General features: G+C 37.6%; 22 protein-coding genes, 1 long non-coding RNA gene and 3 pseudogenes across 42 annotated transcripts; 13 read left to right on the top strand and 13 right to left on the bottom strand.

The window, feature by feature from the left end:
- Positions 1–97: 97 nt before the first annotated feature.
- Positions 98–3,542, bottom strand: LOC131786262 (serine/threonine-protein kinase pim-1-like). The gene is made up of 6 exons (XM_059103293.2): positions 3,405–3,542; positions 2,829–2,937; positions 1,797–1,909; positions 1,430–1,477; positions 824–1,184; positions 98–330 (listed from the first exon to the last, which is right to left on the bottom strand). The coding sequence occupies exons 1-6, from the start codon at positions 3,540–3,542 to the stop codon at positions 98–100; spliced, it is 1,002 nt and encodes a 333-aa protein (XP_058959276.2).
- Positions 3,543–6,128: 2,586 nt separating this feature from the next.
- LOC131786345 (transient receptor potential cation channel subfamily V member 5-like) lies at positions 6,129–20,886 on the bottom strand. Its single transcript, XM_059103390.2, has 18 exons — positions 20,197–20,886; positions 18,959–19,132; positions 18,130–18,319; positions 16,295–16,448; positions 15,236–15,364; positions 14,973–15,065; positions 14,210–14,266; positions 13,019–13,101; positions 12,175–12,250; positions 11,456–11,584; positions 10,845–10,955; positions 10,400–10,551; positions 9,897–10,006; positions 9,232–9,344; positions 8,431–8,484; positions 7,944–8,060; positions 7,414–7,557; positions 6,129–7,140 (listed from the first exon to the last, which is right to left on the bottom strand). The coding sequence occupies exons 1-18, from the start codon at positions 20,591–20,593 to the stop codon at positions 7,039–7,041; spliced, it is 2,385 nt and encodes a 794-aa protein (XP_058959373.2). The 5' UTR covers positions 20,594–20,886; the 3' UTR covers positions 6,129–7,038.
- Positions 20,887–22,001: 1,115 nt separating this feature from the next.
- LOC131786261 (beta-1,4-galactosyltransferase galt-1-like) lies at positions 22,002–23,609 on the bottom strand. Its single transcript, XM_059103292.2, has one exon. The coding sequence runs from the start codon at positions 23,547–23,549 to the stop codon at positions 22,248–22,250; it is 1,302 nt and encodes a 433-aa protein (XP_058959275.2). The 5' UTR covers positions 23,550–23,609; the 3' UTR covers positions 22,002–22,247.
- Positions 23,610–25,354: 1,745 nt separating this feature from the next.
- LOC131786328 (shootin-1) lies at positions 25,355–38,197 on the bottom strand. 2 transcript variants are annotated; one of them, XR_010718779.1, is made up of 19 exons: positions 38,060–38,197; positions 37,888–37,940; positions 37,675–37,735; positions 35,848–35,942; positions 35,061–35,135; positions 34,062–34,134; positions 33,487–33,563; positions 32,987–33,068; positions 32,132–32,226; positions 31,292–31,438; positions 31,142–31,196; positions 30,726–30,824; positions 30,010–30,145; positions 29,658–29,713; positions 28,663–28,748; positions 28,400–28,462; positions 27,352–27,652; positions 26,643–27,063; positions 25,355–26,607 (listed from the first exon to the last, which is right to left on the bottom strand). XR_010718779.1 is itself a non-coding variant. In XM_059103370.2 (18 exons), the coding sequence occupies exons 1-18, from the start codon at positions 38,172–38,174 to the stop codon at positions 27,014–27,016; spliced, it is 1,719 nt and encodes a 572-aa protein (XP_058959353.2). In that variant the 5' UTR covers positions 38,175–38,197; the 3' UTR covers positions 25,355–27,013. The 2 variants fall into 2 exon arrangements, 1 of the variants encoding a protein (XP_058959353.2); XM_059103370.2 differs by having other exon boundaries at positions 25,355–27,063.
- A 6,537-nt stretch (positions 38,198–44,734) lies between these two features.
- On the top strand, positions 44,735–46,618 carry LOC131786287 (nanos homolog 1). Its single transcript, XM_059103322.2, has one exon. It carries the CDS (start codon positions 44,904–44,906, stop codon positions 45,600–45,602), a length of 699 nt encoding a protein of 232 aa, XP_058959305.1. The 5' UTR covers positions 44,735–44,903; the 3' UTR covers positions 45,603–46,618.
- Positions 46,619–53,281: 6,663 nt separating this feature from the next.
- On the bottom strand, positions 53,282–66,904 carry LOC131786288 (synaptic vesicular amine transporter). Its single transcript, XM_059103323.2, is given in 19 exon segments — positions 53,282–53,797; positions 53,800–53,855; positions 54,556–54,601; positions 55,201–55,257; positions 55,260–55,267; positions 55,982–56,033; positions 57,086–57,149; positions 58,112–58,163; positions 59,075–59,153; positions 59,811–59,906; positions 60,904–60,961; positions 61,490–61,530; positions 62,117–62,206; positions 62,649–62,741; positions 63,369–63,452; positions 64,028–64,086; positions 64,423–64,460; positions 65,172–65,344; positions 66,635–66,904. Coding segments are annotated over 19 exon segments (1,524 nt in total). The 5' UTR covers positions 66,798–66,904; the 3' UTR covers positions 53,282–53,582.
- A 6,007-nt stretch (positions 66,905–72,911) lies between these two features.
- On the top strand, positions 72,912–75,706 carry LOC136283169 (uncharacterized protein DDB_G0289357-like). The gene is made up of 2 exons (XM_066171572.1): positions 72,912–75,607; positions 75,700–75,706. The coding sequence occupies exons 1-2, from the start codon at positions 72,912–72,914 to the stop codon at positions 75,704–75,706; spliced, it is 2,703 nt and encodes a 900-aa protein (XP_066027669.1).
- LOC131786269 (mucin-12) lies at positions 75,604–106,747 on the top strand. Of its 4 annotated transcripts, XM_066171848.1 has the most exons (26): positions 75,604–76,181; positions 76,433–76,553; positions 76,999–77,070; positions 80,374–80,435; positions 85,756–85,914; positions 86,566–86,667; positions 89,881–89,979; positions 91,747–96,735; positions 97,131–97,242; positions 98,840–98,981; positions 99,767–100,046; positions 100,727–100,786; positions 100,907–100,997; positions 101,398–101,489; positions 101,629–101,687; positions 101,884–102,057; positions 102,493–102,603; positions 102,927–103,080; positions 103,201–103,342; positions 103,441–103,469; positions 104,020–104,178; positions 104,562–104,852; positions 105,247–105,369; positions 105,585–105,644; positions 105,738–105,895; positions 106,397–106,747. In XM_066171848.1, exons 1-26 carry the CDS (start codon positions 75,786–75,788, stop codon positions 106,632–106,634), a joined length of 8,475 nt encoding a protein of 2,824 aa, XP_066027945.1. In that variant the 5' UTR covers positions 75,604–75,785; the 3' UTR covers positions 106,635–106,747. The 4 variants fall into 4 exon arrangements, with proteins under 4 accessions (XP_066027945.1, XP_066027949.1, XP_066027954.1 ...); XM_066171852.1 differs by lacking the exons at positions 75,604–76,181; positions 76,433–76,553; positions 76,999–77,070; positions 80,374–80,435 and adding an exon at positions 84,011–84,175; XM_066171857.1 differs by lacking the exons at positions 75,604–76,181; positions 76,433–76,553; positions 76,999–77,070; positions 80,374–80,435; positions 85,756–85,914 and having other exon boundaries at positions 86,642–86,720.
- A 1,453-nt stretch (positions 106,748–108,200) lies between these two features.
- On the top strand, positions 108,201–117,856 carry LOC131786268 (protein regulator of cytokinesis 1). Of its 2 annotated transcripts, XM_059103297.2 has the most exons (16): positions 108,201–108,298; positions 108,893–109,202; positions 109,350–109,418; positions 110,196–110,360; positions 111,262–111,435; positions 111,523–111,672; positions 111,938–112,008; positions 112,348–112,424; positions 112,561–112,697; positions 112,854–112,949; positions 113,035–113,181; positions 113,452–113,528; positions 113,662–113,710; positions 114,269–114,421; positions 115,021–115,209; positions 116,522–117,856. In XM_059103297.2, exons 1-16 carry the CDS (start codon positions 108,285–108,287, stop codon positions 116,597–116,599), a joined length of 1,956 nt encoding a protein of 651 aa, XP_058959280.2. In that variant the 5' UTR covers positions 108,201–108,284; the 3' UTR covers positions 116,600–117,856. The 2 variants fall into 2 exon arrangements, 1 of the variants encoding a protein (XP_058959280.2); XR_010715952.1 differs by lacking the exon at positions 116,522–117,856 and having other exon boundaries at positions 113,452–113,527; positions 113,660–113,710; positions 115,021–115,158.
- Positions 117,857–119,003: 1,147 nt separating this feature from the next.
- Positions 119,004–128,286, bottom strand: LOC131786306 (serine/threonine-protein kinase 32B). The gene is made up of 11 exons (XM_059103346.2): positions 128,039–128,286; positions 127,902–127,957; positions 127,457–127,782; positions 127,312–127,349; positions 126,909–126,998; positions 125,324–125,427; positions 123,595–123,711; positions 123,298–123,423; positions 123,091–123,198; positions 121,640–121,719; positions 119,004–121,355 (listed from the first exon to the last, which is right to left on the bottom strand). Exons 1-11 carry the CDS (start codon positions 128,088–128,090, stop codon positions 121,250–121,252), a joined length of 1,203 nt encoding a protein of 400 aa, XP_058959329.1. The 5' UTR covers positions 128,091–128,286; the 3' UTR covers positions 119,004–121,249.
- A 358-nt stretch (positions 128,287–128,644) lies between these two features.
- On the top strand, positions 128,645–145,220 carry LOC131786277 (nucleolar protein 14). Of its 2 annotated transcripts, none has more exons than XM_066173762.1 (30): positions 128,645–128,932; positions 129,603–129,644; positions 130,189–130,281; positions 130,827–130,971; positions 131,538–131,602; positions 131,991–132,059; positions 132,300–132,392; positions 132,887–132,970; positions 133,298–133,366; positions 133,851–133,933; positions 134,105–134,172; positions 135,007–135,204; positions 135,635–135,693; positions 135,927–135,993; positions 136,148–136,190; positions 136,381–136,468; positions 137,075–137,160; positions 137,571–137,677; positions 137,975–138,006; positions 139,151–139,252; positions 139,870–139,932; positions 140,341–140,431; positions 140,845–140,914; positions 141,263–141,340; positions 142,072–142,182; positions 142,306–142,339; positions 143,072–143,199; positions 143,775–143,862; positions 144,508–144,578; positions 144,725–145,220. In XM_066173762.1, the coding sequence occupies exons 1-30, from the start codon at positions 128,750–128,752 to the stop codon at positions 144,828–144,830; spliced, it is 2,616 nt and encodes an 871-aa protein (XP_066029859.1). In that variant the 5' UTR covers positions 128,645–128,749; the 3' UTR covers positions 144,831–145,220. The 2 variants fall into 2 exon arrangements, with proteins under 2 accessions (XP_066029859.1, XP_058959292.2); XM_059103309.2 differs by having other exon boundaries at positions 135,614–135,693.
- A 637-nt stretch (positions 145,221–145,857) lies between these two features.
- LOC131786289 (sorting nexin-10B) lies at positions 145,858–150,550 on the top strand. Of its 2 annotated transcripts, none has more exons than XM_059103324.2 (5): positions 145,858–146,202; positions 147,973–148,053; positions 148,178–148,287; positions 148,573–148,674; positions 149,605–150,550. In XM_059103324.2, the coding sequence occupies exons 1-5, from the start codon at positions 146,011–146,013 to the stop codon at positions 149,978–149,980; spliced, it is 861 nt and encodes a 286-aa protein (XP_058959307.2). In that variant the 5' UTR covers positions 145,858–146,010; the 3' UTR covers positions 149,981–150,550. The 2 variants fall into 2 exon arrangements, with proteins under 2 accessions (XP_058959307.2, XP_058959308.1); XM_059103325.2 differs by lacking the exon at positions 145,858–146,202 and adding an exon at positions 147,535–147,684.
- A 1,668-nt stretch (positions 150,551–152,218) lies between these two features.
- Positions 152,219–164,968, bottom strand: LOC131786350 (nicotinamide/nicotinic acid mononucleotide adenylyltransferase 1-like). 6 transcript variants are annotated; one of them, XR_010716050.1, is made up of 13 exons: positions 164,798–164,968; positions 164,515–164,722; positions 163,248–163,668; positions 163,117–163,153; positions 162,600–162,918; positions 157,743–157,831; positions 157,271–157,338; positions 157,100–157,191; positions 154,992–155,077; positions 153,983–154,084; positions 153,617–153,675; positions 152,632–152,943; positions 152,219–152,471 (listed from the first exon to the last, which is right to left on the bottom strand). XR_010716050.1 is itself a non-coding variant. In XM_066160568.1 (12 exons), exons 5-12 carry the CDS (start codon positions 162,817–162,819, stop codon positions 152,847–152,849), a joined length of 813 nt encoding a protein of 270 aa, XP_066016665.1. In that variant the 5' UTR covers positions 162,820–162,918; positions 163,117–163,153; positions 163,248–163,725; positions 164,515–164,722; positions 164,798–164,968; the 3' UTR covers positions 152,219–152,846. The 6 variants fall into 6 exon arrangements, 5 of the variants coding, with proteins under 5 accessions (XP_066016665.1, XP_066016658.1, XP_066016675.1 ...); XM_066160568.1 differs by having other exon boundaries at positions 152,219–152,943; positions 163,248–163,725; XM_066160561.1 differs by having other exon boundaries at positions 152,219–152,943.
- Positions 164,969–165,361: 393 nt separating this feature from the next.
- LOC131779177 (uncharacterized) lies at positions 165,362–167,759 on the top strand. The gene has a single exon (XM_059095701.2). It carries the CDS (start codon positions 165,378–165,380, stop codon positions 167,757–167,759), a length of 2,382 nt encoding a protein of 793 aa, XP_058951684.2. The 5' UTR covers positions 165,362–165,377.
- A 316-nt stretch (positions 167,760–168,075) lies between these two features.
- LOC136282779 (uncharacterized) lies at positions 168,076–172,319 on the top strand. Of its 2 annotated transcripts, XR_010718445.1 has the most exons (4): positions 168,076–168,301; positions 168,972–169,057; positions 169,607–171,075; positions 171,810–172,256. It is a non-coding gene; the product is annotated as an uncharacterized lncRNA (long non-coding RNA). The 2 variants fall into 2 exon arrangements; XR_010718444.1 differs by having other exon boundaries at positions 169,607–172,319.
- Positions 172,320–172,372: 53 nt separating this feature from the next.
- Positions 172,373–176,820, bottom strand: LOC131786291 (nicotinamide/nicotinic acid mononucleotide adenylyltransferase 1). The gene is made up of 8 exons (XM_059103327.2): positions 176,719–176,820; positions 176,509–176,597; positions 175,487–175,554; positions 175,315–175,406; positions 174,434–174,519; positions 173,821–173,922; positions 173,500–173,558; positions 172,373–172,846 (listed from the first exon to the last, which is right to left on the bottom strand). The coding sequence occupies exons 1-8, from the start codon at positions 176,804–176,806 to the stop codon at positions 172,750–172,752; spliced, it is 681 nt and encodes a 226-aa protein (XP_058959310.2). The 5' UTR covers positions 176,807–176,820; the 3' UTR covers positions 172,373–172,749.
- Positions 176,821–176,907: 87 nt separating this feature from the next.
- On the top strand, positions 176,908–187,400 carry LOC131786272 (casein kinase I). Its single transcript, XM_059103303.2, has 10 exons — positions 176,908–177,052; positions 177,731–177,874; positions 180,017–180,123; positions 180,647–180,773; positions 182,016–182,114; positions 182,277–182,416; positions 183,581–183,659; positions 183,860–183,934; positions 184,526–184,790; positions 185,368–187,400. The coding sequence occupies exons 2-10, from the start codon at positions 177,752–177,754 to the stop codon at positions 185,376–185,378; spliced, it is 1,026 nt and encodes a 341-aa protein (XP_058959286.1). The 5' UTR covers positions 176,908–177,052; positions 177,731–177,751; the 3' UTR covers positions 185,379–187,400.
- Positions 187,401–188,399: 999 nt separating this feature from the next.
- On the top strand, positions 188,400–189,507 carry LOC131786341 (uncharacterized). Its single transcript, XM_059103383.2, has one exon. The coding sequence runs from the start codon at positions 188,584–188,586 to the stop codon at positions 189,112–189,114; it is 531 nt and encodes a 176-aa protein (XP_058959366.2). The 5' UTR covers positions 188,400–188,583; the 3' UTR covers positions 189,115–189,507.
- Positions 189,508–190,200: 693 nt separating this feature from the next.
- Positions 190,201–213,439, bottom strand: LOC131786295 (4-hydroxy-2-oxoglutarate aldolase, mitochondrial). Of its 2 annotated transcripts, none has more exons than XM_059103334.2 (7): positions 213,316–213,439; positions 195,758–195,886; positions 195,146–195,273; positions 194,540–194,674; positions 192,895–192,991; positions 192,538–192,671; positions 190,201–191,588 (listed from the first exon to the last, which is right to left on the bottom strand). In XM_059103334.2, the coding sequence occupies exons 2-7, from the start codon at positions 195,846–195,848 to the stop codon at positions 191,433–191,435; spliced, it is 741 nt and encodes a 246-aa protein (XP_058959317.1). In that variant the 5' UTR covers positions 195,849–195,886; positions 213,316–213,439; the 3' UTR covers positions 190,201–191,432. The 2 variants fall into 2 exon arrangements, with proteins under 2 accessions (XP_058959317.1, XP_058959316.2); XM_059103333.2 differs by lacking the exon at positions 213,316–213,439 and adding an exon at positions 201,097–201,427.
- Positions 198,535–219,326, top strand: LOC131786296 (fibroblast growth factor 2). Of its 5 annotated transcripts, XM_066167038.1 has the most exons (5): positions 198,535–199,217; positions 199,338–199,417; positions 215,925–216,174; positions 216,699–216,814; positions 217,271–219,326. In XM_066167038.1, exons 1-5 carry the CDS (start codon positions 199,199–199,201, stop codon positions 217,469–217,471), a joined length of 666 nt encoding a protein of 221 aa, XP_066023135.1. In that variant the 5' UTR covers positions 198,535–199,198; the 3' UTR covers positions 217,472–219,326. The 5 variants fall into 5 exon arrangements, with proteins under 5 accessions (XP_066023135.1, XP_058959319.1, XP_058959320.1 ...); XM_059103336.2 differs by lacking the exons at positions 198,535–199,217; positions 199,338–199,417 and adding an exon at positions 203,251–203,358; XM_059103337.2 differs by lacking the exons at positions 198,535–199,217; positions 199,338–199,417 and adding an exon at positions 203,299–203,431.
- Positions 219,327–220,185: 859 nt separating this feature from the next.
- LOC131786317 (ciliary microtubule inner protein 2B-like) lies at positions 220,186–225,828 on the bottom strand. Of its 2 annotated transcripts, none has more exons than XM_059103360.2 (7): positions 225,428–225,828; positions 223,752–223,827; positions 223,157–223,280; positions 221,791–222,012; positions 221,392–221,569; positions 221,223–221,317; positions 220,186–220,895 (listed from the first exon to the last, which is right to left on the bottom strand). In XM_059103360.2, exons 3-7 carry the CDS (start codon positions 223,272–223,274, stop codon positions 220,783–220,785), a joined length of 726 nt encoding a protein of 241 aa, XP_058959343.1. In that variant the 5' UTR covers positions 223,275–223,280; positions 223,752–223,827; positions 225,428–225,828; the 3' UTR covers positions 220,186–220,782. The 2 variants fall into 2 exon arrangements, with proteins under 2 accessions (XP_058959343.1, XP_058959341.1); XM_059103358.2 differs by lacking the exon at positions 225,428–225,828 and adding an exon at positions 224,566–225,353.
- A 103-nt stretch (positions 225,829–225,931) lies between these two features.
- On the top strand, positions 225,932–232,043 carry LOC131786281 (nitric oxide-associated protein 1). The gene is made up of 7 exons (XM_059103315.2): positions 225,932–227,083; positions 228,038–228,265; positions 229,019–229,150; positions 229,372–229,416; positions 229,947–230,063; positions 230,332–230,569; positions 231,351–232,043. The coding sequence occupies exons 1-7, from the start codon at positions 225,944–225,946 to the stop codon at positions 231,674–231,676; spliced, it is 2,226 nt and encodes a 741-aa protein (XP_058959298.2). The 5' UTR covers positions 225,932–225,943; the 3' UTR covers positions 231,677–232,043.
- Positions 232,044–247,820: 15,777 nt separating this feature from the next.
- LOC131786313 (phospholipase DDHD2) lies at positions 247,821–260,151 on the bottom strand. The gene is made up of 17 exons (XM_059103354.2): positions 259,975–260,151; positions 257,389–258,272; positions 256,714–256,921; positions 256,271–256,360; positions 255,470–255,611; positions 255,069–255,171; positions 254,590–254,695; positions 254,442–254,476; positions 253,901–253,956; positions 253,574–253,751; positions 252,645–252,740; positions 251,720–252,045; positions 251,006–251,087; positions 250,321–250,411; positions 249,754–249,915; positions 249,242–249,383; positions 247,821–248,845 (listed from the first exon to the last, which is right to left on the bottom strand). Exons 1-17 carry the CDS (start codon positions 260,144–260,146, stop codon positions 248,794–248,796), a joined length of 2,925 nt encoding a protein of 974 aa, XP_058959337.2. The 5' UTR covers positions 260,147–260,151; the 3' UTR covers positions 247,821–248,793.
- A 1,047-nt stretch (positions 260,152–261,198) lies between these two features.
- Positions 261,199–263,540, top strand: LOC131786321 (E3 ubiquitin-protein ligase MARCHF3-like; annotated as a pseudogene).
- Positions 263,541–263,646: 106 nt separating this feature from the next.
- On the bottom strand, positions 263,647–272,349 carry LOC131786320 (uncharacterized; annotated as a pseudogene).
- Positions 272,350–273,534: 1,185 nt separating this feature from the next.
- Positions 273,535–279,311, bottom strand: LOC131786319 (protein DD3-3-like; annotated as a pseudogene).
- Between the last annotated feature and the right edge of the window lie 3,435 nt (positions 279,312–282,746).

Genomic DNA, 282,746 nt, shown 5'->3' with positions numbered 1-282,746 from the left:
TCCATTATTCTGATGATGAAAAATGAAAGGGGACTGTGGGCGAAACTTGTCGAAACAGAGGTTATTTAAATATCCCTCAGGAATAATCCTCATTGTTTCATTTGATAATTATCTCCTTTTCTCCAACAGTATCGTTTGTTCCAAAATTCTTACCGTTGGAGACAAATTTAGGAACAGAAGGACGCATGTACAGAGCCATGCGTGGCTTGACGTATGGCATCTCATTCGACAGCATCTCAGCCAATAAGAAGCCAAGTTGCCAAACAGTGGCGTGATTACCATGGAAACAACGATGGGAGTAGAACTCAGGGGGACAATAATGCTGAGTGCCTGGAAAGTGAATGGGAAGAAAAAAACATAGAAATAAGTGGAAGTAATTTATTGAGATAAGTACATAAATAAATGATCGGATAAAGGATCAGACGGCTTTAAAAAAGCCTTTAAATATTTTTCTCTTGCCACAGGCCAACCCCATTTAATTACTTAATTCATCGTTAGCCAGCGAGCAGGCCCTCGTTATCAGCGCTTCGACACAAGCGTTTCTTCGCCCGCGTTCTTCGTTTCTTCGTTTCTTCGTTTCTTCGCTCGCGGGGAAAGTATGAGGCCTTGACCAACGCGCGTCGGCTGGGACTGATAATTGTTAAATTCAGACCCCCGGCCAAGCTCTTCCCGACTCATCTCAAATCCTCTCGCGGGCGGAAAAACATACGTCCTGCAGTGCTATTAACAAGGGCCTCCTCGTACGAACTTAACGAATCTTATACGAAAGTTTACGTCGTATAAGAGTGTCTGCTTTAAACCTGCCATTCACTAAAATACTTACCTACGAATTGCCTGAAGGGTTGGTCCTGTGCGTCACAGGCGAGACCGAAATCAGTCAGCTTGGCCTCCATTTTGTTCATATCTATGATGACATTTTCTGGCTTGATGTCCTGGTGTAGCACACCCTGTTCTTCGCATTGTATCGCTGCCTCCAGAATTTGAGAAAAGAGCTCTCGACCTTCGTCTTCAATCAGCCCTTCACATGCGTCAATGTAGTCGAACAAGTCCGCTGAATCTTCGGGGCGCTCGAGCACGAACACGAAGTTATCTCCGTTGGTGAAGATATCCAGTAGTTGAATCACGTTCGGGTGCCGAACGTGGCGCTGAAAGTAAGCCTCGGCTGGAAACTGTTTTCCGTTTATCTGTTTAGGAGGGATGGGTCGGGAAGATTTAAGTTAATGAAAGTTATTTATTTTTAGATTAAACAAACAAGGAATAGAAAAGACTGGATAAATCAGTCAATCTCTATAGTTCCTAATTTGATCGATACTTTTATCACTTAATTTTGCAATTTTATTTCAAGGCAACTGAAGGAAAATTAATTCAGCCTTATTCGTTACCCGTGACCACAGAGACTGGCGGAAGAGAATTTTTAGGTTGTACTTACCTCTCTGTAGTTCTTGACCCTGCTCTTGTTCACGAACTTGATAGCCACCTGCAAGATTTAAGATGGAAAATTAAAACCTATCATTTTGGTATCTCCATTGTGGTTTTCTCGTATTTTTAAATGTTTCCGCCACACAACAACAGTAGGCTCCACTTAGTTTAATGGGTATTGTCTTTATAATTAATCACAAGGGTGGTGGTCTAATTCAATCCCCTTCCCTCTCCCTTCCCCCCCCCCCCCCTTAGCTCTGCACCTCTGGTGGCTTACGATGCAATTTATTTCAGAGTTTATGGCAAGGTAAGCTGTAATTAGCATCACTAAAAACCACACGATAGAAGTTATAAATTAACGGTTTATTGATGCTTACCGGCAGGTTGTCCTTTTTTCGTCTGGCGGCGAAAACTTCTCCAAATCCGCCGGAGCCCAAAGGTTTTCCCATCTCATATGCTGCAAGACCTTTAGGGCGAGGTTTGCGCTTTCCTGAAAAATCATACAAAATGTAAGATCGGTTACATCCTCGGACTTCCTCTCTTCCAAGTTAAGATAGGAAACTGTTCTCCAACCTTTCGTTGGTCTCATATTTCTCCACTTCCGCTTTTAATTTCTTACATGCAACCTCTCATTTTTTAAAATACACCATATAGCCAAAACATGCGATGAGAAATGAAGAAACTATCGCATTAACCCGTAAAAATTTCCTCGCCTGAATCAACGACCATCTTGAATCAGACGACTATGGATTTTACGGTAACCGGTCGTTTCGCCAACAAGTTGTTTCGCCAACGGTAGTTTCGCAAACGTCTCTTGTCAGTTCGCAAACGTGTAGAAGTCAGTTCGCAAACGTTATAAACATTTACATGTCAACCTGGGTTTAACTATACGATTCAGAATACTACATTGATGAAATTTTGTTGTATGCATAAATTATTGGATGTGAAATCTCACAGCTTATTTCCCGCTAAAGTATATTTCATAATCAAATGGACAGTTTTTATCCCGTGTCTCGGTAGTTGTGTACCTTCCTTCAAAGAGCAAAGCTTCCTGATAGAACACAGCAAGAGTAAGACCTGTTTTACATCGGTAAATTGATTTGCGGATTACAGCTACTGTGCATGCAACACGCAAACGCTGTGATAGAGTGAAATCAACCACAAGACTGTATGACTTAAGCTAGAGAGTTAGTTTGTATGCTCAAACGTTGACATCTCAAATCTACAAAGTGTGTGAACTGACTCCTACACATATAAATGTTTATAACGTTTGCAAAATGACTTCTAAACGTTTGCGAACTGACTAGAGACGTTTGCGAAACGACCGTTGGCGAAACGACTCGTTTGCGAAACGACTCGTTTGCGAAACGACCGACGTTCAATTTTATTTACAATTTCCGTGTTCATACCTCTTCGTGTCTTTTTGTGTCGGATCGGCTCCGGCTTGCAACAACTCGTTGAAGTCTCAATCTCGGTAATATGCTTCTCTTTTGTCTCGGTTTCAACTTTAGCTTTCTCCTAGGAAGAGGAAATAATGAAATTATCAGAATTTTCAGTATACAAGTGGAGAAGAAAGTATCGTGACGTTTTATATGCTTGCTTTTGTATATACTTTGTTACAGTCACACCGCGTTCTGAACTCGCACTGAACTCGAAAAAAACTTACGACTGATTCTGGAGTCGACAAGCAAATCTTCTTTCTTTTCGCCGTAAAGAGCTTCTTGAAATCAGGCTCTGTCCAGGCTCTGTGGAGACAAACATCGTCATTAAGCTGAACTGCCTTTGGTTCAAAGCTAACAATTCTCAATTGATAAACAGATAAATTCTCTACCTTTTCCGGGGGTTTTCGGATTTACTTTTTCCGATCAAGCTCGACTGCAAAATTTAAAAGGAAAGCATATTTTACCAAAGGTGTACAGCTTTTAAAGCAGACTTACCCAAAACAAATGGAGAAAAACAAACGAAAACTGAGGGAGAGTTCTAACCTTAGAGTCAGCGAAAATTCTTCTGGTCTTTGCCGGCTTACACGCGGCAGAACATTCTCCTTTTTGCTGGCCACACGATGATTGCGAGGGCTGGCAGGTGACAGAAAATTTTCTTTTTCTCCTTATTTCAGGATTCATGATACCTTAGAACTGAATTTTTTCCGAATAAAATCACTAAATGCTTTTACTTCTCCTCAAAGACTATAGCCTTGAAATCCTCATGGAGCAAAAACTGTTTATGATGTCATCTTACTTTGCATTATGATGTTTTCGCGCGCGTCATGCACGACCTTTAGAACGCGCGCTAACGGTCCTGAAGTTCACGCGAGGAATCTTATTGTCATTGTTATTTTTCCCCAAGAACTTTGATATGGCATCACTAAATAAACTGAATATGAAACAGAGATACTTCCTTGAGATAATTCTAGGAACGATATCAAATGAGCTTGGTCTTCAAAAGAATGATTTTTTGAACAATTGTCACGTGCACAGGAAATAACGGGAAGCGTTGCGTGACATCCAAAAAAACGACTGCGAAGGAGACTAAGCTCAGCGAAAGGGTCACTAAACTTCAATAAAAGGTGCCATGTGCATACGTTATTAATATACTGGAAATGATAACTGTGTCACGATGGCACAGTTAATGCGGTATGACTGCCGTATGTAAATAGCCCTGTAGGCTGCGGGCTCAAGCGTGAAATAATTTGCTTCGAATCAAGGGCTACCGATACAGGTGTAAGTCAAAGAGCTTAAAAATATAGCCTGACGTGAACGTTCCCATGCTGCCAACAAGACAGAATGAAGACAATTGCGGAGTCGTGCAAAATTGCTTTGCTGGTCATAGCTTTATTTCAGGTGTTGACTGAAAGGAAGTATTTCCGATCAACCTGAGACGTCCAAAACTCTCCCGACAACCGTACATCCTTTTCAATCTTGAGGGTTTCTCAAACCTTTTTCCAGTTCATGTTGAGATATGTGTAACGTTACGTGAAAAAAAATCCAGTTTACTCGATTTCCTCGGCACATTGATATGGTCGAAGTTTCGGTTATGGATCAGTTATTGGCCGGCCCGACAATATTACGTGAGCCAACACTGGATATTTCCGTGAATTTTTCAAGTCCATAGAAAGAATTTTAAAAACAAAACGTATTTAAATATAGCCTCCGATCATGCTTTCTACCTTGCTCTGTATGTATTTTGCGGTTGAATAGCATGATAAATATCTCTGATAGACAGATCTCCCATAAAAAAGGCAGAATCTGGAGTTATTTCTCGTTAAAGGTGAGAGTACACCCCGATTGGCTACATGATTGCATATCTTACTTCAGAGTATTTTGAACACGAGGCTGTTAAGGTGGCTCCCGAAGGAGAAGCAAAAGTGCCTATATTTACGAGACTTTGTGCAGAAATCGTCGAAAGGAGAGCACACGCATGCAATTAAATAAATTGGAACAGTCTTCTGTTTTGATTGCTTGGTTTGTTAATATGAATTGTTATGGTGTAACACTGTGCGGCGTACTCGTATTGTATGCAACAGAGTGGTTGCAGATATATGAGGCGCTTTTTCCCCCTATCACCACGGAAAAGAAAATCCTGGTGCCTAGTTGTTCAAAGGGCAGAGAACGCTATCCAACAGATCAATCACTATCCAGCAGATAAGTAACGAAATAGATAAGCACCGAAACGTGCCGCGCTGTCCACCGGATAGAGGTTTATCCAGTGGATAGGGTTATCCACTCTTCGAAAAACCGGAGCATGATCTTCAAATATGGCGTGTGCTTCTGTGGTGACGTAATTATCTCGCATCTATTTCGCTGTTATTGCGCATGTCTAGACACAATGTAGGTCTTAACCAACGAAAGGAACCATTAAACGCAAACAATTAAAATTGCAGGAACGTCTATCTGCCTCATATGGCAACTTGCAATATCCGGGGTTCGTGTAATAATTGGGTTGGCCATGTTGGTTAACAGCGCCGACCTGGTACACCTAAATCAATTCCTTCTCTTTAGACACAGGACTAGAGTATGGTCAGTGGTTGAGTGGCCTGTTTGGAAACCATGACAGCTCACAAGCCTAATTTCTTGCCTAAACTCACCCGCGAGGTGTTCGTTTCAGAAACAGCGCAAATGAAATAGTTGATCATTAAAAATTAACTAAAAATTTCCTCTTTCCTCGTATCACTGTTACTATAGGCGTTTTAAAAAAAGGGTTCCGATCACGAGAAGAAACACTCCCAGGTGAAGGTTCTACACATTTACTGCTCAGCCATTCACTGTCCCACTGATGAAGAGCTAATCTGGATACGTCTGCAAACATTGAAATTTCCATGCTCTTTTTTCATGCAAATAAATACCCTTTCTAACATTTTTCGCACTCAATTATGTACCCACCTCTCTCCAGTAAGCCTTTCATAAGCGTCCCCCGTCTAGAAGAACAGGAAATAACCAAACCCGGGGGGGAGGAGGCGCTTACTATAGCATTTACGTCAGAGTTGGGAATTCAGTGATAATCTTATGATAATTTCCTTCAATTTGACCAATTTTGTTCTTAGTTTTCAACGCTGTTGACATTCCGAGTCACGTTTTCAGTTGGCCCTACACGATAAGGAAACAAAATTAAGGCACTGAATTCCTACAAAGCATCACTTTTTTATTTTATTTATACCAAAAATCCTACCACAAACACTTCAATTTGAAAAAAAAAGTTAACCAGTCAAAACATTGTGGTCGCAGAAATCTTTATTTTCTGTTGTAAAAACACTAAGCTAAGGCGTACTCATAAATAATACTGTGCCTCGTAGGCAATAAATATCCTTTAACATTGCAATGCTATAGAAATGCAACCCGAATTGTGTACAGCTGAACGGGTTGACGGGAAATTCTTACTACGTAAACTCTAACTTAAGACTTGATATTTCGTGCATTAAATTTCCGCATTTCAACAATTCCAAATACTTCAGTTCAAATCTACATATAACAAATATTCTGTTTGGAAGGGCAACCTTTTTCCCTTACCAACCGTACGTTTTAACTTTCAGAATCAATGAAACTTAAAACCACTATTTGTAAACCGTACGATACGATGAAGACGAACCCAGTCTCTTTAAAAATTACAAATAATTATGAAAGTATTTACGACCAGCCACTGTGCGAAATAAGTAAAAAGAGAGGCTGATACTTGTAATAAAATAAATGTACAAGTATTTTCACAAGAAATACTCAAACTACTACAAAATGCATTGGTGTTTGAAAAAACATTCATTTGTAGAACAAACAGAAACTCCTATAACTTTGATTCTTGATTCATTTACCTGCAAAGGTTATTAAATGAAGGAGGAGACGTTCACATTGTATTTTATCAAATTGTGTTTTTGCACCAAAAAAGAATTTTGACAAATGTTTCTTGGGTCGAACTGCCTTAAATAAGTGTTCTACGATGAGGTTAAGCTACAAATGTGAAAGTTCAAAAAACTTTGTAAAGAATTATGAATAACTCATGAAAAATTTTTACTGAATACACTCATTTGGATAATAACGAGATCACATGACTCAAGGAGACTCAGGGAGTTAATAATTCACTACATGTAGTGTCCATTAATCGATTCAGTGACAGCGAACCAATAGGATTTCTTCACACACTCGTATCCAACCAATCGTAATCCTTCCTCGGCAGTGGTATGGAATCCTTGACTTTGCCTTTTGCCCGTTGTTTTGGATCGTTAGAAACTTGGGTCTGGGAAACGTGAAACAAATTTAGGAAAATTGGTGAGCAACATACATGAAGGGCTAGGTAATAAAATCTTCAGGACAACTGCTTGATACCGGCAAGTTATGAATAAATCAGTTCAAATCGACAAATACAGCGCCTGAAATACGACAAAATGTACAAAGTACATCGCAATATTCACTCTGAGAAGACCAAAGGTAAACTTTCATTTAGTAACATTCATTTATCTTCCATACATTTATTTTTTATAACTTGAAGAAGAGCTGTCAACATACTAACCTGTTGGTGATCTTCATGTTTCCGCAGCCTCATGATCAGTGCTCTTTCCTCGTTAGTACCCACGCTCTGTGAGTACAGCTTCTGTGCGGCGAGCCTTTGTTTCGGGGTGAGCATGCGCTCTACGGCAAGTACAATACGAGCCCACTAAGAGAAAAAAAATACCATTTTAGTTAATCATATAGACTAAATCAGTGGAGCACTTTTCGACTGATTGTCGTAACACAAAACCAAAGCAATCATTACAGCCAATCATAGCAAGGGAAATATCACAGTAGCCAATGATAACTCGAAGTAAAAACAAGCACACTGCCTGAAGCGCGGGAAAACGCGGGTGACCAAGTCGCGATGGGTTTTAGTTTTGAATCTGATTGGTTGAGAAAGTGGTGCAAGTTTTCTGGACCAATCATAAAACGAAAGAAAGCAAATTTACAGCAATCCCAGATTACTTCTGACACTCTATTGAAAATTTTTCTAAAACGAAGTGAAGAAATTGATAAAATCTTGCGGCGGGAAAAGTTCATTTCATTTACCTGTCGTGTCCATTCCTTTTCAGTTTCTGCAACTTTAAGGTACGTGTTTCCCATCATAGCAATCAACATGTTCACAATCAACAAGGCTCCGAGGATCATAAACAGGAAAAACATGATCTGCAGGAAAAAAGGAACCAATTAAGTAAGCAACCAGTTTACGAGTTCAGAACAATAGCAACAGAAAACATTTCGAGGGAATGTCATAAAACCATAACTAATCGATACCGGCCAATCAGAACAATGGTTATAACAACAAGAAGCCAAGGAACTCAAAACAAATTCATGTGACAGCCCTCGAGAAAGGGACAAGTGAACAAGCTGGCTGCTAATGGTTTACGTTTTGCATCTCAAGTATGAAAGAGTTTTTTAAAAGTTCTCCAATGCAACAAAACTAATGAAAGCCTGGATCACTTTTTCCCTCTAACTGAATACCCCCAGATGCGAAAATGAATCCTCATGTCAATGGAAAAGGATGGAGGTTTCTTACCAAACCCAGAATCTTAAACGGCGAGTTACTGTGTGCCACTTGTTCATACAACTCCTGAAATTTAAAAATTGTGAGACTACATGTTATAAATGTAGGCCTGTTATGAACGTTATGATGATACCACACTGCCCAATTAGATAAAAAAGCGGGACACACAGGGCAAAGGAATCAATTTTTTACAAGCGCATGATCATTGATGAAAAATACTGAAAATTTGGTGAATTACTGGAAAAATGCATAGCAAGGGATTGAAATAGAAAAATATCTTAAAGCAAATGTCATATTATTTACTGACAAGGACTTCATAGGAAGGAACACATTTTCTAAGATATTCTCCTCATGTTCTATATCTTGAAGTATACCATCACGGAAGAGCTTGAAAGACTTTCAGATGTACCTGTTCAGAGGAGCTCAACCTGTGTACAAATGATCTCACAGTTCTCACTTGAGTTTCGAAAAACCAAAGTAATCAAGACAGCCAATTGCAGCTAAGGTTGACATCATCACTAGCCAATTAGAACTCCCAGTAACAACAGGCAAACTGCATGAAACGCGGGAAAACACGAGTGACCAATCACGATTGGTATACCGGTAAGTTTTCAATCTGATTGGTTGAGAAGGTGGCGCGAGTTTTCTGGACCATTAACAGAACGAAGTTAAGCAAGAACAAAGCAATCATGGATTACTTACGAAACTCAATTGAAAACGGCTCAATGAGAATTCATTCAATACTGTCTTTCCTACACGTTTTACCGACCTGTTCCACTAATAACATAGGTGTACCCACGGTTCAGAGCATACCTCATATTCTCCTAATGAAAGAATTACGAGTCCAAGGCCGGCAGAAAACCAGCGTGTAAAGAGATTTTCCTGGACGGATTTGTCGTCATACCCAAGCGTCACCAAAAACATGGCTAAAGAAAACAAAATGTAGACAATACCAAATCAACACCAAAACTTTCTCACAAACCAGCCTAAAAGAAAATTAAAAAAAAAAACCCAGGGAGATGAGGTTGCAGTTATCTAATCATTTTTCACAGTATTATACGGTTATTGTAGTTGTGTGTAGTTGTAATTTTCATTTACTTGCCTTCACAATCAGTCAGATTTGAGACAAAACATACAAAACAATGTCATAAATTGTCAAAATCTATTTACTAGTAATATATTAATTTTAATTTATTAACTAACAAAATACTAGTATTCCATAATGTCAGGCTTCTAAGTGTTAAAAAATGGTTAACATAAAGAATACTTAAAAAATTAAGAGATCCTGCTTGTATAACTTTATGAGGGAGACTATTCAAGAGCAAAACATTGCTATGGTAGAAACCTTTACCAAGAAGATAATAACCTCATTAAAATCGAAAAGCTAATAAAATTAATTTGCAGAATCTCAGAAAGTACAATGCGATTGAGGCTGAAAATTGAATTGAATAATGACATAACTAACAAATCTTCCCCACCTTGAGAAAATCCAATTACAAAAATCATGTAAATGATGAAGAAAATGATGAAATCCCTCCTTAACATCTGATAGATCATAACCACAAAAGGCCCTACAAGAGCAAAACCCCTGAAACACAAAATTAAAGTATGTCACAATCACCATACAGTATTACTTGCATCATCAAATGGAAAGTGATTCTGATCAAGAATGGATTCTACTTTTAAATGAGAGAAAAGACAGAAATGTAACTGTCAGAAATGTAGCAATAGCAGGCTTTAAACCATGGCACCGACAACATCTGATAAGAGTAATTGTACATTGAGCAAATTTTTTAGTTTTCAAGTTCATCATTAAAATTGAGTAACCAGTAATCATGAGTGGGTGGAAAAGCACTGCATTGAACAGCTGCAAGAAGAGGGACAATATCTGAGAATTGGGATGTTGATTTTGACTTTTCATGCACTTAGCAAGTAAATATAATGCTTTAAGGGACAAAACAAAGTGAATTTATTGTCACACCTGCAGAATGTGAGAGAGTAAGGCCAGGCCAGAACAAGAGCTGCAATTACCAGGTGATCTTCAAGATTAGGTTCACAAGTGAAGCGTGCTGCTAAGCAGGTTAGTAATAACACACAAGATAACACCAGCAGGAGTCGCAGAGGGTTGTGAACCTGAACAAAGTATACCATGAAATAAAACAGGGTTGATGAAACAAAAGAAACACCACAAAAATTAAATTCAATGTTATCACTTTGATCACTTCTCAATTTCCCCTCCCCCTGAGGAGCCATGAGTTCAACTTTTCAACTGCAATGGACAATGCAGTGTAAATACTTAGTGAGGAACATACCATACTAGGTTATTGTTAACAGTAACATTGACTGTACTTTCTTGTACTAATTTAAAAGAAGTAAAAAGTGAAAATCATTAACCTTTCCTAACTGCTACATAATGCGACTCTTACCAAGTCAAAGAAAACAGGCTTGAGTCCCTCCTGAAAAATCACCTCTCGAATGAGGATAAGAATGTAGATGAAAGCAAACAGCAATGTCAGGATTTCAAAAGCAGCTCGAACCTGTAGAAAATAAGTTCAGTTTAAAGAGGTTCTGACATTACTGAGATTTTGCATATAAGATCCTTTGTTTAGACATCACAGTTATAGGAAAAAAAGAAGCAACACTATGCCATTGCCAGGAAAATTGGGGTGGGGTTGAAGTTGAGAAAAAATGTTACTAAAAAAATCCAGCTGAATAAAAGCAAATGAGATGTCTTTTTAAAGCTTTTTCATTTAGCCTTTCAAGGGCAATTTGTTATTAAATGGCAGCTATTTTTTTCAGGCTTCAAGGCAGGTATAAGACATCTCAGTTTGAAATACAAATACATTGTTATTGCATGCCAAAATAATCAACTTGAGCAATTATGTGAACCGTGACAACAGAGAAATTGTGCAAATACTGCAGGATTCTATTCTCAAGAACGATTAAAAAGAGTTACTCATACTGACTTAATATCATGATAATGCTAGATTGAAGAGAATCCATGCAATTAATAACCAAGTATACAGAAACCACAAACCTGTTGAGTGCTGTCATTCTTAATTGTGTTAAGGAGAAAACAGGAATCACAACTTGTGGTATTTGATGTCATGGAGGAGTTGATGGATGTAGGGCTGCTGTTTTTAACATTGTCATCACAATGCAAGTCCTACAAGGTACCACAAAAATCATCATTTGCTATTTTTAAATTCACTCATCACAAGAAGACACATGTTATGTACATGTAGATATTACATGAGGTTTAAAGAAGTTTTACATTGAGTGTTCAAATTAGTCATTAATTGCTCTGGTTTGGTTTCCCTGTAGTTAATTGTTATAAACATGTAGTAGGTACAAAATGTCATTGGTACAAAATGCCCTTTCTATTTATGCAGAGGCGGATCTATGGAAAGGGTGCAGGGAGTGGGCACCACATTATGAGATGACCTGAAATTTCTAAAACAACTTCATAGTCATACAAAATCCGCTGTATGTTTGCTACATGTAAGTATTCCCAGCAGTTCACATAATGTTATTGCCTGGTCATAAGCCGTCTTTTCCATTATTTGCTTTTAAAATTTGTTTAAGTCGCCCATCAGTTACATCCTTCCTTATTGATGCACCCCCTCCTGAGAAAAATCCCTGGATCCAGCCCCGTTACAGTGTATAATTTCTGTCAGTAATTGGAAGCAAAAATTTAAAATGAAACATCAATTGCAAAGTTAAAAAGGCAATGTAACAAAATTGGTTGGAACTTACACCAAGAGGGCGGAGGAGAACAGCAACACTTAATGTGATGAGAAAGAAGATGTACAGAGCCAGAAGCTGATAAAATCTGAGAAGAAAGATAACAAAATAATAATTAATAAAAACAATTATGAAATAACATTTTAATGTAATTAATAATAATAAATGAGATATTACAACAAGTCAACAACTTTTTACCTGGTGTGATAGTTATGGGTAGTACATAGCTAGTTCAACAAATTTCATGACTTGATGGAGATGCTTTAAAGGGAAGGGAATATAACCTTGACAGCTTTTAACCCTTTAACTCCCATGAGTGACCAAGACAGAATTTCTCCTAACAATATCAATACAATTTCAACCAGATAAGTGATGAGAATAAAGAAAAATATAAATTTGGGGATAATTAGTCCATCCAACACTAAATTCTCTGAACCGACATTGTAAGAATTGTATGGTTGACAGTAAGGAGAATTACAAATCTGATCTGGGAGTTAAAGGGTTAAAGGAGGTGTAGTTTGATCCATTTAGTAACTAATGTAAAGAAAGTGAGTTTACTGATATATGTAATGCAAGTCACCAGAAAATGCTTCTTTGTTTTTTTTATTATATTAATTCTGTTTTTCAACCAGCATTAGCTATGAGTGGGATCATCTCTGTGAATGAAAACCAAATACCCACATTTGTTGTACCATAAATTTGGTATTGGCAAGGATATATACATGAGCGGTCCCAAATAATAATTTTTTTGGAGTACCCTTAGGTACTATACATTTATGTATCATAATGTTTGATACAGTGTGGTACGCGCATGATTATTAACACTGGCAATAGAATATGCCTTAGTTTTACACACCTATAACGACAGGCATGCTTCCATTTCTCTTTGAGCAAATTGTGTAGGATTCCATCAAATAGGACCAAGTGTGATACTGATTCCTGCCATAAAACATCAAAAGCAGACTGACATACATCACTTAAAGAGGTTTATCTAACTATAATTATTACCAAAGAGAGTTATCTATCTATAACTATTATTAAAGAGGGTTGTCTAACTATAATTATAACTAAGTGTGAATCTACTACCGTTCAATCAAAAATGCTGCAATCTGATTAGCTAAGCCACTCACACTCCAGTCCATGGTAGACAGTGAATAGCCAGACAGTATGTGGTAGTAAACAAAAATCAAACACAAAAATACAAGCCTGATAGGTGTTTTGGGTTTTTTCCTCATCAACTACCATGTAACAGGAATCTTGAGCTCACAAATGAATCTAATTGCAAGTTAAATACTAAATCTTCATCAAGGCCTTGATCTAATATTGCGATAATGTTGCAATACATTAAACCAGCGATTTCCCACACTCCAAGCACTTTGCTTAATTTATACTGTTCAGTTCTCAATGACATCTTCTTAATATGAAACTTTTTATACTAGCATGAATCTACTACACTCAATCAAAATGCATGCTAATCCTTTAATATTCATCCTTTTATATATATTAACACCTCCCTGTCCATTTCCAACCAACCCCATGGGAATTTGAACAAACCAATTTTATACAGTTCATATGCCTAGGGGGTTTCTGAGGGGGGGGGGGAGAGGGGGAATGTTGAAGCTTTGCATTGGTTAGTGCATTAATCAATGAACAAAGTATATTTGCTGAAACCTGTATTGTACAAATGCCCACAAGACCATTGAACATCTGATGAATGCAGTTTAAGTTCATTGTTACCAGTAACCTTGATACAGGACCCTAGGTGTCAAACACGCAACCTTTCAAATCTGGTGTTTTGATAGCCTTATTATCAGAGAAATTTAAAATTATCAACTTGGAACAAAACTTTGAATATCACACCATGTAATCTTAACCACAATCAAACTCAGGAAAAAATAATCAAGCTCTGATCCTTCTAAAGGCTGCCTCCACACAATTTTAAAGAGAACTGTCCATTGAATACAGGTTGCACTATGTACCATGAGTGATAAAATAATCATCCTCTTCTAAGTTTTATTCAGTCACACATAAGTCTACTCATTCATACCTCATGTGTAATAAGGTTTAATGCACATTTCTCATTTATCTGGCCTTCTGTTGTCAGCTAAAAAATTGGCAAGAGTACATAAAATTACAACAAACATTATTGAATCAATGTTACACATCTACCGTGACTCCTAACACAACATTAAACCTAAATTGTTATCAGTTGACTATCATTGGGTTCAGGGAGGGGATTGGTGCATAATTGCTCAGATACTGACATTGATCAGCATTATTTGACCAATGTAACAGTTATCAATTTTGACAATTGAGATATACAGGTTTACCAGAGTTTAAACTGAAACCTTCATGGGATTGAAAAAGATTCAAGTTAGGAAATGAAAACGGTACAAGTTAGGGAGGGTCAAGTAATTGCAGGAATGTAAGAGGAGATATGAGGTAAGGGGGGCCATCACATAAATATTGAAAAAAAGAAGGGGGGTCACTTGTTATTCACATGACCTGAAGGGGGAGGGGGGGGGCGCTACAGAAATTTTAATCTTTCCAACATATTTTCTCTCCCTCCCCTCTACATAAATAATGACCTGTCCCCTAGTTAACAATCATAGTAAGAGTCTTGGTTTTTCTTCTTATCATTCTAATTTTTAACAGGAAAATTTTAAGGGGGCTTATTAAACTACAGGTCTTTGAGTTAGCCTTTCAGGAAGGGCCATAAATATGGAAACGAAAATTATTGTTGATATGGAAAACCTACAAAATGTAAGGTAATGCAGAGGACTCTTTACTCTTATGAAAAAAAATCTCACTGTGTCAAGATCTTTCAGAGAGAATGCAGCACATGTCACTTCACCATATTTCCAAAACACGTCTCTCTCTTGTGTCAAAATGTGATGAAACATCTACCAAGGATATCAAACAAGAACAAATTAAATATTTTATTCCACATACATTTATGTAGATGCATTATTAATAATTACCGGTAACAATAAACTCAGACAAACTCATGACTATACATTTACAACTTCATGCAATGTACTTATCATGCATATCCTCAAAATAACAAATTTACCTCTTTGCGAGCCAGTTTAGCAGCAAGGGTCAGAGGTGTCAAGCCCATGTTGTTCATAACAGTGTTAAGTGGTTTTCCACACTGACAAGCACAGTGGCATCCATAATCAAAAATTAGGTCATACATGTCCTGCAAATGTTCAACAGCATTCAAATAAGAACTCTTTTGTACTCAAGAAGTTGGCTTGGTTCTTAAAGGTCTGGTTTTGTTCCAGATTTACAGTGAAACAATTTTACAAAATCTGAAAACTAAAAACAATTATTGGAAATTCTTCAGCAATGCATTAAGTCATATAGAAGAATGCAATACAAACTTAAAGGTTGTTTCAATTCTCCAGAAGCTGTTGATTAATCAAAAATAAACACTTGAGCGAAGAGTGTTCTTCTCTGTTGCAATTGAAACTTTCCTCAATCATGTGTAGGCTTTATTACCAATATGTATAGCACTCTCTCTAATTGACATTAATAAATTATAATTATCAAGTAAAATAGGCATTGTTGGCAAAAAAATCAGAATGAATGTACTTGCAACACAAAAATGCTCCATAAACTGCAATATTAGGTCTCCTTTTCAGCCATTTCTAGCATGATATGAATTTTCAGGGGTTTCAATAAAATTTTCCATAAGCAGCTGCTAATGGAGTAATGTGTAGTAGAGCAAAACCCAAACACAAGTTAGAACTCGCTAGCAAGTTTAACAGACAGTATCAAGAAGTCTTACAAATGGCCCTAGAATACAGTTAACAGCTCTTATTGACACCCAGAAAGGTCTTTCTCCTTAGGTTGAAATCAGTGATATTGCACATTTTTCCCTGCTCATAACAATCAGTACTCTGTATATAATTAGTAACAAAGCTGAGATCATATCATTTCCTCTTCTGCTGGTAACACAAATCTTGGTTTTGTTAAGTTTAGAACCAACACCATATCCAATTCAGCAATTCAGTCAAATGTTGCAAATTGACCATTTTTGTAAAAAGACTTAATCCCTTGGCTTCTCTTGTTGTACTGCTACCCTATTACTAATCAGGTAAATGTGAACAAGGGATTATTTACATACCATTCTATTATGAATAACCATCATATGAAGAACAGTATTGCCATTTGTGTCCTGTTTATTAGGACACGCCCCTTTGACTATGAAATATCGCACCATATCCTCTAAACCAAGACATGCAGCAAAAGACAATGGATATTCTCCAAAATAAGTGTTGCTGTAAGAAACAAAGGACATTTTACAACTTACAAAATTTAAGTGTAAACCAAGAACATGTTTTGTAACATCATACCAATTCTCTGTTAATTTACAATGAAGCAAAGTGCACTTGTAATTGGTTTCTTTCTTAAAAAATCATACATGTGCTGTATACTGTTTTAGGGATTCAAACAAGTATAGGAAACAATATGATTGCCAGTACAATTTGGTGTTTATAAGCACAAGTAAATTTTTCAAACATAACAAAATTACATGTCTTGAGCTCATAGGGCAAGTACAATTTGTAGTCTCTGAAAAACTTACAAGTTTTTATTTAAATCAATTAATTGTGCAAGATTAATGATGTTAATGATATTAGTTGTTAATAATTTCCATGATAAATGAATTAGAGAAAGTCGCGACACAAGCAATTTTGGCACAACACACTGTTTGTTATTCACACTTGTGTTGCAGCTTTGCACTTGTGTTACAATTTTGCCCTCGTGTTACATGAAAAATTCACCCATTTTCAGCCAATCAGACATGTATAATTTTTCCTGTATATGATCATCAAACTAATTCTCATTTACTACCAATAATCATAATTATTTTAATTATCATTAAGATTAATATTTCAATTGCTTTATGTTCATCTTCCATTTTTTTTTAGATTGCTGTGATACAACTGAGGGGGAAAGATAATAATAATAATAATAATAATAAGGACTTTATTTATAGAGGGGGACACGTAACAGCTGAGAAGCTGACAAACCTGTGGCCCTCTAACTAGATTATACAGCATTACAAAATAATACTAATAAATAGATAAATATACAAATAATTACAAAATTCTATGATAGAAATAGCAGGATATATTAAAAATATTCAGAAAGATAAAATTAATTTATAAAAAAATTAATTAAAATTAGATAATGTGCTTTTGCTTAATATTGTTTCAAAGTTGTCCAGGTTTCTATATGAGCTTATAAAATACTTTTTCACAGCTGTTTTGAATAGTTTTATACTAGGCTTATTTTTGATATTATGGGGAAGGCTGTTCCATAACTTAACTGCGTCAACACTGAATGCCTTGCCACCATCGTTATTTCTTAGGTATTTGGGACACACTAAATTTAAATTGCCATGTCTAGTAGACCTATTGTGTACAGAACTGTTCGTCTTGAGCAAGTCTCTGATGTAAATCGGAACATCGCCTTTAAGGCTCTTAAAAATCATTGTACACTTATTTAGTTTGATTTCATCAAAAAAAGGCAACCAGCCTAGTTTACTAAAGTTTACAACACTTCTAGAATAAGAGTCAACTCCAAGAATTACTCGGGCAGCCCTTTTCTGTAACCTTAGGAGACAGTGGAGTTCTTTAGCGTCGCAGATATTCCAAACCATGCTCCCATACATAAGGACGGGTTTAATCAAGGCGTTATAGTATAAGAGTCTTTCTTTTATTGGAAGGTATCTCTTTATCTTCTTCAATAAACCAATACGCTGAGAAAGCTTGGCCTTTAGACTAGAAATGTGGTCGCTAAATGTAAGATCTTGATCGAGTGTTACACCAAGCAATTTATAAGAAGTTACTTTTAAGATAATTTTAAGAGTTATTAATAACTAAAACTTTAAGACAAACACAGTTACACTTAATAAAAAAATAATAATCTACAGAAAAACTCTGCTTTCTTATGTACCTTTCATAATTTGTCTCATCAGTAAGAACAATAGTCTCCTGCCCTGCACGATCTTTTCTTGATTTTCGTTGATCTTCAGGACAAAAGAAAGCTCCATAAGCACGTTCATGTATGTCTGCACCATTCTTGCACAGAATGTGAACCATATGTTGATTTTCATTGACAATTGCCATGTGCAAGGCACTTTCACCTATGAGCACAAATCCTTAAGCTATAACACGTGTGTATAATCACATATATATGAGCTTCAAGCTGTTTAGGTTTTAACAACGTCATGCCACACACCTGCACCAAAATATCAGGCCTCACCAATCTTATCAGGGGTGCTTATTGCAAGGCGGGTGTTTAATCTAGGGAGGGGGAGGGGCCTAATTAAGTCAGTGTGCCAATAGAACAAAAATTAATAGACCCAATAACACACATAAAGGAACTCTGCAAGCACATGGATATAGAATAACTAAGAGTGACTTTACAGAACAGAAACTATTCTCCTCTGCTGATTTTGCTGTAGTTGAAACTTAAAAATAATAATAGTTAAAGCTGGTAACAGAAACAGGTTTTCCCTGTATCCCTACTATTAAAGAAAGTGTGGATGGCAGGGAGCATTTATTTGAGAGAAGCACTTGATTAACATTATGGTCTAAAGGAGTGGGAGCTAAATTGAGACAGAGAGAGGGTGTTTATTAGAGCGTGCACACTTATTCAAGGAAATAAGGTAAACATCAGTAAAAGTACTTCAATTCAAAATCCTAGTGACAGCTTATTTAAGAATAATACTTAATTACACGTTTTGAGTGGTAGAATAACTATGAAATGATATTCATCTCACCATAAAACTCATCACTGATATAAATATCATTGACAAGAGAAGGGAATTTCTTTATGATTAACTTGGCTATATCATAGTGCACTTGAGTTGCATTCAGAAAACACAAGTGAAGGACATTTTCTCCTACAGCAGCACGTTGGTTGATATCCCAGCAAACAGATCTTGTCGTACTCTCTGTAACAAACAAAAAAACGTGTGCTATTAGATCCTAGAATATAATAAACAAAAGTAGCTGCTTTAGGTGTGTGCAGTTCGATTTGTTGATGAAAATTCACTTGAATTCAAAGAATTGATGGAGTTGAAACTGAGTCCTAGCTAGCTTATTGCTCCTGACACATTATAATGCTTGCAAGAAAGGTTTCCAACCTCTCTCAGTCTCTAGGTTTTAATCTTAACCCTTTCACTCCCACAAGTGACCAAGACAGAATTTCTCCTTACAATATCAATACAATATCAAGCAGGCAGGTGATGAGAATAGAGAAGAATATCAATCATGGGATTATTAGTTGATCCAATATCAAATTCTCTGAACTAACATCATAAGAATTGTATGGCAGATAGTAAGGAGAATTACTAATCATATCTTGGGAGTGAAAGGGTTAATGTATTTTACTGTTTGCTTTGAGCCTAACTTCTCCTTAAAATATCACCATAAATCACAATAGGGTCACAAAAATAAAGGAAATGATCACCAACTAAAGAAACTCTAGATTCTTGTCAGCATCTTTGGAAAAGTATGGAGAACAATATGGAGAATATACATACTGATGTGAGGGTGCAAAGTGTTCAGCGCTGTTATTCACAGGAAGAACATTATTAACAAGACTTCAAGTTAGTAGCATGCTAGCAAGCAAAATGAAAATTCTGGTCACCAATAGATGAAATGGCGATCAGCATGTTTAAATTTCATCTGCATCTGCTTCTGAATCTCTGAATCAACATGACTTTTGACCTATTTCATACAATATGTTCAATTATGACCTCATTCAGGCATCAGGTACAAGGTCCCAAGCTAATACAAAGTAATGAGGCGCAACGTGAGATCATAAATGCTTTAAACATTTGTTTCTATCAGCGTAACGCTTTATATGAGAAAAACATAAGGTCTGTATTACTCAAAAATACTTTTATATGGACAAACTGATGTCCGTATAGTTTAAAAACAATTTCTGCAGAACTGTACCTTAGAGACAATAAAACATGATTAATAAATGAAATAATGCATGAACCGTACGTACCAATGTTCTCAGTTTTCATTGCATAATGATCTGTTCCAACGGCTTCGATCGTATCCTCCACTCGACTTGAACATTTAGTAAAGCAAGCCTTCAAAGAGCTCTCTCTCTTAGATGGTTTTTGAACCTTGCGACTCTTTAGTCTCCATTGAACAAGTTCTTCTATATCGACGTCCTTTCCAGCCCCATTGTTGTACAAAAACTTCTCACGAAATGCCTCGACGAGTTCTTCTACCTCAGTGAAGTCCTTCCTTGCCTGAGCTCTCCTGAATGCTTCAACAAGACACCCACCGCCGTTTAGGTCGACATACTTGTACAACTCATTAGAACTCTTCTGAGTTTGGTTTATAACGCCTTGTCCAGCCCCTTTAGCATCTTGATCTGTAGACATGTCTCCCATGATAGACGTTTCTTAAACTCACATATTGAAATACGGACAAGAATTCAGAAGATGTTCAATGACCAATATGATAATAATAACGTTGTCATGTACTTGTTGCCAAGAAGACACCAAAATCCTGCTACCAAACTTGAGGCAGACAGAAGAAATGCGAAAAAAAATCAGAGCAAACAAGCAATTACCATGACCCCTGAGGTGAAGTCTTGCAGTATGTTTTTAGCGATTAAAAACAAGGAAAACAGAAACGAAAAACACAAAACAATGATCAACACTTCAGCGGACGCAAAGTGTAAGGAAAGGCTGAGAAAGCCTGGTAATAAAGCAGTTTCCGTATTTTCTGGGCCCTTCGTATAAGATTCGTAGTGCGTCGTCGTGTTGTGTCGTCGTGTTTCGGTCTCAGATTGTTCTGCGACTGCGCAGTAGGTGTGAGCAGTTAAAAAAAATTTTTTTCGTTTTCGCTTGGGAATACATCACTAGTCAATGTTTTCGTTACTTTTTATCAATTATGGGAAGGAAATGTAAGTTTTGACCTGTGCCTAATATAAACTGGAGAATCAAATTTTTTTTAGTACTGTAAAAAAAATATAGTGTGTTTGTTGAATTGACCGCTGATCGTTACAGGAACTAACATTAATAACATCCGTCAAATCTGGTACAACTTTGGTCCGATTTATGATATTCATTCTCTTAATGTACATTCTTTGCATCTGTGGGGCTTCCTCGGCCACCCTTTAATGGCAAGCTGTGAACATCAGTCCAATTCTAATTTTTTTTGAACCGCATTTCATCCGTACGTTTATATTAAGAAAGAAGTCAAAACAAGAGCACATCACGCCGTGCAGTTGCGTCAATTGAAAAAGGTACGACACGCCAAAAAAATACGCTTCAGGACTTCACGCACTTTTCACTAAATCATTTTTTTTGAGCTGTTTGCACTTGGAAAGTTTCAATCGGGACCTTCATCGAAACTTAAGATAATTGTTTCTGAGTTTTGATTTTAATATCAAAGCTGCTCTTTGATTTAGTGATTTTGAGATCACGCAAACAGTTTGTCTACTTCACGCTGCGGTTTTCGGAAACTCAAAACATAACAATACAATGAAGATCTTTTAGATGTTTAGTCACAACATCATTAGCTACAACTTCTGGTTTGCGCACTCTTATTATAAAATTTATGCAATATAAAGATTCAGTTTCATTTCCAAAATTATCTCAACAGTAAATTAGTTTCCAGTCAAGAGACAACCAACAACCCTGACATCAAACAATCACGAAATTGGAATTCGTTGACTCGACCGTTATCTATCTATAATAACCAAGAGTCGCTGACATTAGTTTGGCTTTCGTTTATCTAAATTTCAATGAATTCAATTAGTTTACTCTCTTTGTTTTTTCCTTTAAAATATTCTCAGCCGGATATATCAGATATAATGATGTTTTTATCGCACGAGACCGCCAAAAAGCAGCTCGTGTTGGGGCCATTAGTGACTTAAAGGCTTGTGAATCTTGCTTGTGATTGGTAGAAATTTACAAAAAACCCTCCAGAAGTCATTATACACTGGGCTTTTGTCAGAGTGCTCAACAATAAACATTTTACTTGAAGTATTTTTCCGCAACGGACTTATTATGAAAGGATTGTTTGTCGATTTGCATATCAAACACTTTCGTAGTTTGTCTCGGCAAAATCTACTATGGCCATGGCATTCAATTCAAAATTAATCTGCAGCTGTTCCTCATATTTCTGCATAGTTCTATCTTCTTCAGTGTTTCCAGAACAGTCTGGCTGCATTAACGCTTCTGAGTCGTCGCATTCTCTGTAATGAAAAACCCGCGCAACACCCCAGTCAACTTGATCAACAATAAAATTATCGTCAATTGGTTTGCTAATGTGATGTATCCCCACCTCAAAAATTCTACGCGGATCGACAATACATTTAGTCCAAAATGGCGTAGCCTCTTTCGTGCGACGAAAAACTCGTTGGGTTATTAAACGCGACATTTGCAGATCTTCCCAAGAGGGATCAAATATCGCGCTCTGAAAACAGTGCCCGCAATGTTCCTTGCGGTGAATTTCCTTTAGTAAAACGCTTATGTTGTCATGATAAAGCGGTACAATAAACTCGTCTAGGTCATTAAAAGCCACGTAGTCAAGATGAGTCATAGACCGGAATAAGCAGTCCATAATCGACAAAGTTTGCCCATAATAATGGATATCATTCTCGCTAATGTACGAAGGTAAATTCCAAAGAAGAACGCGCGCTAATCCCTTTTCTTCATAATAATCCAAAACGTTTTGTACGTCGTCAGACATGTCCAAGTTATAAAAAGTAAAATGTGAAGCTCCTAAAATTTGTGAGAGTTCCAAAAACTCTATCAACCTGTCCACCGATATCTCACCATGAAGAGGAGGTATACAAATACCGTATTGCCTGTGGCCAACCTCGATTTTTCGGTCGATAAAATTTATGGGCAAAACAAGTGAGCTGCTTTCATTTTGTGTTTTAGAAGTTGACTTTTCATTCGTAGAGACAATCATAGAACATGGTATATGGTCCAATTCGGGTGGAACAGCACAAGAAGCTATGAAGCATCCAAACGGCATGTAATGGTTTTCGTTGTGTTGATAATAAGAGACAGTACTGGTGAAAGATCGTTTCAATTCGCTGTCAAAACGACAGAAAAGTATTGGAAGAGGCTCTGTTGTTGAAGTCAATAACAAAATCCGCACATACTCCTGAGATTTTCTCTTATCAAACCAAGCTGAATAAGCAATTATTCCCCTTTTAACCTCGCGAAATCTTGATTCTTCTTCCCTCTTTCGGCATGGAAAATTCTTTTCACGACTTCTCTCTTTGCCGATATCACTAAATTCACCAAAGTCCACTTGTGGGCCGTAAACTCCGTCCTTTTGCGTTTTTGATGTTTCTTTATCAACATGACAGAAAAATTTCGCCATATTACAAGGCTCTCGGTTGGGAATCACTGGGACTACACAAAGATTGAAATACAGATGAAATAAAAACACCCCGGCAGAAAATAATACGAACAGATGAAGAAGATTCCTTCTTCGGCAAAGAAACTTTGCGCGAGTGCTCCTCGACATCGGGGTCAGACAGTTATAACGCAATTTGTGGCGAACAAACCAATGTTTACTATCTTATGTAGAATGGAATATAGTCTATGCACTACAAGATACCAGCCCCATCTAACAATTGACATCTCAGGGAAGTAATCAAATGTTCCTGTCGTAAGTTTTTTGAATTCAGCTAGATGGTACAGCGTTTGTAAGGTTACCAAAGGAAGATCTGGAATTATAGCAATTTTTGGTCAGACTTTCATGCAAGCCTCTAATTATAATCTGCTTTTTTCACGCCAGCACATACTGTCACAGGATGTCAAAACTCAAATAGACCACAGGCACCTGTCAGCTACAGAAGGTAACTTAAAAACTGCACTCTGTGCCAAATATACATGTTAATCATAAAAACTACAATTTACTCGATTGTGATTGGTTTAAAAAACTCCTTTTTTCCCACAAATTCACTCGCCAAGTTGTTACCAGACAGTTTGTTATTGGACTGTTTGTCATCGGACAATCCAAGCACATTAGGCCTCCTTTGTCAGTCTTTTAATGCAAATTTCCCCTTTCTTTCATGACTGGGCTATTCTTCTTTTCTCGGTAATCGTAATTTTTATAATTAATTGGTAATAAGACTTCGTGTCGTCTAATTTGGTCTGTGCATACTCGCGATAAACAAATCGGACTCCCGCTGCACGGTCGTCCGATTTTGTTATCACTCATATGATTACAGACCGAATTAGAGTCCACTTGGGCCTATTTCCATTAATTATTACATGACGAATTTGTCCTGAGGTTAACCCGAGCGTTCTGATTTGGTTCTTACTTGGTCCGTATTTCGCCATACGGACCGTTTCCACGGAAACTGTCAAAAGCCGTGTATATTTGTTTGCGAAAGCCAACAAATTTAAAATAAAAAAATTTGGTCCCGAGTGCTATATAATAAATGAATTACTACCCTTGCTTGCACGAGCAGTACTGAGGAGTAATGGCTCTCGGTCGTTTTTGTACAGACCAGCTACGACCTAGGCCAAATATTTTCCAGTGAAGCGCGGTTATTAATAAGTTTTATTATATGGCAAGGCAGTACTGTGGTAAATCTGAACGTTCTCATTGCATGGTTCTTACTTGGTCCGTATTTTGTCACTCGCAACCGGCGTTTCTACAAAACCTGTCATAAACCGTGTATTTTCGTTTTCTACAGCCAGTACTTGCAAAATAAACAATTTTGGTCCTAGTGCCACATAATAAACTATTTCAAAACTGACCTCGCTTGCTCGAGCCGTACTGGAGATAACCGGCCCTCGGTTAGTTTTTGCACAGACCGTGCTGCGATTTGTCCGAGATTTCGCGCCAATCCTCACTTCGTCTTGCACTCGGTAAGTAAGAAGTTAATCATTCAAATTCTAATACTGAGGACTTTATTTATAGCATTAAATGTCTAGCATCCATGCGAGTAGTAATTCAGAACCAGATTGTATTTATAAGATATCTGGTTGCTGGAACAGTTTCAGTTCCACATCACAGCTTTTATCAACAGTCGCTAACAAAATTTTCTACACTAATTTCTTCCAAGACTATAACACGTGTTAAAAGATTCCAATGTGATCGAGTATTCAATATTGAAAACTCAATTTCGGAATTGATGCCAACTGCGGTTCATGACAGAGTAACGAGGCAACTAAGACAAGGAAAATTTATTTCATACCAAAAATCTGCTCCTGTACAGACATGTTTCAAAAGTAAAGTGCATGGGCGCGAAATTGAGACGGCCGTGTCAATTACTTATGAAGTGCTCGCCTCCCAAAAACGCCAATCAAATAGGACAACGAAAACTGCCGTGTATGTTTAGAACAACCTGCGTCAAAGGACTGTTTTCGTATACAAGCAGTAGGTATCTTCTTTTTCCTGATCAAACTGCGAAGCAAAATCAAATTACGTTCTGAAGCTGTATCGATGTAAATCATAGAAGTTTACATTAATTAATGTCTCACTAAGAGTTTGCACAGTGTATCGCTACAGAAGACTAATTTAAAAAATTGTCTTAAAAAATTCTAAGTTCGATTAAATGCCAGGACTAGCTCTAATTTACACTCAAATATGATTCAATATTTATTTTCTTTTTATAAAAAATATTTCACGAATTCTGACAACTTCTACTTTCAAACATGTAGTGTATCTCTCTGGGGACGTTCCCTATTTGCCCGTTTTGCGCGAAACTCCTCCTAAATTGGTACCTTGAGGACCACGAAAGTATTCATATATAGAATTGCTAACAGAAGTTCATCGAGAGGAACCTCTGGCCTCTTTTTAAAGGAAAATTTAGTTTTGGTGGAATTGTCACATCCTATGAACCAATGAAACAAAATCTTAATAACTTAATAACATTTTCTTGACTTCTCTGTTTACGTAAATCGCGTCTTTATATCAGAATGGATCACAATATCAAAATACTTCATTCAAACAAAGTAAAATTAGAACGAATTAGCTCACAGGTTACTACAAAATCTTCCTTCCCTTTAGTGACGAGGCTACACAAAAGGCAAACAAAGAAAAAGAAAAAGATTTTCAAAATTGTTCAACCCTTAATCCCACAAGAATGACTGTAATCTAATTTATTTTTACAGTATTGCCACTGAATCAAACATTAAGCTCATGTGAAGAAAGGAAATGATCGCCAGCTTAAGAAGTTCTTGATCGTTAAAAATATTCTCCTTGTCATTAACAAAGAAAACGCACAGCAAACAATGTGGAGAATATGCATACTGATGTCACGGTTCAAACGTCCTCTAATAATCGCGATCGCAATCGTGATACCGCTACTGGAATTTGGAGTTTTTAAGAGTGCATTTACTTACATAGCTTACACCCTACTTGAAGAAATCTTCTGTTATTTTATGAATTCTCCTTCTTTTCATACCCCAACTTTCGTTTCCTTCTTTTTTTTTTTTTGGCACGGCAAGTTAAGACCTTCCACGAGCTTCAAAACATCTGAAATTATTTTCGTAAGTATCGATACACATTTGCGTCAAAATCTGTCTTTTGCTTTTGACACAAATCCTCCATCGTACTTAAAATCATCCAAGCTAAAAGGGAAAACCCAAGTGAATATTAAATCGAGCCCTAACAATGAGGTATTACAAAAAACCAGACGAGGTTTTTTCTCTTCACTATTCCTTTTCATCCATGACGAGATATTAATCTAATTCTAAATATTTTCTCTAAGAGCATACAGCTTCACTTAAATATAAGGTTCTCTGTTCCAACATGAACAAATGAACAGATGGTAAGAAAGCCCCTCTGTTTACGATGAGATTTTCAGCCCTCACAACCTGAATCATTCAAGCCGCTCCATTTTCACACACGCCCTTACTATTTTGTTCCGCATTTTCTGAAACAAAAAGAGAGAATGATTTTTTAAACATAGAAAGAAATGATCGAGTGTTACGAGTCGTTCCTTTCGGTTTAGTATGTTACATACGGTTAATTTTGCCTCTAACAATTTTTATACTAAGACTGTAAGTTTCTTCAAAGTGAAAGTCATTCGACCATTTTGCATCTTAAAACAAGACAAAACAAAATGATCGTGGCACATTGTAGAGACAAATTACACCGTTGACCGGTGATTGGGAGAACATTTTAAACTACAAAAGGAGCACATTTTCTATCAATTTTTCACCTTTCTCGGCAGCAGCTTTTTGTCTCTGTAGAATCCTTTTCAGCTCTGCCGTAGCCTCGTCCTTTGGTCTATCGTCAAGAATGTCCCCTGCAGAATGGCTTCGTGGTTTCCTCAATACCACCTTTTTTAGTTCATTGTTGCCATTTCCGGCGTCTCCTGAGTTGGATGTCTCCTTGGAAGACTCTACACTGGAGCTCGGCTTACGTAGCTTAATATTTGCCCATTCAACCGGTGAACCGTCCGCTCCAGGAGAACTTACTCCTGGGCCAACATCAACGCTTGGATTTCTCTTTAACGTTTTCTGAAAAAGTAGAACACGTTCAGTTGTTAAACATTCTCTTTAAACCCATACTTGAATTCGATAGAATACGACTCAAAAAAGAGCGTAAAACCCGCCAAACCAAATTAGAATCAGTCAGCCAATCAGAAGAAAGGAAAATACTTTTAAGGGTCAATAAGTCAAAGAATTAAAGTAAGAACAACCAAACTAACTAAAGCGCGGGAAAACGCGGGTGACCATGTCAAGATTGGTTTCAGTTTTGTATCTGATTGGTTGAGAGAGTAGCGCGAGTTTTCTGGACCAATAACAGAGCAAAGTAAATGAAAAACAAAGCAGTCCCGGGTTACTTTTGACACCCGATTAAGACTTTCGCTCTCAAGTTTATTTACTCGTAAACAAAGGATCAGTTATATTCACACTTTCCTCCTTGAAATTTTTGCATACACATCTTCGCGGTCACTTTCATAACAAAAAACATAACCGTTTTGATCTGTTGTTTTTGTTTGTCGCCCCTGGTAGTGATGTTGACGTCTTTGTTTGTTTGTTTTCTTTTTTTAATTTCACTTTCTGTTCACGCTGATTGAGATTTTTTTCTATAATTCTTTTCACAAAAAATCTCTATATAATTGTACTTAATTGTCAACTTGAAATGACTCAAAACAAGCGCAGATTGTGTCGAACTTCAATATACATCGTTACTTTTCGCGCAACGGTAAAAATACTTTTTGGTAATTGACAAAATATAGATGAAGTAATTCATTTGCCTACCAATAAATTTCCTAAATCTGACATGGCATCTGTGTCATCACTCTCGCTGCTAGTGGTGGAAGGCTTAAAATAAACAGGGTTAGTTACAAACTGCACGTTAAGAAGACAAATCCGCCATACTGGCACAGAGGCGTGTGAAACTGGGAAAGTAAAGGTAAAGTTTATAAAGTGATTCCAAGTCGTTTAGAAACAAATTAAAAAAAAAGGAAAAGAAGAACTGTTTTTAATAGTTCTAATAACAGTAAAGAAAGTTGAACACTTACACTTTTGACAGATTTCAGTTGTATATTCCCAGTCTTGATTCTCTGCATCATTTCAGACATAGCAACAGCCATTGGATCCTTAGGAGCTGGGAAAACAAAATTTTATCATAATTAAAACAAGTTACAATCTATGCTCCCGCCAACCAACTGACAAACCAACTAACAGGCCGACTGATGAAATGACTCTCCGACCGACCACACAACTAACCAGATAACCAACTGACAAATCAATAAACCAGTTGATGGTCCGACCAACCGAAACATTGACTAACTGACCTACTGACCGATCAACCAGCCGGCTACAAAGGACACAACACAACGGTCACGCGTCAGGCATAGGCGAGGTAACAATTTTGGCCGCCCACGCGCCAATTTCCCGCGCAAAATATCAATGGAAAAATAAGAAACAATTGCTGTCTCGTAGATAAGCTAAATATAATTGAAACATTTATAGAAATCTGTAGTAACTTGCGTGATCAAGACAGATTTGTTCTGAAAGTCTGAAAGCACGCCACTAATTCAATACATTGACCGCACATACGCAGACGTTTGACCGCTGTGTGATCAACTAACCGACCTACCAATTCACTAACTCACCAATCGACCAACCCATTGATAGAACGAGCAACCAACCAAACGACCAACTTACCAACTCACTGACCGATCAACGGACCGACGGACCAACGGACCGACGGACCAACGGACCGATCAACCAAATCACTGAGCAACCACCCTTCCCGCAAGCAACCGACCAGCTGAACACCTGATTAACCAACCAAATCAGCGGTTAAACTTCGGGCATGTACGAGGGGATCAGTTGTGGCCGGCCGCGCGCCAACACAGCGGTCAGCAGTGTTCCCACCAAGCAGCTGACTGACCAACCTTTCAACAAACTGGCCAGCTAAGTGACCAACCGACCACATGATTTGGATGTAGACTGGGTGCAAGTACTGAGAATAACTGAAAACAATTTTATTTAATTCATTTTTTCCTACCTTTGTTCCGTTTTAGGGAAGACCTCTTTTTTGCTCCCACAATGTTCATGAACTTCCTAAATTTCAAAAGACATGCAGTAATTGAACATTTATTGACAGTGCTGTTCTTATGCAGATTAGAAGGCTAATTAATAACGATACATTGAACTCAAACGAATTAGGATTGCTCGCGGCAAGACAAATAAAACGTCAGGTTCTCCTCCGACAACGTTTACCATATAAGTCAGTTTCAAAACCCCTTCCAACAGGAAACTATTGGGTAACCAAAGTCCCTCGAAAAAAAGGTTATCAAAGTAGTTACGTAACTTCCAACTAAAATACGTACGTCGCAGAACATTTCATTTAAACTTACTTGATAAGCTGTGTGGGAGGAGGTGGAGGGGGTGGTGGAGGGGGTGGTGGTGGTGGTGCCACTGGAGACGGTGGGGGAGGGGGTGTGGCAGCAGCCTGCTTCTTTGCTTCCTCTAAGCTTTTTTCCAGTTCAGACACTAACAAGACAAAATATCCCATAGTCAGAGAGAGTGAAGCGCGTTGACTTTCGTTGAACACAAAATGAGATAATGCTTTTTTCACGGCAGGGATGAAATTACTATATTTGTGTTTCAGCTCCCTAAAATGATTCATAAGTCCTCTATAAAATTCCCACGATAAACACATGAAAGTTTAAACCTCAACTTCTAGGCTAGCCTTGACGTAATAATAAAATCCAACGATAAGACAAGTCATATGATAATTACTCAGAGTTACGTGGATAACAGATGGTCAGATCCGAAACGCCTATAAATATGTCAGATACCTCAAGGCATCCAAGAAAGATCCTAGGCTGTAGGTCAAAAAAATGAGAAAAGCCTATTCCTACTCTTTTTCCAGCCTTGGGACTTGACCGCTGCGAGCGCCATGCCGCACAATGTTCTCAATACTTGACCAGTTCTGCTTTTCATGCTCTGTCGCTAACTTGAATAATAACCCACCAAACTGCTTTTTAAGTGAGCTCATTACCATGTAATGGCATGGAAGACAGAATCTTCAGTAAAAATAACTGAAAAAAAAAGCATTGAAGTCCGTTACCTTTCTGATTTGCCTCAGTGACTTTCTTCTCGGTGTCTGCCAGTTGTTGTTCCAAGGACTCGATATGCTCCTCAGCCACGTGAAGTTTCTCCTCAGTAACTATAACCAATAAAACAACGGCATCATCACATGGACTGACTGAGACACTAGAGGCGACACTAAAGGGCATGTTTTAATGTCCGCGCTATAAATAGAGACTATTCATTACTTACAGGCCATTCGAAACCACAGAGAGACTTTCCTTAAAAAAATTGAACGTCGACGCGTTCACTAATTTTACAGATAAAGTCACCTCTACCACTCTTTAGTTCAGCAAAGCCGCGACATCTAAGTAAGAAATTATGGTATTGACCGACGTCTTCTGCCAATAGATTTGCTGGAATTTTCACCTTACTTTCTTTTCCGGAATTACATACCGCTGATATACTCTTCGTCCTTCGAGGCCTTCATGTCTTCAAGAAGTTCCTTTATCTGCAAAAGCAGGATGCAGTGACCATTATGAGCGACCGCTAAAAGATTAGTAACAAGCACTGACTAGAAATAATGAAATATAAAAATTTCCTTACCTTCTCCTCCGCTTCTGTTCTTTCGTCAGCAAGTTTCTTGTTTAGTGAGCTGATCTCCTCAAGAGCTTTCTTGAGTTGTTCATCTTTGCTAGTTGTTTCAGAGATGTACTTCCTCTGCTGATCCAAAACATCTTTTTCTCTTAACACCTAACAAAGTTTGAAAAAAAATTTAAATCTCACTTTTGTATGGTACTTAGTGTTTGACAAGGTGCACTAATATTAGGAAGTGAAATCTTCTCTTTATGTGTCGTAAATACATTCCTGCTGAAAGAGAAACTTTTGCTGTCTTAATATCTCAAACCTACAAACTGATAATAGAACATGATGATAATTCATTTCCATATTAATATGCTCTAGCGCGCTTTACAATACATTGTGGGGAACTTTGGCTAGACTGCATTAAACAGTTTACACTTTTTGAAAGGAAATTGTGCAGGTGCCCCCTGCTGTGAAATTTTTTTGGAAAAGTTCCCTACTCTTTGCGAAAAGTGCGTGGGTCCTGTGAACAAGTTACCTGAGGGTAAGGGGGGGAAGAGGGGGGGGTGGTATTTTCTTGTATTAGGCTAAAGGGGATGTGCCGCTGGATGGGATTGCATTTTCAATAGAGTTTCTAGAACGGGGTCACTCATTTTCAGGATTTTGGGGTAAGAAATTTCTGGTAAGTAGAGATTTAAGGCTAAGCTAACAAAAGTCACTAAGGTGAGGTCCATAATTGGTCAAAGAATAGATTATAATGGAATAGGGGTTCAGAGAGACCATCGACACAAACCCAGCAAAAGCTGTCATTAGTACCCCCCCCACCCCCACCCCCACCCCCACCCCATCGGACAAGTTACCAACCTCAGCAGCGTACTTTTCAGCTTCAACACGACACTGTGTTTCAAGAGCGTATCTTTGTTGCAAAGTGTTGTATTCCTCAAGAGCCAGTACAGAAACTGAAATACGAATAAGAAACCTTGCTGAAGATTTCTTTCCGTTTGAGATCATCAAATTTTTCGTTTGTTTCTTTTAAATCTTGCAACCAAAGGACATACGGTCACCACTTCACCAAACATGTGTTTGCATTTTCTTTATATTTACAGTGTCAGTTGAAGTTAAATGCGATAAGCTTATAGTTCTAAAGGGTTAGCTTCAATGTAAAGAATTATAAAATGTCTCTATAACCAACAAGGCACAAAGTTCTGGCAATAAAAAACGAATCCTGTTTTGAGCAAAAGGCTAATCAAAGAAAGATAATTTGTAGCAAAAAAATGTTAGGGATCCAATATCATAAGTAACTTGAATAAAAATTATCAGCAGTATCTGTCTTACATAGTAATACTACATCATCAACAACGTCTGGTTTCTTTCTCTCGTACTATTCTTTTTCACAAAAAAAACTGACTTTAAATGGGTTTGAAAACCTCACAGTTCCTCTGGCCCTTGGGCTCTAGGGTCCTCTAGTAATGATTAAACTCTGCTCTTAAAAAATTGTATGTTGATCATAAATGATTTCCTTAGTATTTCATTGTAATACATCTCTTTGTGAGTAATGAAAGATTTGGTATTGTTGTTGTTCAAATACCTAATACCTCTGATGGTATTTACTTCACCAGGTTAACTTGAAGTACAAAGAACTTGCCACCTTATTTTTCTTTCATTCCTTTTATCCTATACATGTCAACTCCCAAAACAGCTGAAGAAAGAGGGACTCACCTCTGTTCAGTTGCTTGAACTGTTTTTCATTTGACATTAACCTCTTCTTTGTAACCTCATGGGACTGCCTTTCACTGTTTAACTAAAAAATGAATGTCAAAATTACTATACATCAGTATAGAAGAGGTGTGTCAGAGATGGTACCTCGACTCTCTGTCTGAAAAGTCTAAATTTTAGTACCAAATTACTGTTTGTCTCATGATGTAGTCATTCTCATGTGCTATGCAATATTTCCTCTGTATACTTGAAGTATTATTAAGACAATGTTTTTCACCTGATGTATTATACTCCACTGTGATTGGTTAGTTTTCAACAATAATAAAAATACTGCATATTGAGACAAATGTAAATACTACATTACTAATGAAGTCACCACAATGAATGACCATGTAAGCAGTCTACTAGTAGACTTACTTTATAAACTTAGAACTGTAAATTTTTTTTCTTCTCGTTGAAGTTATTTACTTCCTAGTTACAAAATTGATAACAAAGTATCTCACCTGATTTTGTGTTGCAGTCAGTTCCTCTTGGGTGCTTTTCACCTCTTTTCTTAAGGACTCCACCATCAGTTTTAGTTCTAATAAGAGAATAAAAATTGGAATACTTCATGTTATTGCTAATTGAAGTTGTACATATTCCAGTATTACAATTGTTGTTGAGAAAGAGCAAATGACTTGATTCACAGGAGCATGTAAAACTGCATGTTTATGTGTTGCACATCACCAAAAATGCTCCCTCTCTCTTGCATCTAGTTCAGCACCTCATTTAGTTAAAGAGTTACCCCTCTCTTTTCAGGGTGGGATCAAACAATGTAGACATCATAATATGCATCATTCATGCAAAAGCTTAGTTTTAGAACTGGTTTAATTGAAGTAATTGGTCCTCTGAATTATCTGTACCACATATTATTCTCAGAAAAAAAGTTAAGAACCACTTAACAAGGTCAGGCTGATTACACACTTAGGCAACTGATATGGAAGAAGTACATCAGTCTGGTCTGGAAAATCAGGGATTCATTTATGCAGGTAATTATTGTATCTAAACTTTCTGGGTATTGACAGGCTTATTAACACACCTTTTGATTCTTCTTGGAAAACTGCATCGACACTCAAAGGTTGATCATCAGTTGAAACTGAAGAGAGCTCCTCCTGTTGTGGAAGGATTTCATAGAAAAAATAGTTCTTAATCATTCAATAATATTAGCGGTTGATTGACTGGTTGATTGATTTAGTATCTGTGCTCCAACAATGGAGCCCAAAGAATTACGAGTAATACTTCCAGTTTTCAGAGTTTTAGAATACTTATTAGCCAGGCTGGTCATTCTTTCATGTCATCCATGTAAGTTTCCTTACCACATTATTTGCTGGCTTTCCAATGTAAAGTAAACAATTGGGTCAAGTTAAATTTTTAAAATTTTTCTGTTGTCAAGACTGTATACACACCACAATATTTTCACCAAGAACAACAAATTCCTAGCAGAAATGGCCATTACCACAGGTTTGCCCTCCCCCCAATTGAAGGGTGTCCTAATAATTGTATCTATCAAACATTTCTTCCAAGGAAATATGGTTACTACAAACTGAACTGCATCACACAGATTTTAACCAACAGTAGGCTCAAGCTGCAGCAAAACTTCTTCTCACTTTTCCAAGTTAGTATGGATATCATCCCTATATCTGACTGTATTGACCCAGCTAAAATGAAACTTCTTTCTTTTCAACTTACAACAGTCAAACATTTCTTACAGAATTTGAAATCACAATTATCATAAATTACAAGCCAACTAGTGATGGTCCCTGAGAAATGATGAGGTAAATTAAAGGTTTGTTCTCAAAAGTTCAAAGTTAAAATGAAACAGAGACAGCTGTATATACCACATCAAAGCACCCTTTAAACACCTCTCAGTCTTTTTTGATACAATCCTGGTCCCCTCTGAAATTTTTTTTTTTTCATGATGTATATAAGTGAGCTCACTCATTATCAACATTAAAGAGGCGAAACAAACATTCATAAACAATTGTGACAAAAGTTGGCTGTGCTATATATCAATAATTTCAGTCAATAGTCCACTTACAAGGTTCACCTGCCCACCAACTTGTGAGAGGAGTAGTTGGCTCTGACGCTTGAGTTTCTTGTTTTCCTGAACCATCTGTGGTATCAAATTGTACATTTCAGTAACTACCAGCTCATACTGGACTTATGGATCCCTAGAAAGCACTCACAAAAATAATTTGGGTGAAAGAGAACAACAGAAATGAGCTATTCTCTATTAACCCTTAAACTCCCATGAATGACCAGGACAGAATTTCTCCTTAAAATATCAATACAATATCAAGCAGAGAGGTGATGAGAACAAAAAATTATCAATAAGGGAATTATTAGTTGATCTAACACCAAACTCTCCAAAGTAACATTATGGGAATTGTATAACAGAGAGTAAGGAGAATTACTGTTGAGTTCTCAGGAATGAAAAGGGTACAGTTCGTGGTAAGTAAGAAAAGACTTCAAATCAAGAATTTTAAGTGTAAGCCTTGGCTAGAGCCATGATGTTGTGCTTACCACTGGGTAGAAATGGTACAGGCTAGTAAGATCAGTTAAAATAAATGTATACACATTTTACTTTTAAATATTATATTGTAAAGAAATAAAGAGACACATTGGGAAAAGTGAAACAAAATCAGCCAAAATCACATTACTTTCGCAAAAGGAAAACTTCAGTGTTAATCTTGCTTGAAAAATTACATGTTAGTGAGCAAAGAAGAGCTCTAGTTTGTGTCTTCAAGAGAAGATTAATTCACTAGTTGGAAAAAAACTTATTAAAGAATAATTCTACCATTGAACAAATGCCATAAGAGCCTTACATTTGTAGCAAACTCCTCAGCCTTGTTTCTACAGTTCTGCTCCACTTCATATTTGCCATGTAAATTCTCATACTCAGCCAAGGCAAGATTAGAAACTGTTCAATTAAAACAAAAATTTAAAAAAGGAAAAAACAAGAAAACAAGAAAAAGAGTTAACAGCCTTAACATAATAAAATTGACACTTGACTATGCCATGCTAATTGTGTTTGACACATTTTAATAACATTTCACTACATGTCTCTACACATCTGGTTACTTACTGTTAAGAAAACTGAGTAGTAAAAGACAGTAACAAAGACATTGGGCAATCAATACCAGGTTTCGTTGACCAAGCAGTAACATAATTTCAGTTTTTCAAACTATTATAGTGCAACTACATTAATGTTAAGTTTGAACTTCTCTGGCCACTGCTATGATGTCAGAAAAGTGGTGGATTTACAGTGCATAATAAAGCATGTGACTACAAAGCAACTTCTAACTAGAATACTTTGTCATTTTATGATCATTTGTGAAGAAGTGATAGAGATTAGTTTGACTAACTCCTTGTAAGCTTCAGTCTACACCCATGACATCATAAATACACTCAAAGAGTGCAAGACCCATTATATTCTTCCTGGTGGTAACTAACAGTTATCAGCTGCAAAATTTTTAAGCTTTGAGAAGCTAACAAAATACAAAAAAAAAAAAACAACACCACTGAAAAAAACGTTTCAGGAAGAGGTAGCAAAGACTCACAAGAGAAATTCTACCATCATATGGTATGTAAATATATGTTGGAGTAAGTTGCACTTTGTTTTGGGGTTAGTTGCACTCTGACATTCACAGACTAATTATCAACACATTTTGGATCCCCACAACAAAAAAAACCATCATTGCCCCTTCATCCTGATTCTGAAAGAATAATATTTGTTCACCATAACCACAACACCCACTGACAAGATCACTGATGAAATAATATCATTATAATAGCAGTAATTTAAGGCCTTAGTTACTGTTTAAAGATTCTTCCTTGTAACCTTAAGAACTTTCTGAAACAAAACCTTTGACATCATAAATTCCACTGCTAAGAAAGATTATTTTAACGAAGACAAAAAAATAGGTAGTCAGAGATAAATCCTCTTATAGTTATGTCATGACTTCCTGTTCTTCCGCTTTGTGATATTGAAACCACGTCAAAGAAATAAATAAGGATTGGAATTTAATTTTAGTATGAAGATATCGAGTGCCGCTTTTTTAATTTCGAATTGCATGTAATAGTAGGTGGAAATGAAAAAAAAAAGGGGAAATATTGAATTTAAATCAAAGATGACTTTAAATAATAAGCGTGTAATTACATCGTGACTGAGTTTCGAAAGAAAAGTAACAAAGAAAAAGTTTTCATAAGCACCGAAACAATTAACCCTCACTATTTGCATTTGTGTAGGCTAATATATTGGGTTAGAGGAACGACAAGAAATAACATACGAAACGATTAATCTAGTCGACTAAAAGAATTGTTCGTCATGGTAAACTGAAGCATTCAGAGCGAATTCCCAGACCTAACTCAAATTACACAATAACAACATCTTTCTTTCATTATTTTTATTACTTTAAGTGCCTTGTTAAAGTCAACGAAACATCCAACAGTTCAAAATCAAAAAGGACACAAAGCTGCTACACAATACTTCTTATGATAATTATGTGCTTTCAGCATTTGCGTTGAGGGAAAAACATCTTCGACTTCGTCTGTGATTATATCGTCTCCTGGGGTTTTTCACGTAATTATTGATCAAGTCCGATGATACGACTTAAAGAAAGATTAATGATTTTCTACATGAGGGTTCCTACCTTCTTTCAATTTCTCTAGATCCCCTTTGATTTTTAAATATTTTCCTTCTTGTTCCTTGTACTGAAATATTAGGAAAAAGGAAATTCCTTGAGATTAATTAAAACTCGCGATGTTTTGGTTTAAATTAAAATGTAGGGGTTTCTTCAATTCATCAGGAATCAGCTGGAGTTTGCCCAACAAGACGAAAAGCAAATACAAAATAATACACTCACCTTTTCATAGTAATCCTGACATTTTTCTTGCAGTGCTTCGAATTCAATAACCGCTAAAAAAGGAGACAATAACTTGATCAACCACTCGAAATATGCAGCTGAACAAGTTAAATACCGAAATAGTAGGCATCAAATGCTTGTCCAGTTAAGCCCAGTGGAATTAACAACCAACCTCTTTGAGATAACCCTTTTAAATGTCTATACTTTTTGTCTAATACTTCAAATCTCTTCCGGGTTGCCTGTATGTCGGGTTCATCTGCCCCACAATCATTTGAGGCATCCGCCATCTTCTCGTCGTGAAAAAATCTTCTTGTCACACAATAATATCGCAATCCTTCAAAGGTCCCTACAGATCACGTGATATGTAACGACTTCCGTCTTACCCTGCCGCAGCTAGAGGAAGTGAAAAAACTACACTTGACGTTCATTTTTCAAACCTCAATATGTATTAAATAAAGTTTCACCTTCTGCACTATGTAGTTACAAGATGTGCTGAGTAGTTGGAAGAAATACCCCCGCAAGAAGAGGAATATTCCAAGTCTAATAGCCTGTAATACTACAGTAGGTCAATGGTTGCAATTAGGAAATTTTTATTAGATATGCAAAATTTTATGCTTAAAGGATGAGACTAAGAGAATGTCACCAAACCATTTCCTGTACGAGTTGAACAACAAAATGAACTACAAAATCCTGAGCTAAAGCGGACACTTTCGGCTCTTAGGGAATCCGAACGGGAGATACGAAACTGTCATTCGAAACTTCCCCGGCTTACGAGTAGTCCACAAACAACGAAAAAATCCATTGGGTATCCATACACGTAGTCTTGAACCACAGCTAATTTCACATCCAGACCTGAACCTATCTATTAATCCTACAATTCATCTAAATTATGATTTGCAGCTCTACCATTTCTCGAAGTAAGGAAAAAAAAGGTGATTTCTTTCAGTCATTCTTCCTCTGTGAACTCACTCAAAACTCTGGCTCCAACATGCAGTCGACGAGCATGTTTGAAGTTTAATATTCAATGTAAAAAAAAAACTGACTCCTACGAAGAAGCTCTTGACATGTATATGCACGAGCCAGTGAAGCAAAACAAAAAGCTTAACATAACCTCAGTACTGACTATTCCAAGCAACAGCACTGTTTAATTCACGAAATCATCATTCTCAAAATTTTTACGTGCACGAGATAGTGTGTCAATAATGATAGTTTTCGGCTACAAAATGTTTGTTACCCCTCTGTAGGGACACAACTATTTCTGGAAAAAAATGTTTCCCGATACGTTAAAAATCTGAGCGAGACACGGGAAAAGCCACGTTGAGAATATCATTTCTTTGACAACAAGCAAAATGAATATTATTATAGGCTTCACCGAGACAAAAGAACAACATGGACTTTTCCTTTGACTAGGAATGTAAGCTATTTTTTTAAGCCGGATCTGGGTAACGATATATGTTTTGAGCCATTTTGAGGAGGGGAAAATGCCTTTAATTTAAAGAGTTCCAGTGTTGACTGAGTAAGCACTGGTGTTTAGCTTATTAAATATTCTGAAACTAGTTTCGCCAGTTCTAGAATATTTCTTTTTTTTTTTAATAGTTTGTTGGTAAATATTTGCAGCTGAACAGTGACTAGCAAAATTCATTAAGTTGACAGAAACATCAGTTAATCTCTAACTTTATTCATGTATCGTTAAAAAATAAATTGAAGTGGAAGACTTCCAAAAACTAAACAGTGCCGGACAGTCAGAAACGACTTTTGCTTGTAGGGGAAACGACACAAAGAGAATCGAAACCTCCGCGTTCAGTCTCTCTATGTTCACTACAGAAAGGATAACTCTAGCTCATTTGGCTGCGTCGAGCCATCGAAGAAAAGTGAAGAAGGCCGAAGAGAACGTAGTGAACAAACCTATATGTGCATCACGAAAACGATACATCGATTGAACTCGTAAAATAATCTTTTTCTAGATATGGCGTGCGAATTTGGAACAGCTTAACTGATAAATTGCATAATTTATCGAAACAGGAACTTAAAGCTAAACTTCACAACGTCTTACTTCAAACATTGACCGAAGCAGACAACTGCATTAAGTTAACTGAACTGATAACGAAAATGTCATGGAAACGACTCAGCTTAATTATATTTGCATTTGCCGACATATATTCTTTTTTTTTCCGTTGCGTAAGGCTATTTAACTTTTTAACTTATTTATTTGTTGTTGCTTGGATTTTTGTTTTTCTTTCTTTTATAGAAACTATTCTTTCCATTTCAGTATTGTAATTTTTCATCTTAGTATTGTAACTATATCAAGTGTACATTTATCTATTTTCTGTAATCAGTCACTGCAAATTTTTTAATTAATCTGCGTGAAACTAATGCTTTCCTCGACTAGCTGTTGCTATTTGCGAGCAGTAGATGTCAAGCTGTAAATATGCTAGTATCAATAATCTGAATTGAATTAAATTCAATAGAACCTAAAAAATAAAAATGATGATAAATCGAACTTCTTGAAAACATCGCTGTAAATAAATCGCTACTTGGTTATTTTCAGATTTAGGATGTTTTTTTTTTCCCTTCTTCAAATCCCTGCTTCTGTCACCGCTGCGCACGATATGGCAAGCGAAATACAGTTTATTGCCCTCAATGACTGCGGCTCACCAATGGCAAATATTTTGTCATAACGCCGAGCAAAGACAAAGTAAGGCAAAGCGTAAGGAAAGTGGTACAATTCGTGTGTTATTTTTATTAGTTATAAATTATTTCCAGCCTACATTGTTTTATATTAGGGATGAAATTAAAGTCTAAAGGCTAATTACTGTAATATCTGTCATTGTTGTCATAAATTAAGGGTAATTGTATTGGGACTTTTGTATTTATTAAAGTATTGAATTGTAAGTATTGTAATGTAAGCATAGCAAATATTGCCTACGTTATTGAAGTGACGTGGCTGAGACCAAAGTACAGTGTAAGAGCTGTAATATCTGTTATTGTCGCTAAAACCTTAGTGTAATGTTACTGGCGGAGTATTGCAAGCAATCTAAGTTCCGTTATGGAGGCTTGGTTAAAATCATAAGTCAGAAATGTTTTGATGTAGAAATTATGAAACAGAAGTATCAGTATTGTATTACTCTAGTATTTGTGCTTTAAGTGAAAATAAAAAAAATGTTAAAAAAAACACCAAAAAAAAAAAAATAATAATAATATTAATTAAATAATAATAATCATTTATTTACTCATTTACAAAAAATATTTATAAAAATACATTCTGTTAAAAAGACGAACTCAAATAAAAGCAACAATTTTACATAATTAAATATGTGTTTCTTACTTTCTTACAGTTTAAGTAAAAGACTTCACGCTAATCCGCCAGGGTCTGACTTCCCTATCGATGTACAACACGAGGTAGAAGATTTAACTAGTGTTATCTAAACAGTTGAACTATTTTTCCTGTTAAAAAAAAGACATGTTCCCGGCCTCTTAAATTCAAAAATTTCAGTTTAAAAAAAAAACCCCTAAATATATATATATATATATATATATATATATTATGAGAGGAAAAAAGGACGTAACTACATTTCCCGACAAGCCTGTTTCGTGAATCGCTTCACTCTTCAGGGGTTTAAGCACTTTAAGCACTTTTTTATTGAGCACTGTTCCACGCGAAAATCGACTTGCAGACTTCCTATATATATATATATATATATATAGCTGTTGAGTCTAGGGAAGCCCTGCTTGACCCTTCTCTATTTCTAATAATAATTAATAATAATATTAATAATAATAATAACGAAAATCAAAAACAATTGATAATAGTACCATAGTGCCTCATAACCAGTAACAGGACTTTTTGTGGATAGAGGGATATCTTGGAGGTTAGGATTAGGAGGCTGGAGGGTGTCCCTCTAACCCGGGACAACTTTTATTCATATATTTACGGGACCTAAGTCGGGTGAAGCTGACACGACAATTTAATAGGAATTTAAAGAGATTGTTATTACATGTTCAGCAAAAGAATTAATTCCCCTATAAATCACTTACATCAATCTCTAATCTTTTTGAAACACTTAAACTGAGTATGCTGCATTGAAACCGACTCGATTTTTGTTGTTGTTGTCGTTGTTGTTTTTAACAGAGTGAGAACAGCAAAAAACAATAGCAGAAGAGATGTTTGTTTTCATGCTGAAGAGTGAGAGAATGATCAGCTTTGAAAGGAAAAAGGAAACGCAACAGAGATAACGAAATAATAAAATGCCTAGAGAAAGGAAGGAAATTTCATTAACACTTTACAGTCAGCATATAGTGTGATTTTTTAAATATCGAGAATTCCATGAAGGGCACTGAAGTGTTAACCCATTTACACTTCCCCACCCCGGGAGATAGCCGTTGTGGTTGATCAGCTTGTAGCGGGGCAGCACAATAGACAAAAGATAGATTATGGTTAGTTTTGAAATAACAGAGATACCAACAGCGCCCTGATTAGTCAAAAACCTATCGTTAATTGCACTGGTAAACCCAAAGAAAATTTAAACATTTTGATTTTATTTCTTAAAAGCAATAGACCGCACTTTCGTCGGTTTGCCAACGTAACAACCCACCTGGGCCGTCTATTGCTTAGATAACAGAATGTGCAAGCTCAAGAAAAAAAAAACACGAGAAAAGAGACCATTGTTCTGGCTTGCATGTTATGTCTGATGCCAACTACCTCCTACTTCTTAGCAAAGAAGCACTATTTTACAGAACTTTATCCATACTATTGATCACAAAGAGAAGAAATTTTCTTAATTTAGACTGCGCGGGAATCCTGCTGCGATTTTATGCCACCAGCTGTTGCCAATTGATTTACCACCGCACAGCATTTCTGCACAACTACATAAATTTGCTTTATCATGTAATCTACGGTGTTATACAAGGATTTCCAGCCCTAAGAAAAATAAAATATTTTTACACGTGTGTTTGATATCGCCAATCAGCTGCTGACAGGTCACTCGCCTTTCGCGCCACTTGGTCAGGTTGATGAATGAACAGCAAAGCCTTCACCACTCTCAATCCGTGGATGTTTGTCGGAATTTTCTCGAAAAAGTATCACGGCTGCTAAAACATTGAGAAATTCGTATCGCTTACCGACAGTGACGTTCAAACTTTCCTAGAAGGGGAAAACCAAATTACGAAGAGAAAAACCGAAAGTTACGTATTCAGTGACTTTGATAATAGTATTTCTCGCGGCTGAGAACGACCATTTGCCATAGGCCACTTTTGGCTCTGTACCTGAAACATTTCTTCTGTCGCAAAGGACTAAGTCAGTAACTGAGAATTTTGTATAATTAAAATTAAGCTCATTTTTTTTGTTTTGCAAGGCACTTTACAATTTTAGTGGGATTGTCAATCCTTTTATTTTCTTTCGTTAATAAAATCGACTTTTCTTGTCAGTGAAGGGCTATCGCGTTTATATGATAAACAAAATACTACATGGTTGCTTGTAGATATGGAATTTCTCGTGATCAACTCGACATCTCACTCGTTCGCTGCGCTCACTCGTGAGCTATCGTGTTGAACACTCGAAGAGAAATTCCATATGTACGCGCGCCCATGTATTATTCTCTATATCTTTGCTACTGAATGTTTTTGAAACGAAAATCACACTGAACTTGGTTGATCTTAAACCTTCGACGAATTTTCACTATGCCCAGACCTTTTTCAAAGTTTGTTATTGCGCTATCCGTCGATCTGAATTTGTAGAGGAAATATCTCATTTGACAGTTACACCGAGAGGTTTGAATGGTATTGCCATTGCAAAGGTTATGTCGATGTTGTTTTTGAAAGCATTTATCATAACATTTTAACACCACCTGTGTATATTTTTGAGGTCTAAGATTCGTTCAAAAAAATATTTGTGACCGACCTAAATTGGATTGAAGGAAATAAACTTCCGCTGGACGCAGTCTTGGTTGTGTAATTCACAGGATGTTGCATGAGTGGTAGGCATTTAACACGTTCCTTCGAATCTGTCAACGGTGTACGTTTCCGAAGAAATCAATTCATCTTTGATTCATCACACGTTATCAAAAACATAGTTAGATTAATCGATTCGCGAGTCTCAGTGGCGAGCCTTTGCTCAGCAACTTTACCTATTATTGACTATTAAACAGCAACTTTAATTAACAAATTTTGGTCGTCAAGCTCAGTAGAGGGCCGAAAGATTTCACGGCCTAATGAAAAATTAATAACCATTTGAATAGAAACCTTCGAAGGTGTTTATTTTTACACTTTGCCGCTTTCAACCTTTGCCTACAATGGCAGACGAATTGTTTCGCGAAAAAGAAATTAGTGGACTGTCAGCGTGACAAGATTCCTCCATTGTGTACACTATATTTCCATGACAATTGATATTTGAACTCGACGTTGTGATTGGCGGTAAGACAATATGTTATTCAAGTGCTTTTGGCGCCCTGAAGTCCCTTGACTGACACTGTAATCCGTACTGTTGATGAAAAGAGAAACCTGTCAAGATCAATCAGACATGCTTCGGTGAGCACCATTTGAACTTCCTTGGGAGGGGAGCCAAAAAAATTTTGATTTCGTTTACAGCTAAGAAGAATAGGCCTTAAACCGCCAAATAAATACATAGTTTAGTCAATTTAACTTCAATCACTTTAGTTAATCGCGTTCTCTTATTGAGATAGAGCTGTAGAGCGCGTAATTTGAAGCGCGCGGAAATTTACTCCTTTCGTTATCCTAGTGTGTATCTCATTATCGGCTCATTTGACGTCACAAAGCGCAAGCGCACTATGGAGCTTTTTGACAACTGATTGAGTAGCGAAAGTCACGCCTCCCTTTCCCTGCTTCAAAAAAAACTACGACCCACTGAATCCCATGCGAGTTTTTCGGTCGCATTGACAAACAAGCGTTAATCTGCCCTCTGGCAGAGCAAAGAAGTAAATTCTACACCGCGATTCACGTTTGAAGTGAAAAGCGAAGCCTGACCTTTAACGTGCGATCGCAAAAGTCTGAGGAAGCGAAAGATGTCGTTGAGCGAAGTAATGCTGAAAACTCTCATTCCAAGTAACTTCTTGGATTCGGATGATGAGGAGATAAAGTCGTTAACTTGCCCTCAAGAGACAGACGATTTGCAAAGGAGCGAATTTCATATGTTCAATGACTACTTTGGTTTGAGCAACTTGGTTCAAAGAGTGAGACAAGCGAACAATCACGATTTTGACTATTTAACGAGTGAAAATTTTGGAGTCAGCAAATTGGCGCCACGACGTGACCGATTTGACAGCATCGATTCGGAAAATTCATCGTCAGGTAGCTGTGATTCTTTTACGGATCACTTTGGAGATGGGCCTTTCCAGCCTTTCAACTCATCATCGCTCTTGCATAGTGCAACTTCTAAACGGAAAGAAGCCGTTTTGCCGCCAAGCCGAAGGATTAAGCCGTCCACCAGAGTTCCCGCTCCTATCCCAAATCGACAGAATGTGTGCGTGTTTTGCAGAAACAACGGAGAGAGCGAGGAGGTCTACTCTTCTCATCAGTTAAAGGGTCCAGACGGAAAGACGACATGTCCTATTTTGAGAGCATATACCTGTCCAATTTGCAAAGCAAGCGGCGATGAGTCGCACACCATCAAGTACTGTCCGCAGAACCAGCAAGCGCAAGCCAATGGCGGTCAACTGCCCAAGGTGCCCAGGAATCGTGTTCTCCCCAAAAGGAGTCGCTAAACTTTTCCTTCAGATTCTAAAGTAAGACTAAGAGTGAAATCATTATGTAAAGATTTTTTTCAAGGGAAATTTAGAGTTTATATGCCGATTTTAAATTTATATTCGGGTTGTTGTGTTATTTGTTTACAATATGGTCGCTTACTATTTCCAAGACAGCGTGAACTGCGTAAAGATCGCGGCGAACTAAATTATTATTCCGTTTATATAATAAAACCCACAATTGACGGTGCAGATTGCTGCCATTCGTATCATTAAGGCTCTTTTCATCTAAGGTGTGTTCGTATTGATGATATTCATTTTCTTTCGCTTTCGACTCCTCCAAATTCTTTGCGAATAAGGCTTCCCATGTTGCGTTAAGTATTATGAAGCGATCTGCATTTAGGAAGAAATTTTCATGGAGATCACTGTTAAATTTTAGTATTTACTTCCCATAGAGGATGTTGTGTAAATGTTGCGGAAATCACAGTATTTCCCTTTAAAGAGGTTCAACTTTCTTAGTTAGAGGTTAACTTATCGAATATGTATCTATGTAAAATTTTCGAATTGTAGCAGAACCCAATATTGAATTTTCACCCTGTAAGTGTAAAGTATTTTAATAAGAAAGTGTTGATTATGAATTTGGCTCAGAAATGGAGAGATTATGATTAATAATGGCTTTTATAATTCCCAATTCTCTAAGGGAGGTTTTTCAATAATTCGATATTTACGATGTAGAAATTTACTACTTTGAAAGTAGGTTTAATACTACCCTGTTGTAGAGGTGGATTTTTGAATGAATTTTATTCTAATTTTAACAGCTGTGTTCTAAATAATGGCTGCAAATGATGAAATGAAAAAAATCAAGGTTTACGAAATGTTTTTTAATATTAAAACCGACATTCGTTATTCTAACATTAGAAAGTTTTGAGTACGATTTGTATTTATATATATTAAACGTAATTCTAATATCAGAGGAGAAATTTTGTATGGCTTATTGAAAGGAGAAGGAAGATAAAAACCTCGTTTTGCAATTTCTACTCATGAGTATGTGTTGTGTTGCTCGGCGTGCGTGTAAAATGACCTTGCTTTCAAATTCCTCAGTCACTAAGGTTCCGTGTGTTTGGCGCGCTTTCTGCTTTACTGCTCTGATGAATTTGCTGTATTTTTAGTCAATTAACACTTCTCTGGAGTCTTCTAAAGTGATTTCAATCGAGATCGATCGTAATTTATCAGAAGGAAAGCGGTATGACTAAGAGAAAGCGATAATATGGCGCTATCATGGTTCAGTGTAAGCGGAATTTTTTTGGAGGTCAAAGTAAACAAACCATGTGCTTTCGACTCGCCGAGTAAAAAGCACAGCCGTTTATATTTTTGCACCAACAATCAAGCGTGCAGTGATTGGGCAGGGATCAAAGACATTCACAGGGGTTCTTTTAATTTTTATGCTCTATTCTCAAACGGGTACGTATCCTTTGAAGACTACCGAAAGGTTTCTTTTGAAACCATGCTCAAATCTCTTTGTTGTCTTTGTTTGCGTCACTTAGAAGAGCAGCTGGCCTTTCAAAGCGAGTTTACTTTTCAGGAAATTTTTGCACCGCATTTGTGACCGAGTAGTGGCGAAGAAATAAGCGTATTCGATGAAACGAGAAAGTAATTACTAATCCTAGAGGTCCGTTTTGCCTCTTTCTTTATAAACTGCTGTGAATCATACCGAGCAAAGCAAAATTACGACAAAGGACTACTTGAGATTTTCATTGAACAGACAACGCTCGCAGTATGCAAATCACAGCTAACATTAATTCAGAAAGTCACCGACTGTCAAAAGCCTTTGATAAAGAGGAAATTACCAGTAATCAAGCTCGTAAACAGAAATGCAATTACAGAGAAGAACAATTGATACACGCTTAGACTGTGAAAGCCGCAAGCACATCCGCGATTGTAATGCAAATCTTGTTAATTGTGGTCTCTGTTTCACCATGTTATTGAGTATTTGGTGAAAAGAAAACGTGCTGCCGACTCGATTTCGAAACTTGCAAGAGTGTCCCGTTTAGTCACTCGCACGCTGTATTATTCAAGTGTGTGGCAGCGGCACGCGGCTCGCCGGGGCGGAAAAACCGGTTTCCTTTCAATTTTTCAGTGTTAGGGAGAGTCACAAAAGGGAAGAAAGATTTAATTAGTCCCTCTGTGTTAATGTTTCGATATTTTGCCTATGGTTTTTTTGATCTTGAAAATGTAAGGGTTTTGCGAGATGAAAAGCTTCAGAGACGCGAAACCAGAGTATAGGCGTCTGTAATCTCGCGCCAAATTTGACAAGTGAGCTGTCAGAGGTGAACAATAGACACGGACTAGACGCGATAATTGATGAGGGTCGTGTAGTGTTTCTGATCAACCTAATTCTGTTCCTTTCACACTAAAGAACTTTCTTTACGATGCGCTTCGTTCCACGATCTTCCTCAAAACTTGAAAATATTGTTATGTTGTCCCCTGGAAACTTTTGCTGATGTCCAATGCGAGCGTGACTTCACGAAGGTTATTATCACCGCATGAAGCGGTTGTATTTTTGGCTGACCATTTTCTTTTGATACACCTTGGATTTTACAGGCCCAAGACACCTGGCGATATTGTAAACGGGTTTAATCGTGGCTAAATGCGGTTTCTGACTGGAAAGCAATTCAAAACACGACACTGCATGAAGTGAAAGTAATGAAAACAACTTTATTACGGGAATCCCCCCAAAACAGAAACGATTTGATCAGTGATCAGAAGCCCGGCTTATTTGTATTATTATATCACCATAACTTACAGAAAATCACCTGTGACAAGTGAGAAAATATCGCCAAAACATCTCCAAATTTTGAGTTCCTTTAAATCTTTATTTGTCCTCTTGAAACCTCGAACTTAAGTTAGTTACTCACACGTTGGTAGTTCACTTATAACATAACTATATTAGTGAGATTGTTTTGTGTATATTAAATAACATACCATCCGGAAACCCAGAACATTTTTTAGGAGAACGCACGAGTTTCCTTCAAATAGTGATCAGTCACACCACAGATCATTGTCACTCCTAGGTGCCATATGCAGATGCTGATTTTTAAGTAAGCACAAAAAAATGACAGAAAGTTGTATTGATTGCTGTTAATAGTATAAAAATCATCACATTGAATTCTTTTTGACAAGATATATGCGAGATCTGTGCTCATGCTGTTTGTTAAACACATCCGAGCCCCCCTCCCCTCCCCCATCATCACCACCACCACCACCAACTCTAACTCCTGCTCCTCCGGCTTCCAGAAAGGAAAATGGAGAACAACCGCAGAGTATTCTCGCATTTTCGAAAATTTTTTTCAGCAATTTCAAAATTCACGGTACAGGTCGAGTTAAAACAGCGATTTGTCATCAACATCTGCGTTTATCGCTAGAAAATGCAGAATTTTAAGGAAGTCTTGTTCTAAGCGTGATAAAAATATATCGTCTATTTGAATAGCAATTATGCTAAAATACTAGAAATCGTTACCTCTTTAATATGCAAAAAATGAGCAACATGATCCTAACAAATTGACAGGTTGATCTAAAGTCTTGTTCACTGGAATCTTCAGTCCCTTAATTCGTGTTTAGTGAGAGTTGGACAACATCAAACGGTTACGAAATATTTACATTCCTCAAGAAATCAAACACATCGGGTAAGGACTGTATAATTAATTTCACACCCATCAGAGAGAAACTGAGAACAGACTGAACTTATCTAAGGGACATAATTGACAAACTGACCTAAGGCCTGAGACGTGACTAGATTTGGAAATCAAAACTGATAAGAATCGTTCTCCAGACCTAAACCAACCTTTTAAGTTACAGGTTTTAATCTCTCTGTAAAAAACTACAAAACTTTTGCTACTCAGCGAAAAGGGAAGCCATCACAATTCTAACGAGTTGTCAATCAAAGTCACCAAATTACTTAGTTTGTGCGAAAAATCCAAATCCTTCTTTTGTGGTAGGATTTCTAATCACGTCCATTATACAACTGTTTGCGACACTAAATAAACAGAGATAACCCACCCCTTGCGATCACAGGTTGGTGAATTGTGATTAACATCTGCTCACCTTAAGCGTCAAACAAAAAGAAAGTTGTCAAAATTGGCGCTATTTTAAGAGTGCCAATGGCTGATGACGTATCGTCCTTTGAACTGTGCCAAATCAATCCCCTTAAATGTTATCAAGAACAATTTTAAATATATAAATTGTTGAGTAGATCTGGTGATCCCAGTTTTGAAGCGGGTATCGTGAATTTTGCTCTCCGCGGGGTTCATTTGTGCCCTTGGCAGACTCCATGTTTGCATTTGATCTCGCAAACTCGAGAGTTGGATTCAGAAGAATGTAAACACAAGTTCACTATTTACATGCGCTCACAAACATCATTGCCTCTTGCGTAATGTGACTAAAGGTTTCCCTGTCATTCAAAGTGAAATTTCCCAAGAAAAATTCCTAAAAACCTATTAAAATGATACAGATTTACTGATCTTAAAGATCTTAACTAGCGTTCAGATTTCAAGCAGGAATAAAGATTTTGAGACCACTTTTTTTTTTCATGCGGACGTCCGCCACAAATGTTCAAGTGGGACTCGAAGTGAAATCAACGTCTCAGGTAACAGATGAATGAAGTATGCTACATCAGAGCCAACAAGGTCCTATAGATCTGAAAAATGTTAAGGGGTAGGTGGAGAAAAATTGGCGTTCATCGATAACATGAATTTAGAATTCTGTTTGGAATCTACAAAAGGTTCAATGAAGGAAACATCAAAGTCAGATTCTGTAGTTTGTCTTCGTTTTTTCCCGTTTCCGTGGCCTTTCGCACCGGATTTGGGGGTCCGATAACGATTCTTTTCAAGGAAGGGCGCGACATCCTCTAAACACATTAGTGCAATTTTTTTCAACGCCTTCGGCCAATCGACCGCAGACGATCGATCCCCTCTTGACAACAAAAATATCTTTCGGTTGTGCTTGGTGTAGAGCAGAAACCGACATCCCATCAAGCATCTGGCAAACAACCAAACATCAATTTTAAGCCTTTCATTATTCAAATTTGTTGTTTAATAAATTTACGTTTTGAAGTAAAAATAATTAAAAAAGCTAAGATAATTGTTTTGAACGTTTAGTTTAAGTGTTCTTTGCTCAAAATCACCATTTAAATAAATTTCTTAATATTTTTCAAATGTCCAGCTTAAGCGTGGCGAAGGAACGAATCCAATTCCACTTCAGACCGAAAGAAATCTCCTGATAAAAATACGACTCAGATTTCATCTGAGCCAGACTAAAACGCTGGGACAGCACCAGCTGCCAGTTCTGTCTTTTCCCCGTTCTTGTTCTCGGATTTTTTTCCTGCAAGTAAGTGAACACCGATGTAAATAAGGCCTTCAAATCTTCTGTAGGAATGAACAATCTCGGTTTCTACACAAGAGAAAAAATAGTCATCACAGTATCTAAGGCAAAGGATGGGGTGAGGGAGTGGGGGGGGGGTGGTCATTGTCATATACTGGATTACGTCTTCAAATATCTAAATTGGTGAAAGGGTGAGTTACTAATGAAGGGAAAAATGGTCAACGTGGTTGATTCCGGAGAAAAAAAAATACGTGTTAGAATCTTGGCCGAGGTGATTGCGTCGTGTTATTAGGTAAGACCCTTTTATCTTAAAGAGCCTCACTCCAACCAGAAGATCTGCAAACTTTGAGGGATATGGATGATGGGCTAAAGGTCTAAAGTGGACCAGCATCTCATCAGGGGGGAGGAGGAGGGGGGAAAGGAAGAGAAGTACCAAACCGAGGTACTCTCTTCACAGGCCACTTAGCTCGTGAACAACAAATTAACGTTTCTACATTTGGATCAACCGCCATGACAACTATCAACAACTCAAAAACACTGCAGTGATCAATTTCACACGGAACATTGAGTTCCCCTGTTTACATGGATTACGTTCTAAATTTCCGATACGTGTTGCCCCCGCAGTCAGCACCAGGCACAAAAACAATTGAGATCAACAGGAAGGGGGCAGATAGCATATTAGACGTTTCTAATATCTGCTTACGCTTATAATTAAAGCCATTAATAGTCTGAAATGATCTCGAAGATGTATTTGTCAGGATGAATTGTTGACTTGTTCTCCCGCTACGTGTCGCTGAACTTCAGCACCCGGAAAGTCCAAAGTCCTTGTACTGGTTTAAAAATAACAGCAAAGAGAAAGCCTTGCAGAAGGAAAATAAATATAGCACAACAGTGATCATTCACTGATTCGACTTTCGAGTGTTGCGCAAACCCGAAGTTTCGTTTCCAACTGACAGAAGAAGCACTAACTAACACTTGAACCGTACTTACAAAAAGATTGCTATTTTTTTTGCAAAGAATAAAACGCTAAGATCACGTCAGCAGAAGAGAACGGCTATAATTAGTTTAACCGACACACAAAATTTGGGAGACTTTTAGGTAAGCGACGACTGAACCTTAACCTTCCTGGCAAATCTCTCCACACGCTCATTCCACAGCCTCTCCTCGTATTTCTGCGCTGGCTCCATTTGTTCATCAAATTACCTGAAACTGAAACCATCCTTATAGTGTAAAACTTGAAAAGATTTTGAACTTGGGTTAACTAAATTATCCTGAACAAGGTTAAATCATGTTGGCAACGATCCAAAAAAGGATAGTGGAAATGTTTAAGCCCATTAGCCACCAATGATCGTTGTAAATTATGGTATAAGGTCTAATTCCTTAAAGACTGCTAAATCCGTAAATGTGTTTAAAAACATCTGTTTTTAATTATGATAATAAAGAAAAACCATGAGGAAGTTTCCGTACACTCAATTCAGAATTAGTCAGTAACATCTTCTTTATAAAACTGGTAGTTGAAAATTAACGAGTAATATCTACAAATGGCTACAGGGAAAGATTTTTCAAAGCCTTTCTTTTATATTGCCGTCTAAATGCATCTAAGCGGATTAGAGTTCATTCCGGAAAGCCTCAACACGAACAAGCTAAATGTTGGCACCAGAACGACAAAGACTTTGGGGTCAAATCCTGTTAACGGCATATCACAGTAGCAGGAACCAAATATGTAGCAATTTGCAGTGGAGTGTCGGACCAGTGTAATCCGGAATTGCACTGCTTTTATCAGTTCGCACCTCTGAAATTGGTATTACAATCCTAATTCTCGCCTCGACCCGTCTCAATCATTTGGATTGGAAAAGTAACAACACCTCGATTATAAGAGCTTTGTGAGTTGTTTTTTAATTCCATCACGACTTAAGGTTTTCATTACAGTCTTTAATGTACTTCGTTATTATCTAATTTGCCGTTGTGACGACTTGTGACTTAGTTTTGACTGAATTACAGAATAGTCATTCAATTCGATTGAATAAACGTGAAAGGGATCCAGTAACTAAGACATGTTGCCAGAAAATTATGGACTAAATTCCGTTATTCACTGTAACTCTACACCGTAAATCTCAAACTCCAAAGAGCGGCGCTTTTTCGATTAAGTATCGTGAAATCAAAACCAAGAAATCGCAATGGCCAATCAGAAGAAAGCAGAATATCCGAAAGAACCAATGAAAACTCAGAAACACCAAGCAAACAGCCTAAAGCGCGGGGTGATCAGGTCGTGATTGGCTTTAGTTTTGCATCTGATTGGTTGAGAGAGTGGCGCGGGTTTTCTGGGACCAATCACCGAGGGACGTAAAGCAAAACCAAAGCAATCCCAAATTTACTTTCAACACTCAATTAGAAATTGCTCTTGTTATAACAGTCAGAGGAAGTTTGTGTCCCTATTAGACAAACGCAAGTTTCTTCCAAACTGAACCTTTGGTTTCTTGAACCCACACAAACGTGGTTTTGAAATCTGGCCATGGATTTCAAAGGAATAGGGTCCAATTAGCCAAAATTTTCGAAAAGTCAAAATTGCAATCCGTACTAACCTTTCTTTTTTATCCTGAACCATCCTTGGATGTGCCTCTTCCGTTACATTTTTTTTGTTTTAGTTTCAAGGCTTCGTTCTAGGTAAGGGAGATTTTCTATGATCGGCTCAAAATACCTTAAAACGCCACAAGGAAGACGCTGCCGAGTTATTTCAAACGACATCTGGGATACAATAAATACCACAATTGTAACATGTCTGTCAATTCTACCTTCTGTGTCCTCATTCTGCACTAATTGATGTTTGGCTGGTGGGTTCTCAAAAACACAAGGAGTGGAGCAAAGAAAAGATTCAGAATCGCTAATCCACGCAGAAGCCTGAAAGAACAAGCGATAAAAGAGACACATTCTTGATAAACTAATCGAGGTATTTCTGTGTAATATATCCTGGGCTCTACCTTTTTTCGTTTCCATGTCATTCACCGAAACGGTTGTAAAAGCAGTCATCTTCGCTTTGGTCTGACCCTGAAGCAGCGAATGTAAAGTTCGCTGGAAAATTTCAGTGCCCACGGTTCAGAGTAAACGGGAAACAAGAAACAAGCAACAGCCGCGATGCAGAGGACGAAATAGCGTCAACTTTTTCGGGGATAAATAATGTTTTGAACAGGTAGTATGTAGGTGATGGGCAGTTGGCTATATATCCTAATTTAACTCCACTGGTTTAGTACAAGAATTGACAGCTTTCGTGTAGTTTGGCATAGAATTTAGAAACCTTAAGTCGTTTCCCGAATATTGTGTGAACAACTCGTTGCGGAACTGTCGGAGAAACGAAAATTGTAATGCTCCCTGATAGTGTTTAGCGAAAATAGTCTGACTTTGTAAGTGAGGAGCCTTAAAAAGGAAAGCAAAAAAATTTTTTTCTTTTCGCATTTAACTTTATTTCTTTAGTCCTCATAAGAGGGAGGTTCATGATGTTCAGGTATTCGTGGTTTTCAGAACCCCAGTCACCGGAAACTGAGCTTTTTACGATCACATAATACGGTAGAATTTCGCCACTAGAACTGAAACAGTTACCTACCATTGAAAACTTCCTTCAGATACAATTATTCCTCCAAGAAGTGGTCCTAAAAATCAAGTTACATGTCGATTACTTCAAGGTCATTAGTGAAAATAGATAACATTTTTATGAAACACATACATGTTAAAACAACTCACGCTTACCCTTAACTGACTAAAGTGGAAAAAGTTTCACGGATAACACTTTTACGAAACCTAACGTGAACTTGTCCAGCGTGCAGAGAACTGACGCAGATGCAAATGTCAAAGCACGTAAAAAAAAGTCAATGTAGGGCAGACGATTCAACAAAAGCCAACCACCGACGGTCTCCCGTAGCCTAAATGACAACTCACTGCCATCTGTTTAGCATACTAGCAAGTTCTTGTGTTTTGCTTTCGCCTTACGACTCCTTTCCTGAATACAACCGCCCATTACAACATCGACAATCGCTTATGCAAAATTTTTTGAAACCCTGATGTACGGCCAATCGGAAACAGTACACTTGAAAAACAGGTAAAATCATTTAGGATTTCCTCCTTCTTAAATTTCAATTATATATAGATTCGTATACGAGACAAGAATTATCATGGACTTCAGGACGATGAAAAGTGCATTCAATATGTTAGTGCATGTTTATTGGTTTAGCAAGGAACTAAACACACATACCAAAGGCGAAACCGACTGAGGCCGCAAAATCTTCAATAGCAAATACAGCGCCATATCAGAGGCGTGTCTGAAGGGGAGAAAATAGCACTGCTGATTAAGGTAAAAACTCAATGTCTTTAGTAATAGTGAAAACAGAACTGTACCAAAAGTCGTTTACAGACGTTCAGTTTCAGGAATAAAAGTACAAAAATTTAAATCTGGGTTTAGAATTCATTCCGAAAAAACGCTCAGTATGCACAAGTACAGTTATCACCTAATGGCAAGTAATCTCGGGTGGGTAACTTTAAAAGAGGCAATGTAAAGGTGCTTTAGCAAATGTGGTCAGGGGAAACAGAGGTTAAGGTTATCTTATGGTTAAAATGGTGCCTTTTACATTATCACCTGATTTAAAAATGTCGCTCAAATATGGCTCAGGGTATCAGTAATCATGTAAGTAGCTAAAGAAAGCACACCAATTTGCAAACATGGGCCAAACGGCTCAAGGCAATAAAAGAACAAAAACATTTCAACAACCAACGTTTAAAAACAAATCACAGTAACTTATCCAAGGCATGAAGAAAGCCATGTCTTAGAAATACTCTTCATCCGTTTTTTGGGGCACACGAATGTGTTACAGGGATGGGGGAGTGATTAGGGGCGGGAAACGCTAGGGGGTAGGGGCGGGGAGACGTTAGACGAGTTGACCTTCTAAGTCTTAAGTGTATCGCCCTCTCGGTTGTATCTACTTGCAGTCACACAAAAACAAGGAGATGAAATCATTAACGATCCCATTAACACTTACCTGATGTCCACAAGGTAGGCCAAGGTGGCAGCCATGGATGCATCAACCATTCCTACACACCATCAAGTAATGAGAGGTTTCGTTTACATTACAAAAGAGTACTGTCTATTCAGTAATTAAGCTATTAAAAGGCACCAGCCCCAGGCGATGCCACCGCAGTTCTCCTTAACTCACATCCATTGCCACGACACTAATAATAGGCTTTGTTTTTAAACTCCTTTGTTAAGTTACTCTGCTTGACACACACAAATACACGCACACTCACAAATTATGACATCTTTAAATAACAACTTTGACTTCGGTAATTATCTTAAATAGTCTTGAGAGTATTCATTTTGTTGAATTTGAAGTACACTGTCATGAATGATTTAGTTGCGTGTCACAACTTAGTAATAGACACCCACGAAACCCACTGAGCCAAAACCAATAACAACAAAAATTAAGCAAAAAATCCTTCTCCACAGTGGCAGGTTCTAACTGAAGCAACCTCATTACAATCCACTGCATAAAATAGTGCTTGGTTACGAAAAAGTCTGTCCTTGTTAAGACTGAAAGTTTAATATTTTCTCCGCTTGTCCACAAAGTTGCGTGCCATGGTCGAATCACATCACAGCAGGGTTCCTCTTGAATCACTTCACTGCACACTTAACCTCCATTAAATTACCCTTCACCGATGGTAACTAATGACAAAGATCATATCTCGTGCTCACAAGGCGATAAAAATCTATAATGAAAACAGCGATTAGTTTAACTGAGTACAAAAATAACCCACGATGGAATATTGATCGAGAACAGATCCTCTCACTGGTAGGTCCGCCTTTAAGTTGCTCTACGTCCTTATCTAAATTTGTATCATGTCGGAAAAAATAGAAAATTGAAGTTGCTGATGACTGAAAACAAACCTGCACTGAAAAAACGTATGTTTCCCTCTCTTTCGGAAGTAAAACTTGATATCTTCAGGGCAAGATGGGTTTTTTTCGAAGTCCCTAATATTACCACCTGCCGTGTTTTGAACTTCCGCACAAACTCCCTTTTGAGAAAAGGCGGAACATGGAAAACATAAAAGGTAAAAAATGAACTGAATCACATCCGGCCTTAACTCACCGATACAAAAGCCCAGGGCAAACAGTGGGGCTACAAGAACAGCCAGGGTCTTCGCAACCGGAACCTATGAACAATGTGTAAAAATACAGAACAGATGATGGGAAAGCATCAGTTATGTGTTTATGTTAATTACTGTCCATTCCGTGACAAGGAAAATCTGCCCTCACTTAAGGAAATTCCTTGATGAAATGATTAATCTCATGAAGGTGTTGGCACTCTACAGGACATTGTGGAGTCTCGCAAGCGACGATCCATGAAACAGGAAACCGCCGCTTATCAATACTATCGGTGAAGCACGAAAGCTTTTGTGAGTGCTATCAAGCGGATGTTCGATATTTTAATTTCTGCAGAAACAAAAGTGTACGGGTCGTAATAACCGAAATTTCTGCTACTTGCCAACTTGCTGGCGATCTTTCTGTTCAAGAAGATGAACAAGTAAAAAAGAACGAAGCACAGCACATCACCTTCCTTCACTTGATGATTTACAACACGCTCTATACCACCAGAAGTATATAACCTATTCTGAGTTATATGCTTCTGACTTTCCTTCTGGCTCTCCTCACGGGGGAGAGGTGAGAATGAATCACCCTGCGAAAGAGCTTGCTCGTTAACCATCAGATTAATATCACTCAATTCCAGCTTAACAATCTTAGAGGGTAATAACACCGACAACAAATTGAACGAAAAATTCTCTAAAAATTCCCTGCCTAGTTTGCAGGTAGAGGTAAAGGTTTTGTGGTGTTTTATTTTGCAGGATTTTTTCCCTGCAGGAATTTTTCGGATGAAGACTCCACACGATCGGCAAGAAAGAGGCTAGGTTGTGCCTGCCATATCCACTTTTCAGTGAGATTCTTCTCACGTTTGTCTTTACTCAATTCGAAAAGCCTATACTCAGTACACCATTTAGAAACCAGAAAGTACAGATCATCTGAAAGTAGTACAGAAAAAGGCTCAGGCTGCTAAATGCGACAGTAGCATGCCTGGTAACTTTGAAGCTTTGAATTAAATTGGAAAGGAAATACTCACCACAAATAAACTAACAGCAACCAACACAAGTCCAATCAGAGATGCAAGCCACCTAAAATAGAAAAAACAGGAGAAATTCACTCCTGAGTTAAGATAACACTTGTTTCAAGGTGTTAGATTTTAACACACAATTTTACCATTCACCGTCTTTCCGCAGCTCACAATTTTTCCATTTTAACCTAAGTGATCGTCCAGAATAAAATATGTTAAATGAATGAGGGTGATCTTTACAGTAATAAACTCTACTTAAGCAGTAAATAAAGTCTGAAAAAATTCGGGATTTGAACCCACGACCTCTGCGATACCGGTGTAGTGCTCTACCAACTGGGAGCTGGGCATTTAACTGGTTCACTATGAACCTGAAGCTTTATGTTCACTGCTGCTTCAGTAGTGTTCATTACTGCCAATATCACTCTCATTCATTTATTTAACCATAACCATTACAATTTCCTCGAATGTGATTGGTGCATTAGCTGCTTTATTGTTCACTAATCATTCTCTAGAGTTGTAATCCGACAGCGTAATCGACAGTTGGCTGACAGTCCTGTCAGTCAAATCCTCCAATCACAGAATTGATAATAATAACCATAACAACAAGCACTTATCTTAAAAAAATTGTAGAATTTCCAAAGTTGAGGAATTTCTTACTTAGACATTGTCTCCACTGAACATATTTGTCCTAAAAGTATTTGTTGTTTTTGGAAATTGTAACAATTATTATTGATTGCTAAAAGGACTTTCTGTCATACTCATTATTGAAAAATCAGGACTCCCGCTTAGCTGTCATCAAATTTGGTTAATCACTGCTACGATTACGGACCAAATTGGACTCCACTCGGTCCTATTAGCATTATAAGTCAGAAGTTTGATCTCCCTAACAACTTTTTCTGAAATCAAGTTATGACAAAGCAATCTGAAACCTCATGTACAAGTACTCAAACATAGAGCATCACTCCTACAGACCTGCCGATGATATTGCCCAGTTTTCCTAAGAGTGGTGTTGCTATAAGGTATGCTCCAGTAGAGGGCAGGAAAATAAGACCTGTAAAATGAAAAACCATAAATTTTTTAAATAGATCATTTTCAGATTGATTACACACAACTTCCATTCATTCCCAATGGCAAATATTACAAAATTTTGGACCAAGCTAAGGAGAGCTGGCTCTTGTATATGAAATAAAGGGTTATAATGGCAAACTTTCAAGAAAAAAAAAAATGTGAAACCATAAACTTCCTTTTCCTGGCCACAGTTTAAATGAAGTTTACTTGCAACAACGGAAAAACTCTTCTGTTCGGCAGTGTTATTCAAAGAAAAAAAAAAGTCAACCAGATGAAGTCAAGCTATAAAAGGACAGTCAGTAAGAAAAGCAGCTGGGCTACACAGGTTCAGACATATTGGGCTATCTTTTATCTCACTTCCAACAGACTTCTTAATTTACACCTGTTAAATTTAATAGCACACTTTCTTTACTGATCACATAAACCAAAGATGGGCACTGGTTATTTGTAAAACCTGGTTAACAGTGCAGAAGGAGAATACTGTCTCACACTTTGGCACTTGGTAAAATTCCCTCAATAAGGAGTCCCCCATTTCTAAAAAGCCTTCATCTCCTTTAGCCCCCTTATTTGCAGGTCCTAGAAATTTATATGCCCCACCCCCAAGCAAGGGAAGGGGTTAACTGTAACTTCATTTCCTTACCTATCTGCCATTTCTTGGCATCCATAGTTTTTAATAGCCATATTGGTAACGTTGGTTCTAACAGAGCAAATGACATGTTGCAGAAACATACAGCACCTACCAACGGATAACATGTCATAATCACATTCATAACCAAAATTCTCAAGAACATCTTACATAGTTAAAATTGGGAAATTTGACATAATGGTCATTAGGATCAAACAATTTGGTTCCTCAGTTTGATATCCAGAAATTGGGTGCATACTCTTCAACAGTTAAAGGGTAGATGATGTAAAATGTCTACAACTAATTTTTGTGCTTTATCCCTTCCCACCCTAACATCAGTATGCATATTCTTCATACTGTTGCCTATACATTTCCTAAGGTACTGGTGAGGAGAATTTGCTTCATAATCCAGAGCTTCTCTAGTTGGCAACCATTTCCTTTACTCTCATTACCTTAATATTGGATTAGGTGGTGATATTGTAAGTAGATATTAGATGCTATTCACTCTTAGGGGTATTAGGTTTAATGTCCTGCTGTCACATTCCATTGAATAAAATTAGTCACTGACAGATTGGTAACTCTTTTTCAGCTGGTTAGTGATAGTAAAACTACTGGTATGCTTCTTACACTCTGCTTTCTGAATCACACAATTCAGAATTTTGAGAGCATACTTTAAAACATGCAAAGAGTACTGGCAAAATGATGTACCAGTCCATATGATGAAGAGAGTCATTTGGTACAATTTGAGGAAAGAAAACTTTACTTGGCAGACACATAAACTGTCAAACTTATGTGCTACTGATATATTGCTTTCAGATCTCATAGAATAAAAATAAGAAAAGGATTATTTTATAACTCTTGTGGCCAGTTAGTGAAAATAAAACTACCATTATTTCTTTATCCCCATGCATTCTAAACTTCAGTGTTGTGAGTCACACATTTCAAAACTTAATGGCGATTGTTGTAATTAAAACTGTAGGTGAGGAGAGGTGAAAACTCGATGCTAGCATTTTGAAGTTTTCTTAATCAATCAGAGGCTCAGTTTTGAAAAAAATCCCTACTGGCCTCCTTCAAACTACAAGTAACACATTTCCTTAACCCAACTTACCACTGGCAATCAGAATGTAAGGATCTGACAACAAGTCCTTGAGGGTGGGTTTTACTGTCTACAAATAAACATCTACTTTAAATCAAATTTTTACTGTTGTAAAATAACTTCAGCATTTGTTTTCAGGAGAGGAAGATTTACTTGTCATAATTGTTGAAATATCAGCACTAAGAAACTTCCAAACATGGTTAAAGACAGCTTTATCAGCTATCATTGAAAATAATGTTATTGATATTGTTTTTTTAATCAGTTTCAATTAAGAAAAATTTTTTTTTTGCTATTTCCATAATTTGTAAAAATCTACAATATCCAATTTATCAAAAGGTCGAAGTCCTTTGGGTTTTACTGAGTTTGTCAAGCAATAAAACAAAAGTTCACATCACTTGGTCTTTTTTTAAAGATTTGAGTATCATTCACATACATTAGATTAGTGTAACCCCTACTTTTTGGTCCTGAATATTCCTCATAAGCATCCATTTCCAAGAACCATTTAACTATATCAGGCTCTGTTCAATGCGTAGATAAAGATACTATGCCTATTATCAAGAATACTTCTGCATGAATGATGAATTTCATCATAACTTACATCTTTTGGCATAACTGGCTTCTGACTAATAACCACCAATACTAAGGAAAGAAAATAATTAAAGTTAACTAAACATTGGATGTTTATAGACCACTCTGCTAATTTTTTAAAATTATTTTTTCTGGGATTAAATTCAAGAGTACTGCTTACTATATAAAAAATCCACAATTTAATTAGAATATGTCTCACAGTGACAAATGAAAATTGAATTATGATAAGACTAAACATATTCATTTCTTCTGCTTTAACCACCCACACCTAGCCAAACAACACATATTTCATCAAGAAGTAAGTAATCTATTAAACTGATAATTCAAAATGCAGTATAGAAAATTTCTATATCAGAATGTAGGTTTACTAACCTATTAGTGATACAAACAACCTTTACATTAATAGTCTCATACTCTAATATCAATTTTCCAAATAGATAAGATATTTCATGATTATATACTGCCTTGATTTTGTTGGGCACAAATTGTAACCTTGGACTAACAATTTCCTCTTATTTAAGGGTTACTTGTCACAAGGGGGAAGTTATAAAAGTGACCCTCCCAGAACTAGGTTATGTTCATAATAAAACAATTTAAAAATGACGGGAACCATCAATAAAAACATAATTATACTAACCAAATGTTAAAAAAATGAAACCAGCAAGTATGAAGAATGGAAGGCCCTTGCCTCCAATACTGTAAAACAATCCTCCAAAGGGGGGCCCAGCTACAAATGCAAAGAGAACATTTTCAGTCATAAAACCAAAGAAGAGCTAGGACTATTAGCACTCACCATGTTCCCTAGAATTTAATGTTTGGTCAATCAGATCTTGGGAGTAAAAGGGTTACTGCCATACTAATATATTTCCTTATGCTTTAGACAGATTTATAGGATCCCCCATATCAGTTAAGAATATGTTGTTGTATCAATGTGCACTGCTTAGCTATGATCACACTGTTACTACATAATACCATGGCAACATGACCACTGTTTACCAGAAGAATAAACATCTAATTTATAAGAATCGTCACACTGGAGAGAAAAATTAAAGAAGCCCAAATCATCACGGTCCACCAGCATTCCTCTAACAGAGAAATGATTTAGAAAACTTCAGGGAAACAGTCTTTAACAACATAATCAATAGCTTTACTAGTTCACTAATACATACCTAGGACACCAAGACCTGTCACTCCCATTGCTATACCTATTGCTGTCCCACGTTCATTATCATCAGGGTGGGCAGCTGCAAGCATTGCTAAACCTTAAAAAATTTCAGTCAAACAAACAAAACTTTAGACAAGCAAACAGCTTCATAACCATAGATTAAGCCCTACTAGTTTCATAAAAAACTCTTCCTTTGTCATTAAGGTTCTTAGTTATTTTTATAATGCCAAAAGTACTGTACAGATATCCATTTTTAGCAGGTGGAACATACTTTTCAGTTTCAATTTTTAACACTCACAGTCATCAGAAAATAATTATGTGCTGTTGACCAATAAAAAGAAACAACAAAAAAAGGTGAGGAAACTGCTTCTACTACTGGCAAAGCTTCTTCAACTTTTCTGAAATAACTGATATACTCCAACTGACTGGATTAGTCTAAAACCTAGAAAATTAAAATGTAATTGGTTTTTGTTGTAAATGTATTTCAGAAGAGCAAGATTGCACTTTCCATGGGTTCACCAATGTAATAAGCCACTTGGAATGTTGAGACAACATGAGGGAGTTTGTAAATCACCTGCCTCCTGCTTGTGATAAACAAACTTTTCTAGACAGTGTTCTCCCAAGCTCCTGCATAGGTTATACTGCCTGGCCCAATAAACCGATAGAAAGTGCAGTCTACTGCTTTAGTAGACAATAAAATTACTTACAGTACACAATCACTTACTAGAAATGAGAACAAAAGAAGATCCTAACCCCTGAATGGCCCTTGCTACAAAGAGAAGCCAATATCCTGATGCAAAGCCATACACTAAATGCAAAAGAAAAATCCTTATGGCAAGGGATACATACTTTGACAAATCTACACAACCCAAATGAGTGAATCAAATCGCAACAGACATCTGCAGTAGATCATAAGACAGTTTACCTTTACCTGTGGTGGACAAATACTAAATTGGCAATCAAAATGATTTGAATTTACACCACGTACATGTAAAACCACACACAAAAAGGAAATGCAAATAGTGTAATACAGTGATCACACCAAAGCTTGTAAACACATTTTTTAAAGGCTGTTTTGTCAAACGCAGTAAAATAAAAATTATTTTCTTCATAGTAGCTCTTTAAACTGATCTTGATTGACTTAAAATTGAACACATTGAAAATAAAATTCAGCGACTACATGTATTGCAACCTATGAAAAATTCAGTTTTTCAGATCTCTGTTTCTGATTCTTGATCAGCCAAACCCAGTTTCACCAAACATGTTTTGCCGGTGAGAATGGGGTATTAGGATATATGTCTGCTTGCATTAATATTCATATTTATGGGTTGCTCACATGAGCTAGTACATGTACTAAGTAAAACTCCAGAATATAGTTATTACCCAGAGTTGATACAAATAAGACACAAAAACCACTGTATAATGGGATGCTGTAACCCACTCTGCAAATTAAAATTATAACAGGTAACTTATAATTAACCATTTGAATCAAAGGGTGTACATTTCCACAATTTTTAATCATTATGTGCAAGAATTTCCTCTCAGTTTTGAAACAGAGCTGTTATCACCTCTGAATGAAGAAACTTTCTTTCGTATAAAAGTGAAGTGAATTCCTTTGAGAGGTTAATTGAATGAATCCAATCAGGCTTTGGAGAAAACCTGAACCTTTTTTCAAAAGTGTGAGTAAGGTGATACCTACACAATGTAATCACATTATTGAAAATTATGAAACTTAATAATAAAATCATAATTAATTTTTTTAACCAGTTTCCTTATACCTTTCTGTTAGATGCCCTGCAGCTGGATTCACCATAATCTGTAAGATAGTACAGGTAAAATTATTATTGAATGGTTCAAGATGATCTTCTTGGCAAAACATGCTGTTTAATATCTACGGTATCTTATTTACTAAATTCAGCTAAATTAATAGCATCCATAAAATGACAGAAAATAAATTTAGATTTGCACTTTACATTCTTGTTACTAACTGAATAAAATTGATTTTTTGGTCTCACAGAATAACACCACATAATAAAAAATATTTAGGATTAATGGCTTTCTGCAGCAATGTGTTAGGGAGGTTCTCAAAATGCATTAGTCATGTTTAATGGATACGGGTCTTTAAACCCTTAATGTCCCATGGGTGACCATGACAGAATTTCTCCTTATAATATTGATACCTTGTCAAGTAGACAAGTAATGAGAATAAAGAAAAATATAAATTAGAGATTATTAATTGATCCAATACCAACATTCCTCAAACTAATATTTTAAGAACTGTACAGCAGACAGTAGAGAGAATTATCAATGAGATCTTGAGATCACTGCTGCAACAGTGTGGAAGACTATTTAATGGTTACCCCGAAACATTGCAATTTAAAACAAATATTGTGTTTAATCCCATATTGTAATTTAGTAACTTTGCTATTTTGGAAAGCATTTACCATAGAAAAGAGTTGATATTCAGGATAAAGGATTAGGTACTAAGGTACTCTCTACAACTTCAATTAAAATCGAAAGAACAAACCTGAACAAAGGCTTTGGATGCAAATAGAACCCCAATTTTGAGATCCATGGATGAATCTATTACTGTTGGTGGGGAAACAGTTGCAAATGTTTTGTTGCTTGTTGAGTTGGCAGCAATCTGTGGTCTAGTTGTTGGTATTTCAGTTACATCCAAATATACTGGTATAATTGGTACTGCAGAAAGACAAAACACATAACCATAAGTAATGAATCCAAATATTTTTGCAATCTCAGGAAAGTGTGAAATTTGAAAGAGTTTCTCGTAACAGTGCAAGTTATTTTTCAAAGGCATAAGCCACAGCAGAAATCAAGAAAGGCTCCCTAATCCCATAGAGCCAAGCAAGTTCAAAACCATGCCCTTTCCTTTATGTGATAACATTTTATGAATTTATTTCTGGGGAGTCACAGAAATGACTTTTTGTTAAGTTATGCCAAGAAGCTGCACTTCTGCAAACAGGTAGTTGTACAACTTTTTTTATTTCTCCTACCTAGTTAGTGTGACTAACACACAATTCATTAGGGAGTTTTGTTAACACAACCAACTGCACCTTTTCATACCAGTAGCAATGTGTTTTTTACTGTTTGAGAAATACAATGTGTGATACAACTTCCCGTTTGCAGAAGTGTAGCTCACTGGCTAAACTTAAAAAAAAACTAAAAAATTTTTAAAAAAATTATTATTGTGATCTTTTAGTGTTCTCTGGGGAACAGCTAAATAAGTTTCTTTTAAGTAAGACAGAGGAATTAGGGATCATATCAAGAGAACATCCTCTAGATGATAAGCTTACTTGTTCTCATTACCTTAAACATAATAACATATTGGAGTCCCAAGGAGAACTTACATGTAAATCACCTCTGAGGGCCAGATTAAAAATTAGGAAAGTAAGGAAACATGTAAGCTGAACAAACCCCTTCCTCAGCATTATGAGTAGCCTACAGTACAGGCATCTTATTAGCACCAGCCAATGTTATAAGCTCCCAATCATTTATCCAACTGGCCATGTTTGGTTTGGAGTTAGAGTGGACAGTAGGTGGAGGGGTAGGGGGTGGAGGAAAGGCAAGAAGATGCCTGCCTGAAGAGACTGTTGAAAAGCAAAACACCCCATAATTAGTTGTGCATCACTGCATTTCTGGAAATTAGCCATAAACCAATCAAAATAAGTTACATTACAAACCGGAAGCACTGTCTTCTGACAAAAAAAAAACACACGTCTGTTCGCCCACAAACGGAGTCTTGCAAAATCACAATGACTTCAGGCATGGGTAATCTTCACTTCCCCACCCCCACCCCCCCCCCTCTCCTTATTTTTGATCGTCGACCGCCCCCTCGGTACAAATTTCTTTCTCTCCCCAGCCTACCAGTGTCGTTAAAATCAAAATACTAAGCACGCCCGCCAAAATTACGCGTTAATGAGTTGATGAAAGAGGTAGAAAATAACCAAAAAATAAACTGTCCATAAATACCGATTACAGACAACAGGAGGCAGTCACACAGAGCACTCAAGCACGCTATTAACAAGATGATTCTCTTTGAAATCTCCCTTGTTTCAGGTTCCATTTTGACCACACAGCGAAGCCCGTCGTCCTCGATTAACATCTGGTCATCACATTCCTGACTCTCTGTCATGTTTGGTCAAGAGAAAGGAGTGCATTCGAGAATTATTTTAGTTTTATTGAAGTTTTTCTTCTCTCATATCAACTTCACTGACACAACACTGAGTCAGCAAAGTTAATACGTGCTTCATCTCGCAAGGAATGACGGAAAATATGTTGGAACGACTGAAAAGGACTGGGTATGGGCTAAACTATCGCTAAACTCAAGCAAGTAATAAGTAAGATTAAGCTACAGATGACAAATCTCTGAGGAAAATTCAATCAGAAAAGAGCTGGATCTAACTTAAAATTACAAAAGGTATGAAGCAAAGTTTGATCCTGGCTTGAAATCGAATTTTAGCAGAGTCGTAGCAAGAGAGAGAACCTAAGCCAGTGATGACAGAAGCTATATCTGAAGAATTAATATTTATCGGTTTCAATGGGTATAGTCTGTGAGTATCTCGGAGGTCGCCATCGGGGTCACGATTTCTTCCTGAACGAAGCATACTTTCTCTTTTTTTGCCTTTCTTCCCCACCAATGAATGAGAAAATTTCCGGTAATCGAACACATCGAAAATCGCTTCGTTTTTGGTGAATTTATAGACAGCACAGGTACACCGCAAGCGACTGTTGGCCTATTGCATGTAGAGAGCAAAGGAAATGGAAAGATAAGAACCGGTATTAGATCATACAGCTTGTATTTAGCTCTGATAGTTTATGCCTAGGTGATTTAATCGAGTTACTGCTCAAGTGGTTTGGATTTTATTGAGTTGAAATCGTCAAGGCAAAGATATTGAACAAGAAAAAACATTCAAATTTCTGGGGCCGCTATATCCATTAATTTAATGAAATGGAAGCTCTGACTGATCAGGGAAACTCTGAAGATTGCGTGACAAATTTTCTCATCTGCTGGGTTTATGATTAACCCCAATTTCTCTTTTCCTCCCAAAAATACTGGAATTAGGATTGAAAAAAGATAAACGAAAAAAACAAAACAAAACAAAAAACTTGGTAGGAGAGCAGCGGAAGAATTATGAAAAAAACTTCTCGTATTGGGAAAATGGATCTAGATTGACCGTAAGAGCCTCGAACAGATTTAGCTGAAAAAAATACGCAAAAATTTTAAATCTATGTACTTGAGATGAAAGCGAGAGTGATATTAAGCTGGAGTCTGGTATCTTCAGTGCAGAACAGGTGAATTGTATAAAGGTATCACCAGGTTTTGAAGAAGACCACGCCATACCTGCTCTTGGTTGAAGGGACCGCACGGAAGGGAATCGGAGTAGATTCCTGACTGTTGATGTTCTTAATGGAAACGTGAGACCACGTGGAGCGCAACATTTGTCAAGTATGTCGTTTTTCACAGTTAAAAAGTATTTGAATTAACAAATATATTCCATGTTTTCGTACTTCTGTTCAGTAACAGATCGCAGATGACGTAAAAACGTGGTAAGGACTAGAAAGTGGCACACGAGGAGTAGCTGGGTATGTCACTGATGTTCCTATCACATTTTGACGTCTGCTGTTCTCTGTTGCTGAACAGACACATGGCAACATCGAGTCTATTTGTTTTATATATTATTATGAAGAAGCAAAGTGATATTAATGGTGACGTCATCTCTGCGTTTGTTCTCCAATAGATCATAGGTAAGAACCAATCAAATTGCGTGTGTAATTCAGCTTATTTTATGATGTTTAATGGAGTCAAGAATGACTCATAAGGTATCTTAGCTTATTTCGCTAAACAAACAATTTTATCGAGGAGGGATGGGAACCGCCGCAACTCTTTGCAGCAGTATACATCCCCGAAGACAAACATCAAACTGTACAAAATAGCTGCCAAGAAACAGATAGAACGTCGACTATGAGAATGACGGGCGGTCAGTAGGCTCAAAATGAGACCCAAGAGAAAAAGAACAGGTCAAGAGGTAATGAAACTTAACAAATGGTGGACGATGACTTACGTAACTTCAATAATACGACAAACACGTGTCGTGTTGGCGGGAGCCTCTTCCACTCAGAGTGAAAAGATTTGAAATGAGTTGGCATCCGCCTTTAAGGTAAGTTTAAATGCATTTTAAAGTGCAAAAGTCTGTTTTTCCCGTTGCCATTTTACGGCAGAGACTATAACATTCCCAACCGTTCTAGCAACATGAAACTTCTCTCTTAACTCCATAGTTCTTTCGTTATGGCGTCAAATAGATATTGTCGAAGAATTTCATTCTTTTTAATTGCCATCTAACTTTCAGTTGCGTTTTTAGTTCCGGACGCAATGAGTGTAGTGATTTAAAATGACCACTCTTAAAACTGGCATCGGCCTCTTTGAATGGCGCCGGTCACGTCCTGATCACTTTGTCAAATTGGTTTGATTGAATGCCATTACCAATCAATGTTTCCTAATTCTTTTGTTGTTTCCAGTGCTTACTAAACAACACGAAAAGATAAACCCTTTCCTTTCACATCTAATTCTTTGTAAGTATCTTGAAATGTATATTTCCAGCGACAGACGCCATGTTCAAAGAAGCCTCCACGATCATAGAGGGCTGCTTGACTCCTGACGTGAACGATGAACTTCCGTTTTATACTCACTTAAACCATTCATTCCATGCTTAATGAATCTCGAGGCATTACGCTTTTACAGTCAATTCCCACGGGCCATGTGGGTCCACGGAAGCCATTAATTAGCTTAACTATAGGTACATGGCGTACTGCTGTGGTTAACAAGTTTAAATATTGGAATAGTATAATTCGTTGGCGGCGTAGATGTAATCGCGAAAGTGGCTCTTCGCGCGTGCAGTTTACTTGAAGGATGTTTCCAGGAAGAGATTCCAGAAGATTTCTACGAGAACTTCATAAGTAAGTGCTTAATTTACTACAAGTCGATATTTCCAATACATGAGGCTTCGACTGTTTAATAGACATAAACTATCGATAAACCATTATTGATAGAGAGCAGTAATTACCACTGTCAGAATGTAGTTTAGCAACAGAGCTGTGTAAAATGACATGGTTATTTGGTACCATCGCTTCGAAAACGAAGTATTTGGCCTTAAAAGCTTCAATGGAGAGTTTTACAATGACCGTACCAAATTAATGATATATTTGAGATCGCGATTTATTTTTTCTCTCACTTTCCAATGTCGCAAAAGGAACGCTACATTTCGTGCAAATGGTGTAAAAGACTGATATTGCTTATTGACTTGGTGCGAATTTACTTTCACTTCCTACTGGAGTCGCGATTTTGAAAATTGAAGGTTCACGCTTACACTAGCGTGGCTCTCCTCGCTTGTCGTGAAGGACGAGTGAGAACATCTGATTTCATATGAGCCAGAGTGATAAAAGAAGTTTCAGAGCCAATTATTCGAAAATTCAACAACAATAATGGAAGGTTTGCTTTTGAATGTGAGATGGAGTATTGACAAACTGGTGTGATCTTTGTCGAATGAATTGAATTCGTAGTCTGGATGATTTACAAGACAAAACCAATTTAGAGTTTCATATATTTCAAGAAATTCGTTTGAACTCCCTTACAAGACATTTTGTTTGCCTCAACCGATTTTTTAAGGTTTTGTGTTCAACTGTTTTACATTGCTTTTTATTTCTTTTAATACCTGACAACATACGGTTTTTGTTTATAATTATTACGTTTTGTTATGTTTTGACTTGGGATGAAAATAGGAGCAGTCTCCTTCTATTTCGCCGACTATTTCACCTTCCTGTACTCAACAACAGCTTTTTCCCATTCTATTCCGATCTTTTATTTCGTCCAAGAGAGTAAAGGTTCCTTTGGCAGTTTTGTGGTCTTCAAAGCGATCATAGTATGTCCATAAGAACTTGTTGAGACTGGCGAGCTTGTTGTTCTCCAACTTAGAAAAAAAAACCGTCAATGCCTCTATTCAAACATCGCTACACGTCAATTTCACATATTTGTCACAAAGTATGATTCGCCTCTCCAAATCAATAAAGTTATCAAGAAATTTTCACGTCATTTTCGCTGCAGTCTTTGTTAATTGCCGCACTTTCATATCATTAGAACAATTTTTGCAAGAAAAGGTTAGTCAGTTCTTTAGCTGTTTGGTGAAATATTTCTATGCCAATCGTCTTTTAGTATTGAGTGACTCTGAAATATGACCACGTTCGCCTATTTTTCTGCTAAATCAACGAATGACTCGAAAGCTAATGGAATGATCTTCTGTACGTGATGATCAGTGACATGCCCTCGATCCCTTCACCTTCTAATAGCACCGTGTTTCCACTTACTGGCAAATCGAGAATCGGTTTGTAATATCTGGTGAAAAAAATCCTACAAACCAAAATTTAACTCTTTCTACTTGACGTAGCATTGAAAAGTAGATTGTACTACAAGCAGAAATTGAATTAAATCTTTTATATACATCAAAGGTTAACTGTTATATAATTTTCTTGCAATCTTTCATTATATCATTGATTACATAATAACTGTAAAACGCAGTAGAGCGTTCATTTCTTTGAAGAAACGCCTCTCTTTTTGACGCTAGGTCGGTGTTGAACAGAGAGAACATACTTAGTTATGATAAATTGAGTTCTTTCTGCATTATGTAAATAAACAACTTTAAGATTTAGGAATGCAATACGCTGTTGTTGGTCTTTCATTAATTACAAAGAACCTTTACAAAAAAGCATACAGGGTGTATTATCCAGCTCAAACAAAGCTTAAGCTGGTTCTACTTCATCCTTGAATCTCTAAGGGAACAGGCTTGCTTCTTTCTAAATGTTGAGTGAACATGAGTTCCAGCTTTTACAGATAGCTGAGCGCTTATAATTTTTTTTTTCGATTGTGAGCATCATAAACATCTCTAGGGGCCAAATTCTCTACGGTATTGTATGAAACTGATAATCATTATAAAGGAATGTATGGGATGAAAAGAAGCAATCCCTCTTTGTTCTTGATAAAAGAAAAACGATAACCATTAGTACTTAGGAGTTTTTCTCGAAATCATTGATATCTATGAAGTTTACTTTATAAACATTAAAGTTACGAGTCCACTGAAAAGTCAATGGTGAAATACCCAATACATTTGGTATCTCAAAAACCGGTATTTTCTGAGAAAAAATTTGGTGCTCTCATCGTTACCAAACTTATTCTTCAGACATCAGTTGAACTTATTCGCTCATTTACCATCATTCAATTTCTATTTCTGATAAAAGTTTCAACACACTAACCAATTTATGTGACTAAATTGACTAGTTTAGGTAACTTTGTTTTGATACCGATTTGACTCTGAAATATTGAGTAGTGGAGTTGTACCTTTTATATGTGGGACTATTGACCCTTACTTCGACTACTTTTCATGTGGTTAAAACAATGACTGTCAGATTGTCTGAGATTATGTTTAACGAGCGACCTAAAGTCCCTCCTTGACTAAAGTGTGTAAAGCTTACCTTAAATATGCGAATAGAGCAGTGGTAATCAAAGGCATTGTGCACGAAACAACCATCTCTCCTGGTAGTTTACTGAAAAGTAAGAGAAAGATCTCTGGTGGAGAGTATGTGAGTGAATGTTGTATCAGCGTGCACGTGAGTGCAAAAATCATAAGTTATTCGAGTTAAGCTGCACGTGAGACCGCGACTGACAGTGATAATCTCAAACGACCCTTCATCTTACGCAATCATAGGAAATGTACCTTCTACGGATACTAGCTTGACAGAAATACTTCTTGAAATAGTTGCAAAAAATCGATGGGCGATCCAAAAATGGGGTAAACTCGTTAGCTTTGCAATTCTCCAGGCATCAAGTGAAATTTGCACAGCATTGGATGTGATAATTAAAGTTGTCCTTAATTAAGATAGGTTGGGCAGGGATTAGCAAGATGCCGAGTTTCGTTATTTGGTGTTCTCGCTCACAACGTATCACAAATATTGGTCGAATATTAGACCAAAATTCCTCTTCAAACTGGCGACAAAAACTTCCTTGTACCCTATGGGAGAAAAGCGAAGTAAATAGCACCTTTTAAAGACAAATGTTTATTCACACAGTTTGTAATCTTTTGTTATTCGTGATAACAGGAATGACAACTTTTCTCAATTTATTCAATTTTTTTTCATTTAACAGAGTATCTTTACACTCCTGAGTTCAACCGTTTATCGCGTGGAAAGCTGCAGTAGCGGTATGGATTTAAGAACCTTCCTTCGAAACAACGCCAATCTGAAGTCCCGACCCAGACGAAGAAGACATAGTATTGCAGATGTCCGCTTCCTACACACCCTCCAAGATATTCCGGAGAAACCCGAAGAGGAACACGTGGCTGACGAACGACGACACTCAACTGGAAGCTTTGCAAAAACAGAAAAGCCGCGATCTTCAAGCGAACCTCCAAACCCTCCATGCTGTAATGAAAGCGGCATCCGACCTGCTACGATTGTGAATGAGACAGAAACAAATTCATCTGAAACCGCTCGTTCTAAGCGATCTCTTTCTCGTGAGGAAAGCGAAGATTTGATAGAGGCCGTGTCCACCTACGTTTTGTCGTACACAGATGACCAAGAAAATCTTTGTAGTGTTAACAATCTGTCTCCCACGTCTACTGGGTCTTCTTCCCCCCAAGAGAGTTCTAAAGAAACTAGTGACGAAGAGTTGGCTCTGTCTGACATTCTTCGCAAGGTCGACACACCTATGGTATCTCAACGATTAAGACGAGGGAGCATGAAAGATCTAGAACTGATGGAACGAATCACTTCCTTGACTCCCATAACTGAGAGCAGCCGGTCTAGTAGTCGTGCGAGTAGATCGTCTAGCCAGAATGGTTTGGAAATATTTCCAGACATTAACGATGGTAATGAAGGGACAAATCATGGGTTGCACTGCCCAACCCCCAAGACTGCCGGAAAAAAAGAAGAAATGCTTGGGAAGATTCTTGTATCTCCTCATATAACGAGAAGGGGGTCTTTGAGTGATCTTCTGAAGTCATTATCACCAAACTTTGATACAAGAAAAGAAAATGGTCTGCAAGGAATGGGTAAGGATGAAGAGCTCAGGCCAGAGTATATTTCACTAAATGCAGAGACCCAAATGAAAGATCAGTCTAGATCACTTTTTCCGGTGAACTCCGGAAAATATTCCCCAAAAGTGTCTGTAAATGAGAAGCACTCTAGCGTGAAAATTACAGATGCATTGGGTAAAGCAAATAATTCGCCAGTATCACTGAAAAGAAGGACTTCCGGAGACCTCCTCAACTCACTGTCCTCAATTGCTGACCGTGTATCATTTAAAGCTAGCGATACAAAAAAGTCTTTAGGATCTGAAGCTAAAAAAGAGAAGCACGAAGTCAGCAGTGTAAATAAAGAAAAAGACGACTTATTCGGTAGAATAATGAAGAGTCCGTGTCTCACCAGGAGAGGCTCCATTGGAGACGTGCTAAACGCGTTGACACCCAATCCAGTCAGGAGGTGTCCGTCGCCATCTCCTCTGACTATCAAATGCGATACACATGACGAACTGGTGCTGAAGACCCAGCCTGTTTCCCCGGACATGCCAAAGTTGAAAGATGCTGAGAGGGCAACCTGTGAGCCTGGTGTCGGAAAAGGTCTTTTGGCAATCGTCCAGCAACATGTGATGAATCATAGTCAGGCCATGCAGCGAAGGAGAAGTAACTCCATTGCCTCCACAGAACCCCACACAGGAACCATGGAAACAGTCCTAAAAAAGTGGAATGAGGACAGGAACCGCGCAGCTAACAACGAGTCTTTCGTCGGTAAGACATCTGACAAAGACTCTTCACAAAAGGGAGACATTGTCATTAACACCACCTCCTCCTCTATGACTGCAACAAAAAACAGCATGATAAAAGAGAACAACGGCAGTGGTACTGTGACTTCCACAAATACCTCTAAACACATTCACGACAACAACAACAACAAAATCAACAAATCTGCAAATACAAACCAATGCAATAGTGCAAATAACACTGAAGTACTTAATCCTCAGACACACAATCCACAAGAAAACATAAGTGAAGAAAACAAGGCCAACGTCGACCACGAAACAACTTCTTCCGTTCCCAGGCAGCTAGTGCTAGTAGGCAGCCCGAGCAAACATGTTCCTCAGGGGAATTCAGAACAAGATGTTCCTTCAGCAAAGACAACAAATAGAAAGATAAGCGCTCCACTTCCACCAAGAAGCGTTGACGCCTACCACGTTCCCAAGAGAAAATCCAGTGTGAACGTGATGAAACGTTCGCCTGTTACTGTTGTGATTTCAAAGGATAAAGCCGGGAAAACAGAAGTGCATAGAAAAGTGTCGCAGTTTCAAATTCCTAGCGGTGTAAACTTAACCGATTCGCGATTCCTTCCACTGAGTAAAGAGGAAGCCGAAGACTATAACAGGATAAAAAACGCAGAGGAAAGCGCATTACCCAGGAAAAATTCGACCGTTACAATGAGCTCAAAAGTCACAATTCACGGCGGAAGTGGCGCAGTTGTGCGTAAAGTAGGAGTTGCCTCAAAGCGACCTGTTCTTGATGCCTCTCTTCCAACTGAGGAGAGATTTGCGGCACTCAGCGAGAGATATGCCAACTTAAAGGCCAAAATTGGAGGGAATGATGACAAGAAGAAGTCCACAGAGTCCTCCCCCAATCTAGTAGAGAAGAATGATAGTGGTCCATCTACCGAGGACACATTAACCCAGTCGAAATGCTGGACGACGGTTGAAAGTATTCCAGTTCAAGTATACGTTGATCAAGTATTTGAAAATCCTCGTGACTTCACAGAGGCTGAAACCAAAGAGACGTTGAGTGGCAAAAACAAATCTCCAGAGTCTCGCCCCAAACCTGATGAGGAGAGTGATTCTGGTCCATATACGGAAGACACGTTAATCCAGTCAAAATGCTGGACAACTGTTGAAAATATTACGGTTCAAGAATATGTTGATCGCGTATCTGACAAACCACGTGACTTAACAGAGGCTGAAAAGCAGGTGACTTTGACTGGAAACGATGAAGACAAGCAGACAAAAAATGGCGAGAAACATGACATCTATAAGAGCCACATGGCAACTAATAGTAATAACTTCGACAATGTAATAAGCTGCATAAATGATAGCGAAAAGAAAGCTTCTATCGACCTGAACAATAACAGCAAGCCCAGTATCCCTGAGACGCAGGTTGAGGAAGATTCCTGTTGGATCGACAGTAAGACACCTCTTGACTTACGACCGGAAACTCCAACGCAAAAGACAAGGACAAGTGTCGTTGCAAAGCTGATGAACAGAAAAATGAAGCCAAGAAGAAAACAAAGCATAGTGCCATGTGTGGTGCAACGAAGATCAAGGGTTTATACTAAGGAATGTTCGGGACATGAGGGTATTCCAGCTTCTGTGGCAGAGTTTGAGAAGATCAGAACCTTTGTGGAAAACACAGTGCTTCGTGCCCCAGTGCGACAAGAGGTAGGTGAAAATATCCAAAAGCAACAGTGATTTCAGAGGAAGTTGACGATAAGTGGAACATGTGTAAGGCTGATGTCTTTTTTTCAGTGATATAAATTATTGTTTGCCCTAGACACCTTGGAAACATTAACTAAAACAATGAGAGATTGATTTTGATAGGAAAATTAATTCTCTTGAGGGGAGGAAGGAAACAAATAAGTGAAAATAAGCTGAGAAAATTGTGACACAAGTCAATTTTTTACTTTTGGCAGGCGTCAAACATCCTAGATTTGCTGACTGGATTGTCGACCTGTTTGACTGAAATAGAGTTAGTCGCCATTTGTAAAGAGTGTTCAAAGACCTTACGGACGTTGGACGCGCTAGGAAGTTTGCGTAAGTGTTAAAATGTTGGTTTTTTTGTTACTTTTTTCTGCCTAGCTTAAATAACCTTAGCAAGAAAAGAGAGACAGTGTTCACTTCAAACAGGCCACAGCAAAAGAACATAGCACTTTGTACCAAGCCGAAACGTCGGCACGTGGCATGTATAGTTAATTGCGCAAGAGGTTATGTAGATAAACGCTCTCTGATGATTACACCACACCTTGGGAGGTGATTTTGATTCTGAAGCACTCAGGCAGTTGCACTAGTAGGCACTTAAGGAATTTTATTGAAAAATTATCGTCCTTAGGTTCAACGAATAATGTCAAACGATAGTTACATATTATTTAGAATACATGATTTTATGACAGAAAGTAAAATTAGACCCAAAAATCTTGAGTTTTCTTTGACAAACATTCAAAATCGCACGGGCGTCCCTTTTTTTATTTTTATCTTGTAGCAACGTATCTCTCCTTGGAGACGGTTATCATAAACCCAAGCGGAACTATCAAGTTCAAGCATCTAAGCACAGGTTTGTTAACTAAAAACCGTCATTATTGAAGCATATTCGCTCTCTTGGCTCGGTACGTAACTCAGCTGAGAGTCTTAAACACTTCTTCGTATGATTGCAAGTTAATGATATGGGGTCTTGAATTCAAAGTGTTCTAAGACAATATTGATATGATTTGCCTGTAAATGTTGCATCCTCTTACAACTCTCTAAAGGCAGCAACTGGTTTAAAGAAGGACGCCGTAGAAGAGGGGATAGAACAAAACCCAGTGATTTACTTTTCATTTCATAGAGGGTAGCACAAGGTTTATACGTGACGCGTGATCAATAACGGTAATAGGACCGGGTGGAGTCCAATTCAAAATGGTAACAGGACTTCGAGTCGTCTAAATGGTCTGAAATCATACTCGTGATTAACAAATCGGACTCCCGCCTCGCGGTCGTTCATTTTAGTTAATCATTCGTATGATTACAGAACGAATTGGAATGCACTTGGTCATATTACTATTATTAATAAAAACTATAGCAAAATTTGAGAAAGAAACTAGAAATTGGTAATACGTTTTTACCAAAATATTAACAACAGTTAACTCGGCGAAATGCGCGACAGTAGCACACGCGCATGACGCGCGCTGTTTACTAACCCAGGAATGACGTGTCAATTTTCCTATTACATTGTCCAATTACAAGCATATGACACATGCGCTTCCCTATTAATAATGGTAATAGGACTGAGTGGTGTCCAATTCGGTCTGTAATCATACGAGTGATTAACAAAATCGGACGACCGCAACGCGAGAGTCCGATTTATTCATCACGAGCATGATCACTGACAGAATTGGACGACAAGAAATCCTGTTACCAATTAAACATAACCATTTCAATTTCCGAAAAAACAAATACACCTAGTACAAATATCTCCAGTGGAGACAGTGTCTTTAGTTAAATATTCCTCTATTTTGGAAATTGCCTTGTTTCTTTGGATAAGTGGTTGTTGCTATGGTTATTGTGATCAATTCTGTGATTGGTGGATTTAGCTGAGTGGACCTAGTGTGATTGGCTACTTCAACTGTCCGATTAAAGGTGTCCGATTACAGCCAACTGTCCGATTACAACTGTACAGAATGATTAGTAAAAAATGAAGTACCCGATGCACCAATCATATTTGAGGAAATTGTAATAGTTATGATTAAAGCTCAAATCGGGCCGGTGATAACCAATTACGTTCGAGAATTTCTTATTGTTTGGATTACGCCCAAAATTAATACGTGACACGTAATTTTTACAGAAAGGCAAGGTAAGTCAAGATTTGAAGTTTTCCCCCCTGAATCCGTGACGCGTGAAAAACTATTTAAAACACACGTGACGCGTAAATTTTTTGAAAATTCGTGCGTGAAACGGAATCAGGACCCTCCTTTCCACGTCCTCCTTTAATACCCTCAGCATATAACTATATTGATATTAATAGACCGAGAAGGCTGTGTAAAGCCGGATTCATCTCGAACTGTTTATTTACTTACTCATGGCCGATGTAATTGCGTCAGTTTCGTTGCAATGACACCCCTGACGCGCACCAGTCTAGAAGACTAGAAACGAGTCAGCAGACCACGCTGCATGTCTGTTGTATGTCTTTGTTTATGGCTACCAGGCCAACTTAATGCATCCTTCAAACACACCCAACGCAATGCCTAACACTGATTACACCAGCGCTCCTTTTCTAGATCACCTTTATTTGTACCCTACAATTTCTTGTGAGTACAGAGTGGTACTCAAGTTTGAAAGCAATTTCAACCTTTTTTTAATGAAAGTTAAAATAACTTTTTATCCAAAATACATGTAAGCTGCATGATGAGAAAGTGCCTTCTATTGATCAGATACGAGAGATAACATTACTCTCTTTGAGTGGAGAGACCATGTACAAAGTAAAACAAACCAGTTAATTGTTGGACAAAAGAAACTTTTAGAGCGATTTTTTTTCGATACTTTGAACACCCACGACTTTCGTTTTAGATCATTAACAAACATCTCTTTGTATTCGAGTTTCAAATATGATCTTTAGGTTTGCACAACAATAACTCCATTTTGGTCGTTGCTAATTTAGGTTAACCTTTCTCCCTTGGGACTCTAGGTTCACATTTTGCCTGCCTCAAACAATAGCTAAGAGTGTTCTAGCACGTCTCTGAGTTAAGGGTTTATTTTGGTTGTACAACTTGTACAGTCTCATTCCAACAGTCTCGAATGCATATCCTCTTAAGGACTGAATTTTGTCTGAGGAGAAGACATGATTTCGTGATAACACAGCTCTGTCGTGAGGTTGCCTGTGTTTTCAGCTCCTCTTCTTAGTTCAAGTGAGTTAATGCATTATATGCGTATATCGTATTCAACACAGAGTTTGTCTATCTGTTAGAAAACGTTTAAAAGACGACTCACTTGTCTTGTAAATTTATTGGAGTAGCACTAAAGTGTTTTTCTCTGTCTTGTGTCCACCTTTTTCTTAGTATTTGGCATTAGTTACTGAGTCACACAATGTTTTTTCTGCGAATATCACTCTCAGATGTGCAGCTCCTGGAAGTAAAAATCTTCTCTAGTTCTTAGTTTTCTCTAATATTAACTTAATTTGTCAAGTTACAATTTTAAACATTCGTAAATATCAGTGCCTTTTTTGTATTCTATTAAAAGGATTTGCACTTGAATTGTCTGCTAAAAATAGCTCTAACAAAGTACAAAGACTGTTCTTCCATTAGAGAGTTTGTAATTAGTACAAGTTTTGTGTATGATGATCACAAATAACCGTGTCGAAAAAGTTTGCGTTTCTTGACAGTAGCTCCGTCTCGCTCCGATAACTCTTTCTCTCACATTAGTTGCGCAAGAAAATTAGTAATTACGGGCGCGAGACGTTTGATTATAGAATTTATCTCCTTATACCAAAGCTATTGTATTGTTAAATCTTAATGTATTGTGCTTGTCTTATCAAGTCAATCCGTGGTCTGTGCGCAGGCTCCGAGAGAAGCAGCCTACTTATACAGCTCAGAATGCTCTCAGTTGTTCTGCAGCTAAACTTTAATGTGGGACAAATCAGATCTTTGTTATTGCCTACGGATTTAACACTGCAATGCAATACTTTTATTTTGCTGCCGTCAGTTTTTATGACTGGTAAGATACGTATGGTATCACCGACATGTAAATCTTTAAACGTTGTTTAAACTATTAATCTTGTTTAGTTTCCCATATCACAGTCGTGTCATTAACAAACTCTTGTTAGTACAGATTATTAATTGATCAATAATTGAATTATGTTGACATATGTTCCTATCTTGTTTGACAGGGATTTCTATCGATGATTTGTACCTAGCTCCAGAGCACTCTAACAACTTTGCGTCCGAAAAGGTATGGAATGTCAGAACTATGAAGCGTCAGAACTATGAAAAAACTAGACAACTGCACGGTCTGTTAAGTTTAAAGCGCTGTTTCACTCAAAAGCCATCAAGGTTTTTACGGAAAGACCAAACTCACTGTAGCCAATACCGAGACTTGTTTGTATTTGATAGAAGCATGCCTCAACATTTATTCTGGTCTTTCAAGACTAAACTTTAGATCCGTCAAGTCTTTCAGGAATACCGTTTGAGACAAATTTTTATTTATGGTTTGGGTTCTTAGGGTTTAATTGTTAATATTGTGTTCGGTGAACGAAGATAGATATGTCTTTTAACTAGATAGAGAGCAAATTGTTCTGGTGGAGGACACAGAGTTTAGCGTTGCTTTTATTCTGGTAACAGTAAATTTCTGTGGACAAATTTAACAGTGCCTTCGAGGCAAAATTAATTTGGACGCCTATTCATTTACTAAAAGGTCATTCGAGAGGGATTTTTGGCAAATATCAGATACATATTTACCAAACCAGCGTGCAGTAATTAACGAGCTAGACCTCGTGTGAACAAAACTTTCGAAGGAAAAACTTGTCTTGCCAGTGAGTAATTGTAGAGTTAAAACAGTGTCACAGTCAGGAGGTTTCTCATCCGATTCAAAGGTGATTTAGTGCGATCTTCATTCGGCCATCGCCATATAACAGTTATTTCATTATCCGGTTGTATCTTCTTCATCAGATATCTTCCAAGGTAAGTAAGGTGAAAAATATTTTGAGTAGTCTTTCTCGAAAGTAGCAAACAAATGCTCTGTTTTTGGCCTGTTAACCGAAATTGGAAGAGTGTGTCAACTGAGGACATAAACTTGCGCATCAGTAGCACTTGTCTTTTGTTTTCTTCCTTTAATGTTGCCTTCATGTCTAAACTGAGGTGTTTGGTTGTGCTCGCTTCGACAATTTTTTTCTTTCTTTTCGTGATTTAAAGGAATATTGTATAAATTAAATTTCTTTCTTATTTTCAAACGAATGCAGCGAAATCACACAATTTTGCTGAATTTGGTACACAAGGTATTGTTAGAGTTGAGCAATCTTAAAGACTCACGTCCGGAGCGTTCGTGGCTTTTAAATTACACTTGCATGTCTAGACAAATCATTTTCGCTCACTAATCCTTGGTATCTGACTCTTCTTTAATAAATATTCCTTCAATATTATTGAATAGACAGAAAACGATAAGATTGCATCAGCTTCCGTGATTTCAATTTTCCTTTGCCTTCCAGTTCGTTTGAATTTCCCTTTAAGTTTTGTCTAACTGAACTATCAGTTATTAAACACAGCTGAAGTGCAGGTCCGGTTTTATCAGAGCGTATCGGCTATGGCTGATTATTATAGCAGTTAGTCGTCCTCATCAAATGCGATTACCTTTAAAGGAAAGAATATGATATGCAACACTGAAAGACATGTAAAATTTATGATACAATGAGCTATTTTCTGCTGCCATCTTGCCCGATGTCTGTACAGTATGCACAAGGTTTGTACAGAACTTTGGCTATAAGAAATAACCAGTAATTGACCTTGCAGATATTCAAAACGCCTGGAAAAGCTTTCAATAACTGATTTCTAGAAAAACTTTGTCAAGTTTCTAGGCTTATGAAAGCTGCTATTTGATTCAGAAAATTATGTTTGGCGTCACCTTGGACTTCAAAATGTGGCGAAGGAAATGCGGTTTGACACACATTCATTAAACTCAAAGGCGTATATTGCAAATGATCATACTAATGACTCATTTTTTTTTATGCTCAAGGTATGGGTTATCTTTGTTAGTTTTAAGAGCACTCAAGCCCTCTTTCCTGTCATCAATTGTGATTCAGTACATTTAAATGTAAGTCTATGGTAATAATTCAATAAGGCAGTTTTTTTTAGGTTTGGTTACGTTGAATAACCAAAAGATAAAATTGCGAGCAACTTAGTGATGAAGACATAGACTTTTTCTTTGTAACTACAAAAAAATCGTTGCATCGGTAAAAAGTTCTAACAATATTCAAAAATCATTTTTAAACTCCCAACGTTTCGGCCAAGATTTCTAGTCTTTATCAGGGAAAGCTTATATAGAAATTGAACAAAAAGCGCGAATGAAATAAAGAAACGCAAGTTTGAACAATTGTTATAATTAAGTCTTGTCCTGTAGCTCTAAACTGAAATAATCGTGTGGCAAGTGGATGCCATCGTGTCGACTGAGCGGATTCCTTCAAATGTTTATCTCTCGTGCTTCCAGAAGGCGTCTGGACCGCCAATTTCTTTTGTCTTGAAATCCCTTTCACGATGCGAATCAGTGACATGCACATAATTGTTAATCGCGGCTATTTCCATAATAATTTTAGGGTTGAGTATGTTGATATGCTTCTGACGTTCTGAAATTGTAGGTTTTTTAATCTCTACGATATATATCTGTGATCTTCTTAAAATGGCATGGACTTCGTAACATGCTTTGTAACTGGCCTTGCTTACATGCATGGTTTCACTCAAGCCAATAAGGTTCTCTTAGCGTGTTGAAGTAAGCAGTCGATGTACAAACTAAACTAGATGGATGCTTTTCAAAGAAATTAAATTTTGCAGCTTAACTTGTTTAGAAAAAGGTGTTTGGTTCATTGTACTCATCTTCAGTGCGTTGACGGATCATGGCTTTCTACTCTGACGTTACTGTCTGCCTTGCAAGCGAGTGAATGACGTCATCGAGGCACGAAACCATTACACATATTGTCTGCGAGTACTGTGGAATTCGTACTTCGTTAATACACAACATAACAGTACTCCATGATATCACAGTAGCTATTTGTAAAAAATATTACCTTATTCTTAGGTTCAGCTCAAGTTTTACCTCGCGGTGCCAACTTGTGCAATGTCGACTAGCCTTCTTCTAATTTGCTTTTTCACCTGAATATTTCGGCTCAGTAGCCAATCAGATGGCTAGAATTCTTTTGCGATTCGGTAAGAAAACTTTAATTATTGAAACCATGATCTTATTGTCCAAATTTACGCCGAACATTTGTGTAGATACCTTTAAACCCGTTTTTTTGAGTCTATGAATTTCCCTCATGATATTACTATGCTCTCTTCATCAACTAAATTCTAAAGGGGGTGGAGAGGGAAGGGGAATGAGGGGCTCTAGATTTCCATGATGCAGATGCCAGACAACTGTTTACCCGGTATTTACCTTTGATGGCGAAAAAGGAGCGAGTTTCAGTCCATCTCTGCATACCTGAGTTCACGTTTCTAGCTTTTATTTGGATCTATTTCCCATGTGCTTTAGAATTAATGACCGATCTTTTGTTCCAGTAGATCGCGCATTAAATTATCAATTTCTTTGTTCATTGAAAAGGATTATAGTGCGGTCAAACAATAGACAAGCATTTGCGAACACAAAGAAAGCCCAGCAGGCCTTAGGTAACAGTACTTAACATTCAAAACTAAAGAAACTCGAGCGTCTGAAAAGGACTCCTTCTAATATCTTCTATTACGAAAAAAAGCTGAGGATGTGCGCTCGAGCTCGACATGATTTATCGCGAATCACAGGTTTAAACTTCTGAAAGTCCTGGACCTCTTTCTTTGCGCAAGAAAACAAATCAATTTACAACTATCGCGAAGTTTAATTTGTTTGTCGTTTGACAAGTTTGCACACCGTGGTTTTGGAGTTTGAAATGTTTCAAGGCGATTTTCAGCAAGTTTGAACTCTTTTGAAGGTTCTTCGTTAGATTAACAGCTTGTTTGGTAAGTTGACGACAATCTTTTCTCCTTAACTCGTCTGTTTTTACCACGAAACAGGACTGACTTGTCTTCAAGCTCTATGTGATGTAATCTTATCAATCTCAAATGAAGTTTTAGTATCTGTTACCGACTTGTTGACGTTGTAAACATGATGTTTGTTTGGAGAGAAGTCAAGAAATCTTAACGGTACTCAGCCATTTCACAGTTTCGTTTTTTTCAATGGGTGTGTGTTGATAGATCGAGGTTTGTTTATAATGCGGTTTCTTGTATTCAAAATTGAGCTTAAGGATCACATCACGACTTCATGTCCACTGGGACATACGTTGCCTTCGACTTCTTTGACGAAATATGAATATATTTAACTACGAGCCCCAAAAGTGATCTTGGACGCGTGACTACCGTAAGCATTTTATATGAAATACTTCTTGCTACACGACATCTGTGATAGCTTTCTAAACCGGTCGCTTTAAATATGCCTGTGACCTTTCGTATGTCCATCAGTGATTTTATGTACAATAATAAGTGTTGCGTTCCCTTAAACAGTGTTTGGAGTTCTTGAACTTTCCTCTTTTATTTTCCATTTGTTTTGTTTATTAACTTGTTTATATTTTACTTCGAACCACTTCCGTTCTCCTCTCACGGTGAAATGACAAAACACTCCATAAAGAATTCTTAAAGTGTTAATCAGAACGAAAGTGGTTTGATTGCGGCTCTCTTGGTTTTCCGGTACTTGAACAGGATCAAATGAGAGAGGAACCGTGGCTGTTATCTTCTTTAGTTAAGTCTTTGAGAAAATTTTCCATCATAGGATATGTTTAATATGAGTAAAAGGATGCTCTGAAGTATGTTTTGGGTTCCATGTTGTAATTTCGTGTCGGTACGGTTAATGAATTAATTTTCGCACTAAAACACTTAAGCGTTATTAATTTGTTGAGATATTGTCCATCCTAAGAAACAATAAAGTTTCTTTGATGAGCGCTTTCAACCTGGCTCGGGATACAGAAATTGGTTGCATAATTTTATTCAATTCATTAGAAATAGGCAAACAAAAGAGTTTGATTTTGATTTTCAAGACCAAATTTTTCAAGACACCTCTCTCTGAAAATTCGTAGGATTGTTACAATTTGTGAGATTTTTTCAGTTAAAAAATTAAGGTTTGAAGTTGCCTCGCAATATTTTAACGACCTTCGGGCACAACTAGGCAATCATTTGCCTAAGTAGAAAAAATGGGAAACGTTACTGATTTAAAGCAAATGCAGTTTACATTCACTGAGTCTTAAGTCTTGATCGCGCATGCGTATTTTTTGCCTTTGGGTAGTTGCTTAAAAATAAGACTGATGGCTTAGGAAGGTGTAGAGACATGTAAGCACTTTAAATATACGCGACATGCCATCACTGATATAATTTACCCCGACTGCTGTATGTAACGCCTTCCTACGAATGAAATGAAAATATGCTAAAGCTTAACTATGCTACACTTGAACGGACACAAAATAAGAATTACATTAAGTAACCTAAGGGCGAAGATGGCATCTGCTCCGTAGGCGGAAAAAACAAAATAGATATTCTATCTCTTTTTTCAGACATGCATTTTCAGCCTGGCTGCCACATTGTGGTCAGCGGCTGACTGGCGGTTGACAGAGGCAGAAAAGCCGTTTTTAAGTTCAAAATTCCAAGAGCTGCTGGTATCCATGACAGACGATGCCCCGGATGCCAGACCGTGCTTATACGATGTACTAAAAGTAAGTTGAAAGCTTCGCTGTGTCCTGACCGTTGTGGTCACCTTTGTGGAGAGTGGAAAGAAGTTCTTGCCACTGACTTTGTATAAAAAGTTGCAAATTTGGAAGAAAATAATCTTTTTTTTCTTTTTTTTATGTGGCGAATGGAGTAAATAAACCAGCTAAATTGCAAGGCTGGCATAACGCTAAAGGGCAATTTTTTCATTACGTGTAATTGATACCTGAAATGAGTTGAAAGATTTAGAGGTGAACTGGTAAAGATGGGGAAAAATTTGTTTAACTGCAGGGACCGAATTCGCACAGGTGGTAGGGGGAGGGGGAGGGGCTGACATCAGTCAGATCAAAGTTGTGGGTTGATTGAACTGACGGTCAATCCAGCTTAAGAACAGGCTAGTGTTCTGGGGACATGTTACTGACAAAAAGAAAAAACACAATTGTTGAAGAGGGGTTCATTTAGTTGGCGTTAAGTAAAAAATTGTGGTCCAAACTTCCAGATCTAAGAGCATCGAATTAGAACAATTTTCTACGAGAACGTTATATTTACTAAAAAGAATTGCAGTGGGAATAGTTTTGAATTCAGGCCAAATTCCATTGTGCTCTCGTGTCAATGTTTTTAGACTTTTCTTTAATCTTTCATCCTCGCTTTCTTTCCAGACATGCGAGTCTTTACAGATCGAAAATGATATGACGTCACGGGAGAGATGTCAGGCTTTGCTATGGGAATACCAAGCTTCTGCAGCCATGGACAGCGATGACGTAAGTCACTTCACTCAGAATGTTGTGAGACTCCTTAAAAAGCTGTGAGGGAGGTGGGTCCCCACACAATTTCCTGCAACTTGGCTATTCGGAAAGCTGCAAACTCTAGAATATCAACAATAGGATCAGTGCCGTGAAAAAAAGAAAAAAAAAGTTGGTTTACGCTGTCTGAACCAATATTAAGTTATCTCTGGACGACAACAATTTGAAAAATGGCGGTTATTAATAGGAATAATAATGATGATCATTATTTCGCTATTCTTAATCCTTATTCAGTTTCAAATTTGGACTTTTTCAATACTAACTATTGACAGTAAGTTAACTTAGATGCAAATTAATTATCACTCGTTGTTCACAGTTGCTACCAAAAAAATTGGTAAAAAGCACTTGAAGAGTCAGTCACACGAAGCCATTTGATTAACTTACGGGCCCAGCCGAGTTAGTTGTGTTTAAGGCCCAAGACTTGTGAGATCGACAACAACAACATCTTAACTGTTTTTGTGTGTTTGGAAATATCATGTTAAGCACTTACTAAACTACATGAATTTTCCTGTTAGTGGGTAAATACGCATGAAAAACAATTAAAATGTCTGGAGCGTTTAATTTGGATCGCTTCGTTCACGACTTAATTCCTTCTACTAATCATTCGTTCCTTTGTTTCTCTGACGTCGGGCCCCTTTTATTAGAGATTAAAAGTCCATTTCCTCCAATGTATAACCTTGCCAATGCTTTTGGCCGCCTGTGTTTACATTATGTTGACCGCATAATTTAAGATGGAAATCCGTGAGTCCTCAGCTCCGTTTGCACACCGTTTTGGTCAGATGCAGTCCCAGAGAGATATACATAACATACGGTATAAGATTCGCCTTCGAGATGTCACGAATGCAAAAGTTGGAGTGTGCTGCAAATTACTTTCTATGGAGAGTTAAGCTGTTGAGAGCGATTATTGAAATCAAACATATACTTTGATATTGTGACATTCGAGATTGAGCGATGATCACTAAGCGAAGAGCTCTTTTCATAAACTAGGAAATGGAATGTAAATATTTGTGTTTCTCAAGTGCTAATTAACGATTGATATGATAATCAAGCTAATAGCTTCAGCCCGGAGTTACGGCTCACTTGTGTGATCACGATAGATTGTACAAGCCACTGTCCATACTTGACTCACGCGATGACACAGTCAAAGCTTATTGCACCCGTGACAACTGTGCGCACTTCAAAACAGTGTTATGATCGGCTTCAACACATTTTGGACCATCAGCTTCGCTTTGTAAGTACCTCGACCTTACACTCAATTGATACTTCGCAAACATCACTAAAAATTACTGCTCATTCGTACGCATAACATGTTTTTGAAATAGTGTCCTGCTGAGTTTATTTTACTTCTAAGAATACTGTAGGACCTGTATTGTTCAATGATTACTACCGTATTTGTAAACAGTTTATTCGAGTAAAATTTGTGTCCTCTCGATATACTATGCATCTTCTCGGCGACTTCAAACTGACTGGCGTTTGGATATTTACTTTTACTTTCCAGTTTTCTGTGATATAAATTTAATTCTTAAAATGCCATCGTTGTTCGCAGTATTACTAGCCAAACTGATATATCTTTTTACGGTAGCCTTTTTTTTCACTGGAGTTTTTAAAGTAGACACAACTTGAATCTGGCATTTCCTCGAACAAAAATTGATTCTCCACTGAAATTTACTCCCTAAATAACTCGAATCCTCGATAACTTGATATGACTTCTCACCCCTCAGGTCCGCTTTTTCTCAACAATATTACATTCAATAACTCGAACCCTTTTGGATACAAATTTAGCTCAGGTATTAGACAGAGTCACTGTTGCTAACTGTTGTTTTCCCCAATTATACAATTAGCTTGTTATGGATTACTGAGGTGCTATAAAAATCAGTTCATCTTAAATTGTTTGTTACAACAAAACTTACGAGTGGAGTTGTCTCTCTACAACTCGCACCACTAAGGGAAATGAGGTCCAAGGTATTGAGGGTTCGAGATATTATACGATTGTAAGATGTGATTGAAACTTTGGGGAAATAGTGTTTTCCTTTATTGTTCAATTACTCGGCAATTACTCTGTTGAATCACGTTAAACTCGAAGATGGAGTTAAAAACCGTGCGTTTTTCTTTTTCAAAACACAGCAACAGGTCTGAAAAGAATACTATATTTCCGCTTTGAAAGAAATTTAATGTTTGTGTTTCACTTAGTTGTAGCCATAAGCATATATGACGATATGAAGCGATAGTTTACAAGTTATTCTTGCACTGATTTCCCCCTTGTTCTCTGTCACTGTTGTTTTTTTTTTGTATTTGTTCTCAATATTATGTCCACCATACAATTTCAGAAAAATTCAACATGGCCATTTTGTAAAGATCCGAAACTAGGTAGCCGTCTTTTAGACGTGAATGGTAGCCGGAAAATGGAAGTGCGTCACTAATTTTAAGTCCGGTTGCCGTGCGCCTCTAAAAAAAGTCGTGCGTAAGTTCCTTACTTACGATTCCTGCCGGTTGCTCTTAGAGTGCGAAACTTTTTCTCACGCCACTATCTGCTAGCATGTCATTCGATCATCCTCATTTATCAGCCACTTCAGAAGAAGTATTTATACGAATTCAACCATTTGTACGAAACCACCAAGTTCATATGGGAACATAATTACCCAGCCGAAAACGGAACTTTTCAAAGATCCTCTTTAACGAGGATAATTTAAAACCGCCACCTTGCGTTTTAATGTGGACGGAGAACGCTTTGAACACGAAATTTTTCGGATACACTGATTTCACTATTCCGAAGGCTTTGAATGGGATCATTTGAGTACCGTTCTCCAATGATATAATTAAGCGATTCTGCGGCGCAATTGATCGTTAGAGTCTGGCGGGAAAACATTTTGTTCTCTTTCCTGTTTGGAAGGAAAAAATTGTTGCATTTTCACTGAGGAAACGTTGTGTTAACGGGGCCTAAGGGCATACGGTTATTGTTGATATTACATCCACGCGGCAGTTAATCATTTGCATAACATTGTGTTCTTTCGTGCGAGAGTTTTGACAAATGATCATCTAGTTATCCATGATGCGTCGCTAAGGGTTTCCGGTGGAGGGCAGTTCAAAAGCTTACGAGATTCTGCGGTAAAATAGTTTGTTCTTGAAATTTAAACTCAATTCCTACGAATCGACGATTTGTTCTTTCTCCAGACCACCAAGAGGAAGACAGTGGAAGGGGAAAAGAAGCATCATGACACACTGATGGGATCCATCTCCGTGGCCGCTTCATTCAAAGGGTTTCTCAAACAAGTGAGTAACTTTAATCTTCGATCTCTGATCGTAACCCTTGCTATAGAGGAATCATACAACACAGCTGGCCAGAGCCAGGGACTCAACCAAACCTTCAGTTAGAAGATCTAGTGTGTCTTTTCTTAGTGAAAACACAGCCACAAATCAAACAAGGATGACCTGGTTTGCGATCTTTATAATTGACACTTCCATACATATTTACTCCGTCGATGGTCAGTTTTAGCCCTTTGCGACCCTTTGGCGTTTTATCATGCAGGAACTATCCTAGCTAAATAGGTTTAGTGAAAAAATGACGATGTTTTGGGTTGTTTTACGTGGGACTCTCACCTACTGAGAAACTAAATGAAATAGATTCATTATTCAACCCCTGCGAGAATTTCAAGTATCCTTTATTGTTTTGACAGTAAGAACAAATAAAACAGGTGATAAACCATGCAAGCTCCTAGGCTGGAAACAGCGGGTGACCATTTCTGAATAACTTCCAGAATAAGAATACTCTGACCTCATTTGTTTGGGAAACTTTTCCTTTCCTCTCAAAATGTTTTAAAACATACGATAGAGGAAGAATATTTTTATGTCATATTGTTGTTTGATGTCAACAAATCTTTCAGTTATGTTTGTTTAATTTTACAATCCCCGGACCTTTTTCGCGTAATTGTGGCTTAAATTCAAATGAGCTTACATGTCAAAACATCCTCAGATCTCTGATGAAGACATGCTGTTCCATGCAAGTGACTAAGTACAAGGTGTAAAAGTTATGATATATTTCTGGCAAAATGAGGTTTTCAGTTTTTTGGATACTATCATTTTACGAATGCTATGGAAGAGTGAAGTTTCTGAAATGATTTCGAGTGGGTTTTGAGCTATACGTTTGAGTTTGTCGGCCAGAAGGTAAGCTTGTCGTGTTAGCTTTAGATGAAATGTCGTCTTGGAAATTCATCGCTTTGGTTAGGAGTTATCATCCGGTTATGGAATGTTTCGAAATGACTGAATAAGTCTAATATTTGCCTCAGTAAATGAACTTTTCCTACGTATATCTTATCTATTTAGATGGGAAGAAACGATGATACGATTTAATATTTCTCAAAATAAGCGTTTTCTTGGCGATGTCTTGTTGATCGCTTGTTTGATTAAAAAGTGTATGCAAAGATAGCTAGCGATTTGAGATGAGGTTTACAGAAGTTTATCTGATTATTTTATCAAACCGGCACCATACAAACGACTCATCCACGACATTAACATTACAAACGAACCGAACAGAACGACCTAACTTCACTAACGGATCCAAACCGACCAATCACGACTGACCTACGCCACTTGAGTCTTACAGCCAATAACATCACGGCAAAACTGACCAATCAGTGTACACAAACCGGACTAAATACATTCGACTGACAACAACCTTTCACTTGACTCTGATGATGACTTCCGCCTAGGTTGTCGAAACGTCAGTCACCACTACCGACAACAGTCCTTCTCAGGACTACACTCACCTGGACGATCAAACTACACTATTTATCTGATTATGTCGCTTTGTATCCCCCATAATTTCTTTGAAGAACAATTTTCTGACACCTGTAACGATCTTCATGGTCAATATTTGCTCAAGGATGGTTCCTTTTTTCATAACCTAAAAGTCATATCGCTGAAGAAAGCTGTATGTTCTTGCCGTTCACCCTTCAATAAACACAATATTTTTATTTCAAGTGGATACATTTAGTGATTTTAGTGATGGGAATCTGTTTTTTTTCTTTTTTTTTTTGTCAGACAACAAAACCGCAAGAACGAAATCCTTTTGTAAAGACTCAAAATAATGGAGAATCGTTCCGTAACCTCGATGGCGGAAATTCTGGAGATAAAAGAAACGAAACAATTCCTAAACCAGAAGAAATGAAAGCGGAAAAAACTAAAGTCATTGTAAACTCACCAATGTCAGAAGCCACCTCCAGTAACTCATTGAACAGCGAAAAGGATCGACTTGCGTCTGATTCATTAAACGAGAGGTCATCAGACACTGGTAATGACATCAGTGATCAGGATCGCACGAGAGACCGAAAGCGAGGCCATTCCTTGACAGAAGACGAAAAACAACAACTCTTGTCTCTTTTAGCATCGACAAAGTTAAACAAAGGCCCATTTTATACTGGAGAAAACGATAAAAAAAGTGATGAAATAATTAAGTCTGTAGAGGATCAGTCAACCAAGCCACCGTCACCTTCCTTATTTGCTTATCCACACTACGGCCAAACTGAGAGTCAGATGATGTTCAACCCTATCATACCCGCCGGTCGTTCTGCTTCTCCGAGCGTACACTCTGATGTAAGCGAAAATCAGATTCCTTCCGTAGCCACTCCTACCTTTGTGCCCATCGCTGTCCCTATTCCCAGCGTAGCTCCTGTACCAATGCCCCCTTACTGGTACGTGCCTCAGGGAGGGATGATGTCCTTTCCTCACCCAGCGATGTCCCCGGTGCCTTTTCATCCAGTTGACTCTTCAGTAACTTCCAATCAGTCAGCGGTGTCAACAGATAGTGACGTCAGCAACTTATCTGACGTGGATCCTCGACCAAAGAACAAAAACTGCGCCACACCAAAGTCTGATAAATCCGAAGGTTTAAAGGCAGATACACAAAAGAATAACAAGGGATGTAAACAAAACAAACAAGATAACAAGGCATCCAAACTTCCTCGTCCCATCTGGCAGAGGCCTGTTCCCAAGAGCAGGACAACCTCAGAGGAACTGGAATCGAACGCCAAAGTTGTTCGACGAAGGGTACCGTTTAACGATGGATTCAATGAGGGTAGTGAGGGGACGAAACCAGTGCGTGCAAGAACTCCATCTCCATCCCTTGGGAGACGAGCGGCTCCTCAGGAAGTCAATCCTCCTCGCTCTCAAACGCCTCCAGTGTATTGGACTAGAGATGGAGTGGACATGTCACCCCGTAATAAACCTCGAGCACGTGCATCAACAGGCTCTTTTCCAAACCGTCCCCCAAGTCCATCTAGCTTACTAGATGGACGTAGGAGGTCAAGTTCAGCTACTCTAGGATCAATAACTAACAGTCCAGTGCAAGGACGTAAGAATCAAGGAAGTAGGCCATCTAGTCCCGCCGGATCGCGATCTAATAGCCCCGTTTCAATGCTTGTGTCGAAGTTTGAGCAAATGTCTCAGGAGTCTGCAGATAGCTCTCCGCGCGTTCGCTCAAACTCCGTGACGTCCATGATTTCAAGGTTTGGTTCCTCGTCCTTAGTGCCTGAGGATCGTCTTGCCAAAGGGCAGTTTAAGCCACACAATTCTACAACACCCAAGCAGCCAGCTTCGAAGACTGGTCCTTTTCGTCCGTCGTCGGTTCGTAGCAAAGTTCACTCTGCCTCAGATATTGAAACGTCAATTCTGCGATCGGATAATTCTATTTTATCACAAGAAACGGGCAAGGGAAGCGACGCATCAAAGGACGAGTCATCAACCCGTCACCCTGGCAACCCACGTGAAGTACAGCGTAGTGGGTCAGACCCAGGCTCTACCGACAGCCGAGAACGTCGCGTCTCATCTTCTCACTGTATGCTCCAGGAAGAGAAAGAATCAACTTCAGAAAAATGTCATGATTCAAGGACAAGGCTATTGGAAAACATTAGAAAATGGACGTCTCAGGAGAATATTTTAAGAGACTGCAGTTCATCTGAGGCTCCGGAAGACAACGCTCAAGAACGTTTAGCATCTGGTCTCTCTCTATTTAGCGATTATTGTACTAAAAGAGATCAAGGTGATCAAAAAGGCAATCCTAAGGCACGGCTTCAAGGAAGTTCCCCTGGGAAATCGAAGTCATCCACTTATTCTGGGAGATCGTCATCCAGTAATGATCTCAGGAATGACTATATTATCAAATCAGGAAACGTAACGCACAATTTATCAAAACCCTGGCAGGACAAAGACAGTTCTTTAAACGGGATTTCCATAAAATCGTCTCTAGATTCAGAGCCTGTGCGTGAGAAAGGTTCCCCACGATTAAGACCGAGGGACCTTTGTTTATCACCAGAGAGAGATTCTTCTGTCCCATTTTGCGATGTCAGGAGTCCTAACGATCTCCTCTGGTCTCCAAGATCTGATACTCATCAGTTTGAGATCCCTGTGGACTTGGCAATTTTAGACGCCACAACCCCCATCGTTTCCAGTCCACCAGCTTCTGTGGGTGGACTCGATTGGACGTATGGTGGAGTAGATGGAAATGTTATTTCTCCTCCTTATCCTCTTAGTCCAGGATCATTGAAGGATTTCAAGCCATCAAATTATTTCACAAGTGTTACATTCAAATGTGGAGAGATGGAACCTGAGAGAGATACAAACTGTATTCTTAAAAGACCATCTCGTGACACAACAGAATATGTCAGCTCTGATTGCGTCTCTAACGGGAGAGACCCAACAGGCAATTATGTGAGGAGATTCGAAAGAAAAATTCTTCGCAGTACTGGTGATTTGGAGACTGAGGTATTTGCATCTAATTCGACCTCCGTTCAAAAGAGTTGTTATCCAACGGAAAATTCTAGCTTCAAAAAGGAAATAAACGATAATCCACGCCCTATTCCAAACTCACCACTTCCTTCGAAATCAGAAAGCTCGTCAATTATCGCACATGTAAATGGGAATCCTAAAACTCCAAGAACGAGATCAAGAATCGATCAGGTTGTGAGATCGAGACATCCATCCGGTGACTGTCCGCCTGGAAAAGATATAGCCGCTGTTTCGAAGAATCCTTCCTCACCAATGACTCTTAAGAAAATCATGTCGAATCCTCTATCTCAAGACGCAAGTACACCGCAACGTAGGATTTCAACGTCGAAACGAAATTCATTACCCTCTTCGCAACCAATCAACCTTTCACCAGGCCGCGATCGTTCGAGCCCGGTGGAAAACCGCACAATCACGAAGAGCTCATCGCATACTTATTTATCACAAAAACATCAGAAGGTCTTTAAAAGTTCTCCGCAAAATAATCCATCGGTGCGTCAATCATCGGGAGATTTGTCAAAGAGTTCCCCCAAAGAAGGAAATCTTGGTAAAAGCAGTCCTTATTCTAAACCAATGCCGTCAAATAATCCTAGCCCAAATGTGGAAGAGAGCAAGAGTAGAGGTTGTTCTTCAACAACTGCAAAACCTGGGAATCCAAGCCCATCAAAAGAAAGACATGGTGCAAAGGGACACTCTTCGAACCCCCACGCCAAAGCCAGTAAAACTGTTAACTCCACAGCCACTTCTGCTGATCCGTCAGAATCAAACCCAGTTAGGTACCCATATACGAGAAGAGGGAGCTTGCCTGCAGGGGGCAGTTCTACCATCAAACCTTCTCCAAAAACGACCAGCAATCCTACTTCTCCACTTCATGCAAAGCCACCAAAAGCGCAAATTGAGTTCTTTGGTGCTGCAGGAGCAGACAACCCACGTGGTGGGATTAATCCTCGAGATTCAAACAGAAGACACGAAAATTTAAAAGACACTCACCAAAACCCAGGGCCAAGAAGTCAGAGTGACTTCGAAAGCAATGCTGATTCCTCTAAAGCGCCATCTCAATGTGCAAAGTCATCCTCAACATCTGGATTCTCTTCTTATGAGCTCGCTTCAGAACAAAGCTCTAACTCGATGGGTAAAACTGAAGAATCGGAAGTATTTTATATACCTCGCTCTGATGAAACTCTCCTTAAAAGTGACACACCATCGAGTAAAGGCAGTAAGCGATTTCCAAGTAACTCGTCATCTGACAGTGGATTAAACTTGTCTGATCCCGACGAGTCACGAGGAAGCATCGGAAAAGGCCAAAAAAATTATAGGGCAAGGTCACCTCCCTCGTCCCCAACTACACTCTCTCCTTCCCATTCACCTTCTCCGACATCTCCGAAGTTTCCTATAGGACACAATATTTTTTATGATCCAAAAGATCACAAACCTCCTCTACCTTCATCAGAGGGAGGACTGCTGAGTGTTTCACAAAACGATCCGACGATGTTGGCTTTTCTATCTAACAGTATTCAACAGGAAAATGTCTCTAATCCCTTTAAGGCTTCGGTAGGAAAGTCCGAGGAATCTCCGAACAAACCGACGCGAAGTGACAATGATAACTTCAAACATCTTAAAAGTGACATGTCGAAAATAACGGATGGAAGTTCTCTAAACTCTGATGAGAAAACTAACGTTTATCCTGAAAAACCAAAGGAAGGATCTGCTGCTGCGAAACTTGCAACCGATGGTAGAATGATGAAGTCCACCGCAAAAGAGTTTGAGTTGGCCTCCACACCACCTCCAGACATTTTGGGAAGACCTGCTAGTAAAAGCCCTCCATCTTCGTCAAGAGTTGATTCTAAAGAGCTGCTAGGTCAACTGGTTAAGAAAGTGCTAAACTCAGCTGCTGCTAAGCAAGGGTCCTCTCCAAACACATCATTCGCTGAATCAGCGGCAAAAGAAAGTGGCAAAGGAAAGAGGGTCACTTTGACTAATGAGACAACAGATGCTAAACAAAAAGAGAAAATAGGTAGTCAAGGGAAAAATCCAACGTTAAATAGCTCTAAGCATAAGCCAGGGCTGTCTGATACTGAAAAAGCTTCAAAGATAAAGGAAACAGGACTTATGAATTCGAGTGAAACTTCTTCAATACGAAATCCAGACGAAATCACACCTACAGGAACACTGCGATCGCATCTTGGCACCTTAAGTGAAACACCGATTTCCCCAAATAATGCTTCAATACTTGAGAGTTCTTCGCACAAGGTACGTCAACCATCTGCTATCGATTGCAGTTATTGTAAATTCTAGCATGCAAATTATAGAATTATACAGTTTCAACAATACCCCAGTTCTTTAACGTTGACACACTAGCTACAATTCCTAATCGGCGTCATTCCTAAGCCTTTTTGGGTGAGGAGGTATAGTACTATTTCCATTGGACTGAAGGTTTAATTGGCCCCACACATTCAAACGTCCTTGCCGTTAAAACACGAAACCCTCTATCTGTCCAAGATTAGCAGCGAACTTCTCTCGTAAGTGTCTGTCCTCACATGCGCATGTATCTACCAAATATTTAAATTCGCAGTACAAGTGGAAACAGCTCTGTCAAGCCATCACAAAAATCTTTAATCGTTGTATTTGAACTGTGTCATCAACAGGAACAATCGTTGCCAGGTGCAAAGGGTGTACTCTCTACGATCATCGACATGATACACGACGAATTTGCGTTTGATGGCTACTTGGACGATGGAGTCGAAGATGTCAATATGGGTGAGTAACTGAAAAATCTTTTGGCGTTTCAGTGTCTGTTACGTTGTGAAGTGTTAATTATCTTTTTTTCTTGTAATGGGGTGTGACCTAAGGTTAATTTCCCGTTGTATGTAAAAGGAAGGAAGGGAATTAAGACATTTCAAGAGGTAAATGAATATTTCCGGTTTTTAAAACGATCTTTCTTGTTCTGGCGTAAAGAACTTGTACTTTTATGAAGCTATTAAGAGCTGTCCTTTTTTTAGCCCTAACATAGATGAACCCCTCCAATTAATGTTAAAACGTTCACGTTGTGTTGATTATGGTTGTTTTAAACAATTTGAAGACATAAAACCTTCCACCTCATAAAATGCAATGCATTTCCAAGCGCCCTGTGTTTGTTTTTCGCTGTTTAGATAGTGTCTTTTGTTTTTCGGACTTTTGTATTCACTTAGCCTACGTCATCTTTAGTCATAAAGAGAAGACCATTAACCGTGTTTCTAAAAAAGTGATCAATACAATCGTACTATTTGTTTTCTGGGAATCTATCCTTACGTGAGGGTATCTCGTTGAGGCTGTTTTGAGGGGACTTACATTGAATCGTCAATAGACTCTGTCCTCACTTTGCGCCAGTCTAAATTCGGAACGCGTTATTCACCCCACGTTTTCTGTTAATTAACGCCCTCCTCGGCCAATGCTTGTAAGCTAGTTTACAATAAGACTGCCAATTAGCACCAAATGGGCTCTAAGTCAAGGAATAAAAAGACATTCAATTAACTCGGGCACGTACCAACAAATTTCTTGTTTGAAAAGAATTTTCAACGAGGACTTTTTAATAAAAGAGAACATATCTGTGAACTTATGGCCGAAAGGACTTACAGGTATTGTCATCAAGAAGAGCAAAGTGTAAGAATCCTTTTTTCGAACGACACAAAATCAACTGTTGTCCATATATGTAAAACATTTTCAGGTGTAGGCGAACTTGCCTTTGCATTTTATCAATTTTTACGTTTTGGGGCTAAATGAAGGCCACTGAATTGTTGGAGAGCCATTGTAACAGTTTATCTGTTGTCGAGCTAATGCTAACTACTGCCAATCTTCTTATCAAATAGCGCGGAAAATTTGTCTGTTCGACCGAGCATCGTCCCCAGAGACTCTTAACTCAGAAAATTAATTACCGTCACAATAACGAATTCAACGTTTGACGTAAATATTGTTTTACAATCTGGAACTAGGTGACACTCAATTGAAACGTCGGCAGAACATAAAATATTTTAGGCAATATTGAGAGTTACCCCACATTTGTGCAGTGGTTAACAAACAAGTACTTGTTTCTTGTTTTCTTCAGCTTTTCGATTACATTTGGCTTTGCGCCATAGTTCTTTTTATATATAATACTATAATACCACATATTATAGTGTCTTTTTATGCAAAGACTCCTAGTTTCAACTTGATTTGTTCTTGGCATAATGTCCAACACGACACAATCAAAAATGGCGACGATAGTCGATGGTAATATCAGATAAACATGTATACCGGGCAATATGTTATCGATAAGATTTACGTGTGATTTAACAGGAAGTTTAAGTGCGTTTATTTGACCTTGTCTCTTTATTTGCAGCTGAGTACGTTTTATCTTTGGCTGGAATGAGCGAGGAAAACTTTAAAGAGGCCATTACGGATCAGTACAGTGACTTGTACTGGGATGAAGACCTTTTACACGAGATGTACGAGGCGGTCACCGAGGGACAACAGACTAGAAGGTTGGAAAATCTTAATTTAATTATGTGCAGCCTTAATGAAGCATTTTTTAAGGTTGAGTGGCAAAGCCTGCCTCGTGTAATCACTAACATACCGAACTGCAAGCTTCCATAAGAATGTGGCGCGGACGTCCTGTTAGTGGCTGTGATCTTATGTTTTACAATGAAATGCATGTAACAAAACTAGTAAAAACAGAACTTATATCTATCTTTACTAATTATAATCCTTTTCCATCGCATATCAAAACTTTTCCTGAGCCCACAAAAGAGTTTGTCTTCTGAAGAGAAAGGCCAAGTCCGTATACTTTCTCTATAGGAACCCGTATCTCAAAATACAGAAACACAGCTTCGATAAAACTAATCCACATAATACTAAGCGATCAAACTATGCTTAAGCAGGTGTTTTAAACAGCTGTCACTCTAAGGTGGTAATTATGAAAGCTCAATTATGTGAAAGCTCGCTGCCTGTGGTCATCGTTTCTCGCCAGCCTGTGAACGAGAACAGTTTTCGTTTTTTTTTTGATTAAAATAATCCCTTGTAGCTAAAATGGATGGATGTGGGATGGCGTTACAACGCATAAGTAGAGTTTTATTAAGTTATTCATTTGATTCGGTGAACTCCTTGCTGTACTCTCGGTAGTCTGACATGAAAAGGTGTGCTATGGAAATAAGAGTTGGTCAGCGGTGCTTACAGCAATATGACGTCACTGGTTTGTGTAGTTTTACTGAAGAGCGCCATAATCATAGCAGGGGTTTTATAACGCTTTGTTCTTTCTTTCAAAAACTAGGTCCACGTTGCAGTTTTCAGAGAGCACTGTCAGTGATATCAGCCCTCCTGAGTCCATCAGTCTGTCACGTGAAGAATCTTACCTCAGTTTAGAACCTTTGTATTTCAACTCCATCTCCAGAAGCAGCAGTGAGAGGAGTGGGACTGGGGCAAGGGACATCCTCATATCTCCAATGGGGGAAGCTACCGAATTTTTACCCATTAAAGTTATTGCCCCTGAAATGCAAGCTGACATCCAGGAATTGTTGACGCCAATTTTTGAGGATTATCATAGAGTTATGGTGAGAGACTGTGACTGCAGTTTTTATGTTCATTGAACGTAGCATTTTTCTCTCAATGTTAGAAGGCTCAATTGGAATTCGCACTCGTACTAAAATAACACAAGTCCGATCAATGGGAGTCTTTCTGAATGTAATCATCGAATGAACTAGCTTGATGTGCCCCAATAAATAATTCATCGATCTTCCAAATACCAGTTTTCTTTGGTTTTAACGATGAGGAGAGAATAATTGAAGCTGAAGGCTAGGATTGTCAGTGTTCTCCATTCTCCACATTTGTAGCCATCGTAGGCCATAATGACGGAGAAACCTCTGAATTACTTTCTATGAAAGGTGCCAGCTTTACTCAAGCAATCATGACTGTTTTAAAGTTTAAGTCTCGTTAAAAAATAGATTCTGTATTGCCGTGTGTTTGTTTTTACTACATTTTGACCAGGCTCACGGCAACAACGAATCTATTTGTTTAATTTAATAGAAAAAAAACCAAATGTTGTTAATGGTGAAGTCATCTATGCGCCTGTCCTCCAATAGACCATTATTAAGAACCAATCAAAACGCGAGCTTGATTCAGCCCATCATATAATGTCGTGTGGGTATACAGTTTAAAAGAAATTTGTAAATAACCGTTGTCTTGCTAAGCACAGTCTCATAAAGTTAAACGTTTGGTGATTTTTTTCAATCAGGGAGTGAAGCTGATATCGAGCGTGGAAGGGCTTACAGAAAAATTAGGCACGAAAATTGTGGTAAGACATAAAAAGTAACATACAAGATAATCAATTCAAGAAGTAAGCATAATTTCTTCAGCCAATTAGCTTGATTAGATTTTTCATCAAGAATAAATAAATACACTAAATATCTCGCAGGAAATCTCTCAGCAGTTGATGTTGGAACGAAGAGCCAAGAAAAAGAGCATGAACTCTTACAACAAGATGGCGGAAGTAGAGAACAAAAAAGGTCCGTTTCACTCTTTACACCCTTACATCACTAGGCATATTTTTCATACTGTCCTCCATACATTTCTTAAGGTGCTGACGAGGAGAATTTGTTTAATAATCAATAACTTCTTAAGTTGGTGATCATTTCCTTTATTCTCATGACCTTAATGCTTGATTCAGGGGTCATATTGTAGGAAGAAATTAGCTGCTGGTCACTCTTAAGGGTCAAAGGGTTAAACTTCACACGAGCCTTAAAGCTCGTTCTAACCATCGCTGGGGTGCTTCACGCAAATTTTTTTTTCTATTTTTATAGACAGTGAACACAATTAAAGCGTTCTACGAGCAATTCACCCTCCCGTAGTGCTTCTATGTATATATAAATAGCTTAATGAAGTGTTAATGGGTGTATCCTTTTTCAGATGTGAAAGATCTCGCGTCTAAACTAGTGAATGAAATCGAGGAGAGCGATAAGAAGATTATATACTTGAAAAACGTTCAACGACAGTTGAGGGTGAGTGTGCAGCGTATGTTTGCGGTAGAATCTCAAATTGGTCGCCGAGATCAGATACTTTGATCAGAAAATAGGATGACTTTCCTTTCAAAAAGGAAACATCTTGTTAACTCCTTATACAAATGTTTATTTTCCGCAGAATGTGTACGCTGAACGCTTTGGGCTGGACACCTCTTTGCTGTATTCTTTTCTTGTCAGGTAAACTGCAGTCATTCTCGTATCAAGGTTTTCAATCAATCATGTCAATCAACGTCAGTTGAAGTCATCGCACCTACTCCTCCCCTAGCCCAACAGCAGTCAACCGCTAACATGTTAAGGTTAATGTTGGGTTAGGTGAGGGGTACATGCGCAGTTACTCAGATACTGATATTAATTTGTCTCTTTCTTTTTGTAGTTACAACACTTCCTGCGTGACGTTGGTATCGGAGTTGAACAACAGCTTTTTAAACTTTTCCCCGATTTGGAATCAGAGGGGAAGCGAAAGTATAGAGATTCTGGACGAATCCCTCAGTGGACCATCGCTTCAATCAGGCACCAAACTGGGTTTATTCTCTTACCTCTTTGACAGGTTAATTCAACTGAATTAAGTCCGATTTCCCCTCTCCCCGTCACTTCTTTTCTTGACACGTTAGCGCACAAATAAATGAAGATAACACCCTTAAACCAGATAGAAAGTTTGTCCCCTCTTAGTTTTAGTGAACGTTAGATTCAAACGTAGTTTGAGTAGTAGGCGCGCAGATAACGTGATGAATGATTTAGAACAGCACCAACGATTAATATTTTTCCTCGTGCGTCTCTGCCTACTCTGGCGCTATCGAGTCCGCTGACCCTTTTTTTTGAGGGTTGCTTAAATGCAGTGAGACTATATGACGGCTAACCTTTTGCCATCTCTTCGCATCATCTTAGTATTGGCTCACTGTGAGCCTCTCCGGCAAAACTTATTTATTCTTTGAACTACTAAATTAGACCTCGTGCTAATTAAATCATTTTGTTTCCGTTTCAGACATGCTATGAGTCAGGCGTATGTGCGATATTTTCTGTACACGTTTCGTTACATTGCTACTGCACAAGAACTATTCAACTTCATAAGAGAAAAGTGTTCAGCGTCACTCAGGTAAGAGAGTTGAAATATTGAAAACCTAACAAAGTAATTCAAACTTTGCCACTTAAGTGATTTGAAGAAAAAGTTTGCGCGAAGTTTTTGTTTGAAAGGAAGTTTGGAATAGAAAATTGTCGGAAAGGCAGTACGAAAGCAATTCGGGTTAGCCGATGGCCAATCAGCCGGCACTCTTTCTCTCGCTGTTAATCATCCTCTCACATCACAGAGGAAGTCGTGGTCACATGCGACAACGTATCAGGACTGGCCACCAAAACGGTGGGAAACAAAATCCTAGGGTCAGTCAGGCTTACGAGTGTTACCTCTGTTTTTCTCTTCAGAACGGATTCTTCAGGTCAAGTGTACAACCATCAGCTGCAAATTCGATACCGTGGCTTGGACTTACTGTCTGAATGGATAGACAGCTTTTATCAGTTTGATTTCAAAACGAATCCCAACCTCATAAAGGAGCTGCTTGCCTTTGTTAAGGACGAGGTAAGGTCATTCAATATTCATTTGATTATTTATATGAATCTTCGGCTCCGCCTTCTTCCTTCCCTCCTTCCTTTCTTACTTCATCATTTTTCACTCATCTTCATTTTTACTTTATTCCAGTTAATCCTCGTGGACAGAAGTGAAAGAGGTCATTACTTGATGGAGCTAATTTCAGAGAAACAAAAGAGAGATTTTAATAACAATTTATCATCAGACGAACTTAGTGATTTCGTAGCAGTACTTCAGCTTGAAGAACCTCAAGGTACGGGAACATCTGAGACTGCTCTTTTAAATAGTTTGCGAAGGAATATGAGGGATTTAAAGAAAGCTTATGTGAGATTTTTTCTTATTGTGCTGCAGGTCTAAGCCCTGTGGATGTTCTGAGAAAGGTGCGTACAATTTCCAGACTATCTTTTTATTCATGTATTTACATTCAAACGGTCAAGGTCCAGACAAAAAATTGAAAATAACTGCTAGATGAAATGCCCTCATCAACGGTTTGATTGTCGCCTGGCTTTAGAGAACATATTCTTAAAACAATTTCATTAATAGAGGAGGCAGTTTCCAACTGAGCGCCCAAAGCATTCCTAACTTACGTTTGTTTTGCTTTGCTATGTTATTCGATTTAGTTAGCCACCTCGCCTCAAGCATTCAACCAATCAGATTCAAAACTGAAACAAATCAAGGCTTGGTCCCTTGCATTTTCCCGCGCTTCTGACGGTTTGTTGTTGTCGCTTGGATTGGCTGTAGTTGTGATTCCCTTGGTTTTGGTTTTAACTGAGACACTCAATCGAAATTGAATTCAAACTGAATTGATTGATACTTGGAACTTTCATAGAAACGAGGGAAGTTTGGTTCCTACGAGGGAGTGTCATTTGGAAGTCCTTTATAGAACACGCGCAACCAAATTTAACGACTTATCTCTTTTTTTTTCTGTAGCCATTGGGTAGCCGCAAAGCTAAATCTCCAGTTCAGTGCTTCAGAAGAGTCCCACCTGAGAAGGACACCACATACAAAGCAACTCTGTACCTCAAGGCTCTTTCCATATTAGACCACTCTTCACGAATCCTCGCAGAGCAGCTCACACTGATACAGCAGGTAAACCTCTCCCAGATTCTAATCCCGGATTTAGCTCTCTCCGTTCTGGACTTCTCCTCTCATAGCTTTCAGTTTTCTCCTGCAGTTTTTTAGCATGTATCTCTTTGGATAACCTGATGTGCGTTGCTACAACACGCATGCACGCATGCATCTCGTGTGAAAAGTAAATAAGACAAAATTGCATCTGTGGCTCAGCATGTCTTTTATCTTTCCGAAAACAAAACAAAGATACTTTGAATTGACGATTTGCTCCTTTACTTAACTTCCTCTTCTACTCAACAGCATGTTTTAATGATGCTGCCTCCAAATCGCACTCGGTTTGCCCCTCACCTCTTTAAATTCATGGATGTCCTGATTAATATAATTTTGTTTTCTTTTTACAGGATTTGTTTTTCCATATTCACCCAGTGCATTTCTTAAACTCGCGTGCGCACGGTATCGGTGTTGGTAGGCATCAATCCCCTACCAAAGAACGCGATAACATGTTTGGCTTTAGCACCGGAAGTCGACGTGCCTCAGAGATGTCAAGTTTGGGGGAAGGGCTCGTTTCACGAGAACAAAATATGTACGTTAGTGAACCCAGTACAGATGGCCTACTAGAGGACCTCTTGGAGCACGCGCACGATGTATCCTTGTGGGTGGCAGTGGAGATATGTAGTGCGTCCTCCATAAAGGTAGCATGAATTGTTTTGTGACTTGAGTTTTCTCTAGTTATTTCAAAGTGAGCAACCTCTTAGCACGGGTGTTGTGAATGTCATGTCGCATGTTAACATCTCTCATAAGGTAAAGCTCCCGTGAAAAGTGTGGTGATTTTTACCCAAGGTATATAATACAACCATCCCATCCTCTTGTGTCGAGAGGGACAGAACGCCTGTTTAACTCTATAAAAAAAATACATACATTAACGTACGTGATGTAAGGAGCGCGAATTCAGCTGAAGGGGAAGGGAAGGGGAGGGCGTGATTGTCCCCACTACAATGTACGTTTGGTTGATTCGAGCAACGAGTCATTTTGTTGATCGTAACCTAGAATGGCATGATAACTTACAACTACACTTTCCTATTGCAGGCCCAACTCGCCCTGATAACTAAATTCGTGAATGCAGCTCGGTACTGTTGTGAGATTCGTAACTACAGTACCTGTATTCAGATCGTCGACGCTCTGGAGATGTTTGTGATCCGTCAGTTACCGGTAAGTTAGTTACTCGTAGTTAGTAAGTCTTTCAGAATTTTAAACAGCTGATTCAACCCGAGTACTCAATATTTAATTTCACATGAACTTTTTTTCCAATCTTTGTGGCCCCAGAACACATTTATCCCCACGAGAAAATCAGATTTTCTTTGACCTCTCGAGAAAGAGATGTTTCACATCTTTATTCATTTTGGACGTGTTCCCTTCTCGTTTAGGTTTGGAGACAAGTCCCGACAAAGACGACTGAGACACTTGAAGAACTCAAGGCTGTTAAGGTGGGTAAAACGTCTGCAAGACTCGCTGAAAAGCGTGTTTCATTGAGTGTTTCAGAACCAGAAAGACACAACAAGCTATGTACTCCATTTCAGGTTTTGTTGAAGACAGATAGCTCTTGGTTAATGAAGAGTGAAGCGTCACGTGAGAAGCCCACAATTCCTTGCTTCCTTTTGTTCGTGATTCACGTGCAACAGCAGGAACTGGGAGGGTTTACTTTACCAAACGACATGTACAAATGGACTAAAATGAGGTAATCATTTTCCTTTGATAAAAGAAATTTATCTATAGGCGGCAATCCACTAGTATCGTGGGCTTGGTTTAAACTAATTGACAAACGAGCTTCTGGCTCAGATATGGTTGTCGAGCGACATGTTAACATAAATAAATTGGTTGGTTCATCAGGAAATATTCTTCTAGAGCAGTTTTTAATTGAGCATCGAAAGCAATCGAAGATTGCATTGATTTTGCTTTACTTTGATTTGTGATTGGTCCAGAGAACTCGCTCCACTCTCAGCCAATCAGATGCAAAACTAAAAGCAATCTCGACTTGGTCGCCCGCGTTTTCCCGCGCTTTAGGCAATTTAAATGCTTTTACTTTTGAGTTTTCATTGGCTCTAAAGATATTTTCCGTTTAGCTGATTGATTGTCTTTATTTTGGTTTATTTTTGGTTTTACGATACTCGATCAAGAAAGCGCTCTTGAGGACGTTCTTTCCGCTACAAAATCACTCATTTATTTTTTTGAATTGCAGGTCAACTGCCCGATTAGTGGACCAGATTCGATTATTCAAACAGATGCGTTACGCCTTCCAAACCAATGATGAAGTGAAAGAGAGACTCAAACAGCGTATACAGGAGTGTAAAAGTGAAAACCTTCATGCCCTTGCTTCTGAAAACGCCAGCAACTTTCACCTATCCTCCTCGCAAGGTTCCAGAAAATTCCACGATGCCTTTAGGAAGATGAAAGCTACCTTTGGTGGTCATAACTGAAGATGTCTTCAACACAGTCATCTAGCTGTCACGATTAGGTGTCTTTTCATATCAGGCGTTATTTTTTTTCTTGGGCTAGTTCTGAAAAATCACAACAGCCTCCGAATTTGATAACTGAGAGGGTGGGGGGGGGGGGAGAGCGTTAAGTTTTTGAATAGTAAATAGTTTGTAAAACGTTGAAGTGTGGAAAACGCAAAACGGTTTGTCAATGATAATACAGATACTATGCTTTCACATGCGCTTACACAGATTTCGGTCCGTCTCAGGCAATAAGTGTAGTGGGCATATTTATTTAGAGCTGAGAGCCTGCTAATTGGTTTTCTTGATTTGTAGAAAGTGTTGTTTTACACCAATGAGTAACTTATTTTTATTTCACCAAATGGTCAAAATTCGCGTCTTGGAGATTGTATATTTGTAGAAATAGGATCTTTTTGTATTATATTTTATTTAGAGTTGTCTGATGAAAATACAAACTCGGAAACACTTCGAGCTATATTTTATTATTTCAGATTAGTCTATTTAATGCTTATGACTACTGTCGGTTTCTCCGATAACACAGGATATTAAAAAAAATTATGTCAATGAGGAGAAAATGAAAATTAAATAAATGAGGTTTCACTTTGATGGGTAGCGATATTTTGTCTTACTTTAGGCTGTTTCAGGACAGGGAATGTTTTGATATGAAATGTTCTTTCATTTACTATTTGTTTGTTTGTTTGTCTGTCAAACAATTCATTTGTTCCCAATTAATTTCAGTTCAGACTCAACTGGTCGATATTTTTTGCGAGGGGGATTCTTTTGTTTAATTTTCCAGTTTTGTTTTTCAGTGCTTTTGAATGTATTCACTAGTAATTTTTTTAAAGGATTTTTTCATTTACCTTCGGTTACTTCATTCCTTTCTTCCCATGCAAACACATTTATTCCAGTCTTCTCCCTTGCATCACGCAGGTATTAAAATTTTTCTGCGATACTAGGCGTTCTCTTATTGATCCGAAGATGTGTCTAGATAAGAGTGCGTGGGAACAGTTGGGATGTTTTAGATTGGCCTGTATTTTTGAGAAACATTTTACTTAACAAAGGAAAAAGAGGACTATTTCGTGTTCGCGTAGCCTCATGGGAAGGGAAAGTGATAATCCTTGGAGAAAACCCAGCGATAGTTTGTTGCGGCTGGACCAAAGGAAAAATGTTTCTCTGCTTAACAAGCTATACCTTCAGGGGGGTAGTTAAAAAATGTCAACCCGAAATAATGACAAAAAATTGCACTCCGTCAATAAACGACGGGTTATCCAGATCAAGTTAAAACAAACGCCGGAGACGTTTTTTTTTAATAGAGAAAGCACGGTACGTGTACTTCTGGCTTTGTGAAGTGCACTTAGATGAAAATTTTATATGTTTTTCCAGGAGAGGACTTTTATTCGCCTAGTCTTTGAATCCCAAGGACCTTTTTTTTTCCGTCAAAATTTATGGACATATTGTTTTTCTTATACCACATAGTTACTTTGAGTGTGGGGAAAGAAGCCAATAAAAACAGTCTACATATATCACGTGCTATTTGACGACCGTTTGCGGGTCTTTCAAATGCAGCAAGTTTACAGTTGTTTTCCCGAGCAATAACTTTATTGGATTTTCTATGACTAAAACGTCGTCAAAATGGAAGCAGAAAGGTAAAATATCTATAAAAAGTAACATTTTTCTTTAAGTTAAGTTTCTTTTGGACTCCACTCCAAATCGCAAGATCCATGATCTTGTTTTGATCAAACAGATCTTAACGTGAGCGATGGCGGAGTCTGAAATGTACGCCGTGTACTTCAAAAGTAGTGATCACTTTGTCAAAATCTTTCAGGAGCTCGTTATTATTACAAAATTTCCTCTTCGAAACGTTTCAAAATACAAATGTATTGATATTTCAATGCTTTGCGGTTCACGCATAAGCTTGCTTTGTAAGCAGAAACTACTGTAACAGTTCTAGCCAATGAGCTTAGTTTTTAATTACGAGTAGTCGACGACTGCACAAATTTTCATTTCGTAAAAGTTCGGTTATGATCACATTTGCTAAAGATTCAAGGATATTGATTTATGTACTTTAGACCAGCTTTCCTTTCAGTCTAACTGGCATTAAATTAATTTAAACGAGCTATTTCCCATGTTTAACACTGAACAGAGTCTGTTTGTAACATAACATTGGACAACATCATGCAATTGGAATGTTCACATGATAGAAACGACCTTGACAATGATTTCTCTCTCTAAACTAACAGTTCACAGAGGAATACCAGCAGGCAATTATCTACGTCTTCAGTAGAAGAGAGTGTGCAGATGATAAAATCTGAAATGATACCGTGTTTACAGAATGCTATGCAAACCCTCCAGAACATCTGGAGCGAAATTGGTTTACAAGAAGATCAGAGAGAGGAGAGAACTAGATCTGTTTTGTTTCATTTACGGAATTTGCTTCAAGAAATGGTCAGCGAAGAGGAAGAAATGAAAGCCACTCTTCAAGCAAATGTGGAAACTTGTACTCAAGAATTGGAAAAGTTGAGCCAAGAACTTGGATTACCAGTGGAGAAGGTGGGTAGACATAAAGTGAGGTCAGATTGAATGATCACCAATGGATAGACACATTTATACTTAAAAGACACTACTTGTTGGTCAAGTGAATGTTTCTCTTTGAATTGTCAGTTACTGTTAAATTTTATTGGTGATGATTGTTTTCAGCCAGAGAAACCCATGAGCATACTTATGTTGGAAAATGACCTGCGCACAAAAGTGGACAACCTGAAACTGGTGTAGTACATGTTCTTTTTAATGAGAAGATATTGTCTCACATTTACGCATTTGTGTTTTAGTGGAACAATAACTTAGACTGATTTACCCATCAATACTATCATTGCTATCATGACCAGTACCTACATGTACATGCAGCTAAAGATGCAAATAATTAGCCTGTTGGCATATAACTGCAATGAGTATATACTAAAGCGTTGGATAGGGTTGTAGGCATGCTTTGATTGGCTACTCAAACTCCAAAGTTTCTGTCCTATTCACCTCTTAGCATTTACACACAGGTAATTTGTGCCCAATATAATTATTGTAATCGTTGCAGGAATAAATGAGTTAAAATCTTTTTGTGTGTGTGCCATATTACAGTGGTATCCCACTGTTTTAGTTTATGCTTAAACAACTATTCACTTCAGTGGTTAGTGGTTGATATTTACCTTGATGCCTAATGGCTCAGAAAATATCCACCACTAACCACCTCCACTTTGGTGAATAATTGTTAATTGATTTCTACCACACAGGTGAAAAGTGCTTTTAGTTTGAAAGAGATCAGCTACAGTAGTACTATTGCAGCCGGAGACAAAATGAGGCACAAGTTGCATCTCTTTAGGCTGGGTGTAGATATTAGAGAACAGTAGGTCTTTCCTTTCAAGCCAGACATTTCTCATTGTAGTTAGCTGACAACTGTCTCTTGAATTTTTACCACTTGTTAGAAACTGTAATAAAAAAAAGCTACTTTGTTATAGAAAGTGAAATTTATAAAGAGTGTGATCTTCCTTGCAGGAAAAACATGAGCGCATGAAAAAGTTAAAAACTTTGAGAGAAACAGAATCAAAGTTTTGTAATCAGATGTGCCTTCCTGCTCATAACCTGGGTGATGTTAATGTACCAACCAAGGAACAACTCAAAGAATTAGAGGCAAATGTGGAATACTTGCAGAAAGAACATGTGAGTGGAGTTATGTCTTTAATTGACTTGGGAAATAGTTGTTTTGGTACAGGAAGGAAAGGATTTGCAAAATGGATGTGTCATTCTCAAAAGAATTTCACCTTTTCAGTCAACCAACTGAATGAAAAGAGAAACATACTTTTAATTAGATTATAGACTACGTAGAGTTCCTCCTTTTTGGGAAAGTCTGTAGTGTTAGTAAGAAAAAAGATTGACCTCAGTGCTGATCAGAACTCTGGGAGTGAGGTGTACGAAAGAAGTTCCTCGCAGCATGCTGGCAACAATTTTTTTTTTTCAATTTTTTTATTCTCCCGACAGACTTCCTTAAAAAGGGGGGGGGGGGCTGCTGATAGTTTAACTAAATTGAAAGTAATAATTGATGACGATGATGATACCAGTAATTACAATTATGCCTAATAGCCCTGCAGTAATTGTGGTATTTGTTACGTGTAATACAGTATGTATGGATCCATGAGGATAACAATCTTTGGTGTATTCAGGGGTTTTAATAAAAGGCAGTTAGCATTGGTCTGCCACTGGCTATAAGATCTGCCATCTGTTTATCCCACAAGCAGGCTGTTGTGTTTGGGTTTTGTCTTATGGCACAGCTGCATATTACTCCATCAGTAGCTGCTCAAGTAAAAAAACACGCAAACAAACAACTTTATTTAAGGAGGGTAACACACAACAGTAATTCAACTGATGAACTGGTGGCCTTCAATCTCAAAAGTACCATAATTAGAATTAAAATGTTTTCAAGGATTATAAAACTGGTTGACAGCTAGGTCTATTAGAATATAAGCTAAAAACTGGATAAAATAAAATACGCTGCCATAACAAAGAAATGGAAGAAGTTAGTGAAACCCCTTGTATTATATATTACTCCTCTGTTTTGTCTCAGGGAAAAAGGTTGAATACTTTCAAGGAATTAAAACAATCAATTCAGACACTGTGGAAAGAAATAGAGACAGTTCCATCAACTTCCATAGAAAAGGAACTGGCTAAAAGTGATGCAGAGACAACATTCAAGCTTTCATCTGACAATATGGAGCATCTGAGAGGACTTAATACTGAGGTAAGATGTTCTACTCCTTTGACAGAAAAAAAAGAAAAACAGATTTGAAAAGATCTCATCATTTTTATAAATTTGTTGTGTGCACAGCTTGAAAATCAACAGAAGAGGTTAATTGCCGAATCATCTGAGTTGACAGAGACAATCAAATCACTGTGGAGCAAACTTGAAGTTGATGAGTCAGACAGGAAAGTCTTTCTTGCAAAGCATGTTGGATCTAAACCTTCTGTTATAACTAAGGTTAGTAGTCTTAAATTCTGACTTACTGACAGAGTGAGCTGAGGCAAAACAAGAAAAGAAATTATATGGTTGTTGATATCATGCACAGAGACTAGTGTACCAGCAAGGAGAGAAACCTTTGACCAGTATCATCACTCAACAGGAATCAGTATTGCTCATGCTCTAGTTTCATTACAGAATGGTTGATAAAATTGCTGCTTTTTTAATGAACTATTTTTATTTTGTTGTACATGAAGACTAACTGTTCTATTTTTCTCTGCTTCAGTTGAAAGAAGAAGTCCAAAGATTACAAGCCTTGAAACTACAGCATATGCAAAAATTCATAGAAGGTCTCAGGTAAATCAGATGTTTCCAGCCACTTATTATTTTGAAAGCAAGTCATGCACAAAGTTCTACCTTCTTAGTTCTATTTAACCCTTTACAGCCTAACATCAATATCCACATTCTTCTCTACACATTTTCTTTGGTTGTGACAAGGAGAATTTATTTAACAATCAGAGCTTCTTAGGTTGGTGATCTTTTCCCTTTTTCTCATGATCTTAATGGATGATTCAGCAGTATAATTATAGGGAGAAATTAGATGCTGGTCACCCTTAGGGCTCAAAAGGTTTATTGTTGAATATGATTTTAGAGTTGATAAAGTTAAGGTAATTCTGTTCATATTTAATCCTTCAGAAAGGAACTGTCTGATTTATGGGACAAGTGTTATTTTGGTCCAGCACAACGAGAAGAATTCTCTCCAGCTTTTGATGGTATGTGTTCACAAACTAGTCATAATTATGATCATGATGTTTGTAATAATACTTTTATTATTGAAAGTTAAAGGAATCAACCTTCCCCTGTTTAATTCTTGACCTTGACATAATCTTTGGAAATAAATCTTTCCAGACAACTTTACAGAGGAACTCTTGTCACTTCATGAGCATCAAGTCGAGGTCATGAAGAATTATTATGAAGGAAACAAGGACATTTTCAAACTTGTGGAGAAGAGAGAAACACTGTTTAAGACAATGGAGGAATTTGAGGTGATTTTCACTTAATAATAGATATTACTTATTGTATGAAATCTTTGAAAAATTTAAAAACTGAATTGTAAATAAACTTGATATTCTGTTCCTAATATTATCTAGAGAATTTGTAGCAAAGTTTTTATTAAGTGTTTTGTTCCTTTTTGACTTCAGAACAGAAAAAATGACACAAATCGCCTTGCAAACCGTGGTGGGGCACTCTTGAAGGAAGAAAAAATGAGGAGAGGAATAAACAAGGAACTACCTAAGGTGAAAAATCCAATCATGATAAACAAACTGTTTTATTGCCATTTCTCACTAATAAATTGCTAATTTAACTATTTCAATTGTTCAGATTGAACAGAAACTGGTTACACAAATAAAAAAGTGGGAAGAAGAGAATGAACGACGATTCCTAATCAATGGCTGCCATTATATGGACATTATCAACCGTCAGTGGGCAGCATATAATGCACAGAAGGAACAAGAGAAACTGGAAAGGGTAAAAAAAAGTAGAAACAGATAAACACAATTTCAAATAATTTGAAATATTAGTGACTCAAAAATTTTATCATTGCCTACATATCATTGTGAACTTGACTATTAAGCTATTGAAACCTGGGTTGACCATACTTGTGATGTAAACTCTCTGAGATGCAACAACGTTGATTTGTAAAATTATGCTTGTATCAAATTTCATGATCATTTTATGCTGATGTGATATTCAGTTTGTTATCAAATGACTAAGTTAAACACTTAATGTTCCCTAAAGCAAAAACAAAAACAAGAGCTAATGGAGAAAGAGATGGTTTATGGAAGCAAGCCAGCAACCACACCCAAGAAAAAAAGGTATCAACAGCCTATTAATTCTAGTGTGTGTCATTACCAATCACAGTTTAACAAAGCATTGAACTTGATTAATCAATTGAAACATATTCAATATTAATATTAATCTATCTCATTTACTTTGATTATGGCACAGACCAATTGGAGGAGGAACAACACCCTTAAAGACACCAAAACGAATGAAAGTGAGGAACTAACTTACTTTTGGGTTGGAAAATAGTTGTATGTGAAATTCTGAACTTTTCCATGTTTTTGAAGAATGATTAGTGTATGTCTTATGTATGAACCTGCTTCACTGTCAATGCAGAGGCTCTTAAAGAAAAATTTTGAAAAAATTAACAACGACATAACAGCTGTAACAGAAAAGGTCTCTTTGGAGAGAGAGAGAGCCTCCATCTAGGAGCTTACAACAAATGTGTGTGCCTGAGAAATAACAATTTTGCTGTTAAGATAAAAACTGTTTTTTGGTAACAGTTTTAAGGTCAAAGCTCTGTCAGTTAGACTGATATAAACTTTTAGTTAGCTAAGAGTTAGATAGGGTTGAATATGTATTACATGTTATCATATTTTCACATTTACAGTGTAAGCCTACTTAAAGTGAGTCAGTGTTATGGTCTCATGGATGATTAGCAAAAATATCAAATTGTTACATGACTAGTCAGCAGGTCAGGTGCAAGCAAGTTAAACTGTTGATCTCAGTCAATGACCAACATCATGCTTTAATGCCTTTTTTATTCTCATAGATGCAAGATTACACATCAACACCATCAAGATTGCATCTCCACTCTAGCATTTGCCCATCCCCAAGGTCTGCTGCAGGAAATACAAATGGCCGTCCTCCACTTGCTACAAAACCCAACATAAGAAAAGTTGCCAAGACCATAAAGAAAAAAGTGGTAACTTAAAGATGATCTTGTTATTTATCATTTTAGTTAATATGGGTTTGTCTCAGTGTCACAACTGTATCCAAAAAGGTACTACTGAACAGCTGGAGGTATTTACCATCTGTGATCTTCAAGAATTTACCAAACCTGTTTTTTCTAGTATATTCTCCTTACAATATCACCCTGAATCACACATTAAGGTCACAAGTATAAGATAAATGATCACCAACTGAAGAAGCTCTTGACTGTCATAAAAATTATCCTTGTCAGCACCTTAGGAAATGTTTGAAAAACATTAAGGAGGATATGCATATTGACATTTGGGTGTAGAGTGTTGACAATTTTTATCAAATCTTTGCTGCAGGAAATCGTTTTTGATTATATCTTGCAACTAGAAATAAATTGGGAGATAAACAAATGGGGGAATGTGTAAGACAGAGGATATAACTTTACTATCAACCGTCAGCTTACTACTGAGAAATTATGAACTGAAGAATTGATTTAATCTTGACTGATATACATAGACTGAGGCTACCTGTAATACACTTTTCCCTATAAAAACACCTTGTCAGTGAATTATTGTGTCTTTTTTTGTGTGTATGTGTGGACAGACACCTTCCAGCAGGAGACAGTCAGCCAGGCTTGCGGTAAAGAGAAAGGTCCTTGCCGACAAAAGTGGTAATTCTAGCAAGGTATTAAACAGCACTGGCAACACATCAATACAAGTGCTTAATGGATTCAGCTCAAACAGCAATAAGAATGAGTCAATGGTTGTTTGTACCTCATACAATGAGTTTGCTGTAAGTGGAATTAAATCTCTTGCTAAATATTCCTTTCCACAAATTTAAAACACAAGAGTGAGAGTTGCATTATTGTGGAAAGACATAAATTTTCATCACATTCAGTAATCCACATGATATTCAATTCATAGTTAATATAAATGTGGAGATAAAGGATTATTAAATGAATTTTGACACTTTTGTGTCATGTGGAAAATAATAATTAACTGTAGGTTGGAACAAAAGTAGATTAATTACCTTCATAGATACAAACAACACATACAAATAAGATTAATATGGTTTGGAATGTAGCATTCAGCAGCTATAGCAGATAGAAAGTGGTAAGGTGATTGTATAATAGTATTATTAGGACTGCTGTATAAATTAAATCCCAAGAAAATTTTTGGTAAAAAATTAATACTAAAAGAAAAGGTTTCTTTTTTCTTTTGGTAATCTGAGAACTAAATTGACTTATTTGTGGGACACAAAAATCACAGACAATTGTTGTTGTGATTTTTTTTTTCCATAGAATGGTAAGAATAATGTAATTTGTCAGAAGAATAAATTTATAATGGGTGCCCCTGAGAATTTTACTGTTTGTAATACTATTAACTATGGATACCAATTTGCAGTCATTATGAATGCCTTTCTTTTTTTTCTTTCTTTTTTTTTTATTCAATTTTGAAATAATGTGTTATTGCATGATTTCAGACCAAATTGCACTCCTTTCAATTAACTGAATAACACATTATATTTAATTATAGCATATAGCTTTTACTTATAAAACAATTCACAGCATTTGGGTATTAAGGGGAGGGGTCTTTTTTTTGGGTTGTTTTTTTCAAATCATCATTGACATGTAGAAGGAACTTAAGTCATCAACCTCTGCTTTAAAATGTTTACACTGAGATGAAATAAGCTCAGCAGTTTCTTTGCTGTCTTTTATCATCAGTCACATGATTTTTCCAGGCTGCAGCACTTACTTATATGCAGTCTTTAATTTTTTTATGACTTTGATGTGCAAGGGGTTACACAACTAGTAACCTATGGTTGATTTCATTACATCCCTTATTGCATGTTCTTGTTGGCTAATGTCTTGACAAACTTTCTCTTGGTTTTGCTTGTGCCAAATGGTTTAGACTGTTGCTTTACAAGTAGCTGTAATTATATATAATCCTATCCTGACTGCTTTTAACCCATTTGCAATCTGATGTTGACCTAAAGGATTTATGTATTTTGCATGAGTGCATGGTATACTTTTCTGATGTTTGTCCTAAAGGCTTTGCGTCTACCTTGTGAAGATATCTGATGAGATTTCTTTGTTCTTCCATAGAATGGCTTGGCACAGGAAGAGAATAACTGTCGCAGCAGTATGCTCAGCAGAACACATTCAGTGATTTCATTTGTCTGACAAGGGACACAGTCACACAACATGCATCTTACACAAAATGAACTTTTCGAATAGTTGTGAACTAACATTTCATCAAAGATGAAGACACATAATTACGACAAATGCTTTTCTGAGGCTTTGCTTGTTCCATAAGCTAGTGGCTGTCTTCAAATTCATGCAAATTTTTGCTGCAGTAACAGTGTGTTTGGTGCCATCATATGAACAGATTTTAAACACATCTCCGCTGCACTTTAGCCTCAATGATTAGTTTCATGCTATTTTTAATACACTGTACACTTTTGTAGACTTTTAACACAAATTTGTGGATTATTTTTAGGTCAATAGAGGTTGATATCTTTTTTTTTTTATAATTATTTATAACATATTAAATGATACTACTTTCAAAGGACTTGTGGGATGGTAGTGAATTCTTTTATCATGTTAAGTGAATGAAGCCAACAAGGTACATTTAGAGTGAGGCAATATTATGCCTGTATACTACCTTCATTCAGCCAATTTATTCCATTACACCTCTCGGGCCTTGCAGGAGAGAGACTCAATTCCAGGACTTAATTTAAAGTGTTAATTTGTTTTGTTATAAAACACAATCACATTAGCACTCTGTAATGAATTTGTATGCACTGCAGTTATGTAGGAACTTGTATGCCTGCATCACAGTCTTTTCCATGTACTTTTATCTAAGTGGGAATAGCACAGAGCCAACCAGAAACACCACGGCAAAGCTGAAAGTACGAATAAAGAATCAAGACCTCACCCTACTCTTACGTAACCCCTTGACCCCTTACTTTTACATAAACCCTTTAACCCCCGAGAGTGACTGGCATCTAATTTCTCCTTGTCAGAGCACAGTAGAGAGAATATGTATACTGATGTCGGGGTGTGGAGGGTTCAGTTATGCTTTTAGTCCCATTAAAGCCCTTTGTCTTTGCATGACTCCCTCTACTCAGGTTCTTCCCTCTTGGCTAAAAGGAAAAGGAGAAGACTTCCAGGCTATCAATAACTAAGTTCAATGTGAAATGTCAGTACTCCTGTGGACTGCTGGGGCCAGTTGTTCAAAGAATGGATAACCCTATCCAATGGAAAAATTGTTATCCAGGGGATAAGTGGTTACACAATGTATTTTGGTGTACATGTTATGGACATTTATTCAGTGGATAGCGTTACCCACCCTTTGGACAACCATGGTCTGGTCTGTATCAGTAAAATGGTTGTATATAATTTCTTAGGAAACTAACATTTGGCACAATAAAAGATTTAAATGCCAAGTTTCTGGGTCTCTCTCTTAAGCAGAACTTCAAAACTATTGGGAAGGTTGTTCTACAAAGGTTGCTTTTTTATGGCATGAGTACTTGAAGCATCCCAAAAGAATATAGAAGTCAACGGTCTTCCCTTACTGGACACTGTTTTCTCCTCAAGGGGTCAGGAAATAGTGCCACTCACTCTAAACAATAATTCTGTCTCTTTTTAACAGTGTAATCATGTCAAGTGGTTAAAAGAAAGCATACAAAATTTACCTATAACTGCCAAAAACTAGATGTGCCACAAGATAGTTCCTAACCTAGTATACTCAACCTATGGTGATAGAAGCTATTTACAGAGAAAGGAAACCTATATAGGGCAGACCTCACAAAAGTAAACAATGGTCCAAACCAAATTTTTCCTTCTGTACTCTTAAAAAAGGAATGTACTTGATGGACATTTCTATTAGGCAGACATAGACCCAAATCAAGCTTAGTGATGAAACAAAGTTTAGTTTTCAACCAATTGCAGTTAAAGATGTCAATTTTAACTTAAAAAATTCAGCCCACTTATCATAAAGACCATATGGCTGTGAATCCAAGATAGCCATATTTGAAAGGTTTTTGATTACTCTGTTCTGTATATGGTATAAGAATGAAGTGGTGTAAAATTTACCTACCTAATAATACGTTATACTACAGAGACTTTCAGAGGTGTTAGCTTGAAATCAGGCGGAGTACAAAGGAAAACCATAAGAGAAATAAAGAGAGGGCAAACACACACTACGTTAAAAATAAAGTTGAAACATCTACCCCAAATAAAATAAGGCAGACAATACCTTTTCCAGGAAAAGGAATTAAGTAACAGAAGAACTAGGAATTATGGATCATTTGTATTTAGGGTGAATTGCAACCCGCAATCAAACATTCTTTCTTTGCTACCCCACATGTGGGGCAGCAACCAACCAATGAGAAATAATGAACATACTTTTTTCTGCTCCTACTCCCTTTGGAAAAAAAAAAAAAAAAAAAACGGTCACAGGCAAGGTGGGTTAAGATGTCAGAGGGTTAAGGATAGTTATGAATTAGCTCAGTTCCTCATCACATTGTCCTAATCACAGGAAATAATCAACAGTACAGTACTGTATTCACTAAGCATCCAAACCTATTATTAAACATAGCCTTTATTTTTTTCTTTGTTTGTACAATGGCACTTATTAACATCCCTCACACATAATCAGATTTTCATAATTCTCTGAATCTATAATCTTATATTACCTAACACTCTCTTTAGTTAATAACCTACAATTTGACTTATTTACTGTAAGGAAACTGGTAAATGAACTAACCATTCACAGTTAAGTTCTGGGGTTAAACCCAAAATTATTTCCTCCATCAATGTTATATCATCAACCTACACATTTTTTTCTAATGCTCTTTTTAGGAAACATATGCCTGTTGGACATTTAGTAGGTGTTAAAAAATTTTAATAATCAAGAATCTGCCTTTGAAACTGCACCTCTGTGTTCATGCTTCTTTAATATAATATGGTATTGTTACTTTTTTTGCGGAATCTACCTCCCTACCCCCTTCAACTCATTGCCCAAATGTATCATATCTATAGTTGAAATCTTTAGACAAAAAGATTGAACTCAAAATCTGGGGTCTGCTATGGCATATGGCAGGACTACATACGTGGGGATTTGAGGTACAACACATTCCAGATCTGTTTCTAAGACAAAGTCACACTCAAACACTGTAACCAAATAGGTGTGATAAATTTTCCAAAGTAAACCAGAAAACAATCATGGGTAAAGTAAAGCAACACAGCAAGATACCTAAATATAACACAAGCTTGCATATTCTTGTTGCATAACCAAAACTATTTCTTTTCAAAAAAAGAATTAGCAATAGATGCAAGTTGTAAGCTTAAAGAACCATTTATCCTACAATAATGATATACAAAGGAAACAAGCAGTCAGCAAACCTGTCAAAATATTAAGAAGTATTAAACCATATTAACCAAGTACCAACATGAAATAAAGGAAATCACACAATACCAAAGGGATAGCGCACTTTTCCATGCTATTGATTAGTTCATATTCCATTTTGTTAATCTGGGAAAAAGATGAACGAACGTTTACGACTGAATCATGGAGAGAACATTACATACTTATAAATATTTCTTGAATAAATTAAATCATATGGAAAAATTTCCATTTTAATTCTACTGAGATTAAATTGGAATTTAAGTAGTAATCTATTAATGCAGGTTTGGGTGTTACAACATGTCATGTAATTCAGATCAATCTTTTTCTTCACTTCACTTCTTGACCACTGCAAGTAAAGGTGCAAAAACTAGTGCAAATAACTGCAGGGCTCTGTGTGCACTGCTTAGAACTATTTTGCCAAACCTTTCGATGAGATGCTTCTGGACAGACCTATGGGTAAACTCCCAAATGGAACTGGAAACTCACCAAATAAAATCTATATTCACTAACCTACAATAACATTTTACATAAAAAAACCTCCATCAAGTTTGGAATCACTCAGAAACACTTACTAAAGTAATACTGACAACTACATTAGAGTAATTAAAAGAATAAAGCAAATTATATCACTTCTAAACACAAATAAGTACAAACTATGAAACACTGACAGAGTGACTCAACTAGCTGTCGAAGCTTATACTGTTTTTTGCAGCATAAAACGAAAAGGAGAGTTGTTCCCCTCCCTGGATGGAATGCTGGGTCCATTGCAGGTTACCACTAGCATTTTGTCTGGATTCTCTGACAGACCACTGGTAACCATTAACACCTCTGGGTAAAGAAAGGCACTGTAGAAGCTAAGTGTCCTCCCAAAGAACACAAAATACACAACCCCTAGCACGACTCAATTCTGGACCTTTTGATCTAGAGTCAAGCATTAACCAATTTGGCCACAGCATCTGCTCTTTTACTGTAATGTTCATGAGCTGGATTACTTTAAGACCACCTCTATCTATTGACAAAGTAAACTACTCTTACTCACTGCATTTCTTTGAGCACATTTTTGCTACAACATATCTACATAACGACAATGAAAAAATTTGGATTACAGAAATTCAAACCTCATTATGAGAGTTAATTTTCAAAATTTTCCAAAGAGGATTCAAGATAGTTGTTGTAATAATTTGCAGATGACAAGCTGAGATCTGACAAGTGACCACGTGAAAAGTTGGTGGCATTTAAAGTGATTTACACACATTTGTTTTAAAATTATTCTTGGAGGGCACAAGGTCAAAACATAATGACCATAAAATATTACAGATTAACAGTAAAAAAATTCTACTTTTTTTTCCGCTTATTCTACACTCATGGTGGATTCACATATTAAATGAGCTTTACTAGTGTAATACTGGTACACACCAATATCATGATAGTTTTGCATCTGTTACTGACATTTCAGCATTTTTTTCTTCACTGTTTTCTTGGGCAGAGGTCACATTTGTTTTCGTTAGTCTTCGAGTTATAAGTAATCTACAAGTATCAAAAGAACCAAAACATCAAAAAACTTTATCTTTCATCCTTCTGAGGGAAAGAAACAGAAACAAATATATTTCCAGTACACCAGTGAAATTTTATGGTTACAACATGAACTACATTGTAATCAGAGGTGATAAGAATTTTACACCTCACTCTGCTACTAGACTAAAAGAGATAGAAGAAAAATTAAAAAAGATTGCATTAACAGGTACCCCATATCACTTTCATGGCTAGGAGAAAACAACCAATTATGAGAAGAAAATTGATCTCAGAATTACCTCTCTCTGTTATACAGCTTGAAATCTCTTTTGATTTCTTCTAAAGACTTTTGAATAGGATCCATTTCCTCTTCACTCTCCTTTTAAAACAGTGAAAAGGATATTACCAGATGTGATATCATAATAAATCTGTTTTTCAAGAAAAGAATGTGAGCATGTGTTTTAAATTGTTGCATGTGGCGCTTAAGCAGTTTTGAATTACGGTCAAGTCGCCGACGGTTCAACTTGCCAACACCAACTTGCTGACGTATAAAATCGAGTAGAAACGTCGGCAAGTTGGTCTTCGATCCAGTACAACTTATTAGAAGTTAAACACATAGAAAAGTAAAAGATCATTAGGAAAAAACGATTTTTTTCTTCCAACAAAGTTTATAAGTATATCATGGTGAATAAAGCCAGGTAAACATTGCCAATTACCAAAAAAGCAACACATAACTGTAAAGACTCATCATGTCAATCGGTCAGATTTTTTTAAGAAACTTGGCTTTCTGGACGAGATCTTCAGCAAAAAAAAAAAATTCTTTTTATTTCCAACAAAGTTTATAAGGATCTCAAGGTGAGTAAAGCAAGATGAACATCACTAATGACCAAAAAAGCTTTAGACACGAACAAGTTATTGTGCAACAACAACACTGTAAAGACTCATCAAGTCAATCGGTCAGATTTGAAAAAAAAAAAACTTGGCTTTGTAGACAAGATCTTTAGTAAAAAAGCAATTGTTTGTATTTTTCAACAAAGTTTGTAAGGATGTCTAAGCGAATAAAGAAAGGTGAACATCGCCAATTACTACTAAAGCTTCAGATGCGATTGAGTTCTTGTGAGACAACCAAAGCAACCATGCGGAACCACATGTTTTTTTAACTTTAAGGAATGATTTATTTATGATCAAGAATGTTTGATTTACGATAAAATTTGATATGTATATCATACTATTTTTCTGCTCTTGAAGGTCCGTTTAATCTCAACATCGATTTCAATAATTGAGCCGTTGTTTTTTTACAATTCTCGTATTTCTCCCAAAATCCAAACACCTTACTCTGCAATCGCCTATTAGCCCTTCTTTGGATTCTGGTCAGCTTCTGGTTAGATACTAATCGTATTTGTACTGTAAAAGCGTTTAGAAAATGTTTGCCGTTTACTGGCTTAGCCTGGTATTAAGATGGACCAAACATAAGCGCCTTCAAAAGTGAGCTATCCAAGTGTGAATCTAGAATGACGTTGGCAGTCACGCAATAACTCGTTCACGTTTAAAGCTTTTTTGGTCATTGGTGATGTTCACCTCACTTTATTTGCCTTGACATCCTTATAAACTTTGTTGGAAATAAAAAGAATTGTTTTTTATGAAAGATCTCGTCTAAAAAGCCAAGTTTTCTTTAAAAAAATCTGACCGATTGACATGATGAGTCTTTACAGTGTTGTTGTCACACAACAAAGTCACCATAATTGCTCACCATCTTGCCTGACAACTTTTTCAATCTCTTCTTCTTCTTGTGAAGTGGTTTAGCTTCAATGATCATTTCCTCTAGCTCATAAGTAGGATCGCAGTTCAAGTGGTCTTTCTAGTAAGATAAAATGAAATGCAAATTACAAGAAAAGGTTTTTAATTACTACTGACACTGTTTGATAAATGTTATGTGAAAAGGCCATAGTGAACTTACAGGAGGTACAAAGCTAGGTTGGACATTAACAGCCTCAACAGCTTCCCAATCAACATCTGCCATAAGGCTTTCCTGTTTCAAGGCCTCTAAGCTGTCCAATCTTTTCTTGGGATCATGTTGAAGAAGCTAAATAAAAAAAAACAGATATCAGTATAAGCATTGTTGTGAAGAAAATATCCAAATGGAATCTCATTAAGTGACAAGCATATGTGCTTCATCCTCATTTTAACTGTTATTAGAAAGAAGAAAGTTTGATTACTTTAATATTCTATAACTGTAAAAATAAATAATGCTTACTCTGTGAAGTACATGTATCATTTCTCTTGACCAAGTTGTAGGGTAGTGAACAGATTCAGAAGCAAAAATTTGTCTTACTTCCGACAGACTTGTGTTGGCATGAATTTCATATGGTCGCTGTAAATGAAGAGTTAATAAATAAAAGGAAATCATCTTATCTTCTCTAAAAGGAAGTGTTAATGGTTGGTGCTATATGTTTTTCATAGTCATTGTCATTGCAGCAGTTAAACTACCAAAATTTTCAACATGAATTAGTCACAATAGAATTTTGTAAGAAGACTTAAAAGTTTTAGGAATACAACTTGGCCCAATTGTACAGAGGACTGATAATGCCATGATTCCCTTGGATAATTAAATATCCAGTTAATAAGTAATACAACAAAATGTAGTGCACAATTCACCAGACAAGGATCTACCGTATTTATTCGCCTATAAGCCGAGCGATTTTTCCAACAAATTAAACTGAGAACAGGTAAATTCTCGCCAAGGTAGGGGGTTCGGCTTATAGCCGAGTATTTTCGCCAAAAAAAATTTACGGGTGCTTAACAAGATTCGAAATTCAATGTTTATTCGACTATAAGCCGAGCGATTATCAACAAACACAAATTTCCGCGATCACGAAAGGTAGGTACATGTAAATCATTGTTGGTCATTGTGGTGGCTCCTAAAGGAGCCGTTTTGTTTGTGAAGTTGAAGTTTGTGACATTGAAGTTTTTAGTCATCGCTGTCAGTCTCAAACTCATCCTCCATGTCATCATCAGCTACCTCAGGCATTTCGTCGTCGTAGATGGCGTTGTCTTCTGTTCCATCGAGAGCGTTTGAGATCCCGCATGTTTTGAACGATCTTCTCACCATCTCGTAGTGTTTGATCCAATTCAGGATACTTTGGCGAAAAGCAGCCCATCGTCTTTCGCTTTGCTGACATTTTAAGCTCACCATTAAACAGGTTCGCTTGATCTTTTCGCCAGTGACGCACCATCGATTCACTGATTCCGTAATCTCTAGCGATCTCGGAGTTGTTCTCGACGGCCTCTGCTTCAGCAACGACTTTTAGTTTGAATGCTAAGTTGTATGAAGAACGACGAACTTTTGGCATGATGATCGATTACGATAACTTTGAAAGAGAGCGATTGTTTGAGACAGGATTCTGAACTCAGGTGAATGTTTTGTTATGTCACACATGGTTCTATTTATTTACATTAAATTCAACTTATCTGTGATTTGTTGTTACTTTCAATTAAATGACCAATAACAACTGAGTAAATTGGACTTAATGAATATGTTTATTCATAACCTACTTTTTGGTTGCATGTTTCCCAAGAGGGAAGCTCCTTTTGTTTTCGGTTTATGTTAATTCATCTCAGTTAACGACACGTGTGGAGTACTTTGCAATTATTAGGTCTCGGCTTATAGCCGAATGTTCTGTGTTTATTTTTTATTTCAATGCAACAGCTGCTGACATGAAAAAGTTTAGGGTCTCGGCTTATAGGCGAATAAATACGGTATCTAGTAAATAGCAACTTAGCCAACCTTTGAATAACCAGGGCCCGGGCTTAATTATAATATAAATTCTAGTTTACCATCTAGATTAGATTACAGAACAACTTTTTGGGGATTTGGGGTGAGTTATAACAAAATGATCCTTTCCTAACTTAAAATCACTGTTAAGTATCAGGGTAAGGGTTGTTGCACTTAGTCTAGTAGTAACATCAGATTCTAAGGCCCTTACCTTTGCTCTTAATATTTCATAGATACAAACTCCTAAACTCCACCAGTCAACACCAAAGGAATATCCTTGAGTCTCCTCACTAGCTGTGTTAAATATTTCAGGAGCTGAATTACAAAGATAAATACCAAATTAATAATATAGAAGTACTTTGCTTCAATATATATTTATAAAATTAATATATTGGGTATACATTGACAAAAATTAGAAAAACATTAACGTGACTTTAAAAACAAACATCCTTCATGATGTGAAGAAACAAATTTTCACAGGGTAGATGGTAAGTAAAGATGATAGAAAAAACAATAGTATAAGTATACTATGTATTTATCAACTAAGTGGGATGGCCGAATGTATGAATATCACACTGTGGACAATGCTTGAATGATTTTTATTCACTTGTTGCCATGCATCAAAAAACACACTTGTTCACTGCACTCACTTGTTCATTTTTTTGATGCATAGCAAGTTGTGGAGAAGAATTGTTTAAGCATACTTCCCATGGAATAATCTCTCATGAGTGAACAAGACAGAATTTCTCCTTTTAAAATATTTACAATATCAATCAAATAGGAGATAAGAATAAAAAAAATTATAATCCATCATATCTTTTTGCTTGAATTTGTACAATTGGTCTGAACACATCACGTGATTGAATGTGCCTCAGGATATACCCCTTGTGATATTTCCCAATTCTCAAATTTTACTAATACTACAATGACAGCATTCCTCTAAAATTTTATTCAAGATGAAAGAGTACAGTATTGCAGTATTGTTACAGAATAAGGGACATGCTTGTTTGTTCATAAAGTTGTACCAGAGAACACTGAAAGATAAACATCCTATGCAGCAAATAGTAGGCTTTTCGTAAGCACTCTTTCCTGTGCGTTGCAAAAGTATTTGAAGGATAATAACTACAAAAGCCTTCATTTAACTCAAAAACATGTGCAGATATTTGTCCTAGTTCCTTGAAGCTTACCATTTTGTTTGAGCTTCTCTTGGAAAACTGTATGCATTTTTGAACAAATATAGCCTGTGGACAAATATCTGTGCATATTTTCGTGCTTAGTGGAAGCTATTGTTTTTAAATCAATAAAGGAATTATCAGTTGATCCAATACCAAATTATTTGGTAATTTTCCAATACCAAGGATTATATGGCAGACAGCAAGGAGGATTACTTCTGAGATCTTGTGAGCAAAAGGGTTAAGGACTTCATGTCATGGTTTAGCATGAGAAGCCTGGTTACCCATGTATAGTCAAATTCTTAGCTAATCTGTAGCAGGTTCACTCTTCAGAATTCTAAATTTGCTTGAAGGTAAGATTATATACAGTTTTCGATGGGAGAGAAAAACATTTATAGTTTTTAGTGCATACTTCTCCTTTAAATTTATATTAAAATTGAGGCAAGTGATCACCTGACTTAAAAGTTGTTTAAAGTAAATGTACTGTAATGTAAATTTAAGTTTTTCAAGTGCCAATGGGTTGACTTGGTACACAATATCGTAAATTAATAGAAGCTTTCATGGCATAACTGTCAAAAACTTCAGTTTACAACTTCGATAATTCGTAATAAATTTATTACTAACCCATGTATGGTTTGGTTCCTGACATGGACGTTGCCAACTTTCCATCTTCTAGAATTGTCGCTATATTAAAATCCGTCAAATGTACATGTCCTAAGGGAAAACAAATAAACTAAGTTGAACCATTTTTGGTTGTCCTGAGTAACAAGTGAAGTAGAGAGTATCTAATCCTTATGATCACTGTGACCTCACCGACAACTTCTCATGGATAAATAGCATTCGCAATCAGACAAGTAATTTGTTTACAACTAACAACGCTCCACTGGCCATTAGCGAACAAGTTCTCGCATATATCGAAAGAGGAACGCTTTTGGGCTTACGAAAAAGTCCAACATAATAGAAATAACCATTAGTGCAATTGCAATTAAATCACAGAACTGTAAAAATTCTTATAACGAGCACAAACCTTTTTCGTCAAGAAGCAGATTGTCTGGTTTTAAATCCCTAAACGAAAATAATATTTTTCTTCATTTTACGGCTTCGTGAAAAGGTTAAAATTAAAAGCAAACATCAAACCCAGTGTATGAATTCAGTAATAATTTGTTCGTCACCTGTGAATAACCTTCTTGCTTCTCAAGTAGCCGAGGGCAAGACCAAGTTCGCAGAGATATAACTTGACTCTTGGTTCATCAAATTTCGTTACTTGTTGCAAGTGGTAGCGAATGTCTCCTCCTAGTAGAAGGTCTACCACCATAAACATGTCTTCTTCATCTTGAAAAGCGAACCATAGATTCACAAGGAATGGATGCTCGAGGAACTTCAGAATTTCCAACTCGCGAAGCACATTTCGAACAGCATCCTTTTTAATGCAAGCATTTTTGTTCATGTATTTCATTGCATACATCGCCTTTGTGTCCTTCTTCTGAACGATGCAGACCTTCGAAAGCGGAAAAGAAAAAAAAAATAACCCACACCGATTAAAATCATATGTCTATGTTTAATAAGAACACACGGAATAAATCGGACGAAAGTAAAATTAAAGCTGCGGCGGTTCACCTTTCCAAAAGCACCTCGTCCAATTGCTCGCAGGATCTGGAAATGGTCGAAATCGACTGTAACAAAAACATATGGAATTATAAGAACGCGTTTCACACTTCCAATGGAATAGAAGTCATTAGAACTAAGAATATTACCATCGCCGCTCGCATCGTAGGAAGGTTTTCGATTTGATTGAATGGCGCCCATTAGAGAGCCTTGTGAACAGCCTATGTTGGGTAGTACCTGTGGCGACCCGCTTCAGCCCAAATGCCGAAGGCGGGCAGCTTCATGCAAAACTAAGCTGCACGAGGAAATTTTCAGTATATAATGATTATTTTCCGCAATCTACAAGGTTTCGGGCCTTATAGAGGTTCCTCTTTGCAACAAGGTCGAGGGTTTTCGATCCGCAGCATTGCTGAGAAACCAAGCGTGACGTAATGTAAACACTGTTGTTTATTGGTGGAAAAAACTATATTTGAAAAGATTTTAAAAGGTTCGCAAACCATTATATATTCAATTTTATTGTGAGCAGACCTTGAGGAATAGTCATCTTTTGTAGTATTTCATTACGAGATAATGACCCCCTGTAACTGAAACCCAAATTTGGCTGATAATGTCTATTGGGTATAGATGGCGTCCCGCAAGTCCCGCTGTCGATCCCGGCAACATCCCGAATGTTACTGAGTAAGCAAAACCCACCGGTCAGCGATTTCTATAAAGTTGTTGTTTTGTTGATATAGACATACACATAATGTAACAAAATGGCCACTATTCGGTTCTACACGTGTAAACAAGCTTGAAAAGTTTCTCTGCTAATCAGTGCTACATAAACCCTCAGAGTTCCATATAAGTTACTGGAATACACCATGGTGAAATCGAAGAAAGCAGCTTTAAAGTTAGCGAGAACATCGGGTCACAAAAAAACAAAAGAAGTCACAAACAATCCTTTTGAAATACATACAAATAGACGAAAACATGATATCTTGGGAAGGAAGTTTAAACATGATAAGGGCTTACCCGGGATTTCAAGGTCAAAAGCTATAAAGAAGGTAAGTATCACTTTATAGGGAAAAGATAAGAGTCAATTTGGAAGGAATTAATCTGTAATATCTTAGGTGAAAGGGAACTATTTAGTTTAAAACAGTTAAATCATCATTACTTTCGGAGAGCCCTCTATTGTAAGAAAAGCTGTTGCTTTCATGTAGCCTCCCTACCTTTTAACACACCTGGTCTGAAGCATCTCCAAAAATTCCACCTCTAAGACCATTAATAATCATCCCTACTACTTTCACATAAAGAGCTACTCAAGACATGTAATAGACACTTTTTAGGATTGTTTTTAGAATTAACAAATAGATTTCCATGTTGTGGTGCACCTGTTTAATTACAGATCACAGATGACGTCAAAATGTGATGAGAACAAAAAAGTGGCACAGGAGATGCAGCTGGGTGTGTCACTGATGTCCTTGCTTCATTTTGATATCATCTGTGATCTATTACAGACCTATGGCAACATGGAGTGTATTTATTTTGTATCATCAAAAAACAAAATGTTTTCAAGGGTGACATAATCTATGAGTTTGTCCTTGAATAGATCTTGAGTAAGAACCAATCAAAATGCAGGTACAGTTTAGCATATCATATTACATGTTAGGTGTGTCACATGGCTAGCTTCTTAGTTGATACCAGTCCAACTTTTAGTGTCTGTTTGACATTTAGAGGCAAAAGACACTCCTGGTGGAGCACAAGCAAAAAAATAAGGTTGGTTATTACATTGTACTTCTATCTATTAGTTTTCAGTAGTCTAAAATTCCAGATGATATTCACATCACCTCAATCAGGCAAAATCAGATGTCTGTTTGCAGGCACCATCCATAAGTGCCCTGGGCATTATTAAATTTTTGGAGCTTGAGAGTGGGTGCATATTCAAAGCTGGATGTTTGTTAAACGTTCACCAGTTTTTGCACCCACATGGAAATTGTGATTGAATCTTTTAGGAGAATTCCAGCTTTCTTATAGACTGTCAGACAATGAGAGATCATAAAACAGGAAAGAAATAATAGTCAATACTCCTCTTGTGCTTCTTTTATTACCTGCAAGGTGGGTGCTTATTCAAATAAATATGTTATATTGGATAGTAACATGGGTAAAGCTAATTATGAGGGGATAGAGTTATGTTAAGGACACATTCTTCTACATATCATTTGCTGTCAATTCATAATCTAACTTGATGTTTGATATAGAAAGTACACTTTTTCTTCCAGATGATGTTCATGACAGGGTTATTGTCTATATTTATTCCTAGGCAAACATGTTTATTGATCGCCGGTTTGGTGAATATGATGAAAAAATGTCACTGGAAGAGAAGATGTTGAAAAGATTTACAATGGAAAAAAAGGTGTGGTTGATCTAACTTTTCCTGGGAATACTGCAGACTGTGAAGGGTGGAAAATCTTCTGTAGATGTTGTTGATTGATTGATAGAGATGATGTTTTATTTACTGGGACTGATAAAAGCTTACAGGAGAAAATTACATTTGTAAACCTGCATTGCAATTTGATAAATTTAGATACATGGATAATCATACTGACATGACTCACCTATCTTAAAAAGTTCTGTCTCTTATTGAAGTTTTCTTTATTGTTATAAATATTAGTTGGATGTTGTGTAAAATTACAATCAATGCTAGAAATACATTTTATTACAATCATGATAGCTCATCTGTAGTAGTGCTTTATATATAACAATACTGCTGTACTTACACAATACTACCACTTATGTGCTACATTCCAGCAGATGACTGCAATATACATGTACAACAAATATAAAACTACAATGTTCATTGAATTTATTACACATACTTTCCTAAGAAGCACATTTGTCTGACTTTCATGAAAAGAATTGAAAAACATAAAATGTGATAGATGTAATATTATTACATAGCATCACCATGATCGGCATGGAAAGTACAGATTGGAGGACGAAGAGCTGACTCACTTAGGACAATCACTTGGTGATATTGACAAGTTTGAAGATGTGCAGCTGAGTGATGATGATGATGATGATGATATGGACAAGTCTGCAGAAGGTAAAAACTGTGGATTGAATCAGTGGTTGTTTTGACTTCCAATTAGTGACTGATTTTGTTGTATGTATTGGTATTGACCAGGTTGATCTAGGTAAGTGAGATGCAATTGCACATCTACATAAACCTCACTCTAGCTTCATGGCTTTTCATCCTCTTTTTGAATACTTTTGGAAACACGTAGTGTGATGATCCACCCACTTCCTTTACCAGTTGATCTTCTCCAATTAACTTTAGAGCCCTAAGAGTGCCTAGCGTCTAATTTCTCCTTACAGTATCATCCCTGAATCAAACACAATGGTCATGAGAATAAAGAACATGATCACCAACTAAAGACATTCTTGATTGTTGAACAAATTCTTCTTTCCGGCACCTTAGAAAATGTAAAGAGAGCAATATGGAAAATTTGCATATTGATATTAGGGTGTAAAGGGTTAATTGTCTTCAAACGATGGCATTATCATAAAAAACCATTGGCATGATGCACAAGGGGTAGTTAATACCTACATGTATAATGTAATTTGAGTTGTTACAAAGAGGTGTCTGTTAACCCCACAATGTCTTTGCAGCTGATCATGTTAGAGAGTTGCATTTTGGTGGTTTTCTCACAAAGAAAAGAGCAGATGATGAGCAGGTAATAGTGTTCTTACTGTCATATTTTTTCAACATCTCTACCCTCTTGATATCATTAGTAATTATCCCTACTACCTGTTACACATTTCCCTTTGGAGAATATACAAGAATTTGTTATTGTATCATTTAGAAAATACCTTCTACAATAGCAGGTATGTCGATTGTTATCTCCAGTTTAGGAAATGATGTTTAGAAATTACACGGGGAAATTGCATGATAATTTTTTTTGGGAGTTGAAAGGTTAAATCATGTGTTACTCAGGAGGAGTTAACAGTGCATGGATTGAGCTCAATGAGATTAACCTTCATTTGTTTGTTAAATAATGTACAGGACTGTTTTGTTTCCATACATAAACTTAAGTTTGTACAAACCAAGTGAATATGATTTAGACTTCAGGAAAACACAAGAGCAAGAAAGAGATCATGGAGGAAGTGGTTGCCAAAGCAAAGATCAAAAAGGTAATCATGTTAGGATAAAACTTACAAATTATTTTTGTTTTTAGTTGAAAAAAATGTCTTTGACATAAACAGGATCAGTACCCTGGAATCCAAATATTTAACATTGGTTATATTCTTATTTAGAACATAGTTTGAATTACAAACATTCAAGTTAAATGCAGCAATTCTAATAAAACTTTCTAACAATTTTTTGATATTGCATTTCCATTATAAAAATTTCGCTTGGGTGTTTTTTGTCAGCATGAGCGGCAAATGGCCAAAGAAGAGACAATCACCTTAACAGACAAGCTGGATCAGGATTGGAAGAACGTCAAGAATCTAATTCCACTAAAGGTGAACCTAAGTTGGAAATCTTGTTGCCTTTATTTAACCCTTTGCACTCTAATGTCATTATGCACATTCTCCATACTGTTCTTTATATATTTCCTAAGGTGCTGACCAGGAGAATGTGTTTATTGGTCAAAAGCTTCTTTTGCTGGGCATCATTTCCTTCATTCTCATGACCTTAATGTGTGATTCAGGGGTGATATTGTAAGGAGAAATTAGATGCTAGCCACTCTTAGGTTTAAAAGGGTTATTGATACAGTGGTCAATAGTATTACTTTCAGTATGTTAGAATGGGACTTTAACATCAGGCTTAATGGGAGAATCTCAGTCGACTTGCTTTTCAAATCCCATTTTTGTGTCATCTCAGCCATGCTTTTAAGAAGAATTCTCCTATGTCAAAAGAGGCATAAAGTGTTCAAGAAGGTGACTGATGTGTCTTTCAGCACAAAGAGGCTTTCACAAAAGACTTTTCAATTGACTGTGTTTAATTAATATTGCAGAGGCCACACACTGAAGAGGTTGTTTCCAAAGTAGATGATTACGACATTACTGTCAAACAGTTGGCTTTTGAAATTAAAGGGAAAGTAAGTGCAAAAGAACATGTCCCTTAACCCTTTACAAGCTTTCATTAGTATGCATTTTCTTTAGTGTTGTTCTCTATACATTCCCTGTGGTACTTGCAAAGAGAATTTGTCAAACAATCCAGAGCTTCTTAAGAAGACAATCATTCCCTTCATTCTTGTGACATTAATGTTTATGTTGATAGGTGATGCTGTTGGATCAATTAGATGCTTGTTACTTTTAGTGGTTAAAGGGTTAAAACACCTGAAAAGGAGGTTGCATTATCATAGGGTTAAGTCAGTCTCAGAAAATGATTTATCTGAATATTACTTATACTTTGTGTTTTTAAGGCCACTGACAGACTGAAGTCAGAACATGAGATTGCCAAAGAAGAACAGGAACGATTGGAAAAATTAGAGGTAAATATAGCCATTTATCCTGTGAAACAACATCAGTCAAGGATGATATTATTACATTTTTCTTTTTACTTTGAACAGTAGTTTAGGAGTTAGAATAATGTTTGGAGATTCTCCTTTGGAGACAATTTGTTAGGGGGTGGAAGGAACATGTTTTCTCCTAGGAAGAGAACATTGCAAGTAAAATGTAGTAGGAGTGATCAGTGGTAGTTTTTTTTTTCAAAAAGGTTATTTAACCCTTTAACTCAATGAGTGACCGAGACAGAATTCTCCTCATAATATCAATACAATATCAAGCAGACAAGGGATGAGGAAAAAGAAAAATGTCAATGAGGGCATGATTAGTTGATCCACTACCAAATTCTCAGAAAAAACATAGTGAGAATAATATGGCAGACAGTAAGGAGAATAAATAATGATATCTTGGGAGTGAAAGGGTTAAAGTGTTACCATGGTGTTTTCTCTCTATTTACTAATCATGATTTAGCTTGAGCGTCAACGTAGAATGAGAGGTTTACCTGCTGTGGCTGAGAAACCAAAGCATATATCAGCTGATGACCTTGGTGACAGGTGAGCAATTATGAATGTTTTGGTGTTGTTTTCAGATTATCACTGAGATTTTATGCAATATACACTTATCAAAGTCATATACAGGAAACATACACACCTTTATTTCCAGGGTAACACGGTCAGATGCAAATGTAACTCTGATATCAAATTTTGTTGTAATTTGCTTGCCAGTTTCACACCTGCTGTAGATGAAAGATTCATGCTTAGTTACCAAGATGGATCAGTACATGATATGGAAGGTAGGTACTCTAATTAGACAGTCAGTTAGTCAGTCAAGTTAATTTTTTGTCAGCAACAATACTAGTGGCTATGTTTCTCTCAACTTTATTTTTGTTGTCCAGTCATCATGCAACTCAGAAATTCAGTGGTTAGCATAAGGGTGAAAAGATGAAGTTTTCAATTTTCATTGAATTACATAGGCAGGGGAGAGGTGACTTGCCTTAGCATAATGATTGTAAAGCACTATGGAAGATTAGCTGAATAGGGCTACATTGATATTATTATTATTATTATTATTATTATTATTTGTGCTGCATTTGGCTTTAGTTGGGACTCAGATGTGAATTGACAAACAAGCTGACTTAACTATTTTAATTTATAACAACCTAATGTTGCACTTTTTAGCACTTCGTGCACAGACACAAACATTGAATCTAAAAGGAAGTCTCTCAACATCTTTTTAACATGTTCCAGAAGTTCAGACAGTAAACACGACAGGCTAGTTACTGCAGAGCAAAAAGCTCTTGGTAACAAGCAGAAAAAGGAGGAAGATTTCCTTTTGCAGCTAATGATGTAGTCTGCAGTGCAGGTGTAATTTTGATGAGCAAGTGCTCAGTACTTTTCTTGGTGAAAATTATGACTAGAAATAAATAATATTTGTACTAAGGGGATGAGGGATGGTCAAAGGGAAAGATAGGGGAGGGGGGTGAATTGAATGTGTGGAAAAGGTAGAAGCCTTTTGTAGATTTTGAGTTGTTCTGCACTTCATTCTTCATGCACCTAGCCAAGTTTAGATAGCATTCAATGACTCGTATCCATATACCGACCCATTTGTTACATTTTCAATCTCTAAGATGAAGAAGATGAGGATCAGATAAGAAGAGAAGCTGAAAACAGTGATGAAGAATCTGAGGTAGATGGGGAGGAAGAGGAAGAAGAGGAAGGGGACAATTCTGCTGTTGGCGATGATGATGATGATGATGATGAGGAGGAGGAGGATCAAGATAGTGAAAGCTGTGAAGATGACAATGGTTCTGACCTTGAATCAGATGGTAAATAAGCAATAAAGTTATGTTTGTGTAAAATTTATGTAAAATTGGATTCATGTTAATGTTTGGAAAAATACATTTTTTTTCTTTTAATTACATTGAATGATGCATAATTAGGGTTGGGGTTGTAATGAATAAAGGGGGTAATTCTCTTAAGAAGCTGTGGTGCTGTCTCGGTGGGAGAGTATAACAGGGTAAATTGGTAATTAATTATCAACTGAGTTGATAAGTTACATAAATTGGCCTCCATAAAGAGTTACAAAGCTGATGTTTGGGATATGTTTGTCGTCCTGTAAAATGAGAGAATAACATATAAAGAACATAAAGGGGTTGAAGAGAACAAAAGCTACATCAGTGAGCAAAACTATTTCTTGCAATATTTTACATTAATTTTTGTTTGTTGGATCTACAGTTAGCAATGATGGTGTGGAAGATGAGGCTGACTCTGAAATTGAAATACCAGGAAATCAACAGCAACAAAAAAACAATGTGGTAATTGATTTTGATTTTAATTTTATATATTTTCTGGACTAATCTTTAAATTTATCTTCTGCCAATTATTCTTACACAAGTCTGAATCTGTTAAACCACCAGCAGCTTATCAGTAAGGCTACTTATACTTGTACCATATGCAATGTTTTGTCTCAGTATTTCTTAGACATTTTCTTCCAATGCAAACTAAATTCTTTCCTTCTCTTAATCAGACCATGTTTGATTTTTTTAAGCAAATAGAAAAGACTGAGGCAGAGGTTGTTGAGCCAACAAAAGAAGAACTACCTTTTACTTTTAAAGGTAAATTTGAACCTCCCACATTTTACTTACTTATCCATTTATCCACTTATCCATGAAAAAAAGGCTTCTTGATGGCATTGGAAAATGAAGTTTGCTAATTCTGGCATCTGGATCCCCATTGATTTACTGACTGCATTTTGCTTTTAATTTCCAGCACCAAAATCTCTTCAAGAATTTAAGGAACTTATGAAGGGCTGGTAAGCAAAAGTGTTTTTGATACAGATGAAAAAAAATGTACCATGAGTAACAGTATCATAATTTAAATTGATAAGAATTTACAGCAGTACAACAATTAAAATGTATATAGTGAACGTCAAGGTGTTTTAAGGATGAAGTTTCTGTTTAACTTGGCAAATCTGTGTCTTCTCTTTTACTTGTATCTCAAAGGTCATTTAAGCAACAGTTAACAATCATTGACAGAATCAAGGCATGCCATAATCCCAAGATTACCCCTGCAAATAAACCAAAGATGGAGGTAAAGATTAAAAAATAGCTTTTTTAGTGTTGCTGTTTTAAGGCTGAGGCTCAGTAGGCTGCATGTTGTGGAGATAAATTACAGCAGCAAGTCCTCATTTGTGACTGTGAGAGTTTTTTTTTTACTTTTTGTGAATAACTTTGTCTGTGTGACCAGTCACACCTATCTGGTTTGAATTTGTACAACTGATAGCAGTAACATAACTTTGCCATAAGCAAAGTGATTGTCTACCAAGGTTTGTCATAATGAGTTGTTTTAGAAGTAGCACAGAGAGCTGCCTGTTGTTTCAAGGCATCTTATACTGCAAAGTGCTGCTCATGTAGTTTAGAACCCGTATCAGAGCTATTGTGACCAGATACTTGGGAATGTGCATCCCAAATGTTTTTATGGTTGGCAAAAATGTTCTTGTTCTCAGCTCTCAATGTCTTTCTATAACTCCATATACAGTGTACCCTTACCGTCTTATCTACATTTGCCATCATTGACCAAATCTGATCACTCTTGACTGGGTTTGGTGTCATGATAAACATTTTGGAGTACCCAAGAAGTTAGAAGAATTTCTGTAGTCATCATTTTGTTATTGCAACAATTAATAACTTTTTTCAGGTTTTGTTCACCATTTTGTTGGATTATGTCGGTGAACTCTCCCAGATGGGTCCTGAAGGAATCAAGATGATTGATGAGCTGTCAAGGTAGGCGTATTTTCTGGTAGCTGAATTTTACGCATCCACTTTTTGCCTTTTAATCTAGCGCCAGTGAAAAAGGATTGTAATTGATTTTAAATGAGACGCACGGAAATCCCAATGGAAAGGACATTTTTAGCATTCCTGTTGTACTGGAGAAAAAATATTTGAATAACGTTGGGGAAAAAAATTGGTCTTTGCATTTCCGACGTAAACAGGAGTTTCAATAACTTTGCCTTTCCCAAACACAACAGCCTGCGAGCTGGCTTAACAGACGGCAATGAGGTTTTATATACGTAGCGGTAGGCCGCTGGTAACCGGCTTTTATTGAAATGTTACTGAATTTGGGACAAGATGAAAGCACCTCAACCATGTTTATCCCATCGTTTTGTGATGATGCGTTTACTCTCGTATTGCAGACATCTCTTTGATGTATCCCAGTACTCTCCGGTACACTCCGCCAAGTGCATGCAACAGATTGTAGAGGATATACACAAGAAATTCACCCAGAATTGCGAAAGACAAGGTAAGAGTGCTTATGCGTGATTCATCCCCTTGTCTCTTCTTTAAAATTCCTCACCTTTCCTTCCTAGCCTGCGAGCAGGCCTGCGGACAGATTTGAGGCTAGTCGGCGAGAGGTTAGCTGGGGTCTGGCGTTATCAGTGTTAGATCGCTGGCAGACCTTTCGCAGGCTCGCGTTTCTCATGGCCTCATGTTTTCCCGCGGGCGAAGAAACGCTCGTGCTGAAGTGCTGATAATGAGGGCCTGCTCGCAGGGTATTCCTTCTCTTCTAACTTTACTTTCTTATTTTTATCATCTTCAGGTGGAAAAGGAATGTTCCTGGGTCTTACTGAGGTACGTCTGTCTGTAAACAAGACTCAGATTGGCCACACAGTTCTTTGCGGCCAAGTGAGGAAAATGACTCTGAACAGCTTCTTTCGCCGCATATTATGAGCCATAATTAGCATCAAAACTCGCGCTCTTCGCTCAGGAAATTGGATTCAAAGTCAGAAAAATTAATGACTTAGCTACGTGAGTGTTACGCGCACCTAGTGCTGATTACGCGATTTGGTTTGAGTTTTCAGCGGTTCACTAACTAATTCACCTTAGTTAAAATCGATGTTGCAATTCCTTTTTCGAAGAAGAACCGCGTCAGCACCACGCACAGGAGGCAGGAGGTGTTTTATTTCTCACCTAACTCATCTCGTTATTTCTGTGCTAAAGAAATCATGGAGCTCTTGTTATCAATGTGGGAATAGTCTGTAAGGCTGCCCATAGACGCAAGCTCAATACACAAACGTTAAACGCTCTGAAAGGCCATCCTAACTTTTTGATGATAACCACAGTTACCAGTTGGTCCTATTCCCCGGTACCCGGAACATTCATCCTCCTCCCCTCCTCCCCCACCCTCTCCCCCCACCCGAGTTACCCTGGCGAGCTAACTTTTCTTTAAGCTATTCAACCAACTGTTTACATGAAAATGGTGAACTCGTCAAGGAGCAGTTTTTCAGGCGGGACAACCTTTTTCTTTATATAAACACTTCAGCTTGCCTACACGAGACGAGACGGCTGAAAATGTTTCCTTCCGTTCACCATTTTGTCCAATATGCACCCTTCGTAGCTGTTACGAGGGAGGTTGGTGAGGGAACAGCTGTTACAAATCCAACTTCATATAAACGCTCCGTTAAGTGGTATCGAGGGGGAGGGTTGTACTCGAGACCATTTAAATACTTGGTACAAAACTTGTGACCTGCACTGATGGAGCAAAGGAGGTCCCTAAAAACCGTATCCCTCTAAATCCTCTATATCCTCGTATATCCTCGTATCCCGTATCCCTAAACCGCCTCACTCTTCATATAAGATTACTCCTATTCGTGTTTGTTTCAATTCTTAGCCCATCTGATCTAAGAAAAGTTATCGTGCCTCTGCTTAGCTTTGTTCACTTTCATGTTGGTGAGTTACTGAAAAAATTATTGAAAATTATCTTATTTTGTTTCAGTTGCTTTTTCTTCGCATCGTATCGATGTTGTTTTCGACGTCAGACTTCAGACACGCTGTTTGTACGCCAGCTATGGTTCTTCTCTCCCAGGTTCTTGGCCAGGTAGGAGTTACAGGCTGATGTTGTTTATCCGAAATATATGCCGTGATATAAACAGTTGTATACGGGGCATTACGGTACACAACCAGTCAGAGAGGAAAGGCGGTTTGTTTCTAAAGAGCTGCGTCGGTGGGAGTGTATAACAGGTCAATTTATTTTTATTAAATGAATTGAGAACGTAAATTGGCCACCGTGAAGAGTTTCGAAGCTGACGTTTTGAGCGTTATCCCCCCGTCAGAGCGTTGGCCCATTCGCTCTGACGAAGAGCTACCGCTCGAAACGTCTGCTTCGAAACTTTTGGTTGCCATCATACGTTATCAACTCAGTTGATAATACTAAATTCTCCAATCAAAGAAGAGTATTGCGCTACATCACGTCGCCATCTTGGAGGTAATTTCGGCTATATGATTGTTTTAATTATACCACGTGGTACAAAATATTCTTCTCTTATTGGCTGTGAACCATAGTCCCCCCCCCCCGTATACTAATGTGAACGAAGATGGTTCGTTTATATTTGAAGTGCTTACTCTGAAGCTGTTTTTCGACTGAACCATTTCATGACTTTGCCGCTCCAAACCCTGAGTCCAACTTCATTGAATAACTGATGTTTTTGTTTGCAGAGTCCTGTACGGTGCTTAAGAGATGTACTTAGGGGTCTTTTTGTCTGCGATTTGTTTTACGAGGTTCGTTTGCTGATTGTAGTTTGATTATTAAAGTCTTTATACTCCACCGTCAGTATGCATATTCTCCTTACTGTTCTCTATACATTTCCTATGATAGTGACGTGGAGAATCTGTTTAACAATTATGAGCTTCTCTGGTGGGAGATCATTTGCCTTATTTTCATGGCCATAATATTTGATTCTACAGTGATACTGTAAGGAGAAATAAAATCCCAATCACTCTTACGGATTAAAGAGCTAATTTTTTAACTTGTGCAAACGAGTTTTTATGCGGACTCTGATTTGCAAATGGTAAGAAGTCGTCCCTAACTCGCCCGAACACGAAACCATATCGGAGTAGTAACCGCACATAAACGATACAAAGCCTTTGTTACAGTTCATACAGTCTTGGTGTTAATGTATTTTGCAGTTCGTATCTCTCTCCAAGCGATTCGTACCTGAGGTTGTCAACTTCCTCTGTGGAATTCTCTTTATGGCTTCGAAGAAAGAAGTCCATACCCGTAAGTGTCCACTTACTCATTATGTATTTCAGTATTAAAACATTCCCGTGGAAAATGTGGTAGTTAGGTTTTGTTGCCCCTTCACACGTCCTTAGGCGTCTTCATAACGCGCGGAGTACGGGGGTGTGGTGGTTGGGAAAGTGGCTCGTCACATCTTGCGCTCCTGCGTCGTCAATGCCATTAAGAAGAATGAGGACGAGTCAGTGTCATGGTGATGCTGTTTTGCAATATTCTGCTGTTTATCTTTTTACCATGTGTTGCTTCTTCTCCCGTCATCTCTTACCTTAATCTCCGTTCTCCACCTTGAATTCTTATTCCGTTACTCTTTATTCCTCCTTTTTTCCTCCTATTTCTTTCTCCTCCTTTTTCATAGAGCATTCAGTTGCGCTTAAATAATGTGTCGATTTTCACAGCTCAGCTTGTTCTCCCGTTTAAACACAGCAGCAAATGGCGCGACCTTCTCAAACTTCAGTCAGATTCAAGGTGAGTGATAAAGCTCGTAATCTGCTCGAGAACCCAGTGCCATCTGTGAGTACTGTTATTTTACTTTGAACAGAAAGCATCAGGTTGCTGGTAAAACCTGGAAAAAGACACAGGCTTATACAAACAAACAAACAAACGACCAAAGACGCCCTGAATAAACGTTCACGGTAGTTTTAAACTATTTCCCTTTCCTGAGAATTAAACGGATCCTTGAAAGACTCTTCCAGTAGCAGTGAACACATTTAATTCAAAGGTTTTATCATACACCCTCCTGTCCTGATTTACGCCCATAACGTTAGGAGATAACTTTTTCACCGGCTAATGGTCAGTTTGACCGACCGGTTTCAGTTCTTTGACCGTCAAGCCCTTACCGCTGACGACTCTGGGAGAAAGCACGGCAGATGTACAGACGACAGATGAAACAAGGTAAAGAACGAGCTTAAAGCATTTCAAGAATTAAAATTCGGCCAATCCACAGCTGTTCTTCCTGACGAGTTTTTCTATTATATTGGGCAACTGGCTAACACTGATTTCTTGCAGGCTTGCCGCAACGCAAAGATAGCGCTTTGTATTAAAATCTAAGCAATGAGAAATGAGAATCCTGTTAGATCAATCGCTATATCCTTTCTAAACTCGTAAAAGACAGTTTCCTTGACCTTTTTTCTGTGCCTTAACTCCCCGTCCTTTTTCCAGGGGGAAAAAACTCCTTTCAGGTGGACAACCACTATTAAGCAGGTCCATACAGGAGTGATTTCCCCCCCGACGTCAGTGCTTTTAGAACACTTTTAGCCTATACATTCAGCCCCGACTAACTGGTTATCAAATTGTCCAATTTTTTTCAAATGTTGTTATAACAATAAGCGACCACCTCTTTGCCAATTTTAAGACAGAGTTCGAAAGTTACGAGATGAAAGCTGAATCACTTGAGGTACATTACTTATACCCACCCTTAAATTTCTGAAATAATTTTTTGAAGGCCTTTTTGTCTCCGTTTTGAGACACCCACACATTTTTTTGTTCTTTACTCCTACTTTAGAATCGTTGTTCCAGCAGTCCTTCATCAATGTGCGAAGAGAGCAGAGGTTACTTTGAAATATCCCCGGTTTGCTGTCGGGCTTTTTGAGCAATTATGAAGTGTTTTATTTTTCTTTCTGCAGGGTTAACTCAGTCAACCATTGCTTGTCCATTTTGCAAAAATTTGTTGATTTGTACCAGGACTTACCCGCAAGTTTTGAGATATTTGCTCTTGTGAAAGAACATTTACAAAGGTAAGGGATGAGTGAACCAAAGTTCACAGGTAACTACAAGATTATGAAAAATTTTCTGAATGATTACAATTTGACCATAATGGGTGTGGCATAGTACTGAACAAGATTTGTTTGATGTTTCAGAATACCTTCAGATCTTTATCCTGCTTCTGTTCAGGTAACATAGTGCAAGAAAAGTGATTTGAATGAATTAGTTTTACTAAAAAATTTAGTGTCTAAGCTCAAATACCAACACTTGACGAAAAAACTTCTTGCTTCTTGTTACACTATTTTATTGATTTATGTTGCTTAAATGTGAGGTTCTCTGATTGCTCCACTTTCCAATGTTCTCAAGCGTTGTTTCTTCCTCAATTTAATTCCTTACATGAATTTAGTTATTTCTTTTAAATTTAAAAGTAGCGATTGGATTAACTGTGCTTAACCCTTTACAACACTAACATCAGTATGTTTATTCTCCACACTCTTCTCTATACATTTACGAAGGTGGTGATAAGGAGAATTTGTTAAACAATGAAGAGCTTCTTTAGTTGATGATCATTTCCCTTAATGTGTGATTCAGAGGTGATATTGTAAGGAGAAATTAGATGCTAGCCCTAAGGGGGCTAAACCCCTAGGGGGGCTAAACCCCTAGGGGGGCTAAACACCTAGGGGGGCTAAACCCCTAGGGGGGCTAAACCCCTAAGGGGGCTAAACCCCAAAAGGTTAAGAGAGTACAATAGTTCACTGCCTCTGTTAAAGAATAAAGAAGTCCGATTTTCAAGGGAGATTTGCTCTTGCTGTTGATGCAATGTGTTGTTCTTTAAATCAGATTTAGAATGTTGGATTTGTTTATTTCGGTCGGGAACTGAACACTGACTCTTGCTCTTTTTCCTTTCCATGTTTTATTCAGGAAATTTACCGCAACCTTCAAACGAGAACAAATGAACTCTTCACCAAGAGCCTGAATCGTAACCATCTCACGTTACAAGCGCGTAAACCGGAACCTATCAAGACATACGAACCAAAGTTTGAGGAGCAGTGAGTGTGAATCATTTTTACATCTTTTTCAGTGACTGTCTATTCGCTCCTGTTGTTGTTTGAGTGAAATACTAAATCATATTAAGTCCATTGGTTGGGGGAACGGTATTTATCAGCCAATGAACCCGGCTATAACCGTCTCTCTCTTGTCTTGAGAGTATAAAGAAAAAACGCGACTCTATCCCCGGGTATTTCTCTCCGAGCTGCCATCTTTGTGTTCCTTCCAAGTTGTCTTATTCAACCTTTTTGCAAGAGCTCATTGGTACGTGATTGAACCACAGTTCATATGTGGTAACTGTTTGTTTCATCATGTTTCACTTCTTCGTTTCCGCATCGTCTCGGGTTGACGTCTGCTGATTTAAAATGTAAAAAAAGGAGAGAAAAAGCCAGAGGGCAATCATTTTCGTATGCAGTTTGTAAAGCCCCGCCCCTGTCCCGCCCAATATGGCGTCACTTACTTATGTTGTCGATCGCGACGTCATTTGTAGTCGATCGCATAGCAAGCGATATGTTTTCAGGTTCTTTGTAGAGAATCATTTTTTTCATCAACGTTATTCACTGTGTTTACTTTACAGTTACGAGGTTCGATCAAGGAGAGGTACCGGGAACAAAGCAACGAACGAAAAGCAGAAGCTACGATACAAATACAAGAGAGAATTTAAGGTGCAGCTTCTTATTCATTCTTTGTGTCAGCATATTTCTAAAAAAATGTAAAGTTTCAATTCCAACCCTTTCCTTTGCACTGGGCACTTCTGGTGACCAGAAATGGTTGGTGGTTGGGTTATTATTTGCGTTTGATACCAGCTACCATTCTGTGGAACATTAACAGTTCACGATACAGAAACTCGGATAAACTACGATGGCTGTGATCAGCTCATTACAGCATTAAGCTCTCTTTTGCTTTGTTGATGTGTGCTGTCTAAGAGAGTGTTCCGGGATGTTTTTTTAATGGTCACCAATGAGTCTTTTCAAAAGTGCGATTTTATCCGGCTTAGGGAAAAGTGTTGCCCTAAATTTTCCTTCAAATATACAGCAAGTGCCTCAGCCCTCTATTCCTTAACATCAGTATCCATATTCTCCATATTGTTCTCTGTGTATTTCCATCGGTACTGACAAGGAGAATTTGGTAAACTATTCAAGCTCCTTAGGTTGCCGATCATTTTCTTCATTCTCGTGATCTTAATGAATGTATTACTGTAGGGAGAAATTACTTGCTGGTCACCCTTAGGGTTAACTATCAGAAGCAATATCGTCGTTAAGCTTATGGTAGAACAATATGTGTATGTTGTCTCTTGTTACAATTTGTAGGGCGCTATAAGAGAAATAAGAAAGGATAACCAGTTCCTAGCGAAACAAAAGCTGAAAGAACAGTTAGAGAGGTAAGTCGAATTGAAGCATGCATTTTTACTCACTCTGTACCTTGTGGTTAGTCAGAAGTTGCAACGAAGGAGGCAGCTCTTCTCTTTGGTCCGAAATAGTTATTCCGATCACCTTATTCACTGCTGCTTCATTCATATTCCTCTAGGGACACAGAACGTTTGCATAAAGTCAAGCAAATTGAACACATGTTGTCCAACCAGCAAGCGGAAACCAACGCCATGAACCGGAAGAAGAGAAAACGGGGAAAGTAATAAGAGAATAAACGTGAACCGAACTAGCTGATCATGTGTTCTCGTGGCGTCTCACTCGGCGATGGACTCTCCGTGAACCTCCGATACGAAATTAACTTGATGACGATTTGTCTTCTTCAGTCGCCGTGATTTTTCTTCTCTGTCTTGGATCATTCAGCAGCCTTATTGACCACAACCGAAAAGCTACAGACAGTTTGAACAACCATTGGGTTCCATTTAAAACGATGGGTTTTTTTTTATTCATCCATGCAGTATTTAGATTCGAGCATAGACTTTGGGCAACTCAACAGTCGCCTCCAACAGGAATCGATCGATGGTCCCATTAGGCAGTGAGCTAAAAAGTTATGAAATAAAATTATTCTGAACAGTTTCAGAGATCATTCTGATCAACTGGTGTCCGTGAATACTTTCCCTGCATGTTTGTGGCAAAGTTATGCGGTTCTGTTTTTGACATCGTAAGAAGCTTATTAAGTTATATGAGATGCAAATTTTTGAAAGATTTCTAGATTGGAGATATGGCTCTGGCCTGACTTCTTGGCCTAGATATTCCAAACTGTGCTCTAAAAAGCACGAACAAACTAGTCATGAACACAAAATTTGCAGGAAATGTTGTTTAATTCAAACAATTTCCTTGCCCAACTGCTCCGTATCAAAGGTTACGATAGGTTTTAGCGAGACCGTTTTAAGGTCTGTGATGGGTACCTAAAGCGCCTTCAACAATCCCGAGATCCCGTGCGTCAAAGCACTAGTTTCCCTATTTTCTCAGATCATCGTCGAGTGCACGTGTGAAATAAATGCTGCTGAAGGACACAATGAGGGTAAAAAAAGGAAAAAATTGAGGTAAAAGGAAGGAACGGCAGTGGACTGACTTTTTATTTCCTGTATCTGCGGTATGGCGCACTAGCGAGGAGCTAGTGTTTCTCTTTTGGCATGTCGGGCCAGTCCCCCTCTTTGGATTGAACTCCTTTCGGTTCAGAGGTTTGCGTTACTTCCGTGAAGTCATCAATTTTAGTGAAATTCGACCTTTGGGGAAGTGATAAATTTGGAAAACGTATCATCGCGATAACGAAACTGAAAAATATATTTCTGCTGACCCGAGCTTGTTCTGGATAAACGGAAAGAGTAGTGGTTGTAGCAGTGCAGTGTATTTACATATAAGAATCAGCTGAATATACTCTTGATGTCCCTCATCAGACTAGACGTGACGCTAACAACGTCTGAACACTCGAGGAGATCTTTCCCTTTAAATCACAGCCCTGTTAGCGTCAGGGAAACAACAACAGAATGTGTTTGTGAAAAGAAAATTAGTAGGATAGCATCGTCTGATGGCAGGATGAGAACACCATCGAAAGCTAAATATAGATCTGTGAAGGTTGGTTTGAAAGATGTGATTCTGTTTTGTATATTGGGTATTGTGACAGTGAACTGAAGTGTTAATTTATGTTAAGCGAACTAGTTTTTCAAGTCATAACTCCAACTTTTTAATTTCTGAGCTTGATTACATGCCCCCACTCTGCATTGCTACTCATTTGGTGTCCTGTCCGATCGTATTTTTTTATCTTTTCTTTTTTATGGATAAATTTAAATATACAGGATCTCCTGTTCCAAAATGTGACTGAGGGGATTGTTAACTGTTTCCTAGCAGTTTCATACTACCTTAAATGCAAAAAATATATTGCGCAATTGACGGCCATCTTGCAGACGATTATATGATTTCCTTTTTATAATCTTCAACCGGAAGCTTCCTTTTCACGAAGTATAACAAGTTCAGTGGTATAACAGGCTTCTTAACGTTGGAAAAGATACAAGTTAACACCCAATTTAAATCCAAAGATTTATTCAACAATGGCTATGCTATCACGCTTTAGAATATTAGGATATGAGAAACTAAACCACTCACTGAATATAGGATTCAGTCGAAAGTGCTACTTCAGCTTACGAGCAACTAGGAGCTGATGATAATGAACTGCTGTCTTAGAAAGATTTAGAAATAGTCATTGTTTTTTTTGTACCCAATTCTGAAAATATGTTAAACAGATGATAAAAATGTCAACCTTTGAGCTTCGTTAGGTTTATCGATGGGGCTATCGTAATGAGATTTTGTCGCTTTTGTCGTCAATACTTCTGGGAGTTGCAGAGTAAATTACGTTTCCATAAAACGGCAGAACATTTTCGGAAGGAAAAAATCGCAAGTTCTATATAATCAATTTTAATCGTTGAATGTAAGGGTTGTATTCACGCGTAGGTAAACGAAAAAGCAAAGTCAGCCTCCGTAGCACACGTTGCGTTACAAAAAAAAGGAGAAATCAACAAAAGCCGTTAGAAAGATGGTTTGACCAATCAAAAGAACTTGGAAAAGCTTGTTGCATGTCGTTAATTGACCCTTCGCTCAGAGCAAACCTTCCATGAAATAGTTGCGCTGTAAAAATCATTTTCGAAAGCAAAGGAAAACATCGTGACGTTGTCGGATCAGGCTTTTACATATATTCAAATTTTAAAATCAAACACTTCACACATTCCTGCACGTCACTCATAGTTGAAGTCACGTGCAGGTAAAACGTGAGTGAAGATTGCGTTATTCATTGCATTACAAAACACTTTCAACGGACCAATCACAGGAAAGTGTGAGGCGTGACGTAAAAATGACCTTCGTTCGCAGCAGGTTGAATCACATGACGAGTCATGTGCTTATCTTATGTATTACTCTTGCGTCAGGCTATCCTTCGTGTTTGTGCCGGCTATTACCGCAACGCTCTTTGCTTTTGGATGTTTTGTAGATTATAGAATGCACTTTGATTTGTCCATCACTCCATAGTAACGATAGAAAATGACAATATCTAAAAAGGACCGTGAAGTAAGTTGTGTTTCGGAAACATCTCATTTTGTATTTACAGTATGACGGTCGAAGAGCAAGTTCCCTTTTTGGCGCGTATATGTTCACACTAACGAGCCGTTAATTTTTAGATCGTCGTTTCGATACCCACATCTTCTCTTCCCTTTTATCTAGAAAATGTTTTGTTATCGTATATTTTTTAATTGATTTTTACTCGAAGTGAATTTAACGTTGCGATCTGTAATGTCACTGAAGCAGTGTCCTCTGAGTAAACTGATAAATTTTGGTGTTGATTTGTTTGTTCTTCAGACCGTGAAGGTTCTCGTGAGCAACCCAAAACTTCATAACTGCTCCCGCAGCAAGTTTGTTGACTATGAGATTAACATAGAGGTGGGTTTTATTTGGTTAACAGACGATATTATTACTTTCGTTCTAGCCTTATCAGATGTATCGTATTTCTAGCACAAGCGGCTGACATTGTTGACATTCTTATTGCTTCTTGTTCTTGTTTTAGACTAACAACAAGGCCTTCTTCAGTAAACGCTCTAGTGTTAGAAGAAGATATTCTGATTTTTGCTGGCTTAGAGCAAAGCTTTCCAGCACAGATATCAGCGGATTAGGAGGGTACGTTTTGTAGATCTCGTGATGATTGAATACGAGTTTTTACTACTTTGGTGTGCCATCTTGCTCAGTCTTCTCATTAATTTTCTTTTCTCCATCTTTGTAACCAGCAAGAAATGATTTTTGTAAATATATGTTGTCTGTTGCCGTTGCGTTTTTCTAAGCGTTTTTCTAAGCGTTTTTCTAAGCGTTTTTCTAAGCGTTTTTCTTTCATTTACCCCCTGATCTTGACCAGTTTCTTTCAGTGCTTTTCTCTTGTTTCTCTAATATATAGTCTTCTCTCATTAGGGAAACAAGTATTCCAACCCTACCTCCAAAGAGTTATTTTAGCAGATTTGATAAAGGAGTGATTGATTCTAGGCGGGAAGGATTTCAGCATTTCTTAAGCGAGTGAGTATTTATTGTTTTGTACGTGGAAATCATGCTATGATTCTATGTTCTCACTTGTCTTAAAGGAATGAATAAGTCTGAGTAAGATATTCTAGAGCTAAAAGAAAGAAAATGGGCAATCTGAGCAATGATCCTGGCAGATGTCCTGCAATTTAGCAATTACAGACAAGAAGTCTGAAAATTATTAGGCTTTGATGAGATTCAAACCCATGTATCCTTGGTAGTAGTTGGAGTGTAATACAAATTGAGCTACCAAGCAACATGTTGGAAGCAAGACAATTTGGAGAGGGTTCATCTTTTAAAATGGCAAACTTTGGAGGTTGCTTAGTACCTAATAGCCCAAACTATTTGTCATCTTCTCGAAAATATGTAAAATTTTGGGTAGAATACATGCATAACATGTTGGGAGCAAACAAACTTAAGATAGATCATCTTATAAAATGGCAAACTTTGGAGGTTGCTTAGTACCTAATGGCCCTAACTATTTTTCATCTTGAAAATATGCAAAATTTAGAGTAGAATACATGCATGTTTTCTCTTTTGTGTGTTCAATTGTGAAAACAATATCTCTCTGGCATGGAATTAACTCAAATTTGTACAGCAGAACAAAAGCTTTTAATTTCAAGAATGAGGCATTATTTTAACACCATGATTAAGATAGTTAGTCAACTTACAGGGGTTAAAATAATGATACTGCTGTTATTAAACTTCAAGAGAGTTACATCACATCTCACTATGGGATTAACATCACACTACATCATGATGCAATTAACATGTGCTTAACACCTAGTTATGACATAATTGTGTAATATTATAAGACTTGTCACAAATTGCATAAGAATGTGAAATTGACTCAACTATTTGACTAGAGCAGGATGTGAAAGTTTTGTTGGTAAATGGTTAACCTCTTTGAAATGTTTTGTTTTTCAGAATCGTCAAGGTAAATAATTATCTATCATTTGCTGGTCTTCACCTATTCCTACAAACACAGCTCCCAATACAAGAAATTGAAGGCTTTCTAGAAGGAAAATATGGAGAGAATGCCTCTGTTGAAGACTTAATACACCCTACAACTCTTTCCAATTTAAATGAAGACAAAAAAACTTTATATGAATGCTCAAATGAAGACTGTACTTTGTTGACTTCCTCCAACTGGGACATTCCTTCTACAGACAATGCTTCAACTCATTGTGGGTCATATGAAGTCAACTCTGACAGACTTCTCTCTGATAGCTATAGCACTTCTTCAGGGTATCTGTCAAGCTCTGCAGAAAACAGCTCTTTCATGTACACAATGTACAGATGACTCTGAAGCAAGAGTTTGAATATTTTGTTTGGTTTTTTGGGCTTTTTTTTACAATAATTTGGTCTGTGATGTTTATTTGCAAGGCACGTTATAGGTCTTTATTTGCAAGTCAACTCTACAACTCTTCCATGAGACAAGGGGTTTTACATTGAAATGTTATTTTCAGTTATTTATTTTAACCAGCAAAGATTAGTTGAGGTTTGTTGGTTTGTTTGACTACAATTAAAAGCACATTTTGGGTCTAGTGATGAAGGAAAGGGTATAGAGAAACCCACATCAATAACTTCATTATTATACTTTTTATAATTTATTATTATTGTAATGTAATTTATTAACAATTTATGTATAGAGATGCATATCTAGAGAATTTAGTTTATTACTGTATATATTCTATAATTGTGTTCGTGATTATAGAAGTGCATGGGCTGTGTTTGGTGGAGGATTGCATCATATCTCACTATTATCACCTTGTTCGAGGTGATTATAGCATAGGTGCTGAATTTCAAAATGGCTACCTCATGTTTTGTCAATGTTTCAGAGAAACATAAATACAATTAATCAAAATTGTGAGCATCAGTTTCTTTATTTACAGAATTTACAACAGAGTCTGAAAGGACCTGAGCAATTATGCTTCAAGCTCAGTGAACATGTTTTAATAATATTCACTTCCTCTTTGGCAAATAATTGTGAATTAATTCATTATTCGTAGAGTAACACTAGTGAAAAATACTAGAGAAAATTTAATTTTGTTTAAAAGAATTGCTAATAGTGTACTGATGGAAAGTTTCTGTACATGTTCAATGGAAATTGTTTTTTATGTAAATGCAAAGGAAATATTTAAAACTTTATTTCCCAGGTGAGGAAGAATTCTACCTCTTGACTTAAAATGGTGATAATTTCAATCAAATGTACAGACTTTCTCTTAATAACTTCCACCTCATATTTACAATGAGTTGTAATCAAGTCTTGTCAGTATATGGGAACAAGCTAATGCAAACCTAAAGTGTACTTTTATACTTTATTGCCAGCTAAGTGCAGGTCATCCCATTATTTTTAGCTTTGAAATTAATTCTTAATCTGGGACATGGAGGAAATAGCACAAGACCTCTTTGTTACATTTGAAATAAAAGACACTGCTTCTGCTAAGAATAACCTGTTAAAACATCAATTAATGTGCTTGTGGATGTGGGATATTTGTTGGGAAAATGGTAAGGAAAGTTATTGGAACCCAAGGGCTTGAAATACAGTGCTCTCCATGGGTTAATTGGCATGGGAAATTTCAACTTTGGAAGGCTAAATTAAGAAGCGACTGCCTGATGAATCATAAAATGGCAGGTAATTAACACTTAACCCTTCTCTGATCATGAATCCCAATGTCACAGGAAGTTTCCATTTATGTTAAACCCTTTTGTTAGATATCTGGGGGTGTTGTGGAATGTGCTTTTATTACGTAGTTTAGCATGGTATCTTAGGTCCCTTGCTGTGTTTGGGGTTGAGAACATGTTCACAAATAAAAGGTCTTTTCAAGCTAGTTGTCTTGAAACCTTAGGAAACCATGATTCAACCAGTTTGAACAAAACAAATTCAACAAAGAAAGCAGTGGCTTTATAAAGGATACCAAACAGATTTTCAGTGGTTTATATTAATTAAATATTAAGGAAGTTAGAACTTTTTCAGGAAATGTTCAAAATATATGAATCTGATCTAAGTGTCATTGATTTCGGTTTTTCAAACTGAAGTGAAATTTTTCCCTTGAGGTCATCAAATTTTTCCATCCTTGATGTTTATTCTTGCTTGGTCAATTGGGAAACAAATGAAATGCATGCACTGAGGATCCATCTTGCACCAGTAACATTTCGGTACTCTGAAAGGCACTGAGACATAGTGGTGTGACTGCTGTACTCTTGGGAAAAGAAATCTGGGTTTAAGACCTGCCTAGGTCATTGTGCTGTATACTTCTGTGGGCCACTCTCAGTATGCCCCTCCTTACCAAGGAGTTTAAATGGCTACTGTGGAACTGTGAAGTAAGCTTGATGAGGGAAGGAGGGGAAAAATACCAACCATGGAATAGTATCACACTCAGGGGGATGGAATACTCCTTGTTGTGTTTCATGCAACAAAAACTGTGATAGGCTTAGGCTGAGGGACACCCTGCCCTTCCCCCCCCCCAAGAGCACAAACTAAGCCCTTTTCTCTATTTACCCTGGAGAAACCAACTATAAACTAAAAAGTTTTGTTTACAAATGTTATTTAATAAAGAAGTGCACCTATCTCACACCTCATGAAAAATGATTCAATCTCTGTCCCAGTTTTTACATCAGAAAAAATGCTGGAACCTAAGGTTATACGTATTTGCTCTACTCCACTGACTGACTCTGATTTCATGGATACAACTGTCATTTCTTGGCAAATGAATAAAGGGGTTAGTTTCTAAAGAAACTGTGGTGCTGCGTCGGTGGGAGAGTATAGCAGGCAATTTTATTGTTAACAACTGGGTTGAAAACGTAAATTAGCCACCGTAAAGGGTAAAAAAGCTGACGTTTCGAGTGTTAGCCCTTCGTCGGAGCTCCGACTCCGCTCGAAACGTCAGCTTTTTTACCCTTTACGGTGGCTAATTTACGTTTTCAACCCAGTTGTTAACAATAAATTACCTGACATTTCTTGGAGCTGATGTGTGCTACTACATTGGGCTTCCTTGTAGCTAATTTTCTTGTACTTTCATTGAAAATATTTTAAATATCCACATGCATTTCACTGTACATCCTATCCTAAATAAAATACAAGTATCACTTTTTTTTATGCTCTGACTCACTGATCATTGTTGAGTTGAAAGTAATGTTACTAACTCCTATCTTCAATCTTCTTGCTACTTTGTTGGAAAATACAGCTTGTTTTCCTTTATGTAGTCAATAACAGGATCTGGAATCAAATACTTGACACTTTCACTTCTTCTTAAAGCTCTCCTGAGAGGAAAAACAATTATTATATTATAATAAGTATGTATTGCTTTTATCAATCCTTAAGTTATTATTCCCATAAGAGTGACAAACATCTAATTTCTCTGTACAGTGCCATTCCAGAATCAAACATGAAGGTCATGGAAAATAAAGGAAATGATCACCAACAGAAGAAGTTGTTGATTGTTAAACAAATTCCCCTTTTCAGCTCCTTAGCAAATAAATAGGAAACAGTGTGCAGAATATGCATACTGACATCAGGATGTGGAGGATTAAATAATTTCTTCTCATGAATTTGCAGTTGCAGAAGTAGGAAATGGATATTTTCATATCTGCATAAGATTGAGGTTAATAGGGCTACATGAAAAAAATATACTTCAACTTTTTTTTTCAGTTGTTGCCTTAATTACCTGGAATAAAAAAAGAGTTGTTTGTGAGGGTAAACATTCTCCCAAGGGGATCAGAATAAACCAAACTGGGTTGCACCCAGAAAAAAAAGTTGCCCTGTATGCACTGCTGAAAAGACTTTATGTTGTTATGATATTGTATTACAGATTCCAAATCAGCGTTGAAGTTGGAACAAGTCATGTCATTTTACTAGTCAAAATCAGAGGACTTTGAAAGCCTTCCTTGCCTCCCTTGCCTCCCTAAGTTAACAGAATCAATAAATTAATTTTACCTTACTTTTGTTGAACTAACATCATTTGATATCCAATCGGTGACAATGTGAATATTATTCTATTGAGCATGAAATCAAAAAGAAAATTAAAATATATCAAACTTCTTGGATATGTACTAGACAAGAAATCATAAATAAGAAGACACTTTAACAGATTTCTACCACAAGTAACATATCCACTACCATTAACTCTAAACAATTACTGTAATCAATAGTAAAAAGTTCTATGACCACAAAACATACCTGAAAACCAAAGGAAACATGCACATCTTTCCTCAGGTGAATGCTATAATGAGCGAAAAATTACCTTCTAGACTAACATATATACTTATATCACTGAAATTGACAAAGTTGATATAAACTTACAATGTATTTTGTCAGGACATCTGACTCATAGATGAAAGATTCCGGGTTGAATCCCACTCGCGATATGACAACAAGACCATGTTTCCCTACAATTTCTTCAATCTACTCACCACAAGAAGCAAAACATATGTCAAGACATTCATTTAAATGACAGTTGGTTCATATGTCGGTGTGTGTTTATCGAGATATGAAGCACGCAGGAAGTTTGGAGAGCAAGAAAGATACATAACAGTTGCTCCAGGTGTAGCCAAGAGCAACTCTAGCTTCTTGATTGCTCTCTAAACTTTCCAAGTGCTTTATATCCCAATGAATGCACAGCTGATGTATGAACCAATTGTTTTATAACAAAAAATAGAAAACATTGAAGTTGCTTGGCCATCCACCACCTATCACCCCTGAGTCATCCTTCCAATTCACAAGAAAAGGCTCAATAATTACCCCACTCACTATTCCCTGCAGAAGAAATATTTACCCAATCTCACTTGAATGCCAAGTGTAACAATTGCCACCCAAAACAGCATTTTCTAGGATGTTTCTTTGCAAAAACAAAACAGCAAAATGAGAACACCTTAAGAGTGCCTCTGAATCAACAGATTAAATGGTTGAGTTCGACATTGTAAAAACTGTCTTATCTCTGAAAAGCTTATTTCAGTAACAATGCTATAATTCTCAATTCTATTCAGCTTATTACGAAAAATCATTTGCACTTCAATTCACTAAATTTCATTTCAAGCAAAATTTATATTTTCTTTGCAAGGCATTAAAATAATTCAAAGAAAACTTTGTAAGAACAGTCTTATGTCTGAAAAGTTTATTTCAGTAACAATGCTACAATTTTCAAATTCTATTTGGATTATGAAAAATCATTTGCACTTCAGTTCAATAAATTTCAGTTCAAGTTCAAGCCAAATTTACACTTTCTTTGCAAGGCTGTACACTAAAAAAATGTAAAAGATATAATTCCAGAAGCTCAATCTTTGATCAAATACTGTAGATTTCTACTACTTACATCTTCATCTGCCCAAATATTGGGTTCAGCAAGTGCTTCCAGCCAATCAGCTCCACAAAGTAACTTCACCGTAGGAGGACTGGACCCTAGTGGGAAAAAATATTTCACAAAAATAAAAATTTCTTGAAGCAGTCTGAGATTTTGAGGTTTAGAAAAGTAGGAAATATCATCATGACTATTATTTTTTTAGAGGCCATGGTAACAAATCCTGCGATCTGATTGGTTCTTTACCCGGTCAGTATTTTCCTATCTCTGCCCACGGGCCATGGTAATGCTTTTGTGAGTTGCTGAGTACATCCCAACTTTTGTTGCCATTTTTCATAAATATATCTCTTTTTTCTGGCTGGGCAGTATTTTTAAGCAAACACGTCAGTCACTACCTCAAGCTGATAAATAACTTATGAATCCTCTCTTTTCCCTGTCTCAAATCACTTTGCCTGACAGAAAAATATTGGTTGAATTTGTATAAGCAATAGTGTCATAACGTTGGTTGACAAGTGGCCTAAAAACCATCTGCAATTAATTTTAATTGTTCACAAAAAGTACATAGAAAGTTAAAATGTGAAGTATTTGGTTACAGTTTAACTGAACGATGGAACTTTCATTCATTTAATATCTGAATTTTCTCAAACAATTTGTTTATAGTGAAAGAGCAAGCAAAGTTTTAATTTAAGTTCTACAACAAATTTATGCTCTCTGTGAGTCTTTCCAAGTCTGTTCAATTTGGACATTTGTACCGTAAATTGCACAACAAAAACTGAAGGAATTTAATGAGAAAAGGCCACATTAAATCCCTGTCTGTTTCGTTGGAGTGTGCCATTCAAATTTAGTTTTTGTGGAGGAAAGACCAGATTTACATGCCATTGCAACAAACAAATGAACAAACTCTCACAACTTCAAAATAAAAAATTTGAATTCACACACAATTACTTTCCTCACCATTTACTTAATGAACAGAGGTAAATCTTCGTACACAAATGAATCGTCCATGAGAGTGAATAATACTTTCCATTACATCAATGACTGTTTTTGAAGAAAACATTGTTGTGACAGCCCTTGCCAAACTAGTTCCATTGTTTTTCAGATGTTCTAGTGCTTTTTTTTCTTACACGCTCCCTAATTGACAGGTGTCAGATTGTGACAGATACTTGTAAAAATAATGATTCAAAGTTTGTTTGGAAGCCTTTTAAATCACCTTTATCATTACAGAAATGAAAATGTTTTGGTGAGGTATCTCTCTTTAACTTGCATCACCTCTATTTCAACTACCATTTACTTGCTCAAAAATTGTTCAGTTTATGGAAGACCTTGCCGTATTTACAGCCCTAAATTATTCGGGTTCTTTTGGGAAGAATTTCATCAAGTTTAAAAAAAATAAATATGTTATTTACCAGCTAAGGGTCAATCCATATGGTGAAAAACTTTTCACCATACAGACCTCCCAGCCAGCAAATAACATATATTTATTAAACAACATAGTCTTGTTCTGTTGTTTAATTAACCTGGCTGTTTAAACTCATTACAAAAATGTGACAATACCCACGGCATGTCTGTGTGAGAAGCTAGAGACATGATGCTTGTCTAATGAGTAACACACTTAACTCTGAGCAGAAGTGTCCGAGTTCAAAACCTAACCAGGATCATTGTTTTCTTGGTCAAGACTGTTTTAACCCTCACTGTGTTCTATCCACCCAAGGGTGCAATGGAATTAGAAAGGAATCACAAAGGAATCATCAAGGAAACCTTACAAAATACTAGAGGGTAACCTGTGAAGGACTATCATTGGAAGGAGGAGCAGTTAGACTCCTAGTAACTTCATGCTACAAAGTTTTACAACTGTCCCTTCTTTCCCTCAAATTCAAATCTCAAGCAATGGCTAAGTTCCATAAGATCTATGAGCATACTCTGTTCCTATGAAAATAACCAGCCAGAAATTTACAGGCTGGGGCTTTTAATAATTTTCTCTCCAACAACTTAATTAATAAATTCTATCTAAACTGATTTAAGTACCAGAGAAAGCAAAAGGTTTCCTTTCATTTGTTAGTTATCCATGTCAACTTTCTCTCTACTTGGTCAAATATACTACATGACAGTATACTGTAAATTACCTGGAAATTTAGTAACAACATCTTCAGCAACATGCTTTACAACTTTTGCTGTTCGTGTCCAACCAGCCTGCTCACTCTCCCAGTTATCCACACTGCACAAAAAAAATTATCAGGAAATGTCACAATGTGACAGAACAACATAGAAAGTTGAACCAAAGTCAAAGATGTTACCTTATCCAATCAGATGTTTGAACTCCAAGTCTACACATTTGTATTCTGTGTTCAGATTCAATTAGGCCCTAGTGGGATTGAATTTGAAAAATCAGACTAGATCTGAGAAAAAGTTGCTTAAAGTAGTCATTTTGAGTTATCTTATACTTGGCTCTCCTCAGATGGACACAGTCAGTAAGCTGGTAAGTGCAAATCTATCGTTATACAAAAAACCATTTATTTGCGATAGGATGCAGATGTCTATCAGTTAATTTATGTGTGAATTTTGAGATTTTTTTGTATTAAAATGGTGGTCTGTCTTTTGGTTCAAAAGATTTATTTCAATACTAGTAATAATTGTTTATTCAGAGACAGGAGCCAGCTGAAATCAGGTGTCTTTGGCAAACATTTAGAAAACAATACATCAATAAATCCCAATAAAAACCTGAAACTTGTTGACAAAAGATTAAATTGCAGTTTCCAATTTACTAGCCTTTTTCTTGTATCCATCATTAACCGGAGACAATATTCCTTGTACCACTGTATAAATACCTGTTTTGAGCAGAGCATCACGAGCAATTTCTGAAAAACCAAAAGCAAGAATCTTCAAAGAGCTGGATGAACTGGGGAATGGAAAATGATCGACAAATAACTGAAAATAAAAAATATTATACTCCTCAAACATTGCATCTTTACCAAACATCCTCAGGTGTAGGAAAGTGATAGGATTAAAAGAGCCACAATTCAATAATACAACTCTAGATTCCGAAGCAGCAGCTGCCATCTTCAATTCACAAGTAATTGATATGAAAATATTGATTGCTCCTAATGATGTCCCTAGTTACATAGCATCCCATAATACTCTTTGTTTTAAGTAAGGAAAAACATGGAGGACATTTGATGAAATAAGGAGATTAAGGGTGTAATCTCAGTTTCTGTCAGTTTATGAGGGAAGCACAGTTTTCGATCTCTCTTTTTCTAATAAAGCCAATGTCAGAGATAATTAGTCATTCTTTTTCTTCTTAGTTAGGTAAGTAACATTGCCAAACAAATGAGAAATGCTCTGGAAATGAATATCCCCAAGGAAAGAGGCAAGTTATGATTTGCTGAATTGAAATTGAATGTCATTTCCTGACAAGTTTTCATCTAAAGAGGAGGAGGCTAGAGTGGAATTTTTCAGAGAATGGATACAAGAAGGAATATAAAAATAAAAAAATGCATGTGTATAAATATATTGATATATCTTTTGTAGTTCTGACCATGTAGATGGGTTAAATGATGGGTTTAAGCCTCTTAAAATGTATTATTTCAAGCTTTTTTGTTGACAAACAATGCGCTGCCCGATGAAACTCAAACACAATTAAAACTGGTTTTGTAAACTTTTTTTTATCTTAAAAGATCAACTTTTAGCATTGAATTTCATATCCTTTCTTAAACCTTTACTGCATGAGGGAAATGCCAAATTTTTTCTGAAATGAGAATGATGAACCATTGTACCAGGTATGATATATCATTTTAAAGGGATTTTCTGGGGTATGCTATAAATGACACCAACAGGTGTGGAGAAGGTAACTGAAAAGACTGAGAATTATCCAAAGAGAAAAATAAAAAAACATTGAAATTTTTCATGCAACTGATCTCTTGACTCATCAGTTCCATTTTAGGGGGATTTGAATTTCTTCACAAATTGATATTCTACTGTGTGCATTTTCATTAGCCAATACTGACAGAATTAAAGGTAAAATAACAGTTATTATAACAGCAAAAAAGGAATTGAAACCAGAAACAATTTGAAATCAAAACATTCTTAATACAATTGATACTCCATCTTGAGTCCAGGTAGTACATAATTTGCTAGTTCTGTGAATTTTATGGGTAGGTCTTATGCATTATTGCATAGTAGTACATAATTTTCCCTACAAGCCTCACTTTAAAGGTAAAGATTGGTGAAATTTGATAGGAAAATATTTCTCTAACACTGAAATGAAAAGAAGACAGACATGAAAATAGCAAGAGGATGGCAAAGATTTGAGGAAATATGCATTAATATTATAGATAGCCTTAGCTGTTTTATCTTCCTTTCAGATGTCCAATTTGCTTTCAATTGTTGCCTTGCCAAAACAAAAATGCAAGCAAACTTTCATCACATTTCATTTCTTCATCAGTGTTCTTCAAACATTTTTTAGTAGCCAGCCATAAAAACTACAGTAGCACAGGGAAAATCAGAAAGTGTGTAAAGGGCTTGAAAATCTATTAAACCCATCACCAATAGATGAGCTTGAGAACTGGTGCCTTAAAGGTTGGACGGGAGCCTGAATGCCTCGTGCATACCAAGGAGGTATCCATGGCAACCTTGTGAGTGGGAACCACCCAAAATACACAGCCCTCCAAGGTGCATGGAGAGAGGAGGAACCCACAAACAGGAGGGGGCCCAGGGGACCTCCAAACTTCCCCAACAACCCCAAACATCACAGATTCTAAAAGGTGAGCCCAGTCTTAGAATAAGACATACCTCACTGGTACCAATGATCCACCACTGGGTTTCTCCATGCTGAGAGGGCGATGAACCAATTAGGTCAGTTTCTGAGAAAGGGGTGCCAGGGCATCAGCCAGTGTCCTTGTATATAACTGGTAGGCATTATTTGACCACTGCCCTAAAGACTGAATTAGGCGATCTGGAACCCCATTATGAGCAGCGACTGTTGTTACGCCTATGCAGAAACTAGAACTAAAAAAGCTTCCAGATATGCCAACAGCAGAGAGGATCTGCCACAGCCAGTCTGTGAGAAGTGCGCAAAATAGAGGATGACTATCTTGAAGTATGAAAAGAGGACCTGGAGTGCTCCCCTGAACAGAGAGATAAGCTAACATAGCCTACACTGCACAGAGCAGATGGCTACCTGAACCAATATGTAGATTGGCCCCCTTACGGAAAGGGGCCAGTCAGCAGACAGTTCTGTAGGGGACCTGGTAAGCCCTGCTCAACATGAAGCGCACAGACACCAGACATATAGACCTTGATAGTCGAATGGTGTATGAATCTCACCAGAAAAGTTGCAAACAAACACAGAGTCTATTCATCAGTGGGACAAGGCGACCCAGAGGGATGAAGCTTGCCTAGCTGAAGACAAAATTTGAAGAACTTCCTTTGAGCGGTTGCATAAGTCTTGCAAGTGGATAGGGCTAAGCCATGCATAAGGAAAGCGTGACATTGCTGTTCTAGAGAAAACCGATCAATTCCAACAGAAGCTGGGGAGAAACTGGTGTTGGGGTTGGCTGAGCACCTGCAGCCAACTGTCAAATTCCTGCCAATGGAAACAAGAAAGAGCATCAGCGATTTGACTGTGGACACCTGGGATGTGTTGAGCTGAAAAGAAGAGGCTATAGTGTGTGACGGAGAGTAAAAAATTGTGGAGGAGTTGCACGAGGGATGGAATTCAGCATTTGGACCATCGCCTCATTTTCTAAGCAAAACAAGACATGCTTTCTGCACCACTGCAGCCCCTAGACATGTGCTGCCACCACCACTGGAAATAGTTCCTTATAAGCAACAGATCACTGATGTTGAAAAAGGGGCCAACAAACCAGAAGCCCTTGAAGTAGGTCCCAAAACCAAGGTAACTAGCAGCATCAGATGAATCTTCTAAGTCAACCACAGGAGATGGTCCTGAGTACAACCAAAAACTGATGCATGCCACAGAGCAAAGAGATGATCCCCCCACTGCAGGTCGAGGTGGAATTCTTTGTTTAACCAAATGAGATGATCCTTCTTGCAAAAACAACTTAAGAGGTCAATCATATGGTGGAGGAATGTCCTGCCTGGCCATACCACTTTAGCTGCATGATGCAAATGGCCAATGAGTGATTCAGATCACGCCTAAAGCACCATTTCATAAGCAGCCATGAATGAATCAGCTCCTTCAAAGCCTGCAGCTTTCCTTCAGGGAGATGTGCCACCTGAGCAAGGACAGCTAGCACTAGAGTAGGCCCCACGCACTTGCCAGGGTGAAGAGGTACATTACCTGCAACAATGGTTGATGCACTGTACGTGAAACCAGCTATGGGTTGCGAAGAGCTTGACAGCAGGATGCAATGAATCTCCAATGCGGACAAACTATCCATCACACTGGCTGCAAAAAAGACAGCATCTTGGCTGTTACAGGTGCTTTGAGTGCTTCGAGAGTTAGACATATCTTGCAATTAAAAGCCAGAATCTGCAAAAATTCGCTCACAAAACAAATCCACAAAGGGCTCAATAATGCCAGCGTGAGATGCATTGTAAGTCACAATATAAACAAAAGGACCCAATGATCACCCCACAGATCAGAAATCGTACTCCGAAATCCGTCAAAAGGAGGTCATCTCGGGTAGATTTTCAATTATGAAATCCGGGCTCCCCCAATGTTGTGCTCGTGATAAAGGCCGTATTCAGCATTTTTGACCCGCATAATAGAGTAGAAACAAACATGTACTTCATTTTTGCTCATGCTTGTATTAACATTAAGATATTTGTATTTTTTTCATTGCTAACCTATGTTACAGACTCCACAAATTTTTGCAATGCCTCCTTTTCACGGATGGCTGATCACAACTACAACATAGTGACAGGCACGTAGCATAGTCATTTTTTCAAGTATGCACAAGTACATATGATTTAGAAACCTAAGTAAACTGAGTGAAAAAGACCGTTCTTTATTTCTTGTTCGAAATAGTTGTGTGAATACAAGCAAAGAACAAAGTGTCTTGCCCTTATTTTGAGCAAACTTGGTGCAAACACAACATTGTTTTGGTTGTGGATCCTCGAGCATGTGCTCAGCAGCATTTTTCATTTTATAGTACAGTTATCATTTATAAGCAAAGAGCAAGGTGTCTTTCTTTGTGCTGTGCAAACTGGTTGAGCACACTCTCAACATTGATTTCCTTTTCCTTGTGGATGCGTAATATTGCTAATGATGAAAGGCGATGGTTGGTCATCGTGTTTTGTAGTGGCATCTCCAACCTTTACATTGAACTAAAGCTGCGCTCAGCAGCGCATGTTGACACAGGATACGTCAAGAGCGTTTTTACTGCTACATAGATTCCTGGGTCTACCAACATTTGCGGGAGAGGATCAGTTGGCTCCCTGATAGACCAGCGGTACTTCCATCTGTTCACTTCAAGTTTGAACTCTTCCAAATCGATGGCCATGTCACAACAGTAGTGCAAATGGATTGACTTCAATTTTTCCTCCCTCAACTGGCCAAGCTTTCCCATAAGCAAGAACAGTAATTTGTGATCTATGTGCTAAACCACTGAGTGGTCAAATAAACATGATCCACAAAATTCTTGTAGCTAATGCAATGTCATTTACCTGGGATAAGGAGCTGAGCCTGGAGGCCTAGTAGTAGCACCATGAGCTTTTCATTGATCTCTGTAACAAGGTGATCTAGAAATGGCAAATATATTGCCCTTTTCCAATATGCTGATGGAGTATCCACTGGAATGTTTTGGTGATGTTGTCGCCTTCCTGCCGTTCTTGGCGATGATAGATCAATGCTGTAATCCGAGGCTATTTCAATAGCCTTTTCCATCAAGGCCTCTCAAACAGCATAGTCATTTTGCTTGGCATTCAGAACAGAGGAGCAGGTTTTTGCTTCTTCAGAGGCTTGAATCAAGTCGTGATCAGGGCTCTAGGTACACAAAAATGGTTTGGATTCTTAGTAATGTGGTAAATGTAAAAATCAAAAATATATTATCATTTGGTTACTCACTCAAAAGTATACCAACAGTTTGTTAGTATATTCAAAAATATGCTGAAGCACAACAAGAGTAATAATGAAGAACCCATTTCAGAATAGACAGGTGGAGCACTCTGGTCTTGCACTCACCTTCTTTGCTTAGCTGGTCTAACGTGTCAATTATAACCTAAAAATAAACATTGATGGATAAGCAAAATGTTCCATTGTATTTAGCTCATAAAAGATGGGCTATGATTTAGATTATTAATATCAATTAATACCTTGAAAGCATTGACGAAAACTGCCAGCCAATCTGCTCTGGAGGCCCAGCGTGTTTCACAAAGCACCTTCAGCTTTTGAGCTTCTCTAGCAACAGGATTGTCTCCAAGTTGTTCTTTAAATACCAACAAATGTTTTGCAGAGAACTTAAAGGCCAACTTAACTTCTTGCATGGTATCCATGATATTTCTCACAAGTGGAAGCTTTGATGCATGGACAATACAGAGGTTTAAGACGTGAGGTCGACAATGGACATAAACAGCATTTGGATTTGCTTAACGAATCTGCATTTACACACCACTCTTGTGCCCATCACACTGGCACCATCATATCTTTGGGCTCTCATATCATTCACTGAAAGACCGACACTCTGGATGGTCTCTAGAAATTTTGTTGTGAGTTCCTCAGCATTGATTCCTTTATCTGCATGTACAAAAAGTAAGGAATTCTTTACGTATGAGATGTTTTCCGTCCTCTTTCCTGCCAACAAAACGTATACAAATAGAAATTTGCTCTTTATTTGTAACATCAGTCGACTCATCAGCAATTAATGCATAAATGACAGATCTCTTGCAATTGTCAATTATGCCATTGAGAATCTGCTTTGCTGAAAAAAAGATGATCTCGTTCTGGACATCCAGACATGTATACTCTGAGGAGTATTTTCTAGGTTGTCATGCAGAACTGAGTTTTCTTTTGCCAATAGAGACAGCATCACCATAAAATTGCTATCTTCGTCTTGGTGACCTCTGATAGCTATGTTTTGCTTCCCCATCATAACTAGGACCTCTGTTATACACTTGAAAATAATTATATTCCTTCTAACTTGTTCCACTCTTTGAGAGTGAAGCTTTTGACAGATGTTAGGTGCACCACCTCACTGTGTGTGCAGAAAAGCTTCCCCGCGAGCTACTGCAGTGTGATGAGCACTTTTTTCACAGACATGCTTCATCACTAGTTTAGAAATATTGGACCAATCACGAGTACGAAAAGAACGATCATGGGTGATGAATAATAAACAGTAACAACAATAGAGGGTGTCTGTCGAAGGGCTGTATCTCAACCAGGGTGTTCTTGCAATGATGTCGGGGTTTATCTTTCTATTCTTTCCGGAAATGTTTCTAAAAATATACAAGTAAGGCCAATTACTAAATTTTTCTAGGCATGCTTAGAGACGTTATTAGCTTATCAGTTTTCATTAAAGAATTCTAATTCATACCATGGCAAATCTTGGAGTAATATGCTTTCATTCAAAACTTGTATTCAAACCTTAAAGGAAAGCTGTATGCAAACAAATCAGCGCTATCCCATCTTCCTTCCAAGAGTGCAACCTTGATCCCGCTGTCAGTGAGTGCCTTCACTAAGCCACTTTCAGTGAAACTCTCAGGATAGAGAGGGCCATTCTGTCTGAATTGACTTGTAATAGATTCTTCTGGGAAAATATCTTGTGGGGGTGCCGCCACTTCTTGAGAATTTTCTGTAAAATCATCATATACAATATTTCTGAGTAGAGGTTTGACGGCACGGCCAGGCAATACAGTCGAGCGTTTACCTTCTTCATCGTTAGATCCAATATTTTCGTCTTGGATGACATTAAAAAAATCTTTGATGGATCTTTTTGACATATTATGTATCACATAAAAGCAAACCGGAAAGATCGATGTGTTCGAATCTGTTTTATAGCCAGAGCTAGCGTGACTGGAATTGTCAACAACATTCTCGGAACGTCGCTCCTTTGTCAAGAGCGTCCTTGGAACGTCGCTCCTTTGCAACCTCGCCTTTTTGTTGCACGCTGGCCAAACAATACTGCATTGGTTACTGAAGAAAAAGTACAATGCAAAACTAAGTTAGAACATGGTATAGCTTTTGTTTTGGTCTTTAGAAATTAATCAAAGTGGTGTTTTCATCACGAAATCTTGGTTGCGTACAAGTAAAATGTTAAAAATAGAAACAATTGCTAAAAAATTTCAAAATTTTCTGGTCCCTTCAAGTGCGCACGTGCGTATATGCGTATAGGACGCTACGCGCCTGAGTGACATCTCCACGAAATCTGTCTAAAGGAGGATGTTAAAACGCTAGAAGTCATCTCGGGTAGATTTCTGATGACAAAGGGAGAGACCGCCGATAAGTTCATGGTTCGTTTACGTAAACAAGCTCGTCATTGTAATTTTGGTCCAACTTTGGAAGAAAATTTACGGGATCAATTGATTGAAAAGTTGCCTAATGTTGAGCTAAAGAAGAAGCTATTGGAAGTCGTTAATATTACTCTGCAAGCAGCAATGGATAAAGTTCGAAAGTGGGAAGCCTCACACGAGCAGGCAGGTCAAATGGTCATGCCAAACCAAGAACCTGGAGCAGGTACTCATGCAGTTGAAGAACGTCCTGGGCGTGGAGACAAAGGGAAAAGCGTTTGTTTCAACTGTGGTAAAGAAGGTCATTTTGCCCAAAGTACAAATTGTCCCGCCCGAGGTCGCAAGTGCAGCAAGTGTGGTAAATATGGTCATTATGCCAGCTGTTGCAAAGGGGGAAGGAACTCGAAGCCTGGAAAACAAGGTAACAACCAACAACGGGGAGGCAGACAGAAGCGTCATGGTAAGGGGAGACAGGCAAATCATGTTGAGGGTCATTGTAACGAGTCAGGTGAGGATGACAGTTTTGCTTTTACTATAGAAGAACAGACATGTGCTGTGTCAAATTCCTCTGAACCCGTTATCTCAGTGAAGATTGGTGGAATCAGCAGAGATGTGTTGATTGATTCAGGTTCTGCAAGTAACCTCATTAGTAAAGATACACTGCAGGAACTTAAGTATCAGGGGCTCAAGATTGAATTAAAACCTTGTCTGAAGAGATTGTATGCTTATGGGGGTCGAGAGCTTAAAATTGAGGGCCAGTTTCAGACAGAAGTTTCCGTACCCAAAGCAAAGGTTGTGGCAGATTTCATTGTTGTTGAATCCGGGCGTTGTTTGCTGGGATATTCGTCCGCCACAGATCTTGGAATCCTTCGTGTGGATCTCTCGGGAACTCTTGGGACAGGAGACTGTAACACTGTTGATGGTACCTTCGTGGGAGGACTCAAAGCAAAATACCCCAGTGTATTCCAGGGAATTGGAAAGCTTAAAGATTATCAGTTGAAGCTACACATTGACCCCAGTGTAACTCCAGTCGTTCAAAAAATGCGACGAGTACCTTTTTCTGTAAAGGACAAAGTAACTGCCAAGGTTAACGAACTCCTTGAAAAGGACATAATTGAGAAAGTCGAGGGGCCTACGGTGTGGGTAAGCCCAGTCGTTGTTGCTCCTAAACCGTCCGGGGACATAAGGTTGTGTGTCGACATGCGGAGAGCCAACGAGGCCATTATTCGGGAAAGATTGCCCATACCAACCATAGATGAAGTCCTTGAAAGTCTTAATGGGAGTGGTGTTTTCTCGAAGTTAGATTTAAGGTGGGGTTTTCACCAAATTGAGCTGGATCCTGATTCAAGGGATATCACTGCTTTTGCCACCCATGATGGTATATTCCGCTACAAACCATGGGAAGAAGTAGCTGTGGATCTAATGGGTCCGTTACCTTCTGGAGAACACTTGTTAGTTCTCGTTGATTATTACAGCCGGTGGATAGAAGTTGATGTTATCCGAACAACTTCCAGCAAAACCATCATTCATTGCTTGGATGCCCAATTTGCAAGACATGGGTTGCCTAAAGGTCTGCGTACCGACAATGGCTCAAATCTTGTATCCAAAGAAGTAGAAGATTACCTGAATGAAATGGGGATTGAACACCGTTACACAACACCTCTATGGCCAAGAGCTAATGGCGAGGTAGAGAGGCAAAACAGGTCGCTTCTTAAGTCCATGAGAGCAGCCCATGCAGAAGGACAGAATTGGAGAGAGGAACTAAACAGGTTTCTTTTGGCGTACAGGTCCACGCCTCATTCAACCACAGGAAAGAGTCCCGCCGAGTTATTGTTTAGGAGAAAGCTAACAACTAAAATGCCTGAGCTAGTCAACGTTGAAGAGGAGGAGCTAGAAGTGAGCGACCAAGCCGTTCGTGATCGGGACAATCAGAGAAAGCAGTTTAACAAGGACTATGTGGACAAGAAGTTCCATGCCAGAGATCGAAATGTGAAAGAAGGAGACAGTGTTCTGCTTGAGAAGAAGAAAGAAAATAAGCTGTCACCTTGCTATGAGAAGGAACCATATCAGGTGATATCTCGTTATGGGGACCAGGTGGTGTTGCGATCGCCTCAAGGTGTCCTGTACAAACGCAGCCTTCAGCATATTAAGTCCTTTAATATGCCAGATCCAGAAGAACAGGAAACGCCACAACAGGACGCTAAACCACGGACTGAACCTAAGTCATTTGAGACGCCACCTGTGGCAGAGGATCAAGTACCAATGGCTGAATCACCACCAGAAGATGTACCTTCTACTGTACCTACAGCTGAGCCGCATGTGAGAAGATCCGGCAGAATTACGAGCCGTCCAAAGGCTCTGAGTGACTACGTTCTGTACTAAAACTAGTGACATTGGCATTTTCATATTACTGTTCGTTGTTATTACATGAGTGACATTGAAACGTTGTTTTATAAGCTGAACGGCCAAGGCTATGTTTATGTTTAGCGTGATTTTTGTCTTGAACATTTGGAATCGAATTGAACTTTTACGGTATCTAAACAAAGTGGAAGTTTGTTATGTTTCTGTCTTTCGAGGTCAACCATCTGAGCGAAGAAAGAGAGGGAATGTAGTATACTAGGACAGCGGTTGTTTATGTAAAAGTATACATCCGGGAAAGTGTGAGCGCGGGAAGATTATTAAAGAAACGTGTACTGTGTGTACTGTTGTTGTTTGCCTTCGTGGCTGCCTTTTGTGGCATACTTCCTCATTTTTAGACACTACACTTCCCACGCCTCCGCAATGTAGATCACGTTTTTTTATCTGACCCAATAGTTCACGACATTTTGCAGCATGGGTTCAGGGTCGTGAAGTCAATTGAGGTATATTTTCAAACTGCGACGATTGCATCTGAAGATCGTGAACCTCGTCATGCACACATGGAGGTGAGTCGACTACTTTTTCATCGGCAATGCTATCGCCTTCTTCCTTTTCACCAGCTAAGAGCAAATCTCTATCGACGCTGAAGAATGGGGAATCACGATATTCTTTTGGAAGTCTATCGAACGACCATGACGGGACGTGCTGGAATACGGCAAAAAAATGTTTGCATGGCAGCTGTTGCCTCTCCCAATCAAAGCACTAACAGCTTAGCTGCTTGGTCCCAAACATAACTTTGTACATCTTCTTCTCTTCGAGGCTACTTTGGCTTTTCATCAAAAACTCGCCATTCTCCATGTCGATAACTGTGACATGGTTACTTGGGATAGACTCCGCAAGAGATAGCCTGTCCATGGAATGTTTTATGATGTGGTGCGGTCGTTCCCTTAAATAGGAGGGGATGGCAGAGTTGTAGCGTCAAAAACTTGCCTGAAGTTTTGTATTCAATTCCACATCCCTGAGAGACAAAAAGGCCATTGGAATGTTCCTTTTTACTCCATGGTAATAGTATTTGTATCAAGCCTTTACAGACTGTCTCGCCTTCCGCTTAGTCACTCTCATATCGATATATAGCTTTCTTTTCCCATTGTTTCATTAGACTATTTAACTGTCCGTTAAAATTTATGAAAACTATAAAACATCTTTCTACTCATTCATTTGTTTGATTCCTTCCAGGTAATCGTACTTCACTATGTTATAGTTGTGATCGGCCATCCATGAAAAAGAGGCATCGCAAAAATTTTGTGGAGTCTGTAATATAGGTAAGCAACGAAAAAAAAAGCAAATATCTTACGGCTAATACGAATTCATGAGCGAAAACGAAGCACGTGTTCGTTTCTACTCTGTTTTGCGGGTCTAAAATGCTAAATAGGGCCTTCATCACAAAGACAACATCGGGCGAGCTCGGATTTCGTAATTGTAATCGTAGTTTTCGCAATCTACCCGAGATGACCTCCTTCTGACGGATTTCGCGAACCGCGTGGCATACGCGAACCTCTTCAACGTGCCATCAAAATATTAATTGCTTAACATGATATTCATTCATCTGTGCACATTTGTTTTAGTTCAATGCCTGAGCTGATTGATTTTCTTTAAGTTGCTACTTACAGTCCCAAAGATTTCCTTCTTGTTCATTTGAGGATATTTTTGCAGTAATAATTTTTTTTTAAAAGTGAAATGGAGCTGTGCATTGCCAAAAAGAAAATTTGGGGCTCCACAGTGCAAGAATGGCTTCCTGAGTGGCTAAAAACTGACAGCAAATAAACAAATACAATGTTCATTGTATAATCATTGTAACATCTTTTTTGCAGGATGTGGCAGTTAAACCTGAGTCCCAAAAAACAAGACATCCTCAACTGTTGTGTAAGTCTAAGCTCTATAAGATATTACAAGGAGGAAATGGTATTCCTAAATCAAAGTATGGTACAGTTGAGTAGCTTCTAATTTTTCCTTACAAAGGGTCCCTAATAGGGTTCTTCAATCCCGCAATCCTGACTAAAATTGTCTCTCAATCCCGTAATCCCGACGGTTTATACCAGTCAATCCCGATCCCAATCATTCAATTTTGTCTCAGGCCATTTCCTAAACTTAGAAGGGCTTTACCGTTGGGCGATGATTTTCTTAACCAGCATTGATCCGTCGAAGTCTATAGACACCGTAAGGCATAAGTTTATCTCTTTTCACCAAATTGATGATATCGTTCATTTTAGTTTTCAAAGTCCTACACGAATAACGTATGCTAGTCACAGTAACGACTCCTCTCATTAAACTTCGATCATGGATAAACGTGTAGTTACAGGCAGATCAGTATCAAAGAAACAAATAGCAATTTCAACAAGTGCCTAAAACATAAAAAGTCACGGCAATCTCATAGTTCCATAACAACGGAGAAAAAGTTAACTAAACACAATTCTGCTATTGAAGTGAATACTTCTTCCAAAGCGGGAACCCGGCTCTTCCAAGGTAAAAATTAGCCTCTCAGTCCAAAGATGGAATGTCGTCATCATCACTCGGGGAATTGTACTCCAATATTCCATCTTCCTCTTTGTCTTGTTTCCCACTGTTTTCTTGGTGCTCCTTGCAGTCAGAGCGTTCGAGGCTGACTGGTTCGACCGGCTGAACTTCTCTCTGATAGAGGTACGACAGGAAGTTCCGGCTCTTGCCATCGTTGTTTCCTGTCTGACATAGAGCTGACGCACTGCTGCGACAAATGTTTACACCTAGTCCGTCATCTTCCGTATGCCTTGTGGCGTCATTGGCACACGTGTGTTAACAGTTGAATTTCTGGTATGGCTAACAGGATCCTGGCACGTTCTAGCACAGGATACCAAGAATTTGGATTTGTAAAATAGTATACTACCCAATGGGTTGTCCTCATTAAGCCTTCTTTGGCTGCATTTTCAAAGTTTCTTGGGTATTCTAATAACGTAAAAGTTTAACTTTGTGATGCACAACTGAGTGAATATTCTTCACATCTAATGTCATGTAACTCAACAGGTTAAGAGCATCATATCGGTATAATTCTGAGACTTGCTGGAGGTTTTTCAAGGCCGTTAAGCATTTCAATTGATGGAGAAGTCTTACGGATGCCACATTATCCTGTGGGCCACCGAGGATTTTTGATAAATTGGCAACTTTGCCTCTGATGTAATTTTTATTCCTGTGCAATAACTGAAGAGCAGCCCGACCGCCTCTTGAATGCTAGAGAGCCTGTACGCCTGGTGCTTTTCATGACTGAGAAGATCAATTTCTTCATAAATTCTCGTCAACGGACATCCCGGTACTCGGTTTATTTAAGTGATTATTTCCCGAATCCTGCTCCTCAGAATCACAGATTCCCATGTCCCTTTCATAATAGCAATCCCGCATCTCGCTCCCTTCTTTATTTAAATTCCCGGATCCCGACCTCTAAATAAGCCCAATCCCGGATCCCAAAAAACCTATTGGAGACCCTCCTTTCGGTATCAACCTTGAATCAAATGTGCAGGTCAGGAAAATAAAAGAAATGATTACCAATTCAAGAAGCTGATTTTCAAACAAATTCTCTTTGTCACTACCAAAGAAAATGTAGAGAAAATAGTGAGGAGAAGACGAATTTCTTAGCTTCAACTACTGCAGAATCAGTAAAAGTGAATAGTTTCGTTTTCCCTTCCTGATATTTCTATCTCCATGTGCTTGCAGAGTTCATTTGTGTGCATTATCTTTTCTTTTGATTTTTGTCCAATTGCTGTGCTAACTTAATAAGTGTCCCCCTCAATTGAGTGCCCTCCTTCCAATAAGGGCCCCCCCTTTTCACCAAAATTTTGGATAAATGCCAGTGCATTTATTCGAGGAAATATGGTATTTTACCTAAAAAGGAACACTGAATGTAATAGCTTGCAAAACAAGCCTCTTTACTTAGATTTGGCTGTCCCCTCGATTTTAATTGTCGATAGTATGGTCAAGAGAAATAAATGCACACCTTGCAATTGCAATTGAGCAATACTGAGTGAATGTGATTTGTTTTGTTGGTAGATGCAGGGAGGAAGTGATTAGATCACCAGATTTCATGCCATGAAGTTCTGGTACCAGCCCCAGTCAGTTCATTCTGATGTTTCCTTGGATATATTTAAAACTTGTAGTTCCCATGTGAGGTTTGAAATGGTGATTTGAAATGGTGATAATTTAAATCAAATGTACAGTCTTTCTTAATCACTTCTACCTGATATTTACAGTGAGTTGCAATCAAGTTTTGTCAGTACAGGGGAACAGGCTAATGCTAACCTAAAGTGTACTTTCACATTTTGTTGCCAGCTAAGTGCAGGCCATTCCATTATTTTAGCTTGAAATTAATTCTTAAACTGGGACATGGAGGAAGTAACACAAGACCTCTTTGTTACATTTGAAAGAAAAGACTCTGCTTCTGCTAAGAATAAACTTTTAAAAATATAACAGTTAGTGTGTTCGTGGATGTGGGATATTTGTTGGGAAAATAGTAAGAAAATCATTGGAACCCTAGGGCTCCCCCTCCCCCCCCAGCACAAACTAAGCTCTTTTCTCTATTTACCCAGGAGAAACCAAAAATAAATTAAAAAGTCTTGTTTACAAATATTATTTTAATAAAGAAGTACACCTATCTCATATCTCATGTAAAATGATTCAATCTCTGTCCCAGTTTTTACATTCAGAAAAAATGCTGGAACCCAAGGTTATACTTATTTGCTCTACTCCACTGACTGACTCTGATTTCATGAATATAACTGACATTTCTTGGAGCTGATGTGTGCTACTACATCAGGCTTCCTGGTAGCTAATTTGTTTGTACTTCCATTGAAGAGATTTTAAAAATCCACATGCATTTCACTGTACATCCTATCCTAAATAAAATACAAGTATTACTTTTTTCGATGCTCTGACTCACTGATCTATGTTGAGTTGAAAGTAATGTTACTAACTCCTATCTTCAATCTTCTTGCTACTTTGTTGGAAAATACAGCTTGTTTTCCTTTATGTAGTCAATAACAGGATCTGGAATCAAATACTTGACACTTTCACTTCTTCTTAAAGCTCTCCTGAGAGGAACAACAATTATTTCAATAAGCATGTATTGTTTTTATCAACCCTTAAGTTATTTTCCCCCTAAGAGTGACAAACATCTAATTTCTCCCTAAAATGTCATCCCAGAATGAAACATGAAGGTCGTGAAATCAAAGGAAATGATCGCCAACAGAAGTTGTTGACTGTTAAACAAATTCCCCCTTTTCAGCTCCAAACTTTTCAGTTAGCAAATGAAAGGAAACAGTGTGCAGAATATGCATACTGACATCAGGATGTAGAGGATTAAATAATTTCTTTTCATGAATTTGCAGTTGCAGAAGTAGGAAATGACTATTTTCATATCTGCATAAGATTGAGGTTAATGAGTTTACATGAAAAAAATATACTTCAACTATTTTTTCAGTGGTTGCCTTAGTTAACTGGAATAAAGAGTTGTTTGTGAGGGTAAACATTTTCCCAAGGGAATCAGAATAATTACCAAACTGGATTGCACTCAGAAAAAAAGATTTGCCTCTGTGTGCTTAATGCTGTAATGATGTTGGATTACAGATTTTAAATGTCAGCCTTGAAGTTGCCACAATTCATGTTATTTTACTAGTCAAAAGCAGAGGACTTTGAAAGCCATCCTTGCCTCACTAAGTTAACAGAATCAATAAATTAATTTTACCTTATTTTTGTTGCACTAACATCATTTGATATCCACTCGGTGACAATTTGAATATTATTCTATTGAGCATAAAAAAGAATATTAAAGTATATCAAACTTTCTGTTTATATACCAGACAAGAAATCATAAATAAGAAGCCCCTTTCACAGATTTCTGCCACAAGTTACATATCCACTAATTATGGAAATCAATAATGAAAAGTTCTATAATCACAAAGCATATGCACATCTTTTCTTTGGTTAATGTTATAATGAGTGAAAAATTACCTTCTAGACTGAAATATTTATATCACTGAAATTGACAAAGTTGATATAAACTTACAATGTATTTTGTCAGGACATCTGACTCATAGATGAAAGATTCCGGGTTGGATCCCACTCGTGATATGACAACAAGACCATGTTTCCCTACAATTTCTTCTATCTGCTCACAATGAAAAGCAAAACATATGTCTAGACATTTATTTATATAATAGTAATTATCACTTGTCAAATTATCAATCAAGGAAGGTTTAAAATGTTAACAAAAATAGGAAACATTGAAGTTGCTTGGCCATCCACCACCTATCACCTCAGAGTCATCCTTCCAATTCAATGGAAAAGGCTCAATAATTACCCCATTCACAATTCCCTGCAGAAGAAATATCTACCCAATCTCACTTGGGTGCCAAGTGTATTAATTACCACTCAAAACAGCCTTCTCTAGGATGTTTCTTTACGAACAGAACAGAAAAATGAGAACACCTGAGGAGTGCCTCTGAATCAACAGATTAAATGGTTGAGTTCAACATTGTAAAAACAGTCTTATCTCTGAAAAGTTTGTTTCAATAACAGTGCTATAATTTTCAAATTCTATTCAGCTTATTATGAAAAATTATTTGCACTATGGTTCCCTAAACCAAATCAAATACTTAATGTGGATTTCTACTACTTACATCTTCATCTGCCCAAAGATTGGGTACAGCAAATGATTCCAACAGATCAGCTCCACAAAGTAACTTCACCGTAGGGGGACTGGACCCTAGAGGGAAAAAAAATCTTTTTCACAAAAATAAAAATTATTTTGAGTGGTCTGAGATTTGGAAGTTTAGAAAAGTAGTCTTGTTCTATTGTTTAGTTAACCTGGTTGTTTAAACTCGTGTGAGAGATAAAGTAGCCTCTCACACTGACATTCTTAGGGGCTTTTTCATGATTCCTCTCTTAGTTTACAAAAAGTGTGACAAGACCCATTGAGTGTCTACGTGGGAAGCTGGAGACATGATGTACATCTAATGAGTAACACACTAAACTCTGAGCCAAAATATCTGAGTCCAAAACCTAGCCAGGATCATTGTATTCTTAGTCAAGACTATTTACCCTTACTGTGCTCTATCCACCCAAGGGTACAATGGAATCACAAAGGAATCATCAAGGAAACCTTACAAAATACTGGCAGGGAACCTGTGAAGGACTACCATTGCAAGGACAACCAGCCATACTCCTAGTACACTAGTAGCTTCATTCTACAAAGTTTTACAGCTATTGCTTCTTTCCCTTGGATTCAAATCTCAAGCAATGGCCGAGTTCGATAAGATCTATGAGCAAACTCTGTTCCCATGAGAAAAAAAAAACCAGCCAGCAATTTACAGTGGCTTTCAATCATTTCCTCCTCATCACCTTAATTAATAAATTCTACCCAAACATTAAAACCTGTGGCTCAGAGTACTGATTTAAGTACCAGAGAAAGCAAAAAAAGTTTTCTTTCATTTGTTACTTATCAGTATCAACTTTCTCTCTAGCAGGTCAATGTACTACATGACAGCACACTGTAAATTACCTGGGAATTTAGTTACAACATCTTCAGCAAAATGTTTCAAAACTTTGGCTGTCTGTGTCCAACCAGCCTGCTTACTCTCCCAGTCATCCACACTGCATGAAAAAAAATTATCATGAAATGTCATGATGTAACAAAACAACTTAGAAAGCTGAATCAAAGTCAAAGATGTTACCTTATCCAATCCGATGTTTGAACTCCAAGTCTACACATTTGTATTCTGTGTTCAGATTCAATTAGGTCCTAATGGGATTGAATTCAGAAAATCAGACTAGATCTGAGAAAAAGTTGCATGAAGTACATTTTGAGTTAGCCTCTACTAGGCTCTCTTCAGATGGACACAGTCAGAAAGCTGGTGAATGCAAAACCATAAAGTTCCTTCTTTCAGTTGTTTTTCTCCCCCTCCCCTTGTGACCAAATGTCTCACACATGTTCATTGTTGGTATGTGGGAACATGACCAATAGTATGAAGACTACTGATGGTCAAAGGGAATCGGGCAAAGAGACAGAGAAAATACAAATTTTGAACTTGGCAGGAACTGAATGGAAATGAAGAAGGGGGGCGGGGGGGAAGGACAAGAAGGTAAAGGGTCCACTCAGTTCATTGCTACCCAAACCACTCCACAAGGCAGTTTGAAAGAAGATCCAACCTTACAGTTTCTTTTCACCCTTAACCTCTGAGAGTGTCTGGCTTCAAATTTCCCTTCACAGTATTACTCTTGAATCAAAATTCTAGGTCATGAGAATAAAGAAAATGATCACCAATGTAAGAAGCTCCTGATTGTCAAACAAATTCTCCTGTCGGCACCATAGGAATTATAAAGAGAATAGTGTAATGAATATGAATGCTAATGTTAGAGTGTAAAAGGCTAATGAGAGTAAATTCCGACTCCTGATTATACAGGTGCACTTGAGCCATCTCTCGTTATACAAAAAAACAATTTATTTGTAATGGATGCAGATGCCAATCAGTTAATTTACGTGTGAATTTTGAGAATTTTTGTATCAAAACGGTGGTCTGCCTTTTGGTTCAAAAGATTTATTTAAATAAGGTAATAATTGTTTATTCAGAGACAGGAGCCAGCTGAAATCAAAGGTGTCTTTGCCAAATATTTAGAAAACAATGTGTCAATAAATCCCAATCAAAACCTGAAACTTGTTGACAAAAGATCAAATTGCGGTTTCCAATTTACTAGCCTTTTTCTTGTATCCATCATTCACCGGAGAAAATATTCCTTGTACCACTGTATAAATACCCGTTTTGAGCAGAGCATCACGAGCAATTTCTGAAAAATCAGACCAAAAGCAAGAATCTCCAAAGAGCTATGACAAACTAGGGAACGGAAAATGTACGACAAATAACTGAAAATAAGAAAATATTATATTCCTCAAAAATTGCATCTTTACCAAACATCCTCAGGTGTAGGAAAGTGATAGGATTAAAAGAGCCGCAACTCAATAAGACAACTCTAGATTTCGAAGCAGCAGCCGCCATCTTCAAGTCACAAGTAATCGATATAAAAATATCGATTACCCCTGATGATGCCCCTAGTTACGTAGCATCCCATAATACTCTTTGTTTCAAGTAAGGAAAAACATGGAGGACATTCGATGAAATATGGAGATTAAGGATGTAATCTCAGTTTCTGTCAGTTTATGAGGGAAGTGCAGTCTTCGATCTCTTTCTTTCCGATAAAGCCAATGTTAGAGATAATTAGTCATTCTTTTTCTTCTTCATAAGGTAAGTAACATTGCCAAACAAAGGAGAAACGCTCTGGCAATGAATGTTCTTAAGGAAAGAGGCACGTTATGATTTGTTGAATTGGAATTGGATGTCATTTTCTTACAAGTAAAAGATTAGTTCATTTGCACTTTCATCTAAAAAGGAGTAGGCTAGAGTGGAATTTTTCAGAGAATGGATACAAGAAGGAATATAAATGCATGTATATAAATATATTGATGTATGTTTTGTAGTTCTGACCATGTCGATGGGTTGAATAATTTATGAAATATTAACCACAACAGGAGATGTCAAAATATAGCCTCTGAGGTACGCGAATAAGAATCAGGGATGAACTTTCAACCTTATAGATGTCAACAATTATTCTTGCGGGATACAAAAAAAGAAATTCCTTTGTTTCGAAATTTTGTGTAACTTGAAATCTGTTGCGCTCTGTGTTGAGCAATTTCTCAGAGCGCTACCCCTCAGTTATATAATTATTGCTTCATAAGAGTACGCACGTCTTCAAGTAAACAGTACTTTTTGTATTAGATACATTTTTTAGCGACTTGATGCAAATTTTTTTCTAAAGCGTAATGCGGTTATTCGCAACGATCCTCAGCTTTGTACTGTGTTATTTATTCTCAGTTTTTCTCACCTCACTCCTTATTCCGTATATTTCTGTGTATTTTGTTTTAGTGTGATTATAAGGTTTCTAAAATGCAGAAACCTACCAGCGCTCGCTCGGAGTTTATCGTTGGAGGGAAATATAAATTGCAGCAGAAAATAGGCAGCGGGTCTTTTGGTGATATCTACAAAGGATTGAATATTACAAATGGCGAGGTTTGTATGGAGCAATATCACTATCCTTCCTTGGGTTATGGCAAACTTGGTTGTTGTTGTTTTTCCTTCCTCTAGAATTCTAGAAAAAAAAATTGGAAAAGAAATCTCATTTTCAGCATGACCTTACATTTGTATGTTGAAACTACTTAAAATAGCTTAGAAATAAACAAAATAGAACATATTTCTGTCACAGCCAATAAGTTCTAGGTCAATTATAGATACAAAATTCAAAGGTGTACTGTAGCTATTACATTTAGACTGTGTTTCTTGAATGTCCCCATGTTCACCAAATTTTGTTCTTGGAAGAACTGTTGTTATAGTATCTCTGCAAAGGTTATGAAAGCAACTTACTATGTGTTTATTGAACTCTGCCATCAATGATACAACCTTGTCAAATTCTGGTGATAAGACACTTCTGTATAAAAGTTATACTTTAGATTTTAAACAATTAATAGATATCCCAGTGATTTTTAGGCTGAAAAGCCATAAAATGTGTGAGTCTGTGTTATGTTTTAAGAAATTCATCTCTGTCACGGCTGAAAAACTGTAATTTGTTCCGCATCAACTGAGCACTGGTTTAGAGTTGAATTGCATATCCTTTCTTTACCCTTTACTGCCCAAGGGAAATGCCAATTTCTTTCTGAAATGAGAATGATGAACCATTGGACCAGGTGTGATATATCATTTTAAAGGGGTTTTCTGGGGTATGCTATAAATGACACCAACAGGTGTGAAGAAGGTAACTGAAAAGACTGAGAATTGTCCAAAGTGAAAAATTAAAAAAACATTGAAATTTTTCATGCAACTGATCTCTTGACTCATCAGTTCCATTTTAGGGGGGTTGAATTTAATTACAAATTGGTATTCTAGTAGGCATTTTTATTAACCAACACTGACAGAGTTAAAGATGAAATTACAGTTTTTATAACAGCAAAAAAGGAATTGAAACTAAAAACAATTTGAAATAAAAACATCCTTTATACATTTGATATTCCATCTTGTGTCCAGATAGTACATAATTTGCTAGTTCTGTGAATTTTGTGGATAGGCCTTATGCATTTTTGCATTGTAGTACATAATTTTCCCCACAAGCCTCACTCTAAAAGTGAAGATTGGTGAAATTTGATGGGAAAATATTTCCATAACACTGAAATCAAAAGAAGACAGACATAAAAACAGCAAGGAGATGGTAAAGATTTGAGGAAAATGTTGTTGTTTGGGGTGATTTTCCATCAAATTATTCAATCAGGTGTAAGAGCCCAAACAGTGAATTCTAAAGGTGTCATTTGAATGACAACCAGTTGAAGACACAATAAGTAAATGTGGACATTAAAATTATGTATAGCCTTAGCTGTTTTATCTTCCTTTCAGATGTTCAATGTGCTTTCAATTGTTGCCTAGGCAAACAACAATGCAAGCAAACTTTCATCACAAGTCATTTCTATATCAGTGTTTTTTTTCAAAGGTTTTTCAGTAGCCATAAAAACTACAGTAGCACAGGGAAAATCGGAAAGTGTATAGAGGGATTGAATATCTATTTCCCTAGTATCTATTCCATATTGTTGTCATTTAGTACTAATCAATCTTTTTGGGTATATACTAATGTGAAACAAAGGTTAAAATCAATTTCAGATGAAGACAGGTATTTAACTCTTTTGTCCTACTGAAATAGTGGCTGTCTCAGAATCAAGTAGCTGGTGAAAAGCCAGCTGCTTTTACTTCTGGAGAACAATGTATACAGTGTATGCATAACAATTGGAACTTGAAGTGGATTTTACTGACTTGTTTACCACAGAAAACAGTGATGACATGTTGTTAATTTTCTGAACCAACACTCCCTGTAGTAATTATGTTAAAATTAACATGATATTCATTCATCTATGCACAATTGTTTTAGTTCAATGCCTGAGCTGACTGATTTTCATTAAGTTACAACTTACAGTCCTAAAGATTTCCATCTTGTTCATATGAGGATATTTTTGCAGTAATAAATATTTGTTGAAAGTGAAATGGAGCTGTGTATTGTCGCAGAAAAAATTTGAAACTCCATAGCCCAAGAATGGCTTCCAGTGGCTAAGAACTGACAGCAAATAAACAAATTCAATGTTCACTGTAACATCATTGAGACATCCTTTTTTGCAGGATGTGGCAGTTAAACTTGAATCCCAAAAAGCAAGACATCCACAACTGTTGTATGAGTCTAAGCTCTATAAGATATTACAAGGAGGAAATGGTATTCCTAAATTTAGGTATGGTACAGTTAAATCGCTTCTAATTTCTCCTTACAGTATAAACCTTAAATCAAATGTGCAGTTTATGAGAATAATAGAAATGATCAGCAATTCAAGAAGCTGATTTTGAGACAAATTCTCTTCGTCATTACCAAAGAACATGTAAAGAAAACAGTGAAGAGAAAACGAATTTTTAAGCTTCAACTACAGCAGAATCAGTAAAAGTGAATAGTTTGGTTTTCCTTCCAGATATTTCTATCTCCATGTGCTTGCAGAGTTCATTTATGTGCATTATCTTTTCTTTGGATTTTTGTCCTATTGCTGCACTAAGTTAATAAGTGCCCCTTCTCGATTGAGTGCTGTCCTTTCAATGAGGGCCCCCCCTTTTAGCAAAAATTGTAGATAAGGGTGTGGGCACTTGTTTGAGGAAATGTGGTATTTTACTTGAAAGGAACACATAATGTAATAGCTTGTGAAACAAGCCTCTTTACTTAGATTTGGCTGTCCACTGGATTGTGATTGTGTTGTTTCATTTTTGCAGATGGTATGGTCAAGAGAGAGATTACAATGTGTTAGTGATGGATTTGTTAGGACCCAGCTTAGAAGACCTTTTTAATTTCTGCAATAGGAAGTTTACGATGAAAACAGTTCTCATGTTAGCTGACCAGGTTGGTCTTACAAGACATTTCCTACCATATTAAGAGATGAATAGTTGTTAAATTTTAACAACTATTCATCTAAGGCAAAGTAAATATTGTTTGGAAAGCCCTGGAAATGATGTCAAGGGGACAGTTTAATAATATTCCCAAAGCCTTAGGCAAATAATTGTTTTAGTGTAATAGTTCAGTGCTTTCAAATTCTGTAGTAAATATTCATTTTGTTGAATCTTTTCTGTTTCAATTGTTTTGATTACTTGTATCAAGATAAAGAGCCAGTTTCACTTGAATTTGATAGGTTCATTTAATTCAATCAGCCAAAATTTCGTATCTCTCTTTTAAAAAGTGTTACTCCAAAATTAAGAGCATCTTTTGTGCTCCTCTGAACTGACTTTTCTTTATCGCATTCATCACTTCCTCGGTAACACTAACAAAGTGTGAGGCAGTCATTTTGAAATTTAGTGCTCCTGCTAATCTATAGATTTAGCCAAGCCTAAAAGCAGAGCTTGCATTTTTTTTCCCGCACATCTCAAGGGCACAACACCTTGCCCTGGCCAGGACTAGAACCTGGGTTGTCCGACTCTGAGTCTAGTGCACTGACCACTGGACTGCTGAACAAAGCTGTGGTGCTGGCGTGCCTGCAGTACAGGTGACCACGCATGTTAAAAGTAGCACCTTGTATGGTCGTACATCCAAACTTTTTCATCTTGATGGGTTACTACTATTTTGTATAATTATGGGGCTATGCTCTGCTCTAATCATCTTGCAGAAGGTGATTGTAACAGGAGGCCTAAATTTTAAAATGACTGCTTTGTGTTTTGTTAGTGTTACAGAGGAAGTGATATAACACAATCCTAAACCAATCAGAGCATATGCATCTCTATAATCACCAAAGCAGTTATACTATTAACCCTTAAACCCTAGGAGTAATAAACATCTAATTTCTCCTTACAATATCACCCCTTAATCATACATTAAGGTTGTGAGAATAAAGGAAACAATCACAAACTTCAAAAGTTCACAATTTTTAAAGAAATTCTCCTTGTCAGTACCTAGGAAATGTATAGAGATCATTAGAGAGAAAATATATACTAATGATAAGGTGTCAACTGATACTCACACTGATTCAAGATTATTTATCAACACCTAGGGGAGGTTATCCTTAAAACTTTTTGAGGCCACTGTTACTGTGTAATTTGCTCCACATTGTGTTTGCAAACATTTTGTCATCTTTGTCGAAATCTTTCCTTCCAGATGATAGGTCGCATTGAATATTTCCACAACAAGAATTTCATTCACCGAGATATTAAGCCAGACAATTTTCTAATGGGCACAAGCAGATGCTGTAACAAGGTGAACATGAAAAAACATTTAAAAACATTAACTTTTTGCCCGTTTTTCTTTCCTTTTCTTTTCCCTTTTTTTACTTTTCTCGCTCCTTGCTCTCGTATCTGTCAATAATTTGTAGTATTTAGCAAATTAATGATCTTTTTTAAATTTTATGTATTTCGATAGCTGTACATCATTGACTTTGGCTTAGCAAAGAAGTTTCGGGACAGTAAAACCAAGCAGCATATACCTTACAGGGAAGACAAGAATCTCACAGGCACTGCTAGATATGCCAGCATAAATGCACACCTTGGAATTGAGCAATCGTGAGTAAACGTGGTTTTTTTTATTGGGTCGTAGATGCAGGGGAGAAGTGATTAGATCACCAGATTTCATGTTATAAAGTTCTGGTGTTAGTCCTAGCCAGTTCATTCTGATATTTGCTTGGACTATTTTGTAGTGCCTCTACACCTGGGAGAGAACATTTGTATTGGCAATCTGTCAGGGAAATCTTAAGAAATGCTTGGGAAGGGGGGGGGGGGGAGGGTGGGAAAGGAAGGGTTGACATGCAATTTAACTCTTTAACTTCAATGAGTGACCAGTGACCAAGACAGAGTTTCTCCTGACAATATCAATACAATATCAAGCAGACAAGTGATTAGAAGAAAGAAAAAAGGTTAATTAGGGGATTATAAGTTGATCCAATACCAAATTCTCCAAACTAATATTACAAGAACTGTATTAGTAGACAGTAAGGAGAATTACTTGTGAGATCTTGGGAGTTAAAGGGTTAATGGTATTTCAGAGTTCAGTGGTACTACTCTTAGTTTCTTTATTCTATGAAAATCAGGATAAGCTTTGTCAGATAGGGTCATATGACTCAAATACTGACTTTAATTGGTTATTGATAGATTCAAACTTCATTTCTCTTTGACATGCTTGATAACAGACTATTACTTCTTAATATTGTTGACAATAAATGTTATTCATTTGATAGTTTCCCGGATGTACACAGCCCCTAAAAAGGGAATTACTTTATTTATTAATATCACTTTATCAGGCATTGTGATGCATTTTGTTCAGACAGTTTTGCCATCATTTTACAGTTCTCATTTTATCAACCCCCTCTAAAGTGACAGTAATATAGTAACAGAGTTTATGTTTTTGGGTATACCTGTGTCTTGGGGCCTTCTCAGAGTCATTTAACCCATGCCTTACAGCCTGGGCTTATCTGACTCTAAGTCACATCCAAAATGTATTTATGCCTGTGAACGTGAACTGTATTCTTTTTATTATATTATGCAACTGCCATATTTTAAACTTACTTGACCCTTGATTTCAGGGTTGTCTTGGTTACCTGTATGTTCATTCTTCTATCAATTTAGTCTAGTTTAGTTTGGTTAAGCAGACATCAGTCTGTCAGTAGTTTAATCTTCACTTATACAAAATTATTAACAAGTGTTTCTTTAACTGTTTTCTCTCCACAACAGACGCCGAGATGACATGGAATCACTAGGATATGTATTAATGTACTTTGCCAGGAGCAGCCTTCCTTGGCAAGGACTTAAGGTTGTCTACCATTCTTGTAAACATTGTTTCTTTTTTTTTTTGGTTTTTGTTTTTTGTTTTTTCTACAGGGTTATAGGGAAGAAGGGAAAAATGTGCAAAACAGGCCTTAAAAAACTTGATATACCTAGATGTTTTAACCAAGTTACATCTAGTGGTATATTATAGTCATGACAACTTTTCATGATTTATCTTCTGTCCAGGCTGCTACAAAGAAACAGAAGTATGAAAGAATAAGTGAAAAAAAGATGTCCACACCAGTTGAAGTTCTTTGTAAAGTGAGTTGTTATGTTTTGTCTTTTCTTAGGCCCAATATTTGAATTTTTAAGAGAAAAATATGACACCTATAAAACCAAGAGAAAGTGTCCTAACATTTTTAGGGATGTGGTACCATCTTTTTTTTTTAAGTCTACAGTGGTTACTGGTGGGGCTAAAATGATGCATTTGTAAAACATTACTGACAAAAACAGTTCTTCTCCAAAAAAGAGTTTAGGGGGAAAATGGGCTGCAAGCGATAAAAAAGTATCTCATTCAGGAAGAGTAGTAAATCCACAAGTCACCCAAAGAGGTAGAAGACAGGAGAGACTTCCTAACCCTTAAACCTGTAGAAGTGATTAACATGTAACTTGTCCTATAGTATCCATACATTATTCAGCAAACATGTAATGAGAATACTCAAACTTATCAGGTAGAAGTTGTTACCTTGATCTGACACTAAATTCCTGTAATTACATGGAGATGTCAAGGAAATGTGTGTAGCAAAAGGGGAGGATAAATAATCAGATCTTAGGAGTTAAAGGTGTGGCAAGTAGATTACTTTTTTTTCACATAAGCTTACAATGGTTGTTGTTGTTGTTGTTGTTTTGCAGGGTTTTCCTGCAGAGTTTGCCATGTATTTAAACTATTGCAGAGGATTAAAATTTGAAGAGGCACCAGATTACATGTATCTTCGCCAACTGTACAGAATTCTGTTCAGGACGTTGAACCACCAGTATGACTACACATTTGATTGGACACTTCTGAAACAGAATGTAGGCCAACAATCTGCTGTTCCAATGAGTGCAGGGGCTACAGCTCTACCAGGAACAGCCCCACCACAAACAACCAGTGCAAGACATAAACAACGCACACAACGTGAGTATTATGGTCAGTGATTAGTCTCTCAAGTGTAGCAGGGGGGGGGGGGGGGAAGGGGGGTGCTTCCAAGAAAAAGCCTAATGGGGATGGGCGGGGATGGGCCACATTTTCACACCTAGATTGACTATCACAGGGTTACACTTTTAATAGAGTTAATAGACATTTTTAGGATTTTTGAGGATAGAAAATTCTGGAAAATTCTGGTTAGGAGGGATTTAGAAATAAAAAAAAATTAAATTCTTAATTAAAAGGTTGTTACCATCGGGATCACAACAATTACACTGGCCTAAAAATGACCAATATTGGATCTATAATTGGCCACAGAATAGATTATACTGCAGAAGGGGTTCTGAGAGGCCAGCAGCACACCTAACAAAAATTGACCCAAGTACCCCAACCCAGTGTTTTATTCATTTCTTTTTGTATCCTAGTAAATCTTTTGAAAACGTTGCAAATGAGTGTTATTGGCATTTGAAAGTTAAGAAATGTAATCCAAACTCCTTCATTTGAAAATATAAGTCGACTTCTTCAGGATTCTTGACTGAAAGGAAAAATGTTTTTTTTTTTCTTTCAGAAAGAAGATAGGTGCACATCATTAATTTGCATTTGAATTTCTAAACTGAAAAAACATCTCATTTTAAAATGAAGGAAAAGTGGGAATGAGTGATTCAGTGATGAGTAGATAAATTGTACACAACCGGTAGCATTTGGATCCATGAGTGATACGGTATCACCTTTAATTCACTTTACAAAAGTAATGTATACCTTCATAGCATCCTGTTAAGTTAATTTCTTTTGTAACTTCTAACATTTTATAGCAAGTGTCCTATTATTTAAAGATAGCTTTCAGAAACTAGTGTTGGTAATGAATTAAATACTGTTTTGTACTCAGTTTCTTTGAACCTATCCTTCACCAAAAACAAACAGAACATGTTGAAGTCTGACTTCATTTTCCCTACTCTTAAACTTGAACCATGCCAAGCTGGCTTAACAAGTATATCACGACTAAAGCTGTGGAAACTAAGTAGACCTAGTCTTAGTTATAAAATGAAAAATTTCTAATCAAACATGTTAAACTTGTGAATTCCACATAGCAGAAAAGTTCATCCAATTTGACTTCAAAATTTACCCTATGACTACTTTTGTCTAAGGTAAAGTTATCATTGTAGAGACAGATGTATTTTAGAATGATCTTGTGGTGGTTCATCAGTTGAGATATGTCCCCAAGTTTGTTGACCACGCAACACCAAAAAAATGTTTCCAGAAATTGCACCTCAATTTTTTTGCCTAGTTGACTTTTAACTTCGGAAATCTAATTCCACTCTTTAACATTTGCTGTTTTGTCATCACGTTTAACACGTACGTTCTGCCAACCTGAGCTTAAGTTATTAATGTTAAAGTTTTAAACAAACTCAGCCCCTCTCTTTATAACACTTATCTAAGTGTGTTTACTGCTTTTCCATCAAACCAATTTTCCCTAACCAAAAGAGCAGAAACATCCAGTTCTTAACTTATTCTATGTTTCTTGGTAAAGATATCCATCAAAAATAAAAAAATATCAACCTCTTAGCTTTCCTCTATATGTTGTTTGGAGCTCTACATGAGAGAATTAAGTTGCCCGCCACAAGAACTACTCCAAAAGTCCATACTTGAATGGTCTACATATTTTATCCACAATTTTTTTTTTCGCTTGTGAGAATAGCAACCCTGGATTTCAAATGATATTTAGTGCGTTAGTAATTTAGGTCGTAGTGCATGTACAGTTATAGAATAGTATATTCAAGTTCTTTGTAGCCTGGGGATAACACACAGATGTTTGCGTGTGCTGCACAATGCAGAAGCAACAATTTTTATTTTGGTTGTTTTATTATTAGCTTTGTTTTGGGTGAAAATGATTTGAATGAACAGTCAGAAAACGTTATCGGATTGAATTTGTTTCACTTTGTATTTATTGTAAAGTTAGTTTTGAGAGTGGTATGACTTAGATAACTCTTTAACTCCCATGGGTGAACAAGATTGAATTTCCTCTCACGTTATCAGTACAATATCGAGCACAACAGTGATAGGGATAAAGAAAAACAACAATCTAGGGATTATTGGTTGATCCAATACCGAGTTCTCAGAACTAACATCATAAGAATTGTATGACAGGCTGTAAGGAGAATTACTTATGAGATCTTGGGAGTGAAAGGGTTACCAGCAAAAGTTGATTATAATCGTAAAGCAAGGAGTTTGTAAAAAGTTATTGAACTTAAATTAGCTTGAAAAATATGCAAAGAAACTTTTAAATCGTGCTAAATATATGAACATTGATCTTATTTTTTGGTGAAAATGTAAAACCACTAGTTTTGTACTTAAACGAGTTGTTTTCGTTAAAGTTTCTTCCATCGCCGCATTCAGAGTCATAAACACCTTATTCTGTAGTTGGCTTAGTAGATCTACGTTGTTTTCCGCTCATATATCACTGTACATCTTGTTTTTGTCAACTATTAGCAGTCAGTCAGATTATTTTATGATGCTAACCTAACGAAGACGGACATTGTAAATATTGCCTTCCACACAAAAATGAAACGTAACTTGAAGAGTAAATAAAGTTCCCGTTTTTAAGTGGTTGTAATTGTGTGTTCGCAAGACGCAGTTTGATTTGCAGGCTGTGAGCGACCTGACCCTGAGGGATACAAACTCGTCCCATTTCTTAATTCCCGTTTTGGTCTTCCAGCGGAGCATCTCATCCGCGCGGCAGAAAAGCGAGAGGCTACTAGGAATTATGGGAATGACAGAGGACTCACCTTTTTTCCGACTCCTCTCACCTTATGCTTTTCGCTTAGAAACTCAATGAAGGAAACGTCATCAGAGTTGGCCTAGAATTTGAAAAAAATAACTATGCCAAAATAAAACATAAGCTCCATCGATTAATTTGTGATCATTTTTTTTTTTGACATGTTGCTTCCGCGTGTTGACCTACATAAGGATGACTTGTTAAGTTCGGCGTCTGAATCAACAGGTGAACTTTTTCGAAATTGGGTCAGTCCCCATCTGGATTAAGTTCGGCTCATGAAATACTCGGCATCTTAAGAGATTCTTATAGTGGTCAAATGTTTGATATAGAGTGGAAATGATGTCGCAAACAAAGGGCGTGATGGGAAGGCTTTATGCAATCTCGATGGAAATATAACGCCGAGTTTCCTGCATACCGTACCTGTATTCTGTCTGGCTACACATTCTACACAATCGTAAAAAGTTTGGTCTCTAGTCGGCTCTTGAATTCATGGCGCAGAGTCGAGACTAAGTTATACAACGTTAATTTTTAGGTACGGCTCCTGAAGCCAACAAGCCGTGAAAATGCTTGCATACTTCCTAAACTTGCACGCCAAGAAAAAATGAAATTTCTCACTTAATGCCTTAAAATACGAATAACCTTAGACCAGGCTCTCATTAAACCTCGGTCAAGTTCACACCTTCATGCAAATAACGTCATCAGTTGTTCACCCGCGATTTAGAGGCAGTCGTCAAAGATGGTTTCTATGGCAACAATGAACAACTTTAAGTTACAAATCACGTCAATACCATCTTCAAACAAAAGAAGAATGTACCAGTTCCCATTAGATTACCCAAAAGCTTTTCAAGGACGTACGCACGGAAAGCTTGGAGGTAACAGCAGTGTTGTGCACGCTAGGTAAAGGAATGTTAAAGTTTCGACAGAAATTCAAACGAGTTTATAACCACAGGTCATCTCCTAACAAAATCATCACACCTCCATTGTCTAAAGAAACAAAAGAAAGAGTAATTTATGCAAGTTTGTTTGATGTCGATGTCTAGTAGCATGGCTCAGCAGAGCACACGTAAAAAGATCCCAGCCCGGGATAGCAAAACACAACAAGAAATTGACCGGCAGCACACGCTGTTAGCCGCAGATTTGGACAAGAGAGCTTTGAAAGGAAACGCAAAAGTGGAGGATTGGCGTCATTACAAAGAGTTCACGGGGTTGTCGAAGAAAGAGAAACGAGAACGATTCCAAATTCAGCAACAGCGCAAGGAAATTTTGGACGACTTGAAGAAAGTTCGACGAGGTTATACGGGACATTATGACGAATCGAAGTCCCCAATAGAAAATATTCAGAGTGCTTTAAAACAGCAGTGTTTAACACCGTTAAGAAGTTCAAGATTAGATGTTCCTCGTGCTTACCCAGTAAGAAAGACCAAATCGATGGAGCATATGCCCGTTGTAAAACCTGGATGTGTGTCGCAAAGGGGAAGTGAAATTCAGCAAAGACCCGAAAATGTAGATTTGGTAGGGAAACCCACTCACAGTAACAAGTGAATTCGTAGGAGTATATGTAGATAAAGTACACCACGTAAAAGTAAGGAAGAACCGTGGTGCTGGACCAGACTGTATTTGAAACAACTTTGAGAACTTAAGATAAGAAACGCGGAGCAGAAAGACAAGTTGACATTGAATCTGGTCAATGTGATGAAGACAACAATGCATACAATTTTAGTTAAACATAATGTTCAGTCCGAACTCATATACAGAGCTCGTAGGAAGTTTTTGCATGTGAAGTGCCAACAAATTAAATATCCGCCAATTCATGCAAAGAAGTGGAAAAAGGATCTCTAACTGTTTACCTTTTGTTTGACTATAGAAAGTGCTTGCAAATAACAAAAGTAAACTTATAATCTAATTGCCTTGGTAATAAAACTTGACTGACTGCTATTTGATGACAATTGCTTATTGTTAATGTACCAAATGAGGGCAGAATCCGAAGCGGCTTCTTACAGTAATTAAGAGTGTGCGCACAATGGTTTTTAGCGGAAAGAGTCTCATTTATGACACCAAGAAAGTTTTACCCAAAATTAGTTATTTACATACTGCGGGTTTCACGAATTCCATTGTGTGCTGTGCCCCCGAAAAGTAATTACACCATGACCACGATCGGACCATAATCATGATTAAAGGTCGAATTGTCAAAGCTATTTCTTCATTTGACAAGTCTAGGTCGAAGAGAGCAAGAAAATAAAACTGCTGAGCATAGATATTGCGAAGGATACTGGGAAAATAGGGAGCATCTCCTCATTCAAGGGTCAGGGTCGACGCCATATTTTGAGCCTTACTTCCCTATGATAGTCCGGGAGGCCCCAGAAAATGTTAAGGCCATCAAGACGACCATGATCGTCTGGATAGAACGTACTAAATTTACGCTTCAAATATGGTTTCCGTATCGCAAAGGAATCCAGGAATTACTCGAGTAGATTTTGCAGGTCTCCTTCGCAGACCTGTGGGGCTGCGAGTGCATCAGCGCAAATTTCAAATTGTTGTTACTTCACTCTTGACATGGACACCGACAAGACGTAGTCATAATACAATCGAGTATACCTCTACTGTAATTAACGATGTAACAGACGTCAATACAACTTCGATGGTTTTATTTCCCTTAATCATAATTTCTGTTACATTCACTTTCCCGTTTTTACTCATGCACTCCATAGAAGGCCTGAGTTTACATTAGAGGTAGGTCCACTTACAAACCGCCGTCAATGTGAGATTCACGCATATGTGAGTGCAAGTTTTCCATTTGTCTCCTTCAATATCTAAGTGAAGACCGCGTGGAAACAGTGTGTGAAAGGGATGACACTTAACACAAGCTTTTGGAATACTTTCCAGGTGTTTTTCACATGCTTATGGAAAATACAATTAAAATAATTAGTGTGAAAATCGTGTTGCTACCATGCCAAGATTTTACCCATATTAGCGACTGAGGTCACGCTGGTGAACTTATGTCTAGTTTCGCTAAATATCGTAGCTATGTAGCTACGATTACATGCCAATCATGAAAATAAGATTGCCTTCAAGTACGCTACACTAAAGCTGTTCCGGTGCTCAAATTTTGGTCGAAACGTACCTTGCGAGAAGGCCCTGAAGGCTGACACACGAGAAATTCTTCGCCCGCAAGAAAATTTGAGGCTATGAGCCGAGCGAGGTAGCTGTAGGTCTGCGAAGGGTCTGGCACCAGTGTCACCGCTGTCCTCTGTCACTTACTTGATTTGCTTAAAGCCTAAAACATTCTCGCCGGTGAAGAAACGCTCGTGCCACAGCGCTAAGAACGAAAACCTCTCGCAGGCTATACTCACACGCCTTCAATCCCCTCACAAACCCAAAGAATACTTCTGTTAGGCAAGCTGTGCAAATTGTAGCAAAGAGATTATTTGTAGCGGAAGCCATAACGTCATCGAAGTCAACGTCGACTATACTATCTTAATCATGAAAGCACCTCACTTTTAAAAATATATTATTTCACTTTGTCAAATTTCCCCATATAAAAGGGTTCAGCCGAATTTCTCTATTACAGGTCTCAATACTTATAAAAATAAACTAGCTACCATTAAGATTCATTTATATTCAGTGTATGGAAATTGTCTTCGACCCTAAAACCCTAGGATAGGTATCCATATCCTCCACACTGTTCTCTTTACATTTCCTATGGCACTGACATGGAAAATTTGTTCAAAAATCAAGAGCTTCACTGGTGGGTGAGCATTTTCCTTGTTCTCATGGCCTTAACGTTTGATTCAACATTGATAGTGTAAGGAGAAATAAGATGCTAATCACTCTTAGGGGTTTGAAGGTTAATAAATTCTTCTCTATGCCTGGTATCCTCCAAACAGTTTGAAAATGTCTCTTAGTTCAGCTTCTTGAGACTCTTTCAGAGGTAGGAGCGGAGATCTCGTGGGTCCTCCGTAGAGGCCAAAAAACTCCATAGATTTCTTCAGTCCTGGAACACCATATGTCTTGGTTACCTGAAAAAATGAGAAAGATAAAATATTAGAAATTATCTTTATTCCTTCCACAAGCTCAAAAATGCCATAGACTAATGTGGTGGTAGAAGAAAAAAAAATCGAGTTATGTTGTCAAGGACTATAAATCTTATAAACTTTTGGTTAACCATGCTAAGCGATGACACACAATGTAGTAATAGATCTCTAGATCTCATTAGTAGTTCTCGTTACTATCAACCATACAATTCTTATAATGTTAGTTCGGAGAATTCGGTATTAGATCAACTAATAATCCATTTAATGATATTTTTCTTTATTATACCCATTTTGAAATCACTAGTGGTCCCTGTAATCTGATTGGCTCTGATTGGTTCGATTTATTCACGAATCGCAACATTTTTTGCCTTAAATCGCATCTTTTTTCCAGCCAATGAGGCTACACTAAAAACAAAACAACCAATCAGATTTCAAGGCTTTTTTTAAAGTAACCAATCAAATCGCAAGAAAATGAAAGAAAAAAGAGTATCATGTGGCAAATTTTGCAACTTTTATTTACAAAATGCCTATTCCCCCCCCCCCCCCAAAAAAAAAAAATGAATGAATTTAATTTCAAACCGGCTCAGTACTGCATCAGTAAAATATTTGAACTGACCCAGTCCCGTATTTGGGCAATTTCAAAATGGATGTAATAAAGTGGTAATTGAACCTCGTGTCGTGCAATTTTGGTCTAAAATCATACCTGTGATTTCAAATCACGCGTATAATTTCAGCCCAAATTGCACTCCACTCAGTCCAATTACCATTATTTATTCTCATCACTTTTCTGCTTGATATTGTATCGATATTGTCAGGAGAATTTTGTCTTGGTCACTCGTGTGAGTTAGAGGGTTAACAGGATTAGTTAACAGAACGGAGCTACACGTGTCAGGAACACATACGAACAAAAAGTACTCAAAATATTTTCTCATACCGCTGTGTTTGGGAGAATTAATTTGTGCTGCAGAAGCTTAGCTTCTTCCATTTTGCCATGTTTATGCATTTCATGTAGCTTGCAAACTTCTCTTCCCAAAACGTTTGCGAGAGCACACACGCCTCCAACGGCACCTTAAAATATATATGGAAAACGTTTGTTGCAAACCAAAACACGCATCAACCCAATGGGTCCCAACAAAGGTAACACAGCCACTTTTATCAAGTATTTGCTTTCAAAACATTTCAAGTTTGACACACTTGTTCTTTCATTTGCCAAGCTATCTTCACCTTCTCCCTGCCTAACCCAGAATTACATCAACTCTTTTTCTGGTGTTAATAAAAAGAACTGGCTTACCAAGACAATAAGAAGCCAAAAGAAAGCTAGCTGATCCAGCCAATACTTGAAAATTGTTTCCAGCAGTCTTGTGGATCACGTAACCAATCTTGGTGATCTAGAAGAAGAAAAAAGGGAAAATAAAACGATAAATAAATCATAATTTAAAGAATATTAGTCAAGTAAACACTACTTAGGTTACAATAAGTCATTTCAGTCCCCTCTCCGTTCCGCAACCTGCCCGCCATATGATCGGGAAATTTCAAAACATTTCAACAATTAAGCAACATAACAGTGGAAATTAAATCAAATACTAATGAAGTCTTAATTTTCCCTTAACCTGGCTTTGTTTGTTTTGAACTCAAACAATCACTAGTAACAAGCCCGGAAGCAGGACTCAGGCGTGACTCTTGAATGAGATTGTTCTGTGCTAAAACTTTGCGTGACGGTGAGGGGCTCTGAAGAAGAGAATGGTAAAGGGCGGGAAAAAGCAGGCGTGCGCAACCATCCACGAAGAATGCAAGTTTTCCACCAAGAAATTACGCGCGCTCAAAAGGCCAGTGCTTTCGCACAAAGTTGATCTTATAAAGCAAGGCTGTGAAAATAATGTTGTCAAACAAATGTCAAAGAGTTGAAAGGTGAGTTATTTACACTCGTTTGAAAGTTGAACCACTTGTTTTAACTTATTCAGTTAGAAAAATCTGACATTCTGTAAGGAAAGGAACAATTTTCGTGCAACGAATACACAGTGAGCATTGCGACAACTTATTTTGTTTTAGCCTTGAAGATTGAGGCATCACACAATAGACGCTATTCTTATTCAATGACATGTAAATGAGTGGCCGGGTATTCTGAAGTTGCTCCAAAAGGATTTTAAATTTTAAATTTGAATGGGCTGAGTCGAGTAAACGTAAGCAGGAGCTATGCGAGTGCATTAATAATGGTAATTGAACTGAGTGGAGTGCAATTTGGGCTGAAATCATACGCGTGATTTCAAAATTGAACGAGCGCGCAGCGCGAGTTCAATTTGAAATCACAAGTATAATTTCAGACCAAAATTGCACAACACGAGGTTCAATTACCACTTTATTACATCCATTTTGAAATCGCCCAAATACAGGACTTGGTCAGTTCAAATATTTATTACTACAATACTGAGCCAGTTTGGAATTAAAGTCATCCATTTTTTGGGAGGAAAAAATAAGAGTTTTGGAAACAAAAGTTGCAAAATTTGCCGCATGATCCTTCATGTCTTTCATCTTCCTGCAATTTGATCGGTTACTTTAAACAAGCCTTGAAGTCTGATTGGTTGTTTTGTTTTTAGTGTAGCCTCCTCTTCAACTGGAAAAAAGATGCGATTTAAAGCAAAAAATGGTGCAATTCGTGAATAAATCGCACCAATTAGAGCCAATCAGATTACAGGGACCACCAGTGATTTCAAAATGGGTGTAATAAAGGCAAATAACATATTACGCGAAAACGCACTTTAAAATATTTCTAAGAAGCTTAAATTGTGGAATAACAGTTTCATTGGACATTTTTGTATCAGTTGCCATTTCTGGTTGCGTTTTTAAATTAGCCATCGACGCCTGACAATTTTTTTTCGGTGGAAAGGGGGTAAAGAGGGACTCTCTTTCATCCCTAATTTCAGTGCGCTCTTACATACATCTCCTCCACTGTCCTTTAGAGCAATAATGTTTGGGTGAGATGATAACTTAATAATGCATTCGGCGGGTAAGTCAATTCCTGTGTTTGCTGGCACACTGTACAGTATAACTGGTATTGGTGAACTGTCTGCGACCTGGGAAATAAAATTGTTCATGTAATGTCATTTGATTGTTCAACAATAATTAAGAAATAAAATAAAGAGTCTGGAAAGTTTCCCTTATTGAGATCTTAATCTGACTTTTTTCAAGTCATTCAAATTCTAAGTGAACTGTCATTAAATAGTAGTATCAATTTATGTATTAAATCGTTTTGCAATGGTTTTAGAACTACAAGTGATCTTGTGACAAAAAAAAAGCAGTTGACATAATCTTTTTCAAATCAGATATAAAAAATCATGTTAGAATCCATTTTCAGTTCTTATTAATAACTTAATCATAATCAAGTATGGAAACAGCCAGAACTAAAACTGGTTGGCTGTGCCAACAGATCTGTAAATGGGAACAGATGCCTTTGCTCAACCCCCAGAATTCACCTCTACTCGGAAATATAATTTGGGAAAATTCTTGTCAATACAATTTAGTTCACTTTAATATCAATGCTTTACCTTAGTGAAGTGTTTCTCAAGAGCTTCTGCAGTCATACCACTCTTATAGAAACAAGGTGTCACAACAAGTGCTGCATCAGCACCTGCCTCAGCCATTTTATTTGTCATCTCTATGGTATCCCTTGTAGCTTTATTGGAAAAATGCGTAGAGACCAAAAATGATCAAAGAGATACCAGAGATACCCCCAACCAGCAGTACAAGTGAAGGAGTAACTAACCAAAACTAAAATTAAACTTTATGAGTTTCAGTGCAGACTGTAAAATCAATAGTCTCTTATTTGTCTAAAACAAAAGCACAATACAGAAATTTAAGCAGAGGAGCTTGCTTGTAGCATAAAGGTGTCACTCTCTCTGAAACCTCCCAAAACTGCCTGAAGTGTGATTTAATAACAGGAAGCACAAATTGCAAGTGTAGAAATTTGCTTACTACTTTTCCAGTTTTTGTAACTGTTCTCACAGATAAGGGTTCCTCGTTAGCAAAATTTCCTATCTGCACAGGTTTTCTTATGGGATGCCAGAAGGTCAAAGTGAACATGTTTTTTTCCCACAAGCTAAGTTTAGGATTGACTGCTTTAAGTCTTATTGTTAAGTTTTGCTTTCTATCTCTGTTACCTTCACAACCTGATCCTGCCAAAATAAGTTTGCCTTTGGGTGCTAGTTCTCTCACTTTATGAACTAAATCAATCTTTTCTTCAGCTCTCATATATGCATATTCACCATTGGATCCTTGAACAACATACCCTGCAACACAAAACCATTTAATGATATCAATCCCACAAGAATCTTTTCCCATCATAAGGTGATTACAGAACAATTAACAGCTGGATCTCCAATGAAAAAGAAGTAAAATTAACTTCAAATATTTTCTCAAGGTTTTGTAGTATCTTAAAACAAGCATGTTTGGTACTCAGGGCTAGAGTTTTTGACCTTGATGTTTTTATGTTTTCTGCCTTCACATGCTCCTAAAACCACCCCTCAATGCTCTTCATTTAGCAAAATAATACTATAATTGCTGTAAGTGATTTCTGTTTTTGTTGTTAAAATAATATGCAAGAACAATTTTTTCAATATTTACTTATTAGGGCACTTCTTGTGGGTAGTCAAATTTCCATATGGTTAATCAGTCAGTCAGGGGCTCAAAGTCAGTTATTGGATATGCCACACTAGGAATTGTGCTTTTCTTGCACACTAGTTGAAAAATATTTGTTCACTGTTAAGATGAGGGATGTGGGAGGAATAAAGCATATCTTCCCCTCAAAAAAAAGGGGGGGGGGGAAGGGGGAGAAGGAGAGGATTTGTAGGGGGAAAGGAATAACACTGAACTTTTTAGTATAAGATATTTCTAGCAAATATATGTTTTAGTTCTTGTAGAGAGTCTTTATTTGGTGGAGGACTTACCCACATAAATAATATTCATTCATTTATTCAGTCACAATTTTCAGTTAAGATGTTCTTGTCACACTTTAATTAATGACCATAGAACCTTGCTTTTATTTAACATCCGTCTACACATGCGTAATCATTAACAACATAATAACATATAAGCATGCCTATGTGAGGTAAAAATAGAGACATACAACATCTACAGGAAAATTAAAAATTTAAGGCTGATGACTTAAATTTGTAATTTCATGATCATCAAGGTTTGCTTGTCAGCAAATATTGGGCACTATTGGCAGTTGCCAAGGTAAAGTGCTCAAAAAATGTTGGGTCACATAAATGGAATGCACTGCCACTTAAACAATTAGCCCTTGTCTCATAGTAGGGTCTTAAATTTAAGAGGGAGCACTTAAAAACTTTCAGAGTACAAGCATAGTGCTGTAGAGGTATTTTGATCATAAAGAATCAGAAACTGTATATTTCAATATAGTGTCAGTAATTCCCATCATGACTGAAAATCGGCTTTTCATCACTATTGACTACTGTCTGGCAGTTAAAAGGATGATATTCTTTACACTGTGCCAGTATAGCATAAAAACCTACTTTAAACTAACACATGAAATAAAATAATTTGTAAATAAATCTCTTCTGTTGGCCTTGATCTTTTTGTAACTGACGTATGTTTTTCAATACCCTACACTGGGTATAGAGAAAATATTTGTCAAAGACTTACCATGTGGTAAGATGGATGGATGTTAGCCACTTTCATATTACTTTATTTGTACATTTACATACCGATATGCAGATCAGCTCCATAAGCAGCCAAATGAAACAAAATGGCCAATATCTACACTTCTTGACTAATAAAGAATTCAATATCAGTTAAAACTTGAACCTTACTACTATGGATAGCTGTTTTGAACAGTGTGAAATCAGTAATATCTGAATCACTAAGTGAAAAAATACATTTGATTAACTCTCATGTCAGGAAGCTGTTTGAAGACTACAATCCAAATTCTGAAGCAAATCACAGAACAAATAAAAGAAACAACACAATACCAGACTGAGTGACTGAAAGTGAATTGTCTCAAATTCAGAAGCAATTAATAACACCCTCATATAGTGATAGCTGACACTTACAATATCCCTTCCATCTTTTACAACTTGACCATGCAGGGTTCCTGCAGTTTAAAAATCCCATTTAATTTAAACTTACACTGTTAACCAATTTCTCAAACCCAGCAAAAAAAATCTGATGCAGCCTCCATTGAAATATATTTTAAAATTTAAAATGAAGAAGAAAATAAAACAAATTTGTAGTAAATTAGAGAAAGCCTCTTTTGAGGAAGGAAAAGCACTAATGACTGTTATGTGCAAACTCTTAAAGACAACCTTAAAGATTTAGAACAGCTTTAAATTTTTGGACATATTTTCACATCATCAGGTTCTCCAAAAAATGGTAATTCCCTAGGAATTACCATCTAACTCCTTTAACTAAAAGAAGTTGACAAGTCAAGTATACAACAACAACTGCTTTAACAGCAAGTGATCAACTGCAACTTTTGGCATAATGTTAGGAACATGGGTTAATAATTACGTGGACAACTTTTTAGTAATGATGTAATGAAAATTTTCTCAAATTATAATATAAAAAAGTGATGGTTTTATTTCAGAAGATGACGGTGCAGTTCCCTAGGATGTTTTCTAGGATAGAGTACTAAATTTTCAGAAAAAAAATAGTAATGGGAGAAAATACAGTTAATAATTTTCCTACAAAGGTAACCACTGCATTAAAATTGGCAAATACAACTTGAAGAATATCAAATGTACTTCCATACATTACCACACAACGTGCTAAATATTTCAACCAGAGATTAAGATAACATGCATTCTTTGCATGGTGTTGAGATTGAAGTTCTGATATCTGTCGGTAAATTTTTTTAATTTTTCAAACAGCAACCTGAAAAGTTAAAGAAATTTCTAGTAAACATGTATGTAAGTTGATTTTGCACCTTTAAAGAACTTAGTCCTTACATCATTCTATGTGCTTATCATTGCAGACTGGAGAATCCACCAAACATTAGCAGGTCTATTTGGGTGCATCAATTCTAATGGACCTGATATATATATTACATGTTACGTTTACACATAATATATCTCATAAAGAGCATTTAACTCTTAATACAGAATTCTAATTTCCAAAGGCCTCCAAATGCTCTTCTTTATTTGTTTGGTGTGAAAAAAGACTAGTTTTCTATATGCATATATCTATGGCAAGAAACAGCGTATAGTGCTAAGTGCTGTGCCCACGAAGATAAGACACAAAGACTGCAGTTGAGACACCAAGTCTACAGACAAGTTTATTGACGTGTCTTTGAGGAAATGACCAATTTAGTAGTACAATAAATTGGTGATGTGGCCAAATTGTTGAGCCACTTCAAACAGTACCTTTCTGGCATAATTGAAAAGTTATGTGAAACAAATTTTCATATAATTCAAAAAGCTTTGCACTAAAACTTAAATGTGAATCACTAGAGGTCACCACATTAGCTGAAGAGGCAATCCACAATTTTAAATCTCTATATGACAAAAAGTGGCCATTTCACTGGATGTTGAAAATAGACAAGAATTTTAACAAAGCAAAATATATGCTGAGCGTGTTAAAGTGCTAAAATGAAAACTACAATAATTGGTAAGTTTTCAGCTGCGAAAAGTGCCTACAGATATCTGAATTTTATCACATTAACTTTATACTGAGATGACTTTAGAAAGCTGTTTCCTTCATTTCATTTCTACCTCACTTTTGTTTAAGGGCTGTTGAAGACTTCACTGATATGTACCAAAGTGCAATTGTTTGCTGTGTGCTGTGTAGTATCCTGTTTACTTGCTTGGGTATGTCACCTATTTGTTCTTTGACTTATGAAACAGTACTTATTCTGATTTAGTACAGACTTTCTTAAATTTGTACTATCCATAAAAATTTTTTCTAGACAGTCAAATTATCAAAATATATATGCTACTAAAAAAACTAAAAATCCAAATGTAATATTAGTGGAAGAATTAATTGTTTATGTAATGAAAAAGTAATCAATCCAGCAGCTGTGCGTGTACTGGCACAAGTAAAAAGTATAAAGTCATTGAGTTTTAACTGTCGCATAAGATGTTCAATGAAACTGAAGCCAGATTAAAGACCACATCTAGGTTTTACTCCTGAGATAATTGGAATCTCATAAAAAGATACCTTTATACTAAGACTCACAATTTGGCACACCTGCAAACTGTTGGCAGATTAGCTTTTCATGGATGCAAATGTTTCTTGAGCACTTTCCATTCAAGAGTAATCATCAATTTCATCCTCCTAGTTTTAATACAGAATAGATGTTTGGATGTATACCTAACCTAATTCATACAACTAAGAGTGCTACTGTACACACTATCAATGATCATTTTTACCAAAATAAGTTATGTCTTTCTAGAAAGAAAGTAGCCCTCCTCTCCCTGTCAGTTTCTCTGGTAATAAGTATAAAGAGAAAACCCATGTCTATAGCTATCTTTCTTCTAATCATGTTGACTTTAAATGAACCAGCATCAGACATGTGGGAGACAGTTTCTTTTTCACAAAGTCATTTCAAGTTATTGACACCTCCACATGTTCATATCAATAATGATATATTTTAAGAGTATTTGAAAATTTATTTTCAACAAAGGTACCATTCAGTGTGACAAATTTTTAATTTTTTCCCCCTGCAGTTAATACCCTCCTTCCAATAAGTGCCTTCCATCTGAGACAAAATTTTAATGAGTGCTTGGGTGTTCATTTGACTGAACACTTGGGCAAACCCCTAAAAGCATATTGTTAATTAATAAGAGAAAGTTTAGCCTTTCTTGTTCAATAATTTCATTTTCATTTTTAGTAACAGAAATTTTACATTTTTTTCAAAATCTAATAGTTTGGTTAACTGGTTTTATATGCTGCCAAAACAGTTTTACATTCATTATAAACATAAAACATCCAGTGAATTGGCAAAAGCCATGATTTGTAACAGGATTACAATTGGTCTAAGTTACTTGGTCAGTGACTAATGCATTTGATCAATTCACCTCATAACTATAACACTACTTTAAGAGTAAAGCAATAAGAACTCGCCATAAAGAGTTAACATTTGAGGTTCACCGCCTCAGAAGGACATGAAACTTCTCCATGAGCTTGATCAAACTAAAGTGTGTGAAGTGTTTTAAGTAAAGCCACCTAATTGTTAACTACGGACAACTCGTTTAGTAAATAAGAGTCTTAACAAAATCGTCTCCGGAAGTTTGACAAACTCTGCGTCATGTTTTAAACTGCTGTGAGGGAATGAGCTTAATCAACCTCATTAATCAATATAAGAAAATCAAAACAAATATAAGGTTGAGAACTTATCTTTCTTATGAGATCAGAAAAGAGCTCCGCGTGCGATCTAAATTGGCCTCGGATAATTTTGTTTTTACAATTTTTTCTCACATGAGAAACCTTAATTTTCAGAGATTTTAAAGCTCCTTATCTCTACTTATTAAGGAAAACACCCTCTTACCACTGAATGGTATCTCGTTCCACTTGCTGAAATTATATTTTAACTTGTTATGGTTCACTCCTTCGTTGTCTCCAAATGGCGTTACAATCGGGGGGAAAATTCCACTCAAATCGAGAGAGCTCATGGCCAAAGAGGAGGAAAAGCGAACTGTTTTCAAAAATTTCCGAAATGGATCAGCCTTAAAAGTAGCTGCTTTGTTACTCTCGACGCAAGAACGAAACCAGTACCTTCTTCTTAAAATCGGAAGGTTAAAAAGACAGATACTTGTAAGGTTCCCTCTTCGAACGAGAACTGCCGCCATAATAGGAACAAGGCTGTACGCTGACCAGTACATAATTGAGCTGAACTTTGGGTCCTGAAAGCGTACAAACTGCACACAACTCAGGGGGGAAAACAAACTTTGGAAGATGTAGTAACTGACAATATAGTAAAAAAATCAAGGCGTCATAATAGGGGGACATGAGTGAGAGGACACTCCGCCGAAATTCGCGTCATCTTTCGAGTTATGCTTTTCCTTTTTAATTCGCCTTGCTCCGTTTTCTATCCGCCTGACTTCTTTTTGGTCTTGGAAAGAAAAAATTCGCTCAGACAGAAGTAGAGAGGACTATATCCTCTGCTGAAAAAATACTCTTTCTTTTCAAGAATCCATCTACAACTAAGTTTCTTTCGTTTGCATTTTTAGTTTTGATTACTTCCGTCAATAATGGGTTTAGTATTGATTTAATCTACTCAACAAATAAATTGTACTTAGTTTTAATTAATAAAAGAGAATAGGCATCAGTTGGGCGGTTTCTTTGACGCAAATTTCATTGTAACCTCATCCTGTGATAAGTTTTTCCTCTTCGAGTCGACTCACGATCAGACATTTCTTGGGTAAGAAACCTGAACACGCTTTTGAATTTTCCTTACAGAAACAAAACTTGGCCAACGTAATGCACAAAAAGGTTTCTTTTCACCAAGTGTTTTGATGCAACACAAATTATTTTTTGAGTTTTTACGATAATTTTTTTAAGGCAAGTGCGAAAAGTACGTCGTTGGTTGGACTAAGCTTTTTTCTGAGTGTCGGCAGTATATTGTTGCGACACATGAATACGAAGTAAATAGCGGTTTTTTCGGACCTTTACCGGTTTAATAGCAAAGCAAATACACAAAGCCTCATTTATGATAAAATTACAAAGCCTCCTTAATTAGTTACAAAAAGTAAACAAGAAAACATCCTGATGCTCTTAAAGGAATTATAACTTCCCGTGAATACTGGTGCCTTTAGCTGATTTTAAGTCATGCTTTCCTTACGAGAAACAGGCAATAGATTTTGTGGACGATAGAAATTCTTCAAAGTATACCAAATAGAAAACTGATCTGCTCGGTTTTCAGTGATTTAAGATTAAAGTTCATTTTTCTTGTAAGCAATATAAAGTCCTTCTCTAGTATGTGTAATCCTTTTCTAGTACACTAGGGGCCTGGATAGTTTCGCGCTTTTTATAAGCTGCAGTAGTAATCTAATGTCTAACTCGCCCTTAGAAAACGAATATTCCGCAACTCTGCAATTTTTAATCTTTAAAGTTGCAGTTGTATTTATAATTGGCCATATATGGTATACTTACGGTATATTTTACTTAATTGAAACAAAGAATCTTCATGAGTCCTGCTTTCGCAGTGTTTTCATCGCGTGGGGCGATAATCAAGTGCAACTTTCCGCCGTATAAACACGATTTTCATTGACTCCAACATGACAAAGTACGCCGACAAGCAAAGTGATGTGACTGACATAAATCTTCACAAAGAATTGCGAAACATAAAAAAACATCTCGTGGATTATTAGTATGTAACAGGTTAAGTTTTTCCACAGCAAGAGATCTTTACATGACGTTTCCGTTTCTGAATTTTTTTCTCGCACCTAGTTCCGTACCACCTCTGCGATCACAACTTTGCAAAACCCGACACGGTTGAATGATGTCTCAAGAGGTGAACAATTAGCTTTAAAAGAACAAATTGAAAAGTTTAATCTGGTTTAATGACATTTTAATCAGCACACAGAACTTCTGAAGCGGTCGCCTTTGTGCGAATTAAAAAAACATACATAAAAAAATTGTCCCAAGAGACCTAAGTGTTCTTGTGGAGGGCCTGGTCTCGTTGTGGGAAGTACTAGGACTGAGGCTGTATTGTAACGCCTTAAAGCCGGGTAAATTGATATTTTCCATCTGAAAGCGGAGTTTATAGATGAACCATAACGCATATTGGCCCGGTGAATTCTTTTGGCCTGTAAGTATTCTCTTTGTCACACGATGTAGGTAGGAGCGCATTTGACGATATCATGTCAAGTTTTTCGTTGAAGGTGAGTTACAACAGCTTATAAGTTACTTGACAACTTTTCTTGCGACCGAGATCAAGTTCTAACGCGCGGTTGTCTTCATTATAGAAGAGAAATTGCATGCCTTTAGTTCATTAGCCAACTATGTTTCCCATTAGTGCGTAATATGCCGGCGACAGTAAATATTTTTACGGTGAAAAGAACAACAAGCTTGTGAGAGCTGAACTTTTTCGATTTAAATGGCAACTCCTATCGGTTCATAAAGAATAAGCATATTCTTGAATGACGAGTTTAATCCATTCCTGGTGGACACAGCATGCAGGTTTCGCATCAGTTTGATTGATTTTCAGTCGTACTGTTGTTTGACTTAATCGTTAGTAGATCACTAAAAAACGTTCAACTTAATTATCAATCCGTTCTTATGGGAATTTCATGTATTTGACTTTGTTATGCAACGCGGAACTTTTTCTTAATTGCTTAAGTAACCATGCGAGTTACCCAACTAAAAAAACAATCAAGACTAATTGAAACCCTATGGTTGCGAACTCACGCAACCATAAGGGATTAACTTATGATCTTGTCTCCTTTATCATACAAACATTACTGCTTCCATTGAAGTTTATGAGAAACGAATGTAGCATCTTTCAATAGTTCTTTGTGAGTGAGTGAGAAACAACAGTGTTATGTTTCATTATCAGAGGATCCTAACTTTGACTCGGCTTTCATACCATAAGAATAAAAAAAATGTATAGTTTGAAACAAAGTGATCGCCTGGCCAGTTTTGTGTTTATTTGTAAACGTAGCATTACTATAAACTACAGTGCGAAAAAGAAAAGTGACGGAGTTAAGCATAATTATTTTTTCTCTCTGGCTTAGGCTTGAGCAACTCTGCGAAAAGTATACCGCCACATGTAGCGCAATCTATACAGAGACTAATGCCTCCCAAAGAATTACTGTGTTCATTTCAGGTACCGCGGTCAGTTCTTCGCACAAAAGAATGAAGCTTGAATTAAGGAAACCTGTAATAGTCAATTCCGCCGCTTCATAAGTTTAGGACAGTCTTTTAGAGAGAACGGTATCGAAAATATCGTTGATATAATGTACATGATGTTGTTTAGCATTTTGAGTAAATGGATAGGGTGTTTTTTAAGTCATTTCAAAAAAATTATCATACATTTTATCTTTATCACTGACCAGAACTATCTTGAACTAATTTTTCGTACGAAAGCTAAATGCAGTTAAAAATGTCGTCCTCTGTAAAAAGTCAAACATGGCCTAAAAGCTTATAACTATGCTTTCTTCCCTTCGATGCGCATCGTGAAATAATTTATTCGTTACATTGATTTTATCCAGTAAAATGCATGGATGTGATCGGCTTTACTTTGGCAGTCGTGTACTGCTTGCAAGCTGGCAATTTCAGCCACTTGACTCACAGTGTGAGGACCCCACGAAAGAAATGCCTGATTTTGTCCAAATTCTTGTCAGTTGTCGACTCGTTCTTTTGCAAACTTTACACCAAGTATTTGTTTGCCACCAGGGCAAAGTTTAATCTTTATGTGTTACTGTTATTTCTGTGTTACCTTTAAAATTAAAAATCAATCAACTAATACAGCGTAGAAAACGTGTTATTGGAGCAAGTATGCCGTTAACCGTAGGCGAGTGTGGCTTTCGACATAATATTGTTTTTATTAACAGTCATTATGCTATAATGTTTTTCCTCGTATTTTGTTCTTCTGACAACGTAGTGATCAGAAGACGAAGGAGATTATCATTGCGAAAACGAAAATATCTTCCTGAAGTCACATTGGTTGGCACTCGCTAATATTTAGAGAACTATGATTATTGTTCAGACGTGGAAGCAATACTTAAAATTTACGCCCATCCGAAGAGCTATCCAACTGATTTAGTTCATCACTTATACTTGAACATTTATGCTAGAACACGATGTAATTTACCTCACTCGTTGCAAAAAGAAAACTAAACTGCTGACAAAGCGTAATCCGACTCGCATACCTGCGTGCAGAAGGGGGCGAATGTAAGTAGCTTTGAATCATAAAAGGTAGGTGGCGGTAACTCTTCTTTTTTTTATTAGTCCTCTATCACGCGTCATCCCCTCTCAGCTCCTTCACTTATGATTTGGAAAGAGGAAAGCCACCGCGGTGATGCAAAGTCCTTTATCAATGTTATTCATACCGCGCTTAACATAATGCCAAAGTCCAACTTAAGCATTCAGCTAAGTAGGAATCTATCTCTACTACTTGCTTATTTGACACAGATGTAAAACGATATCGCCAATTACAATCTTATGTGCTGGCCTTTAGACCATCGGAACTACCGTTAGGCCAAAAGAGACGTTAGAAACCAGGAGATACGCTATGATGAAGACGCCACGCTCGAGCATTTCTTAAATAGGACATGCTGTTGGCTTTGATTTAGAACGTTTCAATTACCCACGTGGAATGCTTGGTGAGAGATAGTTCATGCTTTGCGTGCGTATATCGAGTTATGGGATTTATGGATGCAGGCCGAGGAAGTTTGGAGAGCACCATAGAGATTAGAGAAGCATACTCAGAGCTGCCTCTTGAGGGCTCTCCAAACTTCTTTAGTGAACCCATAACTCTTTGTAAACACTGTTGCACGCAGAATCAATTTCTTTCATACAAAGAGGCACCAACGGGGCAAATTCAATTGAAATCTTACGTGCTTGTTCTGCCTGCTTCATTTTTTTAAACTTTGAATGTACACGAAAAAGAGCAATTTGGGAGGTTCTTCGCTAGTTTCTTCTATTTCTGTGCGTAATGCTGTAGAAATTTGAAAACGACGGGAAGTCACAGCATATTATCCCTGATGTGCTCTCCAAGTGAGAAATAAGGCTAAAATACGCGAAACAGTGAGTGTTAGCGCGGTGAAAGTAACTAAAACTTGTTCAAATCGCACTTTTTTGATTTGATTAGCAACCCAGATCGGATGCAATATTGATTTGTAAGAAAACCCTTTGGAACAGAAAATTTACCTCATACGTAAGTATATCGGTTTAGCAAGTTTTTTTTTAACTAGTTATCCTTTGTTCATATGAAAAATATGGCCCAATTTGCCTCCTGAGAAATCAGCCTCAACAGCTTGGTGGTGTCCCAAACGGAAGGAAAACTCTAGAATACATGAGATCATGCCTATTTGGGTAAAATTATTATTGTAACTCTGCACCTCATTTACTAAATGTTGTCAACCACACAGCACAGGGTGGCCAGTTATCTCTTAAGGGTGAAAATTTAGACCATCGAATCGTTCATTTCTGAAGTTGATTAAAGACACTGTTTTTCTAAATATCTTAGCAACAGCTTTGACTGATATCGTACATTAACGACAATCACTCACTTAATAGGCGAGAATATTTTTGGACTTTTCATCACATCTATGTACAGTACAAGAAACTCTTTGAGCTGCAACAATGCTTTCAACTTGTATAACTTAGGAGCCATTGAAAGTTAAACTACGATTTCAGAATGACGGTGGACGTTTCTTCATAAGTGTTTTTTAATTCACATAAACTTACATACTTAGAGAGTTATTTTTATATTTTTTTCATTCTGCTGATAATTGACGAAATTAGTACAATACGTTACACTATAGTTAAACTACTTACAAAAAAATGACAAAAATGATATTTACAATACGTTATAAAGAATAAAATGGTTTCAGCACATTAGCTATATTAAACCAACTACTGTAACAATGCATTACTTACACTGCATATAATAAATTACTTACACCACATCATATTCAATGCAGTTCTGCTTACAGTGCTCTCTTTATTGCTACTTATAAAAACATATCTGTATTAGCATTCGCCCACACACTTAATAACATACGGCTGATCTCAATTTGTTCTTACTCTCAAAATATATAAATTTAAATTAGGGTCAGTATCCATTTCTCCTGGAGAGAGTCTTTCTTCTTAATAATTCTGAAATCTCTGAATCCTCCGAATGACTTACTCTGAGAATTATGGCTTATTTATGTGATTTAAAGGATCACTAGACAATCATTTTTAATGAATAAATTTTCCGAATATTCCTAAAAGAGTTACTTTCTGGTCAGGATTCATTGATCTGACTCTGGCCAGCCGAAGTTAACAGCAGCGTATTCTGTTAATTTCTATTTTATAGCCGGCATGGAAAGGAAAACAACCGAAAGAATATCAGTAATCTTCGAATTCCACATCTGTATTTCATTTACTGATTTGAAACATTGATTTCAGTTGTTTCTTTTTCTTGGTAAATTGAGGATTTAAATAACGATGAATTTTTTAACAGATTGTCAAGGAGTCTCACTCACTATTTCAGGAAATGCGAGCTGTATATTGCTTTCATTATGTGGACATGCGAGTATGGGGTCCACGCATTTATTCAAGGAATTGATAATGAATCTCACTGCGAGAATGTACCCTCCCCCACGAAGGCTTTTTGACAGGAAAGATTTTCGTAAAGGAGACACTTACATGTGTGAACAGTGGTCATTTTTGAAATATTTACACGTCATAACTGCCGGACTTCGCTCTCCATGGCGTCGGCTGAATTAGATACTTATCATTTGTTTCAAAACCTCCGGCATGAAGGGAACTTTCTCTCCACAAAAGGAAGTGAGCAATTTCTTTGCTTTTTTATGTGGTTGTTTTAAAGTAATGCACGGCTTGTCGAATCTCAAGTCTTAGAGAGCGTCAGGTAGTTTCCTAATCTTACTGTTGACGGTCTCCCACTCGCAGTCCACGAAGGTTGTGACGAGTAATTTTAGCTCCCAGAGTCAGTTTAGTTTCCTGTTGTTCTATGTTGATGAGGGATGAAATCTAAAAGATCATGCTCGCTGAGAGCAGCTGTTCGGTGAACTCAGTTGGCCTGTCATTTACCAATCGGAGATCTATCGATCGCGCCATGCAAGTAAACGTTGTACCGCGAAAAGACTCTGCTCGTTGGCGACGACAAAATTTTTCTCGGGGAAAATCACTTCTAAGGCAAGAAAAGATAAGGCTCAGGTAGTTAGCACTGAAAGAATTCAAATCATGCAGGTCTGATGCATATATTCAGAAGGGTCAATAATTATTTGATTTTTGCAGTATTTAGCGATAACACTTATCACCTGGTTGGAATTTTTTTTCGTTACCATATTAAGTTTGCTTATGTCGTTTCTATTATTTAATGTTAGGTGACATGGCCCCATTTATTTTTGGTGGATGGCACTTAATTAAACGTTTATTTTAAGGAATTAATGGCTCATCAAGTTATCGAATATGAAAGTCACATTTTCAATTGACAGATTAGTATTGATATGAATCAGTTTTGTTTGAGCGTGATTCATTTTTATAAAATAATTCAAATAGTACGCGCGCTCTGATTGGCCATAAAACCATTTTACATGAGCGTATGTAAACACGGTTTTCATACTGAATCTTCTCGCGGAGTTCTCCCTGATATTTATTTAGCAGTAACTCAGTTTCTTTAAGTTTGTTTTGAGTACAGTTATGGAAGAAGAAGATTTTCCTAATTTTTCTTTGGAGTTTAATTTTCCCAGTATTCAAGAAACGGCCGAAAAGCCAAATGAACAACAACAACAAGCACGTCGCTTTCCTTCGTTGCAAGAAGAGGCTCTTTCATTAGTTATTTTATAAAAGAATGTAAAATGGTTTCCGTGTTTACATAGCCTGATGTAAAAACGCGGGAGGTTGGGAGAACACTCGATAAGCTGGAAACCACTCCGCTTTGCGTCGTGATTTCCTACGCTTATCTCGTGTTCTCCCAACCTCCCGCGTGTTTACATCAGGCTATGTAAACACGGAAACCATTTTACATTTCTTTAATGAACAATGAGTACTGAGAAAAGCTGACGATACTAAAGGGCTTGGAGCCCAATCAGAAAAAACCTATTTATTTCAAACTATTCAATGTCAGAATTTGGAGTTAAAGACCCTTTATTATGCAGGGAAAATGTTGCTATTTTTGCGGTATTCGGCGGTCAAAGAGAAGAGCGCATTCGTTGTCTTAAATCAGTTGTTCTTGAGATTTCCTTTTTTTTTCTTTAATGTTGAAGTATGAGGTAACTGTCTTCATTTTGTTCCAAAAACATGTTATTTGGCTATTTTGCAACTGAAGGCACACGTGAAGTAACCATGGTTAATGAAACATCAACTATGCTCTCGTCCATGGAGAGGGCTAATATGAAAACATCTAAAGAAAAAAGTCAAATTCCAGAGAGTTTGACCGCAGTTAATCAAGTTCTCGCTAATATTACGAGTTTAAAGCTTTCTCCAAGTAGACAGACAAAACTAGTGATTCACTCAACAGTGTTTCGTTAACGCAACGACGCTGAACGAAAAGCTACGAAAACAGCCGAGCGCAGGCGTAGTTACGAAAAAAACTGATAGCATGGCTGAGAAAATCACCTGAAAACATTTTCTAGTAAAAGAAAAAAAACTGACTTACCACAGAAGGCGTAAATGAACGTAAGGAAAAATTAGAAGTGATTTTCGATTTCAAAAGATGGGCAACCGAAAAGTAAGAGATGTCTTCTCACATTCCTACTGCAGCTTTATATTTGTGCGTCCAATTTGTAAAAAAGTTATAAAAGCTTCAGACAACCATTTAGCTTTTAAAATTACACACTGCACCAAAAAATGCATATTGCTGTGTAATTCTTGTTTTCGCAAAATACTTTCTGCCACAAATTTCGCTTAGCTTGTATTACGTAGTTGGAAACTCTTCTTTCAACCGGAATAGGACCTAAAGTTCTTGTAGTATGACGTTAGATATTTTCTGACGTTATCGAGTCAAGTAAAGCACCATTATGCATTATTTCTCGACACACGTTGCATCACGCATTCAATTAGGGAGATTAGGAAACTTAACACGCCGACGACTCACGAACTTTCATTTTTTCCCGTGGAATTTTCTCGAATGGGTCATTTTGTGCTGACAATTTCATATCCTTCCTTGGGCAAACATGTGAACGTGATGTTACGCTGTGAATAGGGCTGCCAGTTGGCCTGTTCCGATTGTACGCGGCAACTTTAGAGCAACTTTTGGCGTTTGGAGCAACCTTTGAGGTACTAGCAACTCCGAGCAATTTTTTAAAGAAACTTTTAGGTTTAGAGCACATGAAGCACGATTAAGTCAACTTTTGGATTTTCGGCAATTTTTTAGAAACTTTTTGGCATTCCAGTAAGCAACTTTCCAGCATTTTACGAGCAAAGTCGGGACAGGCCTGGCTACAAGACCGTCAATCGAGCTAGTTGAAAAAAAAAAGGTCAGGATAATTTCGATAAATAATTTTTTGCGGCTCGGTATTTTTTTATTCCGTTTTGTTTGTCGGATGTTATAGTTACACGGCTTAGTGACGGCTTTGAGGTAATCGGGTATTACTTACAATGATCCTCTTAATACGGTAGACCTCAACCTAAATGGCTTTTCAACTTCTCCGCAGAAATATTTGAGCAGCAAAGTTGTGGTTAACAAGTAATATTAAGTCTAGAAGATGCGTCGTAGTCCAAAGAAGAGAGCAGTTTATTTTTTGAACCATTTTTTCCACTTTCTGGTTTTAAGGATAGTAAAAATTTCTCATAAAAAGAAAATCAAAAGGCTCTTCAGGAAGCCAATCATAGTGTCTTTGGTCAAATTAATCAGCCTACGTGTTGCCGTACCCTCCCCCCAGGGAGAAACGGAAAGGAAGTAACCCTCCCTTCCGTTACTCTTTGGGGGGGGGGGGGGAAGGGTACGTAGGCTACAAACTAATAAGGGTCGCCATGACACATGAATTGAGAGTAAAACGTGCAATAATGATAAGTAGCCTCTATTTTGGGAAAGATTAAGATGATTGCTATATAAAAAGAGAAGTCTCCACGGTGACAGTTATCCGTTTTTAAATTAGTTTGTACGTTTCAGCGCTTTTACCTTTTACCTGGGCTGATTTAATCCAGGAAAACATCAAATTCGCTTATAGTTGATTTCAATATCAAATATCCAATTAAACACTCGACATTAGCGATCTTTGTTTGATGGGTCGTTTGTAATGACTCTAAATTGACCTCCATGAGTTAGTACCCTCACTGAACGAAAGTGTACGTGTGCTTGATAGCTTCTCGTAATAACTTTTGCAATGACTTCCTTTTATACTGGACTTTGAGTCTTTGTACTCTTGACCAAGCAAAAACGTCACATGAACTTCAGTTAAAAACAGGATCATTTAAAGAGACGTTGTTTTCAAGAATTCTACATCTTCTCAACAGCTATGGTAATTGTTTTGATTAAAGAATAAAGTGAGCATTACTTCAAGTGAAATAGATCGATAGATGATTATTCATTTCAACCTTTAATTAAAGGTGTATTTTTTGAAAATCGCAACATTACGTTTTAAGACTTTGAACAAAAAACGGAGATTATTTTCCTTCCAAGAGGTCAACTAACTGCGTAGAATATTGGTGGTTATAATTGTCCGCTATTCACCCACACGGCATCGCTGATTCGGTTGATTTAAAATTACTCTGCCTTTCCTTGTGGCAATCTAAACTCAAACCTCGGTATCCTTCGACATTCGAGACTTTTCCTCGGCTTCCGAATGTAGAGAAGGCTTTTTGTCCAAAAAAAAAAATTAACAGGTTGGAAGCGACAGAGCAGAAATTTGTTGATTTAGCTATCATAAAATGTTACAAATTTTGTTTTTTCACTTTTATTTAATGATGGAAAGTCCGTTATTGATATTCGCTGTGGGAGATAACCACTGAAGCTTTGAGTGGGATCAAGTGTTTTGCCAAGGTCTAACCGCACTTATCGCATTAAAATGGAAAACTTCAGTTCAGAGAAAAGCCCTCTCAGGAAACTGGTAACCAACCACATGTCTGTTATGAGAAAGTTCTTCTGTTTTCGTTAAGTACTTGAACATATCTGGAATACCTTCGCTTACAAAGCGCTTTACTCCGTTTTTTTAATCAGACTCATTGGTACCGCAAAATTAAGAAATAGTAATTCAATTTACTTGCCATATAATGAATAGCGAAACTTCGTCACAAGAACACTATTAAGTGATATTCTGCAAATTTTCCATCTGCAAATGGAAGCTATTTAAATTACCTGTGCGTCATGAAAATGTAGAAATCAAGGGACTGGCTCAATCGAAATATATTAAACGACGTATCATTCCTTTAGCGGCTATGTGATGAAGCACGTTGTCTGTCCTTTAAGAAAGGAACTTGTTTTATTTCGAGCAATCTTTAACTATTCGAAACTTCCTTTTGTCCTCCACGATTTAATTTTAATTCTTTTAAACTCGATTTCCTGGGCGTTTTTTAAACTTTTTATCGCTTTGTTAGAACCTGTCGCTGGTTGAAATGTTGTAAAATTTGATCCTGCTCTCTCCATTATGATTTTGGGCAACATGTTGTGTGTAAAGTGTGAACGAACGGGCGGCACTCTTAAGTAGAACCTCTTTTGAACAAAAGTCGTTAACGATGTTATGATTCACTAGTCTTCTTTGCCGACTCTATTAGACCTCTTGAGAGACAAGAGCAAAAAATGAATGAAATGGAATAAACAATTATAGAACTGTTATGGTGATCACTTCCGAGAGGGAAGCTTTTAAAATTTTTCGATACCACTGCAAGGGTTTTTGAAATTAGGTCTTAAGATCATTGCTGGATTTAGAGGTTGATATATTCCGGTTTCACATGAAATCAGGAAGTTTGTAGAGTTTTTATATGCACAAAATAAGTGAACACTGGTTATAGAAGTGTTATTCTTGAGAGGAGTAGAACCAATGAAGAGAAGGCGGTCGTCATCTTCGACAACACACACAAACGACAGCTTCGATTGTTTTGTCATGGCATTGCTGCGTTTGGGCGTCTTACTGGTACGTTTAAAGTGACTTACCTTAGAACAGATCTTGTCGCTTGAAAACAGTTATTTCGCGAGTGAACGTGACTAATTGAATGCGTTTTTCACCGACCTTAAAGTCACGTCTTGACTAGTTCGTCCGAAGTTACAAAAATTATCTTATCTGGGAACTCCATTGTCAGCATGTTTAAGAAATGGTTGTTGACTTTTCGGGGGGGGGGGGCAAGGGGGTGGGTGGTGGTAGGGGCGGGGGATGATGTCTTATCAGTGTCTTGGACAAACTACTTTTTCTTTTACAAGAATATGATCAATCTTTGCAGTCAGACAATTTACGTTGTATTGATAACCTTTGTTTTGTTTTGGTTTTGTTCTGAGATTTTTTTCTAAGCTTTGCTTTACTAATGTCAGCTATAAGTCGTCTGCGCCCTTATTGTCCACGATGTCCTCTAATGAACCGGATAATCCTTGACACTTTAAATAAGGAAAGCATTTAACACAAACAAACTTTTAAGAACAAATAGGAAAATACATAGGGTTACACTCAAAATGAAGTTGAAATCATTTCTTGAAATTAGTCTCCCCTTGAAGAGACGGCTTTACTCAAAATGTCATGTTATCAATTGATATCCTTCCGTGGGTTACGGCTGATTGCGTTTTTGCGTTTTACGGCTGATTCACGTTTTTGCACCCGATGAAGTGACTGATCTTGACCGAGGTCGTGCATTTTTATGTTAAGTTATTATGTCAACTTCAGCTAGTCTTCAGTTGAATCAATCGGCTTAAGTCACGCTGTCTTTCAAGTGACTTTGTACCGAGGGAGAAAGTAATCACTCTGTTGATTCTCAAAGTAAAGTTACCTGATAGTAACGAAACATAACGCCCACGACGAATTTCAAAGAAGGTCTTTGATCAATTTATTTCCTTAATTTCTACTTTAACGTCTATATCTCTTAAGTTAAAGACTATAAAACAATTTCAATTGTTCATATATTTCGTTTAGGGAATAAAACCGGTGACAATTAAAGTAGATTGGTAGAAAATATCGTGCTAGTTTTGAATTTGAAATGGGGTCCATTTGTCTTCTGTCACATTAAAAGGCTATATTGCTTCAAGTGCATACTATTTGCTTTTTATGTAAACTTGGAAAAACCAGCCAGACGTAGATATTAGACAGAGCTTTTGGCTTCAAGTGCAAACTATTTGCCTATGTCATAAACAAGGACAAACCAGCCAGACATGGCTTTTGAACCGAATCATCGTGCTTTCGAAACACTCGCTAAGATCATAAAACCGCATGATACATTCATGACATCAGTTTGGCTCTTTGGATGATGGTGCTTCATTTTCATGTGATGGTGCCTATTGGCAGTTGTTTTTCTCCGAGTAAGCGCGCGGTTCGTGGGGATTGATTCCGTGACGAGAAAATCGACTGCATTTTTTTCTATTGTCTATATTTTCGTACAGGTCATGGCACTTACGTCAATGCCCGAACTCATCCGGAACCGTGAGCAAAGCGAGTGATGTCACTGAAAAGTTTTGAATTTTTTCTTATATCAAAGAATGCTCAAAATAGAAAAGTACATCATGTAAATTGACCACCGTAAAGAGTATCTTAACCGACGTTTCGAGCGTTAGCCCTTCGTCAGAGGAAATGACGAGGGGCAAACGCTCGGAACTTCAGCTTAGAAACTCTTAGGGTGACCAATTTACGTAATTAATTCAGCTGACAAAACCAAAATATCTTGTTAAACTCCCCCACCGACGCAGTGTCACAGTGTCTTTGGAACGTGTTTTCAATCGGAAACAGAGATATGTGATTAGGTATCATTTATTAAACTGCTTGATAGGTTGAATTTAGCATCCAGTCAGATTTTAACCAATTTGTTAGATGGAGCAAGATTGAGCTGATCCTGAGTAATTGCTTGTTACCTGAGTGGAGAGCAGAACCTAATGGCGTGTCCACACATGACATCTTGATTTCTTCTCATAAAAAAACGTCTTAAAAATCGGCTTTTAATCATGAAATAAATCATTATTTACGGAACCTTTTCGTTGTTAGTGTCCCGATATTGCCCACGTTCTTTGTGTATAAAAGTTTGTGTTTATGTCGAGTTACAATCAAATGAAGAAAAAGAACGTACTGGTCCAATCTCTACATGGTTATCTAGGCATTACCCTCAGTGAATACTTAGTCTTTCTTGATCACAAGGGCTTTTTAGCTCATGCTTGACGCCAGTTGTATGTCTATCTGTTTCGTGTTCAAATTGGCTTAGTTTGATTCTCCAAAAGCGGCCCAAAAAAGTTAAAAATCGATTATAAATTATAGTGTAAATTCGTAATTGGCGGAATTATGAAATTGCGCGGTTAAGCGCACGCATCTGGATTTGCAGTACCGAACAAGTAATGGTAATTGATAATGTTTCCGTCTCGCATTCGATGATAATAAGATATTTTTCTAAGGTCATTATAAAAACTATGCATGTATGTGGTATGTAAGGTTATAAGTTTGGCTTTTTGTTGGAAGAACTTGGTCTTTCTTCCTCTTAGGTAGGCCTGTGACTCATTGACAACAATCCCTATCGGCAAGATTAGGATTGATACTTAGCAGGTCTCTGTAAAAATAACTGTTATTAATTTTTCGACAGATTGCCTGTTTTTTCTTTGTGGTTTCCTGTTTGTCTTCGAGCACAGTGCAAGGAACTCCTGTAAACCCAAAATTCAGATCGTCGGAGGATGGACTTTCAAGACAACCAAGAAGCTCGAATGCCATGAATAGACTTTTCGTTGATCCTACAGCTACACTCAGGGGCAGGTTATATTCAAGGACTGGTTATTTCCTAGAAATTTTAAAAAATGGAACTGTGCAGGCCACAATGAACAATTCGTCAGAATACAGTAAGTGAAGTTGTTAATGTCTCCTTCCTAGCGCCCACGTGGGTGTGATTCCTTTTTCAGTTTGGCCCGAAAATCCGTGGAGCCTTTTTTTTTTCAGTTTAGTGCGGAGTTTTGGGGCTATTTTTGTGCCCAGGAAAGTTCTTCCTGATTTCAAGAAACCTCAGTTTGCATGAATGTTCTTATAAACTTCACTTAGTTGGAGAATGTACCAACCTGACGGCACCCCCTGACAAAATTATGAGGAGAGGTGTCTGTCTTCCATATTTACATTCATTTTAGAGTAACTTTTCGTCTCCATGTCACTGATATCATCATAATTGCCAGCATAGATCGTTTGAGAGATTGAAAGAAATCTATTTTGGCTACGTCCTTTAATTATTAGCGAGCTATTTCCAAGTAATAGATTTAAAATTTTTAATCTCTTTCCGTATACGATATTGCAGTCAGCCAAACTCTATCCCTGCTCTCCCGTAAATGATTCCTGATATGCAAAACTTTTAATATCTTTTTTTTTTATCCCTCAGCCAAACTTGAAATGCAAAGCTATAATAAAACTTTGAAGAGGTTTAAGGGAATTTTGAGCCAAAATTTCTTAGCATGTGAATTAAGAGGCAGAAAAAGAGGACGATTTATAGGAAGAGTAAGTATCAAGCGTAACATTCCTTCTCTTTGATAATTATTAGGTCCAATCAAGAGAATATGATTTCCCATCATTTTATGTCGGCCCAATCTCGATTTCTATTCAGCTTTGATATAACGAGTATCGCAATAACCACTCGCCAAGTGCATTTATGTCCATTACGTTCTTCACCTGATTACTGCATTTTTTAGATGCATTTACATCTTCTGTTTTTATCTGATAGTTACTGCAGCTGCTCGTTTGTAAAAATCTCGCTCTTCCATACCCCTTGTTTCTTTAAGCTGAAAAGCTTTACCGAGATGAACATGCATCGGAAATTTTGAACTAGTGGCGTGAGGAAGACTTTTAACCAAGCTGGGAAAGATTCACTCATATCAGTAAAAATGTGCAAGTGTTAATATCGCCAATATCGTCAAACCGAAGAATTCCTTAATTTTCTTTCTATACCTCTTTCAGGGGAACCTGAGCAATGATTCTTTGTTTGTGGAGCACATGGAAGAAAATCACTACCTAACATACAGGCCATTCAATATTATAAATATTTATAACAACACGGGCTACCTCGCCATCAAAAGTAATGGTAAGTTTAGGAGAGTGGAACGTGCAGAGCCCGGCATGTATGCTTCGCAATTTACTTTTCTACCGTTTGATGCGTAAGTGGCGTACACATGTTTAAAGAGAATATCAATATGTATGAGAGAGAGATGGGGAGGACTCTCATTTGAAAGAGTAAAGGAAGAGGTATTGGCTCTCTTGAAGGAGACCGAAAAAAGGCTTTGCTCGACGGCCTCTAAAATTACCTCTAAAAGATACAAGTCTCATTTGAAAACAGCATACTAGTTAATTTTAATTTAAAAATGGTGGTTGAATTATCTTCGTAATTAACTTAGATCAGCAAACAGAAAGATGGCTGTTTACATTTTCTATCGAGCAACCCTAAAAAGGAGATCTGGAAGCTATGTATTCATGAGCACAGCAAGTGAGAAAAAATATGTGAATGTGTCTCAAAGAGAGAAGACGAGTGTTCCCTTTCCTTTCAATTTGGAGTCTTCCCTGCATGTGATAACGAGGAGTAAGACTACAACACGATAGATTATGGTTAAAATGTTGATACAGGCTGCATAACAGCTTGATGCCCAGCTGAAATATTAGTAACTTATTCAAGGAAATTGTGATATAGCTTTAATTTATAAACATGTGTTATTTTAGTCTTGCTGACAATGCTAGTGCTTTTCCGTACCCACCGTCAAAGCTGAACTACTTCCCGAAAGTCTGTCACAACCAAGAAATAGTGTGAGCCCTTAATAGTCGCATAAAACCCGAGTACATTTGGTTCTTTATTGTGGTTCTCAACCACACTATAAAAGACTAGCGTGAAAATTGTCAGTGAAGAACGAGAATAGCGACATGTCCGTGCTACTCGTTGGGATTAAACTTCTATTTTTTTTTGTTACGAACCTTTGATACCGAGGAGAAAAAAAAAGAACATTCGTAAAGTTTAACGATGTGTATGTTTTCCTATTTATTTCTTGTAAAAGTTGCTCTCGCCGACACTGTTACCGTTGGTTGGTCTCATCAGCTAACATCATGATGATGTTAGCATTCAGCAAGTTAGTATTAGGAATCGATTTCTACACATCTGAGTCCTTTGGGGCCCGGGGACGCTCGGACTAGTTTCCTCAACAAAAGCTTGTTATCGAGCCTAAGTAGCGTTTCATATATTTTTTTATATGTTGTTTAAAAAAAGATGCTGTAAATTGACCTGAAACTACCATTTCATAGCCTATATAATTGTCATGATCGATTGTAGTTGGTGATGTTCAGGACACTTTAGACGGTCCTCGTCGGTCTTGTTAATTTAGAGAAACAAATTGGGAATGATAAAAGAAATCAAACGTTTTAGGTGTTGATACAAGTGGCTATGTTTCATTAGGAAGTTTTCAGTACAAAAACCCTCTGAGATGGTAACTTCCTGTTGAAAATAAGTGGTTTTAGTTATGGATAATTTTATAAATATTTTTAAATACAGTTAGAATTTGCGTCTCTTTCACCAATAAAATAGTATAAGTGATAGTCTTTAGTCAATTTATGAGGTAAATTTTATTTAACAGCAAATGGAAATTTGCACATAAGTCTGATTACAAATAGACCAAGAGAGGAATATGCAAAGATTGTCGATGATTTAGTTAGCCGTTGATTTTTTATGTAATTTGGCACAAAGTGCAAATATTTATTTATTTCATGTAGCTGTTGGCTATTTAAGTGATTATAAAGACGAAAGCGACGTATATGCAGTTAATCATGAATGTAAATTCCGAGCCTTTTAAAAAAGAAGAATAAGATCACCTCAGAAAGGAACCTTTACAACTTCAAGCTAGCTTCTAGCTGTTTACAGTCAGAGCGATTCTGAGGTTATTCTAGGTGTACCTTCTAAACTTCTTGCTGAGAATAGCAACTGTTGTTTATTTCAGAATAAAGGGAAAAACCTAAGAACTGCACGTCTCTAACAGAAATAAAGCATTGTAAACAATCCATTAGTGTTTTTGTTTTAAATACACGAATTTAACGCTTTACAAGAATTCGAATTTTCGGTGTGATCCACTTGTATTTCTCAAATTGTCTTTATCTAACCCTTTTTAATCAAAATTTCCATTACTTTTAATTGTACCAGCTTGAAGCGTTTGGAAGAAAACAATGTCGATGCTTAGTCCCATATAACGATATCAGCCGTAAAAGTTGTGAAATCACTTGCACCCCAGCACAGGGTCGTTGCCTTTTGCTGGCCATGGGGTGTAGAAAGTCAGCTGACATGATGTCGATACCTCAGGTATCTGTGCTCAAGTATGAGGGGTGATTACCGCCAAAATTAAGTTTGGAATTTAGTTTTGTTGTTTGCCAATACGGTTTTTAATGTTTTCTCTGGTGTTTTTAATGTTACGAATTGTGTTCAATTATGTTCGCTAATACGTCGTTTTTGTTTTGTTGCTTGCTTCTGTATTCGATTCTTCGTATTCCGAATTATGTTTGCGTCGATCCATAATGTGTAATGCAAACTGCGATTCTATTATTCGTGTTTTGAATTATTTTCTTTTAAATCCGGGTCTTCAAAGAGCTCGACTGCTGTGGTTTAAATGTCTGGGTGGTTGCCTGGGAGGGATGTTGAAGCTTCGGATTGATCGACGCATTAACCTCTAATAAAAAAAAACACCAACAACGACAAAATGATGCGAAACCAGTCAACCTTTTTGACTTCGCCCGAAATAGATTCGCAGATTAAATTCGATACATCGCAATCCACGTCAAAAAGGACTAAATCGTGAGACAAAGTATAACACTTTATTATGACTATCAATATTACAATTGGGATTTAATGCTTGTGAAAAAAATATATCTATTAGAACGCTCGGGGTTTATCTCACTGTTAGATAATGAAATCACTCTCAATAAATTAAGTTAACAGGTTAATTTAGGTTGGCAAACTATACATACTGAACTATTATGCTCCTCACCTGAATATTTATCAACACATAAAAAAATTGATTCACCCATCACCTAAGGTTTAGAACCAAAGCACTGATAGGATCAAGGAACGCCACAAGTTTAAGAAACAGAACATATTTTCTTTTTCAGGAGGATTGATCGTTTTGAGAATAAGTACAAAACGAAGCAAGGTCGATTCTCAAATGGCAAAGCAGGCATTTGTTGTTTCCTCGTTTTGGAATAAATTGAGGGAATTGGGATCTGCTGTAACTTACTTGATGCTCGTTCTTATACCTCAACTTAGACTTGATGACATTTTTCTTCGTAATTCGTTTAGTTTAAACCTAAATTTTGCAATATTTACTAAAAGAAGTTAAGAACAACGAAAAATTTTCAACCAAGGTGATCCTAGTAAAACTTATGTAGCGAAATTTCCTCTCTAACACTTGAAGAGACAGGTTTTTTTCGCGAAAGTATGCCAAGGCCCCTCACATGACGGGTGTTGTCAGGTATTTGGCAGTTGAATATCCAAATGTGTCAAAACAGACAGGTAATGACCGAGTTGTGTCACCATATGTGTTGCCGAATCTGAAACGCCGCTCTGTGAAGTGAAAAGAGGGAGGAATGAGAGAATGTAAACAAGTAAGCAGTCAGTCAAGTGCTGATGCAAGCAAGAGGAAAGAAAACAGAAACCTAAAACATAGTAGAAAGGTAACACTTCGGGTGGGTGTCAAAGAGATCACTGCAGCTAATCAGGAGACAGGAAATTACCACAAGTGGCTGATGAGAAATCAACCTCAGATTTTCTCAGAAAGTGGTTCGAGGTTATTTTTTTATCGATCACAGATGGCAGTAAAGCCAAAACGAAGTAATCTTGTATCACTTATGACGCTCAGTGAAATAAGTTAAGGGGAGAGTGTCGACTTACGTGGTATGTATCCTGTGTATTTTGGTTTCATTCCCATTTCCCTGTACAGCGTTCCGTGCTCTGCGATCAGCGGCTTCACTGTTGCAACTGGCATCCTAAAGGGATAAGCGTTAGTTATTGATAAGCGTCAAGAATGCGAATCGAGCCTTTTGTGATTTGTTTTGTTTACCTGGTTACGTCAATGGCTTGGGTAGCTAAGCCTTCCTGTTTCATACGCATTTCAAGAGAGTCCGTGAATCCGCCTTTGGTCCAGGTGGCATACCTAGTTCCCAGGTCATGCTCTCTCCTCCGTGGTACATAACCCGTGTAGCCTGGTAAAGGTGCCTCGCAGAATTCACGATGTTCACCTTCAAGAAAAGAGATACCCTTGATTAGTTGCTATCAGGGTAGCTGTAAAATGATTTTACTGTCGCCTTTGTCTTTAAGACACTAAAGAACAGCGAGGCATTTTTGCTGATTATTGAATACACTTTTATCAACCAATAACAAAGAGGCTTTTAGATTTCACCGAGTTACTAGTGATTTGCCAATCGCCAGTGGATATTGTTGCATAAGGTGCTTCACTTACTGGGAAAGTATCCTTTAGCGTATTTAGGCGTTAGATCGGGGTAATTTGTAGGTTCTCTGTAAGTTGGTACAGGTTTTAGTTTCGGATGACTGTAGACAGTTTTTTTCAGATCATCTTGTTCTGCTCTGTGAGTTTTGTCCTTCTTCATGAAATCGCTGACAGCCTGCTCTGTTGCTTCTCTGTAGCGAGAACCGTACAAGAATCGCATCGTAGGAACGTAACCTGAAACCAGAAGCATTCAGTCATTTTTAGTCAAATAATTCATAAGGCCCTATTTCGCAATATTAAAATTCAGCAAGGATGAGTTTTCGTGCATGACTACTCTTATTCTTTCATTCAAACAATTTAAAGATGTGCCTTGAATATTGATGTACTTGAATATGTGTATTTTAAGGATGCTGTCCGGTACATGAATGATTTTAAATTTGAGACTTAGTGACAATGTTCTTGAATTAAAGATTTCATCGTGAAAATTTCATTTTGCAGCATTAAATAGGCGTTTCAATGGACTTCTTTGCGGGAATCACTTTTGCTAATCCAGCCAAGCCTCAAGGTCAAAACACTTGCAGGAAAGCTTCCGAAAGATCTCGGTCGTGCCCGATTGTTCCCGATTCTGATATCGAAAACATGGACGTTGGTCATAATGTCATTCTTCATGTTGTCGGGCAAATTCTGCATTCCCGACTCACTGCTCTAATTTCTTTTCCTTCTTGCTTAGAATACGCGCACGATCGATAACGATCATTTGTGAATGGCTGCGTCAAGATGTCAGTGTTATGAAGCTATTTTTTATTCAAAATAAGGCTTTTAATGTCAACCCTTCAGCTTTGAGAGAAATTTTAAACCCATATAACAACATCGATAAGACTTATTTACATAGCTATGACACACAAATGACAAGTGCGTGAAAAAAGACGTCGGGCGGTACGTGACATGAGTTTGATTAAGATTTATGTTTGTGAAAGGTGTCAGAACAAGTTCAAAATCACCGAGTTAGTGAAGAGTACACATGATTCTTATGATATATTTACGGTATACCATGTCTCATGATACTCTTGAGGCAGCTAAAACTAAAATCGATCGTTTACTAAGACTGCCAAATGAAAGCTGGATCAAACAGAATGACCGTGCGCCGGCGGAGCAGTGAGTCTAATTCTCACTGTAAGCCACCAATAGTGGCAAACCGATTGGCGAAGCCAATACAACATGCTTAGTGAGCAGCAATGCCTTTTGAATACCAGTTTACTAAATAATGCCCTAACAATGGAGCGGAACTAGTAGACAAAAGCATCTTTCTGGATTCATATGAAGTTGTGGGTGTGCAAAGAAATGTTTTTTTTTATTTCTATTGTAATGAATACTCAACCTGTGTAGTAGGGAACCATGGCAGCCGTGAGTTTGTTATCTCCATTCGGTTGGGGCAGAAAAGGTTGTCTCTCTCTCGGATCTGGTAGAGTCATCGGGACAAGCTTCTCGTTTCGCATGTGCCTCTGAGGTGACGTTAACAAAAAATAAGTTTAAAGAATTGGTCGAACATTTTAACAACAAAAGGGCCACGATGGCAGTAAATGAATGAATTTGAACTTGACATTACAGTAACAACGTGTTTGTATATATAGTCTTTTTCTAATTGAAATAATCTTGGCACCTTTGATGGAGGTCAAAGAACTTCATCTGGAATTTCATAACACCTTCAGAGAGTAAGTGTTTTGGTGTAACTGCATGCACAATATTAAACCCATTTTCATAGAACAAGTTTTTTCAAAACGTATCACTGTATTCACTCGAAACTTGAAAGCGTTTCCAGGCACACGAATGCTTTTAAAAGATTATTGAAAAATCGATAATTCTTTTGAAGTGATAACCATCATGATACATTCAAAGCAATTATTCCAGCCGATTTGTTCAGATGAACTCGGTTGAATGAACTAAATAAAGAATCCTTCATTGTATCAACTTACTGTTGTGAGTTTATCAGTAGCGATTCCATATGTATGGCCGCATTCGTATTTCAGCTGAGGACAGTAACCGCGGTATCTGCGGATAAATAAGGCATAAACATGCATACTCACATCAATTTCTTGCGAAACTATTCTTGTAGCAGCCCGCTAGCCCACTCAGTGTGAAACATAAATGCATAATAGCCTCGCTGAGGATCAGGAAACTCTCGATATGATCTATCTAGATCGCCTTCGGTAGAAAATATTGTTTCATCGAAAATTTGGCGCAAACGTTTCAACATATTTCTTGCAAAAACTAACCATTTCTGCAAAAATCTCGCTCTCAAAGCAAACTTTGTTATTTTTCTCATTTCAGCAAGAAAGGTCCCATTTTGGAATCTCTTTAAGTCGTTTTCTCTTTTATGTATTTTAATACGACGATTAGATCGGTTCTTTGGAGGACCTATTTCCATTTTGTTTATTTTCCTATCTCCTCCTTTTCTTCACGGGAACTTCGTGACTTAAAAACAAACTTAAATTTTCCCGTAAAGATCTCAGTGACTTTAATAATTGGCACACATAACTAAATTTCCCTATGTAAAAGTCTCAAATTTCCGTGATCGTCACTCTTCTTCAAAATTTATCGCGCAAAAACTTCTTGTTTCTCGGCGTACATATTGATTATCTTTTATAACTGTTTTCTCAAGCTCAACTTGTTGTACTTTCTATTTAAATACAAACTACCATTCAATTGTGTCACAAGCTAATGATCCACTTGAAGGCAGATGCTAACATCAAACTGGGATAAAATCGGCAACTAAACAACTTTACAAACCCTGGCAAATTGCTGGCTTTATGAGGGTTGGTTAATTCTGTGAAGCCCATTTTTAACGCTTTAAACTTCGACTGCAATCAGTAGATTCTGTTGAACTGCTGAGCAAACTTTTTGGCTTTGGTTCGTTGTCAAGGTACACAATCTCCCGTTGAGGTAGACATTACCGCTGAATACGTAATTTACTGCTAAAGCACCTTAAACAAAGACAGTCGCGCTCTCCGCCAATTAGATTGCTTTAGGCACTGTTAATGGGTAAACTATGCACAAAAGGTGTCACTTACCGTCTAAGGTTACTGGTTAAGTGTTATATGCGACAGCTGTTGGGATTACCAAGCAGCGTTTATGTTAATTTGACAGATCCACGACACGCCAATTTTACAATGAAGGTGGAACATCTTGCGCGTTTGTTCAGAATGCATGGCTTTTAAAGCTTGTAAACTGTACTTATTGTTAGAAAGAACATCTCAAGTGTGATTCAGGACAATGGGGCAGTCTTTCTCGTCCTCTGTAGATTTTCGGGAGGATAGCGAGAACTCAGTATTTCTCGCTTTGAGTTTAAGCGCACGGCCAGCGCTTTGTGGGGTCAACTTCAGCAGTGAGAAAGTAAACAAACAAAATTTTAAAAGTAATTCAAATAAATTTTGTGAGCATTTTGGTTTGAATTTTGTTAGTTAATTGTGGATAAAAGAGATGTTAAAAAGAAGAAAAATACCTGATCATTAAGATAAAATTTGAACCCGAAACGAAAAAACGAAACCATCTTTGCGGTGACCAATTTCCATAATTAACACAGCGGTTCATAAAACGAAACCGTTTCGCAATAACCCACCGACGCAGCACCACTGTTTCTCTTTAAACTTACCATCTCATTTCTGACCTCTCAAGGTATATTCGATGAGTTAATTGATCGCGGACGACTGTGACGAAAAATTTCCTCAAAACATGGACTACGTATAAGATTGTTTTCCACAATATTACAAAAAAATGTGATGATTTTAAATGAATTTTATATACGTTTGGAACGTTTGTCGTTTCCCTTCCGTTCTCATAGAAACTGGCTGGAAAAGTTATAATTTATCGACTAGACATTTGATCAACTCGACAGCAATTCGAACCAAGAACTTGAGAAATCCTAGAGCGAGATAAAAAAAAACAACAATATTTTCAACCTTAAGTTAGCAGGCAATACTTAGCTTTGGTAGTTAAAATGCATATTCCTATAGAATTTTGGGAGTGTTACTTTACTCTGCAATTTTCCAGTATACTCAAAGAGACTTACCATAAGTGGATCGGGTAGGATTTGGGACTGGGAAACTAACCGCCTGCGGTATGACAGCGGATGTACCTTATTCTAAGATGGCAGACGTAGTGTGGTGACATGCTTCTGATCGCACGAGCGAAGCAAAATATCATGTCAATGATTCATTATTCAGGGTTAAGGGGACTCTTTTGGAGAGTAAATAGACTTAAATTTAACAAACTTGCAAGGAAAAAACACTTCTCCAAAGTTGTGACATCACAGCTACGTGGTAATGTCCAATGCTGGAACAAGCTGAACTTATTTCGAAGATCTTTCAGAGCGTCGTCTCTACTTTTTGAGGAAGATGGCAATTTAGATGGAAAAAGTCCAGAAAGTGCTAAAAGGGTCAGTGGAATAACGCCAACAGGTGTCGACATCAATACAGTTTTCAACGACGAACCTTCACTCGCAGAGCCCGAATCTTCAGAAGTTGAGAGTGGTACCCATGTCTATGAGTTTGAGCAACCGATTCCTAAGTGTCTTGGTTGCGGATCTGCTTTCCAAAGCGAAGATCCTTCACAGGGAGGCTACGTTATGCCTTCAAAGAATCCAATTACAGGTGAAAAAGGTCCAGTCTCTGAGTGGCTTGCCAGAACTTTGGTTTGTCAGAAGTGTTTCAACTTGAAACATTATAATGAACCTTTTCCCATCACAAAAACCTCAAGCGAGGTAATGGAGTACGTGGGACACATAGAAAGAAGAAAAGGATTGATTCTCTATGTTGTAGACATGATGGATCTTCCTGGAAGTCTTTTTCCGAATCTTCTTCAAACTGTGGGTGAAGCAAAAAGGATCATTATTGTTGGCAACAAAGCTGACATGCTTCCAGTGGAAGGAACACATACTGGAAAACAAGAACGACATTTGAAAGAAGTGCTCTTTAAAATGTGCCAAGCTCATGGCTTGGAAGGTGCCAACATTAAGAGTATGTGCCTGATCAGTGCCAAAACTGGTTATGGTATAACACAACTTGTGAGAAAAATCAGCGAACACTGGGATGACAAGGGAGACATTTATCTTATTGGCTGTAGCAATGCTGGAAAAACGTCACTATTTAACCTGTTGTTGGATTTATTTAGTGTTCATAAGAATGCTGACTTATTACAGAGGGCTACAGTTAGTTTATGGCCATGCACCACACAAAGGATGATAAGGTTTCCTATTGGTCACATGATGTTAGGGAAGTTGTTGAGAAGATTGCATGAAGGTGTTTATGAGGTGAGTGTTTCTCAGACATGACAATTTGAGGTAAAGGAAAAACACTTTCTGATTTAGGATAATTTCCAGCATTCTAAAGATTAATAGGAATTTTAGCATAAGGAAAGTTGATAAGAATTATGTAGTTTGCCAATTAGAAAGCAGCAAGTTGATCTTCTCTATTCAGTAGGGAGGTGAACCAGACTGGTTGATAAATGAATCATATTATTGATCCAATTAGTTCTACTAATTATATCAATAATATACTGAAGAGGCTATACAAGGTAGATTGTGACTTTCAGAGGCACTATATTTTAGATGACTGATGAAGCTAATTCCTAAGGCAACAGATAGTGCATCTAAAGCTGGCAATCTACTCTATATTGGCCTTTTTTTTGTTTCCCCAAATATTTACACACCTTCTATTCACTAATGTAACCATTTAGGTTTGTCCCATTGTAGTATTTATAACAGAACTTTTTGTTCTCTATTTAATTAATTTAATTTACATGTAACACAAGTGACATCATTTGGTGTTTTAGAATACTCCATCATCCTGTGTTTTTTAGGATATTTTGTTAGTCCTTTAGATAATGTCACCTTTGCTGTTGGCTCTTATAATGAGTGACATGTTAGTTAAGAGTTTAAGGTTGTTGATAAGTCTTCTTGTGTGCTTTACATGTAGATAGCTACTGTTTGCGTTAGACAATGCAAACTGTCACAGCATTTGATAAGTTAATTCCCCAAAAATAGTGGTTCCCATTAGTTACTTTGAATGGAGAGCCACTCCTCAGAGTCAAGTGCCTCACTTAAGCTCACAATGCAGGGACTTCTAACTGTTCTCAAAGTTGGACAGTCAAGTTCAAAATCAAATTTTGTAACACTACCATGAGACCACTTCATCTCTCCACATAATTGCCTGGGAACTCTTTTGCCTTTGGCTTTGACTTTTTCTTCTCTTTTCATCCTCTTCAGCAAAAGCCTGATGATATAGAATATCAAATTGATGATGAGATCATATCTAAAGAAGAAACAAGCTACCGAGATAAAAAGAAGAAAAGTTCTATTGGAAAGGGAAGTTCAACAGCAATAGTTCCTTCACAAACAGGGCTTCAAACTTTTAAGCCAAGTTTTGTGATGTATCAACCAAACAGGAACCAGAGATGGCTGTATGACACACCAGGAGTTATCAGTGAAAACCAGGTACAAATGAGTTGTTCCATTTTATTTTATAAGTGGAAGTTTCATGCTTTGCTTTTATGTCATGGAAATATCATGAATATAGTTAGATCAAATTTAATATAATGTTTTTAGGCAATGAAAATATCTAATTCTTTTATTAATTTTCTGTTTTCTAGGTAATAGATATATTTTTTTAAATACAAAGTTTATATCCCACTTAGGTTATCATGAAATTCAGATAACTTTGAGCATCAGAAATATTTATGGAGTGTTATTGTGTTCCAAGGAGAAAGCCAATGAGGAGTTAGAAGAGAAAACTGCAAACAAAAATGATAATTAAGTTGTGATTTCATCCTTTTTTCTCCTGGGAGGCAATTGCTCTGTGCAATATAAATTCAATGCATGTGTGAGGCAGACAAGTAGACTAGGAAAAATATCAACTCTAAGAGTATTACTTGATTGAACACCAAATTCTCTGAACCAATATTATTAACAATTAATGGAAGACAGTAAGAGGAATTTCTGTATAGATCTTGGGATTGAAAGGGAAAGGTTTGTTCACATACCCTGAACCTTATTGTGATTGGTCAGTAGGAAGTTGGCCTCCGTCTGTTCAGAATGTCTCACAGAAGATAACAGTGGACAGATTGCAAAATACTTCTACTAAAATCATTCATATTGCAAATAAACAACTACAGCATGATAATTTGTTTAAATTGGTTTCCTTGGTGAAAAACTCTACCATTTCATACTTTCTAAATCTCATTTTGACAGATCACAAATCTCTTGACCATGGAAGAGCTAAGACGCTTGAATCCAAAACTGTGGTTTGTGCCTAGGACCTTCATTCTTAAACCGGGCTTTTCCTTACTGCTTGGTGGCCTGGCCAGAGTGGACTATCTTGAGGTGTAGTTTGATGTGAAAATCTTTTGTAATTTGAGGTTCCATGGTTATATTAGTCCCTGCAGAGGAAATAAAATATCTCAAAATGATGCAGTTTGAAGAAAATTTATTTATCTCAACTGCCAAAAAAAGTAACATTTTACATAGATATGTGAAATTGCATTGTCGTTGTTGTTGTTTTTTGGGAGTGCTTCGATGATTTGATGTAATTATTTATTATTTAGATAAAAAGACAGAGTCAAAATGGTGAATGGGATGCCATTCCAAAGGTTTGTTGCATAATTACATGTTTCTGGTGTTATCATGTTTAGCACTGTAATATGAAAAAAAGGTCTGCTGAATATTTTGGACTCTTTTCCATGAAGTATTGGATTTCTTGTGTGGTTATGAAAAAAATGGACTTATTAGATGTATTGGGAGTTTTATCATGTACTCTCCAATAACGTTATCTGGAAACTTTCCAAAATTCTTAGTACCCCTTCCTAAATGCGTTTGAGATTTGTACTTTTAGGGAGTATATTTATAACAATATCTCTCCAGCGTAACTAGAAGGTTTGAGCAACGATTTCACGCGTAGCAGCTTCAAATTACTGACGTATGTCAAGAAAAACGAGTAAATTCCTAATTGTCATTCAGTTGTTGACTCGGTATAATATACAAGTTTTTTCAGCTAAAGTTAATAACAGTCGGTTAATAATAGTAAGGACAAGCTAAAATATAGACTTTTTGAAATGGTTTTGAATTGTTTAATGTCATGTTCTGTCCCGCTTACTATGTATTTTGCATTACACTGTTTCAGGCAATCGAGTCTATTTACTTTACTGTGGTCGCTTCTCCTAATTTACCAGTCCATATCTGCAGTGAGGAACGTGCTGTTGAAGTGTACGACAAACACGCTGGAACTGAATTACTTGGGGTAAGATTCTTTAGAAAAGGTAGTGAGACAAGTTGTTCTCCATATTATAACATGACATAGGGGAGTAAAGTAGTAATGAGAATTTACCAAATCATCAACTTTGAGATAGCTTAACAGTTCAGCTATTGGTGAGAACGTTTTTATGCCGGCTAGGTACCTATGTTAGCAGTAGATTTGTTGAATACGCTGTTATTCACGCCATAAGAATCTTAATCACTATATCCGAACCGCTCATTCCGTCTCTTTTTTATGTCTGTGTTCTTTACAGATACCAGTTGGTGGTAAAGAGCGCATGGAAACGTTTCCCCCGCTTGGATCACAAGAATTCACCATTAAGGGAATAGGCTGGGACACGAGTGCTGCTGATGTGGTTCTGTCCAATGTTGGTTGGGTGGCTGTAACAGCAGGCAATGATTCGTTAGTGACGCTGAAAGCTCATACTCCTAATGCAGTTGGACTTCATGTCCGACAGCCGCCTTTGCTACCAACTAGTGTTAACGCACGAGGTAAGTATTTAACAAGTTGGAAAAGGGGAAAATTATGTTTCTTCCGAATGCTTAAAGAGGAATTATGATGGCAAATGAATGGCACTTACATGTATCTCCTTCCATTTTCATCGAAAGTCGTTTGACACGTGATTTTACTTTTTTAGTATTTTCAATGTCGTCTATAGTTTTCTTACATTTGGAACCAAAACCAACGTAATCACAACAGCCAATTAAAACAGAGGTTTACGTCATCATCAGCCAATAAGGAGTCAACGTAATAACTAATAACAAGCAAACTACCAAAAGCGCGGGAAAATGTGGGCGACCAAGTCACAATTGGTTTTCGTTTGGCATCTGATTGGTTTAGAGTATGGTGCGAATTTTTTTAGAACTATCACGCTCAAAGTAAAACAGAACCAAAGCGATCCCGGCTTACTTTAGACACTCAATTACTCTATTACGTTACTCGGTCTTGTGATTTGCTTAACGAGGATGTAGCAGAGTCCTTTTCCTCCAGTTGACAGTTTTCACCGATTGGAGGGATTTGCAGGTGTCTAAGACAATGCAAAGGAGTTTTAGAATCAAATTATTCTTTGCTTATTACTTTGACTCGCTCTTGGAATGTTGCAATGACTTCTTTATTCGAGAACTTTCAGCGGAGTCGATATTGATCTCTGGCCAGTTCTTCATGAGACTCAGGATCGTAGTATCTCGAATGCACTTACAAATGTGCACCCAGAGTTTCAGTAAATACACGATTAAGACATCTTTTATAGTTTACATGGTGTCAATTTTTAAGGTAAGCGTGGAGTCAGTTATCAAGGGCACATCTGTCCTGACCGATACGAAGCCACGCGGAGAAGGAACCCTCAGTTTATAACCAAAGCACGGGGGCTGATACCTGCAGAATCTCAGTGGGTCAAGGAGATTACAAGTAAAAGAAAAGAACAGAGACTTCTATTTAAAGTTGAAAGGCGAAAGAGAGAGAAGGAATACAACTTACTGGAGGGGAGCGCTGTTAGCGATCCTCCATACATACCAGGAGCATCGTGGCTTCCTCTTCCTAGGAGTAAGTTAGAAGAGGCCGAAGAAGAGGAGGAGGAACTAAAGAAACTGACTGAGTAAACCTCGTATTGATAACCTAAATTATATTAAAACTTTGGGTACTCAACTATTTTGATTTTAAGGTATCTCCTGTTGTTAAGGTCTAATAACTAATTTCACTGATACTCATAGATACACCGACTTCAAAAGCGTCAGAGTTAAGTGTTTCAAATGGAACTCATGGTGTATCTGCGCTTGCTTGATATTTTGATGTTAATTATCTTGACAATATTTCGAGGTGACTCGTCTCCATTTTTTTACCCGCGGTAATTACTTTGAAGAGCCGACGCTTCGGGTGTGAGCCCGGCGCCTGATTGTGAATCGCGTGTGCAGATACATATGTATATTGCAGTTAAGAGTACAAGTAAATTCTTTTTTGAAATGTTGAGTTTTAAGAGGCAGCTTTTATCACTTGTACTATCCTCTTCGACCGATGCATATTACGAAGTCCTTACTCTAAAGATAAGGAAGGAACAATATGTCAGAAAGACACGAGAGGGGAGCTGAAGAAACTCCTCAGTCGGCTTAATGCGTCAAAGTAACTGAACATACCAAAGTTGTAATCAAATCGTGAGAGTAGTGGTAAGAGGGAGGGGGGAGGGGAGGGGGAGGGGAAGAAAGATGGGCAGGTTGATGAAAATGTACGCCCAAAAATTTTCCTCGGAAAAGGATATAGACGTCATTTCATTCGGTATCTCTCTTGTCTTATCGTAAGCATTCAAGAGAGCTTAACAAGGGAATTACAAAAAACGTGATTTAACTGGAGAGTGTGAATAGTAAGCACATGTACAGAGAGTGTCAATGAGCATAAAAATTTAAAATTATCATGAGATAAAAGTTTCCAAACCGATAATGCGTTCAGACGAAGAAGACCCAATGTGGTGGTAATAAAAAAACGTGGGTAGGCCTCTCAGGGAAATGACATCGCTGTTGCAGACGACACAGGTGACGGGGCAAATGAAGAGGAAACTTGGATGAGGACCTAGTAGGACCTAACGAGTCAGTGGTACTGGGAAAATGTAAAGATTTAGCTTAACCTGCGATGAGGCGCGTGATAGTGAGGCAGTGCATGAGTCGGCGGGCCGACCTAGTAAACAGTTACACCTTCCCGGAAAGGAACGGCTGATTGCAGTTAGTCCGAACCAAATTAACTTCAATTTGCTAATCAACCGAACTTCAACATTTCTCCTAGGGCAGCTCACTCACAGGTCATGTGACCGTCGTCCTCGACCATAGGGTGAGGAGTTTGAACCTTTCCTGGGTGGGGTGGGTAATTTGAACCGGAACTGTCAGGTCTTTCCGGTGGAACACGTGTTTTATCTTTTAATGCTAAAGGTAAAGAATTCACTTTCGCTGAAAGATGGCTCAGAAGTAAAGGTGTGTAATAACGTCACGGTCGCTGATCTTGCCTTCACAAAAAAATTGATCATCAAATCCGATAGGGCATCTAAACACTATTTGGCTCAGTGGGGTGGGAATTTGAACCAACCAATCTTTAAATGGTGATGGAGGTTGCCGGGGAGGATGTCGAAGCTTCAAATTTATCAACGCACGTCATCATTTCCCTTTTCTCCTGACCTTAATGTGTGCTTTGGGAGTTATGTTGTAAAGTGAAATTAGATTCTAGTCACTCGAAGGGGTCATTGGGTTAAGAAGGGTCCCATCGAGGCTGGAAAACAATTTTAGCAGCATTGGTATGGACACTTCAGTGGAGCTGTTATAAAAAGACCTTCGTTTTTTTGTAACCGCCCAGAATCCTTCGTATTCCTATACTTAACTTCAACGTTTATTTGATATTTTCGATATTTTGTTTTAGCCACCTCATCAATAGTCAAATGAATAAAAGGGGCAACTTTCCAAAGAAATAGTAGCACTGCGTCGGTGGGGGTTTTTATTAGATAATTTGGTTTATCAACTGAGTTGATGATGTAAATTGGCCACTGTAAAGAGTTTCTAAAACTGACATTCTTAGCGTGTGCCTTTCGTCAGAGCGAAAAAAAAATATTCATTAGTGGTGTTCCTCCTGCTCATTTTACGCACAAGACGTAAGACGCCTGTGTTTCAAAGTTTTTGAATAAAAACAGATCTTTCATTTCTTATTTTTATTAAAACCCATTTTTCTGCAGATATGATTAGAGTGAAACTCTTTCCTTGAAATTTTAATTTTACGATCGTGAAAAATTCTTACAAAATACGTTTCTTATTTACTCATCAACATACAAAGGGAACCAAAATAAATATGAATTATTTTCACGGCTTTCTTTCCAATTGGCCGGCTGCTAATAACGTGCTGAAAGTCGTGCAGACGCCAACATCTCTGATTCGTTGTTGTTCCTCATTCATATTCATGCTATCGAATTCACAACAAACTACGCTAGTTGCCGGCGTGTTCAGTTTGGGATGGGTTTCTGAAGACGAGCTGGAGAAAACTGAGAAGATTTGTGAAGACATGATAGCAATACAGTCTTTAAACTACCCTAAGATAAGGTAAATACTATGTTTGTGTATCATTACAGTTAAACCGCCAAAGTTTCCATTCACGTGTTACTACTTGTGCGTACGTAAAGTCGGCTATCGCTTTGTACAACTCAAGTTCGAGAGCAAGAAACATTTTATTTACGCACTGAAACTCGAACATATTTGAGGAAACTTAAATGAATGCGTGTAAAAAATGTAAATCCAGAGAGGCAATTAGAAAATATATTCCTAAAATCCTAGTAAGCAAGTCTTCGATTTGGCTACGTGCAATGCACAACATTATTCTTATCCTGTCTTGAAGGAATTAAGTTTTTAAATAATTTGCTTGAGTGTTTCCTATGTTTCTTCCAACTTGCCTAAAGAGTTGGTGCATCGTGTCAAAATCTTACAACACAACTTCGGAACCTGCTTCATCTCCTGGATATATGCGTTGTTAGGCTGAGTCTCGTGAATCCCTCTTCAGCTATCCGAAATGTGTTCAGCTGCTTATCAGTGGAATATCATATCTGTGTTTCAGGACTGAGGCTTTTTGTGTGAAGACTGAGATGGTCAAATGTGTGGTCAAAAGGGCAACTGAAATCTCTGGAACCAGGAGAAGATTCGACAAAGATAAGACTTTCACATTATTATAGGATTGCAGTAAAATGGTGACTTGAGTTATGTCAAGCTAGGGCGAATCAACCCAAAACATGAAGCCGTTCTTTAAGGTACAGACTGGTTTGCAGATCAATACAAAATATTGGTGGTTATCTGGAAAAAAATTCAAGTTTATCTAATTTGGTTGTTCATTAACCAAAAGCAAAGAGGAGTTTTCGATTTGAGTGTTTGGTCTAAATTTCATGGATGCAAAGCATAAGAAACATTTCGATGTATTTTGGTCGCTGATACATAAAACAAAAAAGAACTGAGTATGCAACTTTCATGTTTGGTCCAAACTTCTCGGTCCAAGTTTCAGGAATGCAAAGCACTCAGTAACTCAAGTCACCGTGACCATTAAGATTTGCTCTAGCTGCAAGCTGTTGGGGTCTAGGGTGCATTTAAGGTGGCACTGCGGGTCAACTAAGTGGAAGAAGAACTTTTACGAAATCGTAATTTTCAGTTTCTTTGAGAGAAAAGAATCACTCGGTTACCAACTAAAAAAATTCAAATAAACAATGTGATCCCTAGGACTGGAGGGGTCACTTGGCTAGGATTTAGACATCATGTTATTGAAGAAGACGATGAAATAAGTTTCGGTGTCTCAGTTTGGGTGCATTTCATTCAAAGAGAAATTATCAGCCTCTTAGGACTGTTTGTTGCACAAATGTTCATGTTGTACAGTTGACAGTGCCACCTTATTTAGATCGACTTTTCCAATCATTAAGCTAGTAAATGATGATCGACAAGAGAACAATGGCTTTTGTCTTAATTTCCATTTTGGCTGGTTTTGAGCATAAATGGTTTTGGAAGAGCATGAGTTAGGTGAAGGAACTATTGAAACAACTGTAATGAACGGAATCCCGACTTCTTTAAGGTGACGATATCTTTCATACAGGACACTCGTAGGACTATCCCATGATTATGCAACTTTGTCCCAAATTCACGAAACGATAAGTGCGTTAAAACTGACAGAACATGAACGGGGAATAAGAATTTTTTATGTCAGTGTTTGATTAACTCACAATTACACTGCCACACTATTATTGACTGGGACTCTGCTCTATTGATAACCTTCAGCGTCAATATTTTCAATTACTGATTCAAGTGAGCTGTTTTACCAACTTAGAATGGAGAAATGTTAAGAAATGTCAACATGTACAGTTTCCTTAGAAACGACCTTTAATGACATTGACATTAATAACTCTGAGAATAAGGCTACTTAACTGTACCGATTGATCCAAACTGACCAATCAAAACTGACGAACGGTTCCTGAGTTGTTCAACCAGTAACATAAAGGCAAAAACGACCGATTATTTCCCACAAACCAGACTTAATATTTTAATAACGAACAACTCCTGACGAAGAATGACGTCCACTCGTGTTTGTTGTCAATCTTCTGAAGTATGGAGAACGTTTTGAGTTTGAGACTGTTTTTGTTCGCAAACTGACCGAACGAGTACGAGCTTTAACCCTTTAACTCCCATAAGTGACCAAGAAAAAATTTCTCCTTACAATATCAATACAATATCAACCGGATAAGTGATGAGAATAAAAAATATAAATTTGAGAATAATTATTTGATCCAATACTAAATTCTCTGAACTAACATTATAAGAATTGTATGGCTGACAGTAAGGAGAATTTAAAATTTGATCTGGGAGTTAAAGGGTTAAGGAACTGTGAGGCCGACAGTCACATTACTGAAACGAAGATCACCTTTTAAACCACATTTTTGACTAGGACACTGAACAAACTCAAACCTAAAACACAACCGTGAGAATGTTTTGAACGGCTTTGTTTTTGGAAAGTGGGTTTAGAGTTCTTTTCGATTGAGCGTCGCAAAATCAAAGTAATTACAACGACCAATCAGAAGATAGGAATATACTATGAAGAACAATGAGAACTCAAGGTATAAACGTCCCAACTGCGAAAAAAGCAGGAAAACGCGAGCGACTAAGTCATAATCAGTTTTAGTTTTGTATCTGATTGGTTGAGATACTAGTGCGAGTTTTCTGGACCAATCACAAACAATCCTGAAAAACTTTCTCTATTAACTCGGGACAAATTCCTCAACAGTCGTCAACAATGACTATGCAGTTAAGATAGCCAACGAACCGGACGTGTTACCTTAACTTTACGTACGAGTCAAAACTAATCAATGAAACCTCCGTGACAGTGATGAATGGAAACTAACAGCAGTACGGACAAATGACTCTTTACTTGACTCCAACGATGACTTCTGTTCATAAGCAGATCGAATTCGAGACTGTTAGGGATTGATTGAAAGTAGATCAGCTCCTAAAAATGCTAATGCCGAAAGGGCCACTTGTCAATTAACCGGATCAAAATTGGCTTGTTTAAACGACAACATTATGGAACATGGGAACATACACACTGTTCTTTACAAACGACTAATTCGCGACGTAAATTATGACGGACCGTTCCATTTTGCCTCCAACTGATCAACCGCTGACCAATCAAACTCTAGTATCCGACTGTAAAGTAGTTCCTTCGACTGATCTGCAAAACTTCAGTAAACTCTCATATGAAATGACTCAGGTTTTCGAACGTGGTCGCTAGCGACAAACTGTAATTTTTGTGCCACTGTTCTCTTGCCGATTGCTGATTGAAATGAAACACAGTGCCTGGTTCGAAAGAAGTGAAGGAATGTTTAAGAAAAGTCTTCAAAATAGGAAAATTTGAACGACGGCCAATAATTTGTCTTGATCACCAAACAACGGGTGATTTAATTCATTTTTCACAAAGTCATACTCTTTGACTACTTGAAATGTGACGAAAACAAAATATAGAGAAAAGACGAGCCACAAAGAGAATTTTAAAAAACTGTTTTTGGGTCTTACCTCATAAATTTGCTTCATGTAGCCTGTTTTAATTCTTATGTCAACAAAATTTTTTTTTAAGGGAAGTGAAGTAAATAACCTCGGAACCTACACTTTTTTTAACCAGGCACTGTGTTTTATCTTATTTTGTAATGAGTAAGCAGAAGAAAAATGACGTTTTCAGCCGCATTTCTTGTAACACAGGAATCAAAAAATGCATATTCGTTAGAATTCATTAGCAAGTCAAATTTCAAAAACAATTTTTTCACAGAAATTTTGAAAAAAATAGTGCCAAGCAATTAAATAATTTAATAGTGAATAATGTTTTGCTGGGAAAACCAACTAATGCTGGCTTGTGTTTCCGAATAAATTTGCGTCTAACATGTTTGGTGGATAAGCAAAAGAACAATTTTTGGACAAGTATATAGTCGCCCCAAAAGCGAAGTAAATTTTCATTGACTTACTGAGTTAACAACATATCAGCTCACTCGTATTTTTCACTCGATCATCAATTTCATAAAAAACTTCATAAAATGGCCTATGAAAACCAACTTCACATAACAGGCAGATTTCCAACAATTTTCCCGTTTAGTGAAGTATAAAATTTTTGTTTGCGCCTTTAAGTTTTATTTATCCTGTGTTACAAACAAAGGTTGGCAGCCGAAAATCGTTATTTTTCTGTCAGAAGCAACATAAAAAGTTACGGGCTCCCATGATTGAAAGATAGTTTTAGGATAGTGGTTTCTGGTTTACAATTTTCATCAGTAGGGCTTTGTCTTTTCATGTTGCTTCTCTGTGTTATGTGCTAAAAACATTATCTCGTGCAAACAATTGAAAATTTTTATTGTATGGAGGAAAATGAGCAAGTTTAAGGAAAACTTTTTTGCACGGGTTATTATTTCGAGTATTTGGCGGGAAATTTGAAGACAAATCCCATTTAATTTTTTTTGCCGAAAAGTTGCCAGGGGAAACTCTGTGCAAATCAGTCCAAATTTTCCCGCCAAAAGTCTTAGTATATAGACCAAAATTTTTCTTCCCACCTTTGTAATAGTTTAATCGAAAATCAAATAAACTAATTAAAATATCTTAAATGAACACTTGTAGATTGAATTGCTTTATTTGAGAAATTGAATGGATTAATAAAGATGAAAAATGTTGTTTACTTAATTGAATCGTAATGGTAAAGTGAGAGAGAATGGACAAGCAAATAAGCAAGTTTATTGAACACAAAACACTCTTGAAAATTAAAAAAAAAAAATCGGCGCATGCGTATTTTGGGCGCCTGTATTTTTCTAAGTCTTTTGGCGGGAAAATTCACCACATTTGAACAGATGTTACTTACAGGATGAATAAGAAAAATTTTTTAAAAAGCCCTTTAAATAGTTTTTTTTTTCTCCAAGTCCACGGCACGTTAAAGCTTCAAGTCCTCGACTTTGGCAAACGAATATTAACTCTGATTCGCGGATCCTTAAAAGAAATGTGTTACTCTCCTATTTGCACTTCTGCTGGAATCTTGTTTCAAATGGCATTTTAAGCATCGGAGATGTTCACTAATGAGTCTGCAAGAAAATGAAAACAATAAATCAACAAATGCAATAGGTCTTCAACATGGCTACATACAGCGACAATAGTTGAGCGTGAAAAGCTAGCAAGGACACAGACGTCAAACGTCAAAGTTTCTTCAAATCCAAAACATTTATCATCGTTTGCCGAATGTATTATGCAGCAGTCTTGAAATTCTGGTGTGAATATAATTGGCGAATAACAATAAAAAATTATATCCCTAAGCGACGTTTGTCATGAATGAAAGCGACGATCTATTCCTGTGAAAACATTTATTTTCAGAATCATTGTTTGGTAAATATCTTCAGTGAAATGTTTCCTGTCAAGAATTTTCGCTTGAGCAGTTCTTAGTATGAAACAAACTAATCTTTCCTCTGACGAATTTGTTTATCGTGAGCATATTTAGTAGAAGTTTAATTTTTTTCAGTCAAACATAAATTTATTTCCATACCACTTTTGGACAATGAAATTAAATATTACATGGATGCCAACAATTTGAATTGACGTAGAAGAATACATTTTACAGCGTCTCTGCCTTAGAGGATAAACACTTCCAACAAACAAAACATAATTCAGCAGTTTGTTTTCAATATTGGTGATTACTTTGCATTTATGAAACAATTTCTTTAGACTGCAAATTTTTCATCACGCTTTTTCCTAAATCCTAAATATGCAACAGGCTCTAACGTAACAATCTACAGAAAGAATATCCTAAAAGTACTCGAGATACTAATGTAACAATCGCATGAAAGAAATCCTAAAAGTGCTCGAGATACTAAAATATAACATAACAATCGAATGAATGAGAATCCTAAACACGCTCGAGATTCTCACGTAAAAATCCAATGAGATGGGATCCTAAAATTGCGCGCGGTAGTAACATAAAAATCGAACGAAAGAATCCTAAACGCGCACAAAAGATACTTACGTAACAATCCAGCGAAAAAGAATTCTATCAGTGCGCGCAAAACAATGAGGGAATCTTGAAAATGCGCAAGGGACTAGCGTAACAATTCAACGAAAGAAAATCCTAACAGTGCGCGCAATACTAACATACTAATTTAATTGACACGAGATACTAACATAACACTCATCCTTATCCATGATTGATCCTAACGTAACAATCCAATAATAAGAGAATTCTAAAAGCGCGCGCAAAACTAACGAAATCATCCAATGAAAGGGATCCTAAAGTGCGCGACACAGTAACATAATAATCGAACGAAGGGGAATCCTAACAGTGCGTGGAAAACTAACCAAAAAAACCAAATGAAAAATAATCCTGAAAGTGCGCAGGATACTAAAGTAACTATCAAATGAGAGAGAATTCTAAAAGGGCGGGAAATACTGACGTAAAAATCCAATGAAAGAGAATCCTCAAAGTGCGCGAGAGACTAACGCAACAACGTAATCAAAGATAATTCTAAGGGTGCACAAGCGTATAACGTAAAAATCGAATGAATGAGAATTATAAAAGTGCATGCAATACTAACGTAATAATTTAATGGAATATTAACTCAATATCCAATGAAAGAGGATCTAAAAGTGCGTTCATACTATTGTAATAATTAAATGAAAGATAATTCAAAAATTGCGCGAGATACTAACGTAATAATCCAATGAAAGAGAATCCAGTAAGTGTGCAAGATATTTAAATAATAATTTAATAAAATAGAATCCTGAAAGTATGCGACATCTTAAAGTGCGCAAGATACTTACGTAACAATCGAATTCTATAAGAAAATCCAAACAGTATGGGAAAGACTAACGTAAAAATCGTACGAAAGAGAATCCTTGAAGAGGGCAAGACAACGCAATGAAAGAGAATCCTAATAAAGCGAAAGATACCAACGTAAAAATCGAATGAAAGAGACTCTTAAAGATGCGTGTGATAATAACGTAACGTTCCAAAGAAAGAGAATCCTAAACGGTATCCTAAGAGGTATTAACAAAACAATCCAATGGAAAAGATTCCGAAGTAGTAACGTAACCAGTCAACGAAAGACAATCCTAAATGTGTGCAAGGTACTAGCGTTATAATCCAATGAAAGAGAATTCTGCAAGTGTGCTAAATACAAACGTTGCAATCGACTGAGAGAGAATTCTAAACGTGCGCGAGATACTTACATAGTAATCCATTGAAAAGGAATCGTATAAAACGTAATAATCCAATGAAAGATAATAAATAAAAGGGATGAAATAAGAACGTTAAAATCGAATGAAAGGGAGTCCTTAAAGTATGCGATATTAATAAAACAATCCAATACAAGCGAATCCTTAAAGTGCGCAAAATACTTACGTAAAACTAAACTAAAAAAGAGTTCTATAAGTGCGCAAGATACTAACGTAACCTCAAAGGAAAGAGAATCCTTAAAGTGCGCAATGAACCGCCGTAACGATCCAATTTAAGAGAATCCTAAAAGTGCACGAAATACTGACGCAAAATAGAATAAAAAGGAATCCTAAAAGTATGCGATGCTAACGTAACAATCCAATGAAAGAGAATCCTGAAAGTGGGCAAAATACATAAGTAACCATCACTTAAGAGAGATCCTAAAAATGCGCCAGATACTAACGTAGCTATAGATTGAAAGGGATTCCTAAAAGTGTCGGAGATACGAACATAACTATCGAATGAAAGAGAGTCCTAAAAGTGCGCGAAATACTGACGCAACAATCCAGTAAATAAGAATCCAAAACGTGGGGAAAATAATAACTTACAATCCAGTTAAAGAGCAAACTGAACGTGCGCTTGATAATAACATAACAAACGAATAACAAAGAATCTAAAGGTGCGCGATACACTAACGTGACGAGAATCCTAAAAGTGAGAAAAGTACTGACGTAAAAATAAAATGAAAGAAAATCCTTTAAGTATGCGATACCAATCCAACAATCTAATGAAAAAGAATCCTAAAAGTGCGTAAAAGACTACCGTAACAATCGAATGGGAAAAGAATCCTAGAAAGGAATGAGTATGCTACTAGAATGGGAAAGAATCCTAGAAGTGCGCGAAACACTAACGCACAAATCCAATGAAAGAGGTTGGTAATGGTGCGTAATGAGATACTATTGTAACAATCAAAAGAAAGAGACTCCTAAAAGTGTGCGTGAGGGACTAGAACGATAATCCGAAAAAGGGAAGGAGGTGCGTGCTAACGTAGTAATCCAATAATATAGAATTCTAAAATTTCTCAAGATAAAAGGGCGTTAAGTAGTAAAAACGTAACGACTCAGTGAAAGAGAATCCTAAAAGTGCGCGCACTACTTCCGTAACAATCCAACAAGAACGAGCCCTAAAAGCGCACACGCTACAAACAATTTCAAAAGTACGCAAGATACTTACGTAACAATCAAATGATAGAGAATCCTAAAAGTGCGCGAGATACTGAGGTAGCAATCCAATGAAAGAGAATCTTAAAATTATTTAAGGTACCAACGTAATCATCCAATGAAAGAGAATCCTAAAATTGCGCGATATACTAATGTAATAATCGAATGAAGGGGAATCCTAAAGGTGCGCTAAATACTAACGTGGCAATCGCATGAAAGAGACCCTAAAAGTGCGGGAGATACAAACGCAACAATCCAATGAAAGAGAATCCTAAAAGTGCACGAGATACTAACGTGGTAATCCAATGAAAGAGAATCCTTAAATTGCGCGAGATACAAACGCAACAATACAATGAAAGATAATCCTAAAAGTGTTCGAGATACTAACAAGACAATCGAATGAAAGAAATCCCAAAAGTGCGAGAGATACTAAGGTAATAATCGAATTAACGGGATTCCTAAAAGTGCGCGCGATACTAATGTAATAATCTAATGATAGGGATTCCTAAAAGTGCCTGAGATATAGAGAACAATATATGGGCGCGCGCAGATATGGAATTTCTCTTCGAGTTGAGCAAGAGAAGAGAAATTCTGTATCTACAAGCAACCATGTATTGTTTTGTTTATCATATAAACACAATAGCCCTTTACTAGGAAAAAAAACCGATTTGATTTATGAATGAAAATAAATGAATCGAAAATTCTCGAATAATAATCGTAGAGTGCGTTGGCGCTGACTCTTAAGATAGAAAAATGCGTTGAATCATGATTACAAAAACAACAATGGTCGTAATTGTCAATTTGCAAAATTCTCATTTCTTGACTATGTCCTTGTCGACAGAAAAAGTCTTTCAGGTACACGGCCAAAATCAGCCAGTGGCAAATCTTCCAGTTGTCGATTTTCATTCTCAGCCGAGAGAAATGCTAACATCAAAGCCACTGAATACGCAACTTTCGGTTTTTCTTTTAGTATATTGGTTTTCCTCCCCTTCTAGGAAAGTTTTAACCTCAATGTCTGTCAGCGATACGGATTTTTTGATGTTTTAGCTGCCATGATTCAAGAAAGCTCCGACAAACAACTTGGATTGAGAATCGTAAAAGCTTTGCCGTTCATTCATCAACCTGACCAAGTGGCGCCAAAGGCGAGTGCCGTGTGAGTAGTTGATTGGCCACTAACACTAAATACGATATTTTTTCACGTGTGTTGTTACGGCTTTTCTCAGGGCCGGAAATTCCTATAAAACACCGCAGTTTATGTGATAAACTAATGTAATAATCTAATGATAGGGAATCCTAAAAGTGCGCGAGATACAAACGCAACAATCCAATGATAGAGCATCCCAAAAGTGCACGGGATACTCGCGTAACAATCAAATGAAAGAAAATCCTAAAAGTGCTCAAGATACAAACGTAACAATCCAATGAAAGAGAATCCTAAAAGTGCTCGAGATACAAACGTAACAATCTAATGAAAGAGAATCCTTAAAGTGCGCGAGATACTAATGTAAAAATCCAATGAAAAAGAATCCTAAAAGTGCGCAAAATACAAACGCAACTATCCAATGAAAGAGAATCCTAAAAGTGCTCGACATACTAACATGACGATCGCATAAAGAAGAAATCCCATGAGATACTAAGGTAATAATCGAATGAACGGGATTCCTAAAACTGCGCGAGATACTAATGGAAATACTTACAAATGATACAAATGATAGGGAATCCTATAAGTGCGCGAGATACAAACGCAACAATCCAATGAAAGAGAATCCTAAAAGTGCGCTAATTACAAACGCAACAATCCAACGAAAGAAATCCTAAAAGTGCGCGAGATACAAACGCAACAATCCAACAAAAGAAATCCTAAAAGTGCGCGAGATACAAACGCAACAATCCAATGAAAGAAATCCTAAAAATGCGCGAGATACCAATGTAATAATCCAATGAAAGAGAATCTCAAAAGTGCGCGAGATACCAATGTAATGATCCAATGAAAGAGAATCCTAAAATTACGCGAGATACATACGCAACAATTCAGTGAAAGAGAATCCTGAAAGTGCGCGAGATACGAACCTAACAATCAAATGAAAGAGAATACCAATGTAATGATCCAATGAAAGAGAATCCTAAAATTACGCGAGATACATACGCAACAATTCAGTGAAAGAGAATCCTGAAAGTGCGCGAGATACGAACATAACAATCAAATGAAAGAGAATCCTAAAAGTGCACGAGAAACTAATGTAACGATCGAATGAAGGGGAATCCTAAAAGTGCACGAGAAACTAATGTAATAATCGAATGAAAGGGAATCTTAAAAGTGCGCGAGATACAAACGCAATAATCCAATGATAGAGAATCCTAGAAGTGCGCGAGATACGAACATAACAATCCAATGAAAGAGAATCCTAAAAGTGTACGAGAAACTAATGTAATAATCGAATGAAAGGGAATCCTAAAGTGCGCGAGATACAAACGCAACAATCCAATGATAGAGAATCCTAAAAGCGCGCGATATACTAATGTAATAATCGAAAGAAAGAGAATCTAAAACGTGCGCGAGATACTAATGTAACAATCGAATGAAAAGGATTCCTAAAAGTGCGCGAGATACTAATGTAATAATCCAGTGAAAGAGAATCGTAAAGGTGCGCGATTTACTAATGGAACAGTCGAATGAAAGGGATTCCTAAATGTGCGTGAGATAAAAACGCAACAATCCAGTGAAAGAGAATCCTGAAAGTGCGCGAGATACAAGCAAAACAATCCAATGAAAGAGAATCCTAAAAGTGCGCAAGTACTAATATAACATCGAATGAAAAGGTTCCTAAAATTACGCGTGATACAAACATAACAATTCAATGAAAAAGAATGCTTAAAGTGCGTGAGATGCTGATGTAACAATCAAATGAAAGGGATTCCTTAAAGTGCGCGGGATACAAACGCAAGAATCCAGTGAAAGAGAATCTTAAAAGTGCGCGAGATGCTAATGTAACAATCGAATGAAAAGGTTTCCTAAAAGTGCGCGAGATACAAACGCAACAATCCCATGGAAGAGAATCCTAAAATACGGGAGATTCTCTTTTAATAATCGAATGCAAGAGAACCCTTAAAGCGCGCGAGATTCTATCATAATAATTGAGGGAAAGTGAATCCAAAAAGTGCGCGAGATACTAATGTAACAATCGAATGAAAAGGATTCCTAAAAGTGTGCGAGATACAAACGCCACAATCCAATGAAAGAGAATCCTAAAAGTGCGCAAGATACTAACGAAATAATCGAATGAAAGAGAATCCTAAATGTGTGCAAGATACTAATGTAATAATCGAATGAAACAGAATCCGAAACGTGCGCCAGCTACAAACGTAACAATCCAATGAAAGAGAATCCTAAAAGTGCGCGAGATGCTAATGTAATAATCGAATGAAAGAGAATCCCAAAAGTGCGCGAGATGCTAATGTAACTATCGAATGAAAGGGATTCCTAAAAGTGCCCGAGATACTTATGTAACAATTTAATGAAAGGGATTCCTAAAGTGCGCGAGATACAAACACAACAATCCAATGAAAGAGAGTCCTAAAAGTGCGCTATATACTAATATAAAAATTGAATGGAAGGGATTCCTAAAATTGCGCGTAATACAAACGTAACGATCCAATGAAAGAGAATCCTAAAAGTGTCCAAAAGACAAATAAAAAAGAGATTTCAAGTAACAATTAGTCTCTGCATAAGAGACTGTCATAGCTGCCCAAGGTCCACCCGGTTTGCGACAATGGCATGAAGGGATTAGGAGTAACCTTTCTCCCCTACCCTGGAATTCTAGATAGTCCATCACAGAGAAACAAGATTACGTCAAGTTTACCCGCAGTTTGGAAGTAGCTATTCACAACAGCTAAGCGAGGGTGCGCTCTTTATACAAGGGTTTAAGTGACTCTAAAAAAGGCCCAAAACATATCTGTGCACAAGAACATAAACTGTATTAATATAATTATCACTTTAGGGGGCACTAAGATAACGAAAAATGAAGAAAATGACCACAATGCAGTCTGAACAGTTACGTGAGCGGGCTAAAATACACTGCCAGAAAAATTGATCATAATGCTGTGGAAAGATTGAAGCAAGAGGGCCACTACGACAGTGGAGCCTCTTGTCTCTGAACACAGCGCAAATAACACAGCAAAGGTTTGAATCTGAAACTTTCCATCTGTTGTTAAAACAGTCATTACAGGTTTCGATAAACGATCAATACAGTTAGGAAGAATTTCTCCTCGAACGCAAAGCGTCAGTAAAAGCTATCATGGCGGCTGTCAAAAGAATTCGCAACACTCTAATCTGTTGAATGAACTACCCCTTTTTACATTTAAGTCTGCGATTTAATTTTCAAGGCAACAAATAGAATCACGAACACGAGTTCAAAATGTATTTGCCAATGGCTTACTTACTTTGCTAGAATCCATGAGAAAATGACATCCTCGACGTCGAATTTGAACCAATGGTTTAGCAACATCGATAAAACGCTCCTGCCTTGACAGAACGGATTATATCCAAGCTAAAAAGGGTGAAACAACGAGTTTCCTGGCCCTAAAATGGCTGAAGAAGACGCTGAAATCTTCAATAGTCTGAGAGCTTTTTCCACGTGCAAGACTGATCGCAAACATGAATATTGATTTTGAAAGCTATTTGTAATTCAGATGAGTTTTCCGAAATTTTGGGAGGCGGACCGAGAATCATCGGAAGACCTCGAGAACCTCTCTGTCACTCTCAATAGAATATAAAACGAAGTAGGATAATAAGATTGTAGACTTGATCAGAGCGGATATTTTGGACCTCTCTAGTTGTCAAAAGAAACTCGTGGAAAGAGACAAACAAAAAGGGACAAACAAGTGTAGAAGGTTAGTGAACCAATTAACCCTTTATCTCCCAAGAGTGATTAACATTTCACTTCTCCCTATCATATACATACATTATCCAGCAAAAAGGTAATGAGAATACTCAAACTTATCAGATACAAGATGATATCTTGATCTGACACCAAATTCTCGTTACTAATTTACAAGAAAATGTAACAGCTACTGTAACACGTAAATTACACCGTTTGAATAACTTGATGTATATTTACAGTAGTATAAACACAGAGGGTAAATTTTCACTTTGGAAATACAGGGTGGTCACTAAACGAACCGGTATAAAGTCTTCACTATCTCCTAACGATGCAGTTTTGGAATAATGTCAGATTGAAAAGTGATCGAAGCTAATTTATCAAAGTAAAGTAACATGAAAATTTGTAAAATTATTTTATTCTCTTATAGTCACTATTAAAGAAATTTCCGCAGTTTGACAAGTAGCAATTTAAAACTGAAACCACAAAAACTTGGAAGCTTACGTGTTACCTCAGCAGAAGAAGGTCCAGAACAAAAAATATCCACATTTATTAATTAATCACCAAAAAGAATCCTTACACAGTAGCTAGGGAACATAAGCCTCTCCACTAAAACAAACGAGGCCAGGGGAGAGAACACGGGCTATCTATAAAATAGATCCCATGTTGCCGAGGGTCTGTGTTCAGTAACATATCACAGATGACGTCAAAACGTGGTAAGAACAAGAAAGTGGCACACGTGGTACAGCCGAGTGTGTCACTGATTGTTGATAGTGGTGTCATTTTTGCGCCTTCCCTCCAATGGGGACGAACCAATCAAAATGTATGATTCAGCTTATTCTACAAATTCAAATAATCTACATTTTTTTCTGAATTTTTATTGACCAGGATCACCGACATTTTCCGAAAATAATTTGAAAGCATATTCTATTAAACATTAATTTGTGTCTCATAAATTTTTGTACAGATGAAAATCCCCCGCGAAGTACTTCCACTTTTGCTTGAAACCAACCTACAGTGTACATACAAACCGGCCAGGGGGGTTTTACCGATGACTGGCATTCTTCTTTGTTCTTGCGTACGTTTTCCTTTGAGACAATTCACCCGCCATAAATGTTCCTTGAATATTCTTAAGTTCAGAAGTAATGAATGTTTATAGTAGAGGTACGCATTTTACGCCCGTAAGTATCTTGGCAGAAGTAAACATCGACGATTAAAGTCAAAATTTGAAATTACTTTTCAAAGAGTTTAACGGGCATTGACTAAGCTGTTGAAATCTGCGATCATAGCAACTTCACATGTGATGTGTTTGGTATCTCCAAGCACGTCCTAAATCATCCCTAGTTCAGTAGCATGGTTGTCAAAACAAGATCTTTCAGTCTCCATCAGCTAAATGTCATCTTGTTATTAATTTCTATAGATTTCTTTTAACATAAAAAGAGCTGTATCCTCTGACAACCTGTGAGAAACAAAAAAATATCATTATTTACTTGTTAATTCGTTTCCACGTCCTGTCTCTCTTTTTCCGTCGGTGTGTACCGGGGAAGAATCGGAAGAGTCAAGGAGATGACCAACGTTCGATATGTTTGGCAGGGAGCCAGGGAGACTAGGCCAAGTGCATGGAACTGAGGCTTAGGATTTGAGGCTTGAACCTCCCTTGAGAAACAATCTGAAGGAAAAACTCGCCTTTTTAAAAGCTGTTTTTACAGACTTCCGTTGCTAAACTAAAAAACATCTATAGAAGGAACATCAAAAGAAAAGGCCAGAAACAGAACAATTCAAACTACGAAAGAACATTTCATTTGCTTATCTTCATTCCAGCAAGCCTAAAAACGAAGGAGCTAAGATGACTCACCAGTAACAAACGTGACTACCAAGTGCGAACAGATATTCATTCAGACTTTCTATTGGTTTCTCTTGAAGTACGTAATCTATCCGCTGGCCACCGTTTAGTCGTCCTACTTCGACCACTAGTCCTGGGTGATCGGGAAGAGACTCTGAAGGAGACATAAAAAAGAAAATTGCAAGAAGTTTGGATTTTAATTCTTAGGATGTTGAAAAGCCAGTAACTTATTAAGTCCAATAGAAAGCTATAAGAACCAATAAAAAGTATAAATAATGCGAAAAAGAGACCATCAGAAAATGGAGTTGACAAATAGCCCCGAAGAAGATACTGCTCAAAAGTGTTTGCTGAAAGTTGTGTCTCCAACTTTAGACCATATTTTGAGTGGTTAATAACATCAAATAATCATTGAGACAAATTCTCAATTAGCTTTATATTGGGAAGAAAACGCGCGTAGCTAAACCCCCAACAACAGTAAATCACTGCATATCCTCTTGACACTTATCGATTACATAACTGCTCACCTGTGACTTCAGTAGCTTCCTCCACAACAGAGTCTTGTTCGTCAGGGCCTTGAGACGAGTGAGCTCGTGCAAATTCATTGAGTGATTCCCACGTTTTACGTGCAGAATCAATGAGGCTCTGCTTTAGATTAGCGCCCAGTCTTGATAGATTCTCGCGGAGTTCTAAAAAAATTGGAAAAGAAATTCCAGTTAAGCTGTGTGCTAAACTCCCGTGTACCTTATCAAAATTACCAAACAAAAATCTTTTCATGAAATACACGAGATCACTTCAAAAGTTCATTTTTTTAAAAATATATAACACTTTCTATCGTCAGTTGTCTTCCACTGAGTAGTTCTCCCTTTTTCTTATTTCATCATTTATAATAATAGTGATTTTTTTACCTGACTATTTTTGAATAACTAAAATTATCAATGACTGTTATTTAGGTTTCTCTCTTTTATAGACTAGCCCACCAAGATTAGCATTTAGCTATCTGCCTGCTAAACTGACAAAATAAAGATTGTTAGATGTTGTTAGAGATCTTTTCTACGGTTTTCCGAAAAGAAAGCAAAGAAGAGTGACATTACCCAGATGCATTCGTTTCCTTCCCTTGTGGTGTGCCATCAAAACAGGGTCGGCTCGAACAGAAGGATTCACTAAAGGTTCGATTCGGTATGCCTGCGATGGAGAAATGTTAGTTAGGTGGTTAGGCCGGCATAGCGTGTGAGATGGTCCCCATTATAAGCGCTGCAGGTATAGGCGTTTTTCCGCCCGCCGAAAGATTTGGGACGAGTCGGGGAGAGGTTAGTCAGGGGTCTGGCACTACTGTCAGTGTCGGACTATGTGCAGACCTCTTGCCGGCTCGCGTTGCTTATGGCTTGAGTACTAGTACCTAAGCGCCAATAATGAGGGCCAGTAATTACCTGTACCTTCTAGAGAGTCTAAAGGAATGCGATTGACGCAGCAATTCTCTCTCTCTTGAGTAATGCGGGATGGATTTGGTTTTGCTAAACTTCGCTCTCCAAAAAGTCTAAAAACTAGTGCCAACCTCTCAAACAGTTGGAAGCAAATCCAAAACCAACAGCGATTAAGTCGCTTGCATTTTTCCGCGCTTCAAGGCACTCTGTCCAATTTCACGCCAAGTTCTCATTGGCTTTCGACGATTTCACCTTTACTCTGATTGGTTGCTGTGATTACTTTGGTTTTAGATTTTTGACACTCAATTGAAAACTGCTCTACCAAGAGAGATGAACTATAATCCGTTGAGCTTACCACAGGATCAAACGGATGAAAAATGTTGAAGAGACGTGGACATGTGGGCAGCTGAAAGTCCTGGCCGATTTCATCCACACCTCTGTAGGAGAATCAATTCGTCAATTTAGAAATAACAGCTGTGCTGATGATATCATCACTTTATCATTAGTGTTATCATTAATCTGTCCTGACGGTCTATAAAATCAAATGTAACAATTTATTGAAAGTGAATTTAAAAAACAAATCAGTGCAACCACGGCTTGGTATATAAACGCTGATACTCGTTAGCCTCATTTTTCCGCGAGAGGTCTGTGGGGCCTATGAATCTGCACTGTTGGCGATCCCTTGTGTCGATGAAAACCTAAAGTATTTCCCTCTGGGAAAAGAGTAGCGGGTGACGTGACGATTTTCTGGGATGTACTATTCCTCTGCTTACAGAGATAAAATTCATTTTGAATAAACTTGGTTACAGTAATTGAAATAGGCAGCGGTAGCCTTGGAGCAGGCCCTCATTATCAGCACTTCGGCACGAAGAAAGCCCACGGGAAGGTATGATGCCTCGAGGAACGCGAGCCGGTGAGAGGTCTGGCACTGATGATTATTAGAACCAGACCTGCGGCAAACCTCTCCCCGACTCGTCTCAAATCTTTGCGCAGGCGGAAAATCGCAGCGCTAAATAATGAGTAATGAGAGCTTCCTCGCAGGTTACCCACGATAGAAGACCTTTCTCACCTCACTGTCAAAAACATTCCTATGGGAGAACCCAACGCGAACAACGCATAAAATTCTAAATCCAGTTGCGGGTATTCTACGAAAGGCTGTCCTGTTCCCGCGAGTCCTTGTTGATAAACAACTTCCACACTGGATACAGAAGCAACAGATAGAGACTTGCTTGTTGCTATGTCTGGTCTAGACACAGCACAGGATGATGCCTTCTCCGCCGCGGAACTTGTCTGTTCCTTGGAAACTTCTTTTAACTTTTTACGTTCAGATTTCGCTTTCGCTCTCGCTTCTGCTCTTGCTTTTTTATTCTCCTCTCTTTCCAGTTTTCTTTTTTCCTGCAGAATTGAAGAAAGTTAAGGCGCTTTTCAAATAATGTAAAAAGTGCTTACATTTTCTTTTGCTGAAGTTGAGACAGAAAGCCTTCAGTCGATGTTCAGGAAATCTCTTTGTTTCGCTGTTGGCTATTCACAAGTCTCCAATTCATGCATTTTGGCGAAGCAACCACATACAAGTCTAAGTCAGACATGAATAAAGGCCGGGTAAGTTTCTAAACAAACTGTGGTGCTGCGTCGGTGGAAGAGTATAGCAAGGTAATTTGGTATTACAAATGAGTTGATAACGTAAATTGGCCACCGTAAAGGGTTTCAAAGCTGACGTTTCGAACGTCAGCCCTTCGTCACAGCGAATGCATTGACATGACTTTGCTTTGATTCAGTTAAATCTTTTACATCTGTATGAGATTACATCACCAGCGAGAAGATGTTACCTTCCCAAACAATCAGAATTCTAATCCAAACTAATCATGCGACTCTTCCCGCGTTTTCCTGGTCTTGTGATTCGATACACATTTTGCTTTCATAGCAATCAAAAATCAAACAACGATAGCCGCATATAGCTGACCGAGAACCGTTATCATTGTAAAGTAAAAACTCACCATAATTGCTTTTTGACTATTCAGGTAGCCTATTAATTTCTTTCTAGGTCCCATAGGTATTCCCATTTCCTTGATGTCTTCCTCTCCACACAGTAACTGCGGAAAATCAACCAAAAATGAACCAATAAAACCAGTAATGTTAACCATTTACGCTCTAGCACCAGTATGAAAATTCTCCATACTGTTCTCTGGACATTTCCTGAGGTGCTGACAAGAAAAATGTGTTTAAACAATTACGAGCTTCTTTAGTTGGTGATCATTTTCTTTATTCTCATGACCTTACTGTGTGATTCAGGGATACAATTGTATGGAGAAATTAGACGCTGGTCACTCAAAGGGCCTAAGGGATAAAGTGACGTCGTTCTTTACCGGACATGATGTCGAAATGTTAGAGTCAGTCAGAGACCATACACGTAAAAAAGGCGATTAAAACAAATACAAAGAGTGCAGCAGAAAAGAGAAAATACTCAGTTAACATCTAAGAGAAGCGGAGAATTACTTTTTTGAGACATACGAACAAACCGAGAAAAGAACCATTATTTGATATTCCCTATCCTTTAGAGATATTTTCGATTGAGTGTCAAAAGTAATTGGTTTTGTTTAAGTTTGCTCTGTGATTGGTCCCAAAAACTCGCGCCACTCTCTCAACCAATCAGATGCAAAATTAACACCAATCACAATTTGTTCGCCCAAATTTCCTGCGCTTTAGGCAGTTTAGTTGTTTTTATCTTGAGTTCTCTCATTGGCTCTTCGGGGTATTTTCCTTTCTTCTCATTGGCCGTTTAAATAACTTTGGTTCAAGTTTTATGACACTCAGTCAAAAAGCACTCCAAAGACAAGGTAAGGTTGAATCGACTATCATTTCAGGCAAACATATATGTATTTCATTGGTTGTACAAGACAAGTATTTCATTGGTTGATCAACTTACAAATGTCTCCATGTCCATCTCTTCCGACTCAAACAAGTCGACGTATTCAGGTATACCAAGCTGTGCTAGCGCATCTCTAAGGGCTGGGTACGACTCAGCTTCCTCATCTGAATCCTCATCTGAATCTTGTCCTTGGTCATTACTGTTGGCTGCGAGGCCATCTGTGCTGAGAATTTCGCTGAGAAAAAAATTCAAAGAACATTTCATCCAAATTTGACAAAAGAAAAAAATGCCAGAATAACCTCATCAAATGATATCATTACGGGCTGATCTTTATCTTCAGCGCAGGTATTACGAACTTACATGGGAAAAATACAAAATGCTTACCTTGCTTCTTCAATCAAAGGTTGCTTTGCTAAGGGGATTTGCTTTTGCTTGTCTTTCTAAAGTAAGAAAAATGGATTGATGTTGTAACTTCATATCGCAAATAACAAAGACTTCTTAAAGAGCTGTTCAGAAACAGTTCAAACAAATCAATTTTCGTGTGCTAGGGCCAGTGAAGACGGGAGACGCTGGGCTTGATGTTCAGTACGCTGGACTCCCGTTCAAGAGGTCTAGGTTCGAGACCTGGCCTGGTCAATGTGTTGTGTTCATGGGCACAACGATTTACACTTGCTGTGCCTCTCCTCCCAGGAGTATAACTGGGTACTGGTGAATTGTCACGGAGGCTTGATGAAATGCTGGGGAAAACCTTGCAATGGACCCGAATCCCATCCAGGGGGGATTTGTAATATTCCTAGTTGCTTCATGCTACATGAAAACCAGGATAAGATCTGACTGGGTGGACCAATAGTCTTGAGTACTGACTAAAGGCTAGTGACAAATTTTGACACAGCCAATGAACCAGATATCAAACAAACACACTTACCTGATGTTGAAGAATATCAAACAGAATACTTGAACCTGAAAGGAAATCAATATACAGCTTACTTTGTGCAATTTCTACTTTTCTGCCAACTTGACAGAGAGGATCAGTCCTAATCTATTGCACGGATGATATTTTGCTCAATCCTTACCTAAGCTGTGTCCACAGACTGAATATTTCCCATTAAACATTGGATTCCTTTTCTTGAAGATTTCCAATAATCGCTTGATGTCATCACCCACTGTGTTGACTATGTTCTGTACAAAAGAAAGTGATAAGAAAGGGCCATACTAAGTGAAATCTTGTTTCACTCAGTTCAGAACTTGCAGGCAGTCTTGCTAATCTCCCACACAGGTTACCATCTAGCATTCTGCCAAGTTATCACATCAGTCTGTCAAACTTTACCACACCAAGACAAATATAGAACATGGCACATTTAATCATTTTTTCAACCCAAATTCCCAACATAAATTTATGGAATAAAAGATACCTTATTTCACTTACATAACTTTGTATCATTTAATGTCATGTCTATCGTGTCAGTTTTTTACAGTTACTCACACATACAACTGTATATCTTTCATTCAACTGTGAGATATTTTCACTGGAAATATTGTAAAAGAAACTTACTTGACAATATGTTGGGCTTGTGTAAAAAAGAATGTCAACAAGGGTTGAGTTTGTAAACTCTCTTAAGCGACGTATGCTGCCTAAGGATATGGACTGAAGTCTTCTGCAGATGTGAAACAATTGAGACAGTTTTAGAATCACCAAATAAATATGTAAGAAAAAAAACTTAATTGAGCAAAATATTGGAAAGCTCTCTCGTTACTCTACTGTATTTATTCTAACAAACAAAATTTTTACACAGAATAGAATAAGTAAAAAAACTGTTGGGTGAGATTGTGTGACTTGCATTCATAAATACTGTAGTTTAAAATTTGCCATGTTAAGTTTTGCTAATTTTGTTTTTTTTGGCATCTTGCTGATTAAATATTCAATATTCCCAATCGTAGGGTAAGTGAACTTACTCATCTACACCAGTAGAGTCATTGTGAAGTTTTGAGTGCCACTGAACAGGAAGAAACTCCACCCTTCCAATGGCACGACCTCCGGACAACTCCTCATGATGATCAAAGAGCATTTGAAGGCTGACTTTTCGCAGATCATCAACTAAGATTGCCAGAAAGAAGGGTTTAAAGTAAGTAGGCCTTGTTAGTGTCAACATCAACATCTTAAATGCAGTGGTTTCCATAAAGGCCAGTTACTGGAAAGCCCCCTGTAAGACCTCACCAACATCTGTTTACCCTGCAAGCATGCTCTCATTTTTGGGTTTTGCCTTATGGCGCAGCTGCCTGTTATACCATCTGCAGCTGCAAAAAGTTATTAAAAACCCTGCTAAAAGTTACCTTTCAGGTGTTGAGGTAAAACAGTTCTAGTAACTCCATCAAGATTTGGGGATGCTTTCACTCATTAAAAAACTGTTTATTTGTGTAGAAAAATTAAAAGTTTGATTATTAATTTGCGGGTACTTTAAAGAGCTAGCCATGCTTCATCAGTAAAGCCAAAAGACAAGAATTTTGTGATGACACTTCTAGAGCAAGAGGTGCAGCTGATAAAACACTTGGCATGAAGACTCACTGCCCATACAGCAATGGATAAAATTAACCCTATCTTGGTACCAATGATTATTGCACACTATTCAAATGTTAAGAATGTACATGTAAGGAAGTTTAAAACTTAAAATATCCAAGCTTTTACACAGATTTTTTATAAAAATGTAGTGTTGTGCTCTTGATATAAATGTATATGTATTGCTTTACTGTACTCACCACATTCTATAATATTTCTAAAGTTCAGATCAGCAATTGGCCCAATGCCATGGACAACAAATACCAGATGGTCAATTTGAGCAGGTTCACCTGAAAGGAAGGTATAACAAATATGTGATGTTTCTATAATGATACTATTAATTACATTACATACCAATGATATTCATGACATCATAGACATACATAAAATTATGTGGGGGCAAATCTCATTACAGGTTTCAAAGGTGCACATATTTCTAAATACTCAATTAAACCTTTACATTAGTTCTAAGAAATGTAGCAAAGGCAAGGCTTTCTGTTCCAGAAATGGAAACTGCAAAGCTAAGATTGGTCATCAAACTAAAATTCCTGTATACGTAGCTCTTTTATTTGTCAGCTTTAAAGAAGAACTTTGAATCAACCATCCCTTGGGTAGGATTTGCATGATAAACACAATTACATACCATCATTGATTTCATCCTCAATATCTACCACCCCTCGTCTGACCACTTTAGGCCTGGCTACAGTGTCCTCACCACTCCAGTTCTGGGACTCATTGTTTGGTACAAAATGTACCATAACATTTGCATTATGCATCACGACATGCTCTCCATCTGATAATTCCACTCTACATGGCCATTTGGCCTCACGAAATCCCAGGAGAAACTCAGCCTGAAAAAAAGTAACAAAATTAAAGGTGCACTCTGGACTAGGTCTCTAGAGATATTTTGCATGTATAAGCACCTTATAAGCACCTTGAATGCTAGATTAGATGAAAAAAGTATCCTGAAGAGAAAATTAAATGCCATATTTCCTATTGTTTGATGTTTTCAAATAGAGAAAGGGACAAATTATTATCAAATTAAATGTCTTATGCCCCATGAGGGCACTCATAGTTTTTCAAGAGTATTCACAATTGCTGTAACTACAAAGATTTCAAGAAGTGATGATTAGAAAGTGGGGTGACAAAGAGCCCTTTAAATGCCATACAACAATCTTTAAGCTTACTTGGGTTGAGTTAAAAATAAGTTCGGCAATAATACCTAACTTACATGAGAACAAATTGATAGACCTGCCTTACATTAAAGTGAGATGAAGCATCTATATGCTACTTATATATATTTGGACAAACACAATACCTCAAGCCTAGCTGCCATATCCTCTTTATAAGGCACAAGTTTGGACTCTCCATCTCCTTTGTGGAACCAAGTGCACCTTCTTACAACAGACACGTCCTCCTCCCAGTAGAGAGGGTATCGCAGCCTTTTGTCAAGGTTCACATCATATCGACCACCATCAGTAGCTACAATTCGGTCACCACCAGCTGAAGAAGTTTTCAATGCCTGCTCTAAGTTTTCAGAATCTATGTATGAGAAAGGTTTCCAAGCACAATTTCCTTTCTGATAAAACCAATGAGGTTTGACAGGTTCAACTGTTGCAGGTGGTGTAACAGGGGTAATTCCGCCTTGTACTTGAGGAGGAGACACAGAGCTGCTGTATTGATATGGAAGTTGAGGTGAGGGGCGAGGCACAGAAGATGAGGAAGAGGACTGGTACAGACTTGGTGGAGTTGGTGGAGCCTGGGGCCAAGCAGTAGATGATTGGGATTGGGGTAGACTGCTAAAAGGAACGGGGGGAGTTTGAGGCAAATTATTGGCTGGTGGTAGAGATGGAGACTGGACCCAACTGGCTGTCACTGGAGGTGAAGACTGAGGAAGAGTAGATACTGCTTTTGGAGGAGTCTGAGACCCAGGTCCCTTGGCTGGTGAAGCCTGGTATGGAGATTTGCTGACAGGAAGCTGAGGACTGGAAAAAGTACCAGCTGTACCTTGAGTAGATGTTTGTGGTGATAGGAAGTCATCATGACCAGATGAGGAAGAAGATGCCATAGTAAAGAATGGTGATGTTTGGGTCTTTACTTGTGATGCTGCAGACTGAAAAGGTGTTGGAGCCTGCTGTTGTGTTGATGGCTGCTGTCCAAGAAAACTGTCCTCTTCACCAACATGCTCCAGGGCTGGTGTAGCTACAGGTGAAAGGCAAAAGAAAGGACACTACAAATGAATGGATAACATCATTCTACACATAAATCTAATTGCAATAACCCTATCATAGAAATAAAAAAGTGAAGAAAAAAACAGAAGAAAAGAAAAAAGCTAAATACAATTAATTAGCATATAAAAATATGCTGTGGCTATGTTTCTAAATTTCAACCAAAATGGTCCATCGAACTTTTCCAGAATATCAAACTCTTGTTTAGAAATGTCAAGCATTTCTAAAAACCTCTTTTGGCGTTCTAATTAATGAAATATCCAACCAAATCACACTGGAAGATCCCTGTATTTACCACACTTGACTCAACCTAAGGGTCAGAAGTATTTAACAAATTCCCAAAGAAATCTTTGTGCACACCTCATAAGAGTATTCTGTATGTTTCAAGAATTGCCTGGCCATACCAAAAAATTATCCTAGTTTTGAAGTGATTGAATTTACCAATATTATGCATAAGAAAAATACTAGCTTTCTACTGCAAGTTTATCACAATTAGGCATATATGTACTAATAATAGGCCTAGGATACCAGGAGTCAAATAATAATTCTTCATTTATTTTCTTGGCTCTGGTTGCTCTTCTCATAATAGATGGTGCAGTGAGAGCTAGTATTTCAAAGAAAGACTTTGGGCAAAGACTTAAGTAGAGTACTGCCACTGAAATAAAAAACCCTCATACTGTATTTAATGAAACCATCTCATTTCCTCAAAGTATCTGCCACAAGACACAATAGGGTCCAAAATTAAGAGCAGCTAATGCAACTTGATGGCAAACCAGGTGTTGTGAGCCAGCTACTGACACACTTAACAAAACATTAATAAGGAAACATATCCTTTTTTGCATCTAAGTTTCTTACAGCTGGGGAAAATAATTTTTGAAAAAGGTGTCATGATATTGGCTAGCCTCCATTTCCAGCCAGTGGTCATCATATTAGTACCTAGGCCACCACATATAAAATATAGGCATTGATCATTATTCATGTGTGATGTGTTTTAGTTTAATGTTCTTCTTGCTTCTGAATAAAACAGTGTGTGTCTTATAATCTACACCTCCTGTTCTTAAAACAAGAACCACAACAAAAGGTACTATTGAAATTAACTGACCACCATGACCCAGAGAAGTTACAAAATATGCATCAACTCTATAGTCATTATCATTTAGCAGGTGACAGAAATAAATGGTAAAATTTCTTACTCAGTCTAAGACTACAGACCCTGGAACTAATACTCTCTTCAGTAATGTCCCCACTCAGGGCAACTGAGGAAGTAAATGTACCCCTTCTACTGCCACAAAAGAAAAGAAGAGGCACCAATCCTCTGTGAAATAATTGATGTAGGGTTACAGCATCCAAAAAAAAGACCATAATCATGATTTTAAATTAGTTTCATGAGACTTTTCTAAATCAAAACGTCATAAATACGTGCGACGCTATCAGTAATCGTTCCCATATGAAACAACAACATATTACAGAATAATGAAAGCTGAAAATCTCCCATCCGTTTGCATGAGCACGAAAATATATTCCAAGCCATTACATACGTGGAGCATGAGAATTATCTCTAATTGCACACATCAATCTGATCAATTTTGTTTTCAAAGCAAGGTCGATGATCTTAGATCTGAATCAACGAAAAATTGAATCTTAAAGTTTAAAACCCTTATACCGAAACACATTACCTCTACTGGTGGTCGGTGTTGCAGTTGTTTGATTTCTCAACAAAATTGGGGAAGAATCGGAAGCTGGCACAAGAGTAGGTCCAAAGTTCAAATTCCCACCAAGGTTGGCGAGAGATATCCCGTGCAAAGGCGTATGTTTTTGCGATGAATCAGAACCTTGTCGGTCCGCCATCTTGAAAATGGACACGTCAGAACAATGTGTTGAGATTGCGGGCTCGAAAAGAAGCTTCAGCCTTAGCGCGCATTGCGGACCTAATTTGCGATGGGGTTTCACGTAAAGTATAATAAATTCATAATAGGTAACTCTGAGCTTGTTAAGTACACCTATTGAGTATGATATGTTTACTCTCCAATTGGGAACTCAATCGACAAAGAACCTACCGAGCAGAGTTATTCGTTTTGAAGAAGATCAGAAACATACAGTGGCGCCTCCAATCGGGTTCCATTAGTGTGGTTGGATTGATTTTAATACTTACTTAACTAACAATGAATATGACATTGTTTTATTTTTCTGTCTTTTAATCTGCTGGAAATATTAATTCAAACAGATGAATGATGTATGAAAACTATAATTCACATAAATTTCTGCGATCTTGTTTGTTGAATTCGCACAAGTATAGTACAACGATTTAAGTGCCACAGGTAGTTGCAGAATCGAGTGCACTAGGTACACCTCACGTTTTAAGGGGTTCAGATGTCCCTAGAGCGGAGGTTTGAAGAGGGCCTAGAATAAGTGTCTATTCCTCCTTTTGGATGATATGGAGCTTTTCCCTAAACAGAGGTAAATAAATATAAAGGCTGCGTAAATAATCTTCCCGGATCAAAGTTTGTCTCCTGAATGGAGGTGGCCATTGGATAGGAGGCCACTATTTTTCTCATGAAAGATAAGCAGTTTCTGCAAACATTTTTTGGAAGAATAACTAGTCAGTCTACGCGAGTTTGTTCTTCTGCGTGTAGGTGAACGATGATGTATTAATTTATTGGCGCGCGCGGGTAGAAAACTCGGTTTGGAGGTTTGCAAGAACGAGAAAACCTGAGAGTCAACAGCTCCAAAAAATTTTGCGCACATCACCAGATTTCTTAAAAACGTATACCATTACATCAAGGTGGTTCTGGCTGACTTTGAATGCTCTATCATCTGTAGAGTGCGACTTTTTCCAAGTTTCATGAAAACGATCATAGCGTGAAGCGTTATGTCACGCGAGCGGTACGATAGTGTCGTGGATGATGTCGAATAGATGTCACATTGTAACGGTTTTTAGCCCCGCAACATCAGAGAAAATTATATTTACCATTTTTGCTGAAGATTTTAAGTAATGATATGAAAGACAATCAAGCTGAAGATATGAAAGACGATAATGACAAAGAACACTCCACGGTAAGTTGACCTGAAAACTAAAAAAATTGAATGGCTTACAACATTGACATAAGGAGATAATTTTAAAATGGAATTGATTCAATTTCTCAACTGATTTAAAAGTCCCAGTTCAAATAGGTAATTATGGGACGGTGAAGTTGAATTTCCTTTAAAATGATAGGCTGTTGTTGTCGTTGCTTCGCCTATGCTGCTGCTATTGCTGCTGATTAGTAATGACTGTAGTGAATAACATTTACTTACAGTCGTGCACGGGGTAAAAAAGGTACACTGATTAGAACAAGGAGTAACCGATGATTCTTGCATTTCTTTAACTCCGTAATTTCCTTTCCCAATCCAATTCGTTATTCTCGAATAGACACCACCCTCCAATCAGATTTATGCGGCGTTAATCCAAGTTTCATGACAAAAACAGAAAAGAATAGAACAAAAACGTTACAACTCGACTTGGTAGTTGTCTACACCACTGTTGTTTTACAAATCATAAGTCCAACAATTACGATTCTATCCCGAAAACAAAAAAAAGCCCAACAGTAGAACCCTGGACATGTTTCTGTTTCATACCAACAAACATATGACTTACTGTGCTGTTTGTAACTAAACAACAGTTCGAGCGATTTTCAATTTAGTGTCGAAAGTAATCCGAGATTGCATTGCTTTTGCTTCACTTCGCCCTGTGAACAGTCGAGAAAACTCGCGCCAGTCTCTCAACCAATCAAATGCAAAACTAAAACAAACACGAATTGGTCACCCACGTTTTCCCGCGCTAAGTTTGGACAGTTTGGTTGGTTTCACTTTGATCTTTGACTTTTTAAGGTATTTCCATTTCTTCTGATCAACTGTTGTGATAACTTTGTTTTTGGTTTAATTAAACAACAAATAGCTAATTTAGTTATTTTCACACAGCCTTCATCGATTGAACGCCACAGCTTAAGTGAAGTGGGTCGCTCTTCACCGAGCTGTCGGATCTGTCAGTCATCCAGGCGGTCTGTTCAGGAATTGGGAGAGCTCCTTGATAGTCCCTGTCATTGCAGGGGCACTCTTGGTTTCGTACACAAACATTGCATAGAGACATGGTTGCGCGTGCGCAAGCAAGACACCTGTGAATTGTGTCATTTTAAATTTGAGACGAGGTGGAGATACAAGCCATTTCGTGAGGTAGGCAGGGGTCTCAGTCTGTATTGCACATTCATTGTTAAGATCGTACGCAGTTAGCATTATACTGATAAGGCGTAGGCCGATTCCCCATGAAAAATAGTAATCGACCTCTTAAGATGGGCATGGATCAAAAAATTTAAAACCTGAGAAGTAAGAGAGATAACCTGTTGAAGTTGAACCAGGAACAAATGTTAAGTCAAAAGAGTTAAATAAAATAATGTCCAAAACATAGACTTACATGTTGCCAAAAGAGCTTGATACAACGAAAACTTCATACAACGAAAATTTGTGGTCGAAAATATCCAAAAACGTTTAACCTAACCCTTTACACCCTAACATCAGTATCTATATTCGCCATACGCACCTCAATTCGTTATTCGTGTGCTATAATTCTGATAAGGATATATTCATTTAAAAATCAAAGCTTCTTAACTGGGTGAACATTTCCTTTATTCTTACGATCCTAATAAATGATTCAGCAGTATTACTTTAAGGAGAAATTAGATGCTGGTCACGCTATGAGTTTAAAGGGTTGAGAATGTTATATAACTCTTTTGTAACATGCTTGTACCTGGTCATCAAAATCGCACGTCGAATGTAGATCCCTGCAAATCTTGTGAAAGATGATATTTGATACAATTAACAACAACTTTGTAATTTTACAGTGGCAGTTCATCCAAGTCTTCGAAATGCTTAACAGCAACGAAAAGGCGTCCTTATGCTGGGATTTGTAAACTTCTTGTTATTCATTCTCGAGATTCCGTTTCTCTACTACATATTCAAAATGAACAGCAAGTATTTTGCCGATCATATAAATAGCTCAGATGAAAGCCAAGACAATTCTTCCGGAGTTATTGCTCTCCTTCTTACATTGTTGCTGTTTTTCTCCATGGTATTGTTTGCATCCTCTATCATCTTCATTGTATTTGGTTTCAAGGTGTTGCGTAAGGTTTTGGGCTATAACAGAGAAGTTATCTTAATCATTCCCAAGAGGCGTTTGGAGGAATCAATGGAAGAAGAACATGTAGTGTAACCCTGGTAACCAGAAAACATTAATATATTTGTAAGCTAGCTTGGACTAGCTTGGTAGCTAAGACAGCTCGTGAACTTGAAAAGCTAGCGAGGAATTCAATATCTGCTAAAGTACAAGAAGTAGGAATGTTTATTAAATAAATACACTAGTTATTCAAATAACTCCTAAGTATTGCTATACGCTCTTAAAAAAATTAAGTTGCTCGGGCTAATTCCTCAATAAATATTGATGCCACCTTTTGTTCATCGTTTCCTGTTAGTTATTGACTTCATTGCAATACAAAACATGTGTTTCTGTGAGCAGCTTGTTGTTGCTGTAATCATTTTCACTTAAAAAAATTCCATAACTGCATGACCATTGAGTTTATCCACGAAACTCTTAAGCGCTTGGCCTTTGATTATCGAGCACGGTGTAGCAACCTCTCTTTTACCGATCCTTGCTGGTAAACAGGCTTAAGTAGCGGCCCAGACCTTCTAATGTGTGTACAAGTCTAAAAATCATTTCATGATCTGATGAAAAACATTTTAAAAACATTTCAAAACTGTTACAAAAATGATTTCCAGCATTACTAACATCGTGCGCGAAGAAATCAGTCTTCTGGGGCGCTTTCAGTTTCCTTGGAACGGTTTTAAAAAACAAATAATTCTAAGAACGACCAATGTCGTCAACATCTTAAATGATATATCATCGTGGAAACTCAATCCTCGAAAAACGCCTGTAATAAACGTTGCCATAGACCCCTCCTGAGGTTCCTGTGGCTAACAGTACCCGTATAACGTCCCATCAGGTCGAAGAGCTATGGCCAACCCAATCACGCGATTTGATTTTACTTCGTTCAGAGAGGCTCTCGTGGATCTGTTTAAGTGGAACACTTTTCGAGCTACTGTCAAAGACCACACTCCAAAAGGTTCAAAACACACCTGCATGGAGATTGGGAGAATTTCATAAAGGGTTGGTCAGTTACCGTCAGACTTAACAGGCTGATTAACGATATATAACTGATTGAGATACTGACTAATTGAATCAGTGACTGACTCAGTGAACACCAGACAGACATACGGAGTGACTGACCGACTGACTAACTGACCAGCTATGCGAGAGGCTGAACAGCGGACTTTCGACTTTTCGCCTTGCTAACTAAGTAACTGACTGAAAAAACGACGGACCAATCGGCTAACAGAGTGACTGGCTAGGAGACTATCTAGCTGACTGACTAGGTGACTGGCTGACTGTCTGAGAAACCGTCTGACTGACTCAATGGCTAACTCGCCGATTAACTGACTGGCTGCCTGACCAGCAGACCAAGTGTCCAACTGATTGACTGGAAGGCCAACTAAGTAACCCTCTGGCTGAGTTACTAGTTGGCTGATTTACTAGTTGGCTGATTTACTGATGGTTGACTGGCTGACTAAATGATTAGCCAACGGCTGACTAATGACTGACCGACTGACTGACGTACAGACCGACTAACTACCAACTGACTATCTTACGTCATTTTGTACCTTAGTTATATCAGACTCGGGCTTGAGAACTTTAGGAATCCTCTCCAAGGCAAAAAATCCGCTTTTAAACATCTTTTTAGCAGAAGGATATAAACTATAAACATGCTTGGTACAAGGTCTCCAAATCTACCACTTGCCGCATATTTAACTGTAGCGTTGCATTCTTGAGCAAGAAATGATGTTGCCGATGCTGGTGACTTGTCCACTAAAATGGGAGGGGAACTATCTGCAAGCAAAAATGTATTAAAACATAATTGCACTTACTACGGCAAGTTCATCACTAACAAAGATAGTCTCAGGCCCTCATCTTAATAAAGAAGATCATCCGAACTTACATGCATGTACACAGGCAGCAGTAGGGCAATCTCTGGCTTCCATGGAGACACCCATACATTGAGCCGATTCTTCCAAAGACAAACATACTCTACGGCGATGTTGTGTCCTTCTTGGCAATATTCCTCTTGCTGCATTCACTCCACGGACCCCACAAACCCCAAACAGCCAAGGGGAGGACGTCTGACGCTTCTGAGAGTCACAAGATTATTTCTTTACATTTTAGTAGAGAGCTAATAGACTTCTATTTATACTACTCTCAAGATCCCCCACATTGGCAGTCATTTCCCCACTTTTTTCTCTCAGGCTGTTGCCAATGACTGATCACCTTTCCGTTCAACCTTGATAACCATATGATCACCGCAAAAATCTCCCGACCTCCCCCAGGTGATATAAATGACTGGTTGCTTAGCGACTTTCCAATGCTACTTGCTCCACAGTAACCAATTACCACCAAAAAAATACCCTATTCATCATCACACGACTATGATTGCCTGCGAGACACAGCTTTGAGGTTTGAGCTTATTATGGCTTTATAAACAATTATTGGATGAGGTTTTTGCGATATGAAGAACAAGGTCGAGGTAGGGGGATATAACCCTAACCGAGACCTTGATTATTCTGATATCACAAAAACCGAATATAATAATTGTTTTATTATACATTGAACGAAAAAAAATGGTCACGACAGTGAGGGGAACTGGTAATTATTTCTAAACGTGTAAAAAGATACAATCAGCGAGCATCACAAAGCGCGCGAACTTGGCATGATTACCCTTAAAAATCATGCGCCGCGGTCATACATGACAGGATTATTGTGTAATCTGCAGCTAGACGACGTCCCAGGCGTTATTTTCGAAAATTCACAGTACACTTTCGGCCAATCAGAAAGATTTTCAATTGAATTTTGCGTGTGGTAACAATATCTAATCCAGTCAGAGACTGCGGGCACTATCTCTGGGCTTGAAAAACTGTAAGTTTCATGCACGGCTCGCCCGCAAACGATGATTTGGTTTCATCAACTGCGTTTCATAGTGTAAAATTGACCTAAGTTTAAGAGTTTTAAAGTTTACGTTTTCAGTGTTATCCCTTCATCAGAGTGAATAGAGGGAGTGTGGATTGTGTGAGGTTTTATAAACAAAAAGATTTGAAGCTGCGCTACTGGTTGAGAAATGCGGAACATAAAAGACACAAGAACAAATGAATGAACTGAAAAGCGTTCGCTGATACCGTGGGGAATAAGAGTTCGATTGAGAGATTACCTTATGTTCAAGAGAACCGGACGATGATTCAAACGAACCAAATTAAGGGGTAAGATCGATCGAAGAACAAAAGAATTTTGAATAAGAGTTAGGTCGAAGACAAAGAGGCTTGAATACAACAGGAAATGCGAATTTAAAGGCCTATAGTTGCCTATAAAATTCATGGTGAATAAGCTAAGTCACTTGACCAGAGCCACCCTTCATGTGTATCGTCCGTGGATTTTGTTGTTTCTATACCACCAGTCAAAAGGTTCCATCATCAAGTTGTTGATCTAAAGGTTCGTTGAACCAGTTCTTTGTAAAAGAAGGCTGAGATTCATGCGTAGAACAAGAAGAGTGAAACCAAGGCAGTACAAAAAGAAATGAAAAGAACTTTATAAGAGGCACAACATTATTTTCCTGAAAAAAAAAAAAAAACGAAAAAAGGAAGAAACCAAGTGAATGGATAATTGAAAAACAAAAAGACTTCAAATTTTAAGAGTCAATTGTAAGTTTGTGTACCATGACGCCTAGTAATGAAAATACTAGGGACAACGCAATCGTGCCCTCTCGTCTCTACAAAAGCTCGTGCATTAAGCCCCCTCCCTCCCCAAACACAAAATTCTCTCATTTGGCATTGGACCTTCCCTTGTTTGATTCTGTTGTTGCTACATCAAAGCCATGAAAATGGTTTTGTTGTCGCAGGACTGGTGGTTTCATATGTGCAATTGCAACAAGGCTGTATCGTGCCGTGAATTATGTAAGTGGTCTAAGCATCACATTGGGTATCTTGGTCCCTCCACACTTTTTCTCGTAATTTTCTTATGGAAAAACCTTGTTAACCTTCTATTCCGTCAGCAGTTTCAACCAGTGTTTTTTTAAACTCTACGGCCGTCGCGGGCGAAAATTTTAATAATTTTGACCGTGCTTTATCGACACTGGTGACCACACGTACCACGACTGGTATCAGTAGTTTAGCAGAGATTACCTATCACTCTTTATCTTTTTAATTGTTAACCGCATGCGATAGCCTCGATTACTAGAGCATGGCATACCACTGGAGTTTCTATTAGTAGCCGAAACAGCTGTGCAACAATTTTCAGGTACTACAGACTCGACAGCACTTCCTGCCGATTAAATCTAATGCATAGTTCTATGGCTATAACTAGTTCACAATCAGCTAACGATGCTGGGTGGCCCCTCTTTACCCAGCTGATTTCAAATTGTCTGTAGCGCGAAGCGACCAGGAATATTGCTCCCTTCCGCCCTTGCGGTTGAGTCCATTCCAGGGTTAAACCCATATCAATGGCGTCAGGTTTCCCCCGATAGTCTGTCAGAACCAGTTTTATTCCTGAGCAATTGTGTGAGTAAAGAGTCGTGCCAAGTAATAGCACAGAAGAGCAAACCCGAAAATTCCGATCCACGCTCATGGGCAGTCAAACCTCGGCTTCCAGGGAAGAGCCCTCCTTAACCACTAATAAAACTAGTAATTTAGTGTTAACAAACTGAGGTGAATACGTAAATTAGCCACCGTAAAGAGGTAAAAAGCTGACATGTCGAGCGTTAGCCCTTCGGGTCCGAGCGATTGGAGAAATGTGGGTTGCGTGTGTGGTTTATATGCAGAAAGTGGAGCTACGCCCCCCCAAAAAAACAATTCCCCCGGTGGGAATATGGTGACGAGAAAACATGAATAAATTAGTTGAATGAAAAGCGCTCGTTTGATTCCGTGGGGATTAAAGGGTGCCGTATTTGTAAGATATATTTTTGTTTTAGTGTGTTTGTGGCTTTCCGAACTGCCTAGATGTAAGGAAAGGCCGCAGACTGTCCATATGCTGTTTAGAATGATTAGGAGATTAAAGTGTCTAGCGACTGGTTTGGATGCGTCCCTGACATTCTTTCCACGTCGTGAAGTTTTTTCTACGGAATCGCGTCACCTAGTCGTCTTCCTGTTTCGTCGATGTATAACTAATTGCAATAAGTGCAAGTTATGCATTAAATAACATTGGCGGGAGGTACACGTAAAGTGATCAGTGATCTTAATGGATCTCTTGGGTCCGAAGAGTTCTCTACGTTATGAATGAAAGAAACAAGTTTGACATCGTGAGCGAGCGTATTTGCAGTTCCAGACATTAACCGGAGGAAAAAATTTAACAGCAAAAATTCTCATAAATTTAATTGCCCAAAGCTTGACCTACCTCATTTCTTTTCTCAACAGCGGCCTCTTGAGCGACGTAGAAGGCAATGAATCTGTTGGTCAGGTCGACGCATTCTTTTTGCGATTCCATATTATATGCTTTCACGTCGATTACCAAAGCTCTGAACTACCTAGTCGCTCAATTACTTCAAGGTGCTTTCAAATGTCATCCTGACAAAAGTTGAAAGTAGGTTTGTTTTCAATCAGAGGGAGGACGGGCAAAAATTGTACGTGGACGCGATATCCTGCAGATGGATGAGACAAAGCTGTTGTGTATGACAGGCAAAAACAAAACAGGTTTTTCTTTTGTTTGACCCCACCCAAGTCATTAAACGACAAATTGAAAAAAAGTGTGACATTATTATTCGTGGCACTAAAACTGAAATAAAAATCTGGAACAAGCTGGGGTTTTTTCCCGCTAATATTTCGTACTCTGTAAATATGGTCCTGATCGACGATGGAGGTCTACTGATAAAGTCCCCAAACACCGTTAGTATGTTTTCTAATTTTTTTTCCTTAATCGAATAGAGTCAAATACACAACACTAGTTGTGGAATTACTTTCTACGGATTTGTGCTCAAAAAGATGTGATCTAACCTCTAATTACAAGCCTGTTCGTGGAAGATCAAATCCTCAGATCAGGTAACAAAGTTTTTTCAAAGTCGTAAACTTGCCCTTTGCAGCAATCGCAAAGGTTTGATGAGAAGTCTCGTATGTTTACAATTTGGTGGGATAGAGGACAAAACTTGAAATGCAAAACAATACAAAAGGACCTCCATCGGTAGGCAGTCACAATCTGCGAAAGCCGCAAATCAATATGTAAATGAAGGGATTAGCTAACCCGAGTAATAAAAGTAACGCTGAACTGTACGAAAGAACACTTCCCTGGGGGACGCCAAAAGGATCAAGGAAACACAAAAGGTGAGCGAGTTTTATTCATCTCATGTTTAAAATGTAAATCAACGATATTTCATTCCCTGTACGTGGTCTACTGTAGCACTGTAATCCTCCATGCGCCAAGACCTAATAAGCGTTATCTGGGAGGTTGCGTTAGGAGTCACACAACACTTAATACTTTCATGAATGTGTAGGCAATCGCTTTTCTCGAGACACTGAATTGACCGCAAGATTTGTTCTCATAACATAAAAATATTAGATGAGGAGCATACGATAAAATCAGCTTATTTCTTAGACGTTCTAACAGAGCTTTGCTTTCATTGTTTGTAGAACGATGACGATTTAGTTGTGAGTATCTGTACACTCTTTTTTTAATGAGGACCTATTTTATAACGGAACGTTCAGGCAGAGATTAAGCAAAATTTTTGAGAACAACCTAAGAACACACACCGGGCCGTGAGTCAGTTAAGAACGGCTGATTTTTGGTGAGAAGTGTAAATAAAGGTAAAAGGAATGTAAAACTCTGGTCCAACAGGACAGTTAACTCAGATCCTTGGGGACGTAAACAATGCGGTTATTGCACGATACACTGAAGAACAACTCAGTTTGTTGTCGAACTTATTCTGATCACGTCTGATGCATTTATTACCGTACAACTTATACTTCATGTTTGGAACGTTTTCAGGCTCAAATTGCAAAAAAAAAGAAATAATAAATAAATAAATGAGAACGTCCAGCCTCAGCCCAAAAATGAGACGTTTTTACAAAAAAGGTGTACTCAGCTCCGTTATCCATTTGTGTTGCACTAAGTTGACTGCTCGATTAAGGCTTTGATCTGTGACGTCTTCGCACGAAATTGACAACCGATTGCAATCGCTTACACACTTAAATTTTAGTAACAACAATGGATTGTCAAGGACACTTACACTTCACTTTGCTTCACTCCTCTTAGCTTGATGTCTTTACTCTCTGGCTGGCGCAAAAAAAAAAGATGCCTAATCAAGAATAGTGCTCACCTGCGTATTTTCTTGGATCTTCTAGCTTAAAAAATCCTTAACCGCAGAACATTATCTGGCTGATGAATATTGTGCATGAGGTGAATGAAAAAGGTTTCCGAACGGTCCCATACTCATTGTATGCCCACAGTTCTTGAATACAGAAAACAAAAGTGAAAACAATGAATTGCCTTAGGGATTACGGCTTTGTTTGTAAGAAAATCTTTCCAATAAGCATCGCAAGTGAGCTGCAATTCAAGCAATTGCAGGAAAGAAGCCTGAAAATTTCAGGCCTCTTAGATACTAGTTGGGCGCCATTACCAACCTAGCAATGAGCCTCATATTGGGAGCGAGGCAAATTCTTGTGAATTCTTCGTTCCCGTAGATCACAATTTTAATTAAACAAATAATTATATTTTGAACTGCGAAGGAAAGAATGGAAGGTGTGACTTGATTTCGAGAACAAAGCTTTTAAGAGGCGGCAGCGAGCCTCAAATATTCCATCAGAAATAACGAGGAACATTCTGTTTTGGAGGACAAATCCGCTCCTAGTTGATTATTTACCGTACTGAGCTGTACTCAGGCTGTTCTCAGTATTCTCAGTATTTACTGTAGATAGACACTCTAAGTGTTATTATTTCCATTGTTACTTTGCTTCTAGGAAACCTCGTGGCGGCTGGTTGGAACTTAAAGAAATACATGCATAATTTGCAATAACACAACACGAGTTGACTGTGTAATTCTTGCAATTCGGTTTTGTTCGAGGCTTTCAGCGATTTATTTATAACTAGCAAGGTGTTTTAACAAGCTTCAAAGAAGTCAGAGTAAAAAGAGCTTCTTTGAATACGATTCCCTGGGTTTTTGCTGTTCCTGGTTGAATATAATTGGCCTGAGGATAAACTTACTCGATACCTCTGTTCTACCTCTAAAATTTAATTCAACTTCCAGCATATGGCCATAAACACGTTTCATAGATAAGCTTTTGAGATTTTTTTATCAAGAAATGTGATCGCGTGACCATGCGAACGCATCATCAAATTCGTAAATATATCTCTAAATCCAATGAGTCAGTTTTCTAAAAATAAATCTCAAGCGATCCTGATCTCACTATGATTATTTATATAAATTTTACAGTAATCTTCCCATCTCGTAGGTTTCGACATCTGCAATGATTTAAAATCGTATATTTTCTCGAACGGTATTTTTTAAGAAACATTATTCGATCAGTTATCCAGCAGTAGTTTGGTCGCCAATAAGTTATATATTGCTGGAAGGTCTAATCGAATGTTATCTTACCTTTTAAATATCAACAAATCCAGAGAGCTTTCATCGCTTCCGATTATCAGCGAAGCAGTTAAAATCATTCGAACCACGGAGAATTATTTAGTCTTGTCTGTCGTGGTCATTTCGGCTTGCGTCACTCGCCTTTCCAAATCATGTTTCTCAAGACGGCTTATTGTCCGAGAACAGCCAAAATACGTTACCTGCTTTGAAGTCATCTGTTGTCACACCTTATCGCTGAATTATTTATCGTATTGTTTTCTGGTAGGGATAAAGAGAACCCGTCAAAAGCAGACGGCCGTATGAAGCACGTGACATCTTTACTACACGTGGTCTGAAAAAATGAACGCGGAAGACTGGTTACAAGAAAATAGCTACACAATGCGGAGGAAAACACCTAAAAAGAAGAAAAACCCTCGCTGACTCGATTCTCACTACTCCAAGTACAATTAAAAGAGTATGAGTAACAAGTGCTAAACAACTAAGCTTACCTTCATTCATTCATGTATAGTTGAAAGGTTCATTTCGAAATCAAAATATTCGCCTGAACAGCTCCAAGATGGCCAAGAGGCGAAACACAAATTTGAGGTGGATTATTCTTGTTTCAAGTTGTTTAATGCAAAAGCCATCATTTTATGGCATATTTTGGTTATCATCACACTATCTCTTATAAACGCAAATCCAAACGATGCTCGAAAATTGAACTTTAGAACGGTTCTTATGGAGTTGGGCAATCTGTGTAATTACTTGATTCAAGCATGAAGAAAGCTGGGAAAATAAAATAAAAAGTACTGCCTCCATCTCTCACTCTCCTATTTATTCCTTACGTTCCGGCCAATGTCGTCACAGACTTGACGATTCTTACATTACAGCAGAGCTTGCTTGTGCTACAAGAAAAGTTTTTCTTACGTGTAGCAATTCCCGCATGAATTAATTCTACCAAATGTTGACAAGTGTTAAAGAATAACTAGAAATTGCTAACAATTCCACTAGCATAAACATTACTCAGTTTGAAGCTGTGCAACTAAGGGCCTCTTTGCACGAGCCCAGGTTGATTTGTAGCTCAATTTGGATCACCGCAACAATCCTAAAAATATTGATTCACTTTACGCGAATCCGCGTTGCAGTTCTGCATTAATATGTGATTCGTTTCGAGATCGACCGGGGTAACCCTTTCTACCGACGAAAAACCTGATTGAAAAAAACAGCCTTGATTGAATTTGATCTAATCGCTCGTTTTCTGTTACGGATTGGTCAGTTTTTTAAATGACACTGATAACAACCGTCGCACTTTTATAATGAAGAAAAAATATATATACATTTGAACACGGAATCAGGGAAAACTTTTTTTTCCTTGGTAGAAGGTTTTGTTTCAAGCATCGCCGTTCTATTTGATATGTACAATAATGAAAATTAGGGCTGACACAATCATTATGTCATTTTGTTTTGCTTTGTTTTTAAAAAAAAATATGCTTCAGAAAGATTCATTGTTAATACGAAGTAAGTAATCAGAGTTAAGTAGGTTGATAGACATATGCAAAAAAGCAGAAATCAATTCCCTTGTTTTATTCTTCCAACATCCCAGTGCGTGTTACAGCGTAATCTACCTAAACAAAATCAAGAAATGAGCGGATTTAGCACACAAATAACACAGTTCAATCATTTAGTCGGAGTTTTCCCAGTGACAGTGATCTGTCCTATGTGACGCCGGTTGGAGAAGTTGTTATTGCGCGTGCCCATGTAACAGTATTCCCCAGGCTTTGTGATGCGGAAGCATGGCGGGTTGCAAGAGGCCGGGGCGTTGTTCAGTTGAGCCTGCAGTGCTTTGTCACCAGTGTAACAGCCCTTGTTAAGGTGAAGATTTAACTTGGCGGCATCAAATTCGTCGACATGGTCAACTACTTCAAGAGGAAGGCTGGAACACGCTGCTGGTTTGAGAGATTGGCATCCTTCCTTTATCCAGCACACGTTGGTGCGATCAGTACCTGAAATGAGAAAGGAATTGATTCAAGGTTTTACTAATCAGATTTAGTTTACTCGGTCGGCTGTTATTTGCTCATCGTGGTAATATATTGATTAGTCATCGAAAATATTCAGGCTTGAGCTTTTTAAGTCAGGTGAATCCAGAATTAAATATGCAATATCGTGTTTTTCTTACGTGCTGTTCCCTCTCCAGCATTGTTCTGATTGTTGTTTGAGCCTGCCGATAGAAGCAATAAATAGGTAAACAATTGGACACAATGAAAAAACGAAATGGGAAATGGAAATAAGAATGAATTTATGAACAGGTCACAAGAGTTCGTATCAAATAGATTGTTCCTTCTCACCGGACCAGACGAAACACACCACATCCTCTGTTGTAACAGTGAGGCGTTCAGGATAAAAGCGATATTCCATGGCAGGATACGCCTGCACTATGTTTCCTCTCTTGCCCATTCCATTAATGTAATAGATATTGCTATGCTGAAATTTCATGGGCAGTTTGCTGCGTGGTTTAAGAATGATCACATGACTTCTATCCTGGAATGTTCTACCAAGCTGAGCAGTGTTCAAAGCGATTTGAAGATCGGTCTTATTGTCAACAGCTTTTGTTTTCGGATTATTTTTAACCCTGAGAAGAAAAGAATAATCGATCTGTAAACGCGCTCTTTTCTCACGTTGGTCTCTATGTCCAATCGGATCTATCGGCTGAGTGCAATTTAACCGAGGTCTATTCCAGTTTGAATCAAATCCCCGTGTACCATGTTTCCTTTCCACCCGTCAGCTTTTCACTCGTCTTAAGAGATTTCATGTCGATAAAACTCACTAGGAGCTATCAGAACAAAAATTACGAAATGAACGCTTGTGTATTCAAGATCACGATAGCAATGTGATATTGTTGTAAACAGGAGAAAATTGAGCCTTATTTTGTTGATAATAGAGAACAAACAGTGTTATTAGACGGTCGGGTTTTCAAACATTTAGGAAACTAAAACATTTCACTTTAATTTTTGTTAACTCAGGCGATTCTACTAACGGTAAAATGGAATGACTTTGTAAAGTGGTCATGAGCCCTACACATCCTATAACATCAGTATGTATATTATCCATACTGTTCAATACACAGTTCACTGACTCACAAGGAGAATTTGTCAAACAATCTAGAGCTTCTTTAGTTGGCCATCCATTACTTTATTCTTGCGACCTTAGTGTTTGATTCAGGGTGTTATTATAAGGAGAAATGAGAAGTTAGTCACTCTAAGGGGAAATGGATTAAGTACCTACTCGTTATTGTTCTTAGCAGTAAACCCACGGGGCACATCGCTTGTGGTTATATTGTACCTGCGAGGAAAAAAATCAGTGTCACTTAAGCTTGACAGAATTGCTTCCATAACTGAACTAGGTTTTGAGTTAGACACAAGCATGTCTGAAAACTAGTGTATATAATGTTCTTGAAATGGTTTTTAGTATTTTATGAAAACTCGTTAAGTTGAGGGTATCAGAATGAGGTACGTTCTCAGGAAGCGTTATCAATTAACTTTAATAAGCATATGCGGTGTTCGACATGTCATCATGAGTTGGTAAAAAGGTTGATATCCAGTTATTTTATTTTCTTTTACAGTTCTCTTGTTTTAACAGGATTTGGGGAGATTGGTACTGAAAAATCATAAGGCCAAAATGGGTTACATGAAGGAATCTCGAGTTGAATGCGTCCGTTTCTCCTTTCTGATGTAAAGAGAAGAAAATTTATCATCATGAAACCTACTGATATTTAAAGTCCTGCTTCTTGTTTTCAACGCTCCATCGCCTCTACTTCCTGATGATTAGTTTTCTCACCTGAGTCGTATCACACAGCGTTGGGTGGTGTTTGTTGGAAAGCAAGGAACCTTCCACTTGTAGGACGAAAACTTTCCTTCCATGCTCATTCCGTTATGATTAACGACAGTGGATGGGGCGTAGATCACTTCAGGAGGCTTGTGAACAAGAACAAACTGCTCCTTTTGATCAGCTCCTTGAGAGATCTTGTGTGGTTCGTAAGGAATGCCTCTTGCCAGTTTCATTTCGCCCACATTATGACAAGTGCTCAACACACCAGCAGTTTTCTCAACGTAATTCGTGATGAATTTTGTCCAAGTTCCTCCAGCTGCCTTGCATTTCTCTGAGGTGATGTATTTGCAACACATTTTTCTCCTTTAACGTTCGCGTTGTCGGGCGGACAGTCTTCATTTCCGGCAAGTTTGGTAGGCATTATACATAAGTCTAAAACGTGAGATTTAGGGAAAGTTTCAAATGGATTTGCTTTGATAACAAAGGTCAGTCAATGCTGTATAGAACTGTACTTATAAAACCGTTCAGAGCAAACCTGACTTACATTTGTGTGTCCATAGTGAGGGCTGTTTACGTATTCTTTCATTAGTTGCTCGGTCTTATTATCGCTGACCATGATAGCAATGTCCTCCAAGGGGTAGGGCCCCAGTATGGATAGTAATCGCGTTCCTCAGGGACCTCCAAGCCCCTCCTTGTCCCTGCGGCATTCTGTCGCGTATAAATCGGTAGATCACCCTTAAGTTGTTGGTCAGCAGTGAACAAACCTGGAGCATGAGCAATAGTATCGTTACTATAAAGAGAGCGACTCATCGAGATTCATTTTTGTATCAGTCAGCTCGGTATTTCAGTTTGTTTAAACCTTTTACCTTTGTTTCTCTCTCTCCGATAATACGCCTGATAATAGTTGGCTGGTTCGTGAAGTCCTCTGTCTTTTCTTATGTAAGCATTCTCTCGCGCGTTTTTCGAAAATGATTGAGTGGTAAGAGTCTGCCCATTACGGATTGTATGATATTCAAATTCTTTGTTCACGTCGTTGGTTGCCATCTTGCCCTCTGGATAAGGCTGACACATGTATTGTAGAATAACTTGGGTTTCTACCATGTCGCTGGTATCTGGTCCAGTTCCGTGTTGGTTTGTCCACATGATATCAACTTCGGTTTTTACCTTAGCATCGCATCCACTCATGTAATATTCCTGATTGGATTATTTAAAGAAAATATCAAGCATAAGAGAAAGAAATGCAAGAGAGCAAACAAAAAGACAATTGCTAACAAATGATAAACGATTTTTACCTGTGGCAGCTGTCTGAACTCTTGAATGTTGTCTCCAGGGTTACTATCCAAACTGTCGCCGACATTGTAACCAGCCTTACCGTTATTCTTAGGAAGAAGACAAAAGAGTTATTTATGAACTGAATTACTTTCGTCTTTGTGGTTAAACTGCGATTAACAGGGTAATTAAGTATTATCAACGTAGTTGAGAGCGTAAATTGGCCACCGTAAAGAGTTTCAAAGCTGACGTTTCGAGCGATTGACGATTAGTTTCTTTAGCAGCCTTCCCCCTTCAAACTGCGATTAGACTGAGTCCACCTCAATCCAAATGACCACGAGGTGAAAGCGTCTGCGGCAAAATTTCTTAAGAGGGTCATTTTCATTTCCCTCTTTGATCATCAAGGCGTTCCAGTAGCCGGCCACGTCTGCTTTTTCTAACCTTTCTAACGCTTCAGGAAAATGTTACAGTCAGCCGATCCTCGATGCTATGCAGGTAGTCTTCAGATTTCTAAACCAGTCATTATCCCGATTCTCTTTCTAGTAGCAGCAGCAGAGGCATTATCATTATTTTTTTTACATCTTACTATGATAATGATTTTGGTTTGTCTTGTTATATTAGCTCTCCCTTTACTTTAGGGTAAAATCAAAAATACCGGTGGGGTGAGGTGGTCCTAGCATTTGTTTCTTCCCAACCTCTTCCCCCCCCCCCCTCCCCATGAAATGCAGTTATATGGCCATAAACATAAAAATGATCGTTTCTCATGGACTCGATTCTTGGAAAGAAGGCAAACGAAAAAAAAAAAGGGGAAGGATACGCTTTCTGTAAATTTACGTTCTCAGGTTTATCCCGTTTTAACCAGATGAAGAAGACTTTATTCAAAAAAGAAATCGTTTGGTCAAATCAATTGAACGAGCAAGTCCAGGATTTTCCTCAGTGTTGGTCAATCACTTTCACCAGAGGGACGGCAATGGGTAACAAAATATTTTATAGGAATGGCCTTCGATAAGGTTACCGCAATAAAAATCGAGTTTGTAATGGTAATCTACCTGCGAATCAAACAATCTGTTTGCATTTCTGACGTTATCTTGGTTACCGTTCAAGCGATTGTTGGATCCTGCTGGAGCATGCATGTACATGTCCGATATACAAGGCTCGATGAAAAGAGCCATGAGGCAGCCCCAAATAAAGATGGTCTTCATGACCTGCATGAAAGAAAGCCAAGATCAGTTTTTAATGAGAAAATTAAACTCTGTTCTTGTTGTCATAGCAACAGATTTTGACGTTGTCAAGGCATTTCATTTAATGTCGTAGTACGTGCGATACAAGCGTTGAGCGAAAAAAAAAATTTGGCTTTGCAACTTCAATCAACAGAAATAAAAAGAAAAATATTTATTCAAACGACTTAAGGAAGAAAACAAATGACAGAAATCCGAGTACGAGAAGAGTTGTAACCATGTTTGCCCTCTGAAACCTCCCATGAAACTGAAGTTTAGTAACCACGTTTTCCCTCCTGTAGTGTATTGAGGACAAAAGGAAAGTACTTGTACCAATGTAATTAACACCACTGTAGGACTACTGAATGACGTTAAAGGACTTTAAACAAGTAACATGATTGCACCAACTTATTAGGTGGTTGATCGATGAATAAAGACAGAATACAGAGAGCAGTTGAAGAGTGAGTGTCTTCTCTAAATAAATACACAACAGCCCCCAATGAACCTGAAACAAAGTCACAAGGAATTGGACGAGAATCTTTGTGATTTCTCGTCTCCAATTTTTTCAATCAGTTGGTGAAGAGTCGCCAGGGACTTAGGGAAAATTTCTGAATTTAAAAGCTTAATTTATTTTAAAAACCCCAGCTTAAATTTGATGCTGGTTAGGATGACTTGAATAATGTTTAAGTCATTGCCGCAATCAAGTCTCTCGTTTAAGTTTACTCGATTAAAAAATCAAAAGCTATCACCCAGAGAGAAACTTGGGCAATTTCAAACGACTCTTCCTATACGCCACGAAGGTGGCAATTCTGTTCAAGCGTTTATCTTGCCAGTTTTTAACGCTGAAAATAGTGTTGCAACTGAGAATTAAAACTTGGTAGCAGTGTCTAAAATGAGCATTCAAGTGTTTTACTTACGGCTCCGAGTTTAATGTCAGCTAGTTCCCGCTGCTAATACCCGCACCGTGTAAAGTTTCGTAATGTACTGGTATCAACGCCCTGAAAACTAATTTATAACATCTCTTATCAGGACTCTTGACCTTTTTCACATACATTGTATCACGTTTTGAAGAGTTAATGATGTTTGCGCTTGCATATGAAAGAAAATGAATCCCTTTATTCATGTTATGCTGAGAATTATGCAGCTGTGCAAAGTTTCACTATAGAAGAGTTGAATAAAACGTTCTGGACAACAACAAACAGCCATAACACGTTTGTATAACGTGTGTTTCTTTGCTGACAGTCTTTCAAAGAAATGTTTGTACAATGAACGTGTGAAGTTGTAATAGACATTATTATGAGATGAATGAGAAAAAGATATTATTCTATCAGCAGTTATTTATACTTGAAAGTTCTTTACGTAAAGGCTGCTCTCCTTGTTTGCACAAATCTATTTCCTTTTGGAATCTCAACAATTCATTGAAACTGTGTATCACGAAAAAGCTCAGTTCTTCTTACCACACATGTATCTTCGTTGAAAGTGTCTGAACAGTATAATTATCATAAACACAGGCGATTGATAGGTTCCCATTCAATTAAGTGAAAGAAAAATAAGTGCAAACTCTCGGACACATTTGGTTGTTTGAAGAATTTACTTGAAAGAACCTCAAACACTGAAAGGTTCTAGTTTCTAGCGAAACTTCAGTGTATTCAAAAGCAGAATTCATGATATCTTTAATATCTGCTACTAAATCACTATTAGTGCAACTTTGGAATGAATTAACACCTTGTATGAAGCCGGTGAAAAGTGCCAGCGAGTTTTTATCAGCTTAACAGACAAAGTAGGCTTCATTTTTATTCAACTGCTGTTATCTATATATTATTCTGTCTATCAAACTCTTGCTTGATATTGTACAATCAAGGGTATCAGTCTGGATTGTTAAAGGGGAGTGTCGTCGTTGTTGAGTTTTCTTGATTTGTTTGATAAGGAGAAATTTACAATATGTGTCAGTCTATGCATTATTAAGGGGGCAGGTGATATGTGTTTAGTTTTTCTCTGATTTGTTTGACGAGGAGGTAAATACTTATTAGGGAGTAGAAGGTAAATTCCCTACTTTTCACATTCCGCGGATTTCATACGTTATTGTATTGGAAATCGTTTAAACCTTTTTCGGTAATTTTCTCTCGAAAGGAGAAAACTAAAGAAAAAACTATGAGAGACGTGCTTTCCTCAAATTTTGCGATGATAAATGAGGTGGTAATTTCTGAAAGAATAACTCTTCCATCTCTCAAATTTATACCGGACTGAAATTGTCAATAGGGGGCTTCCCGTAAATTACATTCTGCGATAAAAGAATTACATTCTGCGATAAGAATCGTCAAAGCAGGTTTTATCTGAATTAGAATCAAAATTCAAGGATCTCAAAAAGCAAGAGCCCACCTTAACATCAAATCTTAAAATTATGGCTCATAATTTACTCAGCAGCTTCCTGAGTGGTACCGTACTTCTCTCAACCAAGCTTGTTGAGGTCTTTCTCCTTCTCGCCTCCCCCCCCCCCCATCCCGATATGCTTGAGAATGAGTTTGTATTCTACTAGGGAACGGAAGGAGAAATGTCGAAAGTGAGGTATTCAACCAATTGTCACTTTTCCCTTAGCTGCTAAATTTGCAGCTTCACTTTGGCGAGCTCTTCATGGTTACTATCTCAAAACATACCGTTTCCACATCGAGGTCAAAATTGAAGAGGATTGCTTTAGACGTTTTTTGTTTTTTCTTTCATTACTAGAACTTTCAATTACAAGGATTATAAGGATAAGAAAGGACTTATCTTTCAAAAATCATTTCGTTCAAGTTCAAGAACACGAATTTCGCCGACTTTTATGTCATACATAGAAACCCCAAGCTTACTCAAACACCATCTTGCATTTCTCTTCGGTACGTCCTAGCTTTTCGAACGTCAAATAATGACCTAACCATTGCGATCTGTTTGCAATTCAGGCACGTGCAGTCTTCAATGCCACCAAATTACGTACCTTCATGTAATCAAACGAATATTTGATTGCGGAATCTGTCGAGAGATCTAACTTACCACACGTATTTTTATGATATTTGTTTAGAGGAAAATCGCCGCAAACATTGGCTATTGACCAAACGCATACTTATCTGTTGAGATGGTTACCCTAAGCATTAAGATTGAGATAGAGCCCCTATGAGAGAAACGCTATTTTGCAGCAGTACTTGATTACGCGCGTTGTCTGACTTTCAGAAAAAAAATTGTTTTAAATTCAATTTCAGTTCACTGGACAAGACCCTTAACCTTTTATAACTCAACATCACTATGCATATTCTCCATATTGTTCTCTAAACCTTTGTAATTTGCTGACAAGAAAAGTTTGTGCAATAATCGAGAGCTTTTTAGTTAGTGATCATTTCCTTCATTCTCGCGACTTTGTTACGTGATTCTGGGGTTGATACTGTAAGGAGAAATTAGACGCTCGTCACTCTTATGGGTTCAAGGGTTAATTACTTGAAAATTCCTAAAACTCATTTAGAAGATACATGCAGAGAAAAAGCAACGGTTTTCAGAAGCAATTCTATCCAGAAATAGTTTCTAGTCCCAAGCCGGGGCATGTAAAAATGGTTTGATTGTTGGTTGGACAAAGATTGAGTCATACTTAGAATTTGTCGAAAGTATAGAGCTAGACACACGGGAATCCGGGATGTGCAGATCCAAATATAATTGCCATTTATCGAGTTGCGATGAAAGCCTGATTTCTTAGTATCAATTTCGGCGAAGAACGAACATGCTGAGGCGATCATGAAATTTCGGCGAAATGTTAAGTTTTACCAAGTGAACAGTAATACCAAGAAACAAAGGCTTTGATTTACAAAAGGCAATGAATTGTCGGTAAAATTCATAAAACTCTCGCTCAGATCGCCTCGATCAGTTCTCTCTTCTTCCTCACTTCTTGGTCGACCGATCGATCTTCTTTTACAACAGGAAAGACGATGGCAAACAACACATTTTATGGATATGGCCTAAATACCGCCGCTGACGGAATATGCAATTGCCAGGTTCACTTTGTGCTCAAGTTTTTACCTAGATCATATCAGCGCAGACAATGATTTACTTCAATACTCAAACATAAAAATGATCCCTAAAAAAAAACAATCGAAATGAGCCATTTCGCCTGGAAAGTCTTATACCACTTTTAATTTCACAGGTGTATATTCGAACACATCCAAACAATTAGGACATCAACGTAAAAACGGATGCGGCCATTTTGATCAGACCGATGGTTGGAGAGTGTGCGCTGTGTAATATTGCGCTCGCGCCGGGAAAATGATTTGCAGGGACAAAATGAAAATCTAAATATTGTGCGAAAAAGAAAAACTTTTTAAGCTTAGGTTTTTCGTTTTTTGTCCTGAATTCTTTTCACGTATACTTTATGAGATGTGCTCTTACTAATACGCCTGATGCAAAGTATTTTCTTCCAAAGGACTTTGAGATCTTCAAACAGACCAAGGGGTA

This window comes from Pocillopora verrucosa, chromosome 1 (assembly GCF_036669915.1).
Source record: "Pocillopora verrucosa isolate sample1 chromosome 1, ASM3666991v2, whole genome shotgun sequence".
NCBI classification, from domain to species: domain Eukaryota; kingdom Metazoa; phylum Cnidaria; class Anthozoa; order Scleractinia; family Pocilloporidae; genus Pocillopora; species Pocillopora verrucosa.
The sequence above is the reverse complement of the archived record's forward strand: the minus strand, read 5'-3'. Positions and strand labels throughout refer to the sequence as shown.

Excerpts from the sequence above, each read along its gene's own strand:
- LOC131786262 (XM_059103293.2), bottom strand. The coding sequence starts at position 3,542 with ATGAATCCTGAAATAAGGAGAAAAAGAAAATTTTCTGTCACCTGCCAG. Across the intron at positions 2,938-3,404 it reads GAATTTTCGCTGACTCTAAG|GAGAAAGCTAAAGTTGAAAC; the intron begins GTTAGAACTCTC and ends TCCTCTTCCTAG. Across the intron at positions 1,910-2,828 it reads ACACAAAAAGACACGAAGAG|GAAAGCGCAAACCTCGCCCT; the intron begins GTATGAACACGG and ends ATGATTTTTCAG.
- LOC131786345 (XM_059103390.2), bottom strand. The coding sequence starts at position 20,593 with ATGGGAGACATGTCTACAGATCAAGATGCTAAAGGGGCTGGACAAGGC. Across the intron at positions 14,267-14,972 it reads CTCTGAAAGATCTTGACACA|CTGACAACAGAAGGCCAGAT; the intron begins GTGAGATTTTTT and ends CCAATTTTTTAG. Across the intron at positions 13,102-14,209 it reads TAAACCTTATTACACATGAG|GAATCAGTATCACACTTGGT; the intron begins GTATGAATGAGT and ends GTTTTATGGCAG.
- LOC131786261 (XM_059103292.2), bottom strand. The coding sequence starts at position 23,549 with ATGGCGAAATTTTTCTGTCATGTTGATAAAGAAACATCAAAAACGCAA.
- LOC131786328 (XM_059103370.2), bottom strand. The coding sequence starts at position 38,174 with ATGGCGGATGCCTCAAATGATTGTGGGGCAGATGAACCCGACATACAG. Across the intron at positions 31,197-31,291 it reads GAACAGAAGCGGAGGAGAAG|ATAAAGGAACTTCTTGAAGA; the intron begins GTAAGGAAATTT and ends CTGCTTTTGCAG. Across the intron at positions 30,825-31,141 it reads GGACGAAGAGTATATCAGCG|TTACTGAGGAGAAACTTCAC; the intron begins GTATGTAATTCC and ends TATTGGTTATAG.
- LOC131786287 (XM_059103322.2), top strand. The coding sequence starts at position 44,904 with ATGTCGTTGAGCGAAGTAATGCTGAAAACTCTCATTCCAAGTAACTTC.
- LOC136283169 (XM_066171572.1), top strand. The coding sequence starts at position 72,912 with ATGGATTTAAGAACCTTCCTTCGAAACAACGCCAATCTGAAGTCCCGA.
- LOC131786269 (XM_066171848.1), top strand. The coding sequence starts at position 75,786 with ATGGCAACTAATAGTAATAACTTCGACAATGTAATAAGCTGCATAAAT. Across the intron at positions 104,853-105,246 it reads GTAGTGCGTCCTCCATAAAG|GCCCAACTCGCCCTGATAAC; the intron begins GTAGCATGAATT and ends TTCCTATTGCAG. Across the intron at positions 105,370-105,584 it reads TTGTGATCCGTCAGTTACCG|GTTTGGAGACAAGTCCCGAC; the intron begins GTAAGTTAGTTA and ends CTTCTCGTTTAG.
- LOC131786268 (XM_059103297.2), top strand. Across the intron at positions 110,361-111,261 it reads AATACTTGCAGAAAGAACAT|GGAAAAAGGTTGAATACTTT; the intron begins GTGAGTGGAGTT and ends GTTTTGTCTCAG. Across the intron at positions 112,425-112,560 it reads ATTCTCTCCAGCTTTTGATG|ACAACTTTACAGAGGAACTC; the intron begins GTATGTGTTCAC and ends AAATCTTTCCAG.
- LOC131786306 (XM_059103346.2), bottom strand. The coding sequence starts at position 128,090 with ATGGGCGCCATTCAATCAAATCGAAAACCTTCCTACGATGCGAGCGGC. Across the intron at positions 127,783-127,901 it reads GACGAGGTGCTTTTGGAAAG|GTCTGCATCGTTCAGAAGAA; the intron begins GTGAACCGCCGC and ends CCGCTTTCGAAG. Across the intron at positions 123,424-123,594 it reads TGATACATGTACTTCACAGA|CTTCTTCAACATGATCCCAA; the intron begins GTAAGCATTATT and ends TTTTTTATTTAG.
- LOC131786277 (XM_059103309.2), top strand. The coding sequence starts at position 128,750 with ATGGTGAAATCGAAGAAAGCAGCTTTAAAGTTAGCGAGAACATCGGGT. Across the intron at positions 134,173-135,006 it reads ATCAGTACATGATATGGAAG|ATGAAGAAGATGAGGATCAG; the intron begins GTAGGTACTCTA and ends TCAATCTCTAAG. Across the intron at positions 142,183-142,305 it reads GTGAAAGAACATTTACAAAG|AATACCTTCAGATCTTTATC; the intron begins GTAAGGGATGAG and ends TTGATGTTTCAG.
- LOC131786289 (XM_059103324.2), top strand. The coding sequence starts at position 146,011 with ATGTCCCTCATCAGACTAGACGTGACGCTAACAACGTCTGAACACTCG. Across the intron at positions 146,203-147,972 it reads CTAAATATAGATCTGTGAAG|ACCGTGAAGGTTCTCGTGAG; the intron begins GTTGGTTTGAAA and ends TTTGTTCTTCAG. Across the intron at positions 148,054-148,177 it reads ACTATGAGATTAACATAGAG|ACTAACAACAAGGCCTTCTT; the intron begins GTGGGTTTTATT and ends TTCTTGTTTTAG.
- LOC131786350 (XM_066160568.1), bottom strand. The coding sequence starts at position 162,819 with ATGGAAAAGGCTATTGAAATAGCCTCGGATTACAGCATTGATCTATCA. Across the intron at positions 157,832-162,599 it reads GGCTCAGCTCCTTATCCCAG|AAATTGCTCGTGATGCTCTG; the intron begins GTAAATGACATT and ends TTGGTTTTTCAG. Across the intron at positions 154,085-154,991 it reads ATATTTGGGCAGATGAAGAT|ATTGAAGAAATTGTAGGGAA; the intron begins GTAAGTAGTAGA and ends TGTGGTGAGTAG.
- LOC131779177 (XM_059095701.2), top strand. The coding sequence starts at position 165,378 with ATGGTTCGTTTACGTAAACAAGCTCGTCATTGTAATTTTGGTCCAACT.
- LOC131786291 (XM_059103327.2), bottom strand. The coding sequence starts at position 176,806 with ATGGCGGCTGCTGCTTCGAAATCTAGAGTTGTCTTATTGAGTTGCGGC. Across the intron at positions 175,407-175,486 it reads CAAACATCGGATTGGATAAG|TGTGGATGACTGGGAGAGTA; the intron begins GTAACATCTTTG and ends TTTTTCATGCAG. Across the intron at positions 173,923-174,433 it reads ATCTTTGGGCAGATGAAGAT|ATAGAAGAAATTGTAGGGAA; the intron begins GTAAGTAGTAGA and ends CATTGTGAGCAG.
- LOC131786272 (XM_059103303.2), top strand. The coding sequence starts at position 177,752 with ATGCAGAAACCTACCAGCGCTCGCTCGGAGTTTATCGTTGGAGGGAAA. Across the intron at positions 180,124-180,646 it reads AATGGTATTCCTAAATTTAG|ATGGTATGGTCAAGAGAGAG; the intron begins GTATGGTACAGT and ends TCATTTTTGCAG. Across the intron at positions 182,417-183,580 it reads CACCTTGGAATTGAGCAATC|ACGCCGAGATGACATGGAAT; the intron begins GTGAGTAAACGT and ends TCTCCACAACAG.
- LOC131786341 (XM_059103383.2), top strand. The coding sequence starts at position 188,584 with ATGCAAGTTTGTTTGATGTCGATGTCTAGTAGCATGGCTCAGCAGAGC.
- LOC131786296 (XM_066167038.1), top strand. Across the intron at positions 199,418-215,924 it reads TATCCTGTTTACTTGCTTGG|ATTGCCTGTTTTTTCTTTGT; the intron begins GTATGTCACCTA and ends ATTTTTCGACAG. Across the intron at positions 216,175-216,698 it reads GAACAATTCGTCAGAATACA|CCAAACTTGAAATGCAAAGC; the intron begins GTAAGTGAAGTT and ends TTTATCCCTCAG.
- LOC131786295 (XM_059103333.2), bottom strand. The coding sequence starts at position 201,397 with ATGGCGGCAGTTCTCGTTCGAAGAGGGAACCTTACAAGTATCTGTCTT. Across the intron at positions 195,887-201,096 it reads GAACGAGATACCATTCAGTG|GGTATGTTGTTCAAGGATCC; the intron begins GTAAGAGGGTGT and ends TTTGTGTTGCAG. Across the intron at positions 192,672-192,894 it reads TTTGGCTTCTTATTGTCTTG|GTGCCGTTGGAGGCGTGTGT; the intron begins GTAAGCCAGTTC and ends ATATATTTTAAG.
- LOC131786317 (XM_059103358.2), bottom strand. The coding sequence starts at position 224,615 with ATGGGCTTCACAGAATTAACCAACCCTCATAAAGCCAGCAATTTGCCA. Across the intron at positions 223,281-223,751 it reads CTACTGATAAACTCACAACA|AGGCACATGCGAAACGAGAA; the intron begins GTAAGTTGATAC and ends ACGTCACCTCAG. Across the intron at positions 222,013-223,156 it reads CATGGTTCCCTACTACACAG|GTTACGTTCCTACGATGCGA; the intron begins GTTGAGTATTCA and ends TTCTGGTTTCAG.
- LOC131786281 (XM_059103315.2), top strand. The coding sequence starts at position 225,944 with ATGCTTCTGATCGCACGAGCGAAGCAAAATATCATGTCAATGATTCAT. Across the intron at positions 227,084-228,037 it reads TGCATGAAGGTGTTTATGAG|CAAAAGCCTGATGATATAGA; the intron begins GTGAGTGTTTCT and ends CATCCTCTTCAG. Across the intron at positions 230,064-230,331 it reads CTGGAACTGAATTACTTGGG|ATACCAGTTGGTGGTAAAGA; the intron begins GTAAGATTCTTT and ends TGTTCTTTACAG.
- LOC131786313 (XM_059103354.2), bottom strand. The coding sequence starts at position 260,146 with ATGGCGGACCGACAAGGTTCTGATTCATCGCAAAAACATACGCCTTTG. Across the intron at positions 255,612-256,270 it reads TAGAAATATTATAGAATGTG|TTGATGATCTGCGAAAAGTC; the intron begins GTGAGTACAGTA and ends TGGCAATCTTAG. Across the intron at positions 253,957-254,441 it reads TTGATATTCTTCAACATCAG|AAAGACAAGCAAAAGCAAAT; the intron begins GTAAGTGTGTTT and ends TTCTTACTTTAG.